Genomic DNA, 288,358 nt, shown 5'->3' with positions numbered 1-288,358 from the left:
TATTTTTAAGACCCCCACTACCAGGGTGAGTTGTAACACTATTAGAAAACATGGACATTTAAAATCTTGTACATTTATTTTTACTTAATCACATGTCAATGTTAACTGTTATTTTATACCATGCCTAATAAACTCTAGCCATGAGACCATATCATTTTATGCCTGCTAATAAAAATATTTTTTAAAAAGAAAGCATTTCTATAAATCACGAGGTGAATAAATAACAAGGGCATTGAAAACATTGAAAACACAACACATGAAAAACAGTGTGTGTGACTCACTTTCACAGTTCAGTCAAATGTTGCATTTTGTTGAATCTTTGTGAGTGCGGGAAATGTACAAAAGTAGTGTTACATTAAATATCTATTTTTTTTATGTCAATAATATATCAATTGGATCAAGAGAATATGTTGATCAGATGATTCCACTTTTGTCATTTAACATGCATTGCAAACCAAATTATAATAATTACAAAATTTGATTCAGGATTGTGGTCAACTCCTTCTCTAAAACAGTACACCAGCTACCGTGTCAAACATGTACGGCTCAAATATCCTTGGTCAGTTTGGCAGACAGACTTCAGAATGAATTTTCTTCTACTAGAACCCCTGGTCTTGACAGTCTGTAAGCGAGCACAGCCCAAATCAAATCAAACTCCAGCATTATCCCCGGCCACAACTGCCAGTTTTGATACCAAGTCTATATAAATCTTATTCTAAATATCTCATGGTTTGGTCTTCCCATCGGTTCCCTTTCTCTATCAGTCTCTCTCTCTCTCTTTCTCTCTCTTGTCTCTTTCCACAAAGGGACATAATGGAAGAGTAGCACTGCTTTTCTGTATTGATCAGAGTGAGTCAGGTTGGGCTGTCAAGGCAGAGAGTTCTCTAGCCGCTGACAGGCTTAGAGATAGAGCCAATCTGACAGTCTATATAGTTACCTTCAATAAAGTAGGAGGGGGAATGCAGGATTTGGATTGTTGGGGCCGAAATGGCAGTCACAATCACCTTCAGTGCCCATTTCCTCCAGATTGTCTCAACTAACAGCTCAGGCTCCATCAAAGCCTAGCTAGCATTGATTTCCAATAGGGACGGTCTGACGAATTTAATTGTACCATCTTTGAGTTTTAGGACAGGGTGCTTTTGATTGCTACGATCAATATGTGTACTTTTACAGTGAATTTATCAACATGCCATGGCCAGGACAAAACAATCAGCACCTTGTCAACATCTTTTCTCTTCTGAACATTAAATGTTCAGAACTGTTTTACTTCATTTATCGTACCTCGTTTATTTCAGTATGGAATATACTTGGAAATTACTTAGGAACGAATTTAAAAGTATGTTAGTGTGTTAATTGTTCAGAATAATTTATCCGAACAAATTATAATTATAATGTGTAAAAAAAAAAAAAAAAAGTAAAATGTGAGTTTTGCTGTATGATTGTCTGCTAGGGATGCAAGTGCAAGTAAAGTGTTTTTCATTTGAGGGCCAAGTCAAAATTATTTTTCAGCCATAATAGATATCATGCCACAGAAGCTTTCTAGAGAGATTCAATTGTATTTAGCTTGGAATATTTCATCAAGAAAAGAGAAAAAAATCGGATAGACTTTACTGTAAATAATTATATATTACGCTTGGGGTTTCATAGTATTTCACATCTTGCTGCATTCAAACTTAGAATGAGTTTATTTATGCACAGAAATTATACTCAAAATACCTGCTATATATTAATTCAAATCAATGAATCTGTACTGGAAGAATATATGTGAGGCACAAGTGAGGTGTTTACAGAAGTTAACTGTAATTTGGAGTTATTTTCAGTCAGCAAGAGAAGCTTCCCTGTAGAGAGGAGAGCCTATAGCAGCTCTGTTCTTCTGTTGCACTGATATCTGAATAACTGTCTGTCATGCGTAACAGTGGAGTGACGGAGAAAGAGAAATCACCTGTTTTGTTTTGCATAGATAACTGTCACTCTGATAGAGCTGTCTTCATCTGACAGCTCAGGCTGACTGCAGTGCAAATATCAAACGTCATTGGGGTCACTTCTCACTATGAAAGCAATTAGCCTCAGTCTGATTCCAGCGACACCCTCAGTATAAACTTCTTGTTCTTTGTGCTCTGTGACAGTCTAAACCAATGAGAGACATATTGCATTGCACTCTGAGAAAAACAAATGTGTTGCCAAATTCTGCATTAGAATTTAACTAATAATTTGCACAAAAAACTATACAGCATCCATCTATCTATCTATCTATACATCCATCCATTCATCCATCCATCCATCCATCCATCCATCCATCCATCCATCCATTTAAATGGTCTTATACCATGGTCTGGGTGAATACTCGATTCTGATTGGCTGCAGGGTGTCCGTTAAAAAGTGATAGAGGACACCTAAATAAACTGTCAGGCGTAACCAAGGAAACCAAGTTATTGTTTGTAACTTGTAACTTTAGATTTCGATTGTAAAACTAATTAAAATATAAACTAATGTTTTAAAAATATGTTATTTGGCAAGTGACCATGGTATAAGCGGGTTAATGCCCTTCGAGGTGTCCATTGTCAGGTTTTAATGGACTTCGGCAGAGGCAACCGTCCTCCGCTGCGCGTCGGCCGGTTCACACCTCGCCGTCGTCCATTAAAACCTGACAATGGACACCTCGTCGGGCATTAACCCCATGTTATAGACATAGATCCAGTTATAAATACACAAACACCATTTCCCCAATCAAAACTTCAGTTGGGGATCTTAAAATTGTAAATTTATTCATTTTTTCATTTATTCAATTATTGGGGAGGACAGCTTTTCGGCAGCATCAGTCATCTTATCTAGAGGAGATATATATCAGTAAAACAGCAGAGAGGGAGCGGATTAGGCAGATATGAGATTCCATTGAGTGAAAGTCCTGACTCTTCTCTTCCTTTCAGTGCTCTATAGTTTCTGCTTAATGAAGCTCAGATATGTGTAGCTCAAACTCATTGAGTTTCCGTTCAGTCCTGGAGGCCAGTGCGCGTCCTTGCCTTTGACATTGAAAATTGAGTGGGCTTGCCGATTATAGACAAAGAACCATTTCACACAATGATAAGAGTTATCATTGAGTAACATTTTTGGTGACAACTTGTGAAAGACAGAATTTAAAAAAAAGAGTGAAATTCTGTTCCTATTGTGCTCAATGTGATTAAAAAAATTATGTGAATATGGGTAAAATGCTATAATGTGCAACAGACGTGAAAGTAAAGGAAAATTGTTTAGTTGGATTAAAGGTCGTTCCATAAAAAAAAATGGACAAAAGGACATGAGACCTACATGGTTGGTCTACACCAGGGGTTAAAAAACTGGTGGATCGTGACTCATAACCCCAAAATGAGTTGCAGGTTTATTCGAAGAGTGGACAGTGGACTACATTAAACAACAAGGATAATCATGACTTGTGCTGACCATAATGTGGTGAAATATTGGTGTCAGAGATTAATAGTGTAATTCATTTATTTCAAATAAATTTCAAAGTTTTGTTTCACAAACAGTTTTTACTTTCATAAAATAAATAATTTTGATACTTGTAAAATCTGAGTCCTGAAGCGAAACCAGTCGAGAATCACTGCTCTATAGCACCGACTCTAGTCCTCCCCCTCATATAAAATAAATATTTGTTAAACACACTCCTCCTCAAGCTCATAAAATGTGTAGAGAGGCTATGCAATGGCCTTGGCTCACTGACTACTGGATCAAGTTCAAGTCAAGAAATTTAAATTTTTCAAAACACTGCAAAGATGAACAACTCGCTCAGAAGCATTTGCGGGTATACACGCATCGGCAGAGCTGGCCCATGGGGCTTGCTGCTCGAGGTTTCATGGGTCCAGGGTTCCGGCTGCTTGACACGCAGGAGAGCGAATCACGGTGAGCTGCGGAGACGGGGAGAGGCGGAGGTCAGTTCACGCCTGCAGGCAAGCTCATTTGCATGCGTTTAGGGGCGGGACCTGATGGTGCTCTGTTGCAGGCACACTCAGCAGGACATCGTTTACATAATTGATGAAATATGATAATAATGCAAGCTGGCGTTGGCTTGGCAGGCTGGAGCAGCTCCCAAGGAGCCGGGCCTGGGCGAGCCTTAGGATGTGTGGCAGAGAGAAACGGAGAGAGAGAATGAGAGAGAGAGTCGGAGATTGAAGCCTGGAGCAGAGTTTTTTGGGAGGTCTTGTTTGTGGATTGACATTACTCTAAAGACCACAGTGGCATCGCCAGTGGTGGCCTGGTTGCCTTTGTGTGGTTAGTATCATGAATATTTAACGTATTGCTGTAAGGCACCCTGAGCCTAAGCAAAAGTAAACCAATACAAATATAAAAAATTAAGTTTTTGGTGTGTATATACCATGTTCTTATATAAAGTCATTGTCATATTTAGAGTAACTACTCTGTAAAGCCAAAATGCATTTATCACTTCTTTCTCCCCCAAAAAAAGGTTCCTAAATAATGCACAATGTTCCTAAATGCAACATTATTATTTTGGGTTACACTTTATTTTAATATTAACAAACAACATGTACTTACTATAGGGTTAGGGTCAAAATTAGGGTTTGGTTTAGAGTTAGTTGCTTGTTATTATGCATTAAATAATATTATAACACATTATTTGGTCCCACTAAGTGGCTTTAAGTACTATGTACTTACACTGAAATTAATAATTTGATACAATGGACTTATTGTGTACATACATGTTTTTACATTGTAATTATATTTTTTAAAAATAAATTAATGTATGTAATTACAGCTGTAATTCATGTATGTAATTACATTTGTAATTGCACTGTTAACCCTTCCCTTATACCTTAACCCACCCTTAAACTTGACCATACAACCACACCTGTCCCTAACCTTACCCGTATCACACCGCAATAGCAACAAAAGTGTTTTACAATAAAACATGAACACAATAAGTACATTGTACTTATTTTTCGATGTAAGTACATAGTACTTAAAGCCACTTAATATAAAGTGGGACCCTTTATTTTACAGTGTCCTTGTTACATATGTTACATGTACTTACCATAGTAATAACAGTAAATTATGAATAATTACATGTAACTAACCCTCAACGAAATCCTAATCATGTAGTTGCTTACTATTACTCCGTACTCACACGTAACTTACGTTAACTTATTTTGTAATGCTATCTGTAAATATGTTTTATTAGCATTGCTGTATTTGATTAATATTCCTTCAAAAATTCTGGTTATTGGTTTATTCTGAACCATCCTGAATTAATTCCGCTTAAATCTGTAATGTAAAAAAAAACCGACCCCAGAGGGTTAATGTACAGATGCCATTCAAACTTACGATTAAAGTCTGGGTGTCCCTTTGATTCATAGTTTACATAAAATTTTCAGTATTCAAAGTGCAGATGAACTGGGAGTAAGTACAGTTCAGTTTAAACATGATGGTTACAGTAGACTAAACGTAAGCAGGTATTTACTCATCTCACTTGCACAAAAACAGATTCAGTATTCCTCAAAATAAATAAAAACGGTGAAATGCAAACTCAGAATATTATGCAAACCTGCAATAATTAAATATATTAAATATGTAAATAACACAAATATACTTTATGTATTTAATCTCACTTTAGCCAATGTCTTTGCGGCTGACCTCACATGATCCAATTCAACCATCAGCAAAAATGACTTTGGACAAACGTCATATTTGTGTTTCACTTTTTGTTGTTGCTGTTTTTATTGCAGAATAAGAGGGTGCTTCTCATTTCCTTTCCTCAGGTCTTAGCTCCACCCCCTTAGGATGCGAGGGAAGGATGCACCTGTGTATCCTCGCTCATGACTCCTCAGGAAGATTCCTCGCCTCCTCGCGGTGCAGTTAGAGAATTGAGATGTCCTTCAAGATGGCTGAGTTTGATCGGATTCCAGTTCACGGGGTGAAGGACGGAGTAGTGAGGAAACAAGGAAGAATCAATTTGAGTATTGAGAAGCACCCAGAGAGTTGAACTCTCTTCTCCTGCGATCCAGAATGTCAGCACAGCTGAAAGCTTTGTTTAAGCTTTAATGTACAGGCATGAATTTGCATTTCCTTCAGCCTGAGGCTTATTCATTTCACTTTTGGTGGCCTTTACATTTGTCAGAATTAGAACTTTTATTAACAAAACAAACAAGCAATTCCAGGCCAGGTGAGAAAAAGTAACGCAAAAGTAACGTAACGCATTATTTACTTACCTTTTTAGGGAGTAGCACAATATTGTAATGCATTACTTTTAAAAGTAAATTTCCCCCAAAACTGGATGCTGTCAACTTAATTATTAGATTAGATTAAACTTTATTGTCATTATGCAGAGTACAGTGCAAAGCCATTGAAATACTTAAGTATCAGAAGTGCAAATAGCAATATACAGTGCCTAAAATAAGCGAACACACCCATGCTAAAGTTGAGTAAAAAGAGGAATAACAAAATAATCTTTTGGAAATTGATCTTAATGCCTTAATTTAAAAAAATGAGGAAAGCTCCAACCTTTAAGGACACCAATTTTATTTGTGAATGAATAATGTATTGTAAATAAATAAATAAATATATTTCGTTAAAATACAGGGTGCATAAGTCAGGACAACCCTATGTTAAATTCCCATAGAGGCAGGCAGTTTTTTATTTTTAAAGGCCAGTTATTTCATGGATCCAGGATACTATGCATCCTGATAAAGTTCCCTTGGCCTTTGGAATTAAAATAGCCCCACATCTTCACATACCATTCACCAAACCTAGAGATTGGCATGGTTGTATCTCAGTTAGCCTAATAGCTGGTTTGATTTGCATTGAGATCTGGTGAATGGTATGTGAAGATGTGGGGCTATTTTAATTCCAAAGGCCAAGGGAACTTTATCAGGATGCATAGTATCCTGGATCCATGAAATGACTGGCCTTTAAAATCTGCCTGCCTCTATACACTTATGCACCCTGTATTTTCAGGAAGAACATTTATTTATTTACAATACATTATTCATTCACAAAAAAAAATTGGTGTCCTTAAAGGTTAGAGTTTTCCTAATTTTTTAATTACGGCATTAAGATCAATTTCTAAAAGATGATTTTTTTAATTCCTCTTTTAAGTCAACTTTAGCATGGGTGTGTTCACTTATTCTATACACACACACAAAAGTATTATTGAATGTGTGTTAAAGTGCATGTAAGATGCAGATGGTAGACCAGTCAGTGCAAATAAGTAACAGCTTATACAGAAGATGCTCTGGTTGTGAAGGAGGACGAAACAGTAGATGGTTGTCAGAGATTATGTACAGTGCAAATAGAAACAGATGTATTGATTAATTATACAAGTATAACAAGAGAAGTGCAATTTATATGATACTGTACATGGGGGTATTTTTATCGGTCTTCTGTCATACGCGCCTATTTGCATACTGAATTGTTATTGGTCTTATCTTCCTAGCATGCATCTAAAAACTGCATCCACCTTTGCACTGCATTGAGTTGATGTGAAAACAAAGGGCAAAGTGGATCTAATGCAATATTTGGTAACACTTTATTTTACAGTGTCCCTGTTACACATCTGTAACTTGAACTTACTACAGTAGAAACAGTAAATGATGTATAATAACAAACAACTAACCCTAAACCAAACCCTAACCCTAATTATATAGTAAGTACATGTTGTTAATCAATACTATCCGGTACTTATTTGTATAATAACACTGTAAAAATAAAGTGTAACCCAGATTGTCTAAAACCCAAGCCTACCTAAGACTTTATCACTATTTTTTGCATCCATACAAGCTCTAGTATTGCCTTCTGGAAATGCTAATCTTTTACCGTTGTTATTAATTATGCATAACATTATAATATTGCCGTGTGATGCAATAAAAGAACAAGTCACTAATTGGTATATTTCTTTTCTTTCTCTCAGCGTCTCAAAGCTCCTTAACTGTCTACAGAAAATGTTCTTTGTCATTCCCACAGAGACAGATAGTCATGCACTCTCGTCCTCTCTCCCCACGCTCTCGGTCACGTTGTCTGCGCCCTGCTCTCTTCACACCCCGGCATATGTTTCAGCAGAGGCTGGATCAGTGCCACATGCTAGCCTGCTACCCCAGCTCCTCTCCCTGCTCTCCGCCACCTGTGCTCCCTCCCTCAGCGCCTGGCTCCAGGCTCTCTGGCTCTGACACACACCTGTGACTGGGAATGAAGCTCCAGCCGAAACCTCCCCTTAACCTCCGAGCTGTCACTCATCCAATTCTTCCACAACACAAGATTTATAGACAACCCCCATGGAAACACTACGCAATCGCCTCAAATTAAGCACATCAACCCACTCCTGTCAACAGAGAGAACATTTAGAACAGTGGTAAAGTAGGACAGCAGAGATTTCTTTTCATTAGAATGTTCATAAGAATGTTATCCAACCACATGTCGTTTCTAATATGTTCGACAATGCCCATGCTGCTCTTTTCCACAAAGTGTAGTCCAACTCCAAAAATAATACTTCAAGTAGGTATGTGACTTTTGAACTATATACCAAAATGGTTACAATTTATTTTGATTGTCCACTTTAGACGTTCTGCTAACTAAGTAACTTTGCAAATACATGTTAACTAATTCTAACAGCATTGGTAGACTGTTTTGGTTAGCGTAGGTTTGTGTTAGGGAAAAGTTACTTATAGTCAGTAGAATGTCTGTTGGGGGAACAAAATGAAATGGAAGCAGACATTAAGCAGACAGTCTAATACTCTAATGACTGGTCTAGTTGACATGTAGTTGCAAAATTACTTATAATTAGCAGAATGTCTAAAGTGGACTATCAAAATAAAGTGTTACCTCCAAATGTTCTGAAATTATACAATAGATTTGTGTGAGGAACAGGACAGGCTTTGTTTGTCCAACAAACGTCATTTAATGACACGTTTTTACTCAAAGCTAACACTTGAGTGCTTAAAATAACTTCTCTTTGTGATCTGTGTGGCTTCATGTCATAGAATGAGGTAGAAATTATATTAGGTACAGTATTATATAAAATGTTATAGGCCAGGGACAGGTTTCTTGATAACAATGTATCTTAGCTCTCAAGAGCAAGGTTATGGTCTATGTGCAAGGTTACGAATGCTCGCAGCGATTCCCAAAAATGCACTTAACATTAACGTACGAGAATGCGTTCTACGCTACTTAAGAGTCGCTGTCCATTTGCGACGTGCTGAAATATAACAATATATGGAATCCTATCCTGAACGTTTAACCTAATAATCGTCATCGGATGTGGTTTAGCAATCAAGACAAGTCTAAAGCACCTACCAACAGGCGGAGGCACTAACAAAATGGCTGAACAAAAAAAAAAACACAAATAAGAAAAGATTTTAAAAAGATGAAAATCATGTCCTTCTATAGGAGAAAGAGCAAAACAAAGATGTTATTTTCATCAGATTTAAAGGACACCATACTAATTAGGAAAAACAAAACATCTGGGAGGGCATACCAAATTAACTTCAAACAGGGGTGTTCAAAGATCAGGGAAGGAGGTCCGCAAGAAGTGGCAGGATTTTGCAAGCCTGGCAAAAAGGAAAAGGGCACTGCAGAGGAAAAAAACGATGGTGGGACCAATGAGTCCCCCGTTCTCACAGCAGAGGAAGAAAAGGCCTTATCAATACTTTTGCACAAGTGCTTCAGATGGCATTTGTGGTGGTCATGACATCCATGGAGGAGTAGGGGTAACTCAACCTGAGCCTGAGTCAGGTCCTTCATGCTCAGAGGAATTCAGTTTCATCTGCCATCTCCCAGCATCTGCCATCTCCTAGTCCTCCAAACAACCCTCCCAGGCCTCAGCCTCCATCTTCTGTTGTCCAGACTGCAGCCACAACACCTCAGCAGTTTGAACATGTTTGTAGTTGTAGTCAGGACATTTGAGAGTGTCCTTACTTAACAGGAAAAGGTGTTGGAGGAGGAGATCTGCTACTTAAGTTATGATGCTTTTGGAAAACAGACTGTAATATTAAAGGGGTGGTTGATTATGATTCCACTTTTCTAAATTTAGTGTGTAATGTTGCTGTTTGAGCATAAACAACATCTCCAAAGTTACAACGCTCAAAGTTCAAAGCAAAGGGAGATATTTGCTTTTAAAGAAAACGTTAAGGGCTACAACATACGGCTGGTAGGGACTACTCGACATTCCTCACGGTTAGTGACATCACCAACCCTAAAATTTACATAAACCCCGCCCCCGGGAACACGCAGTCCATGTTGAGAAGAGGGAGAGTTGTTGTAGTCCAGTACATTTGTGAATCAGCTCAAACTTTAGCATCCATCTTTTCACATGCAATAGAAAGTCACTCTGTGTGCATCTCACAACAGTTCCTATACGAGCGATTTATAGATTATCATGACAGAATATGCTAATTGAAGATAGTTAACTCCACATCAGCAACATAAATTCATCAACTAACCATTCAGAGACGTCCTGTTGCATTCTACATGTTGTCACTTCTTCTTGAGTCTCTCCATCTTTGTCTGACTCCGTTTAAACATAAAAGGCAGAACAGTTTCTGTCATTTTAGTGTGTCTGTGTGAGGTAATCGCAGCTGCTAACACACACAAGCTCTTGAAAATCCGCCCTCTGTGTCGGGAGCAGCAGCTAATTTGCTTTTAAAGGGCCAGACACAAGACAGTGCGTTTTTGCTGACCCTCAAAAAGAAACAACTTTAACATGCTATATAACAATATCTGTGAGGTATTTTGAGCTAAAACTTCACACACACACTCTGGGGACATCTGAGATTTATTTTACATTTTGTGAAAAGGGCATTATACCACCCCTTTAAGATCAGTTGTACAATCAAACTTCTTAGGCTTACGATGCTTTTGGGAAACGCAGCCCAGGTCAATGAGAATTACATTATAAATATACTTTATTATGAAAATACCCAAGATGATAAGAAGAACACAGATAAGCCATATATTACTGCAATCTTATGCTAATTGTCTTCATGTAAAAATGTCTCCATCTGTATTTTATTCTGCTACATCGATATCCGAATGTGTTTGTCCATATAAGAAATATCCTGGATTTTCATGATTTCTACGAGTCTCACTTGGGGACTTTCTTCGGGAGGGCGCCCTCTGGCTACGAGTATGAATGAAACCGACATTACATTACATGTGTGTACACACTAATGCCCACATCACCCTATTTTGGGTAATAAAAAGATAAAAAAAAACATCTGTAGTGATTTGTACTCACTTCAATGCTGCTGTTGTGATTTTTGGGTGTGGTTATGTGTATCCATGCCTCAATAACAAAAATATATTTATTTATTTATTTATTTTATTTTATTTGGATCATTATCACAATATATATGCTTTCATTGAATGGAGTTAAATAAGCTAAACGTGTTTGCAATGACATTAGATAAATGACGGAATGCTTATGTTTTGGTGAACTGTTCTTTAAAGATTAATTTAATATATACTATTTTGAAAGGCCAAAATAAAAAGACATCACATAATAACATGTATATACAATATCTAAAGGTCAGGTAACCCTTTTTTATTTATTAAATTTTTTAGGCATGGCTGCTGCGGAAAAACTGATCTTTTCTTTTTCTTGATGTTTGGGCGAATACTTAAATCAATTATTAGGTACAAGATACAAGATTCAATTCAAAACTCAACAGAAGCTTCGCACAGTTCTTCTGACAAGCAAGTGCGGTGAGATTTTGATTGTCAACTCAGTTTTTTCCTCTACAATCTTGATCGTTCCGTAGACAAGAGGAATGAAATGACTTTGTGATAATCCTCAGTCACATTGACCCACAGGGACTGAAAGCGGCTCCAGTGTGTGTGTGTGTGTGTGTGTGTGTGTGTGTGTGTGTGTGTGTGTGTGTGTGTGTGTGTGTGTGTGTGTGTGTGTGTGTGTGTGTGTGTGTGTGTGTGTGTGTGTGTGTGTGTGTGTGTGTGAGCATTCATCTCTTCCTGATCATTTCTGATGGTGCATTATCATTCACAGGACGTCATGAAGCAGGATACAGACAGCACAGGGGATTAATGGTGACCTTATTGAACGAGCTTGATGAATTTACACGGTCTGAAAATACCTGCAAGCCATGATTCTCTCTGATAACATGCTCTAAGGGAACAGAACAAGTTTTCAGATACCATCGAAACATTTAATGCCCTGGAATATTTTGAATGGACGAATATCAAGAGACTATTATCACCAATAACAACTGCTACTGAGACCCTTAACAGCCTTTGCATCAAACAAGCAAAAATGGCAGTGTATTAATATGTTTTGAACTGCTAGAATGCCAGATTATATGATTACGTACATGATTTAAATACAATTGTGGAAAAAAATACTGAGGAAAATCAATGTCAACCATAAGCTTTTTTTCAACTGTCAGTTTTACTCATTAATTTAGAACAATACAATATGCAATATATACTAAAATACAATAATAATGTGATTACACAAAAATTACACTGTTCTGTTTTCTGTCCTGTCTGATACTCCCTATTAAAACAGGAAGTTATGGCAGGATACAACAAAGGGCTTGTTCTTAAAAAAAAAAAAACCAATATTCTTTGATTATGTCACAATGCATCATAATTTACATTCATGCATTTGGTAGATCAAAAGTTACTTAGATTGCATTTGATTTAAGATATACATTTGATCAGTTTATGCATTATATATGGTAATCAAATCAATGATCTCTGCATTGCTATTGCCGTGCTGTTTTAGCTGCAAGAACTTCCTTCCCACGAAGACACGTCACTTAGGCTACATAATTATATTGTAATGACGTGTTGACTTTAAGGGGAATTTTCATTCTGGAGAGCATCGTGCAACATGAATGATCAATATTTTTGATTGTTTTTTTTCTAAAGATATAACTAAAAAAGAAAGACTTTAAATGTGTATATCTGCACTAGCATATCTGCCACAGTAATGTCTTTGACTTGTCTTAATTTGGGGACATTTAACAGTAAATTATGTAGCTGACATATGCAATTAGTTGCAGTTAATTTAATGAATCAGCATTTTGTGTAATTAATTAATTATTTTTTAATGAATTGACGGTAAAACTTAATTTTACAGTGTCCTTGTTATACATGTAGTTACTATAGTAATAACAATAAATTAAAGCCCTATTCCTAACCTCTTCCTAAGAACATGTAGTTCATTTGTACTCAGTACTTAAATGTATAATTACACTGTAATGACACCTTAAAATAAAGTGTAACCGAATTAACATTTATTTTAAACATTTAAACTGAAATTCATTAGCAAAACAATACACCATTATTAGTCAACTACTTTTTGTCTAGCTTGAAAAATTAGGCCAATTAAAATAAATAAATAAAAAACGTTACACTGTACTTTTTTTTTTAATTAAGAAACTTATACGTTTTACATAATCTGATTCTAAGACAAAAGCTTGTTCACATTAGCGTAGCTGTTGCTAGATGTCATCAGTGTTGTGAGTTTATCAGGCCTCTCAATCTGGCCCTCTGCAAACCTGAGCTGCAGGTTTGCGTGCAACCCAAGCAACCAGAGAAAGAATAACATTGATTGCCATCCAGCTGACTTCCACAAAAGTCTGGGTCGCTGGCTATCATGGACATAAATCTGAAAATGATTTGCATGAAGATGACATTGTGTGAACGTGATTTCACCAAGTACAAAATGTTCCTGGATCAACATCTTTTTTAAACTTGGAACAACATTCCAATCAACCAAATCAGAGGACAGGACAAGTTTATGTCAAGCAGTTTTTGTCAAGTTAATCTTACAACCAGCGTTAGGTGCTTCTACATCAATGTTATTCAGCTATCATTTCCCTTTGATTTTAGGTATAAGTTTAATGGTAGGGATAGGGTTAGGACTACATTTTCTGACAGGAATGTTGTTCCAAGATCAGCAAAAATCATGGTGACCCTTTAAGTAGGCTTTTTTTTTTTTTTTTTTTTTTTTTTGCACTTTGTATTATATGAAAAAATAAACTAATTCTAAACTAAATTCTATGGTTTTACATATCAGGACAAAATAAAATAAAATCATCTGGGGCATCATTTATAAACGTTGCGTACGCATAAAAGAAGGCGTACGCCGCTCTCTACGCAATAATTGGTATTTATAAAAAGCAAAATTCACGGGAAAATGTGCGGTACTTCACGCAAGCTCTGACCCAGGCGTACGCACAAAAACGGGTGAAATGAGAAACGGCGACACCGTCGGCAGATGGAAGAAACACGTGAAAGTGTGAAACTGTAGACCGTTGTGTAAAAGAAATGGCAATACGGCCTCTCATAAATAACATGAAGACTTCACAAAGCAAGTCTTACAATTAACAGCCTACCCGGTCAGGGGATCTCTGGATAATCCGTAATTCGTTTGTAATTATAAAACGAAAATACCGTTTTTCTGTTTTTTGTTTCAAAACGAAAAACCAAATAACCGTTTTTGGTGTCAGAATCAAAAAACGAAAAACCAATTAAAAACGGGCCGTTTTTCGTTTTTGGCGATCATTTTATCGTTATTCCTTTTTGAACAAAGAATGAAGAGAGTCTTTGAACTTCAGTCAATTCGTTTTTCGTTTATAAACCAAAAACGGAGGTCACGTGGTGGATAATCCGTAATTCGTTTTTCTGTTTCAAAACGAAAAACCAAATAACGGTTTTTGGTGTCAGAATCAAAAAACGAAAAACCAATTAGAAACGGTCTGGTTTTCGTTTTTGGCGTTCATTTTATCGTTATTCCTTTCTGAACAAAGAATGAACGAAAAACGGATGTCACGTGGTCTATTCCTTTTTTGGAAGCAAAAGTAGGCTAACCCTTTCAAAATAAAAGTAACTAGCTATAGCGAGGTGATTGTAGACTAAAACTGAACTAATATAACGTTTTTTAGGACAACTAAAGTAGCACTGGATGTGAAAAAAAACACTTTAGTTAACTGAAATAAAAATTAAAACTAATAAAATAATAACTGGCTGTTAGGGAGAATTAAACATTTGTAAGACCATTGGTGACCTGTAACTTCAGATTAAGACAAGTGAACTCATTTTATATGTAGCTTAGGATAGCAGATAGCCTATTTATTTATAAGTTTCTATTATTTAATTCACATTTTAGTTTTGTAACATATTTATAGCCCTTCTTGCTATGTGGAAGCTCAACCAGCAGGTCCCCCTTCTGTGCACCGACTCTTTCTGTGGCGACAACAGGCAACAAGGGTTTGACCTTTTGACTTGTGTTTTTATCAAAGAGAAGGCAAGCACTGCTACCAACAGAAGCTAATCATTGAGTTTGAAGGGTGTGCAGAACTTCACCTGTCTTCCAGCTCCTCTTTCTATGGCACTAAAGCTGCTAAAAACTCTCAGCATCCACCATAAACAGTACCCCTTTCTGTGTCAAAAACCAAAACTCTTCCAAAACAAATCTATAAAGTTGTATACTTTTTATTTTCCTTTGCATTTTTCTCCAGTGTAATATACTTATTATGTTAGTAAAGTAGATGAAATATTTTTTTATGCAGCTTGTAGTTCTCATTAGTTATGTAGACCTACTTGTGTGTGAAACCTAGCCTTACTCAGTCAAAAATGATCTCTAGCTCTGGGACTTTCAGATCTTTTAGTGCTTTTTGGGGTTTAATTCTGTTTGATGAACCATCAGGGAAAGGCAGTGCTCTGTACTCTTGGTACTTGTGTAAAGTAAAATAAAAGTGAAGTTAAATCATTTAGTTTTTCTCCCTGGTACTCGTGTCAGGGCCTCCCAGAGTGTCCCCAATACCTGGAGGAACAATACCTGCGCACTATGTGCTGGGTTTAAGGACTGATGTTAGTAGCAAGACTGGCCCCATGCAGTCACCTACCATCACTCTCTCTTCAAATAAATGTTGGACTGGCAGGACAAAGCAGCACACCACTCCTTCCTCCGGCACCATAAAAGGGCCTTGTTGTCACTTTCAAATATTTACATCATGGTTTATGGTAAGCCACATCTTTGAATTGTGGCACTACTTTTGTGGAATTGGATGATGTCAACTTATGTCTTTAAATACAAATGTACATCATAATGTACAACGGTAGCCTACAGTGAAGCAGGGCTCTGCATTGCAACTCTTTCACTTGTATATATGCCCTTAAATGATTTACAAGCATAGTGGGTGAGTGAAGACTAAAACCTACTGTAAATGTTATAATGTTAATGTTATATTATACTTTTATACATTTATAGTTCCTCCTCCAGGTTGTGGTTATAGCCTCTGCAGTGGACAGATGTAGATTTAGCCAGAGCCAGGTGCCAATACAGCCTCCTCCTGAGAGCAACACATTCCCCTTGTAGTGTTTTACATAGATAATAAATGTTCACCAATCTTTTTTATATAAAGTGTGGTGTTGGTTGTGCATGTGCATCTTACAAATGTTTAATTCTCCCTAACAGCCAGAGTTATTATTTTATTAGTTTTCATTTTTATTTCAGTTAACTAAAGTGTTTTTTTTTCACACCCAGTGCTAGCCTACTTTAGTTGACCTAAAAAACGTTATAATAGTTCAATTTTAGTCTACAATCACCTCGCTAACTATAGCTAGTTACTTTTATTTTGAAAGGGTTAGCCTACTTTTGCTTCCAAAAAAGGAATAGACCACGTGACTTCCGTTTTTCGTTCATTCTTTGTTCAAAAAGGAATAACGATAAAATGAACGCCAAAAACGAAAAACGGACCGTTTCTAATTGGTTTTTCGTTTTTTGATTCTGACACCAAAAACCGTTATTTGGTTTTTCGTTTTGAAACAGAAAAACGAATTACGGATTATCCACCACGTGACCTCCGTTTTTGGTTTATAAACGAAAAACGAATTGACTGAAGTTCAAAGACTCTCTTCATTCTTTGTTCAAAAAGGAATAACGATAAAATGATCGCCAAAAACGAAAAACGGCCCGTTTTTAATTGGTTTTTCGTTTTTTGATTCTGACACCAAAAACGGTTACTTGGTTTTTCGTTTTGAAACAAAAAACAGAAAAACGGTATTTTCGTTTTATAATTACAAACGAATTACGGATTATCCAGAGATCCCCTGACCCTACACGAACACCCGTTCATTCGATCTGTAGAGTAACAAACAAAATCAATCGAAAATTACAACAGAAATGCAAATGAACACATATTTGCAAAAAGAAAAGTGAAATATGTTCAGCGAAAATATTGGCATGTTATGCAATTCATCCTCATAAATAATATGGTAAACAGAACGAAATAATGTACAAAACTGATATTCTCGTCAATGTGTCCGTCTGGCGGAGCAGATATAGATGCAATTAGATTATTGATAGATAGATAGATAGATAGATAGATAGATAGATAGATAGATAGATAGATAGATAGATAGATAGATAGATAGATAGATAGATAGATAGATAGATAGATAGATACATACATAGTGGGGAAAGTTGTTTTCATAGTAAACATTTCTTCATCAGCTACGGAATCATGGTATTCATGCATATGCCTTTAGTTTGTTTTATTTTTGATCAAATAATATGACGTATGTCTCAACCATCCAGAAAGCTGCAAGAAATTACATTTGCACTGAACTAGGCCTACTTTCCATTTCCACGTAGGTTATAACCGACATCTGTAGCTTGTCAGATGCAATTAAATGGATGGAAATAAAATGCCCCATCACAATGCGTAATGATGCACAATGGCTGATCTTGTCCGACCATTTCTTTTTTATTTCGGCCACGGTCCGAGGTTGTGAGGCAACAGCATTTACGACGTCTGCAACCTTTTGCCACTCAAGTGCCTTTTTGGCATTAGTAATGCCCACACTGTTCCCTCAAAACAACATTTTTCTCCTCTTTTCCACCTCGCCAACGATAACTTCTACTTCACATTGAGTGAAGATATGTTTTTTTTTATTTCCTCTCTGTGTTTGCCATGATTTCGCAATCGATGAATATTAACTTGTGGGCGTTTCACAGACTATTTATGGGCAACTATGGGCGTGACATGAAGCCGCAAAAGCTGCGCTACATTTAGAATTGATTGTGATTTATTAAGGGAAAACTGCTTAGGATGTGCGTGCGCACGGTTTTATAAATTTGAATATTTCTGTGCGTACGCACGTCCTATGTTTCATTCGTACGCCACTTCTGACGCAAATCCTACGCAAAGTTTTATAAATGAGGCCCCTGGTCTTTAGCAGGACTTAAAATTAGGTAAACACAACCCAGAAGAACAACAACACATGTCATTATTACGTGTCATTATTTATTTAACAAAAATTAAGCCAAAATGGAGAAGCCATGTGTGACAAACTATTACACCCTCTGATTTAATTGCTTGTAGAACCACCTTTAGTAGATATAACTTGAAGTAATAATTTTCTACATGACTTTATCACTCTCTCACATCTTTGTGGAGGAATTTTGGCCTGCTGTTCTTAGCAACATTGCTTCAGTTCATTTAGGTTTGTGGGTATATGTTTATACACAGCTTACTTAAAGGGGTGGTATAATGCCCTTTTCACAAGATGTAAAATAAGTCTCCGATATCCCCAGAGTGTGTATGTGAAGTTTTAGCTCAAAATACAGATATTGTTATATAGCATGTTCAAATTGTCACTTTTTGAGGGTTAGCAAAAACGCAACGTTTTTGTGTCTGCTCCTTTAAATGCAAATTAGTTTCTGCTTAAAGAGCTTTTGTCCTTTTACCTCACACAGATATGCACTTAAAATTTCAAAAACTTTTAGCCTTTTATGTTCAAACCGGAGTCAGACAATGATGGAGAGACTCAAGAAGAAGTGACAACATGTAGAATGCAACTGACATTTCTGAATGGTTAGTTGATGAATTTATGTTGCTGATGTGGAGTTAACTATCTTCTAGTCATTGGTTAGCATATTCTGTTATGATAATCTATAAATCGTGTTCAGGGGGCGGGGTTTATGTAAATTCTAGGATTGGTGATGTCACTAACCTGGGAGGAATGGCGTGTAGTCCCTACCACAGCATTTCAATCAGGTTGATTTCTGGACATTGACTGCAGGGCCAGTGCAACACCTTTCTTTCCTTGTCTTTTTCAGCCATTCTGGTGTGGAATTGCTGGTGTGCTTGGGATGTTTGTGCTGTTGCAGGACCCAATTTCGGCGAAGCTTTACCTGTCAGACAGATGGCCTCACATATGACTTTATAATACTTTACAGATGAGTTCATGGTCGACTCAAAGACCCAGGTGCCCAGGTACTGTGGCTTCAAAATAAAACCAAATCATCACCCCTTCACCCCTGTGCTTGACAGTTGGTAGGTGTTACGCTGAAATGCTGTGTTTGGTTTTTGCCAAATGTGGCACTGTGCATTATGGCCAAATATCTCCACTTTGGTCTCGTCTGTCCAAAGAACATTGTTCCAGAAATCTTGTGGTTTGTTCAGATGCAACTTTGGAAACCTAAGCAGTGCTGCCATGTTTATTTAGAGAGAAGAGGCTTTCTCATGATAACCCTTCCAAACAAGCCATACTTGTTCAGTATATTGTACTGTCATGAACTTTAACATTTAACATGTTAACTTAGGCCTGTAGAATCTGAGATGTAGCTCTTGGGTTTTTTGCAGTTTCTCTGAGCAGTGCACTGACCTTGGGGAAAGTTTGCTGGGACGTTCATCCCTGGGACGATTGTTTTTTGTTTAATAAAATATAACATGGTGTAATATGTCATGTGTTGTTCATCTGAGGTTGCATTTACCTAATTTTAAGACCTGCCAAGGACCAAAAGATTTTTTTCTATTGTGTCCTGATACATAAAACAATAGGTCTGTCAGGACCACTACCGTCAAATACGATTGACAATTTAGCATACAGTTTGGATTGGCGGTATGGTTCCGTTCTGGGCGAGAACTTCCTGCGCATCCATGCAGCCTAGCATGAATAAGAGCAGGGAAAGAGCAATAACCCCCCTTGGGTTAAGCAGAACAGAACCAACATGAATGTATGCAAATATATTAAATTCAAGATTTTAAAGTACAACATAATTCGAGAATTTATTCTGATTCAAGGAGAATCAGAATGCCAAATCCTGACTGGCGAGAGGAGGAGCTGGGGATGGAGGAGGGTAATGAGCTCCTGAGAAACGCGATAGCTGCTGATAATACTGAAGGAGCATATATACTGTATTTATACAGTAAGGCGTCGTATTCCTAAATGTGGATCAGCTGAGAGTCAGCTGATGCGAGCTTTAACGTGACCTGCCAGAACTAACGCTACGCTTGATAATTCAGAGGAGTATACTTTCTTTTTCACATGATTGTAGGTCTGCAAGCAGTTTTAAATGGGTGCTTGATGATGATTTCACTTTTTACTATTTTTACTTTAATAGTATTCATTTAATACTTTAATAATGTGTAATGTTGCTGTTTGAGCATAAACAACATCTGCAAAGTTACGACGCTCAAAGTTCAATGCAAAGGGAGATATATTGTTTTACAGAAATAGTTTTTTCAAGGACTACAACAAATGGTAGGGACTACAACGTGCTGCTTCCCGGGTTGGTGACATCACAAACCCTAAAATTTACATTAACCCTGCCCCCGGGAACACGAAACAAAGAGGGTGAGGCCATGTTGGGCTGCTTTAGAGAAGAGGAAGAGATACTGTCGCTGTTTTGTCCACCACGAACTTAGAGAGGTTAAAATTTATTTGTAACACTGTTCCTGAACACTCTAACCTTAACGTTTGTCTGTGTGCTGCATATTTTATGGAGAACAGCTTACAGAAGAGAGTATAATGCAGGCTATATGCACAAAAGCTTCTCCTGAAAGACGTAGTTATTCCCATTTTGTTGGGACTACCTATTATGTAGTTGTGTTTTCTATTAATAGTTCCAATTATAAGCTTTATGTAGTTGCTATGATTAGTTTGGCTATCACCAGACCAAGCTCAATCTTTTAAGATAAAGCTTTGGCTCTGCTAGCCTTCTAACTAACATTACAGTATTGATGTAGATTACTTTAGTTTTTATACGCTCTTGCTTTTGTAAGACTGTTCATCGCCCCTTAGAAAAATTATCCATGATTTGTGATCGATTACTGTTTGTATTACCATAGTTTTCAGACACATATGATTAAATGGTGGATAACATCGTATCTATAAGAAAATTACAAAAAAAAACATACAGTTCTACCAGAAAGACTCGGGAGAATAGATACTCGATAATTATACATTTATTTACAGCCCAGCAAGCCACATGCAATAAGTTCTTTGGCGTAGGCCCCGTCCGTAACTCGCAATCCGAGGGTACGGATTCAGCATTTCCCGCCTGAAGATGGCGGGGGCGCAGGCGACCCCCAATGCGGTATTGGAAGGGACCATCCTGGTGGTGGTGGGGAGGTTGAAGGGGAAATCCTATGGTGATAGGAAGGATGGACGGAGGAACCCATCTCTTGCTGGAGGGAAGAAATCATCTTGGTGGTGGAGGGGTGGATGGAGGTGAGTGAAGCGTCAGCATCTGCGAACTCAGACAAGTGTAAGTACGGGTCTTTTATACTTCTAGTATTAAAACGTGATTGGATAGATGAGAAGATAATCAATGACGCAACAATTGAGTCTTCCCAGCAGAACTTACGCTAAAGCTTCCATTTCTGAAACGTTCAGTGAAATCCATGCTTGTAAAGTCCATGCTTGAAATCCGTTCAGCACAATCCTCTTTTTCGTTAACATTGTCAGGGTCAAAGGAAATGGACGCCATTGTTAATATTTACATCTGAGTAGAGCTCGCAGTTATCAAGGTGCGTGACATTTGCCGGGCTAAACTCTACCAATCAGTAGCCAGCTAACCAATCACAGCACATTTCGTATTTTGTAAGGAAGGGTTTCATCGAAAACTACATGTTCGGGACAGACTGGGAAGAGAGGAGCTGTAATAATATGAAATACGTGAAAGGGTGAAGATCTTTTAAGGGTGAAGATCTATGAAATAAAGAGGATACAATTTTGATGAGTGTCTGTAGAAACAAGGTTCACCCCGCATCTTTGACTAGCATTATCTGCAGCAGTGACGTCCATGTGAGTCACACTGAGACACTGATAACATCCTGCAGCTCTTAGTATCAGTTCCATACAGCATCAAGTTCTTGAGAACCTTTCCATAAAGATCCCGTTTTCTCTGATATGAGATGAGAGATAATCAACATCTTTATGAAGTGCAAATGGATTGAATTTTTGGTGCATTAAAACAAATATTCATAAGGATCCAACACTTCCAAAAAATAAATAAATAAATAATTAAGTTCATCCACTACTCTCAAAAACAACCACTGTCCTAGTTAGGCTCTCCTAAGAGGCTCCTCTAATCCACTCCGATCACCTGAGCCCAACCAAATGCCACATTTTTACCTAAACACACCTGACTATTTCCCATGCATGAGCCTCCTCCCTGTTTCCCTTATCCTTTGCTTCCATTGATCATATAGCTTTCCCCCAAACAGAAATCTGACGCAGCTGCGACACTTTAGCGTTGGCACTGATTTAGATATTTTTCCCTCACCTAGGGGCAAGCAAGGAAGGGCCTGGCTGGAGCGACCAGCCACTATTAGTTGATCTGGCTCAACTAGTTGCAGATGAGGGACAGACTGGGCCTGAGGTGCTGTCAGAACCCATGTGTTAGCTAAACATGTCCGGCTTTACACCCATCTGCTAAAATGACTGGGCATGTCCCTCAACGCAGGCGTGGTGTATTGGGGCCAACATGTTGCTGCCACCTGGCCCTCCTTCTTAATCCATACAATCACACACTCAAACATGTGAATAGAGAAAAAAAACATGATAAGCTTATATCAAATATTCTCTCTGACTAAATCAAAGTATTTTTTTAATGTGCATTTTTAATGCATAGGTAAAATGAAAAAATAACAATTTCAACAGTCAAAAATGTCTAAAATCTTATTGTAAAATCCTGTTGATTATTGGTACTGTAAACTGTAAATTTCCCTTAATCTATAAGGTGAAAATTGTTATAGATCTAATGGGGCATTTAATGTAATTTTAGTGTAAAATTTTTGCACAGTGCAGTATCTTGTAATTTACAGTAAAAAAATAATTCTTTGTTTGACAGCTCTCGTTTGATAATTTTTCGTTGAAATGTATATTTCTAGTTTTATTGCATTGTTTTAGCATCATTTGTGTTACCATGATGGTATTTTGTATTTGTATTTTAGTGACTGGTATATTATAAAACTTAACGTGTTAAAATCATATTACTAACAGTATTTTTTACACAGCTGCTGTTTTTGTTGGGGTTTTTTACCGTAAATTTGAGCATATTATTGCTTATTAAGAAAAATAAGAATTGTCTTAACATTTTTAGTTATCATCTAATAATGGCTGCCATCGACAGTCGGCCTCATAATTTTTAATGCAGAAAAAAAGAGTACAGGGTTTTCAGTGTCTTGTGCCTGAATATTAATTAAAATTCTCACAGTATAATAATCTTATAATTATCTCTTCTAAAGGGCTTTTGCTCATTTGAGTGGTTAGTGTAAATCCTACCACTGTAAACACAAATTTAATTTTCCTCCCAAAGGATTTCCTCTTTGGCACAAGTGCAGCTATATCATGTAGGATCCAAGAAAATGAATGAAGCCCCCTGGCACTGAATCTAGTTTATGGGCTGCATCTCATAAATAAAAAAAGTATTCAGAGTTACAATGCCAATACACTGTCACTTTTTTCTCTAAATAACAGACAGATGGGAACTTCTTTCAATCTATAGAATTGACTGTCAGCAAAGTATTACTTTCAGTTATTTCCGAAGAGATATTATCAGTGTTAAAATGAAACCGCTGTTATCGCTGTTGGGCAGAAACTTCATATCTCCATATTTCGTCCTTTTTTCATAAATCATTACTATTGGTCACACTTTACATATGTCTGTGGCTTTTTTAAAATATTGAATCAATGAAAAGGATTCAAAAGAGCTTGTGACTAAACCTTGTAACTCAATTGGCTCCTGTCAGTAAATCCTCATAACTCCACCACGCCTCAAGCCTCAATAAAATTAAGAATTAAGAATTTATTATACAAGCAGTGTGTTTTTGTGGCAAAGTTTAGTGATCCTTTAGTGATTGTCGAACACAATTGAATAAATTCAAGGCACACATTTTTATGCAAAGCTCTTTGTCTTTTACCATAAGTGAGTCTCTTTTGAACTTCACAGATGAATTCACGTGTGCCACTCAAACCAGCAAAAGATAAAGGAACAAACGATCATCTTAATAAGACTGTACTTTGCTGTTTGATGATCATCCAACATCAAACGACGATTACAGTATCAAACCGATGTGTCAGAAGTGAATATATACGCAGGTTATAAAGTGTTTTAGGCTTCTCATCATGTAAGCGCATGTTATAAATTCGAGAAAACCAACGGAGAAAAAAAAACAATAAATAATAATAATAATCAATCTCTCAGCACCGCACAAGCATGGGATTGCAATCGCCCAGGATATAACCATGGGTCCAGCCACATCCATTGAATTCTGGGCATTAACTTGGATAGTTAATTTTCAGGCCTCACTGCAGAAGGACAAATCAATAGGATATGCCTGGTCATGTCCACCTTCCTAGAAAGTCTAAACTGTTCTAAACACGAACTACTATCTTTGCTTGGCCAATTAAACTTTACGATGCACATAATTCTGCAAGGCCGCCCTTTCATCTCACACCTCCTCTCCCTTGCGTCTTTGATTTACTCGCTAGAAGACGAACAATGCCTGCCCCTCTCAAGCAGTGCCTTCGCCCTAGTGTGAGCGAGGTTACCACTAGTGGAGCAAGTTCAGCTGTCTCAGCCATTTCATTCCGCAGTCTCTAACTCTCCCCATTGTCCGTGGCCTGCAGCTCTTAGCGCGAGGCTGCCTCTGCTAGCGACGGAGGCCCAGATAACACTTCCTTCTCCTCCCGCTGCCTCTAATCTTTTCCCCTATCAGTGGCTACAGCTCCTTCAGCAGACCCTAGCGTGAGAATGCCTCCACTAGCGGCGCAGGTCCCAAAATCTCCTTATAGCTCCAACCGCGGACCCTAACGTGAGCCTGCCTCAGAACTCGCCATCATGTCCAGCTTTAACCCAAAAATCCATCCCACAATTACAGATTTATCAGTTTATCTAATTTCATCATCCATTTAATTTATATTTTTAATCTCCCATCACCAATTCATCCATACCAAACCGTTTTAGCTTCCTTACATTGTAGAAACTCACAGCTTTTTAGAAATTCCCATCTGACCCACTCTTCGTAGATGACTCCAATTGCCCCGTCACATGTTTTTGGTCCCAAAAACACCTTAAATCCATTTTGATTGAATCCGGCGTCCCAGCAGATCACTTTTCCAGTCATTCATTCTGCATAAGAGCAGCAACCACAGCTGTCCAAAAAGGCCTCTCCCACCATCAGATTCAAACACTGGGTTGCTGGTCATCAGAGGCGTTTATGAACGGTATTCTATCCAATCGCTTCCACATTAAAGAAGCTCAATAAACCCTTATCAGCAAAATTCTTCAGCTCCAACTTGTTCTCCCACTCAAACATACAAGCTCACCATATCCACCTCAATTAACACCATCAATCCACTAAATTACTGAAAATATTCTACTTCACTGCTGCAGCAGTGTCTTCCCGTCCACTCCAACAGGAGCCCAATTCGTTCTTACACTGCAGTGTTATCTCCTCCACTCCCGCAGGAGCTCCGTCTCTGGCTAACCTTCTCCTTCACGGCCGCAGTGGTGTCATCTCAGGAGCTCAATTCCTCTGGCTAACCTTCTCCACCCTCCGCAGTCCCTTCTGCTCCCACACGAGCCCAGTTTCTCTGGCCAACCTTGCCTTCACTGCCCCAGCAGTGTTATATCCCCACTCATACAGGAGCTCAGTTCTCTAGCTAATTTTGTCCAGTGCCGCAACAGTGATGTCACCTCTGCTCTTGCAAGAGCTCGCTCTTTCCACTATAGCTGCAGCGTCTTTTTCTCCGCGCCCACAGGAGCCCTCCCTCTACATCTAGCCCCTTTCTCACCACCATAGCAGCATTTTCTCAGAAGTTCACCCCTATACGCGACCATCCTCGTTTAATTGCCAGCAGGGATACTTGGATGCTGCGGAAGCCCTCTCGGTCAAATTACCAAATCTATCCCCATGTGACTACCAGTCTTACCTATCTAATGCCGTGAGTATTGAACTCCTGTCAGACTCTGCAAGAGCCTTCCCAGTCGAAATCCATATCCTCTCGACTTCTGGCGGGGGCTTACCTATCCGATCCCATCGGATGCCGCAAAAGCCCTCCAGTCAGAAATGGCGAATTGCCTTCCACGTAAGACCACCAACGAAGGCTTACTCGTCTGATCGCCGCTAATATTGAACTCTCATTAGATGCTGCAAGAGCTTTCCTGGCCAAAACAACCAAAATCGAATTGACCGACTGCCAGCGGAGCTTACCCGTCCAATCGCCATGAGTATTAAACTCCCATCAGATGACGTGAGAGCCCTCCCAGTCAAAATGGCCTAGCTCTATACCTCCTCGACTGCTGGCGGGGCTTACCTGTCAAATCGCTTTGAGCATTGAACTTCCGTTGGACACTGCAAGAGCCCACCCAGTCGAAACGGCTAAGCACTTTCTGCCATCGGGGGCTTACCTGTTCAATCACCGCGAGTATTGAACTCCTGTTGGATGCTGTGAGAGCCCCCCTGGTCAAACAGCCATGCTTAACAAGAGGAGGCATATATATAGACACAGCCAGCTCACCTATGTTTCTCAACAGTTTTCTGCATCCCTCCACCACCCTGTCTCCTTAAACTTGCCTGGTTACTATCCTAACCAGATGTTTGGGCCAAATTCCGAGCTCTACCCTTGGACAGCACGCCATATATGCATACTTTCTACTCTATCTGACTATATGTAAGTGTGAACTCCTGATATATAGGTAAATGCTCATGATTTAGGTATTTGAGGAGTGGAGAATCGTGTCTCAGTCTAGCATTTGTCGTTGCGCCGTAGTCAATACTGTCTGAAGTGCCTGTGTGAAGCACTTCATCTTTTATAACATGAGATTCTGGCCAAATGACAGATAAAACTGAGCGCCCACATACCTACAGTAAACAACTTTGTACTTTCTGCCTCAGATGCAGCTGTTCTAATGGCGGACAAAACACATACAGTATGTTCAACATTCACTGGTCATTTGAGCTTTATTTAGGTAAAATGTTATATGTAATATACATTTACATTTAGTCATTTAGCAGACGCTTTTATCCAAAGCGACTTACAACTGAGGAATAAAGGAAGCGAGTCATCGTGAAGAGGCAAAAATAACGCAAGAAGTGCTCAAAATACAAAGTTCGGGCATTGCTCATTGCTATTTATTTATTTTTTATGTCAAGTGCACACTGATGAGTTTTCAGTGGTCTTTTGAATGTAGTCAGGGATTCTGCATTCCGGACGGGGGTGGGGAGATCATTCCACCAGCATGGAACCATGAATGAGAATGTTCTGGAGAGTGATTTTGTGGCTCTCTGTGATGGTACCACGAGCCGTCGCTCATTGACCGATCACAGGCTTCTGGTAGGGATGTAGACTCGTAGGAGCGAGTGAAAGTAGGAGGGAGCTGAGCCTGTGGTCGATCTGTAAGCAAGCGTCAATGCCTTGAACTTGATGCGAGCGAGTGGTAGCCAGTGCAGAGAGATGAACGGAGGAGTGATGTGGGCCCTTTTGGGCTCGTTGAAGACAAGACGGGCTGCAGCATTCTGGATCATTTGTAGAGGTTTAGTTGCACATGATGGAAGACCAGCCAGAAGAGCATTGCAGTAATCAAGCCTAGAGATAACCAAGGCCTGGGCGAGAAGTTATGTTGCCTGCTCGGTTCGGAAGGGCCTGATCTTCCTGATATAATATACCATGCTAGTGTCTGACCATATGTAACGTCAAAATATCAACTTCGGTTTCCCTCTGAAAGCAATGATATGTAGAATGAAATTAGCATGCTCTCTACACTAAAACTGTTCACTTGTGTTGCTCAGCTTTGACCAAGTAAAGCATTGCTCTCCTGATATTGTCAGTGCTGTCCAGGCTTTCCGATGGACTCTTGGGGTCCCCTTTTTATTTTTACGCACAAAGTTTGAGAAAAGCCTGTTGTCCAACAGGCTAACTGCCAAACGGAGCTCCAGCAGGACTACTGAATGTTCCACCCCAACTGGAGCACTATCACCTGGGCCCTGGCCCTCACCAACCCTGACATCTGTGTCCCTGCTGCTGCAGAGTTGCGGTTCCTGCATCTGCATGTGGACGTGCAGTAAATGATGGGTTTGTGAAGAGCCGTGGCAGTGACGGATGGTATGTGGCTAACCAGGCTCACATAATTACAGGACCAAACAGAGGCTCCAGGGCCCCGCCTGGCTTTCTGGGAAATCGAAGCGCAGATGGAGCTGTAGAAGAACCACCAGGAAAAAAGTGGCATGTGTAGCCCCCATCTATTGCCATTTGGATTTTGCGTGCACCATGCACACGTACCAGTATTTTTTAAGATTATGTTCAGTTAGCGTTTATGGGATTTGAAGAAGTCCTTCCCTTTTTTGACCCTCAAGAGCGGAGTTGTTGCTAAATGGTCCAGGAGCCTCAGGGCAAGATAATCCTGCAAAAAAAAAGTTTCAATCAATGACATAGATTAAACTTTTTCAAAAGTCGTAGTCATCTTTGAACATGTAAAATATATGTTTTTAATCCCTCTGAATGTTTGACGGGTTTTGTTATATTGATTTATTTTGTGATGGTCATGGGTAATGAGTGCACTGCTCACTACTTTACTTAAATTAGCATTGCCTGCTCCCCCAACCTGCAAACATCCTTCATCCCAGCTGATGTTCAATTTGTATTCCATTTTTCCAACATCTCAAGAATACAAATGAAGACTTCTTTCTAATGCACAAGGCGAGGCTTTGCAGAGGAGCCCGCATCATTATAGAGAAGGGAAAGTTGCAGAGAATTCCATTCCTATTATGCGCTGATAATAATTCAATGTTTCAAACATGAGATCTCCTTAAAAAGTCACCTAAGTGTCTGAGCTCTAAAGATTGGAACAAAGGGAAGAATGTGCCAGCCCTGCGACTTGACACTGCACCCGACTGGCTCCAGTGTGTCATGTGCTTAAAAGGGGATTAGAGATAGAGACTGAACTTGCTGTCTGCTGCGTGGCAGACTGCTGGCATATAGACACGTTTTGTTTGTAATTCACCCACTTAGTTTTAAAGACTTTTTTTGAATCCTTGAATAACACTGCTGCAGCCTTAACTTTCACAAAAAAAAAGAAAAAAAAGTAGAACACAAATGTTAGTTATTTCCTTTGTTGTCATTAACTTTACAGGTTTCCTTCCACTTTATTAAAGCCAAACATATACTTCAGAGGAATTGTGATAAGGGAGAAGGGGGTAAGAGGTGCCAATGTTTACCTGTTGTTATGTAGGAATTGAGAAAGGAGACTTATTCCTAATTAGGCATATTTCAGGAAATTTGAAATGAACTGAAATTGGAAGACATTATCTAAAACAAAAGTGCCTAAATGTGACTTATCATTCCAAATTGTTATTTAATGGGAAATTATCCCATTCCAAGTCTTATGGCCATTTCACACAGAATGTGTGTGTGTGTGTGTGTGTGTGTGTGTGTGTGTGTGTGTGTGTGTGTGTGTGTGTGTGTGTGTGTGTGTGTGTGTGTGTGTGTGTGTGTGTGTGTGTGTGTGTGTTCCACTATGCTGTTTCTCTATACAAGTGTGACAGTTGCACTGCACCACTGCATTTTTCTGAGAAGTTTTAAAAATGGCTCTTTGTATTGTTGCACGTTCCCTTGTTTTAAAGATACACAAATCAACCAGGAAAGGCCTAAAAAAACTATTAAAAATATAAAATTGATATTAAATTATTTTTTTATAGGTTTTTCAAAAAATCTTTAAAAATTCAACTGAATGAATTTTTTTTTAACTGAACAGATTAAAACCCTACTTAGTTGGTTCCTGAAAATCAGATAGCGTACTTCAATTCATAACCACATTCATGGTTCACAAACACATTTGAAAGGTGATTTTTATTTGCCAGCCACCTTAGACTTTTAAATTAATTTGTCCCCAATGTAAAATTGTCCATTCAGACTAGTGTAATATATTTCCTGCATTTTTATCCCCTTTCTTAAGTGCATTTCTCAATCATATGCAGCTTTACTTGATGGCCCTTTTCTAAATATAATGGTTGCATGACAAACACTGTGGACACTGTGGTTTTGTAGATTAAGGGGGTGAAATAATTTATTTCAAGATACTTTTCCACATTACTTGCATTCACAAGAAAGTGCTGAACACGCCTTATGCTTTTTGTCTTGCAGTGGGTAGATTCGCCTATACCATCTTCAGCCATTTACTGCATGATTCTTCACATTTGGCCAAGAACACATTTAAAAAAAATTACTCTGCTGAAGTTTTATTTGTTCCAGTTCCGAACTGCTATTTAATTAGGAACCACTGCCCCATATGTCCCTGATTAATTGGCCATTTTCACAAATAGACAAGAAAACAATGGTCTCATAAAAGAGGTTCCTAATTAAAGTGTCCTTTTCTGTGAAGATTCCAAGCAATTGCTAGCCTGGGAAAACCCAGACGAACTTCCTGCAAATTTAGATTTGCTCTGCAAGTCAGTCTGGCCAAGAGCCCATTCAAGCCCATTAATAATCCTTCCAAATCGTGGCACCAATTACAAACGTTGAGGCGGGCTTTAATAATAATAATAATAATTCATTACATTTATATAGCGCCTTTCTGGACACTCAAAGCGCTTTACATAGAAGGGGGGAATCTCCTCAACCACCACCAATGTGCAGCATCCACCTGGATGATGCGACGGCAGCCATATTGCGCCAGAACGCCCACCACACACCAGCTTACTGGTGGAGAGGAGACAATGATGAAGCCAATTAGTATATATAGGAGGATGATTAGGAGGCCATGATGGACAGAGGCCACTGGGCAAATTTGGCCAGGATGCCGGGGTTACACCCCTACTCTTTCGAAAGACATCCTGGGATTTTTAATGGCCACAGAGAGTCAGGACCTCAGTTTAACGTCTCATCCGAAGGACGGCGCTCTTTGTCAGTATAGTGTCCCCGTCACTACACTGGGGCGTTAGGACCCGCACAGACCACAGGGTGAGCGCCCCCTGCTGGCCTCACTAACACCTCTTCCAGCAGCAACCTGGTTTTCTCAGGTCTCCCATCCAAGTACTAACCAGGCTCAGCCCCGCTTAGCTTCAGTGGGAAACCAGTCTTGGGTTACAGGGTGATATGGCCGCTGCTTTATGACGATCACTCTGATTGGTTTCAGGCCATTATCCAATTGCGCCCACAGGCATTTGAGCGACGTCCGTTGGTGACGCCCCTTTGGAAATGGGCTGTGAATTAACCTTTCCCAGACCCACTCTCAGTTATGACTGAGAAGGGTCTGGTGTGCTAAGCATCTGCACCTATGGAAATAAATTTGGTCCCAAAATACTGTATAATTAATACTAGTAACAGAAACCCTATGAAGCAACATAATCATAGATGCTTGGTTTGATTAAAAACTATGGTGAATAGAGATAAAGCGGGACACTTAAGTTTACTCATCTTTATCATTTGGATTTTCGTGCATTTCTGCCATCCTAGACATGAAATGGCACAAAAGTCGACATCTGCATTTAGTTTTTCTTTAGTTCTGTAGAAAATACGTTAAAATAAGTTTTCTAAACTTCAGTACCGTTCTAGTAGTTCTACCAGAAAGACTCTGGAGGCAAAATGGCGTTACAAATTTATTTATTAACAGGCCAGCAAGCAAGTATTATGTTATCAGGTTCTTTGGCGTAGGCCCCGTCCGTAACTCACAATCAGAGGGTAACGAAACTCCAGACGAAGGCAGGGGCGCGGCCGACCCCTTGGGAGGTATGGGCAGGGGCAATCCTGGTGGTGGTGGGGAGAATGGAGGTGAATGTTGGCGTCAGCATCTGCGAACTCAGACATGTGTAAGTAGGCTACCGATCTTTTATACTACAAGTATTAGAACACGATTGGTTAGATGTGAAGGTAATAAGTGAAGTAACAATTGAGTCTTCCTGGCAGAACTTACACTAGAGCTTTCATTTAATTGTTAGTTCACCCAAACTAATATTTTAAGTTAAATCAACCTTCCCCACTGTCACAATGTTCTGTCATGTCTGCACCTGTTCTCATTAGTTCCTGATTAGTTCATCTTCTTCCACCTGTGCCTCATTTAATCCTGTGCTTTTATACTCCCTGTTATGTTCAGTCCCTTGTCGGTTCTCGTTGATGTTTATACATGGTTGTTTCTGTTCTGTCTGAATCTAATAAGTAAAGACTGCGTTTTACCCTCACCTTGGTGCTGCTTTCCACAACCACCAGTACGTAACACCCACCAAATATATTAAGTATTTGATGAAAGTTAAATAAAGAGGCTGAATAAACTTGGTAGATGTTCAATTAAACAAACCTATAACCAAAAATAATCTCGGGGGTCGGCTGCGCCCCTGCCTTCGTCCTATACAATATATTTATACATTATTATATATTTTTGTGTTCATTTATTATAGATTTTATGTAAATACATTATTATATATTTACACATTATGGGTGATAGAGGTTGAATCAGGACAACTGCAAAGTGGAGGTCATACTGGTCACCTCATTTCCACACTATAATTTACATACTGGCAATAAAAGTGTCTGATAAGAAAAGCGCTCTTATCTGATGTAAAATCCAAATTAATATTGCTCTCTTGAAAAAAAAAACACATAAAAATAAATACAAAATTGCACAAGATAATCTGCAGCAAAAAAGACTTTGTAATGTGCAATGAGAACATGTGAAGGAAGATGCTTTTAAAAATGTTGGCTTTGCTAGTGTCTCTCTACAAGTTAAAACTATTAGTGCCCTCCTTCCCATTTTCCCAAATACTTTAGTCGAAATATGGTATGATATGTCCCTTGAAGGATAAGTCCTTTTTTGTTATTCCATGCTAGTTAACTTAATGCTGATTTTAGTAATGCATATAAACAAAATGATAAACAATTTACAATTTAATGGCTTTGTGTGTGGAACAGACTAAAAACATGTTATTTGCTAATAATCTTATAAATCAAATCTTCGTGTAAAGTAACAGTTGTAACAATTTTATTGCCAATGGTCGTTTCACCAGGAAACTGCAGCAATTTGTTTCACATTTCACATTTTGCAAAAATGTTGAGTATATGGATCAAGTCATTTTCCAACACATATATTCATATATGCTCATATCTCATATCAATACTTGTATTATTAACAAGAAAAATCACATACACCAAAGCTGAAGCTATACAATTGATAAAGCCATGCAATTTGCACCATTAATCAGTCTGTGGTTATTACTGACATGGTATTTTGGTTCTGAGGTGTTGAGCATTTTCAGCAGACAATATTAACCTTTTCGAGTGAATCAATAATAGTAATAATTTAACAACAGTTCCCTGAGTACAGGCCTTAAATATCTTTTATAATAAAGAATTTGTACAGAATTGCAAATGAATGCATGTAAGGTTCTGTATGGACAGGTGCTGATGAATACACCACACCATAACACCTCGCTGATTGCACTGCAAATCATGAAACTGCAGGATGAGGCTGAATCCCATTGAATTAATCACAGGCTGGCTCAGGAGGATCAAGCTTCAGAGCTCATCACACTTCACTGGCTGACTATTACAGAGGTGTTCACTGCTTCAGGGTCATTGAGTGATTTAGGAACTGTGAGATGAGCGAGATTGAATTGTCTTGATGGTCGTATACTGTGCATGACAAACAGCTGACAAGGCGCCCTCTCTCTCTTTGGACACCCTGCTGTGGAACTATCTGTCCTCAATATTCAGGACTCAAGCATTAATGGAAGAAATAATTAAAGTCCTGCCCTGTTATATACTTAAGATCGGCTATACCATCTGATCAGGTTGTTTAAGCTTAATAATAATAGTTTTAATTGAGTGTCTTTAATTAAGTGTCTTTAACTATTATGTACTAATATTTAAATGTGCTGCACTTTATTGTGTACATACATGTTTTTACATTGTACTTTACATATTTAAAAAATACCTGCATGTATTTATATTTGTAATTAATTTATTTAATTACATCTATAATAATAACACTTTTGACCCTCCCCCTACTCCTTAACGCACACTTAAACACCTAACCATACCACTAACTAACTTACACATTCCCCACATCAATAGCAGAAAAAGTGTTTTGCAATATGACATGAACGTAATAAGTAGGCCTACAATAATAAGTGTACCAAACAATATTTTTTGATGCAGTAGTTCATATAGTAATATAAAGTGGGTGTCACGCTCACATTTCGTTTTATTATGTCTTGCTAAGTTTTATAGTTTCATTGTCATGTTATGCTTAGTTTTGTTTCCATGGTTTTTCCTTGTCACTGTTTTGCCTGTGTTCTCGTTCATCCATTTGTTGTCATGGTTTCTGATTAGTGCCACCTGTTCTTCCTCCCTCTGTATGATGATTTATTAACAAAGTTTGGGAGGAGCACGTTCAGATAATGAACACGAGTGGAGAGCACTCAGCAATCAACGATAAGAGGTGTATATTTATTCAGCAATCTCACCTCAATTCGTTGACAGTTTAGTAGCATCCCTCCACAACCCTTCTCCACACTTCTAGTCCTAACCATTTACACACAGGGGGAGTACTCTGGGTTCGGGCCAAACTCCGAGCTCGGAGCCCTCCCCCCGGACAGCACGCCAAATATGCATTAAAATTTACTCCTTCTAATTGTATGCAAGTGTGAACTCGTGAATTCCCATATATGGCTATACCTGCCGTCCGCCTGCTCCTGCTATAGATTTTTTCGTGCCTCACACACTATCCCTACCGCTCGCTCTGCATATTTTACAACACAAGCCTCAACGAGCGGTCGAAAGCATGCCTGCATGTAAGGTCCTCGAGGGAGCATCGCTGAATGTGTAGAGTGGGTGCTGGTTAGATGTGAGTCCCCATATACCATCTGACCCATTGATCAAGAACGGCAGCCCCACTCCAGCCCCAGAGCTCAGCCTGCCGTCAGCCACGCCTCCCACTGACTTTTCGTCAGAGCCCGCAGACTCTCAGCCCGAGCCCGCCAACAGCATAAGCCAGAGTGATTGCCAGAGGCCACGTTCGTACCGGAGCCCAAGCCCATCGCGGAGTCTGAACATGTGCATGAGCCTGCAACAATGTCCGTCACCGAGGGCATCTTACTGGAGTTCAAGAGAATAGAGTGGAGCCCCGCCTAAACTCAGCTGAGGTTCGTGCAATGAGCTGGATCCCGCTGGTTCAGCCCAGTTCCAAAAGTGCCCAAAGTCGTCTTTGTCTCTACTACTTCAATCAGCAATCTCACCTCAATTCGTTGACAGTTTAGCACACTGGTCTTCAATCCTGCTCCTGGAGGGCCACTGTCCTGCAGAGTTTAGTTCCAACCCTAATCAAACACACCTGAATCAGTTCATCAATCTCTTCAGGATCGCTTGAAAATACAAAGGCAGGTGTGCTGAAGTAGGTTGGAAATAAACTCTGCAGGACAGTGGCCCTCCAGGAGCAGGATTGAAGACCAGTGGGCAGCATCCCTCCACCACCCCTTCTCCACACTTCTAGTCCTAACCATTTACATACGGGGGAGTACTCTGGGTTCAGGCCAAACTCCGAGCTCGGAGCCCTCCCCCCGGACAGCACACCAAATATGCATTAACATTTACTCTTTCTAATTGTATGCAAGTGTGAACTCGTGAATTCCTATATATGGCTATACCTGCCATTCGCCTGCTCCTGCTATAGATTTTTTTCGTGCCTCACACACTATCCCTACCGCTCGCTCTGCATATTTTACAACACAAGCCTCAACGAGCGGTCGAAAGCATGCCTGCATGTAAGGTCCTCGAGGGAGCATCGCTGAATATGTAGAGTGGGTGCTGGTTAGATGTGAGTCCCCATATACCATCTGACCCATTGATCAAGAACGGCAGCCCCACTCCAGCCTCAGAGCTCAGCCTGCCGAGGGCACCAAGGGTCTCTTACTGGAGTTCAAGGGAATAGAGTGGAGCCCCGCCTAAACTCAGCTGAGGTTCGTGCAATGAGCTGGATCCTGCTGGTTCAGCGTAGTTCCAAAAGTGCCCAAAGTCGTCTTTGTCTCTGCTACTTCAATCAGCAATCTCACCTCAATTCGTTGACAGTTTAGCAGTATCCCTTTACCACCCCTTCTCCACACTTCTAGTCCTAACCATTTACATATGGGGGAGTACTCTGGCTCCACCTTGGATTTCTGAGTCTTCACCTCTGCCTCGACCGTCCACCCCTCTGGCTACGCCGTTCTCCTCCTTCCCTCCAGTTACACCATTGTGGTCAGGCACCTACCACACCTACTTCACCCAGGTCTGCCAGTCCCACCTCTGTCATGCGTGCCTGTGGCTCCATGGTCTTTCAGGCCTTCAATGTCATCGTGGGTCTTCGGCTTCTTGGTTCCGCTTCACTCGGCCCGGATCCTGGATCCACCTTGACTCCTCCCTCCATCGACTACGCCATAAGATGATCCTCATGCTCCTCCAGAAGCTCCTACCTCGGTTGGAGGGTTTAATGTCATTGTCATGTTTAGTTCCATTTCCATGGTGTTCAATGTCACTGTTTTGCCTGTGTTCTAGTTCATTCATTTGTTGTCATGGTTTCTGATTAATGTACACTTGTTCTGTTTTGTTAATGATCTTCCTCTGTGTATGGAAAGCCCTCTTTTTTCTTAGTTATTTGTTCAGTGTTAACATTCCTTGTGTTTGTGAAGTGTTCTTGCTCTCTTTTAATGGTGTTTATGGTCTGTTAACATATAAATAACCTAATGTCATCACAGGTATCCATATATCAGATATTTTACAACAGCTTTAAGCATGATTCATCCAATCAGATTCTTTATAAAACATCCATAAAATATACTGAGGTAAATATGTAAAAAGGTTTCTTAGTTGGAATTTGTTGAATTTGTTTAGCATATGCGTTTAGCTGTGAGATACCCAAGTTCAAGCTGCACTGAAATGCAAGGAGTAACATATTTTATTTCATAGTGTGATGTATAATTGAATGACACATATTTAATTCAGATTTAAAAAGAAAATAATGTAGGGCCGGGGCTTGGTTGTTGATTGGATTGAGGCACATCTGAATGTGAGCTTGCATTCGATTGAATAAGAAAGGGATCCTCTTAAGCGGACTAAATGATCCAGTCCAGCATTCGTCATCAGAAGATAGATTTAAAAAGACGGAAAAAAAAAACATATGCATAAATAAATTGTTCAAAATAAGATCATTATGATAGAAAAAATATTTTCTACATTTAGAAAATTATTTCGTCCCGACCTTAATTTATATCTATTTACTTTGAGTGCCTGAAACAAACATTCTGCCTGCCTCAAAATTTCACTAACAACAATTGAACTTTTCCAGTACTTTCACTCAAAGTAATTCATTTTCTGGAGGACTTTACAAAGAGAAGAAAACTATTTTCCAACACTGACCTATAAATGGCACTACTCTTACACTTACATCCCTTAAATGGAAAGAATAGTGTGACTCCAAATACAGCACATAAGCTAACAATAACATAAACAGCATAGGCTCATTTTAAAGGATGCCATCAGATCTTTCAGTATCAGTCGAACTAATGAAGGCCACTTCTTCCCAGAGCCGCAGCTCAGTATCAGAGACTGTCAGAGTCATATTCTGGCTGTGCGTGTGAGGTATGGAGGCAGACACTTGTGCTGGTCCCATGAGAAACCCCCTGTAAGCGCCAGCAGTCAGAGTCCCACCTGTCAGGGATGAGCTTTGGCATATCTGTGCGTGCATGTGGTAGCGGATGTTGCGCAGGCTTCAAATTGGTCCCTGTGGTGGGAAGCACTGTGCTTTTCAATATCTTTTCCGTGTTGTCTACTGCATGCTACAGCAAGATTTGACTGCCTTCAGTGTACATCAAACTGTGAATGAACGGAGAATATTTTAAGTTTAGAAAAACAGTTTGTCTTCTTTTAATGACAAAATTTTAATAAAATCCACCTGATTATGATACATGTTTTTATTTATTCAAAACTCGGTCGCACTTTATTTTACAGTCCTGTTTCCCGTGTACATACTATGTACTTATTATAGTTATTACAATATCTGGGTAATAATTAAGTACTAACCCTGAACCTACCCATAAACCTAACCTTAACCCATGTAGTTACCTTATATTAACCAGTACTTTCTTAAAAGTGCCCCTATTATGGATTTTTTTGAAAATTACCTTTCATGTAGTGTGTAATTTAGCTGTATCTGAATGTAAACAGTCTGCAAAGTTGTAAAGTTGAAAATGCATCATAAATAAAGTTATTTTATTAAGTTATTTTATACTTTATTTAGACTCTGAACCACTCAAACGAGTTGTTTGGATATGAAATCTATTTTTGTGAAGTTCACAAGTCACGACTTTCTAAATTTGCATAATGCCCGACTACGTTCTGCGTGGACAGGACATCTTGCTGTAGCTTGTTCGTGTGGATATCATGTCATCAAGACGCTGTGCTCTCCGCTGTGAAAATAAATTTGGTTTATTTTCACTTCCAAAGGATGAGGCTGTGATCTTTACCACGATAGCACAGCAGTAAAATCCTGTCACAGTGTCTGGTGGTTCCCTGGGTTTAACACTAGAGGTCTCAGTTTTCACGGTGTCTAGGCATTTTCACTACATTTCCCATAATCCTGTCTGTCACTGATTGTTAATTTCCTTCAGCTGTTTCTCGTCACCTTGTTTGCACTTGTGTATATATACCCTGTCTGTTTCAGTGTTTGTCACGGAGTCCTTGTATATTGTCCCCACACCCGCCGAGCCTGAGCTTCACGTCAGGCCCGCCGAGCCTGAGCTTCATGTCACGCCTGCCGAGCCTGTTCCTGAGCCGGTGCCCGTGTCTGTTCCTGAGCTGGTGCCCGTGTCTGTTCCTGAGCCGGTGCTCGTTGCTGTTGCCATTCCTGAGCCGGTGTCGGTTCCAGTTCCTGAGCTGGTGGTGTCTGTTCCTGTTCCTGAGCCGGTGGTGTCTGTTGCAGTTCCTGAGCCGGTGGTGTCTGTTGCTGTTGTGGTTCCTGAGCCGGTGGTGTCTGTTCCAGTTCCTGAGCCGGTGGTGTCTGTTCCAGTTCCTGAGCCGGTGGTGTCTGTTCCAGTTCCTGAGCCGGTGGTGTCTGTTCCAGTTCCTGAGCCGGTGGTGTCTGTGACTGTTCCTGAGCCAGGGTCTGTTCCTGTTCCGCCTTGGTCTTCACCGCCATGGCCGCCCGAGTGGTCGTCTACACCCTGCTCGTCTCTGCCATGGTCGCCCGAGTGGTCGTCTTCACCCTGGTCGTCTCTGCCATGGCCGCCCGAGTGGTCGTCTTCACCCTGGTCGTCTTCGCCATGGCCGCCCGAGTGGTCGTCTTCACCCTGGTCGTCTTCGCCATGGTCGCCCGAGTGGTCGTCTTCACCCTGGTCGTCTCCGCCCGGTGGCCGCCAGATGGGTCTTCTCCGCCGTGGCCGCCCGAGGGGTCTTCACCGCCGTGGCCGCCCGAGGAGTCTTCACCGCCGTGGCCGCCCGAGGGGTCTTCACCGCCGTGGCCATCCGAGGGGTCGTCTTCGTCCTGGTCAACGCCCGAGGGGTCTTCACCGCCGTGGCCGCCCGAGGGGTCGTCTCCGCCCTGGCCACCCGATGGACTGTCTGCTTCGCCCTGGCCGCCCGATGGACTGTCTGTTTCGCCCTGGCCACCGCTTAAGCCGTTCCCCCTTGTTCCTGTTCCCCTCCATGGACCTGGCCCCCCATCCCACCCCCTGATCCTCCACCTTTCCACCTCCCGCCTAGACTCTTGTTTTGTTTGTTTCTTGTGGTCTTGGAGCGTCTGGTAGCCGCTCCGTAGAGGGGAGGTTATGTCACAGTGTCTGGTGGTTCCCTGGGTTTAACACTAGAGGTCTCAGTTTTCACGGTGTCTAGGCATTTTCACTACATTTCCCATAATCCTGTCTGTCACTGATTGTTCATTTCCTTCATCTGTTTCTCGTCACCTTGTTTGCACTTGTGTATATATACCCTGTCTGTTTCAGTGTTTGTCACGGAGTCCTTGTATATTGTCCCCACACTTCCGTTCCTGTTGTTCATGTCTGTCTTGTGTTCTTTGGACTGCCTTTTGATTTCGACCCTTGCCTGGACTGATTGTGAGTACGGATTACCCTTTAAATAAATACTGCAATTGGATCTTCTCGTCTTGTGTGTGTTTCGTGACAAATCCCAAACTTATGCTTTGCACGTTAATGCTCGGCTAACGTATGCACCGCTATTGATACAGTTCCTGCATGTTCACCGCCTTAAATTTGAAATATACACATCGATTTGTTGATGTACATACACTTGTTAATACTGATGGTGAGGGATTACACTTGCAACATCTCATAATGTACCTCAAACCGAGTAGTGTATCACTTAGAAACGTCCTGCGACGTCCTCACTAAAGTCGTCCTTGCGATGGAGGTTCGGGTTGATTAACTTCTTCCAATGTTTCATCATCGGACTTGCACTGAGATTGATAAGGTAAAATCGATGTCATCGTTCGTTACTGTCTTCAGTTTACGATGTACAATTGCTGAGCTGTTGGTAGCCTCTGGATGGAGCTGAAGTTCAGTTATGGCAATGGACATTTGTGTTTACGACACGCGCTGTATGCGGTAGACCAATCACAACAGACTGAGCTATCTGGCAAATCAGAGCAGAGTAGCTCGCGGAAAGGAGGGATTTAGAGAGATTGATTCATCCATCGAGTCGTTGAATCATTGAAAAATGTGGTGATGTGAAAGGAATATTATGAGAAAATTTTATGTTTTTTTTACCTTGAATGCATTTAAACCTGTTGTAGGAGACCGCCAATAATAAATAAGGAGACTTTAAAATAGCATAATAGGGGCACTTTAAGTACAATGTAAGTACATGCAAGTGCTCCAACTGTAAAATTATCAGTTGAGTGCAGGTGGGGACGAGAAGGTATGCTGGGAAATGTAGTTGTGTGGTGACTGGGCTGGTGACTGAGGATTGTGACAATAGTCCCATACCCTCACACCAAACAGAAGCGACCCAGGGAGGCAGGTAGGGAGGGCGGTTGGGCACCAGGGTGCTGGAAAGGATGGCCAATAGGGAGTGGGTGACCAGGGCGGTGCCGGCAGGAAGGGTGGCCTCCAGGGTGGCACTAGCGATACAGGGAGCCAGGGAGGCGCGGGTAGCTCAGGGAGCCAGGAAGGTGCTGGCAGTACAAGGAACCAGGGATGCGCCAGCAGTACAGGGAGCCGTGGCCTTGATCCAGGAGCATCACGCGGCCACTATGGCCGGGGACATATAGGACATATACGGATTCTGGAGCGGGATCATGGGCTGGAGCCATCACTGGACTCCGGGCAGGAATGGAGCCAGGGTGTGTGTGGACAAACAGACATAATAGCAGTGATACAACTGGACTGGATCACATCTTCAAACCCATCAGGGCAGACAGGAAGGGCAGGCTCTGGAATTTCACACATTGGAACGTACTGGGGATTTTCTCTCATTGGAACAGACTCAGGAGTTTCTCTCCCTGAAACAGACTCAGGAGTTTCTCTCCCTGAAACAGACTCAGGAGTTTCTCTCCCTGAAACAGACTCAGGAACATCACTCACTTGAATGGATTAATTACTGAATTCTGGGGCTGGAATGGGCTCAATGGCTGGTGCAGACTTCAATGGGTCATACTCGGAAATCACAGAAAGAATAAGTGGTCTTTTAGGACTAGCTCGGCTGAGTAGAAGGGTGTAGCGAATCTATTGCTCTAAACTGCATCTATTCACACCCCATCGCATCTTTGAGTGCAAAGGTTCATCCAAACCTCTATGAAAAATCTCCATCAGCACAGCATCTTCTGTGTATACCGTTGAAGCCAGCTCCAGGAATTGCCCAGCGTATTCTTCAATGGGGTCAATGCGCATCTTGAGTGCGGGAGAGCAACAAATCATATCATAATCAATTAAATATATATATATATATATATATATATATATATATATACAATGATTAAAATGTGGACACTCAAATGCACGGACACTCAAGGGCAAGGAAAATATGTTACTTTTTACTTGATGGTAACACCAAATGACATTAATGAATCAATAAATTCAAACTTTTCTTGACAATGGTTTCAAACCTTTTCTAAATCAGATGAAACCTACATGACAAAGAGTACATTTCCAAGAACCTTCCACGTGTTTCAAGCAAGATTTTCTAAAGATTTTTTCCCTTTCATTATCGTAGAAACTCTTAAATGTAATTAAACCATTTTCACAAAGACATTGGACTATAAGGGAGCCAGAGGACTGAGGCAGAGCCGGTGGGACCGAAGACGCAGAGCGCGGAGGGAAGGCAGAGCCGGACGGAGCCGAAGACGCAGGCAGGACGATGTCCAACCAAGGTGGAAACGGAGGGACAAGGGAGCCAAGATGGGCTGCAGGGATGATGGTTTGTGGTGGAGCTGAGGGAGGGAGGAGCCAAGCCGGAGTTGACCTGAAGATCCTCACAGAGAGGCGTAAGAGGAGATGTCGAGGGGATGAAGGAAACCAGCGGAGGAGGGGCTGAGGAACTGGCTGATTTGGGAAGAGGAGGTGGGAGAGGGAGGCTGTGCAGAATCCAAACACACTGAACAAAGCCATGAATCTGATAATAATAAGTGTAACTACTGTGGTAGTTTTTTCTTACGTACCTGACTCCTAATTACCTGGGGCGTCTCCAATCGCCTCCTGGGAAGTCAACACTTCATTTCTATATCTGGGGCGTCTCTAATCGACACCCAAGCGTCTACAGTCGACACTTAATAATATCTTTATACTCTAGCTCTGCGTCTACAGTCGACAACTGGCTTCGAGTTCGCAATCCCTAACTTGTTCCCCTAACTAACTTGCTGCGCAGCAATAATAATCAGACAGACTTCAGCAAATTACCTTTAGATGCTTTAATCACAGCCGGGAGAGTTCGAGCATTTCTCAGAGAACCTCTCCCAAAAAGAAGAATACATCAGGTTTTATAGGATAAAGACAGACACAACAGTAAGATCAACGTAATATCAACTTAACTTATGTCACCTTCTTTCAATATAATTGGTTAAATCTATGCAAAAACAAACCCCCCTTCACCCTCTGTTACTGGCATGAGCGAAATTATCTCAAATCATCAGAAAAAAATGAAGCAAAGGGTTAGAAGTTCAGTTGATTACTCAATATGTCATGAGACTATTCTAGACAGTATATTTTTGATATTGTCTGGTTATTAAAAATCCATCACACTACTATGTACTAAAATTTTAATTGATCATTTAATACAATGCACTTATTGTGTACATACATTATACTTCCAAAAAACGTCCATGTATTTACAGCTCTTATTAATTTCTGTAATTACATCTAACTACACTGTTGACCCTAACCTTACCTGTGGCCGTATCCCACCTCAATAGCAGCAAAATTGTTTTGCACACTTGTATCTACATTTAAAAATGTAAGTACATAGTCAAAGACACCTAATATAAAGTGTCACAGAAAATTTTTGCTCTGATAACAAAAGCTCCCTGTTAGCGTCATGGTAAATGTTTGTAAGCGATCTAATGCCATCATCAGCATCACTACAATTACAGCAGTCAAAGTGCCCTTTGCCTATGGAATGTTGGCAGGGTTCTATCTACTCAGTTGGCTGATATGATACACCCGAAAGAGTCCAAGAGATCCTCAGAATAGGAATGGTGAAGCTGATGACTAACAGTCCCTCTGACCTTAACACAGAAGAAGGTATGTATTTTTTAAAATGTCTGTTAGGTTGTCAGCAGCTTCTTTCAGTCTGTTCCTCGACTGCCAAATAAAAAGAAACAGACTCTCAGACCATGAAGGTTTAAAAAATACAGCCATTACTAACTGTTACTTGTACTTCGGACAGTAGTAATTGAAAATTAGGACTGGCACTTTTGGGAACTACACTCCAGCTGTCCAGACCACAGCAGTCTATCATTATCCTAGTCCCTGCCAAACCACAAACAACAGAACCAGACATGCCAACATGCCGTACTGCAGCTTTAAGGGATTCTAAGCAGTGCCTTGAGCATTCCCCGATCCACAGGTCAAGAGTTTGTCAGCAACCTGAGGACATCGCAACATCCAGTGATCCAGACCATTAAAACATGAATGCAGATCAATGCGATCTGCTTGCTTTAACATAAAATAGGACAAATAAATCAATGTCCTAAATAATGAATAGGTGCATTTTTAGCAGTAGAATTACTGCTGTAGTTTATAATTAGCGGGCCATTTTAGCTTGACGGTACATGGAATAAATCTGTCATAAAACACGAACACTGTCAGTAAATCATTTGATTGCAAATTTGAAAAGAACCCTGCCACAGTCTCATACATTTATTCATCCTTGTTTGAATGTGATTGTGGCAGTAAATCTTCATGAAAACAGTATAATTAAATTCATTCAATCTTTTGCTAGGATTTATGTATGGCTTGGACATTTGATTGTCCTACTTAAAAGTCTTAATGGCCTGTAGCTGCGGTATAATTGCAAATTGCCTTGCCAGTATCTGCAGTACAGTTGTTTTCAGAAATTAAAACAATCAATAAACAAGACCGCAAGGACAGATAAACCAGCATATAAAACAAGACACTGCCATAATAACCCATAATAATAAAGAAAAAGATGTTATACTACTACAGTAATACAGCAGTCATGGGTATGTAAACTGATTGTTTGTGTAAAAAAAAAAAAAAGGCTCTTTCTTTTTTTGCGCTATGGTGGCTGCGATATACTTAAACCTACAACATGTTGCCATGATTTTTGGAATGACTTATAGCGAGAGGCTAAAAAAATGTAGCCTCATAACATCGGCTTAATGGAAACTATCATTTCGCAATATGTTTTTTAATCGACATTTAGAAAATGCTGCAAAAGTCGCGCAAATCTGTAATGGAAACCAGGCTAATGACATTTGTTTTTCTACTTTAGAATAATGTACATTAAGATTCCTCTTATTATAGCATAATGCCACACATGGTTATGCATAAATATTTCAAGGAATATTTTGTAGAAGGATTTTTCCACAATATTATATTTCAAGTTACATAAAGGTAACAATATGTATAATTTCTTTCTTATGGGGATGTATTGTGTAACAGACCAGTCCTCATACCGGTTTCTGAGGTGTGTTTGTCTGGATATTCTGGGATACTGTTAATGCTGAAAAAGAAGAAGTCTCGGGTATACAAGAGGTCTTAAGTGCTGACAGCAGCACTGAAAGCCCCCGGAGAGAACTCACTGATCAAATTATTGAGTCCAGAGAGTCCTGCTGGAGTCCAACAATGACTCTTAATGCCTATTTTCCCAAAGGTTGTGGTCAAAGTGGAGTGAAAATTGGGTTAAATTTGGACACAATACCAAATTTAATCATTATAGACACCCTTATAATGGATTTGAGTTCAATCATATAGCTGAAACATAGCAAATGATGAATAGTGGATACAGGGCTATATCTCATATAAAATGTATAAGGTTCATATGTTTGTTTTCTCTAGCAGTGGATTAATGTGTTGATTTCAAACAACACTACAATGTAAATTATTTTCTACAAAATGTCTCTATCTATCTATCTATCTATCTATCTATCTATCTATCTATCTATCTATCTATCTATCTATCTATCTATCTATCTATTCATCCACCCACGTATGTCTGTCTGTCTATCTATCCATCCATCCATCCATCCATCCATCCATCCATCCATCCAGTGAATATGGAAAATATAGGTCATGAAAGATCCAGTAAATATATTTACTATTATTAATTGTGGTTTCAGAGGCTTATTAATCAGAGAATTGCAAATGATGTGCACAAATCACAAATCAAATCTGTATTAATCTGTGTCCACTAGCTGTCCACTTTCCTGCTAGAGTAAAAAAAAAAAAAAAAACCTTGGGAAAACAACCTAGTTTCCTTCATTCAATTCTCCACGATCAGAAAGGCCCGAAGTGCATCTGAAGTGGTTAAAATGGAATATGATCACAGGACACGGCTAAATGCAGAACGGATTTCTGGCGCTGCAAAAAATCGATCTGTCAGCCGAGAAACGTGTGTACATACATGTTGAAAAATCAATGAGCAAATAAATAAACATAACAGCCAGAGAGCAGACAGACCATCACCTCCCAAACAATCTGGAGATGTCTCAGAGAAGCTCAAAGAAAGAAAACAACAGAGGGTCAGAGGGTGGAAAAAAGAGATAAACTAAATCTATATCATTAAAAAACATTGACGATAAAAGATAATTTCTTTGAAACAAGCCATCAAAACCTTCCTCGTCAGAGTTGCCCGTTGATATCCGATTGGTTTATTAACCCGTATGTTTTTTTGGGCTGTATATTAACAACAGATTCATCTAAAGTATAAGTGTCGTAGTGTCTTGCTGAATGTCATCGACAAGATACTATGGTTGGGTCCTTCTATTCAGACAATCAGAGTTACAGGATTAGTCCTGAGTTGAGGACTAGTGTCCAAGGAGACTGACAAAACATCAGCATTCATCTAATCCTATAGTAATGGAGGTTATCAAAGCCACAAGCTCAGAAGTACTGAAGACGGCCCCTCAGCTAAAGTCCATTTGCATAACATTACGCCTTCCTAACAATGAGCATTATGGCCGTATTGGTTTATGTTCTCACAAGATCTCGTGGAGCTTTGCAAGCATTCACTGGGGGGAAAAAAGCACTAAAATGTCAATCCTTGTTGGTTTATGTCCTTTATGAGACTCTCTACAAGAGTATTTTTTTTTAAATAGTTGGATATTAATGTACCTCATAGCATCTGATGATTCATACCCCTTATCCTAAACATTTCCCAATTTCATCTGATTTTTTTTTTTTGTCTTTCAATTTAAAAAGTACAGTTTTATATTAATTAATTCAAGTTAAATTAACGCCAAAGTACCAAATTAAAGGAATTTCTTTAAATTCTTCAAATTACAGTTTGAATATTAATGTATATTATTTATAGTAATAAGAAGGTAAACTGTCGAAGGTTACATTTGTACAGGAAACAAAATTGCTAATGTAATTATCATAACCAACGTTTTTTTGATGAAGAGGTGACATGCATTTTGTAAATATTATACAGATAATAGTGTATTTATATTTTATATATTTAGAAATGAGCTACACAAATGCGCAGCTCTATACTGTTCCACATTTTGCTGTTGTACAAGTCATAGATCCGTTCAAATCAAGCTTCCTGTATCCAAAAGCGAACATGGCACCCAAAAAACAGATAAATGTAGACAATGGTATGTGTGAGGAGAAGCATGTTCCCCCTGCTTTTTATCCATTTTTTTAAATCTCTGAATTTCTTCCCCGCTTCAAAGACCATACTGTGCACAGTTGGGGGGCTTCAAAGCTCCAAGTCCACAGAATTAGGGGAGAGAAAAGCAGCTTCTACATTGCTGACGGCTCAGAAATATCACAAGGCAAGCAAGTAGAAAACCTAAATGTTCCTCTCCCTCTTAAGAAGAATGATGCGTTTCACCTGCATCATTTAAACTGAAGATTTGGATGTGTTTTTCTTCTCTGGATGAGATTAAAAGTGGACTTTTTTGACCGAGCCATGGCCTTCGTATGGTGCTTGTTTTGTCCTCTTCGACATTAAGTCAGCTCTAGGTATGTTGGGTGAAAATGCTGTCTTGTGATACTTCAGTAGTCTTTGTCTCATGAGAAGAGATATTGTGCTAAAGCTAATACAATTAGCATACTAGGTTTAATGACTGTTTGGGTTTGTTGTTATGTCTTTGTGAGTGGAAAAGAAAGCGATGACTTGCATTTAGAGAGATGCTGAAGGTCTTCATGAACAGAGTGTGATGTTTTTACTTAATTTTTTTTCCCTAGATTTAAAAACAAACGTAAAAGTAGCTATACTTTAATAACTTTAGCTAAAAACGCTACTTACCAATCTTTAAGGATTAACTTTTGTATAAAAAAAGTTGCCTCAGAAAATTCCTGACTTTTAACAGCACCGCGTACTCAGCTGGGTTTTACATTTTCAGACATTATTGGTGTATCTAGCAGAGTTAGGTGGAGATCTGATTGTTCTCTCAGCTTACATCTGTGCTTTCTCTAAAATAGCTACAGTTTAGTCCTCAGCGCCCTCAGCATTCTCCGAACCCCACCGCTCATAATTATGCATCACTGGTCACATTTGTTGGGGGAAAAATACTGTGACTGATGTAAAATAATTAGTGTGCTGTGAATGGGGCAGCTCGTTGCCAGCGCTGGATCAGTGCTGGCTAATGGGCTGTGAAAGGAGATTGCTACCTAGCTGCGTTGTGCCTTGCGCTGCTAAATAATGCAGTATGTGCATGCTGCACGATGGGCTGATCATACAGAGACACTCCAGCACCCAATTATATTTTACCTGCCAAGGTGACACGCTAGCTAATGCTAATGGTACCTCATTATCTCCCCAACAACCCCCCTCCAAAAAAAAACTTTTTTTTTTGCATCAAGGTTTACTTGGTATTGACTGCGCTGAATCCTAATCAAGTGTGTTATAAACCTCTGTCATATCAGTTCAGTGACTGGTAGTGTATGAAAAAAAAACTTTTGTATGTCAGCTGTCAGCATGTTTATGCTTACGATACTCTGTTTACTATTACAAAGGCACATGTATACAGACATATATGGTAACATTTTATTTGAATTTTATTTGTCCTTGTAACATGCTATTTGTACTTACCATAGTAATAACGTGTATAATAACCTAAACCTATACATGTATTTAATTAATATTACTCAGTATTTAATTGTGTAGTTACCCTGTAACAAGGGCACATTCAAATAAAGTGTGACTACATACGACAAGCAATTTAAAATGCATTAAATTCAAGCAGAAATTGGATTCATATAGATTTGCATAACACTTTGTTTTATAGTTTCGTTGTTACATTTGTAAAATACCATAGTAATTATAGTAAATTATGCATAATTGCTTCCATAGCCCTAAACCAAACCTAACCCTAACCCTATAGTAAGTAGCCTACATGTTGTTAATTAATATTACTCAGTGCTTAAATATATAAAGTGTAACCAAAATGTGTTATACAAATTGATTACACTGACTAATATTAATTAAATACATGTACTTGGTTAAGGTTAGGAACAGAATTTGGTAAGATGTATGTAATTATTCCTAATTTACTGTTATTACTACAGAAAGTAGGCTACATGTAACTTATGTAACAAGGACACTGTAAAATTAAGTGGTGCCTACAAATTATTTGTGGTCCAAAAATATAAATATACTGTATGCATTTTTTTTTCCCCACTATTTTTTCCCTTAATTTTATGCTGGCTTCAGCATGATTTGTATACATGTTTATAAATTATTGTACCAACATATAATAAATATAATTGAAATAAAACTGAATTCATCATTTATGGTTTATTACATGTAAAAAACAGAACGTGGTAAAAGAAAATTCAGACATCTCACATATTCTAGTTGTCCATCACCAGCATTTAAATTCATTGTGATGATTCTGCATATACTGCTGAACGTATTGCTTGTAAAGCATCCCAGGTGTTCATTTCCCCACTAAACACTAAAAGGCATAACAATCTTCTTAACATGTCCCGCAAAAGAGGCTGAAACCGTGTCCTGTCATAAAGAAAATGCCATCAAAACCTGAGTCCTAAAAAAAGAAACAGTGCCAAAGATTATCTGCCAACCAATAGGAAGGAAACAGATTTTTTTTTAAAACATTAAAATTATATTTATTATATATCAGGCTATACAGACAAATAAGAATATACTCAATACAAAAAAATATATAAAATAAGAATCTGTTTTCTGCATAACAAAAACAATACGACTGAAAAAAAGCAGACAGAGTCATTTAAAATTATCCAATTCATTTCTCACTTTCAGAATAGATCAAATTTCCAGCTTCATATTTGTGTACACAGCAAATATGTTTAACCTCAGTTTGACATCCCGCAACCATCCAATTAAAGCAGTACTTGATGGTCCATTCATCCAAAGTGCTTTATTCACACTTTCAATGATGAGGCTAGTGGTAGTTCAATCTTGCTGTTTGGCTCTCACCATATTACACATAAACCTTAATTTTTTCCTGAAATAGGCTTAATTTGTCACAGCAATCACACATAAATGCTGGAGTATTCCTACTTGCTAATGTGAATTGCCCATTAAAGTTGAAGCTGTAATCTGCAGTTAAGTTTAAATGCAGTTTTCAAATAAAATAAAATAAACTCTGTCTGTATCATTGATTTAGAGAACACCTGGCAATGTGCCTGTTTTAAAATAGGAATATGTGTTAGAAGAATATTGTATTTTAAACAATAAATGGATGTGAATAAGGAAGTTGGTCAGGCGTTTGCGTTCTTTGCTTAATATGTAATGCACCTTTTTCTTTGTATAAAATTATTCCCTTTGGATTTCAAAATATATTTATATCTAATATTAATATTAGAATTACTTAAATTTTTTGTAAAGTACATTCTTACTAATGTGAGGAGAATAGCATGATTAAACACATTTTACCTAAAAAAACAAACAAAACCCAGATGCATATGTTTGAAAAAAGAAAATCAGGCAGGCAAATATAAAATTACTATAACTGTCAACAAATTATAACTGATAACAAGGACCTTTTTTGTGAACACATTAGACACAGTAGTCAATGATTACCACAAGTATATACCACCAAAATTTATGTATTTTTGTAATGAATATACTAACTGTATATTTATGGTATAATAAAACTGCAATTACCATTGATTATTGTTTTAAACACAATGATACAAGCATGTAATTTTTTCTCATGTACCATGTGCAAAGTCAATGCAGCTGTGTACAACTGGGGGTGAAAGATTAATTACATATATGTATTTACCGGTAATATCTAAATTTGCATATCCAATGGGTAGATACAGTACATATGTTCTTGCATACAGATCATACTGCATGTACTAGTGCAGAAGCTATAATATCTTTACCAATATGTTCGGAAAAATCATTTTTAAAATGTGTTTTTGAACATCTTTCAGTCATTAATGAGCATTTACAATGTTTGAGAATGTGTATGTTAAAAATTCATTTATATAAATTCTTAAACATAAACATACTATGGCAAACCGTTTAAAATGCTGTAATAAATCACAAAAGTATTTACTCTTTTTAATTTGAGAAAAGAAATATAAGTACAATGATGTGCAATAAATGATGTTTATTTATTTATTTACTCGCTTAAAAAGAATGAATAAATAGGACCCTTTCCAAATAAGATTTCGAGAGACATGCTGTTTCAAAAGAACTTGAGCTTCATATGGTAAGGATATGTATTAAAATTCACTCACATCCTCCAATAACCATGATCAGGCAGTTCTCAGTCTTGCGTTTCGACACTGATACCTGACCATCTGCTGTTTTCCTTATTTTTCCTGATAATCAAAAAATTAAAAAACCTTAAAAATGAACCGTAGCCCAAATCTGTGTTAAATTGTGCCAAAGCTTATCGAACTGATAGTAGCAGGGAGGGGGCTGGCGGAGAACACACACACACACACACACACACACACACACACACACACACACACACACACACACACACACACACACACACACACACACACACACACACCAGATTACAGTCAGGGTGACCGGACTCTGGCATTCTAATGGTATTGATTGAAAACAGCAGGGGGTCCAGGGGCTGAGAGCATGAGATATTCACTCACCTGCAGTACAAAGTCACTCTCTCTCTCTCTCTCTCTCTCTCTCTCTCTCTCTCTCTCTCTCGCGCGCGCTTTCTCGTGCACACACACACACACACACACGCAGGAACAAATCAAATCCCATTTGGGGCTGCTGTTAAACTAGCTCACTAAATTGGCCTGCAGCTCTCGGTCTAATACAGCAATAATGTCATACTGTGCTTGTTTACTCTGAATTTTAATTTTCTGTTTCATTGCTCCTGGTTATTGATGTTTGCGTTATCACGTTCACTTTAAACTATTGATAAATTGGTGTCTCAGCTTTCATACATATAATTACTTCAGGTATCGCGCGGACCAAAAACACTGAACCAGCCTGGAAACACAACAGTCAGAAAAAGCTGCAAAAGAGAGGGAAATTCAAGATTCCCAAGCTTTACATAGTCAGACATAGCATATACAATTTTGCCTTATTAATACAAACACATTACAATTTGTATTACAATTAAAAATAAATTTGGCCCTTAGGGCTAAAAGGATCCTACTTTGTGGCCTGTGATCTTTCAGAAGTTGAGTATAGCCATGGATTAGAACTTTGTACATCGAAGTCTCTTTTTAGTGGACTGAATTTGGAGTTATAGTAACTTATTTGAATATGTTTAATATATTCATAAAGTTTCTGCTGTCAAACAGAATAATAGGAAAGGCAATGGAAAATAGGCTTGTTGAAGATTCTCATTGTATTGAAAAATCAAATGTATATTAAAGTACATTTGTATTAAAATAGACCCAGGCACAATCAATTCACAGTAATTCATTGTTTTACTATTGCATCGCCAGTTGTGATAACCGATCTAAATGAGAATCGTGTTCAAACAGGCCTCTTACTATTTGAATGAGATATTAAAATACAGAATTCCCACTTCCTGGATGATGTCTCCATATTAGCAAATGCATTGAAATCTTTATCATCACGGTCATATTCATTTACAATGCATCTTTGCGTTTAGGTAATTATATCTGAAGAGTCTTCAGTGAACTGGATTTGCTGATGCCACCATTTAATAACGATATTGAGATGATTTGCATGATAACAGTCGTAGGGCACTCGGATGAAGTTGAGGTGTTCGAGCATGTGCGTGTTACCAATTATTCAACAGAACCATAATAGATGAGGAAAGAAGATGTCTAAGATTGCTTAATTTGAGTCATAAATAAAAATTGTAATATATAAGTATCAAGGTACCTACTACACATAAGGAAACACAGGTAAAGTGAGAGAATTAGTCAAATGGGATACTTAAGTTTTGTATTTAATGTCTTCCTTTTTCTGTATATTTCTGTATATGTTTTGTGTTCAAAAAGTTAAGCTCACTCAACAGCATAATGTTGATAACCACAACAAATTAATTTGAAAAATAAAAAGCAAACTTATATTAAAAATCATTGGTTTAAAGGCTTACAAGGGATTTATGGAAATAAAGAAAAAGAAATAAGAATGGTAAAAGTTCCAGGTGCAGTTATGAAGTAGCCTATACTATTTTGCAAATAATATATTTTTAAAACATGCACACATTCACACTATTTCTTATGTCTAATAGGCCTATGTAAAAATGCAAAAAAAGTTTCTTGTCATGTCAAATTCATTTATGATGTACATGGATCTTGTCAATAATGGCATATTTTCAATTAAAAACAGTGACATTTCATAAAAATATATAGTTTTCCTCACTGGATATTACTTTCGGTCGATGAACGTTTCTTATCATATCGTTAAAAAAAGTTGTCAAATATTAGCCTAAATGTTTAGCTATTACATCTTTCACTGCTAAAACTAAGGCGCGTTGGAGACTTGTCCTCTCAATGTCTATGGTGGTTACGGCCCTGCTTCACTACATTCTAAAAGCATAATGTTGTAGGCTACTTTTTACTCCACTACAATTTCTAAAAACATATTTTTTCTTGTTATATTGAACTGAGGAAATTGTCACGTGCTCCAAGCACGATTATTTTCAATAGCACCGTTTCAAAACAAAATTGTCACTTCCTGATCACCTGGTGGCTGGTGCTAAATATCAATAAGAAAAGGGAAGTTGCTGCACAAGGAGAAGCCACTAACGTTATATATAATAATTATCGTAGCTATAATAAATTAGGCTACTGTAGCCTCAGCCTGTATACCTCGAGCGCGCTGACAAAACGCAATACACGCGATCATATTATCATGCTTTCGGATATAGGCCTACCTGCTGTTGGGGAACGCAGTCGTGTAAGACAGTTCTGGCAGGTAATTATACCAAACCACTTTGATGACAGACTTTGTTCAGGCATTTCAGAATGACTAGAACAGCATTTCAGATGCGTTGCAACGATTGATCCGCTGGTTTGTCCAGATGCCATCCCATCGCGCAAAGTCACGTGACGTTTTTTTTTCTTATGCGCATCGAGGAATTTATTCGGTAAATGTATCCATTGTGGTTTACATGTGGCAGTGGCACATACGTTTTTTATGTGAATTTTTAGAATGTATGCATGCACATCTTGGCGTTTTACAGCGCATAAAAAAAACAGGTGGATGGAAACATAGTTAAAGGAACACTCCACTTTTTTTGGAAATAGGCTCAGGAACTATACTCTAACTCCTGCGTAATAATTAAGGAACTGTGCTGCCGTACCAGCAGGCGCAATGGAATTACGCAGCGCCTGAAAATATTCCCCAGCAGGTAACTTCCAACGTAACAGGGTGTTCTGACGGAACATCATACCCATCAGAATGGGATACCTTCGGTAATGCGCATGCGCAGCAGTAAAATTTGTGGAATTGCGCATGCGTTACATTTAAACCATAATTTCAGCATACCTAAGATTACAAGCGGTAAGTGTTTGTGTATTATATCGCATAATATATACACATTACCTAATTGAAGGGTATGCTGTTTTGATAGCCCCTGGTTTAACAAAAAAATACAGTTAATAAAGGGGTATGTTGATAGCCCCTTGTTTAATAAAAATACAGTTTCTACAGGTGTATCAAAACAGCATACCCCTGTAGAAACTCTATTTTTATTAAACCAGGGGCTTTAAAACAGCATACCCCTTTATAAACTGTATTTTTATTAAACCAGGGGCTTTAAAACAGCATACCCCTTTATAAACTGTATTTTTATTAAACCAGGGGCTATCAAAACAGCATACCCTTCACAAACACTGGTATACTTTTTTGATAAAGTAGGCTAAATTGACAGAACCCGCTATAAAACTCAACTTCCGGTATGCTATTCTGACAAAGTATGCTACATCGACAGAACACCGGCACTAAGTTTGTAATATCATTGCTCCTGCTGGTATGGCAGCACAGTTCCCTGATTATTACACAGGAATTAGTCATATTGGCCTAGAAAATAGCAACTTTTAATTTTCTGTCGGTCTTAGTACACAATGTAAACAGAAGAGTCAAGTTTTAAACAGGAAAAATATCGAAACTCTTTAGTCATTTTTTTTTTAGAGAGATGCTAACGGTCTAATCAGATTCAATGATCTATGCTGAGCTATGCTAAAAGTGCTACCGCCAGACCCGGAGATCGGCTGAATGGATTCGAAAACGGTAAAACTCAACTGTTTAACTCTAGGGGAGTTGGAAAATGAGCCTATTTCCAAAAAAAAAAAAAAAAAAAAAGTGGAGTGTTCCTTTAATGACCCTTCTTTTCAAACGATTCTTGCAGCTGTTTTCGAGTCAACAACTCACCGAATTATCCGTTCAAAACGAGTATCGAGTTGAGTGAATTCACAAGTCTGACTGAAAATTAGAACCGGGAGACCCTCGCAACTTGAGTCTAAGCGCGACCAATGGCACGAAAAGTAGGCCTAAGTTACAAATGCCGAATTTTAGGATTGATACTTATAAATGAAAATCATATTTAGGTCACGACTGTACGTTGTTTGTGAACAAAATCGTAATGCATGAATACGCTATATGTTCACATCAGCATAGGTATAACACCCCCATAACATTAATAGCCTACTAATTAATGTCTATGCATCTTCCCCTTTAAAATTTGATAAAGCTTGTATATTTGCATAGTGTTCTTCTTAAAATATTGTGCATAGCCCTATGTGACGTCTGTTTTTATATATATATATATTTTGTTTTATATTTGTTTGCACACATCAAGTAGCCTATCAGTAACTTAAATTTATATTTTAATATAGCCTACTTAATGTTTTGATATGACTGTTTGAAGTTTTGGTAATAAAACGTTATTTTCTTACTTGCAGATAAATACATATGCATTTGCATCATCCACTGATCTTCCATACTGATACTTCACATCACATCACAATGATGTCAGACCCAGCAACCCCCCAGGTATTTAGAGCAGGATTATATACAATAATATACATATCAATATAAAAGTATACAAGTATATACAATTACTAAATAAACATTCATTTATCAATGCATTTAATACTTATAAGTAGTAGGCTACTTTTGTACTTTTACTCATGAACTTGATTTGTGTACTTTTTCCACCACTGAATATAATATAAAATAATATATTATAATATAATATAATGTGAAATATTATAATTACAGTTTTATTTTAATGTATTTTTAAATTATTTAAATGTATTCATGTGATGGCATAACAGAATTTTCAACAGCCATTACTCCAGTCTTTGGTGTCACATGATATGTCTGAAATAATTTCTTATTATTAATATTGAAAACAGTTGTGCTGCTTAATAATTGTATTATTTATCAGTATTTATTTGAAATAGAAATCTTTGGTCAAATTACAAATGTTTGTACTCTCACTTTTGATCAATTTACTGCATCCCTGCTGAATAATAAAAACCGATACTGACCTCAAAATTTGGAACGTTAGTATATTCTTCTGTCAAAACCTGTGTATTAGGCTATTTAAGCTGTAAAGCTGAGTTTTGCTTTTTGTAACCTTTGAGTGGATCACTATACATGTATAATGCAATTACCAAAATTAACTCAGCGACTTTAAAATCTGCTGTGGTGTTTTCTTTCTTTCCTTTTTTTATATCACACTGCAATGCCTGCAGAAAAAAAAAAAGCCCATCATTAGGAATCATGTAGCGTATAGTTTTGCTCGCATGAATCACTTAAACTCTGCATCTCATGGATGTTTGCTAGTTTATGCATGTGCCACTTGCTTCTAATTTGACATTGCAGATTTGTGTGTGACTGAACGCATGTGTGAAAGTGCTCATGTGTCTGTATATATGCTTTGTGTGTGCGTATGGGGGAAGGGGGCTTAGTTAGAGCTCCTGGAGGCCTGGCTGGCCAGCTTCAGAAGCTCTAGCCCAGCGAAACACAGCAGGGAGTCCTCGACAGAACCCAGGAACAAATGTCACCAGTTCTCAAACCCCCCAACCAACTAGCCTTCCCATCCTCCTAGACGTCGACACACACAAATGGCCTTCACAAACACTCTTATCAGGGCTTAGGGAGCGGGGAGAAAAAACAAATGCAACCCGAGGGGAGCATATGCTTTTCTTGACAGCTGTTGAGTAGATAATTCTAGATTTTCAATTTAATTTGAAGGCCATGAGAGAAGATGCTGCTGTTATGTTTACTGAGAAGTAAACTCTCTCCCGTATTGTTGCCAGCTTGTTATCGGAAAACAAGATGGTGGCAACAGGTACAAAGTGGCATTCTGCAAAGCTGTTCTCGGTTAGGGATTCTTCAAAATAACCTTGGCCACTGGGGAAAATATGAAGTGAAGGAGAGAGAGGGTCTTGTTTTTCACTCTCAGTGCCTCTTGTTTTATGTCCACAGTGAAGAAAAAAAAAAAACCCAGCAGCACGAAGCCAATTAGGTTTTTCGCACAAGAGTGTCTTAATCAGTGGCGTAATTGGAGGCACCCCGCTGAGATTGAGGCTGGGCAGAGAACAAGGTCTAAACCAACATATAATCAGACATATTGAGCTTCAAACTCGTCAGCGTGACAGAAACTGTCATTATGAAGAATTAACCGAGTGTTTGGCTAAACCTGCTGAAACAAAGTTACTTGGCATCATTAAAAAGTATAAGGGATACTTATCAACTGACAAGAATGTTTTTTTTATTATGGTGCATTTTATTTGAATCAATCCTGGCTATTATAGGTGGTGTTGTATCCGCATCTGTGAAAAAAAAAATTCTTTAATGTAATCCTGGTCTTCACTATCTGTTCAGACATCAGAATCTCAAAGGCTGAAGTTTAATCAAAGATTTCCTTCCCCTCACTAAAGTAATACATTTAAAGCCTCCATACATCTCAGGTCATTTACTTAATGAAGTATTTAATTAAAAATTCATAACACTTATCAAAAAGCGATAGGCTGGGTATTTTAGCAGCCATTTAACATATTGGTATTATTCGTAAAATCGACCAGGTGTGAAGTGAATTATAGATTTCTGATAATTATCAGACAGAACACATAGATACATGAACTACAACTGATGCATAAACATTTTTCTTTAACCAACATCAAGATTTTAACTTAGATCCTCCTTGGACTTTAACTTTAATGTGGATCCATCAGGGAAAATGAATACTGTTCAAAAGTTTGGAATCAGAGTGACTTTTTTTTCTTTTTTACGAATAGGCTATGTTTATTCAACCAAGACAGATTAAACTGATCATTCACAGTAAATAAATGTATAATGTTGCAAATAAAATCTATTTCAGATAAATGCTGTTCTTTTGTACTTTCTATTTGTCAAAGAATCCTGAAAAAATGAGTATCAGAGTTACCAGAAAAAAACATTAAGCAGCACAACTGTTTTCACCATTGATAATAATAATAAATATTTCTTGAGCACCAAATCAGCATATTTAAATGATTTCTGGACATCACATGAATACTTTTTTTAAAAAATATATTAAAATAGAACACAGTTATTTCAAATAAAAAATATTTCCATTTTTACTGTGTAATTGGTCAAATAAATTGTGAGCATAAAGAGACTTATTTAAAAAAAAACATTTGAAAATCTTACCGATATTGCTTTAACACTGTTACCGTTATTGTTACCGCACAGTAACATTGTTGTGTTTTGTATGTCGAGTATTGATGTCTGTGCATTAGGTGATGCAAGAAACAAAAATCTTGTGTTGCAAGATGGTGTCACACCTTTCAAAGATAAATCTCAGCAGCTTTGCTATTGTGAAATATCCATCTACAAACAATTATGAATTTGAAATAAGATATGAGTAAATCTTTATGCTGAAATAATGATAATAATCAAATAGTTTGACTTAAAATCAGCCAATTTGCTTATTTTATATTCTAGTCTAGTATATTGCTTGTCATTGTTATAACAAATGTTTTCATTTGTCACACTTCTGACTTGGCATATCAGAAATTTGAATATGAATACACAAGGTCCTAGATCCCAAGCTAATAAAAAAAATTACAGTAAACAAAATCATTTCTTACAGTGGTTAAAGACAACTTTATAATGTGAATTCACAGAGAATATTAAGATTACCCTGCATGCATTCATTTTTTTTGACAGAAAATAGTCTAATAGAAGATTATCATTTGCTACTCTGTAGTTGTAATATATTGCAAAAATAATGTCAAACCCAATTAATTTACAGTAATTCACTGTTCTGAAGCCAATCAATATGATAATTATGTTCATATTCATATTGTGCTGTTTGATGAAAAAACTAAATTAATTATTTGAGGTTCTGCTTTACTAGAGTTTTTCTTGATTACATAAAAAAAAAGAACAAAGAAAAAAAAAACACAATCTCAAACCTGCACACCAGCTTGTACAAACCTCAAACTTCCACTTCAAATTCAAATATTTTAGTAAAGAACACTAGTCTTTGATTTCAGAATAAAAACTTCGACCTCATATGACACACAAAACCAAAAATACACCATAGAGAACACTAGTTAGATCAATTCATGACACTGTTACAAAAACTTCCTTTTGGCAACCAGGAATCATTTTACAGCTTAATGTCTATTACAGTACAAACAGAGGGGTGCAGACAGTGAAATCCAACAATAATTTCATTACACTTCTGTAAAGATATCTTGCATGAAACGCACTAGAAAAGAAAAGTTCAAAAACTAAAGAATAAAAATATTAACTAGGCAAGTGATACAATACATACTGTCAATTACAGTACAGTAAAATAAATAAATAAATTCAGCATCCTCTGCCAAATTGTATTACAGTATTATAATGACCACATTTGCCATACAATAACAGTTTCTTAGTTTTCTGACAAAAGTTTTTCCTCTCTAGGTAGTCGTCTCTCAGTTCTACAAAAACACAAAATGTTAGAAGTTGGCTAAAAATCTATTTTACAATTATGAGTTTGAGGATGTACAACATGTGCCACGGTATTTACTGTACATAGAATAGTGAAAGTTCTCTTATCTAAAGTACTGCTACTCTGTACTGTAATTATAATGTATGTGTAAGTCGTATAAGAGATGACCCTATAGACCAACTTCCCTAATGGTCATTCCATGCACAAGAACATCAGAAACTATGTCAAATACAAAAACAAATGTCTTTTTACACCATTCCCTTTCATTTTTCTTTCTTTTCCCCTCCTCTTCCTCTTTGTCTCCCACCATAGGGTTCATTTTCCGAAGCGCATGTTCCCCCATGGCCCTATTTATATTATCCTGAGATTCTGATTGGTGTGTCATCAGTTTTGCTGCTTAATGTTTAGACATGGATACATGTGTGCTATTTGAGTTCACAGCGTGACACTTGAGTTATATTGTGTACTTGTGTTTTCTGAATGAGAACACGGTTAAACCTGTGCGAAATGTGGACATTTCTGTTTTGCAGAAAACATTGAGAAAATTGGAACGTTTTTGAAAACATGTGAAATGTGTCTTTGTTTAAAGACCTGAAGGAATGGTTTGGGAAATTAACTGAATCAGTTATAGAGTGTTATCAATCAAGAAAAACTGTAATCGGACACCCTTCATATTACACAACATCAAAAATAAAGAATGGTGGATGCTTGTCTGGCAAACTTTGACACTCTATAGTTCAAAAACACTGATCCATTCATGTTCCCTAAGAAGTGCGTTGATGGAGGGTAAAGATTATCATTGCTATGAGCACCATCATCAGGTTACTGAAGAGGAGAAGGTGGGAAAGGAAGACTTGGGGGGTTTCCCTCCTCCTTTCGCTTGCGGGAGCTTGAACTCTTTTTATGTCGGCCACCACACCATGGCTAATGGCCCCCGCTGAGCCTGCTGTCTCACTCCCGGCATCAAGCCCATCGTCCCTAAATCAAACCATAGAAAATTGGGCTTAAAATATTGGGGAGAGGCCCCCCAAAAGAGACCCAAAAGCTGCATCTGTCGCCGGCTTACATGAAAGTTGAGCTCACGAGGAGCAGTGGTCGCATCGGTCCTCGCTCGCAGTAGATCTAAGATGAAATAGGTTGAGGCTTGTTCCTCTTTGGGTCGGCTAGTACGATGTTTTATAGAGCGGGATCTCATGGACTTTTGGAGAAATCGGTGCCGTTGCATACATTGGTCGATGGATGTGACATGCTAGTGGTCTTGAGCAAGCTAAGAAAGGTGAGCATTGTGTTCCTTCCCATCGAAACGGTTCATGTTTCAGGTCTTAGATCAGACTTGGTTTGTCAGGTAGTTTGGAATATCACGATCAGAGCTCATTTGACTTGAGTTTGAAAAGGTCAGAAGGTGTAAAAATCGTGTTTGCGAGCTTCCTCAAAGTTGAAGTGTCAACAAAACAGTCCGCATTTGCAATGCTAACAAGACTATATCATGTATTGTTCCAAAAATGATGTGCAAGAATTTTCTGAGCAGAGTCAGCTGGTGTGTGTGTGTGTGTGTGTGTGTGTGTGTGTGTGTGTGTGTGTGTGTGTGTGTGTGTGTGTGTGTGTGTGTGTGTGTGTGTGTGTCGGCAGAATCATACAGCTGGTGTTGCAAAGGTGAGGATTCGGAACAATGCGGATATAAGGACCAGCCTTCTTGCAACACACATAGAAACACACACACACACACACGCCATCTTTTCTAAAAAAAAAATTGCAACACTGTACACACACAAGCAGCAATCATTCCGCCAGTGCTGTCTGTATTCTGTCAGTCCATCTGAAAAATGCATGTGACGCGCAGCTGAAAAATTCAGGATATCCAGGCGCATTTCCAGTGGGCAGAATGCAAATCATTGTGTTAGAGATGCTGTAAACTTCGAGCTTGAGCTGAGTTTGGCGTGGGGAACGAAGGAAGCATTGTGTATGTTGCAGAGGGGAGATGGAGGATGGGTTTGGTGTGGGGGGGGGGGGGGGGGTGTCTGACTGAGTGATGCAAGTATGTCTGTCTGTGTGTGCGAGTGTGTGTGTGTGTGTGTGTGCAGAGAGTCATTGTGCTCCCGTGTCTCACAGTTCTTTGCAGAAGACATGTATAGACAGGTATAATCCACAATATCAGCTGACAGGTGTGATGTGAAGACCGTTTTTTGATGTGACCCTTGCAGGACCTGTGATTGTCTGTACGGCGAGACAATAAGGAAGCATATCTGTTGTAAACCAAACCAGTCCCTTCGAAAATCTGCAGATAATTATAAGCCTTCCAAAACTAGTTTTAAAAAATAAGCAAGCGATGTTAATTATCAATGCTTCTGAGGAAGATGGAGGATAGATGGATTTGTTGAATGGGTTGTGTAGGGTGGGGTGGGGGGGTTATACAATAATAAAGAAAAGGGGGGGGGGGGTATTTATACAAAGAGTAGGTTTTTCATTGTCTGAAAATATAAACACAGATGAGCTGTGTCTTTGATTTGTTCCTGCTTTTCAGTCCACGCAGCAGGGATGCGCAGGCAGACGTGCCCTCTTTGCATGCGATGTAAATAGGTACCGTGGACGCTGCATGATGAGATTATATTCCGCCCGTTTCTCTCTCTTTCCTTTCTTTCCCTCACCCTCCCTCAAAGCGCACTATTATGTTTTTTTAAGCTGGCTTTGATTCAGCTGTTTTCAGTGTTTTCCTCTGAATTGATGTGTTGCACGTTTTAGTTTCCTTGCAGACGATGGAGCTTGTTGTGTTTGATGATCGCTATTTAAGCACTAATTCCTCTAAAATAAATAGAGCAAAAAAAAAGAAAGAATTGCAATTTAAAAAAAATAATAATAACACCCTTTAAAATCAAATCTAATTGTGACATTCACCTTTAATGTCAATTTTGCTTGAAATTCTGGATTCATGATGCTGCAGAAAAAATACTGTGCATTTTTTTTTAAATGTGGCTGTTGTTTTTACAAATTATATATGTATAAGTATGTTATCTATAAATACCAGATCATAATTCAGATCAGTTTAGATTTCATCCGGTGCAATTCAAAGCGTATTTAATAATTTGTGCATTTTTATATTATATGCTGTCCACAAGCCCAAGCTCATGGATGGTTTAACTTTCGAGCAGCAGCCATTTCTGCATCATTTCATGAGGTTTAATAAAGCTTATGCCACCACGACATTAGACATAGACGCCTCAGTCTTTACCATCGTCCACAAATCTGCATCACGACTGAATCCTCTGCTTATCTAAAACAAACTGCACAGTCACTTGCCTATATCTGATATGTCTTCAAAGACGTATTCCCCCCCTTTCCAACTTCTGCAAACAAAGAAAGGATAAAAGGCTGATCTCTGCATAAGCAAGAGCAGGAAGAAAGGAGAAAATTGATGGAGATGTGTTCAACGCTCTGATGTGTATTATACGGTTTTTAGTTGGTGTTTATTGATGTCATTAGACTCTTCATCTTTTAACCGTTCTTTGATTTGTTTTTCTTTTGCTTCAGGGGAGATTAATAGAGGGGGGAAACAGTCAGTACTAATAAATGTTGCTGAGAAATAGCAAAAACAATTGACAGGTCATCATTATTATTATTATTATTATTATCATCATCATCAACAACATGAATAATAGCAGCGATAATAACAGGTTAATAAAATAGGTGAAATTTTAATTGTTTGAAATAATTGTTTTTGCGTTGTCCTTTAAAATATTACACAGTGACAATGTGCACAAACTAAAAAATATTAAATATTAAGCTTTTGTTATTATTTTTATGCATTTCACTGAGGCTCAATTTGCCACAGCCATTTGCCACTAAACACAGATTATTAACAACATTGTAAGAAGCTTATAATAAAGATGTTGACACAGAGGGTAAAATCCAAAAATCTAAATTGGGATTAAATAATTTTTGTTGCATTAATCAGATGTCTTGATATCTGACTAATGTTTCTTAATAAAACAATGAATTAATTGGACTATTATAATAATTGTATTAATGAAGACGCGTCTGTTTAGAAAGAACTCAAAATGATCCTCCTCCCTTTGCTTTCTTGAACTCACTTTACTGTCTTCTTCTCCCTGACATTTTCACATTTCTGTATGCAGAGGTATTTACTCAAAGTGCCCGGCTCAAACTCTGCAAGTTCTAATGCTGTGTTCACGAGGAGCTTTCCATTTTAAAATCACAATGCGCCACACCGCATTGATCTGGGGGATCCCAAACTTTATTCGGTATTAGAGATTTCAATAGCACCAGTTGGAATAAAAGTGGAGGGCTGAATGTAATGGGGGTGGCAAACCAAGTCTTTAGTCTGTGTTTTTGAACCTCACAATGAACCAGGACACAAAAGGGGCTGGTCCGCACACAGATATTGTTGCCTGTGCAACCTTACAAAGCGGAGAGCCTTTGAAGAGAATTTGGAGTCGGCGCGCTGAAAAGAAGCTTTGTATTTGTTTACGTGCATGAGATTACACTGAGATGTCTGAGGCTAGTTCTGTGATTTAACAGTTAAACAGTTCAGATGAAAAAAGTTGCAATTTAATCAGAACATATATACAGAGGGAGTGTATATGCTACTTTTATGCTATTTGACAGTGCTATTTATTTTTGTACGTTTGCATTTCAATAAAATTAAGATTGTACTTTTTTTTTATTAAATAAAAAGACTTTAGTGCTTGTCATTTTTCTCTCTCTTTCTTTTCACTGTGACGTGCTGGAAGAGTTTATGTAAATGCTTTCAAATTCTCAAATTTATATTCATTGTTTGAGCATCAAATATGGTATTTTGCAATTAAAATGATCTGACAAGCGTATAGTAGATGGGTCAGTGTTTTTATTTGACCTTTCACCACCGAGAATATCGCTTGGAATTGTTTTAGGTTCTTTCTAAATTCCAGTCCTAAATCTTAAACGTGTTTTTTAGATGTTGTATTTAATATTAGATGTGAATTTCCTCTCTTTGGTTTTCTAAAAAGGTTCTGTTATTTTAAAAAGGCTCTCCTTTAAATTATGGAATGTAAATATTTATGAAGAAAATCTTGTGAGTATGTTTATTTAAGACAATTCCTCCACAATGTTTACAGTATCAAAGAACATATTTTTAAATAATCATGGGGATTTCTTTTTACATGTGAGGTATGTTCTGTGTTATGCCTTTTTATATATAGCCTATATATATATGTAATGCTTCTTTCAAACTGGGCAAACCAACAACTATTGCTGAACATTAATTACTACTAATAATAAGCTGTTATTTGTTATTTTTTCCTGTTAGTTAATTTAGATTTTTATTCAGCCATTACAACAATGTTGTAATGGTCTTGTTTTGTGTCCTTTAAAATAATTTTGTTGACAGTGTTTTCAGTTCTATATTAGTATATGCCTGACGAAGGTCATGAGACCGAAACCTTGCTAATATACTTTTAGATACGTTTTTTTTTTTTTTTTTTTGCAAGAATTGATAGTGTGCGGGATATCCTTTTGTTTTTCAGTTCTATATTATTTCAATCTAGTCTTAAACATAATGTTCAGAATGTATCATTTCTACAACAATAATATAGTGCCATGGATTGAGATTGAATAACAATAAATCGAATGAAGCCAAAAGCAATTAAATGATCAAACTGATGCCTAAACCTGCTCTTCCATGGGAAGTTCAAAAATCATACAACCAAATAAAATTATTGCTAAGACACATCAATAATTTGATTTGAGTATATGAGACACTAATGATAAAATATATAACATTAAGAACAGTTTCATAATGAACACAATTGAATACCATTGTCTCAACAAGATGCACCTTCATCTTCTGTGCTGCCAGAGTCCTTTAACATCAGTGTCATGTTAATAATGCCATTACTATATTTATTTACCTAAAAGCTAAGATTTTCAGTCACACGAGTGAATGTAAAGACTTTTTTTGCTCTTTTCCGTGTTGGTACGGTGGAGCCGGACAGGATGTGGCTGACTCTGTTGTGACAGCCAGGATGTGGGTTCAGGACCTTTGGTGAAGTCGGGGTCATGGTAGACAATCATGCCAGCACACAAGTGGGTTTTAGCGCACCCCTTTCATTCACGTGCAGAGAAAGGTTCCCCTCCCCTCAGCACACAGCTTCAATTCCTCCGGCTTCCCGAGGGAAAATACTGCCTTTCTCTAAATAAACCCACTATATCTTTCTCTCTCTCTCTCCACACACACATACACACACTCCAGTAGGAGAGCAAAGCTTTGCGGGACGTGACCTCGGCTCTCCTTTAGGTAAACCGGCACTCCTGGCTATGCGCAAGACCTGTGACTTCTTTTCTCAGCTTGATCCTACTGGGAGAAGGCAGGAGATGCATATGTAATCCTGATGTGTGCTTATGTGTGAGAGAGAACGACTCAGTTCTTTTGTTCTTTTTTTTTCTTCTTCTTGGCCCTTATTTATTACATGTTGATGTTACTATGTAAAGGAGCAAAGTGCAAATAGGAGGTTCACTTTTTCATTTTTGTATTTTATTTAAATATGTTTTACCAGAACAAAGTCAATCCTTCTGATGGAGACTGGAGCAAGGGTTACATGATACCATTCAAGTTCATAAACAATAATAACTCATTTATGAAATGTAGATATTGACAGCCTATTTCTCTACACTTACATCATGTGGAACGAGGATAAAAGAAGACATAGCGAAAGTTATATGATGTTATATGAAGTTATTTCATGAAGAAGAGAATAATATTATTATTACAATATTATTGTAGCTAATTGTAATTGTAATATTGTTGAATGTTGTTGTTGAATATTACAAATGTTGAATTATATGCAGAATATTAACCTGCAATGTTAAAGTAAAATACAAACTGTGCTTCTATGCATGCAAACATGTTTATTGTTAGTATGAACAAATTACCATCTTCTGTTGAGAGAGAGAAAAAAATGGAAAATTTTAATTGGAAAAACTGTCAAATGCACTGAAATAATTGCTCATGTACTGTTTTTCGTACCATACATATGTCAAAATATATTCTGGTATCAATCATGATATTTTTTATTTAATTATTATTTTTATTTGTATTAGCTTTCTTAGCATTCACAGTTTAATATATATATATATATATATATATATATATATATATATATATATATATATATATATATATATATTAAATATATACTATATATATATATATATATTGTACTACATTTCATTTCAAATTATTCTATTTAGCTATTTAAAATCTAAATCTAGATAGCTTGGCTGTTTAAAAGAGCTAAAAAGAGAGGATAACATTAGACGTTAATTCTATAGGAATAAGAATAATCTGGGCTGCAATTAATAAACATTGTAAAATGTAAAAAGCATTCAAATATAATTCTATTAAAAAAAAAATGTTTTTTTTCTTGATGGGGGTTAATGTTTATTTAATATGAAAGGGTGATTGTGAGTATTGAACTATAACTGAATTGTAGCATTTTGAATCCAGTAGATAGACACAATATTGCATGCATATCAAAATAAAGCAGCTTTATTGGCCTGTTCTGCTTTTAATGTCACAGACTGAAAATCACTGGACATCAATGTAAAACTTTGTTTAGTAGAAATAACATAATGTATTAAACTCTTAAACCCACAAACCTGTTTTGCTGTTGACATATGTTACATACTGTTAGTTATAATGGTGATGATTTATTTTCTCAATAAGATTTCAATAAGTGAATGGATCACAGGGGTCCAAACGTGTACAAAATACCATAATTAATGTCAACACTGTGACAATTAAAGATGATTTTATTAAGCCATAATATGGTCCAAGTGTGTGTTGCTGTTGGCACTGTTGTGTGTTTCCTCAGCCCCTCCTCTCTATTTTTCCATGGGAACTCAGGGAAGAGTTGAGGTAAGAACCAGTCTCAACATGACAGCTTCACACAGTCACGACACGAAATGTGTTTTGTAAACACGCAAAAAATGCACGTTAAAAAGGCCATGTATTAGATATGTACGGTCATTTTAAATGTTTATAGTCATTTTCAGGGATTTAAACGTCATACATCGAATATTTCCTTTCGTGAAACCAACAATATGCTGCAGCCGAAAATACATCCTCGGAGCTCTTCTAGTTGTGAATTATGGTAAATAGTACATAATTAAAGGGATGGATATTTTAGCATATATACGTAAAATGTCTCAGTGGTTTAATCCAGTAGTTTTCCGATCCTCGCTGCATTGTTCTATTGGGAGAGAGATGGAAAAACTTCCTCCATCTCTAAAACCCAAACCGCCGCCCATTTTAGCTTCCATTTGCTAGGAAGATTTAAATACATTTTTTTTTTTTTAAATACATGATATTAGGCTAGTCGTCTTGTCGCGTTGCTTCCCGTCAACACTACACACTCTCTTTATTGCGAGAGTCATAAAACTTAATGAATAGGTGCGCCCCCTTGCCGCACCACAGCCGTGTAGCTAGTGTATTCCTACGCACGATTCCTCATTTTACATACTCCCTAAAAACGATCTCACATTTTGGTCGGTCAGCGTTCAGCCATATCCAACACTACACAATTTTATACCTGCAAGTCGGTTTATGCTATGGAAACCGCTTTTGGTTTCTTTACGATAAAAATTCGGCGGCACGGGATCTAGTTTTCCGGAAGGCGGCAGGATATAGTATGGGTAGGAGTTTTTATAATGGCTCGCGCACACATGGAGTGACGCCATCTTTCCCAGTGTGCTGCTGCTGCGCGAGCGCGGAGTCCTCGCGCACACATTCACTCTCAGCAGGAGCTGCGGGTTACTCACTCAAAATTTCTCAACGGATTGTCGCCATTATTCGTGTTTAAGTTCTGAAACGCGAAAAGGGAATATACAGCTTTTGATACAGGTAAGTGTTCGCCAATTAAACGTGTTGTTGGTTATTGTGTGGCATGTTAGGAGGGAATGCCTCAGTCTCTGCAGCTGTGGAGAATGAGGAGGAGATCATCAGCCACTGGATAGATTTGCTGCAAAATCACGACCAAATTCCACCTAACGTTACATTGACTCAAATAAACGCGGATTTGTTCGACTGTTATTCTGTAGGCGTTTTAATGTATCGGAAAAGGTGTATTTGAAGCTCAGAGTAAAGACATTTAGTGTATTTGCTGCTAGCTTGGTTAGCATTTTAGGGCTGGGAAAGTGTTTTGTGGAGACCATGTAAAATCCCCCGACAACTCAACTGGATATTAGTCTCATTTTTACACGAATTATTAACTTATCTGAGAATTCTCACAGTAATATGCAACAACACAAGTTGGTTTGGTTTGACCGCAATATACGTTAAATGCTGTTTGTTTAAAGTCGGGGATGTGGTAACGTTAACTTGGGTGTTAGGTTAAAAGTTAGGCTTTGGTTAACGTTAACTAATATAAACTAACTAGCTGTATTTTTTGTTGACTTTTAAAGCTTGTGTTTGCGTATTTACTGAAGCCGAGATGTTGACTTTTTTTGTGACTGACTAAAATCTGGAGGACTAGCTGCTAAGTTTTTAGTAACATTTTCAGCTCAAATGCCTGGCCAGCTGTATCACCTTGAGTTATTAACACTTATGATTTTAGTAAAATCACGCGGTAGTAAACATGACCCATATCCAAGTTTCTCAGTAAGAAAGAAACAAAGACATTTAAAGTGTTTGTCCGTTGAGAGGAAGTCGAGGAGGAGCTTGAGTGAAACCTGACTCCGCTGGAGCTCGTGCTGGTGGGGGTGGGGATCCTCGGGCTCTGCGGACCCGCGCATCACTTCTCCACAGTACACCCGTCTGACTCCTGCTTTACTCATACTCAGTGTGTGAAATTATCACATTCTTTCCCGTAAAGGCGTGCATTTATATTTATTTATTTAGTGTTAAAGGGTTATTTTTCAGCTCAACATGATACCGTAGCCGCCCCTGTAAGCACAACTGGCAGTGCATTTGTTAATGATTCACGTGGCTCAAACCGAAAACCAAACAAATGTGCCTTTTCCTTCACTTCTGCCATGGAGTAACTTTAGGCAGAATGCATAGCTTTCTTACTTTTCCATAGACATTAGGCATTGAAGTCTTTTTTTAAATTATTTATTATTCCTGCTTGTAGGAACTAATCCATGTTTTTTCCCCCATGACATATTGTGGTGGTTTGGTAGGTTTTGAGAATTCACTGGGAAAAGTATTTTTACTGCTTGTTCAATTTAATTAAAATGAGTGAAAATCATAATTGCTGATTGTTTTATTAAACGTAATTTAATTGTGTATAGTCCACTTAAATATGTGTAAAATTGAAGGTTACCTAATTAATTTGTGTTGGGACTACATGTCTCATTTTTGGTTGTTTTAACTTTAATGCATGGGTAGATTTTTTTCCCCATGCTTTGCATAGGACTGAATTTGGAGAGGAAATGTTGAAATATGGCCCAGGTGTTATTTTATGCACCGAGTAAAGGCAAAGTATTTAATCAGTTATGTTGGATATTTTAGAGTAAGCTATCTGTTATTGAAGTTAGTGTGGCAACCCCAGGTTTTAGGATGTTTGTGAGATTGACGTTGCTACATTCATTGAGTACAGCTGTGCTAATGTCAGTGCAGACAAACATCTGTTTAAATTTGTCTGAAATTAAGATTTTGTGTAAACACTTTCCTTAACAATTGATACGTTTTAAGTATATTTTTTTTACTTGGGGGACATTGTGCAAAAACATTCAAAAGAAAGCATTAGTCATTTTTACTTGCTTTTTTTCACCACAATAATTCAATATTAATGTGATACGGAGTTAATAAAATGCCCGTAATAGTTCTCATACATACCACCTATTCAGCATGGCAGTCATGTGCATTATCAAGCTTGCCAGCACTTTTAGACTACTTTAAAGGTTTAGTTTTTCTAGTTTGTGTGCTTTTACTTTATCTGTGGACCAAGTGCTTGTGTGATAGACACACTGTTTTCTTTGAGTCTTTATGCCTGAACTCTCCAAATAGAAGTGTCTGGGGTAGTCCTATAGGTTGTACAGAGAGGATATAGTGTTTTTTTTTACTAAAGTCAGAATACATTGAGCCAAGCTGTATTCTGTGTGTAGATCTGCGCAGGCTCGGGCTGTTACAGCATCCCTCATCACAGTTGACACATTGGGAGCAGATGTGTAGTATAGGATGTTCCTGGGAGCTAGCAACAGATCTTTTGAAATGCTGCACACAATAGGCAGATTTTTGAAATCGAATGCAGGTGTTGAAATCGCGATCTAAGCTGGATGCCCCTGGTCACAACGGGCACTTGGCCCAAGCCATTTGGGTGGTATTTAAATTCACATGCTGTTTGAATGCCAAGGATTACAAACAAATGCCCCAGTCTTCTCAAGCCTCCTCATGTTTCTTTGGAGAAGCCCATGGTGGAGTGTGGAATGGGCACAGGGTTTTGGGAGAACTTTTGCTGTTTGTTTTGCCTTTTTTTTTTTTTTTTTTGTAGCTGGTTTGTTTTAGTACCGTATGCCAGATACTTTCACTATAGATACAAAGACCAGGTGCGCTCATGTGCGTGTGAATTACATAAGTGCATTTTAAATGAGCGGTTTTTCTTTTTTTTATAATAAATAAATAAACTGCATTCTAGTTTTGCCTTCACACTTATTTCAATGCAAAGTTTCAAGTAATTAATGGTGGAATAACAGTTTTGTCCAGGCTATTGTCTTGTGATGCAGACGTTAGCTTTTCCTCACAATGCTGACTCTGAAATTCGATGTATGCGTAACACAGATTTGTGTGCCAGGTTCCAAGTCAAATTCAAGCTCTGAGTAATGAGTGCTTATTTGTTGCTCATTGTTAGTAGCCTCTCTGCTAGATCTCTATGCGGACTGTGCATCCCCCCCCATTTTTTCAAGTCCACCCATGTCCCAGCCAGTAGAGGTACCAAAACATTCATATTGGTTTCAGATGTGCATGTTGGCCCGGCATTGAAAACCACACAAATGTGGTTATTATGGTTTGGGATTCTTCATGCCCAAGCCGGTCTATCTGTGTATTGTAATAAAGAAACTAGTGAAGTTCAGCTAGAGTAAAATTCAGAAGAGCTCACCCAGATGCTTTTCTCTTCGTCATTGTATCAGCACACTGCCCATTCACATGATTGTATAACCCAGCAATTGAGCTCTGGAAAGGGTTGAGTCAGTTTGATCATCTAAATATATCCAGCATGACCTCATCAGTGACAGACTAACCTGTAGTGGTTTGTTAGGAGTTATTTCCATACATCTCAATTGACTGCGAGCGAGAGGACTGATTAAGTGTAGCTTGTGTGTGGGATTTCTTGGAGGCTGAGGCTCAGTTGGCACCTCACGTTGCGTGCGAAAGCGAGCTGTAATACCGCAGGGGGGTTAAAGCCTGAATGCTGCTGGGTTTATCTCTCCAATTGACTCCAGATGTTGTGAGCCACAGACCAAGCGACTGGCTGACTGCTGTGAAACTCTCGGCAGCCCCAGGCGGAGTGCCACAGCAGCACTGTTTTACACATCCCCTTATCAAACACGCTTTCCATGCTCTGCATTCAGAATACCGAAAGCTGCCTCCTAGAGGAGCTGTCCTCGTTATTGCCGCATATATATAACATAAGAGCTGACCCTGTCATTTTGACTCGGTTCGACGTGGAGCTGCACAGGATTGAGAGATTTTTGTTTTCTTTGCTGTCAATTCCAGTTTTCTCATGGGCCGGGGGTTTGTTTTGGCACCCCTGTGTTGGTCCAGGTGAGATTTCCATTCGCAAAACTAAAGCATTCACAACACGGCTTGCTTTTGGTTTTACTGTTGAGCTGCACTACAGTTTGATTTTGTTATAGGCATAGTGATGCAAAATAATTTTATAATTTAAATAATTTGTATACAAAAAATGTAATTGATAAATAGACTGTTTTTATGACAACCTTTTAATATAATTTTTCTATTCCACTTCATTGTTGAAACTGTGGCTGTAATAACTTTTTATGAAATCTTTATTCAAACATACATTAAAGACCTCACTAACAGGTTAAGTAAAAGTCATACCGTTTCTTTTAATTTGTCTTGTTAATTTGTGATTTGAACTATAGCGATTTGTCTAGAGCTGTGGCATATAATCATAATATGTGGTCGATTCTGCATCAATGCATACATTTTTTTTTTTTTTTTTAAATGGGACTATAATGCATATTAATGTACGGTTCTATCGTAATTAAATTAGGCTACTCTTGTTAGATATTAATACAAGTTGCATATGTCCTTTGGATACAAAGCAGTTGCCTGATGTTTTGGTTTTAACAAAATTACATGCATGAATGTGTAAAGGTGCAGGACATGCTTGATTTTAAACCGAATTAAGCGCAATTAGCCACGAACAATCTCAATGCGTTACTCGTGCTGACACACACCCGAAGACGCCTCTCTCAGACAGCATGCGATCTTAAATTCAGTTCTTTAGCAGCAATTCGTGCTCTAATGGTCAGATGAACAGAATGAATTAAAAATATCTGTCCTGGCAAGCGTTCACGTAAACATTGTCGGTTATGTCTTAAGTTGATCATAAACTGTTGGGGTAAAAATCTAATTTGTAACATTATATTAGATCCTTGCATTGTCCTAATATAATAAACCTGCTGCGGTCTCATTAATGTTAATCAAGCAGCAAAAAATAAGCTCTTGACTAAACTTTTGTAGCTTTAATGAGAATCATTTTATTTGTAACGGGGCTCAATGCTAAGGATTTTTTCTAGTGGTTCAAATATTTACTTGCCCTGCCAAAATTTTCACTGGCCCCACCAAAAAAAAAAAAAAAAGGCCTACTTATTGTTTTCTTTGTTTTTTAACCATAACCTTAATAAATAAGGTTATAACACTAAAAACTACTAGCCTAACTCGTATACATTTAAAATATTGTTAAAAAAAGTACAAACATAAATAAAATAAACAGTGCTTTTCCTGTTTTTCAGGTAGGTCTAACAGTATTTTTCAGGTAGAGAAATTAAATGTAAAATAATACTGCATATAATCTAAATTGTATAAATTAAATGATTCATTCTTAATTGACTAAAGTTATTCAGTCAAGATCAGTCAGTGAATTTTCGTCATCCTTAGTAGTTTGATTAACATTAATACAGTCAGAGCAAGGAATATTAGGCTGCTGTCACTTTAAGACATAATGCAAGGATCCAATATACTGATACTTTACACATGCTTTGTATGTCTCAACTGCTTGCGTTCACTTTTGACATACCAGACTGTTTACAAGAACACTTGCCAACACAGGCATTTTGACAATTTTGTGTGCATGTCCACAAGAAGTGGAGAACTGAATTAATCATTCATCAGCCTGAGAGGCGGCTTTCTGTGCGTGTGCTCCGGATGTGTTACACGCACACAACTTCTCACACAGTGCACGCGTATTTGAGTTGTCTTTCATGTCGTCTTGCACTTAAATATTTAAATTAGCATGGCTTAAAAACACGTGCAAATGATGAACATTCCTGACAATTCAGCACTGGTCCGATCGGGTAAATGTTCCCAAACCACATTTATTGTGTAAATTCAATGATAAAACTGACAGTTGAATTTGAAAGCTGAGACTCGTCTAACATGCTTACCTGTTGTAGTTGCCTCACCTGTTGTATTCTTGTTTTGTGTACAAAATATACGAAATATGCTCATGAAAGTCCACTTCATCACTATTTTGTTGCCATGGTGTTCAATCTGTTGTGTTATAACTTTAAAGCCCCATTTATTTCTGAATACTTGAGGTTAATCCATAATAGACTGTGCAACACCAAACACTTCTGTATTCCAGTCTAGCTTTTCTTTACTTGACCTAATTCAGCTCCTGAACTTTGAGGCTGCTTTCGAGAGCCAAATCCTGACAATAGTGAATGTGTAGGGCTGGGCATCGTTCAAAATCTTTCGATCCGGTGCCAATTTCGATACCTCAGTTTCGATACCGGTTCCTAACGATACTTTTTTCGATACCAATTTTATGAAATCCATTTTAACAAGATTACATAAGATATTACCTCAGAAAAACTTTTATTTTTTATTTATTTAGTTTTATTTTTTCAGTTTGACTCATGCTCCTTAGCCAGTGCACAAATGAATAAAAAATGTTTTATAAAGCGCTCATGCTCACCAAAGCTGAATTTTTTAATAAAAAAATACAGTAAAACTTTAGTAATATTGTGAAATAGTATTACAATTTAAAATCGTATCTAATATATTTCAAAATGTAATTTATTCCTGTGATGTCAAAGCTGAATGTTCAAAATCATTACTTCAGTGTCACATGACCCTTCAGAATATGAAAACAGTTTGCTGCTTAATATTTTGGAAACTATGATACATTTTTTTCATGATTCTTTTATGAATAAAAAAATCAAAAGAAAAGCATTTATTTAAAAACGAAATATTTTGTAACATTACACATGTTTTAATGTCACCTTTGATAACTTTAATGCATCCTTACTGAAAAAAAATTCTGACTAACCATTAACCAACACATTTTTGAACGGCAGTGTACATTCAGTAGGTTATTATTTATTGCAATATAAACACTGTCCGAGTGATCAACAAGATCTCTCTTCATTTACCAGTCGAAGACGGAGCAACTTTCTGCTCTTATGTTTACTCCGTGCACTGTCAAGGTCTTCATCGTGTTTGTCGTGGTGCCGGTCTTTGCAGCAATTATTTTACCGCAAATACTGCATCGCGCGCTGTTGGCATCGAGCCTGGAGAAATGTCGCCACACTTTTGATCGACTTTTCCACATCTTTAAGGTATTATGTGTGTGCGCTCGCGTCTCATATGAATATGTGCGCGGAGAGTTTGTGTGTGTGTGTGCTCGCGGCTCATAAGTATGCGTGCGCGCGCGCGTCTCATATGAGTGTGCGCGGAGAGTTCCGCGTGTTTCGTGTGAATCGAGTTTGTGTGTATGTGCGTGAGCGACTTTATGTGTGTCGTTGTGCATTTCATATGTATTTGTTTGAGCACTGACGTTGACGAGTTAACTCCTTAGGTATCGAAATCTGGAACCGAACAACATGTCATGTTTCGATACTCGATAGTATCGAGGCAATTCGGTCGGTACCTAAAAAGTATTGAGACTCGGTGCCCAGCCCTATGAATGTGTGCGAGACTATTGAGCCGAATGCACAGGAAAGTTGTTTTTCTCTGAATAATTGCCAAGTCCTTGCTGCGTCATAAAGCTAAACCTCCTGCGGTGTTGTTCGACATATACTAACATCTCTTGAACAAGAACAGCAAAATGTTGATGAGAGCTTGCTGAAACGCTCTTCCGAGTGACCTTTTCACATGCTGCAACATGTTTGTGTTTTGTAGAGTTGTTTTACTGAGAGCAAAAGTATGTTTTGCTAACCAACACAATGGAGAGGCATGGGCAGCCAGTTTCAGTCTCAAGGCTACATATGAATGTTGGATGTCTCGGAGAGGGGTTGCATTCTGCCTGCTGACTTGGAGAGGGGTGTTGTACATCTGAATAAAGGAGGTGGGCTCGGGGCTTGTGTTATGGTAATTCAGGAGGAGGCCTCACAAAAGGGAAGGAGACTGGGGCCCCCCGGACTGAGGCACTGAATTCAGTATCGTTTCAGTAGGTGTTAACTGCCGGCGTTGATGGGCAATCGGCAAAGAATGTCATGTGCATATTGACGCTGTTTTGACGGTGGGGTTTCTGGCTGAGCACATTATTGAAGGTCATATAAACCTTTAGCACCTCTTTTGCTAGTGTATGGCTTAGAGGAGGAGATGGAGGTGGATGTTTGGATTGACACTAATAGTTCAAGCTTGATGACTTTGTAAAATGCCAAATGTAGATTTGTATATGGGTATTTTTTTGCCAGAAATGTCATTGTGAGCTCTGATATAATCGGGACTATGTTTAAGCGGAAAATTCCATTTTGTTTTGAAATATAGGCTATAGAAAACATATATTTCTTTCTTTGAACCTTCTGCATTGATGGCAGGAAATTACACAGCTATAAATTAAACTTTTTGCTGAAAAGAAAGATGGAATTTGTTTTCTTAACATTTCAATATTCTCACTGTATCAACAAAATCTCATTGCTGTCAGCTCGGTAGATGTTACCTTGGATGTCATTTATATTGCTTTATATACGTTATGTAATAACTTTGTAACAAAGTCTTGACCAAATTTTTTTTAGCGGCTGATAAACGCACAATTTTGAATGAGAAATGGAGAAACTGCTACAATAACCCCTAAATTCCTGAATGATCACAAAGACCTTTGATTTCCTGTAGCAGTGTTTATTGTACATGTCTTTCCGGGGAGTATCGTGAGAGACCTGCAGATAATAAGAGTAGCTGTGTGTGTAGTGCGGCATATCCTGCCTCACTCTTTCATCCCAGCTGCAGTCAGGTTAGGAGACAGAGAGCATTCAGTCCGAACACTGGGGCTTGTGTGTGCTGCATGCTGGACTTCTCTGGAATGTGTTTGACTATATGAGATAGAGAGAGAGAGAGAGAGAGAGAGAGAGAGAGAGAGAGAGAGAGAGAGTTGGCACTGCAAATGTGAAATTAACCATGTTGCTGTGTGCATTTCAGATTAGGAAGCTGTCCGTGGCTGTGAGAGAATCATGGCTACCCAATGTAAGTGCTTCTAACATTTCTGCTTCACAACTTGTTACGCCAAAATATTTTACTATAGAAACATGTTGAAGAGTTAAAATCCTTTTTTTGCCTAAATACTAGGCTATTAAATAGCTCATTGTGTTATGTTTCATGTGCAGCTGACTTGATGGAGCTGGACATGGCCATGGAGCCGGATCGCAAGGCTGCGGTCAGCCATTGGCAACAGCAGTCTTACCTGGACTCAGGTATCCACTCTGGCGCCACAACCACTGCCCCGTCCCTGAGCGGCAAGGGCAACCCAGAGGATGATGATGTGGACAATCAGGTGCTATATGAGTGGGAGCAGGGCTTTAATCAGTCCTTTAACCAGGACCAGGTAGCAGGTATGTGTCTATTGTCTCGTTTAAATTTTTAGAAATATCAGAGAAATGATGGAAAGAATATGTTTGGGGGAAAAAAAACAAGGGTTTAATATAGTAAAAAAAACCCTTGAATGTTGGAATGAAAAATGCACAATTCACTTATTTAATCTATGAACTGCAATCACAAGGGTTATTGTAAGACATGGCACTTAGACAATTGCTTATTGTACTGGCTTGTTTGTATCTTTTCAATGTGGAATTAACAATCACTCGATTATGTTCATAGACATAATAGATCTTTGAAGTCATTTTGATTAACTCTGCACAAGTCAGTTGCTTAATAGTACTTTGCTTCTCTGTAGACATTGATGGTCAGTACGCCATGACCAGAGCCCAGAGAGTCCGGGCGGCCATGTTCCCAGAGACTCTAGATGAGGGCATGCAGATACCCTCCACACAGTTCGACACTGCTCACCCCACCAACGTCCAGCGCCTGGCCGAGCCCTCACAGATGCTCAAACACGCCGTGGTCAACCTCATCAACTACCAGGACGATGCAGAGCTGGCCACCCGCGCCATTCCAGAGCTCACCAAACTACTGAATGATGAGGATCAGGTTGGACGCAAGATAGATAGTCAAAAACAGCCAGAGCTGTGATGCTGTGAGTGTGCTAATGGCTTGTTTTTTCTTCTTTTCCCATCAGGTGGTGGTTAATAAGGCCGCTGTTATGGTGCATCAGCTCTCTAAGAAGGAGGCCTCTCGTCACGCCATCATGCGATCCCCACAGATGGTGTCAGCCATTGTGAGGACCATGCAGAACACTAGTGATGTAGAAACGGCCCGCTGCACCTCCGGCACCCTACACAACCTTTCCCACCACAGAGAAGGCCTGCTCGCCATCTTCAAATCGGGAGGCATCCCTGCCCTCGTCAAAATGCTTGGGTTGGTTCTCCTTCATGTCCTATTTTTAAGCAGACCTATATCAACCACAATGTGGATGTATATCCTATGAATCTTTTGAATCCGGGAAGTTGTAGTGTGTCGGAGTTCAAGGACCAGCAGTCATACTCAGACCTGCTCTGGTTGCTTAAGCTTGAATCCCATTATTTATCTGTAGTTTGGTGCTAATTCATTTCGCTGTGGTCTCTTCAGCTCCCCGGTGGACTCTGTACTGTTTTATGCCATTACAACTCTACACAACCTGCTACTGCACCAGGAAGGAGCCAAGATGGCCGTCCGTCTGGCCGGAGGCCTGCAGAAAATGGTGGCCTTGTTAAACAAAACAAATGTGAAATTCCTCGCCATCACGACAGACTGCCTTCAGATTCTGGCATACGGAAATCAGGAAAGCAAAGTAAGCAGCAAACACTCCTCAAAGCTAGGCACATCACAGCAGGGTGCTTGGCCAACTTCACTTGTTTACGGAGTGTGTTTTTCTTACATCACTCGTCATTCTAGCACTGCAACAAAATTCCTCTGCTATTTTTAGATTTGAAGTGTTCTTTATTTGCACCTTGATGTTGGCCTTCTTGGCACTCAATGTCTGACTACATTATAGGGCCACACAATTTGGGAAAAAATGCTCCAGGTTTGCTGTGCTTGTTTGTCGGGCTGCACAATTTGCTCAATTACACCATTGAGCTTTTATTTAGTTGGAAAACCACTTGTTGACAGCAAGTTGAAAAGATGGTTATCACATGTTGTTCCCAAACACATGCAGAATGGAGTATGTGAGGTGCAGCTTTTACTGTGAGCCGCTCTGAGACACTGAAAACACTGATCATGAGGTTGCGTGTAAATGCGCACATTGCCGCACTTCACTCTGAAACATGCAGCACATATTTAATTATATCACAGTCTTTGCGATTTGATAATCATACTAAGCTGCATTGCGATTACGGTTTTGTTTTGATTAATAGTGCAGTGCTGCTATATTACTTGTAGTACTTTATTTCTGTTCTGGTGATTTTCCTGTTTTTGTGTATCTTTGGTAATTTATTAACAATGTTACACTTGTTTGAGCTGTGCAGTATGGACTGTAAAATGTTAACTTGGGTAAACTGAGTAAACACATTCAATTTGCTTTTCTTTTCAGCTTATCATTCTGGCCAGCGGAGGCCCTCAGGCTCTGGTCAACATCATGAGGACCTACACCTATGAGAAACTATTGTGGACCACCAGTCGAGTGCTCAAAGTGCTGTCTGTGTGCTCCAGTAACAAACCTGCCATCGTTGAGGCCGGTGAGACCCTTTGTCTTCAGTTTAGTCCAGTATATTAGGTCAACGGAAGGTTGAGGATTTCGGATGGGTTGTGTTTGAATAAGCTTTGTGTCTGTTTTCAGGTGGCATGCAAGCACTCGGCCTCCATCTCACAGACCCCAGTCAGCGACTGGTTCAGAACTGCTTGTGGACTCTGAGGAATCTTTCAGATGCCGCCACCAAACAGGTACCGATCCGTCTCGGCCTCTTTCCCTCAGCTCTTTTACGCTGTCTTCTGTTCTTCCTACATGAGCCCTCTCTTTCTGTCTCCCCATTGTTTCCATGGAGAAGACGTCTTTAGCAGAAGTAGATGTGCAGGTAACAGTCATTCCTGCCTTTGTCTGTGATGGGGGTCGGGGGCTGTAGCCAGCTCTGACCCCACACAGTTAGGACATCAAATTGTACAAGAACAGTGTCGATGGAGCATGAACGGATGCTACATTTGGTTGTAATGCCTGCGCTATGTGTACATTTCACCCAGCTGTTGTTGTGAAGTCAGAATTCTTGAATTATCAAAACATTTCTGGAATGATTTTGTGCATTTAACCGTTTACCCACTCATGGTAGGCTTACAACCTCATGTAACGTGTCGTAAAATGTTACGAATGGCTGTGGCTGGTCGTGTGCGGGACTAAAAAAATCGTGGAGTGAGTTTGTCATGGATGCAAATTCTGGGTTAAAGATATACATCTCAACTCTGGATCCTTCTGATCTACAGGAGGGTATGGAGGGGCTCTTGGGCACCCTGGTCCAGTTGCTCGGTTCAGATGACATCAATGTGGTGACGTGTGCTGCCGGAATCCTGTCTAACCTCACCTGCAACAACTACAAGAACAAGATGATGGTGTGCCAAGTGGGTGGCATCGAGGCCCTCGTGCGCACTGTTCTTCGAGCCGGGGACAGAGAGGACATCACGGAGCCGGCTATCTGTGCTCTCCGTCACCTCACATCCAGACACCAGGATGCAGAGATGGCCCAGAATGCAGTGCGGCTGCACTATGGGCTTCCTGTGGTGGTCAAATTACTCCACCCTCCCTCACATTGGCCTCTCATTAAGGTATGAAAATGACTTGAGGTCATCACTCTGGTCTTTTAGTGGATTTCATTGTGCCTGACCTGGAGTGAAGAGATTTTATTTATTTGAACACTCCCTGTATTCTCTCCCAGGCCACCGTCGGGCTGATCCGTAACCTGGCACTGTGCCCTGCCAACCACTCCCCGCTCAGAGAGCAGGGTGCCATTCCCCGCCTGGTGCAGCTTCTGGTCAGGGCCCATCAGGACACTCAGAGACGCACCTCCATGGGTGGAACACAGCAGCAGTTTGTGGTGAGTCACGGTCACATGATCAGCAGTTTTGTAAGGCCGCTGAATTGTGTAATTTCATTGTTCTGAAATGAAACCTTTCAGACCAATTTATGTTGTAATCCATTTATACATAAGCGTAGAAGTGAAAGTACACACTTGAACTGTTTCTTGCAGAAGGACAATGAGGTTCATGTGTGTGTTGTTTCAGGAGGGTGTGCGGATGGAGGAGATTGTGGAGGGCTGCACTGGAGCGCTGCACATTCTAGCCAGAGACATCCACAACAGAATTGTCATCAGAGGACTCAACACTATTCCACTCTTTGTTCAGGTCAGTCGCTGAGAGCTCACTCTATCTGTCTGTTGTCTTGTCATTTGTTCCGTCTATTGTTTTACTTTCTACTGATCTACCCATCGTTGGTCGATCTTTCTCACGTCATGTTTGTTCATTCTAAATATAGTTTCTTCTATCTGTATTGTGCTGGCATTCTATTGACTTTAACTGTTTTATTCGTTACTCTTATTCTATCATTCAATCTACAGCTTGTTCATTCTTTCTGTCTACTGATCTATTGCTCTTTCGTTTGCTTGCTCATTTGTTCAGTCTATCAGTGTCAATCTATCGTTCTGCATATTGCTTCTATTGATCATTCTACCTCTATTATTCTATTGTTTTATCAAACTATCACTCCATGTATGGTTCTTTTTGAGTGAAATAAGAACGTTTTGGGTGACCCTCGTTTCCAGCCAATAAGTTATTTCCATCTCCTGAACCAGTTTCATGTCTGTCTGTGCAGTTGCTGTATTCTCCTATCGAGAACATCCAGCGTGTGGCTGCAGGCGTTCTGTGTGAGCTGGCTCAGGATAAGGAGGCAGCCGAGGCCATCGAGGCAGAAGGAGCCACCGCTCCCCTCACAGAGCTCCTCCACTCCAGAAACGAGGGCGTTGGTGAGTGCGCCCGCATACTGCCCGAATAATGCAGAAAGACATCAAATAAATATAATAATGGCAGCAGTGTCACTGCCAACTGATGTCTCAAGATAAAGTTTGCAGAAGCAAGTTAAACTTCCGAGCTAGTGTGGATACGAAACGCTATGCAGATTTGTTTTCCCAGCTCTGCTTTCCACTGGAGGCAGTGGCTGAGGTGAGCAGGGCTGGCTCGAATGTTTTCTCGGTCACACTAACGTTGCTATCTCTCGCCCACAGCCACGTACGCTGCTGCAGTTCTGTTCCGCATGTCTGAGGATAAGCCCCAGGACTACAAGAAGCGACTGTCTGTGGAGCTCACCAGCTCTCTGTTCAGAACTGAGCCCATGACCTGGAACGAGGTAAGGGGGCTCATCTCCGCTAAATCCTGCAATCAACGCTGGCACAGAGCCCTGCTGTAGATTAAGCCTATCAATTCCCAGTGCGTTACAGAATCTGTTATGACAGATGTGGGTGTTATATTTGTGAATTTACTAGGCAGGTGATTCTAACAAAGCATTATTGTTTTCATGAGTGGAACTGATTCAGAGCTGATATATGCAGAATTAGAGGCTGAAGGGAGTTTCTCTCATGGATCCTGTTTGTTGCGTGTCTGTTTGCAGACTGGAGATCTAGGGCTGGACATCGGTGCACAGGGAGAGCCTCTAGGCTACAGACAGGACGGTAGGTTCATCATTCTCGTAAATGAGATCAGCTCTCAGCATCTGGGTGTGATGCGCACTAATCCACTGCTTCATCAGCCTCCACCCACCAAACCTAGAGCCCAACACACCTGGCACTTTCCATGAAGTACTAAATAGGGCCTGGAACTCAGAAAACAAAACAAAACAAAAAACACATCCATGTTTCAAATCCGTGACTCTTCACAATATGAAATGTTAGGCATAATGTTAGAAACGGGCAGCCTCGGTCACTTACTTTCATTACTTTTTTTATGAAATGAAAGTGAATAGTCATTTAGGCTAACATTTTCTTTTGTGGTTTATGGAAGAAAGTCATTCATTTAAGTTTGGAACAACTTGAGGCTGACTCAATTTTTGGAAATATTCACCCCACATGTGATAGTAAAAAAATTGTAGTAATAAAAATACTACACTGACTTAAATTCAGCTTTCAGAATTTACAGTACAATTGGATTGAGGCTGGGCAAGACAAAATCACCATGCCAAGTCACTTTCATTATAGATAATCAAACATCTAATAGTCCTCGAAGCGGGGCACCTCATGTACAGTATTCATGGAGAACGCCAGTTTCCAGTTGAGTCTGGTCTTGTGGGTCTGAGGTTGTGCTATTGTAAGCTGCCTGTTTAATATGCTTCCTCTAACGTGTGTGTGTGCGTGTGTGTTTATGCTCCCTCCACTTCCCATCCACTCCCCTCGTCCTCCAGACCCAAGCTACCGCTCCTTCCATACCGGAGGTTACGGGCAGGATGCCATGGGCATGGATCCCATGATGGAGCACGAGATGGGCGGGCACCACCCCGGCCCAGACTACCCCGTAGACGGCCTTCCCGACCTCGGCCACGCCCAGGACCTGATCGACGGCCTCCCGCCGGGCGACAGCAATCAGCTGGCCTGGTTCGATACCGATCTGTAAATACAATGACTTTTTAGGTGAGGCACCAAGACGCCTGATTGGTGTTTGATCTGCGCTGACCGCACTGTGTGTGGCTGGAGTAAAGCACGCCGGCAGCAGAACTAATCTGAGCTGCGTCTGAATTGATTACAGTCCTGTATGTGTGCGTTGAATGGGATTCTAATCTGTTTGTCCCCTCTTTTCTCTCTGCTGCAGCTGTATCGTCTGATCTGAATGAACCTGCATTGTGATTTTGGCCTGTAGAGTTGCTGAGCGGGCTCAAGAGAGTGGGCTAGTTTCTCTGAAAGTGCCTGACACACTAATACAAGCTGAGTTTCCTATGGGAACACATGGAAGTAAAACTTTTGTTCTGGTCTTAGGCGGTCAGAATTTGGTGTGATTGACAGAAGAAAAGCCCAAAAAGCAAATCCTAAGATGGAGTTTTCAACCTTAGCCTTGCCTGTACTTTTTATTACTTTTTATTTTTCAAAGGATATTTCAGTCTGTAATGGTACTTATCTAGCTTGCTTTATGATACTCGTCTTTTATTTTGCAGAACTTTGTATTCCTTTCGACTGACTGTCTTTCTCTCTCATAGTGTTGAGTTATAGTGGTAATGATCCATCCAAGATTTTATCGAGTTTATGGTGTAGAACACTAATTAATCAGTTCAATTGTATTCTTATCAAATGTAACATTGTGTAGCTTTTGTATAAAACCAAGAATTGGAGAAGTCCAAATATCAGTTCTCTTGCTTTAATGAAATCACAAATGTTCCAAAGGGTTTGTAATCAGTTGGGGCCAGTTTTGCTTTTATTTTTTTCATTTTATTTTCTTTCCTTGTCTTGATCTATTTTTTGATGGTAGCTTTAGAAAGGTTTTGAAAAGAACCCCTAATTATTGTAGCCTGCAATTGTTGGTTGGAGACTTGGTTATGACCTGGCTAAACAATAAAATGGACTAAATTTAATTTTGTGAACTTTTATTTTTGGAAAAATTCTGGAATACATTAAATACTTAAACTGTTAAATTTCATTGTAGAAATACATAGTAAATTTTACATACCTCACAAGTGTTCAGTAGTCTATTGTGAAAATATCATTTACAAGTCTGGAGATTTTTCACACGTGGAAATATATATACACACACACACTAAATAGCAGGAGACAAACTCTGTTCTGTGGATCTCAATTCTGCCTGGGACCCAACAAACTTCAGAATCTCTGCAGCCACTGATTCCACTGTCCGGTCGGACTGAGACCTGGAAACGAGAGAAGGCATTATTACCCTAACATGCTTTCCAAAACTCTAATACAGTTGTCCAAACAAGTCAGGCAATGTGTGAGAAATCCATTCACATACAGCAAGTGCACAATATAAGATTCAAGCTCATAACTAGAAGCTCCAGGGAGCAGTGTCTGTCCATCACGGTCACAGATCTGGTGTGAACATGATTCTGGCCTGTCAGGTGTACACACACTGCTGATGAGCAGCAGAGCGACAGCAGGAGATAATAAACCCCATGCACACTCTAATCCATGTGTCTATTTTTTATATTGTAAAAAAGAACCTGTTGCTGAGACAATCTTCAGTCTTCTAGTGTGCATTTGGCTTTAGTAGCCTTACTGTGAGCTGAAGAACTACCTCTTATGATTGGGAGTTGATTTTTGACCGGCTTATGTTGACTTAATCCCTACTATATACTAGATTTTGTGCCAGAATTAGACTGGATTATTCATGGTACATAAATGCATTAAGCATGTAGTGCATTAGCTTATAGTCAAAAGTTATTCACAATGGTTGTTTACTTCATGAATATGATAATTAGAGAGCAGTGCCAAATGCAGACCTGCTTAAATAAGATAACAGCGCTGTCCACATGTATTATTGATGCAGACACTGTGGATTTCACCCTAAGTGAATTACTAATTTAAAAACTTTCTCTTTTCTCCAAATTAAAACCGAGATGATGTAACCTGGACCTGAGCTAATTCAATTATTTTAAATACCACTATTGAGCATAACTTATTTAAAAGTCAAGTAGGTTTTTTTTTTCTGAGCTGTATTCATCATTGTGTGCCTCATATACCTTAAAGGGACAGTTCACTCAAAAATAAAAATTCTGTCATTTACTCTGCCTCAAGTTGTTCCAAACCTGTATAAGTGTCTTTCTTCTGTTGAACACAAAGGAAGATGTGTTTAAAAAAATGTTAGCCAAGAAGTTGATGGTAGCCATTGACTTCCATAATAGGAAACAAATATACAATGGAAGTGAATGGCTACTGTCAACGGTCTGGTTACCAATAGTCTTTAAAATATCTTTCTTTGTGTTGGAACAACTGAAGTAAATGACAGAATTAAAAATGTTTGGTCAAATATCTCTTTAACATACGACAGGACAATGGGTCTGTTGAAACTAATACAGGTCTTAGCGTTGCACATGCATGTGTTCTAACAGTCTAGTAAACATGAAACCCACTCACAAGCCCTTTTACCAACATAATGTTCAGATAAACTTTCGAGAGAGACGAGCAATTCGGTTGGAAATTGCCTGGATCATGAAGTGGTTGTTCTATATTAGAAAGGGAGCCAGATCTGAATGAGAGTTTGCAATATATACTGTGGGGAAGATCAACATTTTGTCCCAGAAACCAGGCCCTATATTTCTCTGAGCCTCTACCTTCTGCTTCCTTGATTAAAGATTATGGAGCGTAGAACATGGAATGATGAATCAAGCACAAGACCAACAGTGTCTACTTTAAAGGCTCTGCAACTGTTTCCATACACCTATTTTTATGAGCATTTTGGGATATCACATTAAAAAAAAACGTATGGAAACGCCAAAATGTGCATACATTCTGAGAATGAGCATAAAAACCTTGTGCAGTCAATTGAGTCCGATAAACTTTTATCCGATAATAACACATTTACCAAATAAATTCCTCGATGCGAACCGAAAAAAGACGCGATTTAGCGATGGAACGGCATAACCAACCAACGGACGATCTCGACGCACAGCATCTGAAGTGTTGTTTTGGTTGTTCTGAAATGTCTGAGCAAAGTCTGTCGTCAAAGTGGTACATTATAATTTCCTCCGAGAACTGTCTTACACGAGTGTGTTCCCGAACAGCAGCGTCCACCACCTAGATTGAACCATACTATACAAGTAAGTGACTTAAAAAAAGCAGCGTTGGCTGCAGGTTGAATAATTATGGCATTAAAAAAAAATCCTATAACTCAAAAAGCATTACATTATATATTGACATTATCACTTTTAATTTGCCACTAAACTGTTAAAATCCCCATATCTTTAGAAAAGCTTATACATTTAAATTAGAGTCTCCGGGGGTTGAATAATTCTGATCACAACTAATACATACATACAGTTTTTAATATTTTTATATCGCAATAATTTCAGTTACTTGAAACTAATTTACTTAAACTAATATTAGTCAAATGAACTAATATTGGTACTGATGTCTCTATGAAATAGATTTTTTTAAAAACATTAATGATAGACATTCGACATTACAGTATAATGGAAAGCTATCAATTTCAACATTTATTAGACTTTAAAAAAATTACTTTTGATTTAAGTGAACTTTTATCCATATCACTGATAATAAATGTCATATTTACCTGTGCCCTTCCAGTCTAACAGGTAGGAAATATACAGAAATTGAATTATGTTATCAAACACTTTAAATGTCATTTATGCAGTTAAGACTGTAGATGAATCCTTATTAAAGCCACAATTTTCTCGGTTACCTTTGTTCTTTGATTAACGTTAATGACAGACATCACAGCAACGGGTTTATTAGGCTACTGTCACTTTAAGATCTGCAGCTGCCGCACATGACGCGCATCTCATTTTCTCACAACTTAAGTTAGTTTAAGACGTTATTTAACCAAGACTTGCTCTTATGAGAATACTCAACAAAACAGGCCTTTTGGCATCATTTTATGTTATTGTTAGTTCAAGCGTGAAAGAGAACTCGATTTTGGCACGCAGTCTGTGCGACGCGTTACTGCGCGTCGTGTGTGTTATATAGACAGGACACTCACAGACAGCACGTTCTCATTTGAAAACATTTTCATGAATATGAGTGTGATCATATGTAAAGATAGGAAAAACACGGATGCTGCGTTAATTGCGTTAAATATTTTAAGGGCGTTAAACTGAAAAAAGTGAATGCTAATTTTGATAGCACTAATATATATATAAAAATAAAGTAGGCCTATAAATAATTACATTATACTTATACACTATACATTAATACTTAGGAGTAGTATTAGCATAACATTATGCTGCAAGTGCAGTTTGACCTAACCTTGAATATTGCTTTAAGTTAAATTCAACTATATTCATGGCGCTCCCTTGAGCGGAACGCATTTTGGTGGTGTCGTCATTCAGTAACGTATTGTTTTCAAAAATGTGTCTCCGCTTTGCCAAGAACCCAATATTGCAGAAGCTTTGCCTCCCAAGCTCGGCTGGCCAGCTTCAAAGGGATGCTTTCTCATTCCAGCAGAAGAAGAGGAGGGGGTCACAATAGTCCTGTATCAATCTGAGGGTGAAGCCTGAGCTCAGGGAGGCTCTCATCAGAGGCCTACGCCTCGGCCCTGACATGAATGGATCAAAGATGAGGGTCACTCGACCGGGGGCCCATGTGCTGCTGGATGAGGGGCTGACAGGGAGCCGGTGTCGGGTTACTCACCCAGTAGACAGCGCCAGTTTCTGCAGCACGTGAACCAGGATCTGCCCTTCCGAAGAACCCCAGCAGGAGCTGCCAACTGCACTCATCTGTACAGGAAGAAGATAAAGTGTACCTTAGGAAACAGGCTCACAGATGGCACACTCTCATATGGTGTCAACCAGAAGCAGCATGAAACCCATTAAGTCAGTTAACGTGCTCCGCAAGCTCCGTTCTATCATAACCGCCTGAAAATAGCATGAATGGTAACCCGTACGACACTCGAGTAGTTTGCCGCTGATTTGACATGTCTGTTTTTAGAATTAGCGGCACTCGCTCTTCAGCGTGTCATCTCTGTGGCGTCTCACACATGAGATGCTTCATCTGAGTGAATGAGGGTCAGTGAAAGCCCGCTCTGATGAACAGCACAGGACACACACTTCATCTCTGCAAGAGCTCTCAGTGAATCCTGCTCCTCACGCTGACAGACGTACAGATGCTGCTCACTGCAGACACAATGGGTGGAGCTTGTCAAACCACACCCCCATCCTACCGCAACTCATAACCCTATCGTTAATCATAACTCCAGCCGTCAGCTGAATTAGCTCAATCTCCACACATCATGTCCAGAGAGGTGGAGCTGGATGTCACTCGGCTCTGCAGTAAGCACCTTTGGGATGAGATATAAGGTTTTTTACTTTTTCCTTCATAACTCGCATACTACTACAAATCTACCTGCCATCTTTTGTTATAAGAAACACACATGTGCAAGTCAGATGCTTTATCCTTTCCTATTGTCACGGGGGGCTGGAGCCTCTCCCAGCGTCTCAGACCACAGACTGACTGACTCACTCACTCACTCACTCACTCACTCACTCACACACTCACTCACACACTCACTCACACACACACACACACACACACACACAGTCACTCACTCACTCACACACTCACTCACTCACTCACACACTCACTCACACACACACTCACACACACACACACTCACTCACTCACTCACTCACTCACACACTCACTCACACACTCACTCACTCACTCACTCACTCACTCACTCACTCACACTCACACACACACTCACACACTCACTCACTCACTCACTCACTCACTCACTCACTCACTCACTCACTCACTCACACACTCACTCACTCACTCACTCACTCACTCACACACTCACTCACTCACACACTCACTCACTCACTCACTCACTCACTCACTCACTCACTCACTCACACACACACTCACACACACTCACTCACTCACTCACTAACTCACTCACACACTCACACACTCACTCACTCACTCACTCACTCACTCACTCACACACTCACACACTCACTCACTCACTCACTCACTCACTCACTCACTCACTCACTCACTCACTCACTCACTCACTCACTCACACACACTCACTCACTCACTCACACACACTCACTCACTCACTCACTCACTCACTCACTCACTCACTCACTCACACACTCACACACTCACTCACTCACACACTCACACACTCACTCACTCACACACACACTCACTCACTCACTCACACACTCACTCACTCACTCACACACACTCACTCACTCACACACACTCACACACACTCACTCACTCACTCACACACACTCACTCACTCACACACTCACTCACACACTCACACACACTCACTCACACACTCACTCACTCACACACTCACACACACTCACTCACTCACTCACTCACTCACACACTCACTCACACTCACACACTCACTCACACACACACTCACACACTCACTCACACACTCACTCACTCACTCACACACACTCACTCACTCACTCACACACTCACACACACTCACTCACTCACTCACTCACTCACTCACACACTCACACACACTCACACACTCACTCACTCACTCACTCACACACTCACACACTCACACACACTCACTCACTCACTCACTCACTCACTCACTCACTCACTCACACTCACTCACTCACTCACTCACTCACTCACTCACTCACTCACTCACTCACTCACTCACTCACTCACTCACTCACTCACTCACTCTGTACAAACTGTAAATTCTATACCTTAACCCTAATCTTAATCATCACAGAAAATTCATACAAAATACATGTACATTTTTTTTGCATCGTTTATAATCTGTTTTCCTCATGGGGACCAACATTATTTTTTTTACAAACAAGGTCCAAATTTACTGGTGTTAATCATATATCATTGCCAATTGGTATATTAATATATGAATACATTAAAATATTAATACAATTGTTGGAATTGATCACCTGTACATATGTACCAACTAAAATGAAAAAGATTAAGGAAAAAAATCAATCACTTTACCCACCATCGGCAAAAAGTTCATTTTGGAATCAGTACGCCGGCCACAAAAGCCTATACAGATTGACCTGGAAGTACAGAGAGCTGATGTGGAACTGAGAGCGTCATGTTCTACGCTGAAGTTCTCGAACAGACTGGGATCAACTGGCACTTCAGAAGTTAGTCTGAGCTGTTTATGTTTCACACACTCTTTCATGCTGAGCCACATCTAACAGATTGTGATGGCTCGTTCAAAAGATGCTCCCTTTACTTCCCGAACAACCGGGCAAAACACAACAGGGTGACAGCTTGTGCACAAACGCTGTCTCTGAAGAACTAATACTCTCTGAAACAACTCCTGTGACACTAAGGGACAAATATGCCATTTTTATTGTTTTTGTTTTACATTTCGAAGAAGCCTTGACAGAGGAATAAGGTAACACCCTGAGAATGAAGAGGGGACCGTGATAAGAAGGGTGGTGGAAGCTTTATTACGTTTCGGAAGAGTCTGATGTCTCGCACGCCTGTGCTCTTTATCTCTGATGTCATCACCCCAGCCCGCCTGCCCACCTCAATATGCACCCGTTACTAGGCAACAGGGTTATGAACCAGCTGAACATGTCATTTTGTCTTTATTTCCTGGATTTCCTTGCTCCCCAATACACAAGGCACCTCCTATATTCACCCGTTTAGAAGGACGAATACCATTTATGCCAAACAATCACATTTGGTTAACAACTCCCACTGTTGCTAACTGACAGATGCAGCTCTTCCATGGGGCTGACGGAGGTATGAGTATATCATAAGTCAATTGATTTTTTTATGAATTGATCTATATTATAAAAAGATCATTCATTCAACCAGATGATTGTAATGTCTAGTGAACATTGTAGCTTATTCTGGCCAACAATTTCACAAGTAGACAGGAAGCAGTTCAACACTCAGCGTTGTGTTTTTTATGCGTCGCATACGTTTGATTTGCTCTTAAAGTGCCCCTATTATGCTATTTTAAAGGTTTACTTTCTCATAATATATATGATTGCAGCGTCAGCTCTTTTGTCAGTGTCTGAAAGGATTTAGTCTCTCTAAACACCTCGTTTCTGAGAGCTTCCTTTGCTCTGATTGGTCAGATGGTTCAGTCTGTTGTGATTGGTCTACTGCTTACAGCAAACTAAACTAAACGAAACCCCATTACCATATCTGAATTTCAGTTTCAGAGGCTTCCTAAGCGCTTGATACACAGTGATACGAACAGTAACGATGCCGCCGGTTTTACCGCATCTTTTGAAGTGCATGCAAAGTGGATTTGCTTTCGCAGAGCAGAAAACTTCTCGACATAATGACAACACGAACCAAACTCTTCCAGACCTCAGCTACACCGACATGGTTTGAGGGACGGGTCAAAGTAGACATTGTTTGCGAGCAGCCAATGAAGACCATAGGCTGCCATTATGCAAATTTGTTACAAACCTATGTAGATTTGAGCAGGAAGTGAGACTGGAATTACTAACGACTTCAGAACTTCAGAATCAGTTCCAATTTGGGAGACAATAACTTTATGTATTGTGAACTTTGAAACTTTGCAGATCTTTTACATTACAAACAGATATATTACACACTTTAAACATCATATTAAAACTAATTAGGCTACCTTTGGTTGGTCATGACCATGAAGATGGCCACATGTTTTCAAATGATGTTTAACACCAGATAAAATGCGACAACAACATAAACTACTTAAAATACACAGCACATGAACTCCTGTCAAGCATGTTGTGAAAATAGTGATTATGATTATTACTTGAATGTTTTTCTGGCGGTGCAAACTCAGTTTTTAAACTGAGTTGATCAGCGAATGCCTGCCATTTACTTTTTAAGAAAAAAAAAAGTAATCGAATGTCGCTTTGAAATTATTTTCAAACCTTTTAGGTACAATATTATGACTTTTCTTCTTGATTCTTAATATTCCTTCTTTATACAACGGATATTTTTTCCTCCTCCAAACAATGTTTTATACCATTATCTTCAATGCTTTACTGTTTAATTACGAATTATATATATAAAAAAGCATAGTATAGACCAGCCGGAAATGAAGCTTTGTTCTGAGAAAACCTTTTGCCAGGAAATAATTCGAGAGAAGCCTCACATATGACTCACAAACAAGCTCTCTCTGGACCGCCCTCAAATGTCCACCAGATAGCAGATGAGGAGAATGTTTTGGAACAGTCACCTAGAAGAAACTGCTTTAAATAGCGTCTGAAATGGTTTCTCAGCAGCTGATAGACTCTCAGCAACTCTGTGTAATTCATAATCCTGCACATCAGATGCAGAAGGTTGCAGTGTGACATGAACAATGGAAAGAGTAATCGAGACAAGGGCAGAGGAAAAATATAACGAGAAAGAAATGTTATATGCATGTGTGAGAGCTAAACTGCTGATAGCTTGAATCACTTCGACTTTTTACGACTGTCATCAGTTGCAGACAGTCCGTCTGGTCTAAAGCACTGTAGCATTCAAACTGACAGAAATTTGCAGCGTGAAATAATGAAAAGTCATTCATTTAACGACAATTGGCAATTTAAAGGAATATAAGTTAAGCTCAAAAGACAGCGTTAGTGGTAGAAATGTTAATTACCACCATAATTAAAGTTGTCCACTTTTCCACACAAAACAACAACAAAAAACACTGGATTACAATGAAAATGTAGTGAATGGGGCTAATCTGTAAATGTTGAAACAGTAAAGTAGAAAAAGTATAGCCACAAGACATGAACAATATGCATGTTAACATGACTTTAGTGAGGAAAAGTCATGTTACTAACCTTTTCTGTGATGATTTAAACAGCTTTAGAGCTCAAAACACACAAGTTTTAACAAAAGAGCTAATATAAGTACTTTTTAAAATCATAAGCTTTACATTTGAGCTTTTATACCCTCCAAAATGTGCAAGTCAGATGCTTTATCCTTCTATTCTAGGCCCAATCACTTCTATTATATGTGCCTCACCATAACCTTGGTTTTATTTTTAATTGAGGGATTTTTTGTGTGCTAATCAACATTTTTTCCACAAATTATTATTATTATTTTTTAGCAGATTGATTAGGGATGGAGCTAAACCCTCGGGGATGGGAATTGCCCACCCCTGAGATTGAAGACAAAGACAGTTCAGCAGTGTAAAAATACTAGAAATGTCCATGCCTCAATTTTAGGACACGTAGACATGTCATACATGCAGCATATTATTTTTTATTTTATTTTTTTGCATCAAATCAATTGTAGAAATATTGATGACTTTGGCTAACAGGGCAACGTATCCTGGGAGATACCACTCATAAAATCTAAAATATATAAAATATATTAAAAATTACTTTGGATACGTTTTACTTAAGTCCAAATTATTTTTTGCTGATCATTTTCCACTCCTGCACTCTTCTTTTAGGTTAAGTAAAGCATCAACTGCAAATAAACCTTATTCTTAGGATGGTTATATTTATCTCTTTAGTCTAGCAGGAGGACACATCAATTATAGATTTCCACACATTCCCTTAGCAAGAAGAGTAACAATCCATTTAGATCTTTGTATGCATGTGAAGTCCTACAACAGATGGTGTAGCCTCCATGGAGCTCTGATTCTGACATCACGAAGTCAGTGTGGGATTGCAAGAAGAGACAGAAGCAATCCATAGAACAACTGTGGCAACTTTTCCAAGATGCTTGAACAACCTACCTGCTCTAACTACCTTACAAACGACACAAGTTCACATAGGTGAACATCGCAAGCATGCAAGCATCAACTCTTATAGAAAATCAGTTGAAAACATCCGCTCACCTCTGCAACAATACACACGTGCAGTGAGTGTAAACCAGGGCTCCTAACAAAAACCGTAAACGAATGAAATTTTAAAAGCAACAAACAAAAACGAAATCTAGCGTTCTGAACAGAAACGCTTGTTTTAAATGACCAATAACGTTATTTTATCGTTCTGTTTAATATTTTAATTTGGCAGTCAACCAATCATGAATTCAAATAGTACAGCCTATGCAAATGTGACCAACGTGAGTGAGATGCCCGCGCTCAGCTGTCATGTCATCATAGGTAAGTCACTGGCATTAGCTGAGGATTTCAGGGTTTTTTCTGAGGATATCGCAACAACCGTTAAAGTATTATGAAAATTAATGGCAGGTTACATCCAGCGTGGTGTGTGTTTTGAAACCTGCGAAAATTGCAAGTTAGTGTAGAACCGTTACTATTCAGGATTTTTTTATTTATTATTTTTAATAATTATACACCAGGTTGGCAAAGGTAGTATTGTGGCACTTGCGTGTGTAGTTAAATAATAATAAAAATTCCCAAATCAAGCTCAAATGGATGAGTTTTTTCCACCAGTGAATGTCAGAGATTTGTGCAGTCTTTAACGGTCACATTTGAGGCAGCAAGTTCAGCATCACGTTTTCATCAACTTACAGGTTATAAAGTTTATTGTAGCTATGTGGGCGCTTAGTTTTTTCCTGTCGTTTAATACATTTGGCTAAAATCTTTTGTATAAAAGATGAAGTGTTATGCACAAGGCTGTATTGATGATTAAGAGGGCAAATACCAGGCTGAAACTCTTCTCAGCTCCTGTGTTTTTGAATAAAGAAAACACTGTACTTATTCAAACAACAAGTTCTTTATTTAGCCTTGAGCTGAAAACAAGCAGAGATGGTGTCCAAAATCAGTGCAGGACTGGAGTTACTGTATGAGGCTTTGCTGACAGTTTGTGGATCCACTCGAGGTGTGAGTCAAACTTTAGTACAATGCTATTTAGTATAGTAGTTTAGTTCTATTCAAGTTCTGGTATGAAGTATAAGCAAAAAAATAAAATAAAATAACGGTATTAACCGGTACTTTTTCCAATCAAACAGAATGAACGCAGAACAGAAACATTAAAATATTGATTCTGCTCTGAACCGATATATTTTTTCCCTGTTTTTAAGCCCTGATGCGAACACACCCTAAAATGATCTAGTCTCTACCCTGAACTTAGGATGAGCTTCTGACAAAGAGATTTTTAACACTGATATGAAAACATCACGAAAAACAAACGTTTTCTCTTCAACTCCCTCCTCCGAACCTAAACAAGCTCTGTTGCGCATTTAATATGCAAGCAGTTTCCTAGTTTCCCCACTTCAAAGGCTGACATGGAACAGTACACCCAAGTCCTTGTAATTACCAACTGAATTAACATGCCTATTAGCATATTAGTATAACAGATTCTCAGATGGGGTCTTAAGGGAGACTCCAATGTTCCTTCACTCGCTCACTCAAGTGCACGACCCGCCATTCTGTTAAGAGGACAAGATGAGAGGATGTGGAGATGAACCCAATCAATCCACAACCCACAAACACGTGCCCCACACACACACACACACTTTCATCAGCGGCTGCATAATCACGTAAAAAGAACACAAGAGCTTTAAGACACTTATGCACATTGTCTTCAGACAATACCTCTCGTCAGATCTGAGTGGAAAAATATTGGTGACTATGAGAAGATAAACAGTTTGAGGCAGGTTTGAATGTGTCAGGATGAGTATCATCTGCCAAAAGAGCATTCTGAATGTATAGCTGTGCTGTGAGACGGAGTAAATTCATTATTCCCTTACAAAAAAAGTATTGTGGTAGTACTACGGTACAGCAACTATACAGTGTACTTCTATATACCACAGTATTGAATGATTACCATATTCATTCATCATGTTATTTACATGGTATTTCAAAGAATAAAACATGTCTGTAAGAATGGTAATGTGTGTATCCACAAAACAATGTTACCACAGTACAATGTCCATACCAAGATACTTTTGTGTATATTCTCTAGCTTTTTCCATTACACTTGCATGTATTTATTTAGCAGAACATGAGTTGGGAACAAACACCAAAACAAGTTCCAAAATTGCTTGGCAAAGTACGAGCTGAGACAGAGATGCAGTTGCTCATGGAGTGGTTCAGAACAAAGAGTTCAACAACCTTGAACTTGTTTTTCCAAACCTTTCTGTTAAGATTGCACCAGCGGATGGAGGCCAGAAGTGACGAGGGAAACCGCTGGGTAAGTTTTAAGGTTGATTTATTGGTGCCACACGGTGAAAGTCCCACAATAAATGTGCAATAAAAAATAAAAAGAACAAAACAAAAACTGTACTATATTTACAATACACGAGATCAGCTAAAGATCTGATCTGCGTATACACCAAGCTCAAACCACGTACTACAAACAACACTTCCCACTACTACCACCCTGTACTGTGTTTCTGGAGCCATTTTATAGTCTTGACTCCTCCCCCTGGACCACACCATTCTAAAGGTAATTATACTTCACGATCACACATATATACAGGGCCTAATGAGAGTAAAAATCTAACAATGCAATTTTGTGTGAACATGAATGTGAACTGTCTGCTGTCACAAGATTGTTTCAAGACATTTAATGAACTAGATTACATTTCTAGTATTGTTGATGTCTAAGGCTGAAAGTTGTACTTTGGAGCCACATTAAACTTTGAAAGTCTCCTAGGTCCTATGTTTAGCTGCATGTTTATTAAAGATCCTTATATAAACCTTGTCGAAAATGGCAAAAACGCAAGCAAGAAGCTTCCTAGTTGATCAGCAGTCTACAGACCCCACTTGAAGAACGTATTTTCAGCCCCGAGTTAACATCTACCAATTGAAACCGGTTGGGAGGGACATACCAAGGGGCTTTTCCATTTATTTAATAGCCATTAACGATACTTTCAGTTACATGACAGTCATGATTTACTATAATTTGCAAATAGCATTTGACTGGACAAAAATTTGTAAAGTGCAGGACGAGTTATGTTTTTGGTTTGTTTGCCCAAAAGGCAAATACTAAATTTTAAACGTGTTTATGCAAATTCTGTCAATTTTACCTGTAAGCAAATGGACTAAAAGACACAAATTCTGATTATAGTCTTTAAACTTCTTGAACTCTTATTCTTCAACTTTCTCATTGAAACTCTAACATTACCCATCCTCGGTATATGTTGATCTGCAGTGGTCTTTGCTGACTCATAAACATCATGCACTGACTCTTCTTTTTAAACACAGCACTCTGGTTACTGGTTACTGGATTCTGACCCAATGTTTTGAGTGGCCCGGGCATGAAATGGAGCCCTCTTCCTCTTTAGCCTTTGTACTGTTCTTTGAAAATCCCTTCATCATGTGCTGGATCTATTTCTGATATTATAGAGGCAATTAGTGAGGTCTTTGATGGCTTGATAAAAATGAGCATGCATAGATTTTACAGCACTGCAATTAATGAATACTAATTAAAAGGCCTTTGTTGATGGCTGGGGTGAGAGATGGATGAGTGAGCTTGGTTTTTCTTGCTTTAATTGAAACCCTTTGTCACTTGCCCACTCGCGTGTGAATAAGTGCTCTCTGTCACTCCGAAAAAAGAGAACAATGTAAATTAATTTGCATCATTTGCATAAATATAAAGCTTTTTTGCATAGGTGGTGAAAGCAGTCGGATTCATAAAACATCCAACCATCACTCACAAGTTTGTCCGATTGAATAATCCATGCTCGCACAGGTTTACGTCAAACCGGCTACGGTTCGTCACTCTTTCATCCTACTGAATGTTCCGAAGACAGCAGAGTGTCGACCTGTCTTGCTGTATGGTGCGGGAAGCGGAAGGAAAGAGTGATGTTTGAAAGGATATGTGTAGAATGTGTCATTTATTTGGAGCCTTGCACCTCTTAACGGAACTAGTGTGTTTGAGCCTTTTATATAATAATGTTACTGGATCTAGGTCAATCCAATTTCGATTTTGACAAATTCAAAGAGAGAATTTTGTAAAGAAGACAGTTTGCAGAGTTTTTAGTATGACAGATTAGCCTCTTCTACCACAGTAAAACGCATTAAGTAAGCCTCAGATGGCACATCCACACACCACCCACATTCCCTTCACTGACCACCTGATGCACATTGTGCACAAAACTTCAAAGCACTTTGTTGCGTTTAATGTAGCAGGTTGATATTATGCACACTTTTGAGGAAGAACAAATATTTGGATTTGCTAAAGTTAGAGGAATTAGGTTATTAGCATCAAATCTCTGACAGATAAGCTTAGTTTTGTTTGAGATGCTAAGTATTAGGAAATATATGCGTAACTGTGTATGGTGTTCAAATTATATTTGTGAAATAAGGTTCTTATTACTTTTAAAGAGACAGACATTTCAAATAGAGACAGACATTGGTAAAGTGCAGGTTAATTATTCCCTTACAAAAAAAGTATTGTGGTAGTACTACGGTACAGCTACTATACAGTATACTTCTATATACCAGAGTATTGAATGATTACCCAGTGTTTTTTTCTGATATTGCCACACCATTGTTTGAATATTATTGACTTCAGATAAACCTACTCATAAACAAGATCAAATCACCCTGTAGTTGCCTATCCCAGAGTATTGGGCAGAAGGCAGGGAAACATCCTGGATACATGGTGGTTTCATGATATTACACTGAATTTTACATTGCTCTGCTCTTGATGTGATAACCTGTCCAATCAGAGGCTTTCACCTAACTTAAGACGAGGTCTACAGATCCTGTGGCTATTAATCAAAAATATTTGCTATTTGTATCTACTGTAGAGACTAACACCACCTCAGACTCCGCTCACGCACCTGAGCTGAAATGAAACCTCAGGCATTAAAAACTTTTTATGCAACTGTGCAGCACGCAGCGTACCAACACTCAAATCACAATGCGTGTGCTCTTTCTGGAGCTGATAATTGTGTGAGATAATGCAGATCTATGCTGATAACAGAAAGCTGGAGAGCATTGTTTTTACTGCAGACACCATGCAGAGCAGATAGCACAGATGGGATAGAGGACAGATAAAAATGGATGGAGAGAGCGGGGGAGAGATGGAGAAAGAATACAGTTTTGACTTTGCTGTGGTGGTGGTGTAAATGGAACATGACATTGACAATGCTGAACCCTACAAAGTCAAACTAGGACAAGGTCAGTGAGGAACAATTGTTGTTAGGGCTAGTAACAATAATATTATAGTGGAGTAAGATCTGCTAGATTCATCAGTATTACATTGATTTAGAAGGACATTTTATCCAATGTATACCAGAATAGCACAAAGTTCAGCTGTAAACTGCAGTCTTGAATTTGATGCAGGCAGCTTTATGTGGACGGCCAATGGAGTGTGACATGGACCCTCCAAGACTACACATATGGACCTCTACTGAAGACTAGACACGCTGCCATGATCATGGGGATTATTTCATTGGCTACCCATTTTTTGATTAGGAAATCCAGCTTACAAGTCGTTGCAGGATTCCAGTTTTGAGATGACAAACACCTGGACCAGGAGCTGCAAACTATATTCAGATAGGTCTGACTGTCCTAATATTGTACGGGCACAAGTGATGGTAGAAAACAAGTGTGCCAAGTTAAGCAGTGTATTTCGAAATGAGGAGGGGGTCCATCACTGAACCCTGAGGCACCCCGGTGGTTAGGTGATGAAACTTAGACGCCCTTCACCTTCAGGAAACCTTGAAAGATCTGCCTGTGGGGTAGGGCAGTTTTACCATAAATATGAAGGGGATAACATCCCCACAAGTAACAAGCACTGCAGGAAAGATGATCACCAATAACTGCAGAGCAAAATTGTCAATCACAGCAAAGTCACTCCTTCCTGTTCCCAACCTCATCGACAATTCAGCTCACACCTTCGACTGTGACCAGCAGCGTGGTATCCAGCCCTGACGGTTCATCTTTCGAAAACAAGTTTTGCCCATGGAGGAGTGTGCAAATGTGTGTTTGTGAGCGGAGGCCGGTGGCCCGAGGCACCGTACCTGGGTCAATACTCTTTCATGCTGCAGCTGGGCTGAGCGACGAGGCCATTGTTGCTACTGTCACGCTGTGAGGGGCTCCAGTCTGCAGGGGTGGCCACAGCAGAGCTAATGAGCACGCCTCTGAGTCCCAGGAGTGGGAGCTTGCCGTGCAAAAGTGTGTGCATGTGTTTGTGTGTGAGCGAGCGTCTGCTAGCACCACTGTCCTGCTCTTTCCTCTGCATTATTCATGCACTCGATACACACTGCCACATTCTGCTACCCTGAGAGCATTGTGTGATGTGTATCTCAGGGAATGTCTCCCTACGTCCGTCCCTTCTCTGTCTCTAGCTGTCTCCTCGTTCGCCCCTTTCGTTCTCACCAACAACTCGGTGAACTGATTGAGAATGTAGAACAGCAGCCACACTCGTGTCCTTGTGGTCCAGGGCTCGTCACAGCAGGGGAGACGAAAATCATAATGATGAGAATCATGTTTTTGGGCTTTTTGCCACCTAATATTGACAGGATAGTGGGCAGAGGACAAGAAACCGAATCTGCAAATGATGCAGATTTGAAAGCTTGCTGGCCACAGGAGAACCATGGTCCAATATGATGGAGCATGTGACCTAACCCCTAGGTTACAGCAGAGGTGAGAAATGCAGCAGGTATCTGGTCCATAGATATGGCTTTTAATGTCCTCCAGAAAAATAAAAAAAATCAACTCAACAATTAAGTTATTACTCGTAGCAGTGTCATAAGCGCTACAGTAGTAATGATGATTGCCTTACCAATTACCACCAATCAGAACTTTGTGCTTAATGCAACTAATTGGCAGTAATATAGGAAGTCAGGGAAAGTTTAAACAAAAAGAGTCAAACTTTTACAGATTCACAAATAAAGCAGCTATATCAAAAAGCAGGAGGTTATGAAGGAACAAACTGTATAATTTGACAGTGAGAAGGAAGCTAATTACTCATGCTCAATGTGGATCAGAGCAGAGCAGTATTCTCTAGAGACTGAATCATTAGGTAGAATCAGACATGACAATAAAATAACACGCATACTGCAACACATCAGAGGGATGCCAAGAGAGTGTATATGTGTGTGTGTAAGAAACGCCCGACGGGGTAATTTATCTCCAGAAGTCTTGGAAGGCAGACAGCAGATGAGGGCAGTAATGTGACCAGGTCATTTCATTCCATTAGCACTGCAGTGACAGAGCCCCTGTGTAATTAGGACAGGGACAGCAAGTCATAAATCAAAGAGGACAATTTAAAACACAAAAACAACAGACATGCTTTAGTGCATAAAAAACACACACAAACAGAGATGGACATAAGTACTCTGAGGTGCCATCAAATGATCGATCATGGTGACACATGACAATTATTGTGTGATTATTTCAACAATTTTTGATCTTGTGATTAATGATGGTGTTTGTGCTGTTCCTTGCAGTCTTATTTATTAATGTTGGTATAGAAACTATAGAGATACTGTATACAGGGACTATTAGTTTGGGGTAGACCCAGTTTTTGTGCTCATAAATCAGCTAGACGAATCACAACTGAATGGACTGCAACAGAATGCATGTTGAGATGAATTCTTAAAATTTTACACTTTGAGCTATTTTTTTCCCCACTTATAAATATGATACAGATGGTGAGAGGTGACAGCACATGAAGAATGCACTGCATTGCCAAAGATGACAATCTGACACATTTGTACACAGTCCAACATTTCAAAACATTTGCTTGGAAGGAACTAGTTTTATCAACCGCCATCCCAAAAGTCCAAAAAATCAGCAATTCATTAATTTTTTTGAGTATTCGATCATTCCAAAATGAACAGAAATCACATCTATAGCCATACGTTCTGCTAAGAGTGAGAATGAAGCAGACAGTGGCTTTACTGAGTGTATTCTATGATCAATAAAGAAGCACCAGTCAATCGCATGCTTTGTTAAACACAAATGGCACACTATATATATAGGTTTAAGTGCTTACAAACACACAGTCCTCTCTACCACACCTAAACTAAAGAAAGCCAATATTTACATCTCCCTCTAAATCCTGGATGAGAGACACAGAGACAGGTGGAGACAGTAAGAGACAGACAGATAAAAGGAGAGACAGTGTTAAAACAACAGAAGTGTTGTGATCTGGCTCGATGACACTAATGAGGCCTATAATAGCTCTTGATGGAGGGAGAAGATCCTAGGGGGGCAGAAACGGGGGTGGATGATCAACAGAGAGAGAGAGAGAGAGAGATGCTTCCACACAATCATATGGAAACACTGAAGCACACATTACATTGTGAAATAGATTACACTGCACACATTACAGTGATGAAATAGGGAATAAAAAAAGTGCTTGGTGATTACACAAAAAGAGAAAGAGAAAGCGAGAGAAAGATGGGAAAAAGTAGATAGGTGTGACAGATTGGTAGAGCACTTTAGTTTGTTCAGAACAAAAAGTGATCTGTGTGGACTATGTTCTGGGAGACGGCAGTCTATTTCACGAACCAATGTAATTTAAATTATGAAGTGGGAAACGACTTTCTAAATTAGGCCATTACGCTAAAGACAATGATTTTCTGCAGTTCATTGTGGTTGTAATCAAGGGTGGTAGAAAATTAAAGGAATTGTTGCTAACCTGTTATGATTTAAGGTCCGGGCAAATTAGTGAAATTTCAGCTATATTGCGTGGGCAAAAATGGTCTATTGTCAATTGTGTAGTGATGTATGAAGCACAGCTCACAAGAAAGTTGCTTTCAAATCAACAAGATTTCTGTTGGTCATTGCGGCAATTTTGACCAACTTGAGCCAGTTACAAAGTATGCATGGGGAAATTTTGCATTGGCGAAACTTTAATTGAAACCCAGCAAAAATGTTTAATTTTTGATAACATTTAAGTAAACAATTTAGTACACTGTTCAACAAAAAACAATTTGATTCTATTTATTAGATCCTTATTATTAATCCTGAAAGTATTATGGATTCCACAAACTTATTGTGGAACTGTTTTCATCACTAGAAAAAATGATAAATGTTACTTGAGCACCAAACCAGCATATTAGAATGATTTCCGAAGGATCATGTGACACCGAAGACTGCAGTAATGATGCTAAAACTTCAGCTTTGGATCACAGAAATAATGAATTTTAAAATATATTTATATAGAAAACAGTTAAATTGTGATTATATTCCACAATTATTTCAACATTTTGATAAAACTAGATGTAGCCTTGGCGAGCATAATATATTTTTGTCAAAAATCTTACCAAACCCAAACATTTGAGTGTACACTGACTTTATATAAGCCAGATATATTTTATTTCCCTGAATAATACACACTTCTCATTCAAGGTGTGTGACCTTAGTAGATTCATACTTGAATGTGTAAGAGAAATGTGTTGATGAGATATCAGCCCTGGGCCACTGCTATAATATAAAAATCACAATAATATATATAAGATCTTTGTTAAAGGGGTCATGAACTGAGAATTTAGTTTTTATACTATATATGTTAAACTATAAAAATACCCTGTAAGCTTTAAAACTCAAAACTTCCTTGTTATTCCAAAAACTGCTTTGGCCAGAAAACGACAGGATCTCAAAAGTGGAGACTTGTGACGTCACATGGCAGCGAAAGACCGCCTTTGCAGAAGAATATCAACGCCTACGTCTACATCGTCTTTGGCCCCGCACACTGGTGCGTTAGTGAATAGTGATTTTTTTTTTTTTTTTTTTACAACAATGTGAATGTCTTAGCAGTGCATTATTTGTTTGTATTCGGTGCATTTCACTGGTTTATTTGCTGAATTAGTCGGAATTTCGATGCATGCTTTGCAAACTGACTTTTACGATATGGATCTGCCAGCAACGCCACAAACATGTAAGTAACCATGTCCATTCTAATGCCTGATCTGTGATCAGTGATTTCTGATGTGTAATCAAGTTCAGACAGATCTTTCTCTCAAAATAGTTCAATACATGCATCAGTAAATCAAGCTAGTGAGTGACTAAACTATCAACTTCACATCGTTTCTCTTAGTAGGATGGAATTAATCTTATTTAAACTGTGATTAAATTATATACAGAAAGCGATCAAAGAACAATCCCTTTCCAATCGCCCAAGCTGTCAATCACACAACGCAAGTTTATCTGGACACTTGCCAACACTCGTTATGAAATCAACGACGCTGTTACACTGCACAACGAAGCTCTTTCTGTATTTACATCGTGTTCGCATTGTTATTTGGTGAAAGCATTTGTGAGAGTGCAGAAATTGATGATGTGATCACTTCATTCAAGCGATCAGTCTGTCATCTGCTCATCACTGCAACCTTTCATGTGAAGGAATTGATCTAAATATAATGCTTTAATCAATACTTTTCACGATTCGTTAATCTCGATAGCTGTAATAGTAAAAACTTTGTAAATGTATTCCACATGTAATACTAGCTATTTCATATGCAAACATGTCAGCCAATCACAGCAGTGGGCGTTTACACTGAAGTCTCAGCAGCCAATCACAGCAGTGGGCGTTTACACTGAAGTCTCACAGCAGCCAATCACAGCAGTGGGCGTTTACACTGAAGTCTCACAGCAGCCAATCACAGCAGTGGGCGTTTACACTGAAGTCGCAGAGCAGACACGCCCCTTCAAACAGAGCGTTTAAATCAGAGGCTAAAATCAGGCTTGGGAAAAATGCCTTTTATTTCTAAATTATGACAATTTTTGATGTAAAAATCATACTAACATTATAGGGGCACCCCAGGACACTAAAATAATAAAAGAATCCAGTTCATGACCCCTTTAATGTCTACAAACACAACTGTACTGGAAGCAGATGAAATGAAAGCAGAAATCATGTTTTAATTGCTGTCATGGAGTTCATCTTGCTGTAAAACTGTGTAATTGTGTGAGAGCGAGATGCTGTGCTGGTCTTTCATACACCGTCAATCCAGAGACTAGTAACATAACCTTAACTGAAAATATTTCTCTCTCTGTCTAGACAGTATTCCAATGTCTGAAGCTCAGAGCAGTTCGGGATTTGTTTGCATTCAGAGGAACTGATTCAGTTCTTATCAGGAGGGGAAAAACTGATGCAATCAATGAAGGGATACCAACATGACAGACAAACATATTTCTGATGTCAGGGTTTCCACACATTTTGACCTATTAATTTCCACAACATTTGTTTAAACTTGTTCAACCCATTTTTTATTAGGGGCTAAACAACAAAGGTGAAAAAGCACCTACTGTATCATTTTTTTTTCTTTGATATTTTTCTTAATTTTTGTCTGCCTATTTTAACGATCTAAGTGCATGTCACAAGTGCACTTAGGGCGTGTGTTTTGGGCGTAACGTGCAATAAACCAATCAGAGTATCATCTCACATTCCCTTTAAAAGCAAATTGCATTGAAGAATTTGCAAGCGGAAAGAATGAACGCTTCTCTAGCGAGGAAACTGATCTGCTCGTGCGCGAGGTTAAAGCGCACAAGCAGACCATCTACAGGACAAGCCGGATTCCACCATATCTTTATGTACACAATAATAATCTTTTACATTGTAATCCTTTTATTTTTCATATTTGGCATGTTTGTGTGCTGCTGCAGACACCGTGTGTGTAAAAGAGTGTACCGCGTGTTGTGCACCGGCCTATGGGCGCATATTACTAAATGCGCCCTTTAAATAACAACAAAAAAAGACCAGGTTTCAGTTGGTCAATGGCGCAGTCTATTTCAGAAGCCTCAAAATAGCAACGTACCAACAATGCGCCTGAACACACCTTTGTTTTCATGGTCACACAAATAGGCGCAAATGCATTTGCAATTTAAACAACGTAAAAATGATAACTGCGTCGGGCTAAAACTAGCAAAAAACACTTGCGTTGCGCCTGGTGCCGCATTGATCATTAAACACTGTTTGCCATCCTGGCCATCGACCATTTTGAATTTTGTCATAAAAAAATACATATATATATTAGGGTGTGCAAAAATATCGATACAGCTAACTGTCGCGATATTCCAACCTCTAGTATCGATACTTTTTTTAAAGTCATGTTTTAAACGGATTTAAAATGACGTTAACATTTCATCAAATCCCTCTGTGTGTCAAACGACCTCAGTTCCTGTAGATCACTGACTCACTTTCTACAAAGCTAACGGTTGTCCGCCAAATACATTCATACGGCCAATGTCTCAGAAGTAAGCGGGAGCGAGCATGGCAGAAAATATAAGAGCGCCTCCAGCTTGCAGAGCCGACGTGCGGGTGCACTTTGGTTTTAAAATAAATCAGGGAGTAATGAATTAGATCAAACAAAATGTTGTTTGTAAGCTTTGCCAGGCTAAACTAAAATATTCAGGAAACAACCAACTTGTGTTATCACTAAAGACACCACACAGATGAAATGCGGCACTTCAACCTCAGCCGAAATCTGTTGATTCAAGGCAAACTACACTGGATTATAACGCCAATAAGCTTCCGTCAACCTAAATTCGTGCAAAGAACATAACGGAGTCGGTAGTGCATTTCACTTGTTAGGATTTGCGGCCGTATAGTGTGGTTGAAAACCCGTCTTAAGGCACATTATGGACATTATGGATGAGTGCGATGTGATCCCAACTTGCAGATGAGTTATTAAAATATCAAATAAATTGTGTAGAGCATAGTAGAGCAGTCAAGTCCCCTATATTTATAGCGCTTTTTACAAAACAGATTTTTTAAAGCAGCTTTACATTGATAAGAGGAAAAAAATGCAACAAAGTTTGTTTAGGCTTTAAAGTAGCTCTAGAAGAAAATAGTGTCATTGTCCATATCAAGTAAATTCAGTGCTTGATTCATTTAGGTTGTAAAAATCATTAGTTATTAATTTAGTTAATTTATCTATGCAGCCGCTCTGGAGAAAACAGTGATGTCATCGTCTAGCTCAGTTCAGTTCTCATACAATGGTGTCAATGCAGGCAGATCAATACATTTGGTTGAATATTAAGAAATACTGACTGTTTCGGTTTTATAAATGTTGTGGCATCTACACGTTTAGTTAAAAGTGTTCAGTGACAATATGCACTTCATACATTTCAGTGTGTTCACTGTTCAGTGACACTGTGGAATGCAAATAGCTTTGCTAATAAATTGCAATTGAAGTTTTCTGCTTAGTTATCAATATAATGTGATAGAAATACCAGAATACCTCAGATGGTACACGGCAAGTTGGGTTTTCAGCTCTATGCTTTTTTTATTTTTTATTTTTTTAGTATTGCAATATATCGCAATACGTATTGTATGGCAATATATAATGATACATCATATCGTTACACATGTATCGCGATATGTATCGAATCGTGAGGCCCTTGCCAATACCTAGCCCTAATAAATATACTGTATATGTATTGCGGTATCATTACTAACGTCGGTATGTCATCGGCACCATAATTTGTATCTATGGGTTTTTAACAATTTTCCTAAAATCATCAACAAATGCCTTTAAGTGATGCAGCGTTTTCTGTTGATGCATAAACTTCATTTAAAATGTACACTATGTAACTATTGGCCTTTTAGCAGTAAAAAAACAAAAACTGCACGCATTTTGCAGAAGAACATTGTTTTGGTTATGCTTCGGCTCAGCATGACTGTGCGGATGAATATGGTTAACTTACTGCTCATAAAACATTCACTACTAGGCTTAAGAGATAACCAGTTTAGATGAAAAGGATCTCCAGCTGACTGAGATGTTACTGCAGCTGTACCCATTAATAGACGAGGCTAAATATTGAATGGCCAAGCGAAAAGGAGGAAACACATTGCAAGAGCAAACTAGATGAGTGCTTCCTGCCGAGTAAGTCACAACCTCCACGTCGGAGTCTACCTATCTTTCCGGATATCCACACTGAGGTGTCGAGATCCTGCACTAAGCCTGTTTCTGCCCATGTCTTGAGTCCCTCACTATCAGTGGGACTAAATGAACAAAGGTATGGAGAGATTCCCAGGATTAAAGAGACACTTTCCAATTATCTCTCTCCTGCGTCGGCACTCGGCATCGTCCTTAAAGGTTCCGACGCCACCCACCAAGACATCTAAAAAAAAAAACTGCATTTTTGGTTTCTGGCCAGAATTTCCATTTAGGCGCATCACTACCTTTAAGTATTCATTTTTGCACTTGGTCTGATACTACCTGCCATGCTTGCTTAGCTTCCCATTTTGCCAATGTCGTGTTTGGCCTCGATAATTGCTACCTGCAGCTATGTTTATTACTGTTGTTAATATTATTATTATTAATAATATTTTCCAGTATGATTTCTAAGAACTAACTGGAACCAATCAAAGTCGATTGATGAAGTCATTCTTTACAGATAATTTTGAAATTAATTAAATTCTCTGAATTTCCAAGGTTGTCCATGACTGTAGGAACCCTGATTGCTTTAATTAACTTTTCCTTAATTGGACAGTGGTGATATTTCAGCAAACAAGAAAAGAAAAAAGGAGAGCAATTTTATCCACAGAAGCTCATAGGAATCGGAGTTTATTTTTCAGTGCTTGAGTGTCCCTGAAGTGTCAGTCTGAGTTTGTGGCTGGACAGTGTGTGAGTGATTTGTTTGGATGAGGTCACTCTTCTCTCTGGAGTCTGCCAAAGCCAACAGCTCCTATCCAAATATCTGCAGTGTTTCAGCGCAGATGAAGTCATCAGAACACTGATGACTCAGCCACAGGCTGGGCAAGGGGTGCATACTATATAAACAAACACACATTCCCATGAGCAGAGGATACCCATATATTCACAAATAAGAAAGGAGGACCTTTCCTGGATCTTGGACAGTGATCATAACACTAGTTTTATTTTATCCATTGGGAATTGATTGGTTTTTATATCAGTGTTGTCTCAACTAGGGGCCTCATTAAACTTTCAAGAGGGACCTCAAGACTTTCTTTTTCTTTGAAGAACCATGTTCCCATGACCTAGAAAAAAATTAGATAACCTGATTTTAAAAGTGTGATTTCTAGACCAAGTCATGTAAATAAATACATTCACATTTACATTTAGTCATTTAGCAGACGCTTTTATCCAAAGCGACTTACAACTGAGGACTACAGCAAGCGAGTCATCGTGAAGAGGCAAAAATAACGCAAGAAGTGCTCAAAATACAAAGTTCTGGCATTGCTCAGAGTAGCATAAGCCAAAACAAGGGAGGATTAAAGAGAGGTTTTTTTTGAGTCAAGTGCTCACGGAAGAGATGAGTTTTCAGTTGTGTTTTGAATGTAGTTAGGGATTCTGCATTCCGGACAAGGGTAGGGAGATCATTCCACCAGCAAGGAACCGTGAATGAGAATGTTCTGGAGAGTGATTTTGTGGCTCTCTGTGATGGTACCACGAGCCGTCGCTCATTGACCGATCGCAGGCTTCTGGTAGGGATGTAGACTCGTAGGAGCGAGTGAAAGTAGGAGGGAGCTGAGCCTGTGGTCGATCTGTAAGCAAGCGTCAATGCCTTGAACTTGATGCGAGCAGCGAGTGGTAGCCAGTGCAGAGAGATGAACATCTTAAATAACATCTTACAACTCAATGGGCTTTTTTTTTTCAAATGAAAATACACTTTTCCAAGTTAAAAAGTATTTTAGTATGAAATTGAAAAGAAGAAGAAAAAAAAAAAGTTATCCAGTAAATCATGAAATCATTGGGCCTTTGAATATTGTTGTGGGTAATGGGGGTCAAAAAGCTCAAGAATAATTGCTCAATATGACAGGAAATTGGACGAGAGGTGCTGAAAATTAAGTGTGCATAGTAACGGAAATTTCAGAGGTGAAGCAAGTGGTTGGATTTTACCGAGAGTTTCCAGGGGGGAGCATTTTTCCATTCATGATAAAATCAGGAACACTTAGTAAATAGAGTCAATTTTTATTAAATGTTGACCGACTGCACAGTGCAAATGAAATAATCACATCTTGGCATGATTATGCAAATCTTCTCTGCCTTGCAAATTATAAAATAAATGTTTATAGTTAATAGAGGCAAATTGTTGAAAACATGGATAAGGAAAGGGATCCTGGGATTAATCCTGATTGAAAAATCAGTCATCCTCATGGTCTCGCCCATCATAAATAAGAATGATCAATGACACGCTGACTTTCACACAGTCAATGATAGTGTGATGAATGTAAACATCCCCGCTGTGTTATTTTCATCCAGACTGATGATTTATAATTTGTCCTTGCTGATATTGGACAGTCCCCTAATCAACAAATATATGCAGATGAGAGGATCAAGAAAGAGAGAGAGCGGATTTAAACATGTGCTACTGTACATTTAAGACTTCAATATATAAATGACCTCAGTAATGATCGGCTAATATATTCACATGTAGAAACAGAAAGAAAGAAAGAAGACATCAACAGTCTGGGTCTGGGTGCCTCGTTCTGTATGGTTGTAACCGACCTCTCAACGACCCAGAAGGCCACACTGCACAGCGCGGACAGTTCGTGCCCTCCCACCACACAAACATACAATATTAAAGAGAGGCTTCGACCTGCCACACACAGACACATCACACATTGAGCCGACACACTGACTGACAGCAGCAGAATTTAAAATAAATAAAAAAAATAAAAAAAACTCCCTGCTTGTTCCTCCTCCAGAGCCACAGAAAATTAAGCTCAAAACTCAATGTGATCTCCTGTGACTCTTTATTACTATTCTCATTACTCTTTAGAGACGACATGATGTATAAAAAAATAATAATAATATTAATAAATAAAATCTGAAAATTAGTTTGAACTTTTAATTTATTTTGTAGCCTTTCTTTCTTATTCCTCAGCTTAGCGTTAACATTTAGCTAGTAAAAGAGCCAGTACCATGCTCATTTACAGGTTAATCATTTTGTTCAGTGGGTCTAGAATTGCTTACATGATTTATTGTTTGTCCTTCCCCGCTGTGTTGTGACAGGTCTACCGCTTAGAGCGTACTGAAGGAAGGATAGGCTGCACGAATTTACTATCATTTATTCTTTATATATGGAAAACTCTCGGTGCTCCAGATGGCCAATCCGCCCCTGGGCCCCTTAGTAACTTTGCAGATAGTTTACATGCACAAACAGCTATTACACACTAAAGGAAAGGTAAAATCAAAAAGAGTATAATAGATACAAATAAAAACCAGAAAAATATGTATGTGTATATATTTAGCTACTTAAAATACACATATCCAATGTCCCACTTTGGCCATAATCACCATGTACCGTTCGCTTTTACTGCAACACGTTATGAATCATTCAACATTGCATTCATGAGTGCAGCTCAGCTGGTCTCAGATCAGTTTCTGCACGCACTCACCAGTCGTTTCAGCACGCGGAGCAGTAGCTTCTGCTGTCTGGGCTCAGTGTGCATCTGCAGTGCGTGTGCCAGGCTGAGCATCTCCTCCGACTGCAGGCGCTCCACACCCTCTCCTCCATACAGCTGAGCCAGCAGAGACACACTGTGACTGGCCTCCTCATACACCTCACTGTCACTACACGCCAGCTGTGGGAGAGAAACACGGATATCTCAACACTTACCCAGGAACGATTCACATAACACACACTATGATAATGTATATACCAGCACCAAAAAATGATGCACCTCGTGATGGAAATACATGTTGTGATGTTATTTTGATGCATACATTTTTTTTGGTCAAGATATTGTATTGACAGTGCAAGAGTGAAGCACTCTGTAAAGTCTCCTCCAGCACATCCCAATGACTTTTAATGAATTTAAGGTCTGGACTCAGAGGAGCCAATTCATGTGTGAAAATGATTCTTCCAACCATTCTTTCACAATTTGAGCCTAATGAATCTTGACATTGTCATCCTGGAATTTGTCTTCCTACATGGTTGTTTAAGAAATGAAAAGCTACACGCTCCACCAATTAGGGTTAGAAGAACTGTTGCCATATAAATAACATGCTAGAAACATTATAATCACTGCAATAATGATCCAATAATAGACTCTTAGACATTTGCCTATTTAAATCCAAACAGAGACCCTTTTCTTCTGGCCGGGTAGTGTATTCAAACTATTTTTACATTGAAAAATTACACACTGGTCTACAAATAGAGTTAATAAGAACATATTTTCAATCTTTTCTGTTCAATATACCTGCAACTATATAGCAGTTCGAAAGAACAGGCTGAATTATTGAACAGCTGAGCTGCAGCCAAACTCTCCCTTCACGCAAATGTTTCTCAGACTTTTATATTGCTCTTCTGTTGCTTTTGGGAAATATCAAACTATATCCTTCATCAGTCTCAGCACTACAAATCTGTTTCTCCATGTATGGTCAATAACAGTGGTCTAGAGAATCTGTCTTATATATTTATTTTAGAACTTCTCATTATAGTGTTTCTCAGACTTTTAGGGACACATCATATGAAAAACAGGATTTTTTTCTAGCTTTTTTTACATTTACATTTGGCAGATATTTTATCCAAAGTGATGCATTCAAGGTATACATTTGATAAGTTTAAGAGTATTCCCTGGTAATCAAACCCATGAACCAAGAGTTTGATGAATAATGCAGGCACAGACAAGATCATACACATAAGGGACAACTCTGTTACAAATATTGTTCAGAAATCATGGCTTTGACATTCGGATTCAACAACTTGGTTCATATGCAAATTCTTAAGGGTACAACAAAAAAGTTCTGTAATCCAAAATTCTGCATTTCAAGAGACAAGAAATTCTCCATTCATACAATTTTTCATAAAATGACAGTTAACTCTTTCCCCACCATTGACAGAATTTTCCAACAATCCATGATATTATGTAGGGGGCGCTGTTACGCATCTTCTGAAAGATAAAATAATATCTGGGCACAACATTTGCCAGTAGAATTTTATGAAATTAATAAAATGTCACCACATTTTTGTTTTGTATTGCTGTTTAATACACAGTTAAGACCAATTATAGTATTACACATTAAAAAAGTTGACTATAATTATAATTATAACATATAATATTATACATATTATTAATTAAAGTAAACATGACATTTTAGTATATTATATTTAAAACATTTTTTTTAATGAGTTCCAGAAGCTTTAAATATCTTTAGAGTGAAGATGAATCGTATCAATATTCCCCAGTCTTGTAACACCTCCTCGAGTTTCACAAACTTCTCAATTTTCACACAGTTTCATTACACATCGCCCCACAGGAAGTGCAGCAGCCACTACAGAAGTGCAGAATCAAAATCAACAATTTCTTCACGACTGCCATCCCTACCCCCAAACCAGCTGGAATTGTGATCAACTGAATACCAGGCAGAAAAATATATATTGCCAGAGATATAATCTCTGGGTAGGAGAGCTGAAAAGTTATGTTCTCACCCTCAGAGACTGTAGAGACAGCAGTTACAGGCTTAACACGTCCATCAGGGGAGCAGCATGGAGTATGAGTTCTCAACCTAGACCACAACAATCCCCGCTCAGCCTAAGACTGAGATAAAGACAAAAAGCGACACACAAGGGCCGTGGGGATTTTCTCTGCCGCTCATTTCGGCCCTCAAAGCCCTGTGTGGTCGGCTCAGGGATTCGAGCCTCTTTTGGCGCTGATCTGTTGCTGCCCTCTGCCATAAAGGCATAATCCCAAGAGACTCCGGGGCAAGGGCCAGCCGCGCCTAATCCCGCCCCTCTTTATGATGTCGCCGGCCACTCCAGAATGGAGTGCGGTGCTTTAGGAGGCCACACAATACCCCCAAAGACCGCCGCCCCCTCCCCGGCCCACAGAGAGGCTGACCGGAGGGAGATCCCCTGGCGCTGAAAGGCCTTTGGTGTGCGTCCACGGGCTCCGCGGCTCCGGTATTGTTCACATGCCAACGCGGAGTCAGAGCAGAACAAGAGTTAACACCTGCTTAGACGGCCTCCCAAATCCACCCTGTTTACTTAGCAGGGCTTGTAGATGCATCGGGGAAATCAGGCCGAGGAGTCTAATGGGACTGTGGGCTGAAAAGCACACAGGAATCAGGGAGATTAGGGAGTGTTAATGCCACTGTGGGCTGTGAATGGATGATTGGAGGAGAGAAAGAAAGAATGAGAAGAGGAGGAGAAGCGAAGCCTATGGGGACGTGTAACGCGCAGGCCTCTCATGACCTCCGCATGTACTCAGGCACAAAACTGGGCCTGTGCATTTGAAGCGATCGATATTTCCCACCGCCTCCTTTGGAAGGAACAACACTGCAAATTGCATTTTTCAAACCATGTGTTGCTTCAAACTGTGAACTCAGTCGCTGCGTAAATAGACTGCAGGGAAGATCATGTGTGATTGTTTGTGGGCAAACCCAGAATGTTTACCACCAAAAATGAAAAGCGTATGGAGTGAACACATGAAAAGGCTTTTATACTGAGTGGAGGACTTTGAGGTGACACATTTCCCTTTCGGATGAACTATTTAAAATGCAGTCCCTAGCACACATAGACAATCTGTTCACCTGATCCTTGAGCACCATTTGTCCTTGAAAACATTCTCACACAGTCCATCCTGGTTCCCTGCTTCCACTAATATGCATATGTATATAATATATTTATATATGTACACGCACACGCACACAGACACACGTTTTATGGGGTCATTCCCAAGACAAAATTATTTTTATACTGTGCACACATGGGCAGGGCTTACTTTTTTTATGTTTATGTTTATATACTTTATACCAGAACTTGAATAGAACTTTATACAAAGAGCTTGTGACTAAACCTCATAACTCGAGTGGATCCTCAAAATCGCCAAAACCTCATACAGAAGCTCCACCCGCCTCAATCGTGAATGAAGTCCTGCACTCATTTTAGACACTATCTCTGCTCGTTGGCCAAATACAAATCTGGTTCTTTGAATAAGTACAGCGTTTTCTTTATTCAAAACACGATGTGTGTAAGAAGAGTGTCTTAGTTTGGTATCGTCATAGCCAATACAGTGTGTGTCTTTTGTAATGCAAGCTTTTTTGCCAAATCTAAACGACAGTAAAAACTGAGCACCCACATACTGTAGCAACAATAACCTTTGTCACATGTAAGATAATACTTGATAAAAACTTGCGATGCACTTACTGCGTCAGATGTGACCGTTCTAATGACGAACAAATGCACCTGAGACACATCTCTCTGTAGGCAAGGGTGTGGTGATCTGGTGCCTGCTTACATCACGCAGTACCACAACATCCAATAGGAAAATTCTACTGCAGAATCCACCGTTCAACCTGAAGAGGGCAGCACTCAGACGTGTTTACACCATATATTGTAGAATTAAAACACTTTATACCCAAATGTCAACAAATGTACTTGAATCAATGAACAGCATTAATAAAGCCACAGTCTTACAGATCATTAACTAAAAAAGTTGTTTTAGGGTTTAGTTACCCTTTAATATATATATATATTTTTTACTATTTCCTGAATAGTAGCAGTGCTAAACTAACCTGCAATTTTCACTGGTTTCAAAACACCATGCTGGATATAACCTGCCATGGCAACATATCAACGAATAAACTCCTGCGATCCAACAGCTTATGCCAGCACATTGTCTCGAGACTTGCATTGGATGAATTGACAGCTGAGCGCAGGCATTTCACTCATGTTGTCAACGTCACATTTGCATAGGCCGTATTTGAATGCATGATTGGTTGACTGCCAAATTAAAATCTTAAACATAACGATAAAATGACGTTAATAACCGGTTAATGATATTTTCAAATAAACGTTTCTGTTCAGAGCGTTTAAACTTGATTTTGTTTTTCGGTTTTTGCTTACATTCCATGAGCCATGCACATGGGTTTCCATATTTTATGTGGCCATTGGACATAATGGTTTTTATTAAAAAAAAGTAACCATTTTTTTTTATTATTGATAGCATTATTAAGCCATTATTAGCCAAAATAATAAATAAACTAAATGCAAGGACCAGTGAATGTGTAGAATGTGAATAACAGGTGTTCTGGCGAATGATGAAATTCTGTGGATATCTTTCTGCAGCATTCTGCAGGCGGGTGGTTGACATTAAATTTCAAGCAGTGACAGCAGTGTCCTGTAGTGTTACATGATGTACTTGATTTGAAACTATTTTTAAAAACATGCTTTTTTAAACCTTATTTTAATACTTGCATTGTTTATTATTCACAATGCAACATTATTTAAAGGGATTGCTCCAACAATTTAATTTTGGTCAACAATTACTCACTCTCATGTCGTTCCAAATCATTTGTTGTGAAATCTGAGAGATTTCTGTCCCTCCATTGAAAGTCCATTCACCCAAAACTCAAGATGGTTCAAAACTTTCATAAAGACAGTATAAAATAAATCCAAATGAATGAAGTGTTTGAGTGCAAATCTTCTGAAGAGACACGGCTATATGATGAACAGATTGAATTTAGACTTTTATTCACATCAACATTCATAGAGCACATCAAATATGGTCAACTGCAGCTCAACCTTGCTTGATGCACCAGAACAAACACAGGTTCTGCTGAAGCTCAAACATGCTGGCGTGAATGAACCTCATTGCATGTATGTGGAATAAAAGCCTATTAGTTCAATCTTTTGATTATATAAACTGATCCGTGTCTATTCAGAAGACTTGGACTAAACTGCTCGATTCAAATGGAGTTCTTTTACAATCTTTTTATGAACGTTTTGAAATTTTGGGTGAAATGACTTTCATTGGAGGGACAGAAATCTCTAAGATGTCATTAAAAATATCTTAATTAGTGTTCCGAAGATGAACAAAAATCCTATGGGTTTGGAACGACATGATGAATGATGACAGAATTTTCATTTTTGGGCGAACTAACCTTTTATGTGAACCGCATAAAAGCTAAAATGTAATACACAGTATGCAATACAGAACCTTCAAATTTTAATTTTATATATGCATTTATATTTTCTTCTAAAATCTTGATCCAGAAAACAGTGGGACACTGATGATTCAATTGCCTGCGAGTTATGCATTAAGTGCATTTAACAGACACAGTTATGATGTTGTTCATTAAAAACACAGCTGGCATCAATTAACCAACAGCATCATATGATGAGATGACCTGCTGGCATTTTTCATTTTGTTTAACATACATCTTCACTGTACTTGTTAAAAAGTATAGAGGCATAATGAAATATGCACCACTTCTGATGACTTGATAGAGAAGACATGATGAGATTTCTGGTAAGTATACTGAGCAGCCAATGTGTACTTTTTCTTTCTTTCTTAACTGTCCAGTATGTAATTCATTGGGAGTGGATGTTTCAGTGCACAGTACTGAAAATGTCTGACTCAATAAGCAGTGTATGTACTGAACTAGAAAGTAGAAACATATTCATGGTTTTTCAACAATGACCTTGACTCTTTAAAAAAAGAAGCTATTCCAGAAAGTATATGACAAAACATTTATATTTAGATATTTTCCCAAACACTCTGCCCATCTATCATTAAAAAAACAAACAAAACAGGCAGTCCTGTTGAACCAATGTTGGTTTTGGGCCAGGCGGGTGCTCTAACAGAGCTTTTATATTGCCACAGAGCCACATTTATTTCTGGCAAATGCTGTTTTTTTTTTTCTTTTCTTTTTTTTTCTGGATAGAATCTGGATTTTTTTTTTGGACTGACTGGCTGCATTGACTTCCTTCATCTCCAGTGTGTTTTCTGTCAGTACAAACCCCCATTTAAAGGTGTTAATAGGGATTTTAAGTGACGAAAAAGAGGATAAAACGTTTTCAAGTGCTTTGGGGAGATTAAATAGAGAAACACGATTCCAAGTCTAAATAATTTGAAAATTGGATACTGTTGATCAAATCGGGTGAGTAAATCACAAGAGCATTTTCTTATTACTTAATTACATGTTTATTACATAGTACCTACACATTACTTAACAAAATATGCATAATAAAAATGCATTAGCATTTAAACTTTCATCAAATGTGATAAGAAGCCATCCCAGACATTCAAGTGTGTTTTCAGCGATCCGATCATGCTACGATAACAATCTTGGGTGCATTACCACCTGCCTTTTAATGTGATCAGCTGTGATCCGAAGTGTCTTTGCAAGAGAATGATTGGATGTCAGATTTTAGATTATGCACAAGAAAATCCAGGGTTTGAAAATGTTTTTCACAGCAGCATAGTGTGTTAGTTTTAGTGTGTAAGAATGTGCTTTTACATTCCACTACGCAACTTTCCCATTGTTTTTCAATGTAAACACAAGCTAGACGGGCGTCTTTAAAGGGGGGGTACAATGGTGTTTCATGTATTCAGAGTTGTTTACAGTGTTAAAGAGATGGATTCTCATGCTAATAATGGCCAAAGTTTGAAAAGTTATTTTGAACGAATAACAGAGAATTTCTGTGCTGAAAATCATACTTCCGGGTTGCAACACGTTTCGGCTGGTTTTTTTCTATCGTAGATCTAATGACGTAGACCAGAGTGGAACTCCTTATATGAGCATTGCTCTCGGAAAAGCGCGTTCACGCACACGTCGACCAGAGGAGAGAAAGACCGCGCTCATCGACGCGCTACTACCGGAAATCATCATCAGCAGCGCTAAATAGGAATGGTTGATGTCAAGAATGTCTCCAAAAAAGTGTGTTTTGGGATGTGAGTTAAAGTTTACCTTGTTCAGCTTCCCAAAGAACCCAGTGTTACTGGAGCAGTGGATGCAGTTTGTATGTTGTGGATGCTCCCGCTTGACTCTATAGCTCCGCCCACGCCCAGAATCAAGGACCTCGGCTTTTTCCGGATAGAATCGGAAAGCTGTATTTTTATTTTATAAATATGATGAAACTAAAGACTTTTTGGAGATATGAAGGACGCACTATTACTCTATAGGTACTCAAGATTAACATGAGATTGACTGAAACTAAGTATTTTACCCCCCCTTTAACTGTTGTTCTCGCATCTCGCAATGTTAGATTCTAAAAACGCAGTGCTCAAGTTAAAATCCGTCCAAAAAAAAGTCTCTAGATCGGTGTTTCCCAACCCTTTTCCTGGAGGCACGTCAACACCACACATTTTCGAACTCTTCCTAATCAAACACACCTGATACAATTCATCAGCTTGTTAGTAGAGACTCCAAGACCAGAAATATATGGGTCAGATAAGGGAGACATCCAAAATGTGCACTGTTGGTGTGCCTCCAGGAAGAGGGCTGGGAAACACTGCTCTAAACCTTGCGCTTTTTTTTTTTTTTGTTCTACTGACCTGCGTCATGCGTTTTTAACAGCAAAAACATTTTGAGTGAAACGGCCCCAAGAATGAGTCTGTCAGTTTTTCCTGGCACAGTGGGCAGCTTGAATCCAAATCCAAGCTGGTTTGAGGGTCATGTGGGTATACAGCTTGCCACTTAAACACACATACACAAGCTGGATGCACGTCTGAGGGTTACAGAGTTGAGTGGAGTGTGTTGGTGGGAAGCTGGTCTCTGGTCTTTCTGCCATCTGTGGGAATATTATGCCACAGTGCATCACTATGCCAACCACTTTCATTTCACTCTCTCTCCATCTTCAATAGATGGGATTCTCAGCATAGTCTCATCTAGATGTCATCTAGTGTCTGCTGAAAGCATCTATCATGAGTCATATATAGTGTGCAATACATGAAACTCAGAATGGAATATGAAATACAACAAAGCCTTCCACAAAAACTAATACTGAACAGCATTTCTGTTCATTGCATCTCCCACAAACAGCCAGACCCTCTTTTCAAAGGCTGTATCGAGTCTTCTATGGCTGGCTGTTCTAATATGCTTTCATGAGAAAGATACAAAACCCTTGGCAAACACACAACATTCATTGGCGATGAAATTCAATCTATCTTTCTGTCAATTTGCGGCTTCCATGAAACGAATGAGAAGTAAATCTCTCTTTTCAATTATGAATGTCTCACTTGTCTGGATTGATTCTATTCGAAATGGATGCTCCATTATTCATTATAGGGATCGGTTAATGACACGTGAATATGTGATTGAGAGCAGAGGGTGTGTAAAAACGGCCCATATGCACTTACTATAATCTAACAATGGATTTCACATCAAGAACACTTTATTATATTTTATGAAATTATTGTTAGAGACAGTGGAATCATTTTGATGCAAATTGATATTAAAATTGCATTCTTATTTGTAGAATGGTCATCAGGTATGAATTGATATATTTGTATTTCTTTACTACAAACCAGTATTGTCCACACACCATCAGCACTCTAAAAATAAAAATTCCAATTAGAGCCAAAAGGGATTTTTTCCAGTATGACACTTTATCTACCCTGGAACCTTTGAGGCCAACCTTGGACCAATCAGCTGTAAGCACAAGACTAGAGCTCAGCAACAGTGACATGGGAGAATAAAGTATTTCACTTCAATTTTTACAGAAATTTTACATCTAGACATCTAGTATGAAAACTGACTTTTAGAATAAAAACAACAACTACTACTTAAGACATAGTTTAAGATTCTAATTTGGCATCACGTTCAAACTAAATATGATTCAATTAGACCAGATACCATGAACAAGCTGGCTTTCATATAATGTCCAGAACGTATATGTATATTAAATACAAAATGCATAGCAATGAATTCACATAAAAAATATGTGTAGGTAATATTTCAGTCAGAAGATAGACATGGTATACGTGTCAACTGAAGACAAAACCTAATGTTGTGTAGTAATGTTGTGGCATAGGATGCCCTTTATGAGGAATCAATACTGAAACATCATATAACCAATGCAAAACCCCTATATAGCAAATATTGCCCTGTTTCCACCTGGTATTAAGATGTGTTATCCGTGACGTAACAACAAGTGGCCAGCAGAGATGCATTACGTTCCCACCATTACCATTAACATTTTCAAATGCATCTCCCATGACCACTTGTTTGGATTTTGTCGAGACCTTCCCCTCTTGTTTCCTTTACACTCTACTTCACTTTCATGGGAGCTGAGTGTCAGGCACTAATGCGACTGAAGGGCAAACCTATGTTACACAGCTTACAAGTGAATAGAAAAAGAACTAATTGAAAAGGATGAGGATGAGGAAAGCATCTGTCATTTTCCATCGTAATCAGTGTATTTTGGTACAACACAACAGTTGACAACTTGTTTTGATGCAACCTCTGTATGTGTTTTTGGCAACCCATTGGAAATAAGTTACCCTGCCTACATTTCTATAACCTGAAATACGCTGCTCCAGGTACATTTTGCAGCACTTTTCAGGTGACACGTCCACAAGAGGTGCTATAATCGATATCATGTTATTCTCCATTGCAGATGTGGGTTTATTAAAAAAAGCCCAGTGTTCATGGGTAGATTTTTGCAAAATGATATTGCTTTGCTTGTAGCATGTTTCACAGCACTTTCAAAATCCAGTGATTGGTGCTTCAGTTCACTGCTAACTGAAACATTCAAACGCGAACTATGGCAAGTGCAACGTATTATTACATTGGTTCTTGTATGTGTCATGAGAGTCTGGAAATGAAACGTCTGGAGAGTGGTGCTTAAAGGTTAATGCTCTCTCACAATTATTGGACAACCTACACTAAACCTAACCCATACTGTTTACAAAGCATACACAAATAAATACATAAATAAATAGAAAACAAAAGAAAAGTTGTTTCTGTTTTACGGCCACTAGTGTCATTTCAGATATAAGCAGCATTGAAACACATGCATAGGCACGATTTTGCAGTGTTTCAGAAAATGTAGGCAGAGTCATGCATTTCTAATGAGCTTGGGTTGGGTTTCAGTGATCATAAGATGTTTTAGACTCCATTTATACCTGTCATTGACCACTTGTGATAAAATCACAAAAACACATCCCATACTTGCTGAAGACAAAGTCTTGATTTTTTAAGTGAATCTGCTTCGGTGGACAAATGGATAATGATTTTAATCAATATTTCAGTTCAGCACCTCCAGATTATTCTGTGAACTCCAGTGTGCAGGTCAGAGAACAGTGGGAACATTTTTGGGCCCTGAGATTCATAAATGTTGAACACTGTGGTCTTATAAAGTCCCAGAGTTAAGGACAAGAACATTGAGAACTAGATTTATTTGGCAGTTTTTTTTTGTTAGGAATGTGAAAAATGACATTTTTAAAATCGAGCATCTGATGTGTTTCTGAGTAATATCTGGATAATAATCACAGTCTATCAATACATTAACTGACATATATCCAAATTAGGCTACATAATATTTTATTGCACAAAGCTATTATAGATCAGCAGATTACTCATAGTTAAACAAATTGTTCACCCAAAAATTTAAATTCTGTCATTAATTACTCACCCTCATGTCGTTCCAACCCGTGATGCTTTTGTTCATCTTCGATAACACAAATACATATCTTTTCTTTTTTTTTCATTAAGAGATCGTAAAACTAATCTAAATGAATTGAGCGGTTTAGTCCAAATTTTATTAAGATACTCGATCTCTTTATATGATGAACTGATTTAATTTAGGCTTTTATTCACATTTAAAAATGTATTAGCAAACATGAAAAGAAGCTCAACCGAACTTGCTTGACACGTGAGAACAAACCTCATTGGTTCTTGCAGAATAAAACGTGCTGTGTAACACGAGTATGAACATCATTGGTTCTTCACTCCCCTGATCATAACCTGTTGGAGTCATTTTTAATAGGAATCCATGCTATTTGGAGTTTCACACGGATGACTCAGTTTTGCTCATTTTCAATACGATCACTTGAATTCACCATGCTGACCAACAGCTTGGTTTTAAAGTGAGTACTTAGCTATGCCGTTGACAAGAGACAATGGACCCTTTTTGCAAAAATTTTGATAATGTGAAAATTTTACATTTTCATATTTATTTTCAATTTTATTTATATATTTATTTTCGATATTACACATAATTTTACACATAAAAAAAAGACATATACATATATATATATATTTTCTGTTGTACCTTTACTCTCATTTCTTTACCTTGTAAAATTAAGTGTTTTTTCCCCCTTTTTAATTTAACTGAATTTAATGTTAAAAAATATTTCTGTAAAATCAATCTTTTTGCAATAAACATTAATTGTGTTCAGTTTTATATATATATATATATATATATAATTTCTTTCATTTAGGGCTGCAATAATTTAATGTATATATATATATATATATATACAAATTATATATATTATATATACAAATATTACAATTTTCTGTTGTGGTAGAGTTTCCGTATGGCACTGTTTCAAAAAAGTCGATTATTGGATGACTAGTAGACCATAATGACCCATGCATAATTTATGCAAAAGGAATGGATTGGCAAAACAGATGTAAAGTTTGTATGAAACACACACACACACACGACCCGCACACACTGACCAGTTGAATGAGGAGGTTGTTTAGGTCTGTCAGTGGCTTGTTGATGAGCAGCAGTTCCTCTGCAGCCTCAGTGTTTTCATTACTGTCTGATCTCTACAAAAAAAGAGAAGCAGAGAGATCATTATTAGACCGAGAAGAAAAAAAAGAGGGAGAATAAAGGGGAAGCGAAAAAGGAAGAAAATGAGGACAGTCAGTCATTGGGGGGATGCTTAGAGAAGAGAACTCAAGAGCCAACGCAACAGAGGATTGAGAGTCTGAGAGATTCCTGCTCATGTAATCATCACAGGAAGTACAGTAGCTTGAAGCTGGCGCTATTTTTAACAGAGACGCTCCTCAGAGGTGCTGAGGTCTCTGAACACTGCCCAGCTCTGCTGCCGGAACGGAACAATGTGTACAGCTTGCTGTCTACCATCAGCCACAACATCTTACTCTTTAGTAACAGCTGTCATAGAGAGAGAGATAGAGAGAGATAGAGAGAGAGAGAGACACAGACAGACAGATAAAAATAGACAACAGCAGCAAGAATGCATAAGAAATGCAAAGTTTGTTACCCATCAGTCATCAGCGAGAGCAGCCGTGCAGTGAGTTCAGGTTCAAAAGTTCATGCCGCTGTCTCTAGCTGTCTTATTCTGGCTAATATTTCAGTGAATGTGAGTGTCTGGGATCCTCAAGCAGATTGACAGACCGGAGCAATGAGATTACAGCAAGCCTTCGCTTAATAGGACTGCAGCTTTTTCACAATTAAACTCCCTTCACTCATTTAAAATATTAATGACGGAGCTCGGGCTGACATCGTGAGAGAAACGCGAGAGGGAAGGACAGTCGGCGCAGTGGGGGAAAGTGTTCGGGAATGTCTCCCTCATCATTATCACCCAAACGAATTTGGGTTGTGTGGACACTTCTTTTTTTAATAAGCTTTGCTTTCTCTCTTCTGTCACTTTTTTCTCCTCTCTCTCTCTCGGAGTAGTGAATTCCATTACAGGCTTCATTTTGGCGATGTCCGTGCATGAATATGTATGGAAGGACGCTGAGGGAAAGACAAAGGCCTTGGGTGGATAATGAGGGTTGAGGAGGAACTGACAGGGGAGCGACTTCCTGTGAGTCCTGTGTGCCACATATCGACTTTAAAGCACTGTTTACCACGGGTCTGCTGAAGCGTACCGGTAAAAATAGCACTGGGAACTATTAGACGTCAAAGTACTGGAAATTGAACACGAACGCTCGTGTGCGCACACACTCGGAAGCTCTGACAAAGATGTCCGCTGCGAGTAATTATGGGTAAAAGGTGCGGTGGATCCACTCGGAGTGAGTGGCTGGATGAATCCTGCTGGTATCTGCATAGCAGTTGTCATTGCATAACAATCTAATCATCAGTGAGGAGAGGATCCAGACATGAACCCCCTAAAAGCATGCCTACGGCGACAGTAGCAGGCAAGCGCTCCCTGAGGACGGGGGGGCTGGGGGGTGTAGGGAAAGGAGGAGAGAGAGAAAAACGAGGAGAACAGCTCAAGAAATGAGGGCGACAGAGTGAGAAGTGTTTACAAACAAGAGGATGGGACGGCGAGGGAGAGAGAGAGAAAACTAAATAAGGATGGATATCTACTAACGAGAAAAAGAGCAAAAGGGGATTTACAGAGCAGTCTGTGACATGTAAAACAAGAAAAATGAAAAGGCAGAAGGCTATTAAGTTTATTTTGATCTGTTTATTATTTGATAATTGATTAATCTGTCGATTATTATTATTATTATTTATTTTTTTATTTCTTTGTTCCAGGCCTAAATTAAACGGGAAACATTAAAGAAAAGAATACAAGAAACTTGACAAATTTCTGATGGTACAGAGTTGCCATAATGTACCATTTTGTCACATTTAACGAAAAAACCTCACTAGCCAACCTCAATATCCAACCAGTTGGTTGCTAGATGACTAGTAGACCATCCAAATCCATCCATAACTTATGCAACAGGAATGGTTAGAGGCAAAACAGAGAGAAAATTAGTGTGGTTGTGAAAACAGCTGTGCTACTGTCACACTCCTGACAAATGCAGTTATTTAGTAGCACACCCTGTCTGAGATGTCTCAGACATTTTGATTTTACAGATGAATCTGAAATTAGACAGAAGCAGAAAAATAGAGGCATATACAATATATTGTGGCGAGCAGGAAGAGGCAGAGGGCCGTGAGAGAATGGCGGAGGAGCGGAAGCATAAAAGGAGGAGCGACGACTGTGAAGATCGAGAGAGGAACAGACCTGAACTTGTGTTTTGTTTCTGTTTTGTGTGGCCAGCAGTCGTCCACGAGGGGCTGCTGGCTTATACTTTTATTTTTTTTATTTTTTATATTAAAATATTTGAATATTCGCCGGTTCCCGCCTCCTCCTTTCCCATAACATCTGACCTTGTTACATTTATATTTATCAAGATATAATTTTGAGATAATTTTGCTTGTTTTCTACTAAGTGTTCAAACAAGTGTCTCAAGTTCTCTTTCTCTCTCTAAAAAAAAAAAAACAATTCAACAGATTAAAACCCTATGATCTTTGACAATTTTCATTTTTGTGTGGTAAGTAAAAGGAGGCACATCTGAGGCTGAGACTACTGTTTAATATGCTTATTCACGTATATCCATATTCATAAACTTAAACAAAATTGAAATCCTCGAAGAAATACAGAGTGAGAAGGATAGAGGCCAATAAAGAAAACGAGAGAGAAAGACTGTCCTCCCAATTACTGAGAAATCATTTTAACCTCACAAAAACTTAGCAAAGTGTGCCAAGGCAGAATACATTTCCCCACTACATTGACACCATGACAATGGGCAAAAACCATATCTAGCTGAAACTCCATACAGAACTTTTCCTGTCACAACAAGACATCTTCCTACATGGCATATACATTCCACCGCCATAACCCCTCCTGCAGAGAAGATATGTTTCATACACTGGAAAAAGAGACATGCCCTATCCAGGCTCAGGGAAATGTGCTTGTTTGTGGATCTGAATGCAAAAACAGGATTACAGCTTGACTTCACGGACACAGGAAAGCAAAAATATTAATAAGATGTCCTCTATAAATAACAACATTTTGCCTTTCCACAGAAATAACCATGACTATATTGTCAATAAGAATGGGAGAGACTGTCGCTGCGTCCGAAATCACGTATTGTCAGAGTAGGTGCTACATTTGAATTTACTTCAAAACTGTTAAAAAAAGTATGCTCTATATAGTATGAATATGGGCAGTATGAATGAAATTTGGACGTACTATATTCGCCATATTGTTATTGTCACTGTCACATGACCCACCAGTGTCAGTTGTGTTGCTTCACTTCCATTCAGAAATCCTCTCCTGTGGCCTCATGGGATAGTAAAGTGTCCATCCAATACCCACTTCAGAATCCCGGTGAAAGTAATAGTTTAAATCAATGTACACTAAAAGTCAATGCATAATAAAAAAAATAGCAACAAAAGAGAACACATTTCTCAGGACAGTGGAATGAATGTTGCTGATTTAGCCCAACATTGTTCAATATGTACATCAACATGTACAATCAATAAACAAGGTGGAATCTGTGTGGAATAACCTTCCGCCCCTGGTCTCACTTCACTCAACATAGAAATCAAACACCTGCTCTGCACAGATGAGTGGTTCTGCTGTCTTACACCAAACAGTGTTTACAGCTAAACCTGGAACTGCTGGAGTAAAACTGCCAGTCAACCCAAATAAATACACAATCATGGCCTTCTACAAAAGATCCACATCCCAGAAAAGACAACACATATTCACACCACATAAGCTCATCACACTACTATGATCTAGTACTAAAATCAATTCCACAGGAAACTATAACCCTGCAGTAAATTAACTGGGAGATAATGGCCGCAGGGCCTTGTATGCCATAAAACGACAATGCCCTTTAGAAACTCCTGTTATTTGGCTGGAAAAATTTGAATCTGCAATTGAGCCCATTGCCCTTTATGCCAATGGGATGTGGGGTTCACTTACAAAACTAGAATATGAAAATGGGACAAACGTCTAATAGACCCCTTTTCAGTTAGTAAACATGGTGACATTTTTTGTGGGCGGAGCTTAGGTGGTTGCAGAACGATCCTTCTGGCCGATTCACTAACGTTAGTTTGCAAGTTTTGTCAGCTTGTTTTTTTAACAATGACTGGAGAAAATCAGATTTGCAGATGTGCAATTTCACTCACTGTCCAGGACCGCGATTGTTATTTGCAAAAGTTCATTTTAATGGATGGAACCAGATTGGCCGACCCGTACACGCTCAGTCAATGGATGGGCAATTTGACAGGATTAATGTTAACGCTACGTCTATTAATAATAATAACAATTTAAGCTCCTTATTATGAAGTCGAATCTATTGTAAGCTGAATTATGTAAAATATCCAACCAATAGACCAACACACAACAAATACAGAATGCAGGGCAGAATTCAGAAAATATTCCATAATGACACTGTAAAAAAAATGCTACAGTAAAACAAAAACAAACAATGAATCTGGTAATTAGTCAATTATATTCCTCAGCTGTGGAAAAGCTACTTTCTCTTTACCACCAGTGCTATTATGGAGGTTGAAAGTATATGTTAAAAGTACAAAACGGCTGTTGGATTGACACATTTGTATAGATTACAGATCTAAATTGTAAAATTGAGGTTGTTCTGTAAATATGTTTACATTTTTACAGAATCATTCTGGCAACCACAGCGGTTAAACAACAGGATAAACAGCCAATGAAATTCTGGAATCTTCTGATATCATATTAAAACCCTGCAATACTAAGAGGAAGGAACAACCCACGCTTATTGGAAAAACGTGCCTGAGGTGACAAAATTTAGAAAATTCGTGACACTTTCAAAGAGAAAAGTCCAATTAGTGGCACTGAAAGTGCGTTCAGTTTTATCCGAAACAGATGAACGTGAATTTTGCAACGCTTTTTATTTATTTATGTTAGTTGTTTTATGTAGCACAGCAGTTTAGAACTAAAATGTCCAGTGAGTGGCACTAAAAGGTTAATGCTTTTAACCTTTGCATTTGAAAATAACATACCACCTACACTTAACCCTTAAACATACCCGATAGTAGGGGTGGGCGATACACTGGTAGACACGGTTAACCGAGATTTTAGACTATCGCCTCTATTGCGGTTACACTCACATGGCATTGCTGTGCTGCGTGTGTGGTGGTCACGAAAGATTATCGTCTGCATGCGCTTTTAAGCATTGTGGTTTAAAACAAGTGATTTTAAACTGTTGAAGCACATTAGGCAGCGAAACAGAACTCATCTCGCTATATGGGTGGCTGTCTTAGAGATGCGTGCACGTGAAGCCACTGCTTTTTTTCCCCAGTTTTATTGGCCTTGAACGGTTAAATACACACTTGTATGTGTCAAAATGCATGTCTTTGCAAGTATCCTAGTAAATACAGTAATTTATGCCTTAAGTGAATGTAAACATTTGAGAAAGGAAATGCATGTGTAGCAGTATATTGGATCTGGGCAGCTCTTAAAGTGACAGCAGCGTAATTCCTGCTGTCTGTCATTCATGCTAATCAATTGAATCACTTGCCAATAAATCTAAACTGAAATAGAGAGAGAATGTTACCTGAAGGGCCAGTCGGACTACAGCTGAAAGGTTTTTGAGTAGGCAGTGGATGATGTCCAGCAGACACAGGAGCAGAGAAGAACAGCTCTTCATCCCTGAGTGCATTTCTCTCTCCAGATATACGCCAGAGACTTCCACAAAGACATTACTCACCACCTCAATTACACCTGAGAAGAGAGATAAACACAAACACAGTAGAGTCACTCTTCTATGCATCTGCTCTGACTGTCCATCTGATGGACACAAACACATCTAGCATAAGATATCAGCAATTTAATTAACTGTCTGTCACACAAAACATGCACTTAATAACTGTTTGAAGTAGTCATAGTTACATAAGTAAGCAGAGAGTATATCAATATTCTCAGTTTATGGTAGACATTCAAAACCATAATAACATTACATATATAATCTGATGTAATTTTACGAAGGGGTTGAAAAAAATATGTTGTATAAATATATACAGTTGTAGTTAGGGCTGGGCGATATGGCCAAAACAAATTATCACGATCATTTTTTTATATCAGTCGATATCGATAATTATCACGATACATGTCAAATCTTTATTTCTTTCAAGTTTAAAGGCAGATTTTTGCTCCTAAGTGAAAGTTGTAGAAACCAGAGCGTTAATTGTGGTTTTAAACTACTCTTTATTGTCAGAACATATCATGACAAACACTTACCAAAGAGGTGAACATTCACAAATTCAAACATTTGTCATTTTAGCTAGCTATAAAATAAGTTGGAACAAAAATAAAGTGCTTCTTCATAATACAAAATGGTTGAAAATAGATGCATTTCCCAGGAAAGTTGCAGTTTACCACAAATATCATGTAGAACACAACCGGTGAAGACAAAAAAAAACATCTATATTTCTCAGTCAGACTCAGTAACTTAAAGAATAACAAGTTATGAAAATAAAGTGCTTCCTTCAAAATGAAAAATAGTACCCCTAAGCTACCTGGCGATGAAGCAGCGATAGAACGATATATATATTTTTTTTTTGCCCTCTCGGAGTTGGCAGGGAGTTTCGTAAGCACTGCAGTGTGCGTTGGTCTGCAGCTGGCGGCTGACTGTACGTTCACACCGCCGCCGACTTGAGCTGCAAAAAAGCTATGGCCGCCCTGTCAAGGACGCTTGTCAAAAAGTACGGGGAATCTTGTTGACGCTTTGGCCGCTTTGACGTAGCAGCATTCACAATGAAATGTAAACAGAAAAAACAAGCAATGCATTCGGCAGTTTAGGATATCGCACAAGATTTGTCAACACAGAAAACATTTCATCACTGGAGAGTTTTTTCCCCCGACACCATCGTATTAATTGATTTTGATTAATATGCGCGAGGGAGAGAGAGAGCAGACAGCGCTCGGGTGAGTGCGCGCGCGCGGCCAGGGCTCTCTCTCTCTGCTCGTTCTTATAGAGCTGGTAAGTCCCGCCCCCTCCGCTAACCCCGCTGGACCTCAAAGTTGAAAAACCGTCAATGCAAGTGAATGGGAGAAAATAATTATTTTCTGGTCCCGTTTGAATTGTGCCATGAATTTGAACATATGTTGACTGTGAATTTTTATATAATCTTTCGTGTGAAAAATGCTACAATTTAGCGGGTAGAAGTTTGATACGGGTAGACTTTGTGTGAGAGCACTTTGTGGACTACAACTCTTCGCTGCTTTCGGCGCGTTTGAAACGTCAACACCACTAGCTCACGGCTCTAGCTCACGGATCCCGCTAGACATGGCTGTCTTTGGTGCACTTCACCGCCTTCTTTCAGGGAGAGTACAAAATCGTTGAGGTTGGCGAAAACCACGGGCAAGTCAACTTTATGCGGTGACGTCACATAGGCGACATGTAGTCTTTCTCGTTATGTCTTTTCCACAACTGCTAGCCGACGAATCATACCATATACTGTCAAACTTGTAAAATGAAAGATTATATAAAAAATTCACAGACAACATATGTTCACATTCATGGCACAATTCAAACGGGACCAGAAAATAATAATTTTCTCCCATTCACTTGCATTGACGGTTTTTCAACTTTGAGGTCCAGCGGGATTTTACGGAGGGGGCGGGACTTACCAGCTCTATACAGTATATGCCCTGTCAAGCGCGCCCTGTTAAACTGACAAGACTTAAAAACACATGCAAATTATACACTTTCACTCTATGATGGTTAAACTGTGCAATTAATTATTTTTTCTCGGAACTAATGTTTTGTTAGGAACGAAATATCTCCCTCTCATCCATATTTGCTTCCTCTTTGTTTTAGTGATTTCCCGCTCACGTTTAAAAACCGGCATGCGTGGTGACGTCCCATATAGTCTAGTTACAAAAATGGAGGCGAACAGCCAGCTGATTTTATTTATTTATTAAATCGATTCTTGGACATTTCAGATCGATTCTGAATCGTTGCAAATGAGAATCTAGATTCTTCTGTGAATCGTTTTTTTTGCACATCCCTATTATTTGCCCTGTTTAGTAAACTTGGCCCTTTAAATGCATTTATTTTTAAGGCGAGACACTACAGGTGAATAGGGAAATATTTGTAACTAGCAGATATCAACATGAAACTTTCCCAGTTGATTACCTACATTAAGATGAGAAAAAAATGTATTACAAGTTTTCTGTAATTTATTGTTTAAATATGCAAATTAGGCACTATCTAATTAAATATGCGCTAATTTGCCTATATTTAAAAAAACGAAATCTCAGAATTGGATAAAGCCAGGTTCAAAATTATTTTTTCATTGTGTTCACATATTAGATGGGAAAAAAAATTACAGAGGGATTTATGGATATCTACTTTTGTTATCCTTTTTAATAGCCTTAAAAAATGTATTTTCGCCATGTTTTTTGGAATAAAATGTTATATAAATCAGGCTAGGAATAATATATTTACAAATCCCTCTGTAATTGTCTTCATAATATAACTAGGTACAAGAGTGGAAAGTTTGGTGTGTATAGGTGCTACTGAAGAGGAGATTTCGGACTTGGAGTATGAGAGAAAAGTCATTTTGAGAAAAAGGCATTTAAAGATTTGTAATGTAAAAAAAATCATACTTTTTTAGTGGAAACAACTATTTACTGACACAATATCTTATCAAATCATTAGCAACAACAATACAAACGACCTAAATCACATCAAAACTTATAAACACAGCATTTATGGCCTTCAACTGAGTTGATTTAGAACGCCAACTTTTGTTGAATTTCAGAGAAATCTACTGACGCAAATAGACAAAGTGTAGTAAAATAAAGACCTAAATGTGTATTTTGGACTTTTTTTCACCACAAGTCTGAAAGAAAACATGTTATTGAAGACAAATAGCCCAAAATCTCAAAATTGACCAGTGAAAAAAAAAAACGATGTTTTTGCCTGCCGTGTCTCGCCTTAAATAGATCAATCTTTGACATAGCCTGGCTCCACCCTCCTACGTACTTCCGCTCAATATTAATTTTCCTTCAGTACTACGTCTGGGATTGTGGTGTATTCTTGGGTTTTCTCCGGTAAATTTTTTACCGGTCCAATCAGCGAACAGAGGGAGTGGCTGAGAACGATGACGTTGGGGTCGTGCGCTAGTTTGAGTCGTCATATGCCACGAGGCCAGACTCTCTATACAAATGAAATGTACGGTAGAGCCAGGCTAAGACAGACATGCCAACAGATGAAAAAGAGACTCAAACAAGTTGCAAAGGGAATGAGGTTAAAATCACAGTTCACATACTATCTGTCCCAAGTCATAGTATGTCAAAAAGAAGGGAAGGTGTCATGGCATAGTTATGGTTAGAGTTACTACAATAGCCTAAATCCATTAATGTTGCTGATTTGTGGACTGAAAGCCTTCTATAAGTGTTTCTCCTGGTTTCCACGTCAGCGCTGTTTGATCTGATATCTATGGTTTATAGCAGAGAACTCTTGCTAGAACAGAATGTTTCTCACTGGTTTTTGCAGTGATGATGTTATTAATTGAGGCGAATTGAATGGATTTCTTCACTGGATCTCCAGAGTCTAGATCTCCTAGTAACAGTGTCGAGTGATCAAGGGAACTGACTGCGACTGGCAAGTTCGGGGCGCTGCGCTCATGGCTGTGCTGTCTATTAATGGTCCGAACTAATAAACGGTCCGTGAAGCAAATGAGTAGCGCATTTTCGTTCCGCTTTCATTTTGTTTGCATTCACTGCTCGGCAACGTTGTGTATATAACGTTGTCTATATCAATATTTGGTCGCACCGGCAGGAAAAAAATCGGTCGCAGTCTGGAGCCCGGACAGGATAATTACAAACTAAACAAGAAACAGGTATGCTACACAATTGGTAACCATAGCAACTAATTAATGATCAGACCAGAGGAAATGGGAAGAAAACACATGAAAACAAGGAATACAAACAGACCATGAAACCTAAACTAAGGGCGTGTTCACATTTGACAGGTTGTTTCGTTTAAAACAAACTCTGGTGCGATTGTTTGGTTAGTACGGTTCATTTGAATAAGTGTGAATGCTGCCATCCAAACCCTGGTGCGCACCAAAGAAGTGGACCAAGACCGCTGGAAAGATGGAACTCTGTCCACTTTCAAACAAACTCTGGTGTGATTCGACTGAAATATAAATGCAACATTCATCCATATATTCATACATTCTTCCTGTTTACAGTGCCTAGGTTTTGTTGCAAGACATATTTCAGTGATATCTGTCGAGTAAGAAAGCTATTTTATGCAAATATTATTATTAATTTTTTTTAAAAGTATGATTCATACTAAAGTAAGTGGGATTCAACCTGACGATACACCACAGAAACACACATGTACCAGATGATCAATACATTCAACCACACACAGAAGGACCTATGACTCTACACATACAGAGGAAAGCACAACACTCCACACTAAATATAGAGGATACTATCAATGTACGGCATTGGTGCACCCTGGGGACTACAAACTCAACACAAAAAAAACACCAAAGGGTGAAGTGGCCACTTGGAACACAGACTATTTCCAGTGTATTGGGGATGGCATGTGAAAGCAAGTGTGTGTGTGTTGAGCTATCTTCCAGTCCCAGCAGTAATAATCAGGAGGAGTTGAGTAAGACCTGAGGCTATCACGCTGTTTATCTGAGATTAGTACTGCAGTTATCTGAGGTGAAGGACCCACGCATGAAATTCGCCGCTTGACAAATTATGCAAGATGAATACAGCGGCAATGCCATCAACAATACAAATCCACTGCTGAACGAACAAAACACAGCCAAGGCTGTCACCTTTAATACAGGGGAAATACAGATGAAACTGGAACTGCAGCCTGGAACGTTCGCAATTTAGGTGAATTATCATAAGTGCACACGGTGCAAAAATTACTTCTGAAATTTGTATGCAAATATATTGAACTGAAATGCATACGTAGGTCTTAACAGAGCTGTGAGCAGTATTTCAGCGCTGTCTCAAACACAAAGAGCTGCTTGCCAGACTCTGAATATTTATGCTTACAGCTGTACAGTTAAATTTATGTAACTTTCTTTTGGTTCCGAATTTATTGCTATTACTTCTAGTAAAATGAGTCATGCAAATACGACTTTAGGATATGGATGTTTTTCCGCTTCCACGAGCAAAGCAAAAACAAACAAGTCAGCAGTTCACGTTTTATGAGGAAATACCTCTTTTCTCTCCTTCGTACGGCAGTCAGAAAGCAGATATGTGCCACAAAAGCAAGGGAAAATACCTGATGTTTATGGCACACATTTTTGTGTCAAAATGCCTCAGAGGCAATAGGACATCTGATTTCTTATTAAAAAACCTAAATAAAATGCAGAATTGTACTCCCAACACAAAAACCATTCCAAAAGTTGGGCAGCGTAACTATGCTATATCCTAAGATACCTATTCAATATTCAAGGCAGCATCACATGTATACTTCATGGATAAGGCAACTCCAGAATGCATGGCGACAAGCTCAGAAAATGTGAGCATCCATTGATTTTAAGGACGTAACGGGTTTATTTTGAGTCTTTTTGCTCTATTTTCATCTTCCCGGTTTAATACACATTGTGTTAACGTCACATGATACGCTATAGTATGATGACGACTCATAATTATTCATGAGACTGCATGCCCTCATCAATTCAGAAGACACTTCACTTAATTATTCACAACCACATGCTTTCTTATGACATACATTTCAAACTGTGAGATCAAGTGCAGTACAATGTTAAACAAAGTTTCTAAAAATGAGTTTTCATAGCGATGCCATACAACATTCGGTTTCTCAAAGAACCTTTAGGTTAACGGTTCTTAAAGCAACCATTATTTTCTGAGAGTTAAGAACATTTTACACATCGAAAGAACCCTTTTCCACTATACATAGTAATGGGATGGAAAGGTTCCATGTGTGTTAAGTGTTCTTCATATAACCATAGCATACACCATAGAGTGTAGGTGAGAATCACATTGTGTGAGTGTTTGTTTTCGCTTTGTAAGAATTTTTGTGGTATAAATTGTCTTTCATATACAGTCTACGAAACAAACATATCCTAACTTTTAATGTAGTGAGAGTGAGTAAGGTCATTTTTACCTTGAATGTGTTTAATCATTTACTGCACTTTGTTATTCTTCCAGTTATTTACTCATGGTGGCTCATGAATCAGAAGCATCATACATTCACAATAGCTTCCCTCTGCGTCAAAAAATAAGGTTGATTTAAACACGGCAAAATAAGTCTCAAAAGTCTTATAAATGAATGCAAGGGGCTGTGGATTAATGTGCGCATTAAATCATAGCTGTCACATGTGATATGTGTATTTGTGTACTGTTCTGTGAGCTTACAAAACCATGTATAAAACATGTTTATTTTGTTGCATGCAATGGCGAATTACAGTGTGCATTTGTGGGAACCTTTGATGCTTTTAACTCAGACAGAGAGATAAAATTGACTGGATCAGAAGACTTTTTTGCTCCTAATAAATATCATTGGATAGTTCTGCTTAAAATAATTTATAAACATTTATTTTACATGAAAGGGATAGTCCACCCAAATCCACAAGGATCAAATATAAACTTATTTAATGAACACAAAGAGAATACATAGATGAAGGCATATAGCCCGTAACAAACTACTCGAACAGAGACGGGAACCGACAATGAACTGAATAAGACGGGCCGTTTCTCAATATGCGTTCTTGTCTGTACTTGTGTTCTTGTGGACTTGTGAAATGTCATCAGTCGCTGCCCAAGTACTGTTCCAATTCAAAGTTCACATCTAGCCAAATCTAGTTCAAATCCACGGATGTGTTCTTGATCCGCCCCTTTTATCGGTTGTGCATCGAGAGGTGACTTGTGCAGACTTGAGACAGCCAGGTATCCCTAAATGCATCTTGCACCAACCAGCAAGTGTCAATAGCAGAGGAGAAACCCTGTGTAATTTAAAAATACTACTGTTATTGTGTCATGAAATGTAGTTTTTAAGAGTTTTTCCAGGCGAGAGTGTTGTTGTTTACAGTTCAAATATGTGGTTTATGTAGAAAGATAGCGCCTATTTGAAAATTGAATCTGATGTTTTCAGAGTTGTGAGATCCAGGCGATCACCGGGCGCTCAGAACCTTGCATACTTGGTATTGAGAAACAACCAGGGAATATAAATACACAGGCAAACTTACTGACAGACAGCTGAACGTAATCAGTAACCCAGGAGACTAACTAAAGACTAAACTGAACTGAAGCACATGCAAACAAACACACAGGAATTAAATGAACACAAAACGCAACATAATCCTAACCCTTCCGCAGTCTGGTTTTCTTCTTCTTGCTTATTCCTTCTCCGTCTGTTATCTTTCACCCCGACAAATCTCACCAATTATAAAACTCATCTCGTCTTTCTCACTCTTTCCTCGTCTCAATCAACCCTCAACCCAGCTCTCTTTATTTTCCTCACATTTTCTTGTTCTTTCTTCATCTCTAACTAACTCCTTCACTTCTTGTATCTGCGTCCCGTGCCCATGCTCTCTTGCTCGCACCTAAAAGAACCAATTACGGTGTTTCCCCCCCCCTTCTAGAGCGGAGCAGGACCGAGGTGGCTGGCATTAGCAAGATAGCGCTAATTGTAGGGGTTATATTTAGTGCTGGGTCAGAGCTTTCCGAGAGGAGGAGTGCTGATAACAATGGTGGCTGCATGAGATGGCTTGTAGATGACCCTGTGCTGTAAAAAAAAACAGGTGTGGAGGGCAGGGTTTGTTGCGTCTGATCCCAGCCTGCAGCAGCCTGGTTCGCTTAGACACAAGAAGAGGTCCATGAGGGGTTGTTGTGATATGGGGAAGCATGCTGTGCACAGATCTACCAGAAAAAAAAGCCATTACAGGCCTGTACTTATCTGGAAGGCTTGGGATGTGTGTGCGTATGTGAGTGCTTACGGTCAGCCTCACTGCAGCTGACAGACAGGAACTAACCTGTGAAAAATATCCAGAATATGCACCTTCCCCCATAACAAAACTCATCAAGGGCTGACGTTTTGCATGGCAGACTTCATTCCTTTAAACATTTGTGTTCGTTTACATTTTAAGAGATAGAACGTTATGCAAATAGCTTAAGTTATTAACGGCTTACTGGCATGAAACCGATCTGAATGGTCAACTTGTACTTGACAGGTACACAAAAACTATCATTTAAAATACATAAATGTCAAATTTTCGTGTTTGCTATATTAGTATATTCCTTTTTGTGGCAAGTGGGCGTGGTTTAGCGTTTGCTGCAGATGGAGAGTGAGCTCGGGAGACGTGTGGTAAGGGACGCGCCTCCGGTTTACAAGATCTAACCGGTGTTATCATTTTGCAATGAGTCAAGAGACACGATAAAAAAGCTTGTGATGTCTGGCTGCGGAGAGAGAGAGAGAGAGAGAGAGAGAGAGAACCTGCCACGAGAGCGAGCTGTGCTGGACTGAGTTGAAACTCAAAAGTGTTTTGAGTTGATGTTGGAAAGAGCCCTCGTGCCAAATTTATTTTGTGAATTAAGTTCGGACCCTGACGACTCCTTTCCCTGAACCAATGAAACTGATATTCTCACACCTCCTTAGATATCATTCCTGAAAATGACTAATTTGACTAATTATTTTATTGCATTACATAAGGCACTTAAACACAATTTTTATTTATATTTCTGTTGCAAGTTCTGTGATGACTTAATTACTTCTATTTACAATTGTGAACTCTGCTCATTAGATAAAAAAGGTAAATTGAATTTTATAACTAGGTTATTCTACAGCGTGCTTACAACCAGGGCATGACATTAACATCCGCCAAACCGCTAAATGTGGGTGCAGAGTAGTCACTAGCTACTTTAGCGGGTTGAATTTTATTATATATATAATTTTTTTTCAATTGTAGTCTTTTAAAAAGGCTACAAATCGATACTGAAATATCTGAAACACTACAAATACAAATTTTCCGCAGAATAGATGCATGATACCAGCTGCGCCTGGTATCGGATTTAAATCCGTCTCGAATGCGTTTCGGAGGGCATTTGCACCTGGTCTTTTCAAGATCGGATAGCTAGAAAACGAAGTGGCCAGGTGTAAACAGCCCCTAACAGTATATCGCTGTTCACGTATTTCAAACTTCTTTTTACTTCTAAGCAAAGAATGAAAAAGAAGTATAAAAGAAAGATATAATAAATATACCAGGACCTTTAAAACATACAAATGGCCACCAAGACCTGCACCTGTGGCAAAAAGCAGCAGCTATGAGATGTAAAATGTTTATCATTTTGCAATTCAAATTTTCTAAATATTCGCAATATGATTTTTGGACCAAATCCTGAAGTTATAGTCTGAATAATAACCATAAAATCTGATTTGGTTGAAAATTATTTTGTTAAAAGGAACAAGGATGTAGAACCAGTGACATGTTTCCTTGGTAAATTCATGGTCACCCGTCCCAGCTACAGCTCTATTTCTGAGGTGAGTGCTAAGAACGTGTTACTTAATGTAGTCAACGTGAATCTCACCTTCTCTAGAACCACAAGAGCACGTAAGTGTGAACCGACACACTTTTTTTTTTTTTACCAAGGTGCCTCCTCTACAAACCATGTTGAATGTGAAGTGTGTGTGTGAATCTGACTCATCTCCTTTTGAAAAAAAAAAAAAACGACACATACAAACACACTTCAGCGTCCATCTCGTCCTAGCGTGCGGCGAAGACTTGGCATGCGGGTCCAAAACTGTCAACATAAGTAAGGCTATAGGAATCCATTACTCAATAATTCAGCACAGGGAGCTGGAAGCGTCAGGGTGAGACTGGGCATTCACATGGCAGGCTGGGGGGAATAAAAAAAAAAAAGAAAGAAAGAAAAAAAACCAGCCTGGCATGGTCATGAACAGAGATACAACACAGCAACTTGTGCAGATGAGAGAATGAGTAGAGGCTAGATAGCACCAGATGAAAACAGAGGGAGAGAGACGGCTTTTTAAGATGCCCAAGCCTGGACGGTGGGTGATATGAGGGCTAGAGGGGTGGGACACTAAGTAGATGTGGGCTACAGGGCCACCACACAAGAGTCCATGCTGATAAAAGCAGCAGTATCTGGTGAAAGCCCTTTAAAAAGGCAGCTGAACACCCTCCCCCTCCATCAGAGTCACACGCGAGAGTCAGACAGCGAGATGAGAGCAATAAGGGTCTGGTAATGGAATGAAAACACTCCAAAACAAAACAAGGGCAGCTCTCTGAATGCAGGTCCTTTTCATGTGTGTGGCAGTGTCTGGGTGAAAAGACTGTGTGGGTTTGTGCTTTCTGGTTCAGAGACAGGCTAGAAACCTCAGGGCCGATATATCAAAGCAAGTGACGTTCAGATGCACTGCACCTTGCTGGTAGAACGGTCGGAGGTCCGTGCCCTTCTGTCCAATCAAATTGCTGAGGAGAGCCATGGCGTTCTGCATCATGCCGCCAACTGTGTTATTCTGGTGCTCCTAAAAATAAAAAAAAAGAGAAAATCTTTTTGTTATAAAATGTCACAAGTTTGGATGAAGATGCTTTGAATGAATCAAAGCTATGAGTAAATTAGTGGATTTAACGGTGACCACTTATAGCCTGAATTCTACAGTTTGAATTGTTTATCAGTGGATCTTGCTGGATCTTACTCGATACTTCATTATGCGACAGGAAGACTGCCATTAGTGTGCGATTACAGGTAATAATGTTGTAAATAATCAAAGCAAAGAATGCAAATAGAAGTGCTGCTTCAGGGTGTAAAATCTCGGTGCTCTTTAGATGGGATACAGAATCTAATTAATTAAATTAGGAATTCCAAGGCACTCGAAAATGTGTGAAAAAAAGTTAAAAAGCCTTTATTTGATGAATGGCTCTAAACATTAAAAATGGTGACAGATCCACCTACGCGTTGCGGCTACAATGCCTTCGTCAGGGTGTGTCGGTGTTAATGTTCAGTTACTTGCACAGACCGATCGTTTCGCTACATAACACCGTGTCCTAACTACACGCGACGCGATAAAATTCCAGCGACAGCAAGTGTGTCTGTCCACACTAGACGCGACGCGACTGAGACGCTACACGTCAATCAAAAAATCACAGCCATTCAGAACAGCGTGTGGGCGGAGTCTCTCTGTGAAAGCGCACTGCTGGCCCGCACTCGCATTGGAAATGGGTAAGGATATAATCAAATCAAGAAATAACATTATTAAAAATCAAAACATTAACAAAATATACTCATTGACTAATTTTGTTAAGAAGTACAGTTGTATGTTTGCATAGAATTCAGTTTGAACGCTATATTATATGCTTTCAAAATCTGAGGTAAATTATCCATTATTGCTTCTGGCACAGTGACCTATTTTTAACTAAAAATAAATAATGTGTACTCATAACCAGTGTAATTTCTTCATATGACAATCAGTTTATTCGATCTTGTTCATAGGGAAATTCATATCCATCCCGTCTGTGTGGGCGGATTTGTCAGCCGCGACGTCGCAGAAATAGGAACCGTTTCTAAATTAGAAACTTCGCGAGTCGACGTCGCGTCTGGTTAGGACAAAAACTCTGATTAACATGGAAAAGATACCTTTTATCGCGTGTCGCGGCGTCGCGTCGCGTGTAGTTAGGACACGGTGTAAGACCTTAATGTATCGTCAGGAGCCATGGGTATTCATTTTGTTGTCACTGTATGTCACTTGGATCTTGGAACATCCTGGATGACCTTAGGGTGAGTAAATTAACATCAACTTTTAATTTTTGGGTGAACTATTAAAATGACATAACATTTTTGAGTTGATTTGTTTTAATACAAAAGAAGTACCAGAGGTACATATTAGCTTAAATATTATCTCGGACCAAGGGGGCCTTGGAGAGTAAAAATTGAGCCACTGTTTTAAATGATCAGGCTGGGTGGATGATACAGTAAATACGGCAACAAGAACAACAACAAAAAATCCATAGATTCACATTGAAGAAGGATTCATATATTGACCTGAATGACACATGACTTGGGGGGCAATGAAGGGTGTTATGGAATACAAAGTACAGTATTTAGTGACTAATCTATTTTTCACCAAATAAAGTAGTCTAAAAGGTTACAGACACTGACTATTGTCAGTGTTAGTACATTCCAAGTACTAATTAAATATTAAATGGGTTACACACATTTTGAAAGTAATATGTTATAAAATTAATTTAAAACATGATTTACGACCATACATCTCTAGTGCGACAGAGGTATGCAAGGTTAAGTGCAATATGTTGAGTGGGAAAATGAAAATGTTTTCTGTGAAATGCAAGTTCTTCAGTAAAGAACGTTCAACCCTTGTAAGCTCAATGGTGATTTGGAATTTATCATAGAATGAGATTCACAATCATTTTGACACGCACACGCACACACACTTAGCCCTCTGGTTTGAAAGTGTTTGTAGGTTTTAGAAAGTAACATGAAAGTAATGAACATTGAAATCTGATCACATTTTCAATAAAGTAATGAGCAACATCATTTGTATTGTTGATAATAATAATATTAATAAAAAAATATTCTTAAATATTATAATATTTCTAAAATATTAACATCATTAATGCTATTTTTAAAAATGTGTTTTAAAGTATTTAGTGACCAGTAACGGTTAATCCACTGTAGTGGATTACTTTTTAAAAGGCACCCATTATGACATTTAAAATGTTCCTAATGTTGTTTTGGGAGTCCCCAACAACAGTTTTACATGCATGCAATGACATAAAACACTTTTGTTGTCGTATAATATGCATTTATTTTTACCTGATTTGCTCACCGACTCCCAAATGATTCGTTCAACGACTCATTTTTCTAAACCCCTCCTTTGCGCGTCGCTAACGCATTGATTGGTCAGATGACCCAGCAGTGTTTACAGAGATAATACTTATTGTTTAACACGGAGTACAATGATGCTTTTATCAATTAAATTGTGTTATAATAATGATTATAGTCCACTGCTTTGTAGTTTGTAGTAAAAAAATAAAAATAAGATAAAGAATTTAATATAGCGAGCATAGCCCAGAGTTCATATTGTAAAAGCACAATCAGTCTTTGTTTGCGTTAGCCCGATGCATAAACATAATGTTTTTACAAAAAAAAAAAAAAAAAAAATGCAGTTACGTTACTACGAGGTATTACTCTATTCTTTAAGACAACTCCGAAAACAACGACAAACACATAGGCTATCTCAATACAATTGTCATTGAAGACCTAGAAGCTAAACGATGCTTACACAACAAACAAAATAATTATTAAGCATGCTACATAAAACATAAAAGCAACAATTATTAATAACACTTACAGGTTGTGATACGGAGGAGGAAGCTGATGCAAATACACTTGGAACTGAACCTTCCTTCAATATCAGCCGGCTCGCGAATGTTTGATTGCATTTAAGTTGGTAAAGCAATCGTCTTCAAAATGGCGCGAGCAAAGCACAAGGCTCGGTATACTTCTGTGGTATAGTTGTATATATTAATAGCCACTTAGTCTTCAAATGCTCCTCCTTGGGCAGATGTAAAAAGTTGGCTTTTGAGCTGCACTTCAGAACACAGCGTCTCGTCGCCATGATATTTTCCCTGGCCTGTTGGAGCGCAATAAGTGGGCGTATCATATTCAAATAACTTGACAAGTTGACGTCATCTAGTCAGAGAAAAAGCTTCGGTCTTCTAACGATTCATAAAAATGACTCAGAGTCGACTCTTACTTTTGAAAGACAATAACTTTATATACGGTGCACTTTCATATTTCAAACTTTGCAGGATGTTTTTGTTCACTTAGATCTATGTTACACACTACATGAAAGGTAAATTTCAAAATTCCATAATAGGGGCCCTTTAAGAGTTACTTATCAAAAGGCATCTTTACACAGATGATGTAAGGCGGCTCTGTGCCTGCTCAAAATTCTGTGAAATAATAATACATAAAAGCCAGACTAAATTATGCCCACCTGAGCCCCTAAACGTATACTATTTAAATACATGTATGTCACCTCTGAGCAGCATTTAACAGTCCGTGTACAGACACCTACAGTAAATACCAGTTTCAGAGGAACTTCTGTGCCCACTATTTATTCTAGTTTTATTTACGTATGTATCATTGGTTACTTGTATTGCTGTTGCCACCATTTTGTAAACAAAATAAGCCACTCAAGACTATGCAGTACAATGATTTTAGTATAGTTAAGACATTTTGGCATTTAATTCCCAAAAACATGATAAAATCACTGAAACATAAGCCTTGCTCATCACTTTAATCCAATACTATAGCACTTCCAATGAGGCAATAAAACCAGCAATAGGAAAAAGTGCTTCCACTCTTGTGTAGCCGTCTACTATTTTCAGGAGTGGAGAGTGAATCTAACCAGAGAGGGCAGAGGTGCTGCCAGATAGAGAGAGACAAGGCTCTGCCCTTCTCATCTCTCCCCCAGGGTGGACACCCGAGGCTGGGTGAGGCCAACAGGGGGAGCTGGCTAAGGCCGGAGGTGTAGGGACGGTGTTGTCTAGGTCTTTCCACTCTAGGGTCAAAGACACCGTCTAATCCTGCAGCGAGCTCAGGTCCAGGGGCCGATTAAAAACATGATAAACAGACAAAGAAGAGCAGAAAGAAGGCAGAAGAAGGAGGGGAAAAATCGATGGGGGTTTTAATTAGAGGTCTGAGTGAGGCTTGGGAGGGAAAGAGAGAGCGAGAAAGGGAGATAAAGAGAGAGAAAGAGGGGCCTGGCCAACTCTACTGGCTGACAGACAGCTAGAGAAGGGTATGTCTGTCTCAGGGGAATCTCCGAGCCCCTCCACAGGCTGTGCAAGAATTTTCAAGGCCTGGAATCATTACTTTTTCCACTTTATTTCCGCACGGTGCCTCGGGAGAGGAGTGGAGGGGTCGTGCATTCATCAGGAACCTTCAGTCCATACATAAATATAGTACACACACACAAACTGCAGGAGAGACAATGAGGAAACGTTTAATATCGGGAGTGTGCTGAAAATAGCCTGTTTAACAAAACCAGCTCATCTTGATGTCACAGGCTACGTCTACATTAATCCGGATACATTTGAAAACACAAGTTTTGGACTTTTAGGCCAAAGTGAAAACATTTGAAAATGCCGTTTTCTCATTGTACAAGTTGAAAGACTGTGACAATAAAGGTATTCGAAGACGATGACACGTTTAGTCATGTGATGTATATATTGTACCTATACATATCTACGGTTATACCAGCATGTGTCAGCAATGTAATATTCTCTTGCACAGTGTTGGTTAAGATAAATATGACTTTGTACAATCTTCAGATTACATTTCTGCAAAGATAACAGGAAACTGCTGTCATGCATCAAAAGTGATCAGTACCATACCTGGGATTGCGATAGAGTGTGACCTGGATGGACCAGTAAGTGATGGGATATTTTGCTAATAAAATAAGATAACGTGATAATTTCTTTGTATCTGCTCTCTGTATCACCTCAGTGAGCTTTTATTATATTGCTAATTATATTTTAAATTAGCAAATTAGAAAATAACAACAACAACGATCCAACCAACTACAGATGGACAAATGTCTTGCCATTTTTTCTCCTGTTCGAGAAGCCATTTCAGTCCGATATACGTTATAATAGAAACTTCAAATTCAGTAATATTATCAATTTGACTGTACTGACAGTATTGGACAACAACGAAACTTGGACTAGACTTTCTAAATTACGCTGGATAATAAATTTAATCAACAGTAACTATTGCCTTCTGTAGAGCTTCTTAGCTTAATTAAGCTTGATTCATAATATAATGAACTTTACACTGTTATTCAACCGAATTGGATCAACACTGAACTGACTTAAGCTGAATAATGAGACCATTATATTCTGTAAAGCTTCTTTAATGCTAAACTGAGTTTGCTTCATAACTAATGAACTTTGCAACATCCACATTAAATAGAATCAACATTGAACTAATTGAGCTGAATAATAAACTAGGTCGACCCGCTAATGGTCGAGTAAATGTTAGTCGATGAGAAAATGCTTAGTCAACCAAACTGTAATTAGTTGGTTAGTGACAGGAGAAACAAACAAACACAGGAAGTGTCGAAGTCAAGCAGTCCGTGAGGGACAGATCATAAACACTTGTTCCTGTGGTAATTACAGTATGTAGGGCCGGAAATCCAAATGTTTGCATATCATTTATCGACCTCAAACATGGCTTATCATTTGAAACATGTAGTAGCAGCAGAACGTTAGCCGCCATATGGCCGCTCGCTCTAACATTATCATTAACCTAGATAAATGTGCACTATTATTAGATAAATTAGTACAGAACTTACTAAATGAAGTTTAACTTAACTTGCATTTCTCTCTATAGGCACATCCACTACAATGCGGAGATGACCATCAGTGGTCAACTTCATCTTCGCAGCCGACACTGATCATTGAGAACTTTATTGATAAATTATTTAGGGCTGCACGATTAATCGTAATGAAACCACACGCGATTTGGCAAATGCTGCGATTATTTTATGCACAGCTTGTCAGTGTTTGGAAAGATATTTGACGCGTGTTGCTTTTCAAATGCACGTTATAAGCGACTCAAACACGCAGTGCTTTCAGATGGACCAGCATTTACTACTGATCACAGAGCCGTCCGTCACTGACAAGCTGCGCATAACAAATAAATCACAGCCTTTGCGATTTCATAATCGCAATAATCCAAATCGGTTGAAGCGAGATTTCATGCTAATTGCGATTAATTGTGCAGCCCTAAAAAAAAGCTACAATTATTAAAATACTTAGACAGTCTACATGTTGTTGTTTTTTCTGACACATTCATAATCATTATTTGCTGCACTGATGTAAGCTTTATGTTTGCTTGATTTATATTTAAAGGCTCATTATGGTTTAGTATTTCTCTGTATTGTAGAATGTTAGCCTACTATAAAAAATAAATAAATTTGTGATATTAAAGGTAAACGACTGAAAAAATGCTACGGTAAAAATCAACATGCACCAATGGCAAATTTTCTATATATTGTAATAATTATGGTTACAACTTGTAATAATTACTTCGATGAGCTCACTGTTTCTGCCTAGCTTACTGTGTGATTTGTACATGTACATTTCTGAAACACATTACTTGGACACAGTCACCTCTGATAACAGATTACTTAACATTGTAATGTAGAGACATGCATTTTCCGCAAATAAATGTGAATTGAATCAAAATTAATAATGATGTCTAGTCTAAACATCATATGCCCCACATATTTTGAGCAGAAGTATAGAGTAAATAAAATTGCAAGTATTATTTTATTAAGGTATCTGTACTTTTACTCAAGAACTTGATTTGAGTACTTTGTATACATGCGTTACCATGGCAGATGCCCCTCTGAACAGTTTCTTAATAGAAAATAGAAAAAAAAACAGTGTTTGACCTGCTAATCCCATTTAATATATATATATATATATATATATATATATATATATATATATATATATATATATATATATATATATATATATATATTATTATATTATTTTTTATTTGAGGTATGACCAATGGTTTTTATATTCCCCTGATGTGATACACTATATAAAAGAGTAAATATTCAGAACACTGTCTTACACTTCCATCTATTACTACCTTAAAAACAGCCTCCTTTTATTTCTCCTCCTCAGATTGACAAGAACAGCTAAAAGCTTTAAGTGCACTTTTCTTGCTCAGAAAGTGTGGCTGCGAGTACATCTCAGCTCTCAAGAACATTCATGTTTTTTTGTTTTTTTCTGTCCAATCTATAGTGACAGGTCACATTCAACAGAAAGCCGTAGCAGTACAAACAGTGAAGGAAGCAGTGTAGGAGTAATTCATTAAAGTTCCTCCTCTATGATACTATACAATGACACTACAATGATACAGCCTGAAAATAACTCTTTCTTTCTTTAAATAGTTTGTGGTTACCTTGATATTTAACTGACTAGAGAAAATCATTTAAGAAAGTCAAATAAATCACAGGATTTTCATACATCCTTTTAAATAACCTAACAGGTTATTAACAGTTAAACTACACACACCTGGTCAAAAGTGTTCAATTATCAACGATGGTTCTTATTATTACCGATGCTGAAAACAGTCTTTGCAGTTTAATATTTTTGCGGAAACCACTTTTTCAGGATTCTTTGATGAATAGAAAGTTAAAATGACAAGGTCAAAAACCAGCATAAAAAATAGAAGTCTATAGTAACATTATACATACTGTCACTTTAGATGAATTTATTGTGTCCTTGTCGAATTAAAGTATTCTTAAATTAATAATTTTTTTAAATCTTACTTACCCCAAACTTTTGAATAGAAGTGTATCACGGTGAATGAGGCAAATATATATATATATATTTTTAAATAAATATACTAAAATAGAAATGTTATTTTAAAATTGTAATAATATTTCACAATATTACTGTTTTTACTGTATTTTTCATCAACTAAATGCAGACTTGGTGAGCATAATAGACTTTTTCAACCACATTAAAACTTTTGACCAGCACATGGTTGACACGCGAGTTGTATAATTGCAGACTGATTCCTAGCATAATCTTCATAGAGCTGAATAGGCTGGAATATACGTTAAACAACTCATCCTTTGTCATCAGTATTAGTCTTTTTTTCTGTTGAAAGTTTCGACCAATAAGGCGCTTTGGGATTTGGGATACACAGAGAAGACTCGCCTCAGCACATTTACACAATTCAAATGTTCGGTAAGCGGTAATCCCTTCGCTTGTTACAGCAAACAGGCCCAAACCTCTGTGTGGAGGGCAGATTGTGAACTGGAAGGGCAGCAGTATTGAGGGATTGGGTTTAAAGGGGGTGTGAGGCTGTAGCTAACGTCTCTTACGGCTCACTAGCTTGGTGAGATGGCCAAAGAAGTCACACAAACCGCTCTCTCCTTGTTCATTAGCGATTTCTTGTTCATTAGAGTCCTTGGCTTCCTTTCATGTCCTCTCAGGGCTCATGAGGATGAATGGACCGCATCTGAATTATACTGAGACTCAGAGACTTGGCTGCACTCTGATTGGAGAGGGAAAATCCAGTTCAGTTTGGCCTCCAAAGAAAGTTTAATATCGAGGCAGTAGATTCAGAGAAGAGTGGTAAGTTTAATTGATAAAATAGATCGCTTTGCTCCTGAAAGACCTGGTCACTGGGTAGTAATAATGGCATTATACATTTTTTGTCGTTATATCCAGGGACTATATCTTCATATCGAGGGATGTCACTTCAGAGACTTCAAAGGCTATTATGGCCTTTTTGCATTTGTTATTGATAGGGAAGTTGAAGCAATGACAGGAAGTGATAGGAGAGGCGATCAGGAAATGACCACAAGTCAGGAATCATGGCTATGGTCACACTTCACAATAAGTTTAGACGAACGCAGAGGCGCAGAGGATAGAACAAAACAAAACACTGATCACGAAGTAGTCTAAAATTTACATTTTTAAAGAGAAATGTCAGAGAATTTCAAAATAAGAGAAGAGGAGCTGGAGCTTGTTGCCCAGCTCTATTTGTTTGAGAATTCAGAATTCAGTGTACAGTGCAACAACAGAGCTTGTTTAGAGATGCTGTGCATCTTGCATTGACCTTTAGCTGTGACTATCAACTCGAGACAACTCTACTCTGATTGGTCTGTTGTGATTGGTCTATCGCTTACAGCATTACCATATCTTAATTTTAGCTCTGGAGGCTTCCTTATTGCTTGTTACACAGTGATACTCACGGTAGTTTTCTTTTTTCCTGTATCAATTCTAGTACGGGTCCTCATCCTTTTGAAGAGGATTCAAAGTGAATTTGCTTTAGTAGCGTAGAAAACAGTGTCTTCTTGACATATCGACAACACAAACCAAACTCTTCCAGGCCTCAGCTACGACTACAGTGTTTGAGGGTGGGGCAAAGTAGACATTGTTTGTGAGCAGCCAATGAAGACCATAGGCTGCCATTATGCAAAAAAAAAAAAAAAAAACGTAGGTATGTAACAGGAAGTGAGACTGGAATTACTAATGATGCGTTTTGGCTGTTCAGAATCAATTATTTTTATAGGAGACATTAATGTTATTTGTCATGCACTTTGATCTTTAAAACTTTGCAGACCTTTTACATTCACTATATTACAGAATGCTTGAAAGGTAATATTCAAAAAAGCATAATAGGACAAACCAATGATAATCATGATCTCTAGATATGACTCATTATCTACAGTATCTCTAGATATTACTCATTCAAATTAAATCTACAAAACTTTTCATCTATTTTAATTGCCCCCTCAGGCAAAATAGAAGCAAGAAAGTCAGAATGCTTAGAAAATAAAATGTTGAGAGAAAAACAAATCCAAGTATGAGCAATAAAGTAATACTAATGCATGACTTCGTAAGCATGACTAATTACTTTGTAATCGATACTGGCCAGAATATTTTATCGGTGTATCCTTACCAAATAGTTCAGGAATTATCTACTGAGGCAGAGCTAAAATGTAATGAATTTATCAATATGAAAATGAGCACACTTTGAAAACCAAAACCGCTGTTTGATTTAATCTCCAGCCAGACAACAGCAACTGACCAAATAAAGAGGAGCTTAACTGCTTTGCTATAGTGCTGGAGAATTTCCAAAACAAATGCTATCTGCAAAAAAAAAGAGAGAAAAAAGACAAACACAGATGGACGTTACAGATCTGAGATAAGCCCACCTTACTGGCACTGTGTTAAAATCAGCAGCAAATGTGATTACAGACCACAGGTCAGTGCATAAGAGAGGGAAATCGGGTAAATGAAGACAACAGGTGTGTGCAGTCAGATCATTGCATGGTGAGGAAGTAACTGCCACTGATTTTGACCTTCAGATCTATTATTCTCAGTTGTATTAATGCATTGCTGACTTCAAGATTACTTGTTGACATTGTGTTAATAATATTGGTAACACTTTTAAATAAAGTTTCATTTTTTCACATTAATTAACTAAATTATGCTGGGTACACACCAAAATATTTTGTATATCTTATAAGATGTTCAAAATGTGATAGACCACAAATAGTGTGTGGTGTGCCATGATGTGACAAAGACAGCACACCACACACGAACAGATCTTCAACCTGAGTCTCGACTGTGAACACAGGAAATCTCACGAGACTTCAGAATAAGCATGGCGGACGATATGCAGGAAGAAATTGCGATGATAGTATTTGGAATGATTTTCACAGAAGAAGAAGAAAAAAAAAAAAAAACATTGTACAGCATTATATAGAAACTTTTATACAGAAAGATATTCAATCCTTATTGGATTTATTGTCTTTTGTGTGTATGTGTCCGTGTCTTCCATCATCTCGCTTTCTGATTGGATATTGTTTCGTTTCACGTGATAATCTCCAGAGCGTGCGCGTGTTTGTCCTCGGGGTTCACCCCACACATCAGGATTTCTGATTTCTTGAATATTTACGATTCACGATCGGGGCGGCTCCGACGTTCTTCCTAGCAGGTTCAGACACTCTTAACACACTTCACACCAAGGGAAAATCTGATAAGATAATCTATAGAACCATCAAGACAATCGGGACATAGCTAGGATTGTCGGAAGGGGGAAAATCGGCCCAAAATCAGCCCGATTATCTTCTGGTGTGTACCTAGCATTTGTCAACATGAACTACAACTGAAAAATAAATCTAAAGCATTTCTTAATCTTGACTATTGTTAATTAACTAACATTAAGATGAATAAATATTGTAACAAATGTATTGCTCATTGTTAATGAATGTATTAACTAATGTTAACTAATGGGACCTTATTTTAAAGTGTTACCATATTTTTTTGCATAAAAATGGGCAAAAAGATGAAATACTTTATTTGGTTGGCTTGGCTGATGAAAATGTATATCCTTTGGAAAATGAAATGACAGTGCATGAAATACTCTGGAATTATGGCTAACATTAACCTTGAACAGTTCTTTTAATGCAATGGCAATTTTTCACTCCAGGTAATGGGAACGTCAAAGGCTCAATCACCAGATACTTCTTGAAAATCTGCTGGCTCTGAATTGCTGCTGGGCAGCTCAACAATGACCATTTATCAGAAAGTAGAACAAAAAATATACATCTAAAGCATTTTTTGCCAAGGTCTTCAGATATTGTTGTTGTCTCCATATTTTGTCTTTTTTTATAAATCATTACTATTGTTCACCCTTTACGTCTGTCTGTGTCTTTTTGCAAATATTTACCAATGGAAAGTATTAAAAAGAGCAAGTGACTAAACCTCACAACTCCACTGGATCCGCAAACTTTCTGTAAACCCTCACAACTCCACCCAGCCTCAATCTTGACTTAAACTGGGACTGGTTATCGAAAACTTCAAACGCTTTTAAGGACATCTGTGGTGGCCTACATTTTTCGCAATTAATCAACTATCAAACTCGTTTGAATTTAAAACATATGGAAAAGTCTACATTGCTTGACGTAATACTTACAAATTCTCCACAAAAGTATTCTTCAGTTGGAATATTTAGTAATGATGTTAGTGATCACTGTACAGTAGCCTGTGTTAGAAATTGTAAACTTCCTAAATATAAACCCAAATACATTTTTTGAAGAAACTATAAACATTTAAGTGAGCAAGCCTTTTTATACGACCTGTACAATAGTGAAGTGTTACATGTCTGTGAAATGGCAGATATTGATCTGGCACGGAAGTATTTTCTAACTATTTTTTTAACCTTGATTAATAAGCATGCACCTGTAAGAAGATTGAGAGTCCGTGGTAAAGATAATCCATGGTTTAATTCAAATCTCTTCTTCCATTAGAGAAATAAATATTGCTTGGGCTAAGGCAAAAATAACTAATAATGCTAGTGACTGGGAACAATATAGGGCATTAAGGAATAATTGTACTAAAATTATAAAAAATGCAAAAAGTGAGTATTACCTTAACATGATAAATACAAATTTGAATGATCCTAGGAAATTTTGGAAGCTGGTCAAATCATCAATTGGGCCTATGCCCCCTCCAGCAGCTCCTGATCTACTAAAGGTCAAAGATGAAGAAATTAAGGATAAACATGATATAGCAGAAGATTTTAATTTGCACTTTAATAATGTAGACCTAAGTTCAACAACTTATTAAAATCTTCCTGTAGATGATAAAGATAATATGGCTATCCCCTTAAGTTGTAAAAGAAACCATTTTAATTTTCTTCCTATTTCTCCATCTCAGGTTTGTAAAGCTCGGTTAACTCTTGATTGTAAAAAGTCTGCTGGCCCTGATCAAATAGAGCCTTATTTTTTTTTTAAATGTCTGCGGACCTGATAGCGAGACCTATTGCTTCTATTTTTAATTTTAAGTCTAAGTAGTGGTCTGATAAGTTCCTGGAAGTCAGCAGAAATTCATCCATTACTGAAAGGTGGAGATAGCACTTTGTTGGATATTTATCGCCATATTTCCAGATTGTCTATTACAGTAAAAGTGTTTGAATCCCTGGTAAATGAACAGTTGAAGCACTATTTGTAGGCTAATAATATTTTTAGTCAAACCCAGTCAGGTTTTAGACAAGGACATAGTACTATAACTGCCATAACCACAATAAAAAAAAAATCATGTCTTGCACATTTTTTATTGATTTATCCAAAGCATTTGATTCTGTGGATCATGATCTTCTTTTACAAAGGCTTAAATGTGTAGGTTTTAGTAGTACAGTTTTAAAGTGGTTTTCAAATTATTTGACTGGAAGATTTCAATGTGTGTCCATAGATAATTATATTTCTAATCCATTAATAGTGAAGACAGGTGTTCCTCAAGGATAAATTTTGGGACCAATTTTATTTTAAAACTGGGGTTACTATCATGGTGACGAGGGTAATTTTTTAAAGTTTTGCCAACTTAATCTGGTTTACAGTGTGGATAAAAACCTCCATTTGAGCTTGATTTGGGTAAAATGTGAATAATATAATGACTTATGACTAGGGCTGGGATAAACGATTATTTTTTAAACGATTAATCTAGCGATTATTTTTCCCGATGCATCGATTAATCTAACGATTATTTTCCCCAGTCCGATTCGATTTCGATTATCGATTATCTGCCCATTAATTGACTATAATAGCAATTTATACATGTTGATTTACATGTCTGAATGAAAAAAAACATGAATTCCTTAACATTGCAATAGCCTATATGTTTATTGCTCTTAAAATTCCAAAATAAAACATTGTACAAGTGCATGCATTTCTTAGTCAGAGGTAGCATTCAATAAAACCTTGATTAAATATCAACAAGTAGGCTAATCAAATCCTATGTGTGTAATATAAAGATTTCAGATTAATATATTCGTTTTCCTTAAAATTTGAATTAACAGAACAACTTAAACACTTTGCAGTTTGAATGATGTCCTGTAAACAAAATGACGGAGTATGTTTTTGTTTCCACTGTTCGATCGCGCCTCACACTCACACACACACACACACACATAATTAAACACTCTGCGACTTTGCGATCGCGCCTCTCTCTCTCTCACACACACACACACACACATAATCAAACACTCTGCGACTTTTCGATCGCGCCTCTCTCTCTCTCACACACACACGCGTACACAAATATAATCAAACACTCTGCGACTTTGCGATCGCGCCTCTCTCTCTCACACACACACACAGACACACACACACACACATAATCAAACACTCTGCGACTTTTCGATCGCGCCTCTCTCTCTCTCACACACACACGCGTACACAAATATAATCAAACACTCTGCGACTTTGCGATCGCGCCTCTCTCTCTCACACACACACACAGACACACACACACACACATAATCAAACACTCTCAGACTTTTCGATCGCGCCCCTCTCTCTGCCGTGGTGCTAGAATGGAAGGCCATCTCCATTTTGCAAAGACGACATATCAGGGAATTGTTTCCTTTTTAATTAAAGAATTCCCACACTTTAGAGGAACGAGTGCGTGCCGCCTTGCACTTCTGAAAGTCTGAGGAGCGAGTGGTGTTGCTACTACTCTCCGACGCCGCCATTTTTGTTTTGGGTCTGACGAATCGACGTGCATATTTTGCGTCGACGTATTTTTTGCGTCGACGTCATCGATGACGTCGACGCGTTGTCCCAGCCCTACTTATGACCATACATGAAACCACAATATCACATTTGACAACACAGTGTTTAATTATTTAAAAAATACTGTGTTTATTTTCCTGAAAGTAGCGGTTTTGGAGATGTGAGGTTTCCGCCCGACAGCGACGATATGTTAGACTGCAGTTCACTGTGGCCGACTTGAAATAAGTATGCGTGTGTGTGTGTTTGTTTGTTTTCGAGGGGTGGGGGTGGTGACTGTTAACAGTCGATGTAGGGTCCACTCTAATGAGAATGTAACCTGCTGTTGAAAAGGCCTCACATCCACACTCCATTAACTCTGCAACCCAATTACACATTGCACTCTGATAGGTCAGACCCCTACTGGCTCATTTACATAATAACTCAATAGATACTGGGATGGGGACATGCTCAGAGGGAAAGGTCTGACTGTTACACAAACGCACACATTTATATAGCTAATTTGCCTTTATATAAATGCCTATAAATACTTTACCAAGTTATGCTATGCCATTAATACTGTATTGTTACAATTAACTAACATTTTAAACCATGTTCATAGAAACATTTCAAATGTTTATTTAATTCATAAGATATGTATTCTGCAAGGATGCATTCAACTGTTCAAAAACTGATCAAAACAAACAACTTCTATTTAGAATAATGAAAATAAAATCTCAAAAATATAAAGCAACTGTTTTCAACATCGATAAGAAGAAAAGTTTTTGAGCAGCAAATCAGCATATTAGAATGATTTATGAAGGTTCATGTGATGCTGAAGAGGGGCCCTATCATACACTTGCGTGCTTTAACCTCGCACACGAGCAGTTCCGTTTCCTCTCTAGAGAAGCGTTCAGTTTTTCCGGTTGCAAATTCCGCCATGTAAATAGTGAATCCGTCATGGCGCGAGCGCAACTGGCTTTTAAAGGGAATGGGAGATGAGACTCTGATTGGTTTATTTCACGTTACGCCCAAATCACACCCATTACTCATTAAGAGAATAGGGACAACCCTTTTAGATCATGCGTCGAGTACGACGACCATTTTTCCCGTCGTTAAAGGGGAACCGAAACAAACAAAATATAATTCGATAACATGTTGGTTATTAAAATTGTAAACAAATTAATTCAAAAATAAATATTAAAATAATATTAAATTTTTTTCCCAATACTGAAATTTACATTTGTTGTTATCAGAGCGCAGCCGTGTTCGATGACGGCTACTAACGTTATGTCAGGCTACTCTACTGCTACTCTGAACTGACTGATTTTAACAGTATGGACAGGGAACTGTACAAGTCAACACTAAAAACAGCATTTAAGTAAGAAATTGAATCATCAAATGAAATAATAAAACTGCATATTCTTCACTGTATGAATGAAACGTATACTGATTCTTATATAGACTGCTGTCACTTTAAGAACTAGTAATGCAGGGATAGAATATACTGATACACAATACACACTTTCTTACATATGTTTACATTAATTTAAGACAAAACCAACTGTTTATGTGAACCTTGTGTTTTGGACACTTTAAATGCAATAAAACGATAAAGAGAATTAAGTTAAGTTTGTCTGTGCATTGCGTTTAGGCGTTTGAGCTCGTCAAATTTAAACTGGCAAGGAGCGCCACCGCATCTCTCATACAGTTTGAAAGCGGCTGAAATCACACTAACAAGTATCTTGCAGGTGTCATCGATGGATATTGCTTATATTGGATAGCATCCTCGATGTCGGATTCATTTAGCAAGGTGATCTACGGGGAAGGTGAACATCTCGATAACAACTGAGGGGTGAGTGGAACTTGTTTACAGGACCCACAGTGGTCGCATTTATGCCACAATCATTTTGCAAATATTATTCGGTCCTTGATGGCATCGGAGGTGTTATATTCGCTTGTTGGACGGATCACAATTTTTGAACAAGCTCTTGAGATGCCATTTTGCTGGAGCTGTCAAGGTAGCCTACCATGCCAGTGACGTCACAGACCGTTGAAGTTCAAGATGGCGCCCTAGTAACAAAACAACCAACTAATATCACTGTCCCCCCCCCCCCATCCCCCCCCCCCCCCTCTTGTAACTACTTCAGCAGTTTTAAGTGTCCTACCAGAAATATCAATGACAACACATCTGTTATATCACGTTTACTTCCTATTTCGTTTCTGTTACCCTTTAAACTAGCCAAAGATATTGACAGTTATTGCAAGTTATAAAGTCTGAATTGTGAGACAAACTAGCCATCGTGTGAAAAAAGTCAGAATTGTAAGACAAACTTAGATTTGCGAGACAAAAACTCAGAATTGCAAGTTTATGTCTCACAATTCAAACTTGTTTTTTCTCAGAATTGCAACTTTTGAGATATTAAAAATTGTGATATAAAAAGTCACAATTACCTTTTTTATTTTTAAATTCTGTGACAGAAACTAGCTTTCACATGAAAGCCATGGTCACTTTGAAGGAAAATAAGATTATTCCAAAGAAGATTCTGCCAAATTTCTCCTTTTGTGTTCCTCAAAATAAATAAAATACAAATAAACAAAACAATAAAAATAAATGGAATGGGAATGAACTGAATCAGTTAATAATGACAGAAGTTCATTATTTAAGTGAACTATGCCTTTAAATGAAAGGTTCGTCTAGAACAGGTCAAGTACTAACACTATTTCTTTCTAAAATACTTAAGATTTCTGCAACATGGCCAATTTCTTCAATATAGTGTTTTCAGATTTACATAAAGCTTTTGATTTTCTGGTAATTTCATTGCTTCCCGAAGTCAGAGCAGAAAACCCAAGGTAATAAACGAATCAAGCAAACAGAGGAAACCAGAAAGCTCAGAAGCACACTTACCTCTATGATTTGAAAGATAGCAGGCAGGAGACGGCTCTCTCTAACAAGCCTGTTGGGGGAAAACACACACACACACACACACACACATAAGTATACACACATTTACTTCATGGCACTAGGCCCACGTTCCATCTTCATTAGTGTGACACTTGTGCACACATTTGGGTTTTGGCACTGAACAGGACCACTGAGGTGTGAACGCTCTGTCGTGCCAAGATCAGTCAGCTGGGAAAATGACCTTTGACTAATCCAGTGACGAGTGAAAGAGAGAGAGAAAGTATGCCGCTGAAAAGATGAAAGAGTGATGGAGGAAGAAAGTCAGATGGAAACACAATAATATATTGAGAGTGAGAAATAGAGAGGGCTATATATCAAAACCGAGCTTCCTACCTAGATTCTTACTGGCTTTTTACGTTAAAATGTACTGCTAATCACCATAACAATACAGGTGGGAAAATAGAAAGCCACATGATGAATTAGTTCATTGTAAATGGACTGGTCATAAAACATGGTCAATGTTCATACACAGACACAGTGCGCAGAGGGGTAACAAAACTAAAAGTAACAAAAAAAAAAACACCACCAGGGTATTGTAACACATGACCCTAAAATACTGCAATTAACATAACCTGCATAACAGAAAATGGAACACAAAACTCACTAATGTACATTACTAATAACAAAAATATGAAACAAAAATGATGAATATAAAATATAATGTGTCACAGGGAGTGTACTATTGTTTTTCACCATAAATCATAGTATAATAGTCATAAACATAAATCTGACCGTATTTTACAGTAGTATTACACAATGCAATGTTAAAGCATTTAGAGTTTTTTATATGGTAAGGTAACTTACAGTTACCAGATTTGACTGTAGCGTTTTTAGATTTTTGGAAAAATTACAAACATCTTTACACTGTAGGCATCTCAATAAGCTTGAACAGTTTGGATTGAACATTCAAAATTGAATAATTTGAACTAAATGTTTGAATCTGTCCAAAAATGAGCATAATGACTATTATGCTCAACAAATGCTATCAAGAGGGAAGCTCAACTTCAGACTATTTGATTCTAATATATAAATACGTCTATGGTGGCCCAAAAATGTGCATATGTAGACAGCTCAGTTTTTAAAATGAACATTCAAATGTGACTATGACTGGCAAAAGTAGCTGTACAGGTAGGCAGCTTCCTATGTTCAATTCATTTGAATCGATTGTATGCGTCTACGATGTCTAAAAAGGCTCTCAAGGAAGGCTTGAACTACGATGCTCAAATCAAATTGTTTAAATTGATTGATCAAACATGACTATAATAGCCAAAAATGCTGTCTAGGTAATGAACTCATTTGAATCAAATGTTTGAACGTGTATGGTTGCTAAAATGCCATCTACTGTAGATAGGGCGCTCATTTAGTTTGAGTCAAATATTCAAATGTGCTTATATGATGTCTAAAATTGCTGACTAGGTAGGCAGTTCACAGGGTTTAAATCATTTAAATAAAATGTCTATATGATGCAAAAATTTGCTGACATGGTAGGCAGCTCACTAGGTTCGTATGTAATTATGATGTCCAAAACTGCTGACTATGTTGGCTACTCACTAGATTCGTATCGTTTGACTTGAACTTTCAAATACGTCTTGGTAAACAGTCCACTTGGTCTGAATGGAAAGTACGAACGCACATATGACGCCCAGAAATGCTGTCTAGGTAGGCAGCTCACAAGGTTTTGAAACACAGCAAGATAATGCTCCAGACGGCCAGGCTCAGAGGAGTAATGGAAGCCTTTATTGAAAATGACTCGCCATGCTCTCTTATTGATTAAGGTCTTTGATTCACAGCCAATTACAGTATGCAAAAGGTGCATAGAGCAGAACGCCACAATAATCGGAGAAGAGGACAGACAGATAAAATGAAATTAGTAGAAGGGTCACATTTGAAATACCTACGGTGCCCTCCCCAGTCAATGCAGAGATATAGGACATAGCTTATTTGACCATTCTCCCCTGAGAGTGTCCTCTATGCAGGATTTGATTTCTTTTAGTGAAAGAGAGCTGCCCAGGAAACCTGAGATAAGGTGAATGCAGAGGTCTATGAGTAAATCTCCCCCTAACTTGCTGAATTCCTGCTATATATACCAAAGCCAAAGGTAGAGAGAGAAATATCTTCTTTGTGCCTGAAAGTCTACTAGAAGTCAGCACAGCTCAAAACCTGGGATTTAGGGATTTTTAGGGTGAAAACTGGCTTTACTGTGCCACAATAATTGTGTATTTTGATGGAGTTGGGTCAAAATAAAAACGAAACAAAACGGGGACAGCAACAGCAATGCCATTTTGTTAGTCAGACCAGAGTACTAGTAATAAACTAAAAACAAACATCATACATGATTTAATAATCAACACTCTCATAATGAGCAGACAACAATGTTAAGTCATTTCAATACTATGTTTTTTTTGTCTTTCCTTGCCCTTTCCAAATTATGCATTGTTTATTATGAAATGCTCTTAATATGCTGATTAATAATGCTAAATGTATGGGGAAAACAAAACAAAATGTGAAAAGGTGTTAACTTGTCACAAACTTGGTTCAGTTAAATGGTCGGAATCATCTTTCTGACAGATACAATAATTGTATTTGCTGCATTCTTGTTTTCTGCAGCATTTCAGCAAAAGTATCTATTTTGCTGATCACCGTGTTTCTACTACTGTTGTTAAAGGGATAGTTCACCCAACAATGAAATAATTGATATAATTGATGTTGTTTCTTTTCTTTTACGGTTGAACACAAAAGAAGATATTTTAAATAATGTTGTTGGTAACCAGACAGTTGATGGTAGCCATTGACTTCCATAGTATTTTTTTCCCCTACTATCAATCTTTAAAATATCTTCTTATGTGTTCAACAGAAGAAAGAATCTCATACAGATTTGGAATAACTTGAGGGCAAGGGATGACAACATTTTAATTTTTGGGTGAACTATCCCTGTAAAATAACTGCGTTATCAATGCTAATGTAGCAAAAAAGGCTTGAATGAAGCGAGTTTGGTTTTAGATGAAAAATAATAGAGGATCTAGTGCCGAAAGATCATTACCGTAAACTGCCCTGAGCGGTTGTGATGTGAACCGCTCGTATACGGTAAATACAGAAAAGCTGAACTAGAACTTGCGTCTTCCACGTGTCTAACAATGTGCATAAACCACAAGGCCATGGCTCAGACACAGTTAATATGCACCAAAGAAACATACCAAGAATAGATTACCTGCAGCAAACATCAATTCATTCACCGTCACTCACGGTACATGGAGTCCATTGACAGAACAGTGACGCACATCGAGCAATCAGTTCACTCAAGTGTTCACCGACGTTCCCTTTCTCCAGTATGTTCATTCAGAACAGTCAATGATCTCTCATCTGTCTGCGCTCTACTTCCCAACAAACATCATTACCCCTACAATTACCAACAAAACACAAAAGCCAATACAAAACACACACACACTCTGGGTACAACGGAGTAAGCAGGCATAATGAATAGGGCCATTTTATCATGACACACCAGAGAAAGGGAGAGGGATTGTGGCCTTTTCTCAGCGAAGGCTTATTTGTGCCCGGTATGTGCTCCATTAGGTCTTTAATAGGCAAGCAGCCCACTGGCTAGGATCACTCATCCATCTTTCTGAATGACAGGCGTTTGCAGAGGTAAATGAGGTCAACTGGGTGGGTAAAAAAATACTGAGCTTTTCACTTACACCGCTTTCAGACCAACCAGATTACTGGTCCACTTACACAGTCCTATCCTAGGTATCCAGAGACACGTTTTTTCACTGCGAAACCCGTACCTGGATAAAGTGATCGTGGCCCACGTAGTAATGGACTGTGTGTCAGGTTACGGATGAATGTCATGCAATCTGTCAAGAACATGTTTGGGTCATCTATCACCCCAAAATCTGAAGGAATGAGAAGTCATATTTTGTTTAAAGAAAATAAAGCTATGGGACAATTTTAAGGGCATTGTGACAATTTAACACATTCCCATATTTTATAAAATAAACTCTTAAAACACATTTTTCAGTTTATTTAATTTACTTACTAACAACGTCCATCAGCGGACAAGGTCAGTTTTATCTTTCATTTTCTAAAAGTCATGAAAAATCACAACCAAGTGGCATTTTAACAACACCCCTCCATATTTGCGAGTTCTTCTCTAGTATAAATATGAATAATGATGCCGTTAATTTCAAACCAATTTGAGCCCGATTCAGACCCTGACAATGTTAACGAACAAGAGGATCATGCAGAACGGATTTCATGCAGAGACTTTGCAAGCTCGGATTTCACAGGACGTTTCAGAGTAGTATGTTTTTTTTGTTATTTTATTATACATTATAGATACTTATGTTATCCACCATTTGAACAAGATATTTGTTGTAAAACTAAGGTAATAAACAGTAATCGATCACAAAATCATGGTTAATTTTCCTAAGGAGCGGTGAACCGTCTCACAAAAGCAAGAGCTTACAAAGCAACAGAAAACAAGCTGTTCTCCATAAAATGTGCAACGCACAGATAAACGTTGGTGTTATAATGTTCAGGAACAGTGTTTAAAATAAATTAACCACTCTAAGTTTGTCAGCCTTAGGAAGGTCAAACAACTGAGTTTTGCTGTGGAACGCTGTGGAAAAAACATCAGTGTCTCTTTGACATAGCCACAACACTGACACGACACTGACTAATGCAGCTCAACCAGGCCTTGCACCTTTTTTGCTTATTCCATGCGCGGATTATTTAAATGAGAAACATTGTAAGTTCATAAGATTCGGAAGAATCACGTTGTAGTCCAAATTAACCATTTGTTGTAGTTCTTAAAAAGGGAATTCTGTTCAATAAAATATCTCCTTTTGGAGTGGACTTTGAGCTTTGTAACCTTGCAGATCTTTTTTACGCTCAAAAATCACAATAGGACCCCTTCAATGTCGGAGCGGGATTTGAGCGACTTCATTTTACCGGTGAGCGTAAGCGTGGGCCGTGAGCGATTGAGTGGAGCGCACTGGCATATAACGGAATATCACTCACATGCTCTGGACTGTAGAGAGTTAACCAGCCAGCCTGGTCTGTCAATTCAGGACAGATATCATCCACACTAACAATGAAGCTGATGTAATTGGTGATGTTGACAAATTTGTGACAAAATCAACATCCTATCAGCAGAGATAAGGTTCAGTCCAGCCATTACAGGCATCTCAAATCTCAATCCTACATCTTGTCTTTTCCCTGTCTCTAAAACGAGGCCGCTAGGTCTTAACTCAGAAAATAATGAATGCCTCAACTTTTCGTTTGCATCTAAGAGTGATTTTTAACGGTGCAAAGCAGCATTTTCACGGAAACAGGTAGTGCCGAGATTGGCATTTACACAGGTAAATGTCAGCCAAAGACACTAAAGCATCTAATAAGAGAACGTATGCACATAATCTTTACGCTTGCAGGCAACCTTTGCATCAGATCTCCAATCAGTCAGTGAGGAGAGCTTCTGCTGTGCGCTCCTCACTCCCCCCTCACTCTTTCGGAACAGCACCCGACATTTACTGGCACCATCGGTCCTCTGGGGCCGAGACACTATCAGAGCCGTCGTAGGGTGTGATTTCTCCCTGGTAGACCTCTGAGATTTCTGTTGTTCTAGTGTACTAACAAATAGATCCATTACATAGATTGCAGACACAGCAACCATCCATCCGTCCATCTCTGTCTCGTCCGTTCAGTGGATGTACAATGTTGTCAGAGGCCAGTGTTTGTAGCCAGAGCAACTGCTATGCCCACACATCCTTTCAGTCCAGAGCTGCCCACATAAACAGTGCTGAGAGAATAATAGCCAGTCACACATACAAACAAATCGTGACACTTCCACATGCCTGAGCACCATGGACACAGACAGCTCCCACACACCGCACGTCCTGTCCAATATACCGCTAGCAGAGGGTGTCATCCTTCACAACAGCAACAAAGATACTTCCATTGGTGTAGAAAGACATCACCTCATCTACACTAGCACATACATTATAATAATAATAATAAAAATAATACAATTACCACCATTTAACCTGTATTGAATTCATATTATCTTTAAATTGTCCTTGTTGTATCTGTCTTTTGTTATTGGTGACTTCACAAAACTATTATATATTAAGTAACATGTTGTTCATTAGAATTATTCTGTACCAATGTAATTATACTGGTAATTACAATGTACTATGACCAATTATTGTACATTGTGACAATTTAAAAAATAAATATATATTTTTAAATAATAATAATATAAATAACACAATAATAAGGTCACAACTATAAATGTATATAGGAACATTTAATTTAGCCAATGGCCATATATCTTTTCACATACAGGATTCTAACAACTCTTGACCAATGAACTATCATGACTTTTCCAGTTTGGAAAAACTTACTGAAGGAAACTATTTTTATAAATATTTCATATATATCTATAAATGCATTCACTTGGAACCAATCAAGAGCTGGTCTTCAGCGTTCAGCACCTCTTTCATTTCACCATTGCGAGTAATTTTCAAACCAACATTTGTTGGTCGACGTGAAAAAATTAACTCAAAGCGAAATCTGCATCTGGAAATGTTTCGGCCTAATGTGTAATTCCTGATTTGCATGGATTCTTATTGAAATGACTTGATTTTGCCTACGAAATTTCGTTGAGCAACTGTGGCCTGTCTACACCTGATGTTTTAATCTGTCTCCTTTGTCCACTTTCAACCCATTCTGTCCTGATTACTTCGAGGGGAGGGTCTATGGGTGGGTAAATGTATGGGCTTTTTCAGATCTTTCAATCTAATGGACAAAATAAGCGTGTGCAATTTACACATGAACGCGCACTGAGACGACGGAAAAACGTACGGAGAGCATCAGCTTTCGTTTCTGCTCTGACAGCCGCAAGACCACACCGAATGCTCTGAGTACATATAAGAAATCAGGAATGGTGAGAGAACATTAATTGTGCTTGGTCCGTTTTTCGTCTTCAAACCAAACTTGGGTCTTCAGGCGACAAAGTTTATATTCTGTTTGGCTAGCGTGCTTGCCACAATGTTTACGCAAGTCACTAGGCGGAAAGTAGAGGCAGTCTTTTGTAGTCTTTTGTGGTTGTTCGAACGCATTCGTGACTGTGGGATATCTACAAATCAACTCCATTCAAATTAAACCTTTTGAGTAGGTAGGAAGTGTGGACTGCCAGGTAATGCAAATGCATGCATTTTTCCACTCTTTCACATTGTTTATTGTCACCTCTCCACTATCTATGAAATAAAGAGCAGAAAAGGCTTTAAAAGTAAAAATTAAATAAATAAAACAGATTCTGTGAAGTTTCAGTGGTCTGATCAATTTGTCACAGCCAATCACATGCTCCCTCACTCATAGCAAGGACTAAATACTCAATTTAGTTTTAGTCAATCAGACCATCAGTGGGTCACATTTCTTCCTTCAGCGGAGCCAAAGCCCAGAACATACTGGTTAGAAACTAGTTCATTATCCCCTGTCTAAGCAATGGCTAATGTACAAGACATAAATTCTTAGTAGTGATAAAATTAACACTTTAGAGAAGCCGTTCAGCACAACTCTCTTAAGAGCACATATATTTTCTTTAGTCTCTATTAAACCCAAGAGTGGCCAAAGGTTCTCGATAATTGGAAAGTTTGAACTACTATCACAACCGATAATAAAAGAACACCAGTGCTCGCACAGAACCAGCTAATGTCCCTCATTTGCAATCTCATTTCGCCTGGAACCCATCAAGAGAAGGTCTGCGTTTTTAGCACTTTATCAAGCGCAGGCAACGCAATTTAATTTCACTATTGTGAGTGGAAATGGCTCTTCGCAGGCGGGGGGTGGGAGTGGGGGGGGTTGGCTCTGCAACAGACGAGCATTTTCCGATAGGTGACATCAATTTGAATAGTTCAACTGTGTGGCTGCAGCTCTATCAGCACCAAGAAAGACAATGTGCAGGAGGCCAGCAGGAGCCATTAGAGAAACAGCGGGGGGATGAGGATGAGATAAGAAATGCACACACACACCCACACACACACACACACACACACACACACCTGTGCGCTCAGACACACGTAAAAGCCCACAGAGAGAAGTGGTAAGAACAGGAAAAACAATTAAAAAGACAAAAGAGATGAAATTTTGTGTGTGTCGGTGTCAGCATGTGAGCTACTAGTGCAAACAAAGCTAAGATCCACACGAGTTGTGCTGACAGATTTAGAGCCTTTAGAGCATTTTCACAAATGATCTCATTATAGATTTATAAATACTTGCTAAATTTATAGAATAATACAATTATACAACTCATGTTCAGCTTTTGTTGGCTTTGCAGCACAAAGCTGTCTGTGGATGCAGTTAGAAACTATATGTGGCATCTCTGAAGTTTATTTCTTCTCAACGTGACCTACTTTTGAAGGATCAATAATCTAATAAGGTTGAGTTCAGCAACACACAGGAAAGAAAAGCCTCAAGACAATCTTCTGCCTGGTATCTCTGGGACTATTAGGAGTGTTTTTGTCCAAAACTTCTCCTGTAAATATTCTTAGTATACTGTTCTGTAAGAATACATTATTAGTTATTATTAATTAAAGGACAAGCTGTCGTCTTGTGGTTAGAGAACTGGATTTACAGTAAACCGGATCGTACACCACTGCTCACTAGAGGAAGAAAATGGAACAGTGCGATGGCTAATATGCAATAGAACTGTGTGGGGGCTCATCTTGAGGGTTATACAGAAAGGGAAGGGGATTTGGTGTACCCGTGCAAACTGTCAAATTAAGGCCCTCCTAAAATGTGTTCACTAAATAAATAAATAAATAATCCACCAGAGTGTGTGGAATGCTTTGCTGTGCTGTTGGTTACCTGCTGACGGTTGAGCTGTGCTCAGTGAGGGACACCAGCAGTTTAAGAGCATACACCGGTACAGGATCTGGCTCCAGGAGCAGAGTCACATACCTGCAGAGACATCTGCATTAAACAAGCTACCCAATATGTGTACAATTGGATACAAGTTAATTAATAACAAAAGTCATTAAAGATTAGGGCTTAGACGATATTGGAAAAAAACAACCACTGACATTTCGATATTTCGTTTTTCTGCGATATACTATTGCGATATGAAAACAGTTTCACCAGATGAATAGCTCTATTTGGAAATAATAAGTCATTCTAGAATCATTAGGATGAATTTGTAGGGGAGTGAATCTGCATAGAAAAATACTAGACAAATTACAATCAGATAAATTCAAAAGAACAAAGATAAAAATAAACAGTGCTTTAGCCTGTTTTTCAGGAAACTGTATTCAGGTATATAAACTGAATAATCAAATGTAACATAGCGCTGCATTTTCTTCACTGTATTAATGAAATATAATTAATCTTTGTAAAAGCTACAAAAAGTTATTTACTTTGTATTGTGTTGTTTGGTTAACATTAATAACTCAGACAGCAGCGGGTGTATTAGACTGCTGTCACTTTAAGACCTAATGCACTGGATCCAATATAATGATGTGCATCCGTTTTCTTTGTCAATTGTTTATGTTCACGTAAGCCATTAGCGACTGTGTTTTGACATAAGACACATAACATAATTTTGTGTGTATGTGTCCGTTCAAACAAAAACCGATGAGAAAGAGAACGGAATTCAGTGTTTGTGTGGTGTCTGTGCTGCTGTGGGTGTATGTGTGTGTGTGTGCAAATGACAAACTTTTACTCTATGATGGTGAAACTTTGCAATTATTATTGTGCAGCTCTATTTAAGATGCAACAAAAATAATCACTGCTTTCAACACATACATTTGTATACGTCGTTCATGCATTCTCTGAGAATTGAACCAGACCCATTAGGATTTCGGGACTGAATTTACCTTGGCTTTACACAAAAAAAAATGTTCTGTTATTTTCAGTATTTTCTTGTGTTGTTCTGCAACTCACCAATAATCAATGTATTACATTAGTATTAGTGACAGTAAGAGTACACTGCCACTGATTATGTACTGTAAAATGTAATATTTGTATTTATTTTAGTATTTTAGTTTCTGCGACACTCAAACATCACAAACAAAGCTCTTACAGCAGCATGTGAAGGCATGCTTCAGTAAATGTAGGCTACTTTCAATAAAAGGTTCATCATGTTAGGAATACTTTGAACTGTGTTGCTATGTGTCATGACATGAGTAAGAAATTGAGAAGGCTTACATTCTGTCTAGAGCGAACACAAGTGTGTCTACACTGAACACAACTGTTAGATTTGATTTTGTCAAGAGCATGATGATGGTATTTATAAACCCATGAATGGCATACTAATAGTAGTCAATGAACAAAAACTGGGTAAAGAGAATGCATTTTAACATAAAAATCATACTTAACATTTTAAAATTTGTTAATGTTTTGACAATTATAGTATCTATTGTTGCAATATTGTTTTTCCATTTTTTTTACTGTTCAAAATAGTATTGTCAGTGATTGCATTCATTTAAAATATTAAAAAGTGCATACCCCTAAAATAATACAATTATTTAAATCGACTTATTAAAACTCACTAATAATAATTTTGTATTTATGTAATTAGTATGTATTAGTAACAGTAAGAGTATACTGTTGCTGATTAAACAAATGTATATGTTAAATATTTGTTTCAATTATTTAAATTCATGTTATTACAATTTAACAATTGTATTTTTTTATTGTAATATCACTGTCTTGCAATATCACTGTTTTTTTTTTTAAATTTAGCACAATATTGTCAGTCAAATAATGATGGTTAGGACACAATCTTAGTTTCAATAAATAGAGGACGGAGGAGTAAACAGAGAGAGCAGAATATAGGTAAGCGAGTGGTGAGTCTTACTGTGGCAGCAGGGCCTCGGAGATGAGCGTTAGCAAGCGAGTGTTGGAGGAGATGCCTTCACCTTCCCACTCTCCCTCTCGTTCTCTCCCTCCATCCCTCTCTCTCTCCTCCACCTCGTCTTGGCTCAGCAGCAGCAGCAGCGTGATCTCTGACAGCACACGCAAACTCACAATACGCCATTCCACTGGGACACACACACACACACACACACACACACACACACGGTTACATGTATATTACTCATATGCACAATTATAAATCAACATATTCATAGCTCATATTCTATGGAAAAGTGATGTTCATGATCTTAAAAACCTTTAGCATTAAAGGCTTACGATTTGTGTGAGCCTACTGCCTATCAATACATTTCTTTACCCATATAAATAAACACATTTGAGAAGAAGAAAAAAAAACATTCAATGGAAGGAAAAACAAACAACATTTTTGGTCCCTACATAATTTAATGATTTATTTCCACTTTTTCCACTGTGTTATGGTACTATTATGTGTCCTGTATTTAGTGTCGTCCACTTGTGATCCGATTGACCAAAATGCATGTTAATACCAGGTGTAAACAGGGCCAAACAGTGAAACAATCATACACCTTTCATTTGAATGCTTATTGTGCGATAAGCCCCAATATTTCTAATTTCCACCATCAATGAAGAACATGCATGAAATATGAGTATACTTGACATGTTATATAGTGAGATAAAGGAGTCGGTCACTTTATTCCAATAATGTTCAAAATGTAGTTTCCATCAACGCAGTTTCTACTTCACAGAATTTTCTTACATAATAATAATAATAGCCTAATAGTAATACAGAATTCTCCTAATATAAATGTATATCAACTGTTGGACATTTTTATTTGACAAATGACAAACTAGTGAGAGTGTGAAAATGAATTATAATAGAGCGCAAGTCCACAGGGCCCAAGAAACAGCCATTTCTCATACTTCCAAATGTGTTATTTCATAGTTTAACTAAAATGTAGACTAGTAATACAAAAGAATGAACTTGTAGTGTATAATTGTCTTTGCTTATTTGCCGTTGAAGTGTGTTCTCACCGTTCTTACTGAAGGCCAGAGACGCCAGTGGCGGTACAATCAAATCCACAACCTCAGGGAAACAAAGAGAGAAGTGCATTATTCTAAAAGTGAGAAATCTCACCTATATGCTCTTAGTCTCACCAGACCACACACACACACTTGCATGGTGTGAGTGAAAGTGAAACAGCTGGAAGCGGAAGACCGAGAGAGTGCTCTGAACAGCTCCAATTTGCATGGAAATGTGATGTCAGCTCTGCCCTTTGATCATAGAAAGTGTGTTCCAACAAAAGGCCTTACGCCAGCTCTTTTGAAAATTAGAATCAGGTTTTACAATTATTACCAACTACAATCAGCCGCACGGCAGCAAATGTTGCACACAGGTGTCTTAATGTGGATGGCTGTGGGCATCTCTCAAACAAAGGGTTTTACTCTCAGTGACTGCAAGTGAAAAGAACACCAAAGAAGCATATTGTAAAGGTTATCTATGGATTTTTCTTTTCCTTTCTTTATTGTAAGAAAGCTTTTTTTCACCGAGCCGCACATATAGCACAGGTTCTACACTAAACCCACGGCACATCTTTGATCTCTTGCCCGCTCCTTATGAGAGGATTGTCGTCAATGTCAGTATAATGGTAATTCTTTCTTGAGCTAGTTGAGGTATGTTTGAACATTTGAATCAAACTTAGTGAGTTGTCTACCTGGACATTCATTACGGTCAATGACGAACAAAAGTGTCCTTGATAAAAAAAATAAAAATAAAAAGGAAAAGCTTTAAAAAAAACACATGCCTAGTTCTTAGTAATACACTTTTTGTATTCATGTTGGTTTCATATGGTTTTGAAAAAAATAAAAAATAAAATAAAACGTATACTGCTTTCAACAAGTGTTTAAATGTAATGAAAATGTCATGATGTAACAAAATTAAAATAAATAAAAAAACATTTGATTTTGACCACATGACTATGATTTAGCATATTTTTGAATAGTAATTAGCAGTTTTGTACCAATCTACTTTTTAAAAATGTCATTGTTTTAATTAAGCTTTTTTCTTCATTATGTAGGAAAGTTGCATCACCCCACTTCATATGAAATTGAACTAAGGAGTTATAAAATATGTTAATTATAGAATACATGTAACTGTACGTATGAATTATATAGACTAGATCATTGTTGGCTATCTAATGGGTGTTCCAACATTAGAATCCAACGGATTGAGCTGCCTACATACAGTGCTATGCATAAGTTTAGACACCCATGCTAAAGTTGACTAAAAAGAGGAATAAAAAATCATCTTTTGGAAATTGAACTTAATGCCTTAATTTAAAAAAATAGGAAAAATCCAACCTTTAAGACCACCAATTTTCGTTGTGAATGAATAATGTATCGTAAATAAATAAATGTTCTTCCTTAAAATACAGGGTGCATAAGTTTGGACACCCCTATGTTAAACTCCCATAGAGGCAGGCAGATTTTTATTTTTAAAGGCCAGTTACTTCATGGATCCAGGATACTCTGCATCCTGATAAAGTTCCCCTGGCCTTTGGAATTAAAATAGCCCCACACCATCACATACCCTTCACCATACCTAGAGATTGGCATGGTTTTATTTCAGTTAGCCTAACAGCTGGTTTGATTTGCATTGAGAGATGATCTTATGGAAAGTACTCCATGCCAATCTCCAGGTATGGTGAAGGGTGTGTGATGATGTGGGGCTATTTTAATTCCAGAGGCCAAGGGAACTTTATCAGGATGCAGAGTATCCTGGATCCATATAGTAACTGGCCTTTAAAAATAAAAATCTGCCTGCCTCTATGGGAGTTTAACATAGGGGTGTCCAAACTTATGCACCCTGTATTTTAAGGAAGAACATTTATTTATTTACGATACATTATTCATTCACAAAGAAAATTGGTGTCCTTAAAGGTTGGATTTTTCCTATTTTTTTAAATTAAGGCATTAAGTTCAATTTCCAAAAGATGATTTTTTATTCCTCTTTTTAGTCAACTTTAGCATGGGTGTCTAAACTTATGCATAGCACTGTATAGAGCAGTGGTTCTCAACTGGTTTGGACATGGGACCATTATTTTCCCATTGTCAAAGTCGTGACCCAAATTTTTAGGAATTTGAAACAAGAAAATGTATTTCTCAAAAATGGTTGATACTAGGTCTTGCACAAACTAGTCAACTTTAATGCTCTGTCAACTAGTCGCTGATTTTGGCCTATAGTTGGAGCAACAGGATAAGAAATCTTTGAAATCCACTTTTATGCTCCGTTTCCAACAGTAAAAATGACAAATAAATGCATAATCCGGGATCGCTCCACAAGATATGTTTGATTATATGATCTGGATGCTCAATATTGATTGAGTGAATGCACGTTTTAAACAGCTTATTGTACACTTAAGTTAATCGTCTGTCTTGATTTGTATGACTATCATGAAGTTGTAAGGTGTCCTTGAGTGTTTTGAAAGGTGCCTCTAAATAAAATGCATTATTATTATATTAAGTAATATACAGCACGCGGCTCATCATTTGCAAGTGCAATTGAAGAGTGTGCGCCGCAAGCACAGTATTTGACAGGACAGGAAACTTCCTTTTTCTTAGGTGTGAGACTTTTTATTTAGTTCCAAAAATAACATTTGAATAATGACACTGGCATATAGCCTGAACAACATCTCATCTGACAGCAGATACCGAATCACGTTTTTCTCAGACTTAAACTGTGTCTGACAGAAGAGTCAGCAGCTTTCACATACATCTTTTAAAATAAAAGTCTTGCATCAGAAAAAAAAAAAAAAAAAAAAAAAAAAAACGATTACGTCTTTGTACGCGTTTATTTTTTGACTACAAACTCCACAACCCGCTCAAAGCGGTCTTGCGAAACACTGCTATAGAGCATTTTTGAAGGTCAAACTGAACTTAGCTGCCAAGCGAGATAATAAGCTAAGGTCATTCACATACTATATGGTGTGTGTGTGTGTGTGTGTGTGTGTGTGTGTGTGTGTGTGGAGAGAGTGGAGAATGTGATCTAATGACTCCTGGCAAACTGTAATTAAGATGCCTTCTCCTATTATAGAGTATCAGAGAACCTGTGTCCTCTCAAAGCTTCCTGATGCATCAGTCCGACGGAACGCATGTCAATACTCATTACAAAAGCCTCACACACAGAGAAATACAAACTCCCTTCACTCAAGAGTGATTTCCTGTTGCCGAGAGGTTTGTGAGAATAATAGTGCTGGGCAGAGGGGAGCCGTGATCTCAGTTGTAGCTCCATTAGGCGTGAGGATGTGAGATCTCAAGTTAGACGTGAATGTGGCCCTAGCTGCTCTCATACACAGCTTGATATAGTGTTTTTGTGAGCTGTTCTTAAAGATGGAAAGTTTTAAAGGCTGCATGGGGCAAAATAGAGAGTTTAGAAACTAACATTGTTAGAACATTTTCTTGCACACCTTGCACACACTGTTTCAAACAGGGTTTGTGAAGTATGTGAAATAGTCCCATAATTACACACGTCTACACAATGTAACTAAATGCTGTTGGACAGATGCTTAAATAATTTATAAATAATTGGGAGAAACACAAAATTAATAGCAGAACATCAAAGAGTGGTGCATATACTCACAGTGCAGTGATAGAGGCCGAGAAGAACGGGATGCTGGGAAATGGCCTCCACTGCAGATAGAGTGTTTCTGATCAGCTCCTCAGATGCTGCTTGACCTGTTAATTTGTTAAAGAAATTATCATAGAAAGCATAAAAGTAGGCACAAAACAGTCGTACTTACAAACAATTCATTTGAATGGCTGGGAATTTTTTTTACACTGAAAGACTTCAATAATTTTCCTACATTTGATCTCCTGACAAACAGCATGTCTGGTAAATTGGAGCTAAATTACATTAGAGAATGTAGTTCATGCAAGACAGGTTTGAAGTAAACAGCAGAGAAAGAGAGAGAGAAAGTCTTGAAAAACATACCTATAGCACTTCCCAAACTCGTCTCATTAGAGTCAATGGAGGTTACGTGATTCTTTCCACAAAGAGAAAAGAGATATTAAAATTACACATTCTAATATATTTGAATATTTATTTACTTAATCATTTTCACGGAGATGTTACCAATACCGTGGTAATATCATATTTTGGACATGTACAATGGAAATTAGTGTATTTGGATTTTTAAATGGCCAATGACAATTGAAATGTTTAAAGCAGGATAGCCGATAACACTTATTTTTTCACAATTTATTCAAAATTAAACAAATATTTGGAAACAATACATTGTAAACACTATATACACTTAAATTAAAAAGCTTGGGGGGCCAGTAAGAATTATTTTTTTTGCAAGGATGCATTAAATTGATCAAAAGTCACAGTAAAGACATTTTACAAATGATTTCTATTGCATATAAAAGCTGCTATACTGATTTTTTTTATTTTATTCAAAGAATCCTGTATAATATACATTACAAAAATACTAAGCAGCACGACTGTTTTCAACATTGATAATAATACGAATGGCTGCTTTGTCATCACATGAATAAATTACATTTGAAAACAATCATTTTAAATTGAAAAAAATATTTCACAATTTGACTTTTTCTGTATTTTTATCAAATAATTGCAGACTCTGTAAGTAGAAGAGACTTCTTTCAAAAATAGCAACAAAAATCTTACCGACCCCAAACTTTTGAACAGTAGTGTCTGTTTACTCTATATAGCAAATTACTTCAGAAAGGAAACATTTACAAGTGATTTTAATTCAAGCATCACTCAACTGACACACTCACCAGCAGTTTCCCAAATTTGATGAGAAAGGCCTCAGTCACCACCTGGGGTCGGAAGATCTGTCAAACCAAACAGGCAAAGTATGACGAGTTTTAGAGATTTAGAAAGAAGCTTTACCAACCCTACAACACTGTACAACATTGCTATTCAGTACCGTTGAGTCTTATTTCCTTTGAGTGCCACCAAAAACTGTCAGTTTTCACTTGAGCTTTAGCAGCTATGAAGTCTTACAGTTGTCTTGAACACAGCCGCATGCACGCTGTAGATTTCTTTCATCGTACAGCAAAATCGGCAGTCTTGGATCTATTAATGCATCATGCTCACCGACGGCCGATAAATTGCCTTTGCAATGAATCTTCTGGCAGGTTCAGAATTTCCGGGCCGCTTTGCTGCAATCTAACTGCTCCGGCAACGCTCAACGGTGTCAATTGTGACTTAAATCCCAGCTACGATGCGCATCGTACAGTCTGACATAAGAACGTTAATGTCACTGAGGAATGTCACCGTCAAAGTCTGCCGTGGGCTTTACCCAAGATCTCATGCGGGACACATTGTACTGTACAATCTGACAAGCAATGATCGTGGAGGACAGCAAAAACCGCAAAATGTTCAGCCGGTTTAAGAGAAAATGTTATAAAGCTCTACTGTTCTGTCAGAGGACATTTTTCCCATCATGCACCATTTCGACTAAGCAACAGAAGATGCAGGGCTTGACGTTTACTTTTTTTTTCTCCCAAGGAGCACAAGTTGAAAAATTTAGGAGCACAAAAAAAAAGAAACCGTGGAATGAAAATATATAAAATAATGTGTGTTTCTTTAATAAATGGATAGAAATAGACGTTTAAAAGCCAAATTAATTAATTACAAAAAGTACACTAGTTTTTTTTTTTTATTCAAACTGTATTTAATAATTATGTAATTATGTATAGGCCTACTTTAAACGGTATATACCGGTAAGCAATATTAAATAACATTATTCGTCTTTTCTTCTTCTGACATGTCAACCCACAAAAGCTACAAGAGCTTATGTTGAATTAAATGCCAGGTACAGTTTATTGTGTACCAAAATACCAATAAGGGAACCAGATTAAAAAAAAAAACTTTTACTAATAAACAAGCCATAAATACACTGGGACTCTTATTTTGAAATGTCTATGCTTTACTATTGCCAGTTAGATAATCTTGATAAAATATGCACTCTTGCAAACATCCACAGCAGTGGTTCCAAACTGGGTTACGCTTACCCCTGGGGGTTTGTGAGGTGACAGAGGGGGTACGAAAATCGAGCATGCATTTCTAATAGGCAAAATGTATAAACAGGAAAATGGTAGTGCCGTAAAATGTCAAATACATTAATCCAATCAAAATAAATAATATTTTGTGGTCAAAAATGACTGCATATGATAGTTTGCTTGCAGAATACACTGCCTTAGCAAATTGCGCTACTGCCGTTCTCCACAAAGTAAAAGCGGGGCTTTAGCATTAGCATGACAATTAAATATCACAGGCTGTGCATAAAGATTGCATAGCAAAAATATTTTTTTTAAACTCAAAGGGCCCTATTTTAACGATCTGAAACGCAAGTATTAAACGCGAAACGCAAGTAACTTTGTGGGCGGATCCCAGGCGCTATTGCTATTATACCGGCAGGATAAATGACTCTTGCGCCCGACACAAATCTAAAATGGGTTGGTCTGAAGTAGCTTCATTATTCATAGGTGTGGTTTGGGCGTAACGTGAAATAAACCAATCAGAGCGTCATCTCACATTCCCTTTAAGAGCAGGCGTGCTTTTTCCATTGCGGATAGCTATTATAACGGCGGATTTGCCAGCGCACGCCAGGAGCGGTTCACAGCCGAGGAGACAGACATTCTCGTCAGGGCCGTAAAACACAGAGAAGTGACATTGGGGATGATGGGAGAAACCCACCCAAATTAGCTTTGGTTGAACAGGCGTATAATACTTTGGGTAAATGTATAAGTTAGATTTATGCCTATTTTTTCACATCTTCATTGACACAACAATGATTTCCCTCGTGTGTTAATATTTTTCCTTGTAATAATGTATGATTTGCAAAAATTAAAACTGCTGCGTCTGTTTAGATTAGATAATCAGTGTATGCGCGTTGTTCACACGCTAAATAATGGCCAAGCATGCGCCCTTAAAATAGCATATGACTAACGTGCAACGCGTCACTGTCTTTATAGGTTTTTCCTGGTCAGTGGCGGAATTGTTTTCTAAAACTGCAAAATAGCACCAGGAAACTTTTGCGCCGGAACACGCCTCCTCTTTTCACTGAACCGCCCCCGCGAGCGCAAGTTCATTCCCTAATTTACCGACGTGCATCTGTGGAGGGAAAAGTCCGCTGTGCGCGGGTGCAAAATAGGAATGATACATGCGTCGGTGTACAAAGCCAATTCGCCTTTGGCTAAGCCACACCCTAGAACAAAGATTGACCAATCACAGCACAGCCAAGAACGAGCTCCCACAGAGGTCCGACACATTTTCACTGAGCTCCATTGACTTTAACACCGGCGTCTCATATTTTTGGTCTCGGCAGGCTATTACCGTCGTAGTTTGATCAAAAATATGGTTAAACGTTGTGCCTGGGGCATTTGTAACACAGATACGCGTTTCCCAGAGAGGTTGGACGGGGGTGTCCATTCTTTTCTTTTCCCTTCCCAAAACCGAAGTCAAATCCTGACAAATGTCGTCTTTGGATTAAACTATGTGGACGTCCTCAGTCAGCGAAACCCCTCAAGGATTAACAAACACACTTTTGTGCTCAAGATAAATTTAGCTTTTAACCTTACTGTGAAGTTATACTAGTTAGACAGTTTTTGTTATTGTAATTTATGTTATGATTTCGGTTCTCTGCCCTAATTGTTGATACGCTAGCACACGCTGCTAATAAATACAACGTTATACTCGCGTAGTCCGTTTGCTTTGTAACGATTATAAAAGTGAATAGAGACCTACCCAGCTTTGCATGAACAGTGTTGCTCCTTGATATTGTTAGTCCCAGCCTCCGTCTCGATTAGGATATGCGGTGGTTCATTTTTTGACTGTGACCGTTATGCTTTTGCCTCTATTTGGATGCCTTGTTGTTGCTTGCGTTTCACCGGTATGTCTTGAATATAGCCTTCGAACACATACTGCAGCCCCTTTTGCCTACTTCTATCGGACACTTTATTTTCTGCTTTATAAAAGGTTGATAAAATTTCAGCAGGAAGAGTTGTCACAGCATAACCCATGTTGATACTAAACCAGAGCCCAGATGAAGTTGTCGTTACTAAGGGGGGCGGGGCTTAGCCAAAGGTCAATTGCGCTGGGTGCAAGATAGGGCCCAAAGTCTCTTTGATAGAAAAACATTCCGCGTGCGAGTTCTTGTTTTTAATGTTGATAATATTTTATACTAGCAATAATGCAAATTTTCTTGAATATTCACATATTGCAAATGTGATATTTATTTTATAGGTTACACTTTTTTTCGATTGGTCCACTTCAGACATTCTACAAACTTTCAAAGGTAGTTGACAAGTAGTTGCAAAGTTACTTATAGTTAATACTAATACTTGTAGAATGTCTAAAGGGGACAATTTAAATTGTTACCATTTTATACAACAGTTCAAAAAACAAACAAAAATAATATTAAATGATGTACATTGTAAAAACAGTATTGCTAGTATTGTTAGCTCTATTTTGAAAACGAAATAATAGTTAAAACGAAAGCCACAGCAGAACAGTTGTGCATTTCTAAAGGCCAATTCACTCCGCACAGACATACACCAACTAACACTGGCAATCAAGTTGGCACTGTTTATATTACAATTCGGTTTGCTTATGATATTTTGAATAGAACACACATTAATTTCCAGTCACGTCTGTGGAAGTTTATTTGTTGTTTAAATAGCTGCACTGAACAGTGTCCATTAGGGCTTTTAGTCCAAAAGTGGATACTTGGATAAATATTGATATTCACACAAGCTTATTGTTATACTTATTAGACATTTTATTATACCGGTAATATAAAATCACCATTTATATTAATTATCCACTGATTTATTCAATCTGATGATCATTAGGGGCTTCCTGCACTGTGTTTTCACTTCCCAGATAAATGTTTCTACACATAAATCAGGAAGCTAATAAACACACGATTACGATAGTATGTGATGTCCATTAGGTTTGGGGTCTATAAAGGATGTTTACACTAGAGTATGTCCGAGTTTTCTGGCGTTTGTTGTAAAATCATATCACACATTCCTAGACCGGACAAACGGTGATTGAACATGTTCAGTCAGATGAAAACAAACCCTGAACAACACCAAAAAACCAAGACGGGTTAACACACTGATCCGACGAATCTCAACGAACGTATCTGTCTGTGTTTGTTGGCGTCTGTCTGTGCGGTGTGAATTGGCCTAAAGTAACACAGTGGCGTTTCGTTAGTGAATGAATCTGCGGCTTTGAATAAATCGGGAGAGTCAATGATTCAATAACCCCTTTACAGCCATTTGCTTCGTGAACGAATGAATGAATGACTCGATAGCTCACTCATTTAGACAGAGACTTGCCGCCACCTACTGGTGGTTTTGGTTTAATATTTAAAAGTATCACTTCATTTTTAACATTTTATATTCTCCGTAGAACTTTTTTATTTTAATTTAAAACATTAGCCTTAGCTATTTGTAATTGAATTCATGCCACTTCTGAGCAGCATTAAACAGTTTGTAAATGCATCTAGATGCAGCTTGTGCCACTGATGTGCAAAGATGGCTTTTGTTGATACTGATGTTTAAATGATTGCTCTATTTAATATTAAATAATTCAATTAATGGAATTTTAAGAATCTTACATAAACATGACAAATTTAATATGGTTAGAAAATCTTTGCCTTTATAAAGGCCCCGTTTACACGTACATGGTTATTTTGAAAAACGGAGACATTTGCCTTCGGTTGTGCCCCTCGTTTACACGCAAACGGAGAATTCTCCTCTGAAAACTTTTAGAATTTTGGAAAACTCTGTTTGTATGTAAACTGAGAAAAACAGAGTTTTAGGCAGTCGACGTCACAGTATGCGACAGAACTTGCACTGCGTCAAAAGTGCGACCTATATTTTCGGGATTCTGATTAGCTAACGTGGGCTTGAGCTTGGCATGCTCTTGACGGCATATACACGGGTTCGTGTAAACGAACACTTTTCTGAAAACGGAGAGGGTGAAATGTCCGTTTATGAAAATAACCGGCCACGTGTAAACGTAGCCAAAGGTAAAAACTGCACTTATATCGCAATGGCGCTCTTGAATCAAAACAATAGATCTATATGGCTCTATTCACACCGGGCGCGATCAATCGCGGCGCGACAAAGCGAGATTGTTTTTCCGACCAGTGAGCCGTTTTTTTTCCCCGTCGCCCGCGATGAAACGAGCCATCCAATTAGATTTGAGCTTAACACCGGTATTAAACACCGGTAAATACAAAAGAAAAGTATTACAGAAGAGAGAAGAAAATGGATGTTGAGCTCTTGTTATCTTTGGTGCCTGAGAACAGATTTATTCTTACATTTACTTGGATATTTCCATATACAGAATATCACTTCTATTCATTTTCCACTGAATTATGCGATCTAAAGAGCAATGTCCGTTTTCTTCCATGTGAGTGAGAGCACGCTCTAGATCTGCAAATTATACCACTTGACTTTTTTTTTTTTTTTATGATGCATTCTCGTAAGCATTATATATATTTTGTGTTTCTGGTGTAGTACCAAACTTTATCTTAATTTAATTCTGCATCTTGTGCCTCAGACGATGTTAAAGGCAAACAGAAAAAACTATGAGATATGAGGTACGAGATGTATGAGGAAAAGATGTATCGTCAGTCAGCGTCACCTAGCGTGCAGGCGTGAATTAGCCAAAGATGCAGAGGGATGTTAATTGCCTCAGGGGGTACGACACTGATATACAGCATATAACAATGTAAACACCATTAATTCATCAACAGTGTATTATAATTTATTTTAATAAATGCACGCCACGCGGCTACGGTATTGCGAACAGCTCTGAAACTGCAAGCCAATAGAATACTCAACACCACCGTGTTGCCCTCATTTGAAACATTCAGTGATCATATTTATTTAATTAAATCATACTCTTTTTAAGTTTAATAATCACATTAGGATGTATCGCAAATCCATTTTTTTCCATCCCCAAATATAATATCTCTTAAAATAATGAAAACAACTGTTGTACCATTTATAATATTGAAGAATATGTATGATGCTAAATTTCCTAAAACTGAGGACCCACAGGGACTTTTTTTTTATTCACATATGTGCTCCTAAATACAAATGCACAGTTCACAAACATCTCATTTTAGAAGAAAATGTGAGTAAAATGCTTGCACTGTCGAGCCCTGAGATGTGGTGTGTTCCATTTAAAATGTCATATTAGGATGTGATCCTCCTCTCTGGAGGACTTCAGCGCTGGTGTGAGAATGAGGGGGTTCATGTTTGTGCTATAGGACCATAATGATGCGAGGTCAGAGGTCATTAACCTGGACTGTGAGGTATTGAGCTCTTATCCACTCTGGTCTCTGAGAAACACACTGGATCTGACCTCAGCACTGACCCCCGTGACTGATGAGTGGTGGAGTGTCAGCGTAGTGTGTTGCTGTCAGTGAAGCAACAGGCCAAAGAGACAGATGAGACCACAGAGAGGGCTCATCGCATGAATGTATGTATGGATGCACAAACGCACAGGCATGCTCTCACATTACAAGAGCACGACGCCTCTCAGAACCACATAGCAGCTGAAGAGATCACGCATACGGGCTCAAGGGCATAAAGAGGCCAGTGAAGTCTCAAAGATGCAGACCAACCTGCTACTGGGAAGACAACCAGCTATGCCCTGCAGCCTTTTTCTTAATATCAGAACACACACACACTTGTTTTTGTGTGGCCAGACTTTTGACTATAGGCATGAAGTCTAGCCCACACTGCAGCTTATTCTAGCCAAGAACCGCCTACTTAGCCAGGAAGGGGTCGAATGACTGACAAAAGTTAGGACAAGTTTTTTTTTTTTTTTACTAGTTTCAACATTGTGAATAACATAAATGGAAGAATGTGGATTATTTAGAGACCAAAATGCTAAATTAAATCAAAATAAAATCTCATATTTTACCTTCTTCAAAGTAGCCAACCTTAATATATTTTATAGTTTAAATATGGCCTAAAAAGAGGTTGGTATGTTTTTTTGTGTGTTTTTAAAAAGCCTTTTATGCTCACCAAGTCTGAGCAGAAATACAGTAAAAACAGTAAAATTGTGAAATATTATTACAATTCAAAATAACTGTTTTATATTTTAATGTATTTTGATGATGATTATGATGATGGCAAAGCTAAAATGTCAGCAGCCATTACCCCAGACTTCAGTGCCATATGATCCTTCAGAAATCATTATAATATGCTAATCATTATACATTTTGAAAAAAGTTGTGCCGCTTAATATTTTTGTGGAAACCAAGATACATTTTTCAGTATTCTTTGATGAAGAGAAAGTTAAAAAAAAGCATTTATTTAAAAAAAAAATTGTAAGAGTGCAAAGCTCTTTACAACTATTTTTAAGCAATTTAAAATTATATATAGATTTTTTCATATATATATATATATATATATATATATACATACATATATATATATATATATATATATATATATATATATATATATATATATATATATATATATATATTACTTATCCCAAGACTTTGAACGGTAATGCGTATTACAGCAGGTGAAAGGTGAAATCAAAAAGTTTATAAGAACATTAGAAAAAAATTTAACCAAAGTTAATTTAAAAAAAAAAAAAAAAAAAAAAAAAAAGACGATCCAGTGTGTAGTTCTTCTATGGAAGCGCTCACTGGAGCAGCCTGGCAACTGTTTCACAGCAGAAAAAAAAAAAAGAAGAAGAAGAAGAAGAAGAAAAAAAAAAAAAGCCCCCAGAAATTGTCAGCCACAGCCAGTAAGATTGAGGCTGGCAATTTGGCAAATATTTGCCATATTTGAGTACACTAAGCATTAGACGGCCAGTTAGCGGTCAATTTGTGGATGTGCTCTGAGGCTGGCACTACACCAACACAACTCACTGTGAGGACCATTAAAGCAGACAGACACACTGGTAACTGCCTATTACCACTATAACAGCCCACTGCAGCTCTGTGTTAATGGACATCAGTGTATCCTCCTCAGATGAGTTAATGACAGTGGAACTATCAGACAGACAGCTCTATCAGCTCCGACCCCTTCAAATGAGACGACTCAATCTGCCACTGAGTCTCCATGGCAAATCCTGGCCAAATGTAAAAGTCTATTTAATCAGCAGAGAGACTCATCAACTCTGCACACTGACAAACATCTTTCTCTGAGAACACCAGATCCCTTCATATCAATTTTGGCGTGACTGAGTGTGTCAGAAGTAAATCCAATTTTGCACTGTTTGGCAACTGGTAATAATCTTGTGTGTGTGCGTGTGTGTGACCGTGTGCGTTAAAGCTGCACCGAAAAAGCTATTTAATAGATCATTCTGACACAGACAGTGATTACACACAGCGCGTGACAGGCAGGTACAGCACATCCTTCCTTTATTTTCTGTGCAGATGAAGACGTTTAATAAAGTGAGTGAAGAGTCTGGAAAGTTTATTTTGTAGTTAGTTTAAAAGTCACAAAATGATTCACAAATTTACTCTATTCAGACTATATCTATATCTATCCCTATACCATATCATACTATACTATACTATACCATTTTGTTCTATGCTACTACACTCGCTACTCTAGACTTTATATATAGACAGTGCACTCATATTACTATAAAATCGGCACAGAATGGAAACGGTTAAGCAAAGAGAACGGTTTGGCCTGACGGTGGAAAATTGGCTTTTGACTATACTATACTATACTATAAGCCAATGCCGGCCAGCTTTCCATTTCAGAAAATTCATAAAACAGTAGGCAAAAACTTCCCTGATGACTACTTTCGGCAAGATTCTGAAGTGTACATCCTATGGACACTTTATTATCCTATCAGGCCAAGGGAGAGGACTTGTGAATGCATGATTTTTTTTCTTCTTCCCAGAACCAATTCAGTGCAAACTCCTCCCCAGAGTAGATTCTAAAGATTTCATTGGTCAACAGTGCTGACTGCCTACACAATGCTACATACAATATACTATATATTTACCTATGCAGATTTCATTTGCAGCCAGAGGAATCCTTAGTGGCATTTTTATTACAAATTTGTGATGAACAACATATTCAATATACATTAAATTAAATATATATATATATAATGTATATATGTGTCCCCCCTCGGTGTCCCCCCCGAGGCGTTCCTAGGCCAGCCGGAAGACATAGTCCCTCCAGCGTGTCCTAGGTCTTCCCCGAGGTTTCCTCCCGGTGGGACACACCCAAAACACCTTCATAGGAAGGCGTTCGAGAGGTATCCGGAACAGATGCCCGAGCCACCACAGCTGACCCCTCTCGATGTGGAGGAGCAGCGGCTCTACTCTGAGCTCCTCCCGAGTGACCGATCTTTTCACCCTATCTCTAAGGGATCGCCCAGCCACCCTGCGGAGAAAGCTCATTTCGGCCGCCTGTATCCGGGATCTTGTCCTTTCGGTCATGACCCAAAGCTCATGACCATAGATGAGAGTAGGAACGTAGATTGACCGGTAAATCGAGAGCTTCGCCTTGCGGCTCAGCTCCTTCTTCACCACGACAGACTGGTACATCGACCGCATTACTGCAGAAGCTGCACTGATCCATCTGTCAATCTCCCGTTCCATCCTTCCCTCACTCGTGAACAAGACCCCAAGATACTTGAACTCCTCCACTTGAGGTAGGAACTCTCCACCAACCTGAAGTGGGCAAGCCACCCTTTTCCGACTGAGGACCATGGCCTCGGATTTGGAGGTGCTGATTCTCATCCCAGCCGCTTCACACTCGGCTGCAAACCGTCCCAGTGCATGCCGAAGGTCCTGGTCTGAAGGGGCCAACACGACAACATCATCCGCAAAGAGCAGAGACGAAATCGTGTGGTCCCCGAACCCGACACCCTCCGGCCCCTGGCTGTGCCTAGAAATTCTGTCCATAAATATTATGAACAGAACCGGCGACAAAGGGCAGCCCTGCCAAAGTCCAACATGCACCGGGAACAAGTCTGACTTACTGCCGGCAATGTGAACCAAGCTCCTGCTCAGGTCGTATAGGGACCGGACAGCCCTTAGCAAAGGCCGCCTCGAGGGACACAGTCGAATGCCTTCTCCAAATCCACAAAGCACATGTGGATTGGTTGGGCAAACTCCCATGAACCCTCCAGCACCCTAGAGAGGGTATAGAGCTGGTCTAGTGTTCCACGGCTGGGACGAAAACCGCACTGTTCTTCCTAAATTCGCGGTTCTACTATCGGCCATATTCTCCTCTCCAGTACCCTGGCATAGACTTTCCCGGGGAGGCTGAGAAGTGTGATCCCCCTGTAGTTGGAACACACCCTCCGGTCCCCCTTCTTAAAAAGTGGGACCACCACCCCAGTCTGACCCAGAGGTACTGTCCCCGATCGCCACGCGATGCTGCAGAGACGTGTCAGCCAAGACAGCCCCACAACATCAGGAGACTTGAGGTACTCAGGGCGGACGACATCCCCAGTTGAGGTCAACAGCTGCCCACCTCCACTGTAAACAGCGTTGGTGGGACACTGCTTCCCTCTCCTGAGGCGCCGGACGGTTTGCCAGGAATCTCTTCGAGGCCAGCCGGTAGTCCTTCTCCATGGCCTCACCGAACTCCTCCCAGGCCCGAGTTTTTGCCTCCACAACCAGCCGGGCTGCACTCTGCTTGGCCTGCCGGTACCCATCAGCTGCCTCAGGAGTCCCACAAGCCAACCAGGCCCGATAGGACTCCTTCAGCTTGACGGCATCCCTTACTTCTGGATTCGGGGATTGCCGCCTCGACAGGCACCGGAGACCTTACGCAGCACAGAGAGGCTGCGTCGACAATGGAGGTGGAGAACATGGTCCACTCGGACTCAATATCTCCAGCCTCCCTCGGGATCTGGTCGAAGCTCTGCCGGAGGTGGGAGTTGAAGATCCCTGACAGGAGACTCCTGTCAGAGAGGATAAAATACTAATCGAACTTAATATTGTACTATGCATGGTATTTTACATTGCACATCCATCGATAATTTGTTTCTGTTGAATTATCATCTGTATTGATGCACATGTATTTCAAAGTTTTAAAATGAATAAATAAATAAATAGGAACAATTAAACATTTTGAAACTTCAGCATTGGTTCAATTTAAATGTAATATTGTATTTAAAGGTGCAGTAAGTGACTTCTGAGAAACACTGTTGATAATTAACCCAAATAAACACACCCCTCTCTTCATTGATCTGCCCCCAAAATGTAAATAAAGTGAAGCAAAATAATGCTTCGCGAAAAATAAAGCAAAGATTAAATTAAGAGTTGGTTGTTAGTCACCAGCAGCACACCAGCTCCAGACAAACAAAGACACTCAATATTACAACAACAGCATATATTGATTCTGTGAAACAACGCAAAACCAATGTAACTTGTATAATCAGAGTCCGTTTTCAGGCCTTACCACGTAGGTCTCTCCGGCGCTGAAAAGCTTTTCTAATATTAGCGCGGGCCCTAAAGCTCTAGCCTGATTGTAACCCTTTATTTCCCAGTGATATTCCTCTGATTTTTTATTTTATAATGTCTCTCAGCCATCTCTCTTTCTACAGTCTTTCTTCAAATCTCCCTCTTGCTCACTCTCTCTCCTCCCCCATCATGAGTGTACATGCACCCTACTGCTAATTGGCTACAAGTGTGTTGTGATGCTCAGTACCACCCACTTTTAACAACTTTTCTCAAAAATCGCTTACTGCACCTTTATATTCTACATATGCTATCAAAAATTGCTTTGCTAGTTTGAGAATTTTGATCAGTTTAACATAGCAACACATTGCTCAAACAATAGTACAAATTTTGGGCGGGACTACCAGTTTATTTGGCCAATGCCAGATGGGAACTATTTGAGAATCCTGTTTTCATTATTTTTTAAATTTAGAAAAAAAAACACAAGTGGCCCAGAAAGTTTGAACTAAAACAGAAAAAGACAGAGGAAACTGGGCTAAGATGTTCTAGCACAGGGGTGTCCAATCCAGCTCCTGGAGGGTCACTATCCTGCAGAATTCAGCTCCAATCCCAATTAAACACACCTGAACCAGCTAATCAAGGTCTCACTAGACATACTAGAAACTTCCATGCAGGAGTGTAGAGGAAAGTTGGAGCTAAACTCTGCAGGACAGTGGCCCTTCAGGGCAGAGTTTGAACACCCCTGTTCTAGGATGTTCTGATCTAACCAAAGGGGTACTTGGCCTAAACAGATTGTTCTTCTGAGCAAAACTCTAATAATGACATTAAACATGTTTATATGTGAAATAAGGTATTATATATTGCACCACAACGTAGGTCCCTACAGTGTTTTTTTTCTGTTTTTTTTTCGGGTTGTCCCATCCTTGAGGAGATCGAAAACCCAAAATAAGTAGCAAATAGGTAAATATAGTAAGACCTGACACAGACACACACCTGTGAGCTGAGCAGATGCAGCACCACAGCCATCATGGGGAGGTTCTGCTTCAGCTGACGGGACTGTGTAGGAGAGGGGTGCTTCCTTCCCACAATGCTGCCTAACACGGACAGGATGTCATCTAAAGAGAGCCCACATAAACAGAGACAGTGAGAAATCAGCCAATCACAAACAAACCATCATGTTTAGTCTGGGTAGGTGGCCAGGGGCGTGAGCAGGTACGTCTCAGTGTTGGGACGAAACCTGCATAAAGAACTAAACCGGTTTGAACCGGTTTGATGGGGGTGCGGTGGTGTGTAGCGGCACTGATTCACAAATGAAAAAGGAGGAACAGGTCGATACCTGAGAGCCTGCTCACGTATTCAATCAGAAAGGTAATTAAAGAGAGGCCAATCAAATTGGATGTTCAATATTATTGCCCCTTCTTTGTTTTGCCCATTTCACTCTGTTCCATCTCGGGTGAATTCTTTGCGTTCCCTTTTCCCTCTTTTTTGGGTGTATTGTGATTGATTTACCCAGGATGGCTGGCAGTTCGTGCACGGTGTGACGGATGAAGAGGGTCAGGCATTTTGACAGGTATTCATTGCCGCTTTGTTGCTCCTTTCCTGGCGTGGCCTTTCGGACGTCTCTTTCAATGTACATCACCAGCCTGAGAGAAGGGTTGGCAAAACATTATTATTCATCTGCAGACACCCAGACCAAACAGAAGGAGAGGAGAGAGAGAGAGAGAGAGAGAGAGAGAGAGAGAGAGAGAGAGAGAGAGAGAGAGAGAGAGAGAGAGAGAACTCAAACACAGTGGGGAGAGGATAGAGGTTTTTTAATCAATTACACTCAACAGCTGGAGGGGTGACAGAATGGAGATGAAATGGTGTTGATCCTGAAACAATATCAGGAAGGGAATGAGCTCTGTCTGCCTGACTGAAAGGACCAGAGAAAAACAAGATGCATCTGGAATGGAATTGAATTTGAAGTGTATAAGGTACACAAATTGGTGGCTGAATTAGAGATGAATGAATGTGACTTGATTCAAACATGCAAACCGACATATTAGGATTGATTAATAGGGTTGGGTTGGTACGAAGACCAATCTTAGTAAAAGCATGGATCACATCTCCCGGGATTCTGGGAATTGCCTTGGATCTAAAATTACGATACCAGCCCCATTTTTCAGGTGGAATTTTAATTTTATTTGTATTGGTGTTTGGTCTTAATAATCATATAAATAATAATAATAATAATAACTATCGAAAAAATAAACACACAAAAACTAACATAAAACATTATTTCACCCATTATTTTTTCCCCACCAAATATGTCCAGCAGTTTATTATATAGACTATCAATAATTTTCTCCTTCTCAACAGAAATCATTTATTGTATTTAAACACTTTTTGCTAAAGTTAATTTGATATATTTGTACATTAATATATACAATGAAACATACAGTACATATCTCAAACATAACACACAATCATTATTGTATTTTTATTTTTTATATTTCTACTTTTATTTATTGTTAATTATTTTTATAATTGTAATTGTTATTCATTATTATTTAATTAAATTATTTTATGCACAATGTGATAAAACGTACCACCATTATGGAAATGAAAATACAAACCAATCTTAACTAATGATTTTGGATGAAAAAAATTATCAGATTTCTGTGTCCATGCAGCTCTTCCGTTTTCCGTAATATCTGCAATGGTTTCTATGGCAATGCCGTCGCGTTGGACTATGTCTTCTGAGGGAAATATCTAAGGTTTTTTTCGCGCTGTAGTCTCCGATTGCAAAATATTTCTCCGTTAGGCTATATTTTAGTTTTCTGCTCGTCCGGCACTTTGCAACAACACCGCATTGTTTCGGGAACAACTTTTAACATGTTTCCTATAACAACGTCTGACGTTTATGTTTTACGTGGCGTGAGAATGTCACCTAAACCACGCAAAATCCGATCAGATCGTTCAAACTGAGACGGATTTCCAGAAATGTCGGATTTGCATAAAAAACGGATTTGGACTGACAGTCTGAACTTTTTTAGGCTGTCTACACCGGACACATCAAAGTAAACAATCCATAGTAGCATGTTGCATCCAACACACCATTCACTTTGACGTGTTCATGACCCGTTTCATATTTGAAGGTCTAAATGCAGTGAAATTTTGCTTGCGCTCCTGTACCCCAAGCTGAATTTATTTTCCCATGTAACACATCAGCCATGGTCCCACAGCGGCTAAACACCCTCCGGCTCAGCCACGCCTCAAACTCACGCTATTGGTCGAGCTGGAAAGAGATTGACAGATCTGAGTGAACCACTCTCAATGTTTAGATGGTGCCTGGGAGGCTCAATCTTTACACTTTTGGGGGAGAAAAAACAATGAATAGCATGCTTATAGTAGTAAATGAACAATTAAACTGGGTTCAAGAGAATGTGTTTTAACATAAAAAAATCTTACATACTTCACCTTTAAGAAAAAGCAACAGTAATAGTGATGCTTGCCTTAGCAAACAATAAATTTATACGTAACACTTGGCATTAGAGTGTCAATGACAAAAGAGTATCGCAACACAACACTATTGATTCAGCCTCACCTCTAGTATCTCAAACTAATCAATTCACTACAAACAACAGATGTGTCTCATGAGAGAAGTAGCTAACATGTAATATTGATGATATAGTAATTTATGGCATGGACACAGTAAAGAACACGAATAATAAAATAGGTGATAAAGCTAGTGCAGAATGCAGTGAGGATTAGGCCATTCTCAAAGAAATGCTGCTCATTGTGGAGTCTACTCTGATTTATACAGTACATCACATTAAAGAAAAAGTGAGGCAAAAAAATAGTAATAATAATTACTGTAATTTACTTCTCGTCGCATTTTTACAAACCCGAAGGACCAAATAGTAATTATTCACCAAAAAACTTTTTTTTTTTCATACCTTTTAAATGTAATGTGTGCCTCAAACTCGCTGCACTGTGATCAATTACAAGATATATGAGAATCAGCAGGAAACGGCATTACCAACGTTAAACATGCCATGTCTTTAAACACCAAGTATAACTATGACATTTGAGAGTTACAGCAATATTTTTGGTGAATCATGACTTCAATTTAGATCTGTTCCTCATCCAGAGCAATCGTATGGCTTTACAAGATTAGGAATACTGTGCATAAAGGTGCGGTTCACATTGACGAAATTTCAGCGACCCCCCAACTTTTTTAGGAAGTAATTTATGAACCTCTGCTCACAAAGAAATCACTTTCAAATCAAGCACCTTTCTGTTGCTCAAATTTGCATTACCAATTTAAGCGAAATCTGCATCAGGAACTTGTTTGTCCTCGTGCAAAACTGCAGATTGCACAAAATCCTATTGATATGAATTTTACAGAGCAAAGGAGAATGTGACCGCGTCCACAACTTAAGTCATAGGCTTTTATGATTTTTATTTTATTATTATTATTAGTCTGTCTGTCTGTCTGTCTGTCTGTGTGTGTCACTCGGGAGACCCTTTTATTATATATAGAAATTATGGTAACACTACAATAAGGTTCCATTTGTTAACATTAGTTAATTTTAACATGAACTAACAATAAAAAATACTTCTTAAGTATTTATCAATCAATTTCAATTTCAATTCATTTACTAATAAAGTATTAAAATCAAAAGTTGGATGTTAATTAAATAATGGACCTGAACATAAAATAGACAGTTAACTAACATTAACAAAGATGAATAAATACTGTTACAAATGCATCAACCAATGTTAACTAATGGGGTCTTATTGTAAAGTGTTACCAGTTGATAAACATTCGGTTGTCATCTCCGTTTGTGTTCCAGAGAAGAAAAACAGAGAGTAAATTAAAACAGATGTTTATTTTTATGGTAAACTATCACTCTAAAGAAGCATTTAGCTTTAAATCTTGGCTCGACATCAAGTCTATCCAGACACACGGTGTAGTACTCATTAAATTAATTGCAGGGCCTAAGATGTTGTAAGATCGTTCAATTACAATTCTTACACTAAAAAGGTGCAGCTCTGCCAACAGTGCAGATGTCTTTAAAAATAGCTTGTCAAGAGCAAGTTCTCCTCTCCTCTGCTGTAAGTGAGAGAAATGAGATTGTGAGAGGGTGAGATCTACGGCACCAGCAGTGGCAGCCTGTCTCTGCCCTCAAGCCCATGCTAATTAAGAAACACTGTTAATTAACTTGTTTGCAACCAGCACTGCACACTTCTATACAATCTGTGCCTCAACATTTCCCCGTAAGCGAGTCAGTTCCTCCCAGCCCCTCGTAACACACAAACACACACACATTTCTGCTGAGGCGCGTCTCTCAAATTAGACACGGATGAAAAAGCAAACAGTGAGAAAATTGCACAGAGCCCAGCAGTGTGGGAAGGAAATGCACCCAGCAATTATACCAGAGGCTGAAAGTAAGTTTGAACAGAGGACTAGAGGGAACACACTGGATTAAACTCCAATGAGAGAGCAATCGCCTACTTAACTAGCACATTCGACAAAGAGGAGAACTGGGACCTGGATGCAAACCTGACAACTACCTGCTGTATTAAAACCGGCACTGACCAAACAAAGAAAAACACAAGCTAAAATGAGCATTCAAATCATTTAAGCCAGCTTGTTTGGATGGTTAAAACTCAATAATGTAAGATTTAATCTTCCCTTTGAAATAGTGACTAAGTGACTCAACTCTTTTGAATTGTAATTGGCACTGAAATTAACACAGAAGTTCTGTGCTCAGGGTTACTCTTGGTAAAACTCTTTCGAGAATTGTCGATATAGAAAGTGCCAACCAAACTAAAAGCTTTAAACCCCTCATAGTCCAGTAAACAGAAATGCGTGAGGAAGATAGGCCGCTAAAATCTATAGCAGTGCAAAAACTAAAATATCCAATATCCAAAGAGGGAATTCATTATTATTTTCTATGAAAACAGTAAAAGGGATCATATCCATTTATATTCCAATTTAAGTACATTTATGTTAATCAAAAGTTTTTTTCTCCCTTTTCTCACAGAGCAGTCATTTAAATATATACAGATAGACAAGTTGTTTGTGAGCGGAGTGGGAATAAACTCTGCCCCACCCTTCCTGTTACAATGCAATGGAAAATTTGTATTACTTTACATTGCATCACGGCAACAAACCGTTATGTGCTGAAATGTGTCACTCAAACTAAGGCAAGACTGAAATTATGCATTTTGTTACAAATAAAATAAAGTCACTGTTTCCTACCTCTGAGATCCTTTGCGCAAACACAGAAACATCCAGGTCCTTCCAATTTCTTTTCTTTACAAAGATAAATATAAAGTTCCCACCTCAATAAAAAGCTGTGAGCGAGCGCATAGAGGCACGTCTGCCTCATAATACAACATTAAAAAGCTATCTTTGTGAATAAACGTGTCGTCCTCGCCTTGTGGTGGCTTGTAATTCAAAGGGGAGTCGGATATGCGTGTTTAGACGGAGGTCGGATGTCCAGATATTGGATCTGTATCTGATTTAAAACCACATTTGGAAGTGGCTCAGATCGGATGCGGAAAAAAACGGATCTCGTGCAGATTTTTGTGTTTACACGTGTGCAACAAATTCCGATCTGTGTCAGATGAGAGTTTAAAAAAATCTGATTTTTTTTTTTTTGTGCCAGTGTAAACACAGCCATGGAGTGTGTGGGCTACATTCCCAATCCTACCTGGCATTGAGCTCATCTGCAGAGAATGTTTGTTCTTAGATTAGTCTGATTGGGCTTGACGGCTTGTAGGTGACCTCCATTGATTCTATGTGATGTGTGTCTCAATGTGTTGGAAAGCTACAGCCCAATAGATTGTTCCCTTGAGAGAGAAATATAAAGTCATTGAAGCTTATGGCTGAATTGGATTTCTTCTAACATGCAGACAAGATTTGGGCCAATGCTTGTATATGACGATGATTGGATCTTAGTTGTTCTCCATCTGAAAAACTACTAGGATAAGCATCTGCATTTAAAGCAATATTTTAAAAAATGTTGTCACTATAACCTTAGTGTATTCTAGGTGATTGTTATGCGGTTGCTAGGGTGTTTGCAAACTTCTGACTAACTGGAGGCAACCTACAAGTCTCTGATATTCTGGTCCCTCTTGGAAATGTAAGTTTATAGGATTTTACCATCTATTTTATTGACCGCTGGAGATAATGTGCACGTCTGATCGCTTAGAAACCTTAAAGCTACACTGCAATTTTGTAAGTTGATTATTAGCAAAAAAACACTTTATTCTTTCAAAATTGCATGTGCTCATTCATGTGTAATTACTTCCACCAACTAATCAAGTATTCTCGTACGTGTAGAACCTGCCATTCAGAATACATACGAGCGAGTCGCTCGAATGGCGGCCGCCATGTTGGGCCTCCATCTTGAAAATACATTAGCCAAAGAGGGACATACTGTAACTGGAAATTCAAGCTTCGCCTTTCCTGCTTTTACACTCAGTGGCACCGCGACGAATGCGAGGGGAGATTACCCACAACTGTTGAATATGGAGGATCACGCCTATTATCGAAGACATGTAACAGAGTCCCCAAGCGAAAACGAAAAGAGAGAATTAAAACGATAACGCGGCAGACAAATCAACAAGACCAAAAAGTCAATATTGGAGTGGCTTTTCCAAGATGGAAAGAGCTCATGAGGAGCAAGGCTTTTAAAAGGGACGCTAAAGTTGCCTGCTTTCTTCTCGACAGGTAATTCAGCCTATTTGTGTAAATTCGAAGTTTTATAGTTGCTTGGCTAACTATATGGTATGGCATAACGCTAGAATGACGTCTATGGCTGCGTTCCAGTCCACTTTTAGACGCGCACTTGCAAACTTCCCTAAGCACTTCCCCTCGAGGGAATCCCTGGCGTCATTTTTAAGTGCGCTCCACTTCGCGAAGTGGACGAGGGAAGTTTATATGGACAGACCCTCGTTCCCTCGATTTTGACTGAGGCAGCGAGTCTACTTCATATGTACACTTCAGGCAGCTCCATATACCACAATGCAACACGATTGTGACGTCACCGCAGATCTCGTCTAATCACCACCACCACAAACAACTCTATGATATATTTATTTATTTATTTTTAAATTGAAAACAGCCCAAAACTGGAAACTGGAACGCAGCCTAGGTAACCTCATCACTTGAAGGAACAATCATGGACGAACTCGAACTGGAAGCCATGATAATCTTGGAATAATACGGCCACCGTAGGAGGAGTTAAAACGCCCTCGGAATGGGAGGGGCTAGAAAGTAATATTCAGTTGTAGTCATATACAATTTCACTGCTACATGGGAGAAAATCTTACAGTGAAAGATTATACTTAATATTAAAGTGTAGCTTTAATGGCAGCTCTCAATAATTAACAAAATTTTAAGCATAATGTATGCGTCTATTTTTAAGAAGAGCACCAAAAGATTCACCAAAAATGTAATACTTAAAAGGGGTGGCTGATTCTGATTTCACTTTTCTAACTTTAGTTAGTGTGTATTGTTGCTGTTTGATCATAAACAACATCTGCAAAGTTACAACGCTCAAAGCAAAGGGAGATATTTTCTTTTAATATTTTATTTAAATATTTTTTTTAAGGACTACAACAAACAACTGATAGTGACTACACAAGCTTCCTCCCAGGTTAGTGACATCACAAGCCCTAAAATTGACATATGCCCCGCCCCCCGGGAACACGCAACAAAGGGAGTGAGCCATGAGAAGAGCTGTTGTAGTAGAGCACATTTGTGAGTCTGCTCAAGCTGTCGCATCCGTCTTTTCTAATGTATTGCAATACAGTACGTAACACAAATACAATAGCATGCCACTCGGTAGGCATCTTACAACATTTATCACACAAGATTTATAGATTATCATGACAGAATATGTTAATCAATGACTTGAAGATAGTTAACTAAATCAGCAACATGAATTCATCAACTAAACATTCAGAAATGTCCTGTTGCATTCTACATGTTGTCACTTCTTCTTGAGTCTCTCCATCATTGTCCAACTTCAGTTTGAACATAAAAGGCAGAACAGTTTTAGAATTTTTCAGTGTCTGTGTGAAGTAATCGGAGCTGATAACACACACAAGCTCTTGAAGCTCCGCCCTCTGTTCCGGGAGCAGCAGCTCATTATGTGCGGTACTAAAACTTCACATACACCTCTGGAGACATCAGAGATTTGTAAAAAGGGGCATTATACCATCCCTTTAAGTCTATTTTTGTCAAAGTATTGGCAATATAGTGATTATTGCCTTATCAAGCATATGTCGTATCATCACCTAAATATACAACTTATGAAACTCGGATACAAAAATACAATTGCATTATGAGTGACATCAGCAAAAAGAAACCCAAAGAAGATCAAAACTAAGAAACGCAAATGACTGCTTTGAATGTCATCTGTGCTATAATCTACCACAGCCTTCTTGTTCTCATTTTCTCTTCAGCCAAGTCTTTCTTCCAGGGTTAAGCAGAACAGAGCTACACTCATAATTGACAGAAGCTTTAAAGCAAAGCTCATCTCTTAGAATATTGGGAGCAATTTGAAGAGAGAGCATTTTCAGGTATGCAATTTATTTGATTAAAGGGTAACTAAACACTAAACCAACTTTTTTTAGTTAATGATCTGTACGAATGGAGCTTCATAAATGCTGTTCATTGATTCGAGTACTTTTTTTAACATTTGAGTATAAAGTGTTTTAATTTTCAAATATATGGTGTAAAAACGTCTGAGTGCTGCCCTCTTCAGGTTAAACGTAATCTCCTGAAGTAGGGGTACTCTCTGACGTAGGGTACTCTCTGACGTAGGGTACTCTCTGACGCTGCGAGCTCACCACGCCCCTGGCAGCCCCTGGTATAAAAGCATCTGGTTCCGTCAACACCAGAGCGAGTCAGGAGCTGGACATTGGAATTACGAGTTTTGAAAACGATCAGGATAGCGTATTTTAGCATAAATAGCATAGCATTTATAGTTATTTAGATTATTTTGTGTAGCCTAGGTAGTTATTTAGCATAGTTGTTAGTGTTGTTAGAAGTATAGTTAGTTAGTAGCATAGTATTGCATCAGTTAGGATAGTGTAGATTTTTAGCATTAGTTTTGTCTGTGTTTAGTACAGTGGTTAGGGTGGTATAGGTGTAGTGTTGCCGGTTGCAACAGCACTGCTGGACTGTATAACTTCCCACCAGACTTAGAAATTAGGCGCCAGTGTTTACATGCACTTGTGTGCCAAACGCTGCTCTTCCTGCATGGACTCCACAACCGCCGGCGCGTTTTGCTGGATATTTTTTTTCACATAGCGGCAAAATATGCTTAACGTAGGTCAATAGTAATAATAATCCACTCAGATACTGGACCCATTCTCTCTAGCGCGGCTGCTTCGCTAGCATCGTCGGATGCCGATCGCGAGGCGGGAGTTAATGCGATGCGACACCGCAGTTTGAGCTAGCGGCTCGAATTGATATGATTTTAGCTCTGTGTCCACAGACAATTCCTCCACTTCAGGTGAGAAAAGTCCTCAACTTTAAATGACCGCTCTGTTGCAAAGCTACTTGCGTCACTCTCATAGACTGTAAAAAAATAGGTCACTCTCCATCTTAGCGAGTCTGACAGCAGCTGTCAGTCACTGCGGGTCTGTCAATCACCCGCTCAGCCCCGCCCTCGGTTCGTCCGTTGGGCTCTGCCCACTTTTCCAGCATTTTTCAAATATTGCCAGTGGGTGGAGTCAGGCTTTGACCAGGGGTTTAGTTACCCTTTAAGCTTTGAGTTCAAAGGAAAGATTCTTACACTTTCTAAGTGTTAATACAATTGACGGGATAAAAACCAGACAGCCTGGGCTGTGCAAACTGTTAGACACCAATATGTGCCCAACTTTAATGGAGTCAGAACTTGTACTTTGCCTTTGTAAAAAACACACATCTCAACAAGCTCAGACAGGTCTCCTAAAAACTCTACTGAAGTGGTGACCCTTCACTAAACCACATCTTTAAATGTTACCCAGGCTTATTGGAAAAACATGCCTGTGGTGAAATTTCGGAAAATTTTGAAAATTTCAATATTATGTAGCCTCTTGCATGTTATTGTGATTGTCAAATGTAATGCTGCCTTCACGTTCTCTTGCATGGGAGATTCTTCCTTACTAGCTGGGACAAAAAGAATAGTTCCGGTCCTTGATTCTGATTGGTTGAGCCGCGTTCGAAGTCGCTTTAAATTACTCACAAACATACACCTGTGACCGCATTACATAGTATTTCTGCGCAACTGCTGTTTGTGATTCTTTGTTGCTGCATGTGTTGCTTGGCAACCTCTTTGGAACTACATTGCTTGGCGGAGGAATACATGTGTTAATAACGTTAAATTTTTGTTGCTGGTGTTTATTTTATTAATAAAATTCCGCTCCGCACTGTGCCTAACAACGCCCCTTAGCTGTACTAAATCCACTGTAAAACACGGCTTTGCAAGGCTTATTGCTTAAATGAATCACTGTGCTTTTAGATGAAGTGAATGTAAAAAAAAAAAAAAAAAAGAACTGGGCACTTGGTTGAAGTTGATTCAAGCTAAAAAAATTTAAACTCACCTTCTCCCTCAATTTATTATTCTTTTTTTATTAGTATAGGGTTATATATTATTCTGTATTAGCTTACATTTTATTATTACAGTTTAAAATATGCCAAAATATTGCATTAAAAGAACACTTTGCATATTTTGGTTTATAATTAATTTAAGGATGAATAGAAATATGTTTTAATTGTTTAGTTTGCTTAGTTATTAGTATTAATATAGTGACACTTTATAATAAGGTTTATTTGTTAACTACATTAGATAACATACAATAACATTTAACAATACTACACTACAGCATTATGTAGCATGTACAACATTGTACAGCATAATGTACTAGTGTGAACTCAAATGAAAATGAAAAGTTTTCCCAAACAAAGGGTTAATGTTAGTTAATAAAAATCAAATAAAAATATTGTAAAAATGTATTGCTCACAGTTAGTTAATGTTAACAAATTATGCCTTGTTCTAAATTGTTATTATTATGATCATATCATTGTTTTTTTGTCACTATTATTATCAGCTGCTATTATAAACACTATTTGATGAGGTTTCTCCCTTCAAATAATTAGTATTTGCCAGTATTCTGAACGAAACCTCTCCATCAAGGTTTTTATTTGATTAATTCTACATTTTGAATAAAAAACAATCTTTGCCACAAATCTAAAATAAAGCAAGCACTCCGAGAGTCCTCACAAATTTCCACCAACCTCCGCTTTACTGACAGGAGCGAGGCAATAATGACAACTTTGGTATTTACAAGTGCACCAATGGAGTTGCTGCCAGACTGGATTAGCCTATAATAAATTTCCTCCTCCCAAAAGGCTATCATTTTCCCTCTCCCAAAATGAATTGTTGTCGGATGTCAGGGATACTCAGTGCTCGAAGGTGAGGAGGTACGAGGGAGAAAATGAAAATCTGGAGACATGAGCATGATTTACAAAACCATTTATTCCGAGATGTTAGGATCAAGCAGCCCTTTATTAGACGGACATGGCGAGCCAGCCGCTACATTACCTGAGGAAGAACAGAAATGAGAAAAGGGAACTGTGACTTTCACAATAAATTACATTTACTGGGTGCCAGGTCTGCTGTGCGCTTATGGGTCTACGTGCATACGGTTATAATTGGAATCCTACGCGAGATCGTTTCTTGACTGAATGACTGGGAACAACAGGAGTGACAGGGTAACATTTCATTCCCTAGCGGTTCTTTGTTATCCTGACAGTTCAAGCTGTAATGCAGTGATTTGTGAACCGGTTTTTATAGACCCACAGAATGGGGTCACATATTTGGTTTTTGTCTGCTCTGAGGCGACATTTTCAACTTATCAGTCAATTACCAAACCCTTGATTATATGTATTAGGTATGTCAGGGCACAGACAGAATTCATTTGAAAACTGATGAGGGTCAGGCAGGAGCTTTAGGTCTACTTGCTATGCAGAAAATAGACCAGATTTCCAGATTAATGGATTCTAATCTAAAGAGTGGCCAGAACTATAAGGTGGCGGTGCATGATAACAGCACCATCTAAACCAAGGACACTCAAACTTCCTTTACCAGAAGCCAATGAATGAAATAACCTGGTTAGAGTATCAATATTTAATTCTGAGCTGTTTTTTTGTTTTGTTTGCACTAACCAACAACCAGAGCCTCACAACAACAATCAACCCACTCATTAGCACAGTTGGAAGTGCTTTAAAATAGACCCTTTTCATTTTCATTGCAAACCTTTAAAAAAAAAAAATCCTGCCAGTATGTTCACTTCATTCAATGAGGGGCCTGGGCCAGTCTGACGAAATCTCTCACAAAACAGGTGCAAAAAAAATAAAAAAAAATAAAAAAATTCACAGACTATGACAACGCGTTTATATATATATATATATATATATATATATATATATATATATAATGCATATGTGTGTATTTATATATATAAAATAATTATACACAGTAAATACATACATTTAAACACAAACTTATATTTTGGATGTGATTAATCGTGATTAATCGTTTCTCATCCCTAAAACATTATATATTTTAACTTTTACCATGGCATTAAATTGCAGAAAACATTAATACTGCAGCTTGATTGTTTCTAATAGAACAAATGAGGGAGTGACCCAAATCAAATCACTCTCTTTATTTTTTTCCCCTCTTTTGGAAAGTCATAGAAACACTATAATGGACTTTTTCTTTTGAAATTGGGCCAAATGGGAATGCAACAATTATATAGGTATTTTTTGTAGCTCTCGTTCACCACTATATATTTACCCAACTATGATGACTTTCCAGAACCCAGGAAATGTGAAAGAGGTCCATAATCTGTGAAGCCTCAATGAACATTCAAAACATTCTTAGGCCTCGGCTAATGTCAGTGTGCATGACTCTATACCCTCAGGAAAAATAGGGTCCACGGCAAAGAAGCAAGATTGAAATCAAGAAAACACTAAAACCTGTCTCGCGCTTGCACTTGAATGATCCGCAAGAGCTCTGGAACAACGTCTTATGGACAGATGCATCGAAACATGAATGTTTTGGTAATGGTTTGATGCATCTGGACCTTTGATGCTTTGTCGTAGTTGAAGCAAACCATGAATTCTGCTGTGTAGCAGAGAATGTTAAACTATCCATCCGTGAACTTAAGCTGAAACACAGTAGGGGTAACGCAGCAAGGCAATATTCAAAAGCATAAAAGCAATGCAGAATCTAAATCACGCAGTTGATGTTCAAAAGCCTACAAATGTCACTGAGCTGAAGCAGTTCTGTGAAGAGGAGTGGGACAAAATTATTCCACAGTGGTGGGAAAGTCTCATAAATAAATGCAAGATGTGTTTATTTGCCGTTATTTCTGTTAATGAGGCTGTAAGCAGTTAAATACTCTAAGGGGACAATCAATCAATCTTCTCACAGAAAGGGCACTGTTCACGTTTATGCATTCTTAAGGTTTGGTTGCAGATCGAACAAGAATCAGTGTATAAATATGTAAAGTCATATTCTCAAAGTATTTTCAATTTTAAACACTTTTTAAAGCACTATGTGCTAATATCTCTTAAACTATATTCAAGAAAACAAATTTGCAATAATTAATCAAAACAATTTTGCAATAATTAATCAAAGACGGTGCTCTAATTGGATTCAGAGATCAGAGTATAACGAGATTACAGGATAAAAGCAAATTAATCCATTTGTTTTGTTTAAAAAAAATATTCGTCACTATGCACCAATCAGTGATACATCACTGTATTTGTTTTTCCTGAAGCTTTGCATCATTTTAAATAAACACATTTTAACACATATTATAATAAAAAGACATACTTGAAGTACAGACATAAAAGCAATAAGTGAATTAAAAAAAGTTTAACTTTTAAAAGTTAGCAGTTAGCACTCAGTCATTTAAGATAAATCTGGCCCAGATGTACATCTGTAAGAACTCAATTATCAATACCTTACAATGACAATTTCAGGATGGCTCCCCATACTTTCAGTTAAGTCTGTCTATATAAATCTGTTTTGGGATATTTAGAATTTTCACCATTCCAAACTGAATTGAATTATTTATACATTCATTCTTTTTATTTATTTATATATTTGTATTTTTTTGTTTTATTTGTGCAATTTTGTATAATGCATTATTCTGAGAAACCACCATTATTAACATAAACTTTAATCCGTTTGTTAAGTCATGACATGAGTCAGAGAAACCTATGGCACTCACCCTTTACCAACAAATGATCGATAAAAATTAGACATCACTAGAGATTAGTTTCCTGCAGAAAAAAGCAGCCAATTACAATTCCTTTGTTGTACAGCCTATTAAAGCTAATGAAAAGTTTAGAAATATAATATAGTGCTTGTTCAGTGGTGTTCGCGATTGTCACGACAGCATTTAATGGCAAACCATAGATTTCTATGGTAACCTTGAGCTCCTGCACTCAGATTCAATCAACATATCCTTTCATTGAAACTTCGAAACATTTCACTGGTTACTTTAAGCCACAGATACGTTTTACTCCCATAAATGTGTTGTATTTATGTCCATATGATAATCCCTACAGCTTTCAGTGAGCGGGACCATAAAGTTTTCAATAAAGAAACATGGATGAATTAAAAAATAAAGAGCGGCATGTGCTTGATATAAAAAAAAAAATATATATTAACATATAGAAATATAAAAATAAGCTGTGAAAGAGAACTGAATCCACTATTGACAGGATGCTTTCTCTACACGCACTCCGAGCGCAACAAGGACAAGCATATAGCCTTTGTCTTCGGTTGTGAGCCTAAACACCCATCTTGGTGAGTATTCACATAAATACAGTCGGTGTAAGCACTGTGTGTGTTGTTCCTAGTGCGCGCGCACACACACACACACACACACACACACACACACACGGATTTATGTTCCTCAGGCAATAACTCAACCTCACAGTGAAAGCCCTGCACAAATAATTCCATATTTGCAACTTGTTATTTATTGTTTGTTGCATATTTGCTTGTTTTAGTTGTCTACGGACCTAATAAAGTTACTATTACTGAAATGTTATTGAAAAAAAACAACTTATTTTTGTTTTATTGAGCCAGCAGAATCTGCCTCGCACTTAACAAGCAAATTAGTGGAAATTTCATTAGTAGTTCATGGTAAGACAACTAAAAGTTACCACTAAAACAATCTGATAGATAGGGAGAACAATAGACTTAAAATGCGTTCACATTTATCATTGCTCAGTGAAATTTTGCAGGTGAAATCTAGTAATTCCAATAGGAATCCACACAAACATTCCACAAGCAGATTTGACTCGTATTCAAGTTGGTCCCGCTAATTTACTGCATTGATCAACAGAAATCGGCATAGTTTAAAAATGAGATCATGCATCGCTACACTATTGACAATGGCCCCCCCAAAAAAATGATATTGAAGGAGGGGAGAAGCTAGACCTAGAATATCATAGACATTTTGGGCAGGCTTTTTAAACTGGGTCAATAACCCAAAAATGACCTAGAACACTCTAAAAACCCATTATAGCTGCATTGAAAAGCAATTAAAAAAAAATAAAAAATCATCATGTACCGGTAATCATAATCTAGACCACTGGACACCATGAATGAGACACAGTCCATAAACAGATCTAAATCATAAAGCTTTCACTATGAAGCTATAAAGAAGCACATTATATGAAAATTAAATTAAAGATGGATTCTAGGGAAATGCCACAAACACACTGCTAGAGTAAAATCGAGTTAGAATGATCAGTTAACAGCAGTCGCAGTTAGTATTTATCACCACTGTTTTGTAAAAAAATAAATAAAACCTTTAACAATGCAGATATTCTGCAAAGTCCATTTCTGCAGTCTCTCAAATGAAACATTCTTATCTCAACGTTCAAATTAAAAACTCCAGTGGAGCTCCAACCCCTCCTCCATCAGAAACCTCCAGAGGACCAATCCTAGAACAGAGACATCTCCTCAATACTGCCGTCTCATTGAGTTAAAAACATCCCCTTATCTGGAAGCTGGGAGAAGTCAATGTGTCTGCTCTGACCCGAGAGGGGCTGGGCACTACGTGTCCGGTTTGACACTTCTGAGGCACTCATCTGACAGGGCTGTATGCAGCAGACGCTGCACAGATAATTAGAGAAGTGTTTATGAGAACAGCGAGCAAACGCTCTCACTCTGGGAGATGGAACGCTGGGTCAGTTCTGACACACTCCATCAGTGCGGCACTGCTTGGACTCGAGGTAGAAGGAGAAAATGAGGAAGAGAGAGAGAGAGAGAGCGAGCACATCTCGTTCCCGGGCAGAGGAAATGCTAGTGATGACAGACATCCTGTGTTTGTAAGACAGTGATGAGAGCAATTAGGAGCTTCAGCTGTTCAAGACCGGCTTCAAATTAAATATAGATGCATTAGGAGAACATGATTAAAGAAAATGACCGGTTATATTCTGAAGATGTACATACAAAAGGAATAATGAGATCAGTTTCAAGATTCATTCTTCTTATGTAAGATTGAAGGAAAGAGACTCAATTATGGAAAATGTAAGTTTTAAATGATCGGCCTGTTTCTGTCATTGGTTTCACAGTTCGAGGTCAAGCCAATCTGTTGCCAAGCTAAAAAGAGCTGGGTTAGGAAAAGAATCTGTACTGTTGATTGTATTTTTATTTTTAATGCCATGGTTTGAAAGTAAAACGGTCTCAGTTAATTTTTTTCAGGGAAATATATTAATGTATCACTCACAGTTGCCTCTGCATATTAAACTGGCATAGTATGAAAAATACTATACCTCTGTATTTTTGTTTTATATATGTTTATTGAGCAGATTGTTAAGTGACAATATGTGCATGACATATGCTAAACATCACAACCTGTTTTTTTTTGTTTTGTTTTTATAAAATAATTGAAGAAGAATTATAAAAAAAAAAATCCAGAACAACACCCTTATCCCTTGCCATCTCAAATGGTCCCACACAAAAAGGTCCTGCTACCAGTGAGTGTGGTTTGCAAAATATAACTTCACTGGTCAGTTGCAGTAAGATTTACAGTACATGCTCTTCATGCTCGTGCGCGAGGTTAAAGCACGCAAACGGACCATCTACGGGACAAGCCGGATTCCACCATATCTTTATGTACACAATAATCATCTTTTACATCGTAATCCTTTTAATTGTAATATTTGGCATGTTTGTGTGCTGCTGTGTGTGTGTGTGTGTGTGTGTAATAAGCAGAGTGTATGCCCGTTGTACCCGCCTAAAGGCGCACATTACTAATGCACCCTTTAAAATAAAATACAAAAAAATACTCCGCCGTCGACTTTAGACCAGGTTTTTGTTGGTCAATGGCGCAGTCTATTTCAATTGCCTCAAAATAGCAAGGCGCCAACAATGCGCCTGAACGCACCTCGTTTTCTAACCAGAACACCCATGGGTGCACAGATGGCCGCAAATGCATTTGCTATTTAAACAACGTGGCAGAGGACGTGAAAATGTCAGGCTGAAACTAGCAAATAAACACTTGCGTCGCACCTGGCGCCACACTGTGCCGTGTGGATGATAGGGTCCACTTTTTAAAGGTGACAGTTACATTGTTTACTCAAATAAGTACTGAGGAATATTAATTAACAACATGTACTTACTATAGAGTTACGGGTAGGGTTAGTTACTTTTAATTATGCATAAATTACTATAGTAAGTACATGAAGTAATGTGTAACTATGTCACCTTTAAATAAAGTGTTACCATTTTTTTTTTCTTTTTCTTTTTTTTATATGAAACTATCTTCAACTATAATCTCTTTTTGACTAATCCTATTTGAGGAAATGACTTTGGGAGCAGAGAGACATTTGATGGGATGAGAGAATGAAACTCATCTATTTAAGTTTCCATGCCATGTCTAGAGGCAGCTCTCCCCCTGCAATCATCATCCAGATGAAGGTGACCCTCATAAATTCTCATCTATAATCTATCATCTCTGAAAATCATGTATACACTCTAATTTCTAAAGGAGAACTTTTCATTATTAACTTTCTACCAACCAAAAACTTATAGCCTAAAGTCTGAAAAAATATATTTTAAATCCTGTTATTTTAGAGAAGTGATTCTTGCAGGCCAAAAAAAAAAGAAGAGTCTATTGTCCATTGTCAATAGAGTAGAGACGTATGAAGCACCACAGAAGTTTCCACTCACGCACCTTCAAACCAAGTATTTTTCTGTTGGTCAATGCAATAATTAGGTCCAGATGGAATCGGAGCACTTTAAAAAAAAAAAATCTATAGATTTTCACTTTTTTCACCTTTTTTTATTTTTATGATAATCTTCTGAATTTGGCAAAATGCAGATTCTGTGACACTACACTCTAAAAGTAAGTTACAAAAGTGGTCATTGTTACAAAAGTGGTCACTGGTAACCTTTTACAAAAAGGTAAACCTTTGTACCGAAAAAGTGCATATTAGTACCTCAAAGAACCATTGGAACCGGTGACCGCTTTTGTAGCGTTTTTTTCCTGAGAATTACAAAATAAAGCATGCAAACCATCTTGCAAACGCCCCTTTCGCGAGTCGAACTTCCCCCAACTGAAACATCACAAATACAGCTCTTATGTGTGCTTGTGAACGGGTAAAAGTAGGCAACATATTAGGAATACTTTTAGCTGTGCTGCTATGTGTCATGAGAAAGCAACTAAATAGGCAAACACAGTTTTTAACATGATGCGCCACAACTGTTTGAGGCTGTCTATATTGGACACAAAGTAAACATTATAAACTGGTACATTTGGTTTTTTTTGGGGGCGCATGATGATGTTGCATAAAAGTGTCCATTGTGGCCTGTTGCATTGCAATGTCACGTTCGCTTTGTAAGGGATAAACCATGTCTATCACAGCTAGCTGTGGATTATCCCGCTTATACCATGGCCATTTGCCAGCATTGACAACTTAAAGCTGTTATTGATGTTTGCATCGCAATTTTTGATCAGAAGGGTAAAATTGACGTTTATTTTTGTCAGTTACAGCTCGTTAGATCTACCCGCTTAGATCAAATACAGAGATAAAGTAGTGCGTAAGATTACATTTATTTGAATTAATTATTGAGAGAGAGAGAGAGAGAGAGAAATAAATAAATAAATGAGTGCCTGCGTCTGTTCAGTGTTTCTCTATATTTACAATGCTATTTTGAAGTAATTAAACTCACAGCTTCGATGTAACCCCCTTGTTGCTGATAAATATAATGTAGCGATTCAGCAGCGAAGCTAATTTTATTACTAATAGTTGCGGGCAGCGTTGAAAAGTTGAATCGAGTATTCAAACAGACCATGGTATAAGACGTGTTAATGACCGGGTTAATATTTAAAGCTCTAAAATGCAGTGAATTTTGGCTTGCACTTCTGTAACCAAAGCTGAATTTCTTTTCCCATGTAACGCATCAACCATAGTCCCACAGAGGCTAAACACTCTTTGGCTCAGCCTGCTACAGTTATTGGTACCGCTCTCAATGTTTAGATGGTGCCTGGGAGGCTCAGTCTTTACACTTTTGGGGTGAAAAAAAAACAATGAATGGCATACTAATAGTAATCATTGAACAACAAACTGAGTCAAGAGAATGTATTTAAACATACAAAATCGTACATACATTACCCTTAGATAAACACTTCTTAATTGGTATGAGCAAGCATTAAATACACTTGCCAAAATGTATAATAATCATGCATGCAAGGATATTTAGAGATGTTTCAAACATTATGAACGTTGGGAAGAGATTGAGGAACTTTTGCAGTCATAACAGAGGAAAGTCACTGAAACTCTTAAAAACCTTCAACTAAAACAGTTACCGTCCAGTGGAGCAACAGACTCACTAGAGCCAACCATTTATGAAACATACATGATATTGATTTAGTCTATGCGTTTCCCTTTCTCCATCTCTATGATGGTCTCTTTCTCTCTTTCTGATTCATATGTGGAATTATTTGTAGTGTGTTTGTACTTGGATATGGGGCGCAAGAGGAGCATCTCTCCTGCTTTTTTCCTTTGTGCTTGTGTCTTTGTTTACCGTTCCGTGTATATTTGGCTCTCAGCGCTATTGACGAACAGGAGCATTTCACCGGAACTATAACGTGTGTGCTCTGTCAATGTATTCTGCACAGTTGATTTATGGGATTTCATTGTGTAGTGTGTTTACCTGGAGTTACAGCAGAGCAGAAGCATCTCTCTGTTGTGCATAAGGACCTGCAGAAGAACGAGAAAGGCCTTGGCACGGATGACTGAAGACGGACTCTCCAGAGAGCGGATTATCTTCATAACAAAGTCCTGCAAAGAGGCGTTCAAGCCGTTAGCACAGTCTTGTTAGCGCACACGCGTCATTTAAAAAGACCGGGAGGTCTCTGGACATTTAGTGTGGCATAAGCCCCAATTGTCTGACAGTAATTTGACAGGTGCTATCACTTACACAGCGAGGTGCTGGAGGGGATGGAAAAGCACCCCGAAATGCACTTGATATAAAACAGAGGTTAATAAGCTAATGAGTTCCACAACATTTAGTGGGCAGCAAATCAGGAGGAATTGATTAACTTTCACTATCAGCATAATTGGGGGGGAACTGTCAAAAGCAAAACAATCCGAAACATTAGGATTAACTACAGCACGAGAAGGGGAGTTAATTAATTTCAAACGCACCTACTGTACTCTCGGCATGGATCGTAATTACATCAACAGTATTCCAAGCTGCACTCGGAGATTGCAGCACTTCCTTACCCAATTAGCCCAGTCGCTCGCTGCTTCATTGAAATTTAAATTCTATGCTAGTCAATGTATGAATAAACACGCCACGTTCTGGACTTCTATTCGTCAGGGGAATTAAGCAGTGAAATCCACCGCAGTTTATAATTGGTCCGGAGGTGATCCACTAAGTTTTAGGCACTCAAAAGATTTCTTTTTTCTTTTTTTCTAATATGTAGAGTCAAATTGGAAATTTACATGCAAATGAATACAGGTCAAAGAAAATTAGCATTGTTAATCTGAGAGGGCCTTGAAGGCAGTATACAGTGGCATTTAAATCAATTTCTACAGCCCATTTTCCAATTGATTACAGCCTCAGATAAAGAGCAAAACAGAGCCGTACAATGTTTCGCTCGTTCCTGACACGCCACGTAGCATGCTGGGTAAATCTAAGACAAACATAAGTTGCAGCCAGTTTCTGAAAAGAGGATTAAGAAATGTATAAGAATATACTGTATAAGAATGGAGTAGTTTCATGGAGTTTATCTCTTTACAGAAATTATGATTATGATAAGATAAAACTACACTACCATTCAAAAGTTTTGGGGTCAGTAAGGCTTTTAAAAAAAGAAAAGAAAGAAGAAACAGCAAGAACGTATTCAATTATTATTAAATTGATATTTTTTTATTAAATGTATTATTATTAAAGTATTAAATTGATTAAAAGTGAGACATGTGTCATGTTACATAATATTTATGTTTCAAATACAGTAAATGTGGTTCTTTTGAAATCAAAGAATACTGTAAATATGTACCGGTTTTTTGTATATTTAAAAATATGTATCATGGCATCCACAAAAATGTTGATAACTCTTTCCAATATTGAAATAAGAAATGAGCAACAAATCAGCATATTACTGAAGGACTACATAATTAATAATTTATGAAGGATCATGTGACACTGAAAAATAAATAAATATATTTTAAAATATATAAAATATTAAAAAAAAATATTACCAGCCCTAAACTTTTGAATGGTAGGTGGCTACATATAATGTTATTATAAGAGAAAGTTTGTTTTAGCAAAAATGAATTTTTCAAATATTTAGGCAACAACAGTGGCATAGAAATGACATACTTTAGCTTGAAATTTGTTTCATTATAAAACATAAACAATATCACTAAAGTAATGAGTAAACATTATGTACTGAAAAAAATCTGTAATTCTCATTTCATTTGAAACAATTGAAAAACCACAGACGAGAACTTCTACCTCCAGAAGTCAAGACTCGAGAGTAAAAAAAAAAACCCTCTTCTGCCAGTCTTTCTGCAGGTGTTACTAACAAAAGAAAGAATGCTGAGTGTCAGTGAGGCACAGCGCCTGTCAACGCAGCTGCTTCAGAACACTGTATAGTTGCTGAGACTAACAAAAATGGTCCGATCTTAAAGTTGTTGACCGATGAAGTGCTGCCAGTACTAAGAGCGATACAGGCTGTCAATAATGAAAAGCAGAGAGAGATGGCACAGGATGTACAAAGTGTGTGTGTGCCAAACTGAAAGAAATCAAAAACTTATTGGCAGAACTTGTTTAAAAAAATAAATAAAACAAGTCTGCACTATATGCAGCACTTTCCTCAAATTGGACGTGCTAAAATACTGCTGCACTCTTCGGAGGGTTATGGTCAAACGTAAGAAAATGATCAGAATTGGGGGCAGTATGTACTGAACGAAACCGTTATGCACAAGGAGTTCAAACTCTGCCATTAAGCTTTATACATACTGGCCCATTCTATTACAAGTCACGTGCAGTAGGGGAGACTGGGGGCAATTGTAACGCTCTACATTTATTCAGTCACACTCCACTCTCAGAGACACTTTTTTATTAAAATACTGTAGTTTCTAAGCATGATAAAAACATAAGCAGGGGATTTTAACAGGATACCTAATACCACAGGTCTGTTACAACAGGTCAGATAATAATAATAATATTAATAATTATTATTATTATTATTAACAGGGGACATGTCACAACAACTTAAATAAATGCATGGTTGCAAGTTAAGAATTCTAATTTACTGATTTAATTAAAGGGGTGATATAATGCACCTTTTTACAATATGTAAAATAAGTCTCTGTTGTCCCTTGAGTGTCTATGTGAAGTTTTAGCTCAAAATACCAAACGGATAATTTTGTACAGCATGTTAAAGTTGTCCCTTTTTGAGGGTCAGTAAAAACGTGTCGTTTTGTGTGTGTCCCTTTAAATGCAAATGAGCAGCTGCTCCCGGCACAGAGGGCGGAGCTTCAAGAGCTTGTGTGTGTTAGCTGCTCCAATTACATACAAGGACTAAAATGTCAGAAACTGTTCTGCCTTTTATGTTCAAACTGGAGTCGGACAATGATGGAGAGACTCAAGAAGAAGTGACAACATGTAGAATGCAACAAAACGTTTCTGAATGGTTAGTTGATGAATTTATGTTGCTGATGTGGAGTTAACTCTCCAAGTCATTGATGATTAGCATATTCAGTCTATTTTAGCCTATTTTAAAATTTGATCTGACGTTTTCGGGTTGTGTGAGACCCAGGGGATCACCGGGTGCTCAAGCTCATGTAACCCGCCTGGAACAGCCTTTACCTCGGCTAGTCCTCCTGACGTCTGCCGCTGGTAAACGACTCGAGAAATGTTTAAATTCACAATATATAGCTTCTGTTCTATTATATGAAACAAATAATTTAAAGGACATTAATGACTCGTTATAACGTATGTCAAACAACTTCTTTAATTATGTTAACATTATTACATATTAATATTATAGTTAATTTAAATGTTTTGAAAGGGAAATATATTAAAAGATGAATGTTACATGTATGTTTAAAAGAGAAATATATTACAATTTAAAAATGGTGCTAAAAAGATAAATAGTGATTGGAAAGCTGTTTAAAAATATACAATTATTAAGTTTATGTTACTTAGAAATGTGTTTTATTGTGGCCAAAAAACTTCTTCACCTAACTTAAAACATTATGTTGGAACAACTTAATTACTTGCATTCATGTTGAAAATTATTAAGTTTATGTTACTTAGAAATGCATTTTATTGTGGACTAAAAGTTAATTCACCATACTCAAAACATCGCTTTGAATTAATGTAATTATGCCAGCAGTCTTAACTTAAAAAATTCTAGTGGAAAACGTTAACATATTTTTGTTTTGTTGACCCAATGTTTTATTTTTTAGAGTGTACTGTATTGCATGTGAAAATACGGATGTGACAGCTTGAGCAGACTCACAAATGTGCTCTACAACAACTTTTCCTCTTCTCAACGTGGACTGCGTGTTCCCGGTTTATGTAAATTTTAGGGTTAGTGATGTCTCAAACTAACTAAAAGTTAGAAAGTGAAATCATAAATCAACCACCCATTTAAACATTTTAGGTTGCAAACATTATTTTGAGTTATATTAACATAATAATTTGGATAATTAAATTAACTTCATATTGTGTGTAACAAACTCAAATATCTGCATTAATTGTAGTGTAAAAAAATTAAATAAGAAACCTTAATGAAATATTCTTGATAACTTTATTGAAATTGGGAAGAGGTGTTCTAGTTTCCAGCATGCTTTACACAGGACTGATAAGGAGAATAAACGTTAAAATGAGGTGTTATTTTATTTCTCTTTTAGTGAAAGGAAAGACATTTGAAAAAGTTTGTTACGTTGAAGTTTTTGTGGTTACGATTGTGCTGAAGAGCAGACGACTATATTGCAGGTAAACACTACATTGATTACACATTAATTTCCATTATATTGAATAGGCCAGGGAATTCTTTAAAAATGTACTGACCTCACAAGGATTTTAACAAATCCACACTCTCACACACACGTTGGGTTCCCACATTTTACAGGGACTTTCCATAGACAAAAAATATTTTTTTACTGTGCAAAATGCATATTCTATCCCCAAACCCTGCCCCTAAACCCACCCGTCGCAGAAAACATTATGCATGTTTTTTTAGACCGCTATGCATCCCTTACACCGCATCTACACCGGACACCACAGTTGACGTGTTGCATGACGCTGCGCCGCAACAGCTAGAAAAAAAAACAACAGCTAGCAACCTTTGCAAATCCATTTGTGCTTTCTATGAGAAGCATCACGACTGCTTGGAGTACGTCATAATAGAACATCAGCTTTGAGTCATCAGTTTACTGTCAGGGATTTGTTGTGTCGTGCCGCATCCAGTGTAGACAAAATCACTCATTATAATGAGTTCTATTGTTTTTTGTTGCACACGTCCGGTGGCACCGGACCGCTGGCGTCCGGTGCAAACACGGTGTTAGTATGATTTATATATTGTTTCCTCGTGATGAAAAAATAAAAATAAAAATAAAAAAATCTTCCCACAAGGATTTCTGATATTACCATCACATTTTGTCTCTATTATGTAGGGTATACCTGAACCACTCACAAACACACTTTTAAAGAATTTCCTAGCCTATTATGGAAGTGAATGAGAGGGCTTTTTTCAAAAAAAGTCTTCTGAAGACTAAAAAATAGTGCTGTAGATTTGTTTAATGAAGAGACCAAAATTTTGTGAACTGGATCAACCATTCACTAAAAAGATTTGACTCTTTGATGATGAAAATGATGATTCATTCACAAATCAGACATTACTATTTCTCTTGAACGTATGAAGATGCCAAGAATGTCAATGAATAATGACAGTCTGTTCTCATCACACAAAAATATCACATAAAAGCTTTATAAGACTTTGAATGCACAAACCAGGTACAGGTTTTGGAACTATTGCTTTATATTGTGTCATTTTGAGTCTTGAAAGCCCCAGTCCGTGTTTACATTTATTATATTGATATGAGTGGAACATTAATAAATTAATAGATTGATCATTTTGAGTTCCACAGAAGGAAGCAAGAAATATAGTGTGGTACCACACCAATAGGTGTGGACAATATAAGGGTGAGTTAATGACAAAATATTAATTTTGGGTGAACTACTGCTTTAAAATATTATGATTGCAACACTAATAAATCATTATTTCATTAAAGTAACTTATTGAACACCACAATAAGCCGATATTTTAGTAAAAAGTATTTTCCAACCATTTTAATGTTGATCTCATGAAGACTTTTGCTTTAAATGCACATCATTCCTGACAGATAAAATAATGTGTATCGTATGTAAAGTGACAGTATTACTTTGAAGTGTACTCTCACTTGAGACACAGTGGGTTATTTCATTTTTAGTGTTACAATCCCCTTAAGCAACCATTACGGGGTAAATGTAAGACTTCTGTACTAAATGTGATATGACTTTTTCTCTATAATGGTACAGTCTATTATAGTATGTCTATTAATAGTCCAGTTTTTGTCCCTAATCAAAAGAATTAAAGAGTGAGAACTATAAAATCAGGATGAGGGAGAGAAAGATGGCAAGAGTGAAAAAAAGGGGCAAGAAAAAGAGTGAGGAGGACTAATAGTAAGCAGTAGAAAGAGAGGCAGAGAGCAGTGCAAGTTTAAGTGTTTTCATAAATGCACTCGGAATGCAACAAGGTGTGTCAAATCTGAGCGGTGTCCTTTGGGTTTCTTTGTACAGGAAGTACAAAACACCATGTTCTCAGGACAATTGCACGGATTCTCCCCTGCTCCAAACTTAACTCAAAGAAATCTCACATAGGACCTCACATGCTAGAATTGCTGTGCGCAACTGAATTGTGGACAACAGAGCACGCTTGTCCTTTGCTTTTTCCCTACTGAAACTATTTTTAATACTGTCATTAAAATTGAGCGGAAAGAGTGAATATTTTCTGAATGCAATAAAAAAAAACAGAAACCCGAGAGAAAATTAAAACATCATTCATTAAGGTGCATGTTTCTTTCAAAACCACCACTTTATTAATATTTAAATGTATAAAAACATGTTTGTATATTTCTGATAACCATTAATTATGCAGCTACGTCAAATCCCAAAACCTCTTCCTAAACATAGCCAAGGCCAGTAAAGTGTATATATGTATTTAAGACTTTACACACTCACGGTTTAAATTTTTACTTTAGAAAACCAAAACCTGCTATGATTGTTTGGAGAATGTTTGGTCTGGACCAGAGTTGGGTGTAATGCATTACTAAATAAAGTAATTTAATTACTTTTGCATTGAAAATGTAAAGTGAGGGATTGCTCGAACTTTGACAGCCGTAATAAATATGTATGCATGCGCTTGTATGTACATACCCGGTCTTGTACCAATCTGTGGGAATGTGCTCCTGATGCTAACATGGCAGCGAACATAGTGAGCATGTGTTGCTGGACACGGCTGATGCCTGACACCAGGCAGCTGAGGATGCTGGGTAATCCCACCTTGTCAATCACGCTCTGGAAGGCCCCAGCAGATTGGCGTGTTATTTTACATAGAGCCTGGAAGGGCAGATAAATGTAAGAAGACAGGTGGGTGGAGGTGGGCTGAATACAGTATCTCTAATGCTGCTGCTTTTTTTTGTTACATAATATTATTTATTTATTTATTCATTTGTAGGAATGTATTGTGAATGTCTTATTAAAAGGTTAAGAACCGTACAATAACAGCAAGTTGAGTTAAAGAAAAAAGAAGAAAAATGTGTCAGTTGATTGCATGTAGGTCTGGAGTAAAAAAATAAATATATAGTTCATGATGTTATGGTTAAGGTTTAAAGGGGTCATGACATGAGAAATCAAACTTGCCTTGAACTTTTGAAATAAAGATGGTCTTTGAACCATTAAAACATCCTGCAAGTTTCATAGCTTAACACTCTGGGGTTTAAGATTTTTTTTAGGCTACATCGGCTGGATCAAGTCACTCCTCAAAATGAATCCGAAACCACAGTTGCGCTCTTCTTCTGAGGTAAATTTGACCAGGATTACTCCTCACCGCATCCCAAAATTATGTAACGTAAATGAATCAGATGAAACTTGATGCGTTTTATCGAGTTGATGTGGCCGGTGTTTGCTGAGATCAATACCGTAAGCATAGCTTGTGGAGTCCATAGGCGTGCTCACATTAGGGGTAATGAGCTCGCATGGAAACAACTGTACATCTATCTATTTTCAGACAGATTAGATAAACAGAATATTTGTTTTCATTTTGAATTAGATCATTTCAAAGTAGAATGGATATATTGCTCATGACTGTGTGACAAGAATTCGCTGAGTTTTGTTTAATTTTTGTGACACGCTCCAGAAAAAAAGCACAGAGACCGAGACGACAGAAAGCACACCCCGTCTGTTTTCTTTGTTTTACAAAAGCACAATGTTTTGTTTTGATTGTAAGTGGACACAAATAAAAGTTACGAATGATGTATTACGTGTATCTGTATGATCATAAATGGAGTATTCGATTTCTCTGCTATGTGAAAACAAATCCAACAGAACGCACTGGCGAGTTCGTGCGTTTGGATTTTGCAGGAACTGTGACGTTACACGGGCAAATACAATTGCATATGACTGCCTCCAGAGCAAGACATTGTCGAATAGTTATACATCATCGCAACATAGGCCATACTACTGGCATTCAGTTGCTTAACGGTTGAAATTTGCCTACAATGGATGTGAGCGTCACGTCAGGTCAAAAGCAAATATAACCCATTATAATTACGGACACGGTCTAAACTGGATACAGTATGCAGTTTCGGGACATACTCTAGGCACTTGAGTCTGTCGTCGACAGAACAAATGAAAGATCGTTTGCTTCGACATGTCCAGTTTAAACAGCTTGTTTGTGTCTCTGTACAAAAAGAAGTTCAGAAGGATCCCAGTGTCAGAAACATGTGGATGGTTTATTTTAATGGCGTTCTGGATCGCGCCGGAGGATTATATGTTTTTTAGCGCATTTTGTTTAGTAAACGAGGCACAGTGTAATGCAGAGTTCACAAAGAAAATTTTGTTGAAAGTTGAAGCAGCCAACTGTATTGGATCTGACACAGCTGCATCACAAACCATAAGTAAATTATTTCAAAATGCTTTGTCTCTAAATTATAGTTTTATATAGATAATGTTTACAACATTGAAACACAAGGAACATTTTATAATCCAAAAAAATTCATGTCATGACCCCTTTGAAAGTTGATCATTATTGTACGCAGCCACTGTAAACCACAAAAAAAAAGTCACAAAACAATAGATTTACGGGTATAGAACGACATGAGGGTGAGTAATTGACCTTTCGCAGGGAGTTTTTGCATGACAGGCTATCTGACCAATCATAATTCGCAATCCACCATTTTGTCCGACAAAGCAGTCAGGAGAGTATGGGGTTATTATTGTTGCAATATTCCAAATAAATAGATTAATATTCACAAATAAATGTAAAGAGATTCACAAAAATGTATCGAATGCACAAATGAATAGATTAAGATCCACAAATAAATGTAAAGAGTTTCACAAAAAATTATAAAATTCACAAATAAATAAAATGAGATTTGCAAATAAATAAAACATTTACAAATGTTTTCTTATTTTCAAACACAACTCTGCCTGGCATTTATTTGTGAATCGGTTCCTGTGCATTTGTAAATCGCTGCACACATTTGTGAATCGGTTCCTGTGCATTTGTGAATCCCCTCACGCATTTGTGGATTTTGAAACACTTCTAGCGCAGACGTGCAGAGAAATCCACAAATAGGTGGACTCCACCCACCGCCTACTCAAGCCAATCAGATAACGGCCACATCGAGCTGGCCAATCGTAGCACGTTATCGCTTCAACCAATCACGTTAGGCTTTACGCTCGGGGCGGGAAGTGGGAACTGACTGATTCTTGCATCAATGAAAGGAGCACTGGAGCGCAGTAGTAGCGCTGAACTGTGTGTGTGGCAAAAACACTCTGTTTTCAAAAGATTGTTGGAGTTTAAGGCCTCTTTATATTTCCATCAGGATACACTCAGGGAATTATGATAATCAGAGATCCCGAGCATCATGAACAGTCTCTACACCGGCAAGAGGCGCGTCACAGCGCGTCAAAAGCAAATAGGCACTGTCTGTTCACTGCTGCCGCTGCAGTTTCAAATAATGTAAAACTAGCATGTTTGAAATGTTAACACATATTCCCTATGTGACGTCTGCTTAGCTTTATATGCATAATCGTGCTCTTAACGGCTCTGATCGTAGCCTGCTTATTGACTAGTGCTGGTTAAATCATATCGTGATAGTGTAACGTTAGGCTACTGGACGCGGCATTCATTGATAGTAAACGGATGCCCGCACTTCTGATGTAGCGGCTACTTCACGCAATTAGGACAAATGTTTTTGTATTTATACATTTGGGCTTATATTTGGTATTCTACATTACATTTATTTATATCCTATTGCTATTTGTCACTGCGATTGTGCTTTAAAAGGCAAAATCGTATAGTGTCATGCATCGTGTCTACCCTGTGCGAGGCAATCTACACTGGGCAAAGCGAATGTGCAAAAACATTTGTCCTAATTGCGTGAAGTAGCCGCTACATCAGAAGTGCGGGCATCCGTTTACTATCAATGAATGCCGCGTCCAGTACACTATCACGATATGATTTAACCAGCACTAGTCAATAAGCAGGCTACGATCAGAGCCGTTAAGAGCACGATTATGCATATAAAGCTAAGCAGACGTCACATAGGGAATGTGTGTTAACATTTCAAACATGCTAGTTTTACATGATTTGAAACTGCAGCGGCAGCAGTGAACAGACAGTGCCTATTTGCTTTTGACGCGCTGTGACGCGCCTCTTGCCGGTGTAGAGACAGACTGTTCATGATGCTCGGGATCTCTGATTATCATAATTCCCTGAGTGTATCCTGATGGAAATATAAAGAGGCCTTAAACTCCAACAATCTTTTGAAAACAGAGTGTTTTTGCCACACACACAGTTCAGAGAACTGAGAACATGGTGTGGCGTGAGAGTGGCGTAGCTTGTCGGACATAGCAACAGTAACTAAACGGGGCGGGTCTTTGCGAACGGTCAATTAATGAAAGAATTAATTTTTGGGTGAACTATCCCTTTAACATGAAATTCCCTACACAATTTCCTTTGGCCATGTCATTTGTGCAAGCTCAGATTTCCTTGCGGTGGGTCGACATATTTTAGTGCCGCTTGTAATAAAGTACATTTAACCAAAATATTTTCAATCTCACGTTGTTGCTGAAAGATTCAGATGCATTGAGAAACTTTTGTAATCAACTCTCTGAATGTAAAATTAATTAAACAGTATGAACTGTTGAACAGTATGCGTTTGAACACCCTGTTAAAGTGATGAGAATAATGTGTGTTTGATACTCACAGATATAGCGCTGACCCTGAGTGCATCCACTGTGGAGTGTGTGAACAGATACCAGAGTGCAGGTCCCACCTCTGCAGTGATGAATCCCTGGGCGTATTGAGAGTCTCGGCTGCACACATTCTCTATGGTTTTGGCAGCCATGTGGTTCACCACCAAGTCCTCCTGAGAAAAACGAATCCCCATAATTCATGAACATTCAGCTATGGTTTAAATCAATATGCACAAAGTTTGCTGTAGTCTGCCAACATTCAATGTGTTACCAAGCACCTGATGAGCTCCAAATGAGAGAAAAATGGGTAACGCTTTACAATAAGGTTTAATTTGCGAACATTAGTTAACATATTAACTGATATGAACTAACCATGAGCAATACATTTGCTACTGTATTTGTTAATCTTTAGCTGATAAAAATACAGCTGTTCATTGTTTGTTCATGTTAGATCACAGAGCATTAACTAATGTTAACAAATACAACTTTTGATTTGAATAATGTATAAGTAAATGTTAGGATGAACATTAACAAAGATTAATAAATACTGTAGAAGAGCAGTTCATTAGTTTATGTTAACTAATGTAGTTAACCAATGTTAACTAATGAAACCTTATTGTGAAGTGTTAATGCAAAATTTTACATTTTATCAATCACACTTACTAGAAAAAAAAAGAAAAAAAAATTCAATTCACATTGCCGGTCTTGTTTACAATTCATCAGTACATTATTTTAAAAAAGAAAGAGTGGGGTAACAATTTACAAAAGGGTAACTAACAATGAGAAACACATTTGTTACAGTACTTATTAATATTTGTTAATGTCAGTTAATAAAACAAACTGTAAATTTTATTCATGTTTGCTCCGGTTCATAAAATAATGGCAAGTAACACTGAATTAAAGTATTTTCTTGTAAAAACATAATCCAATAATGTTTGTTATATTTACATCTTTGGAGAAAAAAAAAAAAAAAAACCTATAAGGCCATGCATCGAATAGAACATTGTGTTACCAAAAAAATCTTTAAATCAAAATGTAATAACTTGCTCTGCCTTTTTACTTTTACCTTAATATACTGTATTATGCAACACCCACTTTTCACAATCCAAACAATTCACATTGGCTAAAATCAAGCCCCATAAGATTAGACAAATAAAAGGGCTTGCTAACAGTGTTTCATGTGGACTTTAAAGGGGTGATGAACTGAGAAATAAAAATTTCCTTGAACTTTTGACATATAAGAGGTCATCTTACTATAAGAATATCCTGTAAGTTTCAGAACTGAAAACTTCCTTGTTTGTCCAATAAAAGCATTTATTGACACCAGGCACATCGAACAAAAGGTTTTTCAAAGTGGGGATCTATGACGTCAAAGGGTATCAAACACCGCCTCCGCAGAAGAAGATCAACGCCTACTTCAACACTGCCTGTTTAGCCCCGCCCACCGAGTCATGCATCACATGCAATAACTAAATAACATAGGCATATGAGGTGATCATTGCTAAACCAGATCGAGCTACCAAGCAATAGACATGCCGTTTACAAAAATTGTGCAGTGCCTGATTGTGGAAGAAGACAGTCGCTACATAAGCTTCCTTCAGATTCCAATATTATGAATGCGTGGTTAAACTTTATTAAATCAACAGTAAATCAGTCACAATTTCCGAGTCCGACAAAGGCTTTGCAAACAGACTTTTATGACACGGATCTGCCAGCAACGCCACAAACATGCAAGTAACCATGTGTTTATTCTAATGCCGGATCTGTGATCAGTGATTTCAGATGTGTAATTATTCAAGTTCAGATAGATTATCGCTCTCAAAATCGTTCAATACTGTTTATGCATCAGTGACTAAACAATCAACTTCACATCGTTTCTCTTAGTAGGATGAAAATAATCTTATTTAAATTGCGATTAAATTATACAGAAAGCGATCAAAGAACACTCAGTTTCCAATCGCCCAAGCTGTCAATCACACAGCGCGAGTTTATCTGGACACTTGCCAACACTCGTTATGAAATCAACGACGCTTTTATACTGCACAACAAAGCTCTTACTGTATTTACATCGTGTTTGCATTGTTATTTGGTAAAAGCATTTGTGAGTGCAGAAATTGCGTTGCAATGATAAGATCTTCTCATTCATGTGATCAACAGACTGTCTGTAATCTGCTCAGTGCTCATCACTGCAACTTTTCATGTGATGGGATAGATTTAAATATAATGCTTTAAACAATACTTTTCACGATTTGATAATCTCGATAGCTGTAATAATAACTGGGGTGTAACGGTTCACAAAATTTACGGTTCGACACAGTGGTGTCACGGTTCAGTATGTTTTCGATACAGTAAAAATAAAGAAATGCCAGAGAAATTTCCTTGATTTTTAATTTATAAAAAATATATATATCATTATTAAATAAGGGTGAGTTTTTACGGAGTGCCTAAAGGGACCTTAAATTGCTAAAAATAAAAATATAAAGACTTTCGCTTGCTCACGAGAAACGTATCTCATGCTCACAAGAAACTATCGCACGCGCACACCAAAGTTTCTCGCGTGCACGCCAAAGTCTGTATATTTTTTATCTTTTTGCAAAGGTCCCCCTACATATTTAATTTTTTTCGTTTTAAACATTTCAAAGGGTGTAATCTTTGAAGGATGAACAAATAATGTTTTGGTCATCACATTAACAATAACATTATCTGATAATATTTGAGTTTTGAAGTGCTGGAAAAAGATGTGTGAAGTACTTGAAAGCATTTCACTATTCCAGCCACACTTCCATGGTTACAGTTAGTGTTAATACATTAAATCCATGGTGAATGTTGCTGATTTGTGGACTTAAAGCCTACGTATAACTAGTTCATTCACGGCACAATGTTTCTCCTGGTTTCCACGTCAGCACTGTTTTATCTAATAGAGATCTACGGTTAATAACGGAGAAATTGATCGCTTGATCAAGATCGGCTCGTGCTGACGCACTGCACTGACATTGGTCCAAACTGATAAACGGTCCGTGAAGCACGAAATAATGAGTAGCGCAGTTTTATTCCGCTTGTTTGGCAACGTTGTGGTGTCAGCGTGACTGCTAACAAAATTTAGTTTGCATCGAATCATTCGGTTTGTAATGCGTATCGAACCGAAAACGGTTCAATACGAATGCGTGTATCGTTACACCCCTAATAAAAACGTAGTAAAAGTTTGAGAGAGTTCCACATGTAATACTAGCTATTGTTTACACTGAAGTATCACACAGACACGCCCCTTAAAACAGAGCGTTCAAATCAGAGGCTAAATCAAATCAATGCCTTTTATTTCTAAATTATGACCATTTTTTATGTAGAAATCATACTAACATTATAAGGGCACCCAAGCAAACAATATGAAATAATAAAACAAGCCAGTTCATGACCCCTTCAAAAGCAATCAATCTCTGAAAAAAAGTATTACACTCAGAGACATGTGTTCATAAATCCATTTGTAAGTGGGATACACAGACCTTTATGAATTTCACGCAATTACATCATGACCTAATAGTCCCTCAACACCCTCCAAACTTGAGTGAAATAATTTCCTTAAATTTCACACCACAGCAAATCTCGCTCACAGATAACGAAGGGCAATATGTAGAGATTTAGCTGGCTGTGTTTTTTTATGTATTTGGACCCCTGTCCTTGAGCGTGTCTCTCTGCAACCGTATCTGGTGGAAATTAAACATTTAACAGCGTTCAACAAACGGCAGGCACGCAGAGTCGAGTGAGGAAAATAGCAAGCGGAGAGGTTGGGCATATCTTAGAGGCGCAGTTACACTGTGCACTGCTGCTATGCAATATGGATGCCTTCACTGTAATGTACAGTAGTTTCTAGACCCCGTCTCAAAGCTAAAAGAAAGTTCAGCCTCGTCCATGGAAGAAGTGCATTAATACACATACTGTCTCTTGGAGGCAAAAAAGTAGAAAGAAGTCTGAAGTAGAATATTCTGACGCAACACAAATAACATAGCAGCTCCTCCAGTCCCTGGCCCCTATCATAACTCTTTGTGCTGGAGTCTGGTGGTCTGGCTTCGTGGAGGCTTTAGGTAATGAACTAGAGCTGGCACTCGCAAGAGCAGGGGAAATGACTGACAGCTGCTACAGGGCTTTGTCAAAAAGGCATAGAAAATGAAACTAAAATCCACTAGCCTGAGGTTTCTCAATAAGAATTTAAATTCCACAGGACAAATACGCTCCGTTGTAGGCGAGTTTGTGCTTTTTCGAATACACACAGCCAGTCTTTTTCCACAGAGGTCTCAGTAAGATGCTTTAGGGATCATCTGGCTGCGGTCGAGGGGAAGGAGTTTTGTAGGCTGCCCTGACTAGATGGACTAGAAATTACCCGAAACTAAATGTACCAGAGCACATTTCTCATCCTTCTACATGCACACACAAACACATTTGCGCTTGTGACCCGGGCAAGTCTACAGAGCACTATCCAGTGCAACTCCATAACCTGAACAGCCAAGGCTCCAAACTAAAAGAAAATGGCTGGGTTAAGCACAGTGTGAAAAGCCCTAATGATTCCCGAGTTATCGACATTCTAAACCCCACTTTTAACCCTGGGATAAAGGAACATTTCACACGTGCAATTGAGAAGTAGGGTTCAGATTGCTTTAAAAACGGGTTATGAAACCCTGCTCCGTGAAAAATACCAGAAATGACCCGACTACTTTTGCAGAGATTCTGAAGTGCGCATTAGATGGGCACTTTTCTATTCCATGAGGTCACAGGAGAGGATTTGTGAATGGAGGTAAAGCAACGCAACTGATGCCATAGGTCACATAACAGTGATAACATGCCAGATGTGGTACATCCGAATTTCGGCACGGCGTTTTACCCAAAGTTGAACACTCTTCAACTCTCGGCGACCTGTAAAAAACAGCGAAAGCTCAGCGCTTCAGCATGAAAAAGACGCTCATCGCCTCGTTACGCTCATGCAGTTTTAAAAACGCATTGCTCCCATTGAAAACAATTGAAAAAACACGCCAGCCACATGAAAAACGCTTTGGTAGACACACGGCCTAACAACCAAACAGGAAAAACTGGAATGGTTATTTCATTTTATTTATTTATTTAACTTTTTACAAGTACTTCTGACATCTCTAGTGAACAGACATACAACTTGTCGCTGGAAAGCAGTCGCACCGCTCCTGGTTAGGACACGGCGCAAGTCAGATACCCTGCCCAAATCGTGCCGCTCATCTATGCCATGTGTTCTGCCTGACTAACCTGATTTGATGCGCATAGGACTTATTCCGATATATGTTTATATATAAACTTGCAGCTGCCTCCCAAACCCACACAATGTCAGACTTACAGGGGCTACGAGGTGAGGACAGCTTCTCACCAGAGATCTGTCCTCCAATCTCTGCCTCATTCTCTCTCACACACCTCTGCTGAGCTTCCCAGCTCGATTCTTGCCTCGGGCCATGCTCAAGCCAAACTTTACTGAATTTATGTATTTCTCCCAAATTCTCTCTCGCAACATCAGCAGTCAGTAACTCGATGCGGTAACAGGAGGTCAAACCTAAACTAGTCTACGTTCGTGAAAAAGTCGATGCACACCGACACAGCAACTGGAGATGGAGTGTTAAAAAGTTGAACATCTTTGAAGACAGTGAAATTACATAATTCCTTTAAAACAGATTTGCTGTCCTAAATACAGGAGAGTTTAGATTCTCACAATGTATCATTAACACAACTACATTCGTTTGAATGTTCTGAAGAAAATGGTGGTGGTTATGCAAAACCCACTTACACAAGAATGTTTCTATGGTAGCTGAGTTGCTATGCATTTGTTGTGATATGAGGAGTTTTTAATGTGGTTGCTTACTGACCAATTTCGTTTCTGGGGTCCGAGAGCAGTTTGCATGAATTTTGACAACCTAACTTTGAAGAGAACTAAAACTCATAACTGCACAAGTGAAGGCTCATTGGTAATGACAACAAAATGTATTGAATTTTATTCCAATTCCATTGTTTTTTATTATAAGATATAGAAATCAAACAATATGTACTGTAGTAAATATGCATTATTGATGCCAGAATTCAGCAAAGGACGGTTTATTGAACAAAGACACATTGTTTATCATTAAAACCAATTAGAAAAGGTGTTAACTTTGACATCCAACATATGTTCAGTGTAATAGTAATCATCAATATAATAATACTGTACTGAATGCAGTAATAATGAAGGTTGGGTTCCACATACATAGATAAAAATGCACACTTTCAAGGCAAGTCAGTGTGAATCTAAAGACAATTGGGTTCTTTTTTAAGGGGTCTGAGTTTAGTTCTCACACAATGAACTTGTGTTTTTATTTTTATTCTATTTTATCATCCCACTGGTAAAAAAAGTCTGATCGCTAAAACAAATAGTGGTGTAGACAAGTTGAAATGTAATACGTAGGGTTAAGGGGTTGTTCAAATAATACACAGCAAGTATAAGCAATCGTAATTGTGATTATTGTCGTGGCAAAGCACCACCAATTATAGTCATCTCAGCCCTTAGTGTCACTGGCATTTTGCGACCATCTGGGAAACAATTAATGGAGTACATTTATGTTAAATTATGCTGATTGGGCTCATTTTATAAAAAATAATAATAATGAACATATTTCATAATGGAGTACAGGTGTTTTCTCCAGCTAAATACACTCATTCAAGCCCATTTTGGATTTCTATGTGTGTGTTTGTTAGCGACAGAGATTACGTAAAGCTTACAGAGGTCATCTCTGTGTGGCTCCTTCTAACAACACGAGTGTCTGTTTGAAGGAGCAGCACACCTGGTCCTAAATAAAGGACTATGTAAATTGCCTGAGCCAGGCAGGCCTTTCATTAGTGTGATCTCACTGTTTGAGCTCTTTCTCTCGCTCTCAGCATCAATCCATTCAGTCCCAGGCATAAACATTCTTTTATTCCAGCTACTGTGGTCTCTCCAAATCCAAACCCAGAGCTGGTCAAGACTAGGAAGACTATGGAAGATGCTCAAAGTCAACATGGAACAGTATTCACAAGACATTGCTTCTGTAATGACAACTTTCATTACATTTTTCTTAGGAAAAAAAATAGTTAATATAATAATTTTTCAAAAATGCTTAATTATTAGGCTACTAATATTTGAAATGCATGAAGTGCTGTTAAAATGTATAAATTATATCACAGAAAGGACTCAAGAAGACCTCCGTAAACTTGTGTCATGGTTAATATATGTACAAGCCATTACAGGTTGTAAAATACTGTATATTGTGGTGCACCCCCTCAACAACGTAATATTTATGAATTAATAATTCATTTAATACATTATATAATTGCTTATAAAAAAAAATTATAATTCAAAATAACAACGATTAAGATGTATACTGTACGTATAATTGTTTGCTGTTGTTTTTTTCTTCAAAAAACATTAAACCAGCTTTTTATTTCTTTAACGTGGACACTTTTTTTTCAATTTGTAATTACATTACATGTTTAACATGTTTCCATACAAAGTTGTGAATTTAACCTATGCGCAAAATTGGAATATTGCATAAAACATTTGCGAATAAAGTAAATTCTTAAAAAAAAAAAGTTTCCATCCAGTGAGCCGAAGAGAACAATATCGTCACTTCCTGATAAACTGCCGCTAAATATCACTAAGAAAAATGGAAGTTTCTGCGCTAGGAGAAGCCACTGTATATAATAATTTCGCAATGATGTTATCTTGCATTCGGAGGTGGACGCTGCTGTTTGGGAACACAGTCGTGTAAGACTTCAAATAATGTTAAAATTATAAATGTACCACTTTGTCGAAAGACTTTTCTCAGACATTTCAGAACAACCCAAAACAACATTTCAGATACTGTGCAACGAGATCGGTCCGCTGGTTGGTCCAGTTATGTCGTCCCATCACAGAGTTTTTTGATTTGCATCAAGGCATTTATTTGGTACATTTATTTCCATCGTAGTTCATGCGCATGTTTTCTAATCGGATAAAAAATTTTATGTTTTTCCAAGCGGTTCCTTATAGTTTACTTATTATAGCACCACGTGATGAAATAGACGAGTGTGCCCCTTAATAGTGGAAGAGACTATCATACCAAGTTTGGGGTTTTGGATTTTCACACTTTTAGGGAAAAAGAAAAAAAAACACTTGTAAAATACAAAAGAATCTCTGAACAAATAGGGATCAAGCAACTTTGAATAGTTAAAAAGTTATTTAGCTACTGGTTAATAGAGTATGCACAGCCTAAGCAGCATAAGCTGAAAAAGATAGTCATTTCAGAGGCGCATTATATTCTGCCGAAAGATTACAAAGACAAACATTTGAAAACACTGGAAAAATGTGTTCGTACACAATAAGACCAGCAATGTGTTTCATTTTAATTTCATGTAGACCTAAAACTGAGCTTTTCCAAAAGAAAAAGAAAAAATGCTGAGGGGTGTGTGCTGTGTATCACTTTACTATATATATAAAAAGCAAAATAAGTTACGAGCATGCAACATCGTAGTTACGTTGTCAATTAGCAAGTCATGAAAAGACCAAAAAGTACCAATAAATTGCGTAACTGGTACGTAGTGTGTTAGCTGGGAAGGATTTACATGCAGGTGCTCATTCTATTCATTAGGATCAGTGTTCATGTTTATTACCAGTTCATGTTAGTATTGTGCAGTTCCCGTAGTAACTGTAGTTTCCATAACCATAACCCAAAATACCACTTTGTTTTCATTGTATGCCATTTTCTGTATTTTTAATGACTGTGGTTGCTCATACCAACTTACTGTTTGTTCATCAGTGTTAGTTTTACAATGTATGTGTATGTGTAAGTAAAGTGGGACGGTACTTGTGTGTCTTAACCATTTTTGAGAAATAAATTTGCTTGGTTTAAATGCCTAAAAATTTGGTTCGAGGTTTAATGACGATGGGAAAATTTGAGTCCCATAACCAAACACCACTGACATTTCACATTGATAAACCCCACGGTAACAAAGTTACCTTCATGATCAACACGCTCCATGATGATGGTCCCCGGGGCAATGCATATTGAATGGCTGTTCGTGACCGATTCAGCATAGCGTCTTTGCGTTTGCGTGTGGAGCCGTTGAGTGTGTTTGATTACGGAGCGACGGAGATCAGAGGCAAAAACACATCGGTATAAACTGCATCATAGATACTCAGAGTCATAGAAGGGTCAGTGCGCTCTATAGAGGCACTACAGGCAGAGCTAATAGGGAGGGGATGGAATATGCACAGTATGTGTGTGTGTGCGTAATAAATATTTAATGGAAGAGTAGTGTGATGCCCAGTTGCAGCCCAAGGCTCTGCTACACGCCACTTACAGTGAGCACAACCCTTTCATCATCCATGCACACGGAATCGCGCGCGCACACACACACACACACAATCGCGCACGGCTCTTCCAGCTGCAGTCTGACCTGAAAACCTGTCTGCATGCTGCTCTGGCTGTCTTTCTGAATTAAGAGCACTCTCACTCTCGATTGAGCACACAATATTCTCTGGCTAGCTCTGTTACTCTCATCTTCTCGGTGTGTGTTATGCACTTCTTACCCTCCCCCAACCTTCTCCCATCATCACCTCCTGGCCTTTTTTCTCCTTCTCTCCCTCTAATTCCCTATCCCTTCCTCTCTCTCTCTCTCCCTCTCTGATGTCTTGTTTCCTGAGCTCAGCTCTCTCTGAATCAGCAAAGGTTCTCAAACAGGTCAGCACAGCGAGGCATTACAATTACTGCCTACATCAGCCTCACACATGGATTTATTACCGTACTCGCTCGACGCTAATGTTGGGGAATTGGCGGAATTGAATTAACCCCCGTTTCTTTCATGGCTTTCCAAAAGATGTGCCGTTAATGTTTGCGGGGTGTAATTAGCAAGGCAGCGTCGGGAAGTCACACCGGCTCCTGGCTGTTGCCTCGGCTCCAATCGTGTCGCTGTCAGTCTAGACCTGCTTTAGAGAGAGTGATCAACTGCACAGCCTGGTGGCAGTGCTGCTGGGAAGAAAAAGAGAGAGGGAGAGAGAGAGAGCGATGGAGTAACAGTGCTGGAGGGCCAGCTCTCTCTCTCTGATTACTGAGCTTATTACTGCGAGGAACTAGACTTGCTTATAAGCTTTGTATCCTAGAATAGAGGTGCATTTTTCTTTCTCTCCCGGGCTTCTTTTTTTCTCTAGTTGTGTCCCAAATTACACACTATATACTATGAACTTAGACACTACACGGTTGAGTACATACTGTAGTGCATGAATCTTATACAGTTTATAGAGTGAACACACTGAAAATTCACACTATTTATACACACTTTCGCACTATGTACGCTACAAAACGGCATAGAATAGTATGCATAAGTAGGCGAAATTGGGACGCACCTTCTGTTTCTCTGCTTAATGTTTAACAGTGTTTGTTAAGGGTTGCACTGATATTGACATTCTGATTGATGCTGATAACTATTTTCTATGTTTGACAGCCAATAAATGGACAATATCATATTATATTATCATATAATATGAAAATTGTTGTTAACCTTTGTTGACAAAGATAATAGCATACAGTGGTCATAAATGTATTTGGACACTTGGGTCATGCATAATCTCTGAATGTTGTTGCATTAGATACAAAATATCAAGAGTTTTACACAGTAACCAGTTCATCAAATGAACTATGAAAATGTTCCATAAAGTTTAATCCATGAAGTGTCCAAATAACTTATTCATTTTGAACAATAATGTCTAAGCTTCAAAAACTTTTTTTTTGTGATATTTTGCTTAAAATGCCATGCTTCTTGGTTTGATATTTTTTAATACAATGCAGATATTTACAGGTGTGGATTATTAGGTGTCTAAATACATTCTGCCACTGTATATCACTATATATCAAAAATGTACAAGTTTAAATAGTGTATTATACATATACTTTTTTAAAGAATTTCGTCATCAGAGTTGGGTATTTTCAAGACTGTTTGTACATGTGGTCTGAAACAGACACACACGTATACAGATATACACACAAAAAAATTGTGTGTGTGTCCAGGTGTCTTTACTAATACTAAAGGCCAATTCACACTACACCAACAGACTCAGACAAAATGGCGACAGTCACCAGATTATAGCACGTCACTTATCAGACATTTCTAATTACGATTCACCATGTTCAAGCTACAAAAACAAGCTCCGAAAGACACCAACATACTCTGACAGGGGTAGCACACTGTTCCGACAAAACCTGACAAAGTGTCTTTTGTCGACTTCAGTGTGAGCTGGCCAAAAAAACAGATATCAGCTATTGTGTAAAGCCAGTCATCTTGACCAACACCATTTTTGCATGCAATTTACATCAGACGGTGAATGGGGTGTTCTGTCTGAAGTAGAAACAAGAACTGCTAGTGAAGTTTAGAAAGTTGCTGATGCATCAAAAACACGAGGTGTTTTTTAATGAAAGTGAAACAGTCAGCAGCTGTTGATCATTACAGGCCATCAGTTCTGAATCACAAATTTGAAATCGACCCTGAAAGTTCAATGGAATGAGATGAACTCCAGGAAGAATTACTTCAAGCAGCTGAGAATCTAAATTTAACCAAAAAGTGATGAGACAAAAAAAAAAAAAAAACTCAAAATGCTGCCTAAGCAGGTTGGAGAAGAGGGCTAAAATTGGGCACATTCACTAGAGGGCAAAACTTTTGCCAAACGTTGGCAGCTGACCAGCCAGAAAACAACAGTAGCTGAAGAAGCGAACCCACAGAACAGCTAGAGAAACTTTCACTCCCAACTTTTTCCTTCCGAATGATACTTTATTTTAATGCTGCAGACCAGGGGTTGTCGGCAACACAAGCTGTAACTCCTAAACTGTCTTCTTAATGGCAGATCTTCCCCTGCTAATAAAGGAATAATGAGGGAGTCTGCATGGCGCTCGGTCCCCTGTGGAAGAGAAGCTCTCAGCACTCACAATAAACACAGTCTGTTCAGACTGGAGATGATCAGTTTGATGTCTGTCTCCATGCAGATGGTTTCATTCTCAAACAATGCAGGCCAGCGTGGTTAATTGCTACTGAGACGACCGGAGGTGCGGTTACGTGAGCATTTCTGCTGCAGGTGAGTGAGTGTTTTTGTGTGACAGGACTGACTGACGAACAAGCGTTGAGCGCCCTTGACTCGCGGCAAGCGAATAATGCCTATAAGGGCTGGGGGAGGTTGGTTATCAGACAGATCCCCCCGCCCCCATGCGCACATATTCGTGCACACACACTAGTGCGCGCACTTACACACACTCTGCGAGGACAGTGTAGCAGTCTTACCCCTTCCCGAAGGCACCTCATTAACACGGTGTAGGCGGCAGCAGGAACGACCCACAATCCTCCTGGGCGCTCTTTCTTCTCTTCCTGCAGGGGAAGGAAAGAGAGTATGTGTGTGTGTGAGCGAGAGAGAGAGAGAGAGAGAGAGAGAGAGAGAGAGAGAGAGAGAGAGAGAGAGAGAGAGAGAGAGAGAGAGAGAGAGAGAGAGAGAGAGAGAGAGAGAGAGAGAGAGAGAGAGAGAGAGAGAGAGAGAGAGAGAGAGAGAGAGAGAGAGAGAGAGAGAGAGAGAGAGAGAAAGAGAGAGAGAGAGAGAGAGAGAGAGAGACAACTATTACAGAGACTCATTGGGGGAACAATTAAAAGCAGTAAAATGCAGCCACCATCATAATGAGGCTAAATAAATAAAGTCCTGTGACGGTAAATAAGACGCCAGGCTCAGGCAGGTACAGGAAACACAGCTCAAGTGAGAAGCAATGATCGTGTCAATTAGAGGGAGAAGCGGAGAATGCCGCGAAGCAACATCCCGCTCTCATTTAACTTCTAATGCTTGCGTTCAGCACAGCGCTGAGACTGATCGTCAACATCAACAGCAGCTCGCGAGCAAGACCTTCGTACAAGTCAAGGCCTGATTTGGATTTCTGTTTATATGTAGCTGCATTATGCTGTGTGCGATAGGCTGTTATAATTTTGAAAGGAAAAAAATCATTACATTTTATATAAGGTAGAAATTTGACAAAATAAAAACCCTCTTAACTATCCTCTCTCAAATTAAAAGTCATGTGTTGACAGCTTTAGAATTCAAAACAAATACCGTTCGCATAAATGAACTGAAGGTTATCAAAATGTACAATTAAGTAAACCGTAAGGTGGTTAGGTGTGAAGTCAGAAAGTAAAACTGTCAAAGAGTTCATTTAGTTTTGTATCTTCAAACATCAATATTTTCTTTTTCTTTTAATAATTTTTTTTTTCTTTTGCATTATAAAAAGCATACATGAGCTCAAGGCTGCATTTACACTACCTGGTATTTTGCCGCAGTTTGTGCAATAAAACATTTTACAGTCAATTTAACACTTCTGTAGTCAATAAGATTTTACACCCTTTACATTTGGAAGGATCTAACGCAATAAACTGATAGCCATTAGTGAGTACATCAATGGGCTTCTTCTTACAGAGAACTTTTTTAAACTTTTTCCATGGCCATTAAAATTGATTGCCATGGGATAGCGGCAGAAAAGGGGGAAAACTCTACCCCCCAGTGGATGATACAATACATTTGGAGGCAGGAATCATGCCATGAAAAATATCACCAACTAACTGGCCTCTTTATGTACACTGCAGGTTACTGAAGAGAAGATTAACATTGACTTTATTATCTTTATATATTTTCAGTTTTGTTAAAACATCAATTATTATTATATAAGCCAAACCAAAGAATGTATACATTTCATTGAATTAAACAAATAAAGTATCCAAGGGCCAAAACCACCATATTTGAAATTCTTGATGCTGCTCTGCTGCAATCCATTGTGCACCAATTTGTTTGTTATCAGGATGACAAAATGTTTTAAAGTTGCATTTTTAAGCTGGTCTGCCGAAGAGGTCTAAGATGTCAAAATGATTGATGGAATCCGAACATTACAGCACAAAGCTTCAGTTTTAAAGGTGAAAGATTGCAAAGAAAGTAGCAAAACATGTAATAATACAGTTTGACAACTGAAATGTTAAACGACCGGCAGTAATGTCAATTTACTTTTTTTGTATCATTTCTCCATTTTTTATTGAAAATATGAATTATATGGATGACGGAAATTATAGTATATAACTGAATGTGATGAGCAAACAAACATTAGTGGAGCATTTTTTTTTATATTAGGCATATACTATTAAGAATGTGTGAATATTTTGAAATAAAAAATATATATTTTTTGCAAATAGTTCAAATTGATAACTAAATTCTAATTCAAAAGTTATTTTACCAAAAAACACCATTTAGTTATCTGATATTAAAATACTGTATGTACCACACTAAAATCCCCATTCAAATATAGGCATCATTTGCTCTATTATACCTCCTAATTAGGGGGGGGGGCGGTATGACGATATATATCGTGACGACAATATAAAATGATTTTGCTATATCATTTATAATCCGGCATGAAAATACACCCGCATAACACAGTACTACTTAAAGTTATTAACACTTTAGAGTGATAAAGAAAGAGAAGGATGTGCATGATGTTAAAAAGAATGAACAAAGCCCAATAGGCCATGGAAAAAGCCACCACTCTTTCAGTTCTCTTTTGCAGCTTATTGCGTTTGAATGGTGAAATACACAATTATGTCAACATGCACAGTATTCAGATAAACAGTCTCTATGTCTTAAGTGAACGTTAACAGTTGTGTAAAAACAGGACGAATGTCAGTACATTAGATCTGTCCATTCAGTCTTAAAGTGACAGCAGCCTAATATAACTGCCATTGTATACAAAATTATAAAATGGCGTTATAAAAAAACATTATAAAAAATAACTTAATGCTCTTAACTTTTGTATATTAAAAAAAAATCTATGTATATTTAAATTCCTACAGTGAATGCAGTATTTTTTTAACATTTTATTATTCATTCCGTTCTTTGTTCTGTTGTATTAGTCGTATTGTTTGTAATTTGCTTTGTGCTCATTTAAAAAAAAAAAAAAAAAAAAAAAAACCTAACAAGTAAAAGTATTGTTTTGATCCAAAGCATATTTCAAGCATTACTTTAATCAAAAGTGTGGCAGGTATAAGGGTGAAGTCCACAAATAAATTACAGCACTTGCTCATTTGTACTTGTGAACGGAGTAAGAAGTAACAGATGCCAAATACATCAACACAATCTCAGAAGAGCTAACTTACATCTATGCTGACAAATAGCCAATCAATGCTCTATTGACTATTTCCAATGTTGACGAAGAGCCTATACGTGCTCAAAACGTTACCTGTGTGAGAGTCCACCATTACATTTTTGGAGCCTTGGTGTGACAGTCTTATTCTGTTTTCTATTTTAAATGTTTACAAAATATAGATTGCATTTCTAATTTGTCGATAAATTGTTTGTACGTCCACCTCGGGACTAGTTGGTCAACAGGCAATTTTGCAAATTGCAAAAATGGCTTAGAAAAACAAGTTCTAAGAAAGAATCAAAAATCATGTTTTATTGTGGTTTGTTTGTTTGACCACACCGCAAAATGTTTGAAACTGAGGGTACATTTTTTTTCTTAATGTTAAAGAACAAATACATTACGCTTGTGTTTTACTGAAGAACACTGAAATAGTGAGTGCGTGTATGCTTTCATGGCTTATCTAGTATCACTCCCATTCATTATGTCATAGTTTTTCACCTGGGCTGCTATTGAAATTCAAGGCGTCAACACACCAAATGCTCGCATTACACTAGAACTGAGGAGTAGAGAAAAGTCATTAGATAAAGCCAATCAAGGCCACAGTGTCCCTCTCCCTCCCCCTGGGCTCAGAGCTAATATGATCAATAAAAGCTGCGTGTGCTGTTGTACTGCATGACCCTGAAAAACACCACTGTACAGGAGATACACACCTAAATAAGCCCAACAAAGCATGTTATCAGCTAACCTCGAGTCCCTTACAGCGATCAATACAGCGATCAGATTAGGATGACCAGATGTCTACAACACAGGACAAATTTGGGGAAAACAGGCCATCTCATCACACTAGCTGTAATGAGGTAAAATGATGCTGTGATGAGCCGTTTATGGACTCCAGAGGCTGTGCTTCATTACACCTTTAGACCTCATTCACAGGCTGCTGAAAATGTGTGATGCTAAAAATCCCCAAACACTGACTTTCATCAAAGCATTGTGTTATAGCTGGCAAATGCAGTGTTGCAATGGCAAATACTATAGGTAACATGGGTAAATGCGAATAAAAGGTGTGCACTTTTCAGCAGTGATCTTTACAGTATACTAAAATGATGTTGAAGGTTACGCATGATGCACCAGACTGCGTCGGTTATGAGGTGGTTCTCATGTTGAGGTTAATGAGGTCTGAGAGGTTGTGTGAAACTCTCCTCATAAGGGAGCTTTTTAAATGTCATGGAATACTCAGAGGGCGAATATTGTCTGTAAGACATTTATGAGAAGCAAACTGAGCTGTATGAAATTTCAGGCCATTGAGCATACGGATCCATTCTTGGGATCGCAATCGAGTGGCTAGTCCCCCTAGAAGTCGTGCACTGATCAATAATTACTTCAATATAATAGACAGTCTACCTCTTACTCCTCTTACCTCTCTAATTGAACCCATGTGAATATTGATATGATATGTGAATTATAGATGATTCTTTAATTAGAGGAACTTTTTTGTCCAGGATAATATTTTTTTTATATCATATAGTAATATCATAAATATATATATACTAATTATGCCCTTTTTCAGGGTCTTGATTTTGTTTTGTGGCTTTTATGTATGAATGTTAAAAAAAACAATAAAAAAAAACAAACATAATTTTTCACCTTTAGTTCCTGTCTCTACGAAGCCCCTCCATCCGAAAAGTGCAGTGCGCTCTGATTAGTCGGCTGGACCAGTGTGTTTTGATTGGTCAACAGCTTTGAGCAAATGTCCAGCCCCTTACCATAACTGCGAGTTTCAACACTCAACCAGGTCTATTGATGTACACATTCCCAGAAGAAAACTCAAGACTAGTCAAGGTGAATCAGCGCTTACTGATATAGAGAATACCTTGCTTTGGAGTGGAATTTGTGCTTTGTAGCTTTGCAGTCCTTTTTCATGGTCAAAAATAGGGCTGTGCGATATTGAAGAAAAATGCGATATGCGATAACTCCTTAAATAATGAGATATTCGATATGCGATACGATAATGCTTAAAGTGTGTAAAATTAACATAAATTATCTTTAAAATATATCTAAAATGATATAACCTACATGTGTTTCATATTCTTTTTATGACAAGAAAACATCCTTATAACTTCTGAAAGTGAACATCAGCGTTTTACTGTAGCATAAGAAGTGTTATTTTAACATCAGTGTAAACCACAGGGTTTCAGGATATCCTACATTAGGATTATTTAATAAAAGATACTGAATCATAAAATATAAAAATAAAACATTGCTTAGTTTTCACTGTATTAATTAAATATATCCTGATACTTATTAACGCTAAAAAAAACCTTTGTCTTTTGTTCATGACCCCATTTATTGCAAGCGGTTGCAATATGCATATTGCGATATATACATTTGCGATATTTCGATATATTGTGCAGCCCTAAAAGAAACATTACACACTAAAGAGAGTTGATATGTAAAAAATGTAAAGAACACATAGCAGGACCCCTTTTAAGAAGATATTATAATAGCTTTAAACTTTGTGTCTTTACTTCATTCATTTCATACCTTCATTATATATGGAAGGTTAAAAAGTCTGGGTAGGGGGACAAGTGTTAAAGGGTAACTAAACCCCTGGTCTCTGACTCCACCCACTGGCAATATTTGACTCCACCCACTGGGGACGAACCGAGGGCGGGGCTGAGCGCGGGGGTGGTGGTGTGGGGGGACCTGAGACCCGCAGTGACGGATTAATTGACAGCTGCTGTCAGACTCGCTAAAATGGAGAGTGACTGGAGTGACGCAAGTAGCTTTGCAACAGAGCGGTCATTTGAAGTCGAGGACTTTTCTCCCCCACCTTCACCTGAAGTGGAGGAGGGTGAATTGTCTGTGGACACAGGGCCAGAGCCATATCAATTCGAGCCGCTGGCTCAAGCTGCGGTCTTAACTCCTGCATCGCGATTGGCATCCGACGATGCTAGCGAAGCAAGGCAGAATGGGGCCAGTGTCTGAATGGTAAAACATTAGCATTATGGCTAAATTAGGCTAATGCTCATAGCAAATGCTAACGGAACTATCAAACATTTAAAACCCATACATTTAGGTTAATTTTGGTATGATGTAGTGTTAATAATTAAGCGAAAAACAAGTCTCCCTCTACAACTACAAATGATTCTTAAAATGCAGTTTGCACACTCCAGCTCTAGGCGGGAACTCGCGGTCTTCCAGGCCAAGTGCATGCAACCACTGGCGTCTAATTTCCAAGTCTGCTGGAAAGCTATGCAGTCCAGCAGTGCTGTTGCAACCAGCAACACTACACCTACATACCATCCTGACCACTGTACTAAATACAGATAAATCTACGCTAACCTGAAGCTATCCTGATGCAATACTATGCTACTAACTAACCATGCTTCTAACAATACTACACTAACAACTATGCTAATTAACTACCTAGGCTACACAAAACAATCGAAATAACTATATAATGCTATGCTAAATAGATGCTAAAATACTACCTAGGCTACACAAAACAATCGAAATAACTATATAATGCTATGCTAAATAGATGCTAAAATACTTTATCCTGATCGTTTTCAATACTCGCAATTACAACTCCTGACTCGCTACAGTGTTTTTGATGAAACAAGATGGTAGCTCGTGCCAAGGGCGTGGTGAGCTGGAACCTGCTGACGTCACCTGCCATCGCTTACGTCACGTACCACTGCAAACATCCAATAGGAAAATTCAACTGCAGTAGCCACTGTTCAACCTGAAGAGGGCAGCACTCAGACGTTTTTACACCATATATTGTAGAATTAAAACACTTTATACTCAAATGTCAAAAAAGTTACTTGAATCAATGAACAGCATTAATAAAGCCCCATTCGTACAGATCATTAACTTAAAAAAAAGTTGGTTTAGGGTTTAGTTACCCTTTAAATGTAAATAAAAATGTACTTTATAATTTTTTGTAGAAAAAAAAGTATTTATGTAGAAAAAAAAAGTATAACGGTTCTAAATAGTTTTAATATCAAGTTTATAATGATAGAATAATTTTTCTACTCCAATTTTTTGTTGAAATATAAACATTTAAATGGAGGCTAGTAAAAACGGGGGCTAGTAATTAAGTAAAAATTTTGTATAATGAATCCGCTATATAGTGCATATATTTGCATCTCTAGAGTTTTTTTTTTTTTTTTTTTGCTGACTATCAGGCTATGGAGGTTGACGGCTTTCCTGAAATAAATGTAATGTTACGTGACATCGTTTACAAGCTGTTTTATTGATGTCTTTCCGCAGTTGATAGAGACGGAGCGATTACATGAGACTTGTTATTTGTAGAAAACTTGCCATCTATTAATCGTAATATTTAGGTGAAGTTTTGTTCATCCGTCAACTGAAAACAGACTGAATGATTAACTGAAATCAGTTCATCAAAATGAAGACCAATTAAAAATGAGAAAACGACATTGTCAACCCAGCCCTAGCATCCACACAGCTGTTTTATCTTATCCACAGAACGCCATTGGTAAGTGCTAATTAAATGTTTCAATCAATAATTTTGGCCCTCCAAAACAGTTTCGGCCGAGAATTAATTTTTGGTTGCCAAAATTTCAGTGCATCACAAAAAATTTGAAATGTTATTAATTTTACATTATGATTTGAGATTTATCAATCAATCGATTGCAAATGATTTGTATAAAATTAAATAAAATTTATTACAAGTTATTGGAGTTCAAGCTAATTTTTGATAGCAATTCCAAGACCAACTTATCCAACTTAAATGCATATTTGCAATCAAAATGATTCAACCCCCTTGACCTGCAAGACATTTTGCTGCCAAGAACAAAATTGTATGAAAACAATTCAACAAAGGCATTAGTAAACTATTAAAGAAAGTGATTCTGAGAAAGTTGAAACAATAAATAAATGGCTCTAAACCTTCGTGTTCAAAATTATGAAACCCCCAAAAGTCAAATTGTGCAGAATCTTTTATTCTTTATAACCTCAAATAAATGCAGAGTAAAAGCTTCTGTCACCTCTACTGCAATCTTGGCTCATTCTTCAAAATTCTTGAAAAAGCTTCCAGATCACTGATAATCTTTGGTTTTCACATTACCACTGCTTTCTTCAAATTCCACCAATTTTCTTCAATGAGATTTAAATCTGCAGACTGTCAGCCCACTCAAGAACATTCTACGACTGATCCCTGAACTAGATTTGAATGTATACTTTGGGATGTCCTGCAGGAAAGTCCACTATAAGTCACTATTGCTGCCAAAATGGCTTGATACTTCAAAGAATTCATGACATCCTTCATAGAGTCAAGATTTCCCCTTCCCCATAACAAGACTGGACCGCCTCAATGTTTGACTATAGAGATTATATTCTTCTGCTCGTCAGCGTTGCCTTGTTTTCACCAGATATACCGCTGGTCTATGGATCATACACTGTCACTCCATAAAACATTCTTCCAGAAATCCAGAGGTCTATCCAAATGAGTTTTAGCATATTCAAGTCTGCCCTTTTATGTTCTTCTTGGTCAATCGTGGCATTCAGCAAGATGTCCCAACATGAAGGCCGTGCTTGTCTAATGTGCTTCTTATACTCTGCATTTAAATGTTTTTTCCTCCTTTCATCAGGTCATCTTGCAAGTCTTTGTAAATTGAGTTTTTTTTCAATTGCTCTGATCAAACATTTTATTCCACTTAATGATATTGTGCTTTTTTATGGCGGCAAATCAATGACAATAATAAACGAGCGCACAGCTGATGCTGGCGCGCGCGGTAAAAAACTTTCGCGAGCGAATAACAGATCTACACGCGAGGAAACGGGAACTCGCGAGCTCATTCAAGCCCTGCGCACGCGCAGACATCTCCTCTGCACGCAATTCAAGCCCTCGCGCGCGCGCAGACATCTCCTCTGCACGCAATACAAGCCATCGCGCGCGCGCATGATCATTTCCCACGCTCTCGCGCTCGATCTGCTCTCGCCTGCTGCTTTTGCTCGCTCGAACACTTTTATTTTTGGCAGTCGAGGGGCGGGGCTTACTGTTTTAATAACCTCCAATGTCATTGGTTCTTTCCCGGAAGTCACTTGTGATTGGACGCCTGTGATTGTCAATCAAGAGCGGCAAAGGCACGACCCAAAAGCTGGTTGTCAACCACCGTTAAAAACAAAGAAGAAGAAGACAATGGCTTCATTAACGGAGCAGATGCATGCGAGTTATCACTTAATTTGTTTTTATTTTATTTATTTATTGTTGTTTATTAATGTGTAATGTGATTTAATGCATTGTTAATATAGAATAGATTCTTACCAGAAACTACACTAGTCTTAGGGGTAGTGATTGCATTCTTGTGTTGTTAAGAGATATTTACAGACTGTAATGACACATTTCCATGGTTATTCGCATTGTAAATCTACCAAAATGTTTACAATTTTCTACATTTTAACACTATTAATTGTGTTATTTGTATTCAAATATTTTTTTAAAAATTGGAGCAAAATGGGAATGCAAATATTATGCTGTTGAAAATGAGTAAAAATTACAAAAAACTGCTTGTTAACATCAGGTGTCTTCAATGTTGGCAATAACATATATTTTGTAATTTTTACTCATTTTAAATGGTTAACATTTAAGGAATTCATTTGATTAATTATTACTCAATTCTAATTTGTTCAATTTAATTAATAATATTGCTTGTAATCTGTTGCCTCATTTTTATTAATTAGATATAAATAAAATCTATGTTTTAATTTTTACAGTGCAACAACTCTTGCTTATTGATATAAACACATAATTTATCTTTCATCCAAAGCCCTTGTTAGATTTACAACTATTTAATGGACACTTTTTACATTTCTGAGGTTCTCAGAACCAATATAATTTTGGTTGGGTAAACGTATGGTGGTGAATGGGAGGGAGTATAGTGGTTATGTAGTGGTGAACTACAGCATATATATCTTTGCATTCCCATTTTGCTCCAATTTTAAAAAAAATATTTGAATACAAATAACACAATTAATAGTGTTAAAATGTAGAAAATTGTAAACATTTTGGTAGATTTACAATGCGAATAACCATGGAAATGTGTCATTACAGTCTGTAAATATCTCTTAACAACACAAGAATGCAATCACTACCCCTAAGACTAGTGTAGTTTCTGGTAAGAATCTATTCTATATTAACAATGCATTAAATCACATTACACATTAATAAACAACAATAAATAAATAAAATAAAAACAAATTAAGTGATAACTCGCATGCATCTGCTCCGTTAATGAAGCCATGTCTTAAGTCAAGTGATTGTCTTCTTCTTTGTTTTTAACGGTGGTTGACAACCAGCTTTTGTCGTGCCTTTGCCGCTCTTGATTGACAATCACAGGCGTCCAATCACAAGTGACTTCCGGGAAAGAACAAATGACATTTGAGGTTATTAAAACAGTAAGCCCCGCCCCTCGACTGCCAAAAATAAAAGTGTTCGAGCGAGCAAAAGCAGCAGGCGAGAGCAGATCGAGCGCGAGAGCGTGGGGAATGATCATGCGCGCGCGCGATGGCTTGTATTGCGTGCAGAGGAGATGTCTGCGCGCGCGCGAGGGCTTGAATTGCGTGCAGAGGAGATGTCTGCGCGTGCGCAGGGCTTGAATGAGCTCGCGAGTTCCCGTTTCCTCGCGTGTAGATCTGTTATTCGCTCGCGAAAGTCATTTACCGCGCGCGCCAGCATCAGCTGTGCGCTCGTTTATTATTGTCATTGATTTGCCGCCATACTTTTTCTTCAAAACCCTTAATGGTTTTTTGGTACTGCAAATTTTAAACTTATGAATAAGGCTGTCAGCTGTGTCTCTATGATCTTTTAGTGTTTTGGAAATCTTCTGGTATCCATAGACTTTCTAATGTAATAAAACAATTGGTTCTCTAAAGCTTTAGTAAGAGCTCTTTTGACTTGGCCATATTTGCTACTCAACTTCAGCACATGCATGGGATAAATGTATGTGCGTGTACTGTAAGAGCCCAAGATAATTCAGTTTTGTTATTGAGTTTGCAAAGGCTTAACTCATAGGCAGTACATTATACATTGACAATCACTTTAATCTGCCACTAAACTGCTAAAGATAAAACAATAAAAATAAACAATCTTTAGAAAAGCTTACATTTGTAAATTATTACAGTCTCTGGGGGTTGAATACAACCTTATATTTATATATTAGCTAGAAGTAAAATAGTCATTATAATAATTAAGTTTTAAAAAATAATTTGCAACAGATTTTTACAGACAACACAGTTTGAAAAATACACCCCAAGTAAATAATTGCCCATATGCTATTTTATTATTTACACCAAATGTTTGTTTGTTTACCTGTGTAGCAGTGAGATACAGCAGCTCCCCTAGTGGTGGAATCAAGCACTGCTTCAATTTGCTGCTCCTGAAGTTCTCTCGGATCAGTTCTGTGAACATGGCCACCGCCTGAGGAGCAAGCCAAACACAACATTTTATATTTATAATAAATGAAATTATTTAGTTAATGAATGAAATCACTATGGAATCCCCCAAAAGTTTAAATTATGTCGTCATTTACCCCTGTTGTTCCATTCATCTTCACAAGCAAGCACATTGGAGCTGATCTTTACCAAATTAGATGTGCTCTGTGTATCTGAATTAAATATGTTCATCTTAAAGCGATTGTGTCTCTTCAGAAAACTTGGATTTAACCGCTTCATTGGATTACATTAGCCTGATTTTTTCTTCATGTGTGTTCCAAAGTTTAAAGAAAATTGTATGGATTTAGAATAACATGATGGTGATTAAATGACAAAAAAATAAAAAAATAAAACTTTAAGCGGAGTCTGTTTCCATGTGTCTATATTTCCCATTTAAAAAAGACTTGGCAGGACATTTTTAATATCCAAAAGCTTTCCGCTTGCACCACAGCTGTGAATCATGATTATTTGCTACCTGCTATTTCTATTTGGTGACAGGTGGCATTAGGGAAGGGACATTTTCCTACTATGTGGATGTCATGAGTGCAGGATGAGTCATTAAAACATTTCCCTGCTGTTTTGGGTCTGTATTTTTTAACAGACCAATATATGGTCTCATCCACAGAGCTCGGCCTTTAGCATTCTATTAATCCCATTATCTTCATACTCTGAGTGCTCGCATGAGTAAGTATACATGCTTCTCTCTCTGCAGTTGTTCTCTCAGTGGGGTGCTATGCAAATGCCCTGAGCATCACGTTTGGCCCAGAGACTGTAAAAGTCTCATAAGTGATGACTTCGCAGGGAACAGATGTTGGCGGCTGTTTGATGAGTCTTGGCAGAGAGAGACGTGCAGCGATGATTCCTGTTACACAGGAAGAAACAAACAGGGCTAAGCTGTCTTATTCAGCACACCACGCATGCAAAGTAATTCCTGCTCTAGAACGTATCATTATCATCAACAAACACACACACACACACACAAATTCTCTTCTAGAGTATGCTGTTATTATCCATACGCACATAAACACACGCTATTCTGCTTTAGAAAACATCATTATCATCGACACACACAGATGCATGTTGAGCTGAGTATTAGAAGGTTTAAGCTGTCTGTGGCATGCTGGAGAAGACAGTGGAGCACTGCAGGATTCTTCTCTGGCCTGAAATCAGCTATATATATTTTTTTTAACTAAGCATCCAGGAACTCAAGACTGAAGTGACTGAGCTGAATCCTACCTGCGGTCTAGTTGGCTCATTATCAAAGATGTGTATTAAACTAATATATATTTTTTGCACTGTGCCACCCGGAAAGCCATCCTATCCTTAATATTTAAATAAAGATAATCCAAAACTCTCTCTCTTTTAGATTTATAGGTTTAATCTCCTTGTTCGAATCATGATTTGCACTTTAATGGGGTCCTATGTTTAAGGAACAGCTGCTTCTGTGTGTATATCTGCATTGCATTAGCTCTAATCAACTCTATAGTAAAACACTTGTGTTTGATGTCACTAATGTCACTTTGTCGTGCCATGCATACTAATTAATACACCTCATTATTTAATGTTTTCAGGAGTAGAATAAAACTCAGAGAGAGAGGGTCTCAAATGCGGTTATCAAAGATTGTAACAAATAGTGTATATACACATGAGCTGTAATGTGAAATAATTTTGCGATCTAAGAAAGTTTTTTTTTTTTCTTAAGATGCTGTATGTAACTTTTTCACTCTACTAAAGCATAAAAATACCTAATATGTTTGCAAATATTGAGGAAACATGCTAAGTTCACATACTTGTTTCTCTGAAAAACACTTCTCCAGCCAGTTATTTTACTTTGAAATGTGTGTTTCCAGGCTGGAATGTTTGTTATTGTTTTGGTCTGTGTTACTGCACGCTGCCAATTTGGCAATTTTCATTGTCCATTGCGCTCGTTCCTGTTGCGTGTGCTCAAACTGGCAACCCGTGTGAGCGCCGTCTGAGGAGCAGGTGCCGGGATAAACGACGATCTCCGATATTTTTAATATCACAGACCCACTCTCAAAAATGTTATTTCTACCCAATAAAATATCATATTTAGTATATTTACCTAGTTCTGGCAGGAAACTCTAGATGGTGCAGGCTAATATGTCGAACTAATTTGGTAGCGATCACATTATTATCTACATAGCACAGCTGAATGGTTGTTTTTGCATCAGCGACCAATAAGCTGATACTCAACTTAAAAATAAAAAACGGTATTGTTGCTGTTAGCAGTCTGCAGTGCATTTTCAGAAACCCTGCACCTTCCCCAGCTCCACCAGTATAGATCTGCTATGGGGGTTAATTAATGTATGTTACATGTGCGGCAGCAGCAGCATGTCTTACATGCTCACAGCAATGTCTGAATGTATTGGCAGTAGCAAGTCTCTGTACTTACTTGTTCTGCAGCAGCAGCGTAGCAGATATATCTATACTTTAACATTGCAATATCCATTTCCATGCCAATCTCTATTACCATACCAATCTCCGACAGTTGTCATGACAGAATTAAAGTAATGCATGTTAATTATAAATATTCCAATTTTATTAATTTACAGTTTGTTTTACAATTAATGTAATACATTTTTAGGACTCTAAAATGTATATATACACACAGGTGAAACTCGAAAAATTTGAATATTTATAAAGTTTTTCAAAGTAATTCAACTTAAAAGGTGAAACTAATATATTATAGACTCATTACAAGCAAAGTGAGATATTTCAAGCCTTTGTTATAATTTTGATGATTATGGTTTACAGCTTATGAAAACCTTTCCACAATATTCTAATTTTGAATTTGGGGTTTTCATAAGATGTAAGCTCACTTTGCATGTAATGAGTCTATATAATATAGAGTGCGGATCGGGCCGAATTTTTCAGTCCGAGCCCGGCCCGCGTCCGACAGAGCAGTAACCGAACCCGACCCGAGCCCGACAGGCATAAAGATATTTATGTTCGAGCCCGACCCGAGACCGGCAGTTAAAATCCCATTTTTTTCTCATACTAATGACAATTGTATGTTTGTTTGTGTGGAAAGCCCGCTTTTATTAAGCAACTGTAGGAAGGCAATCGGAAATGTCAACAGGACAAGCGCATCAGCGCGCGGAGCAACAAGCGCTCTTAAAGCCTTGTTTATACTCGACGCGTCTGCACGAGCGCGAAGGTGCGCGCGGCAAAAATGACGTCATTGCGGTGTGGGCGGTCGCGCGCGTTGGGTGCGCAAAGGCCCATTTCGCCTGGCGGTGTGCACGGCAGATTTTGCTCCGCATCCGAAGATGAACGACTTCGAGCCGAATCTGGCCGAGCACGAACTTCTCATCACACCAGCACCCAGTTTGCGCGTCTAAATTAGTTGCTTACATTTAAAAAATGAGCATACAATAGCATAAAAAGCCTTTTTAATGAACATAAAGGTCCATGGTTAATACAAATGTACACGAAAGTTAATGAAATGTTTAGTGAAATTAGAAAATATTTAAGAGATCGTTAATTTATTTGTATACGTACATGTATTCCCATATAGGCTAGCCTGCATATTTTGTTCTAATGTCACAAGTAATAATCTCAGGGTTTACTGGGTTTTACACGATTATTTTTGTATTGGTGGTGGTAACTAAAATAAACGTGTAAAATATAAACATTATTGTCACGTGTTTATATTTCTTCTTCTCACCGATTCCTGATGGTTTAGAGAGGACAATTACTCGAGTCGCCCCCTGTAGTTTCAAAGAATAGTACAACGGCGAGCGCGTCAAGTATAAACGCCTCGACCGTTTGGAGAGGTGCGCGCGCAGTCAGCGGAGACTCGCGCTCGTGCGGACGCGTCGAGTATAAACAAGGCTTAACACCTGGCGCGCGCACATTATGCACGTGTTTCGTTGTCACGGCTACATAAACAAATGTCCGCACACAGGAAGACGGATGTTATGGTAATATTTTACATGTATTTTAATCACAAAAACGAACGTTTGCATCAAGTGAAAGCATCAGGCACATCGGCTACCTACATAATAAGCGGTTTTAAATTTAAAATGTTCAATGCCTTATCGCGCTGATGTGACCGAGCCCGACCCGAACCCGAACATCATTTCTAAATATCTGTCCGAACCCGGCCCGGCCCGTCGGGTACCGGCAGGTCCCGTCGGGCTCGGGTCGGGTATCCATCCTCTAATATAATATATTAGTTTAACCTTTTAAGTTGAATTACTTTGAAAAAGTTTTGCACAATATTCTAATTTTTGAGTTTCACCTGTAGCCCCGCTACATAGTGTACCCCAGCCCCCTGGTTGACATTATTATTATTAGCATATTTCATATATTTATTTTTGTATTTATTTATTCATTTGTTTTTAATTTGTGTTATTTTATCATTTTATTAATTATTTTACACTATTATTCTAAATTGTGGATAATTTCTGCATAAAGAAAATATTAAGATGGTAACCTGAGAACCAAAACCGACACAAAATAAAACGTCTATTGAAATACTTTTTTTTTTTTTAAAGTTTAAAAAAGGTTTTTTTTAAAACCTTTTTTGTTGTTATCTCGGGATGCCTGTCCCGAGATAACTCAAATAGAGTTCTTCAGCTCTAGTTATGTATCCAGCCTCTCATGGAGACTTCAGATGCCCCAACGCCTGTGATGAGACGACTCGACGCCTGTGAAGAGACGACCCAACGCCGGCGATATGTTATGCCCGAAATGTATGATTAATTAACTGTATTTTTGTTTGTACAGTTTTGAAATGCATTTTCTGTAAAGCTGCTTTGAAACAATATGTATTGTGAAAAGCGCTATACAAATAAACTTGAATTGAATTGAATAAATCTATATTTGAATCTAAATCTATAATTGAGTTATGTAAAGTTTATACAGCAAGTTCATGAAGACCGTCAGATCAACTATCGAGTCACATTCTGGATCTCTTTGTCCAGAGTTACATTTATCTAGCGACTAGCAAGTAACTCTAAATTAAGAAACTACCTAAATTAATCTGACTCAACATCCACTGACAAAATAAATGTTCATGCTATTCATACCTCAGTTTAATAAGTGTCTAAAATCTCTCTAATAATCATGTCAATATTAATGCGGGAGTAAATGGATGAGTGGAGAATTTTATCAGCCAGCATATGTTCTCCCTACAACAACTTAAAAAGTGAAAAAATAACATTATATAGAACAACATATACCGGTATACAACTTGTATTACGAGTGTGTCTGGAAGTATTCCAACTTCACTATTTTCTACAAAGCCAAAGGGGGAAAAAAGTGTCACACCAAAAACCAGATTTAAAATTCAGATTCCTAAACAACACCATCGACAATGTGAGACAAAGGACACGGAGGACGTATTGGGAGATGCAGATCTAATCAACTGAAGCTCAGAGAATCAATATCATTCCGAGTCAGTCAGACAAATGCAGTCAAAGTCATGTCAAATGCAGTCTTAGACATCCAGCGGACAGAGCGAGGGAGAAACAGAGTGCCCTTGATACTCTCTCACTGGTTTCCAATCGCACCGATACTCTAGTGTGCCACTTAAAATTCAACTCTGAAATATTCACTCCCTCCGGCACAAGACGCTGCAGATGCCTTTATGCGCTGACAGAATCTGGATTTTTAATACATTTCTCTATGAAATATATATGGAAGAAGTAACTTTAAAATGACTTTCCAGAAAATGGTTTACCATCAAATAAATAAAGTAGTGAAAAAAACCCCCCAAACTGGCTCATCCCTGTGGTACCTCCTTCAGATGGCTCTGCTGTAATTCTTAGCAGTGTGTAATGGGATTGGTCAGGGGAAACAGTCAGGCTCTTCTGAGAGAAACTCTGAATTTAGGCTAGGGGCACGGGGGATTGCCGGTGCCAAGGACAATGATTAATTTACCACTTCATTAGACTAGTGCTCAAGTATTCATGGCGAACACAGACACAGAGGGTTTTAGGGAGGATTAGAGAACGAACCGAACGTCAGAGGGAGAAAGACCAAGAGGTTTTGGGTTGGATGTCAAAAGAGAGAGAGAGAGAGAGAGAGAGAGAGAGAGAGAGAGAGAGCACCAAAAGCAAACTTTCCTGAGAAGAGACTTTTCTGCTCTACCTGTAATTCTGTAATTTCCTTCCTCCTCCTTCAAGCCCCTGTGCGACATTTCTATTTATAGAAGCTTTTATCGTTGCCATGACGATGAATTAGCCCAAGTTTCTTTTAGATGATGGATACTGCCTTTGAGTGAAACTTACCCATGTGGATCCACTTACTGCTAAGCTTACAGCTCCCACAAACAACATGCATTACAACTCGAAATCAATAGTGTGACTCTTTTAGAGCACATTTCTCAAGAAAAATGTACAATTATGGCTGGAATACACAACAAAGAATTGCAAACTGGACGAATCAATGCTCGATGCTGAAAGTCATAGCCAGTCTGCTGATTTTAGGCAGTCGCAGTTCACGATTTCATAGAAAATCGCATAAGTGTATGATGGGCACACACTCCAAATTTTTTAGATTTAGACTTTTATTCCATCAAGGATCCAAGGAAATCAAACATGTTTGGCTGCGTTTACAGCAAAGCTTGTCACGCAGATCCAATTATTTGACCATATCCGGGGTTTTTTTTGGGGGGGGGGGGGGGGGGGGGGGTTGTTGTACAAAAGTTGTCACTTAAGACATGACTCGTATTTCGATATTGGCGTTTCATTAATCCCCACAAAACTAGATTGATTCGATTGGTAATCGCTTTCAGCGACACGGTTGACCATCGGGTTTTGAATGGCCATAAATTTTAAAAAGTCGGGTTTTGATGTTTATCCCACATATACCATGATGAGTGAGTTAAGTGCGTCTGTGCAATTATTTCATAAACAGCGACGTAATCTCCTCGTTGCTAATAATTGCGTTAATTATTTTGTATTTGTACACAGGAGAACTCACGAAAAATCTCCAGCTAATTCACAATACATTCGTACACACATGAACTGTTCTGATGTTAGTGAATTTGGAATATTCTAAATGACCGGCAACGTGCACAAGGTTAGTCATTTGCATAAAACACGCCCAAACATCTCCATATAAGGGCTTTCCTTACAGCCATTTGTAACTTGGCCTGATCCTCAACCAATGCTAGTGTGTCAATCTCACAATAAACATCTTTATACAGACCCAGATTACAGACCTCTCATTAGCCAGCTGTGCATGCACGTATATATCTGCATTATTCAGAGAAACCTCACATCTGAAGCTATAAGGCAGCTTTTCTTACTCTAACTGTATATGATGGAATGTTTAAGATAAAATTTAGTTGAATTATTTAATAATTTTATATATAGATTATATAATATTAATGGAACATACTTCAATATAATTATAGTTGTGTTAGGATGAAATATAACATCGTACACACACAGTTCACACACAAACTTGTGCGTATGAATGCTGCTTAAAGAATGAGACCCATTGGGTCAAAACACAATTCTATGATCCTGAATGTTTCTGTCTGTGCCCAAGCTCTTACTTATAAAGTGTCCAAGAAAAGATATCTTTGTGGGTAAATGTTTCGCCCTCGTCTTGAGGTGGTTTGTTTACACGTAGGTCAAATGTATACATATCGAATATGTATCTGATTTAAAACCACATACATATCGAATATGTATCCGATTAAAAACCACATTTGGAATTGACTCCGAACAGATGCAAAAAAATGAATCTTGATTTTCGTTTACACGTGTGTAACAATATCCGATGCGTCAGATATAGAACACAAAGAACTTAATCTGATAAAACAGATAATTTTTTCTATTAAATCACTTCTAAAAACCCACCTTTTCTCCCTCCCAGGGAAAGCAAGAACTCATAAGAATTTAAAATGTGCACCTTGAAATGCAATGTAAGTCGCTTTGGATAAAAGCGTCTGCCAAATGCATAAATGTAAATGTTTTAAATTATGTTATTGTTGCTATGGTATAAAATAGCAAACAATTTCTGATGTTTTAGGTCTCTTGATTTGTTGTTGTATGCTTTGTATAAAGTATGTATTTTATGTTTTTTGAATTTTTTTTATTTATCTGTACTGTCCACTTCGTTGTTTTAAAGTGTATTTTAAATAAAGTTTGTTTGATTGATTGATCGATCAGGATAGTACCATATTTAATTTTTGACAGGAATGGAACTGAAGTACAGTGCGTTCAATGGATTGTACTGTTGTTTAACAACATATCTATTGTTCAACTGATGAAACATCTTTCCGGAAAGGAAAAAACAACAACTTTGAATGTAGTGAGTTGTGAAAATGACGTGATCTAGGACTTTTATATAGTGCATTGTAAAGGCTGTAAGTTTATCCCTCACAGCCTCGTTGTCATCCACGTTGAATTCAATATGGCATCTACCCTGACTAGGATCTATTGTTTTTATTTGTCATGCATCTCTTAGCAATATGGCGCATGAGGTTGTGTTGGAAATCATTTTTAAGTTTGGTAGTGTGATCCCCAGTTTGTTTTTTCTGTACCCATTTACAAAATCGGCAAGTGTATGATGCAAAATCTGCTCAGACTTTAGTTCAATTTATTATCTAAGAAGGCCCTCTAGAGTGCAGAAGAACCATAAGAAAGCAGCTCTGCTTTTCTCTCACCAAAAAGAAGCACTAAAAGAAATCGCCATGACAGGATCGGCCGCTCAGACACAGAACCCCTGTAGAGAACTGGGGAGAGAGTCCATCACCCTGAGCACTTCTTCAATACCGACCCACTGAGCCCAGAGAAGCGAGAAAGAAGAAGCTGCAGAAAGGAGCTGCAAAGTTTAAGCTTGTATTGTGGACAACGGCAAAAAAAAAACTCAGCCTTGCTAGATTACGACGGACGGCCATTTTGTGCCGCTGTCTACGCAGAGCCCGGGTGGTACGCGAAATTCTCCATGAACAAAAAGGTGGATAAGTTGGTAGTGGAACGGAAGACAAACCTGTGTAAAATCAAGGATTGGGGTGGAAGAATTTGTTTTTGGTTAGCCACAATGCATCTGTGCAGCGCTTTGATGATAAGTGAAAGCTTTTTTAAACCTGTTTGGATGAGATGTCTGTCCTCTTTGTATTTGAAAAGGCTGGGATAGAGACGTAAAAAGCTTATTTCACCTGGCTTTTACTGGATTTCAAGTGCTTTGGATTGAGAGCTGAGAAATGATTTTTGTTAGTGTTTTTTCCTCTTGAGTAATAGATGAGAATACAGCAATGCTACAGTGACACCTGCTGGTTGCCCATTGTTGTTTTAATGTGAAAATGTCCACCATGCTTCAAACACACACAGACACACACGTCTCACCTCTGTGACAGGAACGTCGTCTCTGAGCTCTGTGCAGTGGGAAGCCAGCAGGCCGATCACTCTCATCACTTTGCTCCTTCTAAAACACAAGTTTACACAATCAAATGACTCTCATCCAGCTGTTTGTTTCATTTTAGCTGTTCTACATTTGACATTTTATTCCATCTTTTAAATATATAAATGGAATCTTTCTTACTTAGACCTCTCTCCTGCCTTTTTAAGAATAGAACCATCATTATGGTTTCAGGATTGGTGTTTTTCATCATTGTTTTATAACATCATTTTTGGAGGTTATTCCTATTCATACTCTGATAAAAATGTAAATATTGTACAGTAGAAAATATGTATTCATTCCCTTTGTAATCTAGACAGTGTTCAATATCCTATCCTAAAATGGCTGCCAGAAATTCAGTTTTGCATCACAGGAATAAATACAATTTTAAAATAATGGTTATTTTAATACGCAATAATATTTCACAATATTAATGTTTTTACTGTAGTTCGGATCAAATAAATGCAGCCTGGGTGAGCATTAGAGACTTCTTTCAAAAACATTAAAATAAAAACATACCGACCCCTAACTTTTGAACGGTATTGTATAGAAAATGTTTGAATATGACATTTCATATTGAGCAGTGTTTAATGCTGGTTTTCAGTGTCATTTATAACTAAAGTGGCTCTGTCCGTTGCTTGGAGACTGTAATCCTGTGAGGGGCCAGTGAGACACATGCCTGTCATTCCTTCCACTCAGAGTCAAAGGGACAGAGAAGAGAAAGACAGCCACTGCATTTCTCTGAGCAGACACTCCAAGGCTGTCACCAATAGTGTCATCTGAGAATACTTCACTAGTTACAGTGATCCGGCAAAAAATGTAGGAATTTGTTTTTATACCGGTAAATGTATTGGATTGATTAAGTGAAATCAATAAAACAAAAAAAGAGAATATTATGTCCTTGTAATAAATTAAAGATTTTTTGTTTTGTTTTTTCAATCAAGGCTGAAACTTACATATCCCAGTTCGGAGCATGTCGCATCTGTTGAACCAGCACAGGGAACTGTGTCAGAAAAAAACAGGGGGCAAAAGTTACAACTTGAGATGTCTCAATCTATTTTCACTTTTATTAAATGTATTAACATTTTTAGAGCGCTCTTAACAGCATTATTTTGCAGGATTATAATTTGGTTGCACCTTATTGCACGTACCGTACATCCACTTATGTGTACTTCCCTAAGAAAGTACATAGCAATATAAGGTGACTACATGGATTAGGGATGGACCAGTTAATTACTATAATAAGTACACAGTCTGTTCTAACATGTAATTCTATAATATACTTTTATTTTTGTCTGCCTTTGATGTCAGAGCTCAGGACAATCCCTAATGAAGAGTCGTGCGAGTGCTTATGTGCCATCAGCCAATCAGTGCTGTCATCGCATCAAGTAATGATTTTCAGTGGCTCCAAAGTGACTGGTCACATGGCGATTGGCTCTAAAAAAACAAACCTGTATCCTGAATGCTCAAGAAATTTCCGTTAGATGAATGGAAAAGCTAATGGTGGTGAGACACCGAGTGGCCAGAGGAGGAATGTACTGGTGTACAGGCTACTGTGACAACAAATCATACTTAAAAATGACCAAAATGTTGGTTATCTGATTTACATTGGCTTAAAGTTTCAGTATAAATATGTAATGAACCCTTTAGGTACCACTGAAATCTAATACATCAAGAATCTATGAAGTTCCTCTGATTATGGTTTACATTGATGAAAGCAAAGGAAGAGGAAGCTCATTTTCAGACTGAGGCGAGGACGACAGCAGACACCCCTTCCTCAGCCGACACACTATTGTTCAACTTCCCTCATTAGATGATCTACACTTCCAACCGCTCAAGATCACAAAAGAAAAGTATGATTTGCACCACATGGAATGATTACCGATTAAAAGATTTACTAAGTCCTATTCAATTTATTTTTATTTATTTTAAAAAAAAAATGCATCTTTATTCATGAATCTAATTTAAAATGATAACATGATGAGGGTATGTAAAACATTTCTTTAGTTTCAGTGAGAGCAGCTGTTGAGTGTGTGGCTTTAAAGGTTAGTTCCAGTAGCGAGGGAAGTAGGGGCGTTCTATACACTAGGGATGTGCTGATTTTCTCTCAATTTAATAAACTTGTGACAACACTATATTACCAATTACACCGCATATTTTTAGAAAAGATGTGTCAATGATGCTCAGAATCTGTAGTGCTTATTTGTTAGATATAGTTAGATATTTCCTTTCCTTGGAACAAACCGGATGCTTAATGTTGACTCATTATTAGCGGTACTCTTAAATAAAACAACTGTGTACTTTGAAATGAGTGTACTAAGCAGCATAAGTCAGCTGCTCATTGTCCCAAACTAAACCCCTTAGAGTGATACAAGATCAGGGTGATATGGGACACCTGATCACCCTGTCAGGGTTTAATTTGTGATAATGACCATGTGACTATGATTATATCTTTCAACAGCATGTGTTTCAGATGCGTCTTACCAGCTGGGAGTGTATAAGGCGTGTGGCCATCTCTCTGTGGTTACAGACAGAGCAGAGGTAACACAGTAGGTTGAGTTTAGTGCGTGGCGCTGTGGCGTTGGCTAATCCGGCCCGGTCCACTGACTCCAGAACAGCACACACCTGCTGTAAGAACTGAGACCAGTCCTCTGAGTTCAGACAGGACAACCGTTCAGCTGAGAGAGAGAGAGATGGAGAGAATCTATACTCTATATATTATTCCACAAACCAGGGTTATTAAATACTGAGGGTGCTTTCACACTAGTACTTTTGGTGAGCAACCAGGGTTCAATTGACGTCAGAGTTCAGTTGGATGATGTGAACGCTGTTTTCCGAACTCGGGTGTGCACCCGTAAACCAGACTTCGCTTAAAAAGGGTGGTCAAAAGGGTGGAATCGTACAAAACCGGGAAAGGGAACCACTAGTAATGTATGATTTTATATAAATGTGTGTATCCCTCACTTTCCTGATGAGCGTGACTGGCGTACTGCAAACAGAGAGCTGTATAACTAATTTCTCTTCTTTTTGCATTTGCAGTGCGTTCGCGGCAGACAGACGCAAGTGCCGTTAGATACTGAAGCTTTGGAAACAAAGCCAATGGTTCAAAAATATAAAAGTGAGGCGAGCAACGCTATGCATTTTGCCGCCTTCTCCTGCGTCATTGTTACCAAGCAACAGGGTAAACAGCTGCTTTGATGATGCAAACGCGCCGCGGTTCGGACCCAAATAATACAAACTGAACACAGTCCAATGGGGGCAGGGGGAGCAATCGAACCAAGTCGGAAAGCGTCTTTTAAAACTAAAACCATAGAAAAAAAAACGTGTATACATGTATAAACATTTATTTTAGCTAGTTACCAAGGAAACATTTATAATTTTCATTTAATTAAAATTAATAAAAACTATATAGACATGTAAAAAAACTTAAACTTTAAAGTTAAAATGAAACCATAAAATAAAAACTATCATCTAACTGATTACAGTAATCTACAACTTGAGAATAAACTCTCTGTACATTAATCAGAGTTGAGAGAATGCATTTTATTATTAATAAATGCATATATAAATTACACACCTTTAATATTTGCAATATTTGCATAGTGTGGACTTTTTGACAAAGTCCACAGAAAGTTATCTTATCTTAAAGCAATAATACAACCAAAAATTAATGCACCCTTTTCACATTTCCAGGGTTTTTAGAAGCGAAACTCATTACAGTGGTGAATGAAACCACTGTATAATTTTTGCATTCCCATTTGGTCTCATAGCAAAAGAAAATATCCATGATACCAAAGGTATGACTTTGCAAATGAGGAAAAAAAATATTGCAAATATTTAACGAACCTACATTTTAGTCTTATTATAAATCATGTTTCTTCTGAGCTGCTGAGCGTTATGACTGGATTATAGAATCAGTGAGCTAAACTTTGCGAAACTAGATTCAAAGTATGATTCCTTAATAATTATGTTAACTTAAACCAACTAATTCATTAAAAAAAAATATATGTAATGTGTAATAGAGGCTTGGAATGACATTGAGGAAGGGTAAATAATAAAATGTTCATCTTACATTATCAAAAAAACACTAGATCGTCCTGTTTACCTGAGTGTGCTGGTACACAAAGCGTTTTGGGGTCAAAACGAACTGGAGCAGTCTTTGAAATCTAAACACAGAGCAAAATTAGTGTTAGTTTCTAGTGTTGGTTAGACAGAACATTGTCATATTCACACTAGAATAGGGACAGAAGTTTAGAAAACCTGTCCCTCAGACATGGTCTATTTTGTTAGACTGAAAGTCTCTTTACCTTTGGGTTATCCATGATGGGAGTAACTGCAAGGTCATTATCCGTGTATAAAAGTGATTTAATACAAGTGTTCAAGTCACTCTGGTCCTCCACCATAACACTGGAGTCCTACAGAACACATGTAACACACTTCTTTCATTAACACGGTTTAAATGGTAGGCTACAATAAAAAAAAAGAATATTTAACACTGGTGTTATAACTTCTGTTAAACTGTAAAATTATATTCCTGCACCACTGTGATCAATAATCCAGAGCAAGTTTATCCAATTGTATTCCACCCCCTTCCTGCAGCTCCAACCTGCTCCAGCAAACCTGAAGTTTTTAGTAATCCTGAAGATCTCAAACTGAAGATGAATTGGTTCAGGTGTGTTTAATTAGGGTTGAAGCTAATGCTGCCTTCATGTGCTATTGGAATTATCACAAATACGAGACTCCTAGTTACATATACATGCTTATATGTATGCTTATTACATAAACAGTTTGTGCAACATTTTAGCCATAAATAAATTATAAATGTTAGCTAGATTATGTTAATTACATGTCTAGTGATGTTACAAAGAAGTGAGACAGCTTTCAGATTTCATCAAAAATATCTTCATTTGTGACCTTTAAAATTGCCGACTCTCTGATCGTCCTGACTAATGAACTAGGGAGCTGATTGAGACACATCCAAAATCTGTGTCTCATTTTGATGGCTGTGCCCTATGGATATCCCATTTCAGGGACAGACACCATTATAAATTTGACTGTTATTCTTTGTGAGGCGTAATTTATTGTACAGTACGTTTTTTCTTACTTGAATTTAATGGTTACTTTTCTGAAATGAGGCAGCCTCAATGATGTAGGTATGCGACCTCCGGAAGTCACAGCTTTGAAATGTGACAGCAAATGTGATAGTTGCAAATGGTAATGTTAAATATATCCAGTAGATGGTGCTGTGGTATAACAAAACGTATCATATGCAAGCCTGAGGTTAACTGTTAAACAAGCATAAGGAATAAACTAATAGCTCAGCTTTCCACTGTGATGTTTTGTAGAGCGTTTTTAGTATGGACTGTGGGACATGTACAGAGGACACAAATATTTCACAAAAATAAGTTTGCCAATATTTAAATAAGTACTTGGACACATTCTGGATGTCAAACACTAGTGGAACATGTGACTACACACTGCTAGAACACTTGTGTAAACCTGAGGGGATCTGACTCCATACATCCAGTATAAATTACAGTGGGACTACTTTGTTAAAAGCCATTGCAAATCTGGTTAGTTTTGGGAAAAGCTAGCATAATTCCACTTGCGTTGATACTTTGTTTTGGAGGGCAACTGCATGTATTGTTATGCTTGTGAACTCACTTGAATTCCAGGCTGATTGTCTTCCATCTCTCTAGAGCTTGTTCTGGGAGTTGCTCTGGAGCTGTTTGATGAGATACAAAACAACTGAAATATTCAGGAATTTCCTGATACTAGCATTGAACACCACTCATGACATACCACAATATCAAAATGTCAAAATATCAAAACACAATGTCTCATGATCTTAAAACCCTTTCATGTAAATGTTTGAAATTAGTTTGGTAGATAAATTGGTATAGTTTGTTTGGTATAAATTAGTTTGGTATATTGTGCTTAAATATATATTTCTTTACAAAACTAAAAGTTTCATTTTATTTACATTTTTAATGGAGTTAGACCAGATGCAGAGAAGGAAAAGCGGCCAACAATTGTCCAGCATACATGTATTTATTTTAAAAATTAAAAAATATATTTGTTTTTTTTAAATAATGAAATACATTTTTATTTGTTTAACATTTTTGTTTGCCCACTGCATATAAAACACTTTATTTATTTAATATTTTTGGTATCTGCACGTTAAAAGTAAGAGACTAACATGTTCTGATTTTACTACCAAAAAACACAGAAGTATTCAAATCTACATGTTAAAGTGTTTATTAATGATTGTGAGTTCAGAGAGGTATAAATGAAGATACAGGAGAGTGATTTGAGGTACCTGAGAAGGAAAATCGTCTCTTTGGAATCAATGTCCAGCGCAGACTTGGGTCTAAACTCAATCACATTATCTATGATACAAAAACATCACAAAGAAAAGGTCAGACAAAAAATAATGATGAAAACAATTTCTTCCTAAAAAAAAAAAAAAAAAAAAAAATCTAGAAACAACCTTGTAAGACAATCTGGAAAAACGAATTAAGACCCAAAGAAATCATCTGTATGGCAGGCTATTCAACAGCCATGTGATTTTTTGGACATTTTTTTTATTATATTGTTTGTTAACACTCTAAAAGATCTGTAAAACAGGAAGAAGTTTTTTTCTCTCTCCTGAAATACAGCTCTACTGTTTCAAATGAAGCCCATTTTGGCAGATTAAGTTTTAACAATGTACAGTACAGCAAAAAAAAAAAAAAAAGTGTTTCAATTGATTCACGTTTACATAAGCTCACTCTTCTGTCATGTAGTGCCCCTCTGTTAATATGCAATGGAGGTATAAGCCAGCAGTAATCTAATCCTTAAGTGTACAGGTGTGTGTGATTTAATACTGAACATAAATATAATTTGTACAGGAATGCAAACTGAACATGAGTTGCACAGGCTCACACGTGTGTACGTGCTTGGCGACCACACATGCACAGAGCATTGGCATAAAATCCACAGGCCCTATGCAGGCACAGAGAGTGTGGCAGGACGCGCTGACTCTCACGTCTGCTGCATTACCTAATGTGAAGGACTTGCTGAGGTTTGGGCTGGCTGGGTCAGCAGAAGCTGTCCGTGACTCCTCTACTGTCTGAGAAGCCAAAGGGGCCAAATGCAGGCTGAAACACACACACACACACACACACCCACCCAATCAATTGGAGAAGACAATAGATAAATGTGAAAATAGATGGGTCATAATTTACCACCAAAAATAAATAAATGCATATTAGTTTACATGCGGTAGCAAATTAAGGACACAGTTCCAATAACTTGAAGAGACCTTTCCACGGACTCTGAAAAACATCTAGAGAAAGATGCACGTGAACATGCCATAGTCCTGCTGCAAGAGGACTGCAGATGTGAACAGAGCAATAAACTACAATGTCCGTAATGTACAGGAGACAGGAAGGACAGCTGATCGTCCTTGAAGTGCCACACAATATGAAACCAAATGCCCCCCCCCCCTCCCCCTCCTCCCCCCTCCCCAGACATGTTTGAGAACTTGCAAGTGGTGAAAGAAGGAAGTAACATCTCACATCAAGAACTGGAAATTCTTCTGCGGTCCATGCACTGTAGTTAAAACAGCTGGTGCCACACCAGATACTGACTGCTACTTTTGATATTGACCGGGGGGGTATAATTCTCAATAATATTATGCAAGAAAAAAAGAAAAAAAGACTACTCACTGTCCTAATACAGTAATGAAAGCCATCCTGCCTGGAGACAATAGTTCGATTTTAGTTTTAATAAAATCACTAAATGCAATGCAACAAATACTACCAAGATGATATTTTCAGAGGTAATTTGATTTATTTGACCGTCACTAGTTAAAATATCACCGTTGCGTGTATAAATCAAAAGATTTGGGCTGGTAAGATTTTTGAAATAATTTGCTTATGACCCATGGCTGCATGTATTTGATTAAAGGGCACCTATTATGGAATTTTGAAATTTACCTTTCATGTAGTGTGTAACATAGATCTAAGTGAACAAAAACATCCTGCAAAGTTTGAAATATGAAAGTGCACCGTATATAAAGTTATTGTCTTTCAAAAGTAAGAGTCGACTCTGAGTCATTTTTATGAATCGTTAGAAGACCGAAGCTTTTTCTCTGACTAGATGACGTCAACTTGTCAAGTTATTTGAATACGATACGCCCACTTATTGCGCTCCAAGGCAAACTTGAAATCATCACGGCGACGAGACGCTGCGTTCTGAAGTGCGATCTGCCCAAGGAGGAGCATTTGAAGACTAAGTGGCTACAATTCATCATATATACAACTATACCACAGAAGTATAGTCCGAGCCTTGTGCTTTGGTCGCGCCATTTTGAAGACGATTGCTTTACCAACTTAAATGCAATCAAACTTGGATTCGCGAGCCGGCTGATATTGAAGGAAGGTTCAGGTTCAAGTGTATTTGCATCAGCTTCCTCCTCCGTATCACAACCTGTAAGTGTTATTAATAATTGTTGCTTATATGTTTTATGTAGGATGCTTAATTATTATTTTGTTTGTTGTGTAAGCACCGTTTAGCTTCTAGGTTTTCAATGACAATTGTATTGAGATATGTGAAGTGTTTGTCGTTGTTTTCGGAGTTGTCTTAAAGAATAGAATAATACCTCGTAGTAACATAACTGCATTTTTTTTTTTGTAAAAACGTTATGTTTATGCATCGGGCTAACGCAAACTAAGACTGATTGTGCTTTTATAATATGAACTCTGGGCTATGCTCGCTAACATAACATTAAATTCTTTATCTTATTTTTAGTTTTTTACTACAAACTATAAAGCAGTGGACTATAATCATTATTATAACACGATTTAATTGATAAAAGCATCATTGTACTCCGTGTTAAACAATAAATATTATCTCTGTAAACACTGCTGGGTCATCTGACCAATCAACGCAGATTAGCGTCGCGCAAAGGAGGGGTTTGGAAAAATGAGTCGTTGAACGAATCATTTGGGAGTCGGTGAGCAAATCAGGTAAAAATAAATGCATATTATACGACAACAAAAGTGTTTTTTGTCATTCCATGCACGTAAAACTGTTGTTGGAGACTCCCTAAACAACATTAGGAACATTTTAAATGTCATAATAGGTGCCCTTTAAAAATACATGAAAAACAATATTATTAAAAAAAAAAACAATTTAATATAATAATTAAATGACTGATGGCAAAACTGAAGTGTCACATGATCCTTCAGAATTATCATTTTTATATCCTTGTTTGGTGCTCAAGTAACTCAACTTGTGGTTGAATCACAATGGTCTTTGTTTTGGCCCACTCACAGCAGCTGACACCAGCTCAGATCACAATCACAGCCCAAAGTCAGCACCACTCCACACTTACAGACTTCATCAGATCTGCAGGAGCTTAGAAGTTTAACCTGGTTATACCTATAACCTGCTTACAATGGTCAACCAATCAGCTTTGCTTTAAACATCTACCTGCACAAAATAATTCTTCATTTTCTGACCTGACCTATATTTAAACTTAACCAATAACTTCTGTTCTGGACAACTGTTCTGGACTCATAAAACAAATGACGTTGGAACAAATGAAACACATGTGGTGTGTTTTCAGTGCAAGAAGTGCCAATACTACTGAAAAAAACTTTTTATAAAACATGCATCTGTTGTGTTAGCTAGGATGGGACAAAGGCTTATTGTGTAAGGCATTGTGTTGAACACACAGGCAGTGTATGAAGTGTGCCATAGGGCTGTTTGCCCACTCACTGCATCAATACTAGACAGAGCTTCTGTGCACAAGATGATCTATAGAGCCATATTCAAACACCAGACTCTTTAAAGTCAGCATGAAATGGAGGTTGCGATAGTCTTTATTTCCCCTATTGTGACTTAAATCCTATTGAAAGGGCTTCTCGAATAAGAACAAAATTTAGGGCGGGACTTGATTTTGTCAATCGGGAATTGATTGGATCGTTGTTGTTTGCTATTGGTCTATCTCACGTGAGTGACAGGTTGCCCCGCCCTCGCGCCAGTAAACACTTTATCAGAGAATAGAAGAGATGTTGTTGCATGAGGGAAGGGAACTTATTTTGATTAAAGTTTACAAGGGCACATGATTTTCTTTTAAATAATAATGTGCATGGATAAATTATTGATAGTAAATACTGCGATATTCGATAAAAAAAAAAAAAAGAATCGTCAATTTTGATTTCATGTGACTTTAAGGGCTTTTGGCATGGGTCACAAGTACAGTAAAATGTGTGTCAGTGATCGTGGTTTATTGTAGAAAAATATAACTGCTTGATTGGCTTAATAAAGAATGTAATACATAACAGAACAATTTCAAGAGCACCACAATAGATATTTGGCACTACTGTCAAATATACCTGGATATCAGCGAGACGTCATCCTCCCCTTTTCCCATAGTGATGTGTGCCTCTGAAAACACTTCCCTCCAGAACGGTTGAGCTGCCAAAAGGTCCCAGCTTAACCTACAGATGAAAGTAATTTAGGAAATTCACAGATGAGCACCTAAGCTACAATGTTAATGTAATGTGACAGGTTCAATGGTGTGGAAAGAGTGAATGCTTTTATTCCTGGTCATATCACTCATGGTACTCTAAGCAAATGTCCAAGACTATGAATTGCATTTTATATTTGAAATTGAAGAACGGTGTCTATCATTGTATCCATCTCATATTCATAGGTACTGTATTTAGTAATGTGATTAATTAAAAAAAATATATTTAGTAACATGTCTCCAACTCTGAGAAGAGATTGAGTAAAATAAACACTGTACCTTTTCACTGGGTCTTTCTGAAGTAAACCCATGACTAGCCTCTCAAACTCTACACTGGGCTGTGAGAAAGCAGGTTCTTAAAAAGAAAATAGATGTCATTACATGTGTCATAAAATGAACACTTAAAAACAACAACAATATAAAGTACAATAGGCTATATTAAAGGTGAGGTGTCAAACCTTTTTGTCTTAGGGGTGGAGGATCTTCATTTAAAATTAGATCAACTAGACCGGTCATACTCTCAGAGACAAAGGAAGGTTTTCCTAGGAAACAAAGAGAAAATGAGGCCGAGAACACTTTACTTGAAGCCTTTGTGTATAACGTATTATAGTTCAAAATGTACATTTTAATGCATTATATATTTTCATAAATACATAAAGTTAAAATGCATTATAATATTTGTGGATTCCTTGTTACATCTGAAATGTGTCTGTCATGTGTAACAATAAATAGATCTGTAATTTAAAGCATTAGAACTGATTTATTTGAGCTGTTCTTTGACATTTCAATCAATGCAATCAGTGCATCCCTCCCTACATTACAATTATTCATGATATCATACAATGATACAAAATTGTAAGGTGAATTACGTGAACTTTATCTAAAGGTGAATTTAGTTAAAGGCTTTAACTAAAGTGTTACTAAAAACTACATAGCAAAATAATGTTTAGTCAAATTCATAGGCTAAGATGAAAGGGTAAAATGTGTAACCTGTGAACATTTCATAAAGGATGCAGCCTAACGCCCACAGGTCACTGCAGACACTTGAGTCTGCTCCTCTCAACACCTCTGGAGCGCAATACACAGGAGAGCCTGACAGAGCAACATCTTATAAATCATAAATCATGCAAGTGACCAGTGAAGATGAGACAGACAGACAAGTATTGTATATGAACAGTGAAAGTGAGGAGTCCTGCTGCTGACCTTTAATCCTGTGCTTGATGTTTTGTGGAGAGATGCAGTCTCCAGCTCCTGTCTCCTCTGCCATCACAAGAGAGAAAAACTCCTCCAGACTTTCTCCTTCAGCTTTGGCCAGGCAGAAATTGGAGTACTTCAGAGTTCCTGGTCCATCCAACAAAATCTACATGAATTCATGGTGACAAATTAACAAAGGTTTGAAAAAGAAAAAAAAAGAAAGGTTTAGTTTTTTTTTTAAATTAGTAGTTATTTTATTTATTTATTTAGCACCTTTTTAAAGGGATACACCATTTTTTCATATTAAACTATGTTATTACCTTAACTAACACGAGTTGATACATACCTCTCTCGTCTGGCGCACGGCAACACTTTGATAGCACAGTTCATTCAATAGGGGCCAACCAGAGAAGCTACCAAACACCTCCCTATTTAAATACAGTTACTCGAGTAGTGTAATTCGACCTAGGACGGTGACGCAAAACAAAACGTTGCACTTTTCTAAGCGTGTAAGATGGATAACTATATTGTATGGCGGAATACCATAGCAAGTGCTTGGGAGCACTTCGACTTGGCGGAGTAATATCTTCTGGGAGAGGGAGCGGGGGCCGGTGAGAGGATTTTTCACGAGTGAAGATATTACTACACATGAGCACTTGCTATGGTATTCCGCCATACAATTTAGTTATCCATTTTACACGCTTAAAAAAGCGCAATGTTTTGTTTTGCGTCACCGTCCTAGGTCGAATGTTTAGGGTGTAACATGACACTTCACATACACTAGCTCAGGATGGACATACATTACAATGGCTTGCCTAACAGGTGTGTGATGCTTATACCTTCGCAGGTGTGAGATCCGAGACAACAATGCCAGAGTCGTGGATGTATTTAAGACCTTTTATCAGGTCAATGGAAAACTCTCGCACTACATCCTCAGACAAGCACTCATCTTGAGCGATCAGTGCTGCCAGGGATCCACCTAGAAGAAGAAAAACATACAAATTGCATACCTCGAAAAGCGAGAAACAGTATTAGAGCAGACTTAGTACCGGTACACTGGTAAAACTTGTGTAGAAGTTTAGGGATCTCACCTGTGCACATCTCCACCACCAGCCACAGATGGTTGCTGGTCTCATACCATTCATAGAAAGATACCACATTGTCATGCTTAATGTCATGGGCAAGTCTCACCTGTGGAGATGATGTGACATTTATCAAACACACAAAGTGCAAACTCACTGTTTAAAACAAATCGCTGAAGAAATATTACGTTAGCATACATGGTTTGTTAATTCAGGTCTCTTGGATTTGTCACTGCAGATGATGGCCACGAAATGTATGCTGCCTTTTCTTCTGCCCTTATAAACAACTGATCTGCTACCTCTCCCAATCTCTTCATACAAAATAAAGTTCTCCATCTACGTAGCGATAAAAAGCATGAACATTAAAGCCAGAACAACTGTCTAACCAGCCAGTGTTTAGATGCATAATAATCACAAAAACACACCTGCAGAGACTCACGTGAGATTGCGAGCTCGAGCTCACTGGCAGTTCACAGTACTAACAACAAACACAACTTCCTGACCAAACAGGCACTACAGAAATTCAATAGTACACACGCGGACCGATTAACACCATATTTAAAACATGTTCCGGTTCTTTTTGTAATATTTTATCAATTTATTGGGGTAAAATACGGGTGTAGCTTTCTTTTGTACAAGTTTTTCGAACGCGCGGTCGGCAACTGACAAACGGATACAAAATTAGAAGCGAAACTAACTCGCACGAGGGGAGGTCATTTCAGTCATAAGACAAAAGCGTTTAAAATAGCAATTACAATTATAATTATATTATACAATTACATTTTTAAAAGGATATAAATTGAAAATGTATGTTAAAAAAATAACTGCATCCCTTTTTATTATCTGTTTTCAAATGTCTAATATTCCTACACCCCTTCTACTGGAAGATCCCTTGTTGCTAGGATACAGAAGAGGACGCACTGTTGCGTTTAGGAAACAGGTTCCACTGAGCATGCGCATCCACAGCACCAGCCATTGGTTAAATACATCAGCATCCGGTTACATTTCACCTTCTTCTTCTTCTAAATTTTTTTGTTGTTGTTATTATTATTAATAGTATTATCTTCTTTTTCAAATGTGTCCAATGTGTATTATATTATGTAACCATATACTTTAAAATTCGCTTTGTATTTTGAATTAGGTTATTGGGGAACTTGAAGTAACCTGTGAATAACAGTCTATTCATAACTGTTCACTAATCTCTTACTGAAAGTTTGATTTTATTTCGGTGCATTGTATGTTATGTTGTATATTGCAGTTAGTATTAAGTAACATTACTGACACTTTTATCTGTCTCTTTGTGTGTATGCAAAACAATCAAAGCAGACTACTTTTACACTGAAGTTTAACGTGCACTGTTTGATTATAAAAAGAAGGAATAAAAACAGTAAAACGTGCTGTCTTTAACATGTAGTTGTGAAAGAGTTGCAAAAGCTCGGAGGATGGGGAGTGGCGTCACGCTCTCTCCGAGAGAGAGAGAGAGAGAGAGAGAGAGAGAGATCAGTGTTGTATGTCTGGGGCGGAGAGCGTGTAGCAGCGTGTGATACCGGCTTTTCGGATGAGATTCTGGGCATCATAACGTCCTTGTTATTGGAAGAGCACATATTCTTTATTCGTTCTTCTTTTGCTCCGAGAGCTTCGTTAAGGGGGAATTACAGATGCTCAGATCTCCTAAAGGACAGAAAAACCAAACTGAGCTGGATCGCTGTGCGACTTTTCATACAGACAGCAGGTCCAAAGGGAGCCGGGGATCACTGACTTTGTTTTCGGGTAATTACGAAATAATGTCCACAACGTCGTAAAAAGTTCGCCGATTAAATATCCTACGGAGTAATTTAGTTTGACAACTAAGTTAGCTGGTTCTAAAAAAAAATAACAAAACAAAAAAAAACAGGATTGTCTTCATCGACTTTTAAAGTAAACCTGCATCTGATCTGGACTATTTTGTATTATTTGTGCCTAAAGGACAGCCGTCATCGAATGGTAAGACGATACACACAGACACACAACATCATCACCTTTGATCGTCTAAATATGTACTTAGCCATCGTGTGTTGTCTATAGCCTAGCCTACTACACCTGCTGTGTCCCAAAATCTAGTGAGCTGCCTTGCTAGACAGCTGACTGGAACGCGCATAATGATGCCAAAAGTGCTGCACACGTTGATCATTAAGTTTTGAGACATCCATAGATGCTGTTTTTTTCTGGTCCAAGACCAGGCTGGTCTGTTGGCTCTTTTTAAATGGATTTTTTAGGGCACCTTTAGTCTGGCCAGACTGGGAGACCAGCTGAAGACCATCTTAACCAGGCTAGGAGACCAGAAAACCACTGTTGGCTCAGTGGAGAAACATCTAGGCTATGACTTCTCGACTTGTCCAGTAAACTTCAGCAATCAACTTTTAATAAGCTCTCACCATAACCAAAGCAGATTATGGAATCCGATTACAGCAATCTCATTTCTTTAATAGGCCTACTCTTGAGATTTGAATTTATTCGAGCAGCTCATGTTCAAACTGTGTTCATACTTGACCTTTCAAGTACACTGTAAAAAAAAAAAAGATAAATAATTATTTGACAACATTTTACATTGCTTTAACTCATTAAAATAAGTTAAGCGATTGTAAAAAAAAAAAATTGTACAAGTTATACAAGATTCAACTCAGTTTTTAAGTCAGTTTAATGTAATTTAAGTTGAAATGTTGTAATCCAAGTTGATTGTACTTAAAAATGTAAGGCAGCAACTTTCTTTACAGCATAAAAGACTGACAAGCAGCAATACTTGACTATAAGTAATATTTGTTTTAGTTCTGAGCCCAAAGTTGCTGTTTCTTGAGAGACCTAGTTAACCTCATCAGATGGAAGAAGTGAGAGTGGTACACTTTACAAGCAGATAAAGTTCATCTGACCCCCTGTCCTACTATTTTAGTGACGATATCACACAAGCCATGTGCCCATCAGGACAGGGTTACTGGCAAAAATAAACATGATGAAACGTAAGAGGTGAAACTCTGGTTATCCCCAAGAGTCCCCAAGTAGGCTATTACCATAAATATGAATATTTTCAAATGTACTGTTTGTCTCTCTACAGTTACATGCTTAAGTTTATTTGCAAGTGAGTGATCCAAAATCATCTGACGTCATCTTGTAGGAATTCCATTGATTTATAATGTTGTTAACAGCTGAATATATGATAAATACTTGACAAAAACATGGTGATTGTATTAGCTGCAATGTCTCATGAAAAATCAAGTTACTTTCACAGCTGGCTGTGTCCCAGATTCTGCTGATCAGATTTAGCCTAGATCATGACATATTCACAGCAGTGCTCCAGGTGTCGTAATGTTCAATGGAGGATCGTGTAGAAATGTGAAGTGAAACAGAAAGTGTTTGATTTTGAATCCTATAACAATTTACAATCCTCATGTTGCATAATAGCGTCATATGCCCAAATATAAGACTGTCTGTTTCATAGTTAACGTTATCTGAATCGCAGCAGCTGTGTCATCCCCAGAGACCAAGAAAGCAAACGGAGAGAGAGACATGAGCACACTTTTTTCCTCAAGGGTTATTTGTTTCTGCATGTGTGGTTTGCTTTCATGAGCACGTGAGTTTATGACGGCTGAGATGGGTTACGTTGAGTCATATGTCCTCTCTCATAGAGGTCAACAATAACTAGCTGCCCGGGTAGTGGTGTATCTGCACATGCTTGGCTTTTTTCATAACTTACTCTTGGTAATATTACACTGACTGAAATAGGTGTCTTTATCTTTTTTGTATTCCTCGGTTTCTTAGCTTCTGTATTCTCTTCATGATGTTTGTTTTCTTCTTCTTTTGTATTTTATTGTATACGCTGTAAACCCTAATAAGCTGAGTCAACTTAAATTATTTGAGGAAACTCATTCCCCCAGTTCAATTAATGTAATGGTGTCTAACAAAATTATTGTAGTATTGTATCGTTAATCTAATGTGGTTTTCCCTCTGAATTAAGTACCGATAACTTAAAACACAAGTATCCTTAAAGGTTAGTTCACCCAGTAATCAATATTATGTCATCAATTATTTACTAACCCTTATATCATTCTAAACTTTTGTTTATCTTTGGGACACAAGTAAATATATTTTTTAATGAAATCTGAGACATTTCATGTTTACACGACGACAATGATACTAAAACCGGAAAAGTTTTTCCTTTGTGTTTTTCATGTACAGACGATATATTGTCAAAATGATCCCCATTCAGATCCACGAAAACGACCAAAAAAAAGTATTATTCTGTCAGGCCAGTAGTTGGCGATGTTGTAAAGAAACACTATGCATAGGTGGAAGGAACACATAATATGTGTGCACATTAGGGCTGGGCGATATATCGATATAAAAAAATATCGATTTAAATTAACGGCCAAAATGCTTAAAAAAGTTTGACATTTTTAGTTGAGAACTGATGTGTGAACGGCCCTAGTCTATTCGTCCAAAACTCTGACGCTTCAAATTAAACGTTCAAAGAGATTGTAAAATAAATCCATATTATGAATCAAGCATTTTAATCTGTCTTCTGAAGAGACACAATCAATGTATATGATGAACAGATTTAATTTAGGCTTTTATTCACATTTGCTTTTATAATATAAACTTTGATCAGCAAACACGCGGAGAACTCCGATTCGGTAAATGGAAGCTATAGCACAAACAAAAGTAATAAGTTATGAGTAATTGATGACAAAATGTTCATTTTTGGGGGAACTATCCCTTTACTACTGCTTCCTTATTGCAGGCACATCAATTGCAGGCACATCAAAACATTATGCAAATGCATTTTTGATATCTTGTCTATGATTCTCAAATTACAAGACATTGTAGAATTATCCATGTTCGGTAGGTAGACATCTACATTTTTAATAATTGCTTTTGACTAAGCAATGTAACTGATAGCTTGCTCAGGGCTCTTTTACAGGCCACCTTTAAAGGGGTCATGACATGAGAAACCAAATTTGCCTTGATCTTTTGGTATATAAGAGGTCTTTGTACCATTAAAACGTCCTGCAAGTTTCATAGCTTAAGACGTCCTCCCCATTATAAACGAATCATTTATTTAATCAAGCTCTAAATACAGCTCGTTCTGGATCCATGGTAAGAAGTGACGTCACGGTACGAAGTGACGTACCAGCGTTTGCATAATGACCGCCTCCAGCAGAAGACAGTTACGCTTAAAGCGCAAGACAACTACGCTCATTTCGTATCGTTGTCGCGCCCGCGCGCTGCGCGCCTCACAAGTGTTCAGTCGACGGACAGCGAGTGGGTCTGTGTACAGGGAAATTACAACGCCGCAGATGTGCTGTTCCTGGATGTGGACAAACAACATCTTTGAATACGCTGCAAAAGATCCAGACGTCAGGGAAAAATGGATGCACTTTATTTTTTGCGGACGTCTCAGTCACGACAGTGTTAGTTTAAGCGTTTGTTCTGTACATCTGAAGGATGACTGTTTTGAGCTTTGCCAGAAAACTGTTGCTCAAAGATAAGTCCGTGCCGTCTATTCTGGGCTCAACATCGACGACGCAAACTGTAAGTAATGTATTTAAAACTTTAAACTACTTTTTAAATACGCTGAAAGATCCAGTCGTCAGGGAAAAATGGATGCACTTTATTTTTTGCGGACGTCCCAGTCACGGCAGTGTTCTATACATTTAAGGATGACTGTTTTGAGGAAAAAAATCCCAATATGATGCTTGGCTTTGCCAGAAAACTGTTGCTCAAAGATAAGTCCGTGCCGACTATGGGCTCAATAACGACGACGCAAACTTACTTTTTACCATGGCTAATATAAACACATTTGTATAAGAGAATCTTGAAAATATGTCGCCTTTCTAGTAGGCCTACATGTGATAGAAAATTAAAAATGTTGCCTTTATCAATGCTGCATCTTCTAAGATGGCCTGTCTGTGCATGCATTTTTGTCCGTGGTACACCCTATCATTTCATTGGAATTAGTTACATAATGTTAAACTGTTAGCAAATGAAGCTATTGGATAATTATGCAACAATAATCCGTTTTCAAGTGTCTCGGGTTAATTTTTTTTTATTAATTCAAAATAGTTTCACTTTCCATGTGGACACGGGCTGATCCAGTCTTCGTTGTTGTGGTGATGGTTCATTTTCCTCTGATTCTGGCTCAAACATAATAAGGTTTTATCATTGCCAGAGCCATCGCTTCGCATGCATCACCCGCTATTAAATAGTTACGCCGAATCCGCAAACGTTCTGGCTGGGGGCGTTAATATTGATGCATAGGCACTGACGTTAGCCAATCATATCAGTGGGCGTTAACACTGAACTCTTAAAGGGGAAACACCCCCAAAACAGACTGTTTGAATCAGAGGATGAGAAACAGGGTGGGAAAAGGTCATAAATCACTACATTTTAAAAGTTTTTGGTAAAAAAAACTATAGTAATACTATAATTGCACCTAAGGGAACATAATAATAAAATAAAAAAAACCATGTCATGACCCCTTTAAATGCACTCAATTGATTTTTCTTAGAGTTTTTCTGGGTGCTTTGTTGTCTTTTTTTTTGGTTGTAATCTCAATCCAAAGGGAACTGAGTTAAGTGCTCTTCCTTAGACCTCTTCACTATCTACCATCTGTGTTGTCATGACATGATAAGATGCAGGATATTGAATTTGGGTTGAACTAATCTTGTTATATTTGTGGCTTTCCGAGCATCACATTTTCGGGTCTGTTTTATATTTCAGTATCAAGATTTGTCCAATTGTAGTTCTCATACAAAACTGTATTTACATCCGCACACCAGAGCTCAGTTTGGAGGAATGTGATTTCAGCTTAATCAAAACAGCTAATGTATAAACTTAGTCGATTCATATGGAAGTATACTTTATAAAATGACATAGCAAAGCTGCAAAAATACAGCACGTGCTATTAATAGAGCTTACTTCCTGTTTCTTGTTAGCACTTCTCAGACGATTTGAAGAGTTTTAGTCGAAGAACCAGAGAATACCCACATAGGCTACTGCACTACCATTCAACATTGCAAAAATCTTTTTTTAAGTTATTACTTTTATTCAGCAGCGGTGCATTACGTTGATCAAAAGTGACAGTAAATAATTTACAATATTACAAAAGATTTCTATTTGAAATAAATGTGGTTCTTTTGAACTTTCTATTCATAAAAGTATCCTGGAAAAAAAATCAGCATTTCCACAAAAATATTAAGCAGCACAACTGTTTTCAACATTGATGATAATCAGAAATGTTTCTTGAGGACCAAATCAGCTCTAACCCATATTAGATTGATTTCTGAAGGATCATGTGACACTGATTTTTTTAAGCATCATGACTCCAGTCTTCAGCTTTGCATAATTGCAATTTAAGGTAGCCTATATTAAAAACAGTTATTTGAAATTGTAACAATATTAAGGTTTTTACTTTCACTTTGAAAAACATTTTAAAATCTTATCGATCCTACACTCTTGAACGGTAGCCTGCATGGATTCATCCTGCTTATTTATAAAAAAATTTACATTTGAAGGTTTCTGCCATGTTCTGTCAGAGGTTGAGAAGATATGTAAAGCCTGGCTACTGTACATCTACAGTATCTCATATTTTTTGATGTTTTAAAATTGATATTATGTTTCCGTATAAGGTCTTAGGATTTCTAAGGGTGTTAACACGACAACAATGTACTAAAAACTGACATTTTCTTGTTTTTCGCGTACAGACGACAACTTTGTCAAAACGATCCCTGCTCACACGGATCTGCGAAAACAATTTAAAACGCTGTATTCTGCTGCCAGGCCAGTAGTTGGCGACATCACTTTGTAAAGACACATTTGCATCTAGACTGAACACATAGTATGCATGCGCATGACATCACCGCTTACACAAATTCACGTTTGTACAGTTTACATGGAGACGATAACGGTGTCGTTTACCGAATTTCCAATTTGAAACCCGACTTCAAAAGTTTAAGTTTTCAGGCTCCCAATATGCTGTTGATGTGTAAATGAACGACCAAAAAAAAAAACATTTTAGTTGAAAACAGTGTCAGGTAAATGGCCTCTAAGGCGATGTGACATATTTTTAGAATTATAATCAGGGTCTATAATCTACAACAAACACTGATCTTTTTTTAATTTTCCCTTTAATCACCCGGATAAAACTAAAGAGAGACTTCAAACAGAGGCACATTCACAGATGATAATAGATCAATTAGATCAGTGATAATATGCTGAATAAATCAGGAATTTGTTTAGTCACGTATCAACACCGGTCCCTTACAGTGGTCTCCAAGCAACAGTAATCCAATCAGAATATGTATTTTTTCTGTATTTTTTGTGAGGACGCAGGGCCCTCTCATGTTTAGATGGTCTGTCCTGCTGAGAATGAAGGAAATAAGCACATCAGCCTTAAACAGAGATGATGTTTCTAATGAGCTCTTCTCATGCTTTCCAAAGATCCGCTGTTGTGTTTAAGCTCTGCTTCTCTGGATTCTTACCCAATCACAGAATGACCTAACACGGGGTTCATGCCATCGCCTCTCTCTGAGCGTTTGGGAAATACAAGGCCTGAGTGGAAGCCAACAAAGGCTTGAGGAGGAGAGCTGAATTTTGCAAATATTTTCCACATCATTTGCTTGTTGAATTTTTTACATCCACAGCTTGGGGAAAGTGCCAAAAGCTTGGGGAAAGTGAGTGTCAAAACATATATATATATTATAAATGAGACTCTTAATTTTCTCACAAAAACAGCCTATACCTCCTAACAAATTTTAGAATATTTTTTAAAATGACAAGTTAAGGCAGCAAGGAGGGGAATTAATGTGACCAAGGTTAATAAGCTACAGTGAGTCCTATCTCTTTATCTTAAAGAGTGCTCCTTTGTGTGAAGTGTGAGGGTGTGGTGGGGGTAAGTCTTTCGCCCCTGTCCCGTGGCCTCCTCCTGAATGGCCCCTGCATTTAAAGACAGTCAGAAACATAATGGAAGGAAACTGCTTGTCCGAGACAGAGTTTGAGTAAGGTAAAGTCTCTCTACTGTGAAGTGAACTGAGCAGACACTTTATTAATAGTTTATGGACATCTTTCTGCACATGGCTGGTGGATAATGTGTTTTTAAGGACACAGGATATTCCCGAAACAGCATTTTAGTTTGTCTGTTAGGCAGATTATTGATTCCTGCTTGAGTTTCGGTTAAATTGTCAATTGAATACTGTTGTGTTATAGGGTGAAACCTATCAAGAATGCACCCAAATCATATTTTAACCTAAAAAATATGTATATATATATTTCATAAAGACATTTGAATGAGGCATCCCGACCAATTATTACAACTATCATTTAAAACAAAAAACGTCAATCTCATTGAAAAAGCAGGTAAATTATGCTTTTTATCATTTGTAATATAATGTAATTTAAATGCAATTATATTAAATAAAACATAAACATTGTGCGTGTATGTCATGGTTGTAATTGCTGTAACTATTTGATTGAATTGTATTATTATTATTAATAAGACAATCATTGTGACAAAGAAGACAGAATGATTGTCATTATTGGACATTACTATAATGGTGTAAATAATGTCACAATTCAAACAGATCTTGATGATACTAAAAATTGGTGTAATTTAAAGATAAGATATATTAGAACTATAAAAGGGGCATTCCTGCGATTCTGTAATAGTTCAGTCCCACAGACATTTTAAAGTGGTGGTTCACAAATTAAATGTTAAAAGCTTTTCACAATACGTTGGTATGTCAATTATGATGAATAAAAATAATTATTGCATTTAAATAGTTTTCATTATAAAATAATGTACTTTTCTATCGTACACTAAGCATTGTGTCATGTCCCTGAGGCGTGTGTGTGTGTGTGTGTGTGTGTGTGTGTGTGTGTGTGTGTGTGTGTGTATATATCTTTATTATTGCATTTGTTTGTATTTTTTATAATAATATTAATTGTATATTTTTTTTTAAATAATAATCGCTGTGCATTTGCTCTTGAAACATTGTGTTGCAGGCGAGGTTGTTCTGTAGTCAAAATATTCCTTAATCCAACAAATGTTTAGACATCAGACATGATGTGACTCCCGGGAATGTTTCATGAATTAGGGTCTGAATGACATCATCAGCATCTGAAATGATAAAGTCTAAAACCTATATATATATATATACCTATATAACACATTTTCGAGGAAACAGTGAGCAGTTATGGAAGAGATTATGCAGTCTGGTTGACATGTGAACTAAAATCCCCACTCATAACACCAGCATGAGGCATTGTTTCTGATGTGTGATCCTGTTGAGTCAGCGGGTGTTTTGTTTTGAGTGTACACACACAGCATAGACTTCTTTGTGTTTTTCATTTGCCTGCATCTGATCTTGCCCTGAGCTTTATAGACAGACAAGAGGTTAAAAGCGCCGCATATCCCTGAGAACATGAGACGGCTCTGAGCTGCAGGAGTGCAAGAATGGTGTTGAATGGAGACCAAACCATTGCGGAGTTGTGGTGAATGTAGTCCATTACTCACACATTGACTGAAAATCTTATGTTATAGCTGAAAGATCCCAAAAAGTTTGCTGAAAGTTGAGATTTCCTAATAGAACTGCTGTTATTCAATAGGTAAACTAATGAGTTAAAGGGTCAAAAAGCAGCATGATATGCAGCATCACAAGCAGAATACTAATCATTTAGTATTGTAGGTCTGAGGTGAGAACAAAACTGGTTTATATCTGTCTGAAGGCTTTGTTCAGTCAGGTTTAGATAACAATACAAACATAATCTGTGTTCTCATTTCTGAATGTGTCAGGTTTAAGGTCAGTAGGCTAAGAGCCTATTTTAATGTCACAGCTGGCCTTCTTTTGTTTGGGTTGTAATCGGGATGTATTGGGATTCTTTGTGTTTAAATAGGAGTGGGATTCTGGCTCAGTATCACCTTCCTGATAATGGAACACTGCAGAATTCTACCATGTGGTTTATTGCCAAAAACATAGTTTTGGTTTGACCATATAGAACCTTATCTTATGTGTTAGACATGTCTAATTTTACACTTTAAAGCTTTGGCAAAGGTTTTCTGACAGATTAAATGTACATACAGTATGTACGTATTGGTAAGATTTTTTAAATGTTTTTGAAATGAGTATTTTATGCTCACCACGGCTTTTATTTTATCAAAAATACAGTAAATCAGTAATATACTGTATGGTCTGGCAGTGAACTACGCATTTATCGTGAAATTAAGCATATAAACCATTTATCTGGTTAATTTTTTTCATCATTTGCTATATCTAGCAAAGTAAACCAGCTGATTCTCACAAAACTGTATTTTTTTGGTAGGTAATGTCTTTACAAAAAAAAGGACACTTAGAAACTTGTAATGTTAACCTCCAGTCTGTAGTGTCACATGATCCTCCAGAAATCATTCAAATACTCTTATTCAAATAGTCAAATACTTCAAATAGTTTTATTATTATTAATTTAATAAGTGCTTTTTTGTGAACTAAGTCATTTTATCAGGATTCTTTGATTAATAAAAAGTGAAAAGATTTGAAATAGAAATCTTTTGTAACAATATCTGTCTCATTTATACTTTATTACTATAAAAATAAATTAGCTGAATTTGCCAAATGAATTTACCACCTGAAATTGATCAACTTTTGAAGTTAAAATCAAAGACATTCAAACATCACTGTCTAAGTGCTGTCACACTTGCAAGGGTGCTTGTTGTGTGAATGATTAGAATTAAAATAGCAATATTCCCAATGTTAGCCTATTTAATTTAGCCTCCAATTTGATGTTGATAAATTAAGGCAAGCACATAATAGGATATGTGCTTTTTCAGTGAAGGGTGTCTGTGTAAAAGTCCAACATTGTGCATTGTGAACAATAGTCCAGACTCCAGCATACAGGAAGTCCCCTCCACTGCAGTGTTGTGTTGTGTCCTATACTATTCCCATGCTGCCGTTCTACAGTATAGGAGCTGCTCTGAATGGTGTTATCAGCCGAAACACAGGTGGTCCAGGCCATTGTTTAGTACAAAATACAACAGTAAATCTGATTAAGAAATCTAGGGAGGTGCAGTGAAGGATCATTCCTCATTATGACTAAATAGGAAAAACATTCAGAATTGTCCAAACACTTACAGCATTGCTGGTAAAGTAGGCTTTCTTTTTGTTAGTAGTATAATAAGGTGACTAGTTTGCACAAAGGCTTTGAGAGTTAATATTTGCCCATGGCAGCTGGTTAGGATGTCATGATGGTCCCATTCACAGTTTCTTGGATTTGTGTTGAGGTTCTTTGAAATAATTATCGTCAGACTGATTAAGCAATGCCTCTTTGTAAAAGTGTAATCGCTCGGAGACAGACATTTTATGGTCTGTACAGGGTAGAATTGACTTTGATATGAACATGCAGAATCTTGTTGCTGCAGGCATGAAAACCAAAATAGTTTTGTAATCCTGTGTGTTGTTCTTGCTAAATGTTTGAATTTGAAGTTGGATGCAATGTGTTCATGTTAAGGCAGGTTTGTTTTTATAGCATGCTTGCGTTCACGTGGCCACAACACAAGACCTGCCCCGGGCTGATGATGTCATGAGAATTCTCCTGACACATGGATGACTCTTTTAAGTCGACATGAAACAAGGTCGCAAGGTTACGACAGTCTTTTCTGCACTATAAAATGTTCATATGAATTTACCTTTGATACAAGGTCAAATTTGGAGGTCAAAAGTACCATTATTTTCTCATGTTTTGCAGAAACTGAGCAGTTGATTAGGTTTTGTTGTACAGAATTATTTTAGAATTATGCATGCCTTTGATAGCCTACATGCATGGGGCCCTATCATTTTCACGGTGCAGAAAATTGAGAAATTCAGTCATACAATTTGTATTTACTGTATAATATGGAATGCCAATTTGAAATACATTTGGTTATAAATCAAAAGTAGGGCTGTACACTTAATCAAATCACAATATGGACTAATGTCTGAATGTTTGTGAAATTAAACCGGAAATAAAAATAATTTAGTTGATTAAATTTAAATCCTGCGTCTCTGTGTGAATGAGCGGCACAGTTTTGTCTACTACACTTACTCAAACACTTGTTATACTTATGGTGTTTTCAGCATCTGTCATCTCACTGTACGAGAACCTACACATTAGGGCTGCACGATATTGGGGGCAAAAAACTATAATTGCAATTTTCACCATAGCTCTATTCGGAAAGAGGTAATCCTTCTAGAATGATTGTGAAGATTTTGGAGACTTTTGTCTACAAAAGTGTTTTTCTTTGTATTTTGTTGTTTGATTAACATTAATAATACAGACAGCAGTGGGTAGCCTAAATTAGGCTGCTGTCACTTTAAGACATAGGCTAATGCACTGGATCCAATAATGATACAAATCTGTTTTCTTTGTCAATTGTTTACGTAAGCCATTAGCGACCATGTTTATGAGAAAGAATACTCTCCGGGACGGGCATTTTGACATAATTTTGCGTGTATGTGTTCGTTCAAGCTTAAATAGACGATAAATAAAACTTTGAGTTCTCAACCGCTGAAATGGTTTAAAATCGCTTAAATGTTTACGACTGGCCACACACTTGAAGATTTTAAGGACAATTTTGAGCACGATTTGCAACCCCCAATCAGTGTTGGTCAAGTTACTTGTAAATAGTAATTAGTTACTGATTACTGATTACTTCTCCAAGAAAGTAATCCAGTTACTTTACTGATTACTTATTTTCAAAAGTAATTAGTTACTTTACTAGTTACTTTACTAGTTACTTTACTTCAAAAACATGATGTACGACCTGAAAATGCTATAAAAGCAGACCTTTCAGCCTAATTATATTCTTTCTGCATATTCCATCATCTAAAATTGAATCAAATTAAACATTCTCTTTTTTAAAACTTGTTTAATAGTTTCAATATTTTAACTTTATGCACATTGCATCAACCAAAAATTTAATTAAATGCAACAGTCTCAGACTTGAAGAAAAATGTTCAACATTTAACCAATTTCTGCAGTCCACCATATTTTAACGAAATACACAAAGTCCTTCTTCTGTTAACTTATATTTCTGCATATTACAGCATATAAAATGCTAATATTTTTTTGTAAAATCCTCTATTCGATTAGATTCAAATAAAATACAGCAATAAACTAATTAAAATGAAAGTCTCTCATGACTGTATTCCAAATTATTAACAGTTACGTCTTTTAACATTAAAGAGCAGATTCGTTTTGTTTTTGTAAATCGTCAGACATGTTTTTACCATTTCATGGAGTTTTCCTTTGTAGAAAGCCTTTCTTTAAAGTGAATTTCGTTTTGTATAAATTGTCTCTTAATTTTAATAAATATTGCATCAACCAATTGCATGTATTTAATAAATAAAAAGCAAATATAGCAGACAATATAATAACCGTGCATTGAGGCGGTAGCGCGCCGCGTTCACTTGCATTGCATTGTTAAAAGCCTTTCTTTAAAGTGAATTTCGTTTTGTATAAATTCAATTATTTTTGTATCTTATTTTAATAAATGTTTCATCAACCATTTGCATGTATTTAACAAATACAAGGCAAATATAGCAGACAATAACCGTGACATGGAGGAGCCGGCGCGCCGTGTTCACTTTCACTTTCATTGTTAACTAGAGCGCGCACCTCATAAATGAATGAAACTCAGCGTAGGCCGATGTCTCATGATACATTAGCATTAAATATCTTTGCTGCATCCTTTCTAGAACAGACAAGGGCTTTCTCGCGGCTCGCATCAGCATTTACGGATGATGAGTTTTGTGATGCGGTTGCGGATTAAATAAATAATACCCCATTCGCGCAGCTCTATCGATAACAACATTGAACACTAGGCTACACAAATAGTATTTTTTTATTTTATTTAGGCGATTAATTTTCTATAGTGACATAGGAGGTGCAGGATCCAATTAAAAGGTTCCGTATCAAATTAAGCCACGACTCACGAGACAGTCTAACGAAACAACATCACAGTAACGTAGTAACGCTGCCTCCTTACGGGGAAGTAACAGTAATCTAATTACTGTTTTTGCAATTGTAATCCCTTACTTTACTCGTTACTTGAAAAAAGTAATGGGATTACAGTAACGCGTTACTTCTAACGCGTTACTGCCCATCACTGCCCCCAATGATCTGGGGGGGTGTGGCATGGTTTGAGGCTTTACGCAACTGACTTCTTGTCCAAAAAATCAATTGCGTGGTGTCATTACGATTATTTTACTGCTTCAGATTGCGATCGCGTCGGAGCCCACACGATCCCAAATTGCAAATATAATACTCTTCGGGCTCATGTGATTCCTGCGATAGCCAATGAGAGCGAGCTTCACCAACCGTATGTTGCGTACTTCTATAGCTGAAACTTGGCAGCCACAAACATGTCACGAAAGTGGAGTATTAAGAAATAAGATCATCCATATAATTTTTTTCTCCTTTGTTTTTCTTCCCGTAAAACAAAACAGGAGAACCAGATGACGACGTCGATCGTCCTCCTTTTTTTTTCTTTTTTTCTCAAGTCACAGTTGATCTTGAGAGTCTCCGTGAGATCTCGTCTCACTGTGAAAATGTTACTACAATTGACAAGTGGTCTCGCAGTCCGGACGAATCTTCTAGCGTGTGCATTCGGTATCGGTTAAAATATCGGTTGAAACTGCATTATGTCTGTGGTCTCTCACAGTTTTAAAATCGGTTAAGATTTGAAAATCGTCTAGTGTGTCCAAAGGAACACTCCACTTTTTTTGGAAATAGGCTCATTTACCAACTCCCCTAGAGTTAAACAGTTGAGTTTTACCGTTTTCAAATCCATTCAGCCGATCTCTGGGTCTGGCAGTAGCACTTTTAGCATAGCTTATCATCATTGAATCTAATTAGACCGTTAGCATCTCTCTAAAAAAAAAAATGACCAAAGAGTTTCGATATTTTTCCTATTTAAACCTTGACCCAACTACGATCCCTATACTTTGACATCACACATTATGTGATGTGACTATCACAGATGCGCACATCGCAATATTTTTAAGTGTGTGACAGGAGCTATTCGTCCAGATCTCTTCTGCTATGTGTGGATGAAGCAGCACTTGGTTCGGTCGCCAAACTGAAAGGCTCTTACAGACTAATAGTGTGACAGAAACCCTCTGAGATTCCAAACACAGCCTCACATATAGATCAGAAAATCTCCTCTTTTTTTCGAAAAAGAAACGCACTAATGCACGTTATGTAAATAAAATAATCACCCTTGAACATCTCACAAACGTGTAATGCTGAAGTTCAGTAACAGCTTTGGTTAATGGATATTTGGTTATTGTGTTGTACACAAATATTCCTTATCATTTTTAATGACCGTAAAGAACATGACGACCAAGATCGTCTGCCATAACTGTCAGCTCTCTCACACATTTATTAATTTACACAATTCTAATGACTTTACACTTTACACGTGCTTTGGCAGACTATTTCAAACCCTTCTATTGTTGTATTCCCTCTTATCTAACCTTCCCATTTGTGTACATGGATTACGTTATTTGTTACACTGTTGAGTGTGAGGAGGAGTGTGATGCTTTGGAGTGAGGTAGAACTAGCGTTTCAAGGTTTCTACTGCCCTTATTCAATAACCTGTTAATCATGTACTTGACCTTTGTACTAAATTTGACCACCTCAACAAGAGTCATACTGTTGATTCACAGAACCTTAAAGTTCAGTTTTGGACTCAGTTTGGATTCAGAATGCTTGTCTAATGGTGCACCATTGGAAAAGCCATGTTTCAAGAGAGAGTTTCCACAGAATGATGCACTATTGAGTAGAGCTGCACAATTGTTAAAAGATTGCGATTTCGATTAAAACACCCACACATGATCTCATTCCCAAATGACAACGATGCGGCTATTAAACCAAGTGGATGCTGCACACTGGTGGTGGTTGAGGAGAGATTCCCTGATATGATTGCAAAGTGCTTTGGGTGTACAGTAGTATATGAAAGCGCTATATATGCCTCATTCATTCATTAATCAAAGCTTTGACAAAATCCCACCGGGACATCTGAGTTGGCGCTGCCGCTGACCCAGACAGAGAAGTTATCATTATGCGAAAAAAAAATTCTCAATTTATCCAGAATCGTGCAGCTCTACTATTGAGTATAGGAAAGACTGCCAGATCTGTCAGATGGTAAGCTTGAGAGAATATCCACGTCATGGTCATGCTCTTCATGGCTTCATATTACATGAGCTCATAGTTCTCAGTGATAAATAAAAAGGAGCGAGAATGGACACCAGTGCTTTCTGAATGGAAAAATCTGTTCTTATGGGTGTTTACTGCTAGAAATTAGTTTTATGAGCCACATTTGAATTCTTCCAGTCTAGCCTTAAGTGAAACTTTATCTTAAAACTGTTCCACTTTTTTTGTTAAGCCTATGGAACAAAATAAACATTAAGTACAGTATATAGAAGTTTTCTGAGTGTATGTGAGTCTTCTGATGTGCGATGGCCTTAAAAGGGATAGTTCTTTATCATGATTTCCTAACCCTCATGAAGATATTTTGAAGAATGTTGTTAACAGTTTTGTCGTTACTGACTCATTATCCAAACAACACTCAAAATATCTTATTTTATGCTCCACCAAAGAAATAAAGTCATACAGGATTAAAACAACGTGAGGATAAGTAAATGAGAGAATTTATGTTTTTTGGATAAATAATCCCTTTAATGAATGCATGTTAGTTTAAAACAAGTTAAATTAAATCTATAGCATCTGAGAAAAAAATCATGTTTAATGCACATACTGTACAGTGAAAGTCTTTGAGGCTAGACATTCCATGGAGTTCAAAATATTTTTCTTGTTATTAAATCACATCGTTTGGGCTGTAAATTTGATCTATAAAACATATATTCTAGGTGAAAGAACACCTAATAACACAGAATCAGTGTAATTGTGGGTGGATTTTTGTATGTGGCCATACTTTCAAGCCAGAGACTCACATTTTAACCTGGTGCAGTGTCTTGCATACTTTCATTATGCATGATTTTACAAACTGAGGGATGTCAAATTCATTTTCTTTCGTAACTAAAAGCATCTCCCCAACTGTTCACAGCAAACCACTGCCAGCTTCTAAAGCCAGCTTGTGTGTGTCTCTGTGTGTGTTGGCCCTAACACCAGGAGTGCGTGCCTGATCATTCTAGACCATTCAATGAATGATGCAACAAACAGCTTTGTGCTTTAATGTCTATTACTACACACATTACTTTTCTCACTATCAAATCCATTCAGCAAGCTCAACCGCATCTTTATCAGCAATAGTCTTTGTGAGCACAGTACTGTTTTAACAATGAATTCTACTGTGTTATGTTGTGGCCTTGGTTGACCAAGACTGGGATTGATTGCTGTAACATACAGGACAGCTCTGGCAGACATGGCAGTCCTAATGGCTTTGTCTGGTCGATTTGGGGTTAACTGCTGATCCCAGTACAGCAGTAAATCACAGCACTGATTGAATGGAAGTGAGAGCTGAACGCAGGCTGATTTCAATCTTTGTCAGCTAAATGAATTGTTGTATTGATTTGTAGGGCTTTTCTGAGCTTCTTTGTGGCGTTTGCTGTGCATCACATATGGTAGATTTTGTTTATCCATTTATAACAAGTGTCCTAGATAAGGATATAACAGATCCACTGGAGGTGAGTGTAGACAAACCCAAGTGGAGTTTTATTTCAATCCAAACATGAACAAACTAAACAAAGACTTGACTTAACTTGAACAGAACTCACCAACCGCGGTTACACTAACAATACTCGACAAGAGACAATGGAAACATAGGACTATTTAGGCCTATACACTAAGGCCTTGTCCACACGAACACGGGTATTTTTATAACCGTGACTTTTTTTACGCGGTTCGCCCGTTCGTCCACACGGAAACGCAGTATCAGGTTACTGAAACCGAACTTTTTTGAAAACCCCTGCCAGGGTGAGGATTTTCAGAAACGATTCTAATGGTGCACCATTGGAAAAGCCAAAAGAACACTCTCAGTGTTGTCGTGTAGACAGTAAAACCGGAGTTTTTGCCTTGCGACGTCAAAGTGTGCACCGTTATCCGCTGTGTTTGACGTCAGATTGTGCGCCGCTGACGGCTTCTGATTGGCCAACGTGGCTTTACGGTTAGGGTTATATCGCCGCCTGCTGGTGTGGAATGCTCTTGACGGCGCTTGATAGCGTGTTTTTGCGTTTTCATGTAGACTGAGATTTTTTCAAAAACGCAAGAGGAAAAACTCTGGTTATAAAAATACCCGTGTCCGTGTGGACATGGCCTAAGACTAATGGTTAAACAGACACACCTGCACGCAATGAACCAATGAGAATGTGACACCTGAAACAAGGGAACCAATCAGAACATACACAAGAGACTAGGGAAGCACATGACAAACCAGGAAACAAAATAAAAGACGTGAAAGTGATAACAAAACCCAAACCAACGTGGCAAAGGACAAGAAAAAATATTTTATTATAAAATGCTTGTGCTACGTTCTTTGTTCTAAAGTTCATGTTTCACAAATGTGATGGTGTTTTGTTTTTAAGAAATATAATACAAGATTATGCCTTTTATTAGTAGCCTAAGTAATAAAGTTTTATTTTCAAGAATTCCATCCTTTCAATGAGGATTGTTTCTTGAATATGATATCAGGAGGACAGTTGTTTTGTTTGACATTGACAAGCAGAATGATATTGATACTGAGACTCCTTTCAAAATCTGTCAAACCTGTTATTATCCTTATTAACAAACCTCCATCCTGTGACTTGAGCGACTGTTGGCTTTACATTACCTTCCTCTTCCTCTCCAGATCCGTCCTATCAGAGATGCTCTTGATTCTCTGACAGAGAGTTAGCACGTGTCTGCTGTTCCCTATGGCTCCTGGGGTTGACCTGTGAAAAGCAGTCAAGCTGGACACCGTGGTATCGCCCCCCACTGCCACAGCCTCAGCCCTGCCCGTCCCGCTCTCCCCCCGAAACCCTCATCAGTGCCTCTGGAGCCCACCCACCACTGCTCCAGACCACCAGGAGGAGCAGTATGTAAGCGAGACCACTGCCAACGATGCCTCCAGGATTTGCAGAGATGCAGGAACCATCACAGGTCAGAGTGTACAAAGTTCGGCGATTGGCCCTGTCTCAAATGGCACACTTTCATATGCACTTACGATCTTGTGGACTTGGTCAATGGCCGTTCTGTGCGTGTTATCGTGAAGTCCATGAGACCGTAGCGTAGGGTGTCCCATTTTGTGATTTTCGGCTGCTTGAGAGCGCCTCCTTTGTGGTCGATATATTCCCTCAATGCACACTTTTGCCAAAAAGTTAATTTAACGTTAATGTAGAATTGGTATAATTTATCTGATAATAGTGAAGAAGTTACAAAAGAAAAAATATATATTTTTAAGTGTTTATTAAAAATAAAACAAAATGAACACTTTTATACCTTTTATACTTGCTTAGTCCTCATAATTCACTCATAATTGAGCAAAAAAATGGTATGTGACACTTCTGTTAATCTGCCAAGACTAGCAATTTGGGATAGTTATCCAATTTATGGATAGTTAGTTAACTGTAAAACCATTCTTGCATAAATTACCACATTCATACAATGAACCGTTTTTTGAGAATTATTTACACATTATCCAAAAAAAGTGTGCAATTATAAATGTTTGGTTATTGAAAAGAAACCGGTTGCTTCTAATAAGCCTTTCTGAACTTACTAAATGTAGTAACTCCCTTCAGTTTTTCAGCATGAGTAATGCACACAACACACACACACACACACACACACACACATATACACAGAGCTGTTTGGACTCTATTATTTATGAAACTAGGTCACTTCAAGAGGCATAAAGTTTATTACTTGCCATGCGCCAACACTGATGCCTGACCTGTGCTGTCATTGGTCTCATGTTTCTTCAGTTTCAGTCCTGGATTCTGTCATTATGATCTTGATGATGATGATTATTATTATTATGTGACACATTCAACTGATCTTGGGTCAACAGTAAAAGACTTGTAAATCTTTTCTCTAAAGACTGAAAAAAAATCTCTCTCTCTCTCTCTCTCTCTCTCTCTCTCTCTCTCTCTCTCTCTCTCTCTCTCTCTCTCTCTCTCTCTCTCTCTCTCTCTCTCTCTCTCTCTCTCTCTCTCTCTCTCTCTCTCTCTCTCTCTCTCTCTCTCTCTCTCTCTCTCTCTCTCTCTCAGAGTTTTCCACTCAGTGTTAAAAATAGCTATTGTCTAGCTGGGATTGTGGCTATTTGCTCAGGTCTAGCATTTAGACTTCAATGATGATATGCAGACTTCTCTGTGGTATAAATATGTTCTAGTGTTGTAACACTATGTAACAATACCAGTTCCAATATTTTGTTACCCAATATGTTTTAACAATATTTTAAAAAAGTTCCAGTAGTACCGAATCAATCTGGCACCCGCTGATTGGCGGCTACTTTCAAGCATTCTCTTGCGTATTTGTATGTATGCTGTGTAAAAAGCATCAAAGGTTTCTCTTTGCAAAGTATTTTCTGAAGCGTTAGGCATTCTAACCAATTGAGTGCATGAATGCAGTGGCCAATCAGAGGTTTTTAAGTTAGTTAGCAGAATTCACTCAATTCTGCTTAAAACACCCACTTTTTCAGCGCAAACTCAGGGACTATAACTAGTAAGGAGGAAGTGATGATCGGGTAACGCTTTGGCTTGAACTATGGCGGATTGGAGGCTGTATCAAAGCTGACAGAATTTGAAAGCTGAGACATTGTTTCATTTCAAAAGTAACAAAGCTTATTGTGATTATTGGTTCAGAGATGTGCTACAAATAATGTTTGGTGAAGTTTTGTTCAAGCACCTGTCAGGGTTCTGTCACTTCGGTCTTGGTTTTGTGACAGAGCTCTGACACTCCTGTTTTGTCACATCTTTTGTGTGGGCACGGCTTCGAGCGTTCTCTGTGCGCTCGCTTGTCTGTAGGCCTTGTTACATGTGCGCCAGATCCCGGCACGTCAGTCTAGTTTGGTTTCGTCGGGATTCGGACATTCATGCTCCGCGAGCTTTCGCTCATCCTTATGCGCTCGGTCTTGCCGTGTGAGCGTGTGGTTTCGAGTTCGCTCGGACCATACGCTCCTCTCTCCGCGTGTGTTGTTGTGTTCTGTGTAGCACGCGGTTCGTGTTTACATTGGCCACGTGCTTTCATGTTTTGTCTTGTACTGTGTAACACATAGCTTGTGTTTTACACTAGCTGTGTGCTTTCATGTTGTCATGTTTTGTGTGAACACGTGGCTTATGAGTGTTCTCTCGGTTTGTGTGGGAACATGGCTTGTCATGTATGTTTCCTTGTGCCATGTGCTCTCTTGTTGATTGTCTAACCCTGCCCAACTTGTTATCTGATTGATTAATTTGCCCCACCTGTCCTCCCTCGTTACATGCTTTGTTTGCTCTCCCTATTTATTCTCCTTGTGTTTTCAGTCCTGTGCTGGTCAGTCGTCTAACCTTGTCTGATGTCGATTCATGTTTCCTGTCCATGCCGAGTCTAGTCTATGAAGTCTTGGCACCTTGTTTTCCCCCACGAGGTAGTTTTTGTTTTCATTTTTTACCTAATAATTACCCATTGTCCTGCACTTGAGTCATCGCTACTTCCAACAACCCAAACCCTGACAGCACCAACTGAAAACAGCCAAGACTAAAAGATTGATCTGAGATTTAAGAATCACTATTAGTTCGATAAAATGACTACAGAAATGTTGGTATTTTGACTACACTAATGCAGGTGCTCCAGATTCATGCCATTGGTTGAGCCAGCGCTCATGTGTGATTTCTCAGGACACCCCATTTCAGTCGTATCTGTCACATTCTAGGGACATTATAGTGTATTAAAAAAAATGTGAACTGCAATTAATCGTGTTGGATTTGTTTGTATTATGGTTTTGAAAGGAAAGACCCTACATTGGTCGTTGAATCTAATCTGGCCTGAACCAAGCTTTTAAAGTTCATAGATCTCGTCATGCATCAACAGTAATGACTAGCATGGACTGCTCAGTGTTTATTGTCTGGTTTGCAGTATGGAGTACTCATTTATTTTCATTAGGCTATAGAAGAATAAAATTTTCATCAGGTAAAAGCTTCTCAATGCATGTGTGTCTGTGTGTGTGCGTAATGTGTATCTGCGTGTGCTTGTGCTTGTTTGTATGATTGATTTATGAGGACATAAAAAAATGTGAACACAAAGTTTTCTATATAGTTTGTACAGTATAAAAACCATTACGCCTTTGGAATGTCCTCATAATAGTGTGAGTGTGATACTGTGGATACATGGGCAATAGCACAGCAGTGTGTTTGAACTGCACATTCAACTGCTTTCATTCCATTCATTGGAGA

General features: G+C 38.2%; 2 protein-coding genes across 4 annotated transcripts; one reads left to right on the top strand and one right to left on the bottom strand.

Moving 5' to 3' along the window:
* Positions 1–68,626: 68,626 nt before the first annotated feature.
* Positions 68,627–85,332, top strand: ctnnb1 (catenin (cadherin-associated protein), beta 1). 2 transcript variants are annotated; one of them, XM_079626096.1, is made up of 17 exons: positions 68,958–69,143; positions 77,850–77,894; positions 78,035–78,259; positions 78,601–78,854; positions 78,943–79,181; positions 79,392–79,593; positions 80,335–80,479; positions 80,581–80,684; positions 80,789–80,815; positions 81,216–81,554; positions 81,665–81,823; positions 82,011–82,130; positions 82,597–82,747; positions 83,006–83,127; positions 83,389–83,449; positions 84,175–84,400; positions 84,579–85,332. In XM_079626096.1, the coding sequence occupies exons 2-16, from the start codon at positions 77,882–77,884 to the stop codon at positions 84,381–84,383; spliced, it is 2,370 nt and encodes a 789-aa protein (XP_079482222.1). In that variant the 5' UTR covers positions 68,958–69,143; positions 77,850–77,881; the 3' UTR covers positions 84,384–84,400; positions 84,579–85,332. The 2 variants fall into 2 exon arrangements, with proteins under 2 accessions (XP_079482223.1, XP_079482222.1); XM_079626097.1 differs by lacking the exon at positions 80,789–80,815 and having other exon boundaries at positions 68,627–69,143.
* Positions 85,330–265,653, bottom strand: ulk4 (unc-51 like kinase 4). 2 transcript variants are annotated; one of them, XM_079626094.1, is made up of 37 exons: positions 265,364–265,653; positions 265,137–265,274; positions 264,948–265,047; positions 264,696–264,835; positions 263,866–264,022; positions 263,653–263,754; positions 263,121–263,204; positions 262,942–263,017; positions 262,529–262,633; positions 259,185–259,282; positions 258,463–258,532; positions 257,808–257,868; positions 256,451–256,558; positions 256,249–256,309; positions 254,628–254,821; positions 253,100–253,146; positions 252,092–252,170; positions 242,641–242,748; positions 231,427–231,510; positions 219,120–219,281; positions 215,062–215,244; positions 208,279–208,406; positions 188,546–188,679; positions 188,030–188,151; positions 175,383–175,439; positions 174,571–174,622; positions 174,220–174,314; positions 170,616–170,667; positions 169,546–169,729; positions 167,559–167,651; positions 158,637–158,685; positions 141,031–141,136; positions 130,199–130,365; positions 124,577–124,669; positions 112,561–112,746; positions 89,078–89,163; positions 85,330–85,623 (listed from the first exon to the last, which is right to left on the bottom strand). In XM_079626094.1, exons 2-37 carry the CDS (start codon positions 265,272–265,274, stop codon positions 85,515–85,517), a joined length of 3,870 nt encoding a protein of 1,289 aa, XP_079482220.1. In that variant the 5' UTR covers positions 265,364–265,653; the 3' UTR covers positions 85,330–85,514. The 2 variants fall into 2 exon arrangements, with proteins under 2 accessions (XP_079482220.1, XP_079482221.1); XM_079626095.1 differs by having other exon boundaries at positions 265,378–265,595.
* Between the last annotated feature and the right edge of the window lie 22,705 nt (positions 265,654–288,358).

This window comes from Phoxinus phoxinus (assembly GCF_949152265.1).
Source record: "Phoxinus phoxinus genome assembly, chromosome: 10".
NCBI classification, from domain to species: Eukaryota; Metazoa; Chordata; class Actinopteri; order Cypriniformes; family Leuciscidae; genus Phoxinus; species Phoxinus phoxinus.
This window is presented reverse-complemented; position numbering and strand designations above follow the sequence as displayed.

Coding starts and splice junctions, on each gene's coding strand:
- ctnnb1 (XM_079626096.1), top strand. Junction 79,594..80,334: donor ACGGAAATCAGGAAAGCAAA/GTAAGCAGCAAA, acceptor TTTTCTTTTCAG/CTTATCATTCTGGCCAGCGG. Junction 81,555..81,664: donor CACATTGGCCTCTCATTAAG/GTATGAAAATGA, acceptor ATTCTCTCCCAG/GCCACCGTCGGGCTGATCCG.
- ulk4 (XM_079626094.1), bottom strand. CDS start 265,274: ATGGAGAACTTTATTTTGTATGAAGAGATTGGGAGAGGTAGCAGATCA. Junction 256,559..257,807: donor ACAATCAGCCTGGAATTCAA/GTGAGTTCACAA, acceptor TGTGTTCTGTAG/GACTCCAGTGTTATGGTGGA. Junction 174,623..175,382: donor TCAAATTTGGGAAACTGCTG/GTGAGTGTGTCA, acceptor CTTTGTGGAAAG/AATCACGTAACCTCCATTGA.